This window comes from Ranitomeya imitator, chromosome 4, assembly GCF_032444005.1.
Source record: "Ranitomeya imitator isolate aRanImi1 chromosome 4, aRanImi1.pri, whole genome shotgun sequence".
NCBI lineage: Eukaryota > Metazoa > Chordata > Amphibia > Anura > Dendrobatidae > Ranitomeya > Ranitomeya imitator.
This window is the reverse complement of record NC_091285.1, coordinates 661,662,310-661,950,667: the sequence shown is the minus strand read 5'-3', so window position 1 is coordinate 661,950,667 and position 288,358 is coordinate 661,662,310. Positions and strand designations below refer to the sequence as shown.

The following is a 288,358-nucleotide window of genomic DNA, read 5'->3' as shown; positions in this document are numbered from 1 at the left end:
ATTACTCCATAATCCCCTATATCTCCTCCTATACTCCATATATCCCCCTATAACTCCCCAATACTCCAATATCCACCTATATCTCCCCTATTACTCCATATATCCTCCTCCTAAACTCCATAACTCCTCCTATATCTCACTTACCCATATATCCTCCTATATCTCCCCCTATTACTCCATATATCCACCTATATCTCCCCTATACTCCATATATCCTCAACACCCTATACTCATCCACCTATATCTCCCCCTATTACTCATATATCCACCTATCTCCAATACTCCATAACCTCCTATATCTCCCCCTATTACTCCATATATCCTCCCTATATCTCCTCCTATTACTCCATATATCCTCCCTATATCTCCTCCTATTACTCCATATATCCTCCTATATCTCCTCCTATTACCCATATATCCCCCTATATCTCCCCCTATTACTCCATATATCCTCCTATATCTCCTCCTATTACTCCATATATCCTCCTATATCCCTCCTATTACTCCAATATCTCCTATATCTCCCCCTATTACTCCATATATCCTCCTATATCTCCTCCTATTACTCCATATATCCTCCTATATCTCCCCTATTACTCCATATATCCTCCTATATCTCCCCTATTACTCCATATATCCCTCTATATCTCCTCCTATTACTCCATATATCCCTCCTATTACTCCATATATCCTCCTATATCTCCTCCTATTACTCCATATATCCTCCTATATCTCCCCCTATTACTCCATATATCCCCCTATATCTCCTCCTATTGCTCCATATATCCTCCTATATCTCCTCCTATTGCTCCATACATCCTCCCTATATCTCCTCCTATACTCCATATATCCTCCTATATCTCCACCAATACTCCATATATCCCCCTATACTCAAAACCCCCTATACTCCACCTATAACACCATATCCTCCTATACTCCCCCTATACTCCTCCCCTATATCACCACCATACACCAAAACCTCCTATACTCCTCCTATTACTCCATATATCCACCCTATACTCACCTATACACCATATATCCCCCTAAATCTCCCCTATTACTCCATATATCCACCCTATATCTCCTCCTATTACTCCATATATCCCCCTATATCTCCACCTATTACACCATATATCCCCATAACTCCCCTATACACCCAAATAACCCCCTAACTCCTCCTATACTCCATAAACCTCCAAAACACCTCCAAAACACACCCCAAACTCCCCCACACACACACAAACCCAAACCACCAACATAACCTCCTATATCTCCACCTATTACTCCATATATCCCCAATATCTCCCCTATTACTCCATATATCCTCCTATATCAACTCCTAACACCTCCATAACACCCCATATACTCCATACCCCTATACTCACAATACTCCAATATCCTCCAAACCCTCAATACTCCATATATCCTCCCTATATCTCCTCCTATACTCCATATACCTCCATATCTACTCCCACCCATATCTCCCCCTAATACTCCCCAATAATCCATACCTCCTATACCTCCAATACTCTCATATATCACCTCCTATTACTCAATACCTCCATATCTCCTCCTATTACTCCATATCTCCTCCTATTACTCCATATATCCTCCTATATCTCCTCCTATTACTCATAATCCTCCTATATCTCCTCCTATTACTCCATATCCTCCTATATCTCCTCCTATTACTCCATATATCCTCCTATATCTCCTCCTATTACTCCATATATCCCCCTATATCTCCTCCTATTACTCCATATATCCCTCCTATATCTCCTATTACTCCATATATCCTCCTATATACTCCTCCTATACTCCATACCCCTATATCTCCTCCTATTACTCCATATATCCTCCTATATCTCCTCCTATTACTCCATATATCCCCCTATATCTCCTCCTATTACTCCATATATCCTCCTATATCTCCTCCTATTGCTCCATACATCCTCCCTATATCTCCTCCTATTACTCCATATATCCTCCTATATCTCCTCCTATTACTCCATAATACCCCCCAATAACTCCAACACTAATACACCCATATAATCACCCACCTAAAACTCCAAATACCTCCTATATCCTCCTAATACCCTCCAATAACTCACACCTCCATAATCCACCTATATCACCTCCCAATACCCCCCTAAACCCCCTAATACACCAAATAACCACCCTAAATCTCCTCCTAATAACTCCATAAATCCACCTATATCCATAACTCCACTAACTCCTATACTCCATATATCCTCCTATAATCCTCCTAATACTCCATATACCTCCAATATCTCTCCTATTACTCCATATATCCACCTATATCTCCACCTAATACTCCATATATCCCCCTAATACTCCTCCTATACACCATATAACCTCCTATACTCCTATACTCCATATACTCCCTATATCTCCTCCTATTACTCCATATATCCTCCCTATATCTCCCCTATTACTCCATATATCCTCCCTATATCTCCTATTACTCCATATATCCTCCTATATCTCCTATTACTCCATATATCCTCCCTATATCTCCCCCTATTACTCCATATATCCCCCTATATCTCCTATATACTCATAATCCTCCCTATATCTCCCCTATATCTCCATATATCCCCCTATATCTCCTCCTATTACTCCATATATCCTCCCTATATCTCCCCCTATTACTCCATATATCCCCCTATATCTCCTATTACTCCATATATCCTCCCTATATCTCCCCCTATTACTCCATATATCCCCCTATATCTCCTCCTATTACTCCATATATCCTCCCTATATCTCCTCCTATTACTCCATATATCCCCCTATATCTCCTCCTATTACTCCATATATCCTCCCTATATCTCCTCCTATTACTCCATATATCCCCCTATATCTCCTATTACTCCATATATCCTCCCTATATCTCCCCCTATTTCTCCATATATCCCCCTATATCTCCTCCTATTACTCCATATATCCTCCCTATATCTCCCCCTATTACTCCATATATCCTCCCTATATCTCCTCCTATTACTCCATATATCCTCCCTATTACTCCATATATCCTCCTATATCTCCTCCTATTACTCCATATATCCTCCTATATCTCCTCCTATTACTCCATATATCCCCCTATATCTCCTCATATTACTCCATATATCCTCCTTATATCTCCTCCTATTACTCCATATATCCTCCCTATATCTCCTCCTATTACTCCATATATCCTCCCTATATCTCCTCCTATTATTCCATATATCCTCCTATATCTCCTCCTATTACTCCATATATCCCCCTATATCTCCTCCTATTACTCCATATATCCCCCTATATCTCCTCCTATTACTCCATATATCCCCCTATATCTCCTCCTATTACTCCATATATCCTCCTATATCTCCTCCTATTACTCCATATATCCTCCCTATATCTCCTCCTATTACTCCATATATCCCCCTATATCTCCTCCTATTACTCCATATATCCTCCTATATCTCCTCCTATTACTCCATATATCCTCCTATATCTCCTCCTATTACTCCATATATCCTCCTATATCTCCTCCTATTACTCCATATATCCCCTATATCTCCTCCTATTACTCCATATATCCTCCTATATCTCCTCCTATTACTCCATATATCCTCCCTGTATCTCCCCCTATTACCCCATATATCCTCCTATATCTCCTCCTATTACTCCATATATCCTCCTATATCTCCTCCTATTACTCCATATATCCTCCTATATCTCCCCCTATTACTCCGTATATCCTCCCTATATCTCCCCCTATTACTCCATATATCGCCGCTATATGTCCCCTTATTACTCCATATCCACTGCCTATAACCCAGTCCCGAGTTGTCTCTTCAGAGTTCCTTATCACCTGTTGATATTTTCCTTCTTTGTCATCTTTCATCTTTTCCTTGTTTTCTCTACACTTAGACTTCTCACATCAGTTTGGTCACTTGTGCTTCAAACCTAGGCCCCTATACATACTGGAGAAATGTCAGCCATACCTACTGATTTTAGGTGAAGATGGATTGTACATGTTGAATTTCAACTCTGCCCCTTTCATACCTAGGGAAGATAGGCTGATGTCAGGGTTATCGGGCAACAGCCTCTTCCCATTGAGAACAGTTGTCGATGAAGCGAATGTTTGGAGGCTATTGTGGATGTCTGGGAACCTGCACAACTATCTTCATTTGACCAAGGTTCCTATTGTTATTTTTGACACCATTATTCAAGTCCTTACTTATTCCTCACTTTACAACACTTAACTTCTTCAGGGCAACCTTTTCTGCATCTTCGACCCTTGTTCTTCCAGCTATGGCCTTGAAAAATGAAATAAAGTGCTGCCTTATGGTGATCACTCATGACCCACATGTCCCTACTATCCTTAATGGTTTGTCCTATAGTAGTTCTGATGTCTCCATCATTAGCCGTTGATGTCCATAATTGTGGGTTCACCCACCCAATATCTACTCTCGATGAGGTCAATGAAGTCTTCGAAGGATATGTTTCCCAAGTTGGTTGTCTTCATCTTCAGGGTCCTGCAATATATGTGCAGAGATAACATGAAAAAAGGGAACTTGAGGGTATGACTCATGGTGACTGGTTATTATACTCGAAAATCATGTACTATTTCCTCAGTCTTCTCTCATAATATGACAAATAATGCACAAAAAGTTATGATATATAGGTCCTTCGCCCTATAGGTCTCATCCACTGTGAAAGATAAAGTAGAGACAAAAATCAGTCTACAGAGTCGTCATCTGTCAATCTCACACTATAGTTGTCCAGGGTTGTGGACCCATTCAACTGTTATCTGTAGGTCTTATACAATAGATGTCCAGAGTTTTGGGCCTGTTGGTAAATGTCATCTGTATGTCTGTAGGTCTCGCACTATAGATGTCCAGAGTTGTGAGTTGAGGACCCATATGGTCCAACATCTGAAGGTCTCACACTATAGATGTCCAGAGTTGTGAGTTGAGGGCCCATATGGTCTAACATATGTAGGTCTCACACTATAGATATCCAGAGTTGTGAGTTGAGGGCCCATACGGTCCAACATTTGAAGGTCTTACTCTATAGATGTCCAGAGTTGGGGGCCCATACAGTCCAACATCTGAAGGTCTCACACTGTATATGTCCAGAGTTGTGAGTTGGTGGCCCATACGGTTCAACTTCTTTAAGTCTCACACTATGGATGTACGGAGTTGTAAGTTGAAGGCCCATATGGTCCAATATCTGTAGGTCTCACACTATAGATGTACGGAGTTGTAAATTGAGGGCCCATACGGTCCAACATCTGTAGGTCTCACACTATAGATGTCCAGAGTTGTGAGTTGAGGGCCCATACGGTCCTACATGTGTAATAAATATAAGCAATGCATAATAAATAGGTCTCACACTATAGATGTCCAGAGTTGTGGGCTCTTACGATCCATCATCTGTAGGTGTCATATTATAGATGTCCAGAATTGTGGGCTTGTACTGGCATGTCATCTGTGCGTCTGTAGGTCTCACACTATACATGTCCAGAATTGTGGGTTGTGGGTCCATGCAGGCTGTCATCTGTAGATCTCTCAATACAGATGTGCAGATTTGTGAGTAGTGGGCTAATATGGCCCACCATCTGTAGGTATTACACAATAATGTTCAGAGTTGTGGGCCTGAAGGGGCATGTTATCTGTATATCTGTAGGTCTCACACTACAAATGTCCAGAATTGGAGGTTGTAGGCCCATAGGGCCTGTCATCTGTTGGTCTCACATTATAGATGTCCAGTGTTTAGGTTGTAAGCCCTTACAGTCCGTTATCTGTAGGTCTCACGCAGTCTCACACTATAGATGTCCTTTGTTGTGGGCCCATAGGATCAGATCAACTATATGTCACGCTATAGATGTCCAGATTTGTGGGTTGGGAGCACATACAGGGTGTCATCTGTAGGTCTCACGCAGTCTCACACTGTAGATGTCCTATGTTGTGGGCCCGTATGGGCATGTCATCTATATGTCTGAAGGTCTCACACTATATATGTCCAGATTTGTGGGTTATTGGCCTATACAGGCTGTCATCTGTAGTTCTCACAGCCTTGAACCTAAAGGTCTCTGTGCTACTATGATATCTAGGGGGTATATAGAATTCGCTCTGTTATTTACCAACATTGGGATCTATAGATCACTTTCCATGATGTACATAACGTAAAGGAACATCTGGGAATATATTACGATATGTCGCATTCCCAAATGCTTCTCCACCCATATCTGTTACACCGTAGTCTATGTTTCTTTGCAATGCAAGGGCTCGATGCCCATATGGTCCTGGCTTCCGTGCCCGTATGTCGGTGATGTATTGATAAAGCATAGTCATCCCCTTCTCGAAAACCACAGATAAGGCGACATTAGGGCTAGGCGTTCCTCAATGCTACTCCCACCCTTCCAGATTGTTTGTTCGTTGGTCTGCTGGTTACGAGTGCAGTAGTGTCAGGATATGGGTTAGCACCTCTGCATGGCACAGTATGTACATCGATGATGTCATTCTTTTTACAGGAGCCTCGGGTCGGCGAGATTGTGCTGCAACATAGTGGACACAGCGGGTATAGTGCCACTTCGGCTGTAGTAGGAGCAAAGTCATCAGTGGATTGTTGATCAATACATGGGGTCAACTAACCCAAACATGATGTTCTTCTCAGCTATTCTTACCAACCCCCAGCAATAAGTTCGGCCACGCAAGAGAAGCGAATAAGTCACTGACTCACAGTTGCTTATTTCCCCATGAACAAAAGGATCGGAAGTTGAAATTTACAGATGTCTCATCCTTCGTTCTCAACGTTATTAGCCTTAAAGGGGTATTCCGTTCTCCGATCATCGCACAATACGATAGCGGTGGGTGTTAGATTGCTCCCGCGGTACCGCACGGGCTGCTGTTCCTGACCCTGACTACCTTTACTTATAATCGCTAACTCTCTTGGAGAGATACTTGTTAAAAGCGGGGGGTCTCCTGAGTGCCAAACATGGTCACATCTCCCCGTTCCTGCACATCGGGGAGCCGCCATAGATATCCCACCATCATGGCGTCATGATGTCACAACGTTGTCTCAGGTGGCATCCTGGAGTGAAGAAGAGGCCAGGAATGAGGCCAGGCTAGATTCTGCACGACTGGTCAGGGGTCTGTAGCTAGAGAACGTTTTCGAGGAAGGGAACTGACGTTTCGGCTACGGGAAGTGGAACTGACGCTTTGCTGTGAAGGTGGGAATCGACCCTCTACACGAGGTTTTGGATCAGTTCCCATGAGAGTCAGGAGACTACAGAAGAGCCCCGGTTTTCCATCGATGCTCGCCTACTTAGCCCCATACAGTCAGACTACACATTGTTCATTTGTAGTCTGTTACTATAGAAACAAATCGTTGTGTATAGGACCTGGAGAGAAAAAAAAAGTAATTTTTAAACCATACCAATTGTTTATTTGCTTCTTTTTGCATAACATTAAAACCTTATCTGGTTGTGAAGGTGTATGAAGCCTTTAATACTCAAAAAGGGTTTACAGAGGATTGGAAAAACATGTTTTCCTCTAGAAACAGCGCCTCCCCTGTTTAGAGGTTTTGTCCAGTATTACAACAAAGTTAAACTTTATACTTTTTACTTTTGCTCGTCCCAAGTGTCGCCCAAACATTGGTCTTTATGATTTATGTAGAGCTTAGAAGGAGAAAACAGCGGGTGGGACAATTTTCCTGTTTCCTTTCAGGAGAAATCTAAACCTTACGAGGACGGCAAAGACTGATCTCGTTCATTCTGTAGGAAACAGATGTCAGCAGATTAAGTTCTAGAATGAAAAAAAAAAAAACATTTCCTGTCTGAGCGGAATCTTGTGTCGTCTGAGACAGTTTTATATCACCTACCTGCCCACATATCTAAACTGCCAGAGACGTCAACTCCTGGGCCCTAATGCAAAATCTGTATCACATACTGTATATATTTTAATTTTTAATTTTTTTGCGGTTTTTAATTTTTTTTAAACACCAGTGCATTAAATGGCAAAGCTGACCTTGTACCCCTCTGGCCTTAGGGCCAGGGCATCTCCATCCACTGATAATGGAACTAACGGGAAACACTGACGATGCCCTGCCTCATCAATGACCCGACCATGGGACCTCCCACCGGTCTGAATTTCAGGCAAGGTCTGGTGTCTAGAAAAATATATGGGCGTCCAGATACAAGTAAGTGGGGTTCTCTGATTGAACCCTGCCAAATTGATGACCATGCCTTGGAGGGTCGGACCCCCAGAGGGCCTGAAAGGGTCTGCTGGCGCTGATGTCCGAAACCACAGGCGGGGTCAGCAGGCCAACATCTGTAGGTCTCACACTATTGATGTCTAGAATTGTGGGTTGTGGGCCCATATGGTCCATCATCTAAGTAAGTCTCACACTGTAGTTGTCCACAGTTGTAGGTTGTGGGCTCGTATGGGCCATCATCTGTAGGTTTCACACTTTAGTTGTCCAGAATTGCGGATTGTGGGACAGCACGGTCCATCATCTGTAGGTCTCACACTATAGATGTCCAGAATTGTGGGTTGTGGGACAGCATGGTCTATCATCTATAGGTCTCATACTGTAGTTGTCCAGAGTTGTACTTTGTGGGCCCATATGGTCCATCATCTGTAGGTCTCACACTCTAGTTGTCCAGAGTTGTTGGTTGTGGGCCCGTATGGTCCGTCATCTGTAGGTCTCAAACTCTAGTTGTCCAGAATTGTGGATTGTGGGACAGCACGGTCCATCATCTGTAGGTCTCACACTATAGATGTCCAGAATTGTGGGTTGTGGGTCAGCATGGTCCATCATCTGTAGGTCTCATACTGTAGTTGTCCAGAGTTGTACGTTGTGGGCCCATATGGTCCGTCATCTGTAGGTCTCACACTCTAGTTGTCCAGAGTTGTTGGTTGTGGCCCCGTATGGTCCGTCATCTGTAGGTCTCAAACTCTAGTTGTCCAGAATTGTGGATTGTGGGACAGCACGGTCCATCATCTGTAGGTCTCACACCATAGATGTCCAGAATTGTGGGTCAGCATGGTCCATCATCTGTAGGTCTCATACTGTAGTTGTCCAGAGTTGTACGTTGTGGGCCCATATGGTCCGTCATCTGTAGGTCTCACACTCTAGTTGTCCAGAGTTGTTGGTTGTGGGCCCGTATGGTCCATCATCTGTAGGTCTCACACTCTAGTTGTCCAGAATTGTGGATTGTGGGACAGCACGGTCCATCATCTGTAGGTCTCACACTATAGATGTCCAGAATTGTGGGTTGTGGGACAGCATCGTCCATCATCTGTAGGTCTCATACTGTAGTTGTCCAGAGTTGTAGGTTGTGGGCCCGTACGGTCCATCATCTGTAGGTTTCACACTGTAGTTGTCCAGAGTTGTACGTTGTGGGCCCGTATGGTCCATCATCTGTAGGTCTCAGACTGTAATTTTCCAGTGTGGGCCCGTACGGTCCATCATCTGTATGTCTCACACTCTAGTTGTCAAGAGTTGTTGGTTGTGGGCCCATATGGTTCGTCATCTGTAGGTCTCACACTGTAGTTTTCCAGTGTTGTAGGGTGTGGGCCTGTACGGTCCGTCATCTGTAGGTCTCACACTCTAGTTGTCCAGAGTTGTAGGTTGTGGGCCCATACGGTCTGTCATCTGTAGGTCTCACACTGTAGTTGTCCAGTGTTGTAGGTTGTGGGCCCGTATGGTCCGTCATCTGTAGGTCTCACACTCTAGTTGTCCAGAGTTGTTGGTTGTGGGCCCGTATGGTCCATCATCTGTATGTCTCACACTCTAGTTGTCAAGAGTTGTTGGTTGTGGGCCCATATGGTTCGTCATCTGTAGGTCTCACACTGTAGTTTTCCAGTGTTGTAGGGTGTGGGCCTGTACGGTCCGTCATCTGTAGGTCTCACACTCTAGTTGTCCAGAGTTGTAGGTTGTGGGCCCATACGGTCTGTCATCTGTAGGTCTCACACTGTAGTTGTCCAGTGTTGTAGGTTGTGGGCCCGTATGGTCCGTCATCTGTAGGTCTCACACTCTAAATGTCTATAATTATGGGCCCATACTGGCATATCATCTGTATGTCTTTAAGTCTCACACTATAGATGTCCAGAACTGTGGGTTGTGGGCAGGGCCGTATTTAGAGTTTCTGCTGCCTTAGGCACTTTTAGTGCTGCTTCCCCCATTGGTGAGTATGACACTATCAGCAGTGACTTTGGCAAAAATCGCTGATGTGAAAGTAGCCTTTTGCAGCAGATCGGGCAGTTTTTCTGCATCTGCTGCGTAACGGATGGCTTGGTTCACACTGCGTTAGTGTGAACCGTTTAACGGACTACGTTACACCACGGCATAACGCGGTGTAACGTAGTCCGTTAACACCGCCATTACTTTCAATGGCGGACGCATTGCTAGCGCACACCCACAATGGGCATGCGCTAGCTATGTGCCGTCATTGAGTGACGGACCCGAGACGCGGGCTGCAGCGTTTCCGGGTCCGTCACTGCTAGCGCAGATGGAGCTAGCAGGTGCTTCATCTGCGCTAGCGCTGTGCAAACGTCGGCACTTGCGCTAGTGCAGTCCGTTTAACGGATGTGTTGAACGGACTGCACAACGCAAGTGTGAACTTAGCCTTACGGCAACACTGCATTCAGCCTCATTCAATCCCTATGGGATTTGTGGACATTTGCGGCACTTGTTGTGATCCGGCAAATGCGGTACTATACCTCCCAACTTGTGAAGAGAAAGAGGGACAAAGTTTGCGCCGTGGCAAATTTTAGGCTACGCCTCTGACCACAGCCATTTTACAACTAGTCACACCCATATCCACGCCCCAACCACACCCATTTAGCATTGCTTATCACACTGTTTCATAGACAATAATTATAAGCAAAAAACATATGGCCACACAGTGCTCCATACTGTATAATGGCCCCACATGATGCTCAACACTTTATAATGGCCACACATGATGCTCAACACTTTATAATGGCCACACATGATGTTCCATACTGTATAATGGCCCCACATGATGCTCAATACTGTATAATGGCCACACAGTGCTCCATACTGTATAATGACCACACATAATGGTCAATACTGTATAATGGCCACACATGATGCTCCATACTGTATAATGCCTCCCCCTCCCATCTTGTATGCATGGCTCATCTCCCCCCCTCCCATCTTGTATGCATGGCTCATCTCCCCCCTCCCATCCTGTATGCATGGCTCATCCCCCCTTCCCTGTATGCATGGCTCATCTCCCCCTTCCCTGTATACATGGCTCATCTCCCCCTTCCCTGTATGCATGGCTTATCTCCGCCCTCCCATCCTGTATGCATGGCTCATCTCCCCCCCCCTCCCATCCTGTATGCATGGCTCATCTCCCCTCTCCCTGTATGCATGGCTCATCCCCCTCCCTGCATGCATGGCTCATCTCCCCCCCCCTTTCCTGTATGCATGGCTCATCTTCCCCCCCCTCCTGTATGCATGGCTCATCTTCCCCCCGTCCCATCCTGTATGCATGGCTCATCTCCCCCCCTCCTGTATGCTTGGCTCATCTTTCCCCCCGTCCCCTCCTGTATGCATGGCTCATCTTTCCCCCCCCCGTCCCATCCTGTATGCGTGGCTCATCAGCTCGCCGCTCCCATCTTGCATGGCTCGGCTCCCCGTCCTCCTTCATCCTTCCTCCCGTCCTCCTTGGCTGTGATACTCACCTTTCCCACACCGCGCCGAGCATCCCTCCATCTATGTCCCGGCGCAGCACCTTCTTCCTGCTTGAGCGGTCACGTGGTACCGCTCATTAAGGTCATGAATATGCGTCCATATTCATCACCTTAATGAGCGGTACCACGTGACCGCTCACACAGGACGAGCTGCCGGCACTGAGACCAGGCAGCGCTGGAGTAGGGCGAGTATGACGTCTTCAAGGAGGCAGGCGGCCGGGACGGGAGCGGGCGGTCGGGAGGTGACCCCGGACTGTAATTTATAAAAAAAAAAATACAGAAAAAAAACTTGCTCAGGTGCCGCCGCCGCCCACCCCTCCCCGCATCGTCCCACCCTAGGTACGTGCTCTCAAGTGCCTAATGGCAAATACGGCCCTGGATGTCAGTTCCATAGGCTTTGATATACCGTACTTTACAAAAGACATCTTTTCCGGCAGGTTCCATTCAGGCCTATGTGTCGCTATGGTAACAAATAAACAGTGTGTATTCTGATCCCACTGTCATTTTCTCTCTCAACCAACCTCGACTTCTTATATAATTTGAATTGGTTAACAAGTAGTAGGGTTCAGACAGGAGTATGACTGCAGGATCAGACTACGCAGTGTTTTTGTAGTCTGTTACCATGGAGACACATGGTTCTAGAATGGAACTCATCTCTCTATAGAACCCCATTCGTTCTATAATTTAGTGGTGGTCTTAGATGATAGAACCAGTGTTCCCCAACTCTGGTCCTCGAGCCACCAACAGGTCATGTTTTCAGTATTTCCTTAGTATTGCACAGGTGATAATTGCATCACCTGCACAGGCAATAATTCCATCACCTATGAAATACTAAGGAAATCCTGAAAACATGACCTGTTGGTGGCTCTTGAGGACCAGAGTTGGGGAACACTGTGATAGACCATCATCTCCTCATATGTATCTGCCATATATCTGGCTATCATTCTCACTGGACGTCTGCGTCCTTCTTTGCCATAGGCTCCATAATACTATTTAAAGGGGTGTTACACTTAAAGGGATTGCAATGCTTCAAATGGGAGGAACCTGGTCGAAAGAGTTCAGTTTTCCTGCAGCGCCTCCATAGGGAAAATGAAGTATTGCATGGTGCCATGAGAACAACAGGCAGGAAAATGCTGGGTCCTCCAGAGGCTCCTCGCTGGCTGCAGTAGATTGTGAGCCCTCGCGTCCTTGCTTTTTATTGTGTATAACCCTTTTTCACATGTAAAGCGCCATGGAATAAATGATGCTATAATAATAAATAATAATAATGATTAGTGACTCCAGCTGAACCACATAGTGTGTTGGAGTCTGTGGTAATCTGAAATCCACATCCTGTAATATCAGGAGGGCCAGGCTCCCCCCACCATGCTTTATACTACAGCTCTGCTTGTTCAGGCTAGGTCAGCCCCCCCAATTGAAAAGCGGCCGTATAGAACATGCAGTGGGCAATATTCTTTATACGTGACACATACATACAGATATAGCTAGTCATGGTGGAATAAGACAGAGCCTGGGGGTGAGGAAATGTGACGATATGACGGGAGGGGGATGGGTGTGGGTGAAAATAAAGGCAGGGTGGGGCCACGGAGTAATTATATATATATATATATATATATATATATATATATATATATATATATTATAGTATTACCTCCATTTACTGTATTGTGCTGCCTTTTCTACATTCTACTGTGTAATACTCTCTGCTGAGCTGTGTATCTAAGCCAGTTATGTGTGATACTGCCTGCTGAGCTGTGTATCTAAGCCAGTTATGTGTGATACTGCCTGCTGAGCTGTGTATCTAAGCCAGTTACGTGTGATACTGCCTGCTGAGCTGTGTATCTAAGCCTGTTGTGTGATACTGCCTGCTGACATGTGTATCTAAGCCTGTTATGTGTGATACTCTCTGCTGAGCTGTGTATCTATGCCTTTCCTGTGTTAGGCCATGTTCACACAGTGCGTTTTTTACTGCGGAACAGCCGCGATTTTCCCGCTGCGGCTCCGCACCTGTTTTCCATGCAGGGTACAGTACACTGTACCCTATGGAAAACAGGAACCACTGTGCACATGATGCAGGAATCGGGAAAAAAAGCCGCGCTGAATAGCCGCGGTAAAAAAGAAGTACCATGTCACTTCTTTTTGTGGAACTGCAGCTGTTCTGCACCCATAGACCTCCATTGTGAGGTCAAACCCGCAGTAAAACCCGCAGATGAAAAATATATCTTCGGGTTTTACTGCGGTTTGTGGTGCAGAACCGCTGCAGTGTGGCTGCCCCCCGTGCTCCAATCCCACCCCCCCATGCTCCGATGCCACCCCCCCGTGCTCCGACGCCCCCCCCCGTGCCCTCATCTCCCCCCCTTATACTTACCCGGCCTCCCGGTGTCCGTCCGGCCGTCTTCTCCCTGGGCGCCGCCATCTTGCAAAATGGCGGGCGCATGCGCAGTGCGCCCGCCGAATCTGCCGGCCGGCAGATTCGTTCCAAAGTACATTTTGATCCCTGAGATATAACCTCTCAGTGATCAAAATAAAAAAAAATAGTAAATGACACCCTCCCCCTTTGTCACCCCCATAGGTAGGGACAATAAAAAAATGAAGAATTTTTTTTTTCCCCCACTAAGGTTAGAATAGGGTTAGGGGTAGGGTTAGGGGTAGGGTTAGGGTATTTTCAGCCATTTTAACCCTAAAAAACTTCCTAGAAAACACAGACTCTGCATAGAAAACTGCATCAAAAAACGCATCAAAAAACGCATCAAAAAAGCACCAAAAAAAGGACCTGCGTTTTCTGCAAAGAGCTGCGGTTTCAGTCCTGAAAAAAAAAGGAGGGAAATCAGGAACGTGTGAACATACCCTTACTGTTTTCTGTGTATCCTGTTTGCTGAGCTGTGTATCTAAGCCTGTTATGTGTGATACTCCCTGCTGAGCTGTGTATCTATGCCTTTCCTGTGTTACTGTTTTCTGTGTATCCTGTTTTCTGAGCTGTGTATCTAAGCCAGTTATGTGTGATACTGCCTGCTGAGCTGTGTATCTAAGCCAGTTATGTGTGATGTAATCTGCTTCAGCCTGATTTCAGACGTCGCTATATCTCACTTTTCTGACTGCTGCAGGGTGCTGCCGCGGGGTCTCCGGGCCCCAAATCTACAGATATGGCACTCGACCTGCGGCCAGTACTCAGAAAGTGATACACGGGTGTCTGAATTTGGCCTTAACTAATGTATCCAAGCCTTTCCGTGTGATACAGTCACTGCTGTGTATCTAACTCTCTTACATTTATTTCTGACTCCAGGACAATTGTATCTAAGCATTTCTTGTGTGACATGTCTGCCTGTCCAATGTATTCATGTGTGATACAGTCTGCTGAGCACCTGTATCCAAGCTTTCATGATACTGTCTATGGCGCGCCCGTACCTAAGCTTTTCATGGGTGATTCTGTCTGTTGAGCTGCTGTATTTAAGCATGTCATCTGTGGTACTGTTTGCTTTGATGCAATATCTAATGTGTGATACAGTCTGCTGAGCAGTGTATCTAAGCCCATATATTGTGTAGTACTGTCTGCTGAGCAGTGTATCTAAGCCCATATAATGTGTGGTTCCATCTGCTGAGCAGTGTATCTAAGCCCATATGTGTGATAACGTCTGCTGAGCAGTGTATCTAACCCTATCATGTGTGGTACAGTCTGCTGAGAAGTGTATCTAAGCCCATATATTGTGTGGTTACATCTGCTGAGCAGTGTATCTAAGCCTATATAATGTTTGGTACAGTCTGCTGAGCAGTGTATCTAAGCCTATCATGTGTGGCACAGTCTGCTGATCCGCTGTATCTAAGCCTATCATGTGTGGTACAGTCTGCTGATCAGCTGTGTCTGATCCGCCCATGTCCACAGTGTAGATGGTGGTCTCCCCTCACTGTCACTGTCCACAGTGTAGATGGCGGTCTCCCCTCACCGTCACTGCCCCATGTCCACAGTGTAGATGGCGGTCTCCCCTCACTGTCACTGTCCACAGTGTAGATGGCGGTCTCCCCTCACTGCCCCATGTCCACAGTGTAGATGGTGGTCTCCCCTCACTGCCCCATGTCCACAGTGTAGATGGTGGTCTCCCCTCACTGTCACTGCCCCATGTCCACAGTGTAGATGGCGGTCTCCCCTCACCGTCACTGCCCCATGTCCACAGTGTAGATGGTGGTCTCCCCTCACTGTCCCATGTCCACAGTGTAGATGGCGGTCTCCCCTCACTGTCACTGCCCCATGTCCACAGTGTAGATGGTGGTCTCCCCTCACTGTCACTGCCCCATGGCCACAGTGTAGATGGTGGTCTCCCCTCACTGCCCCATGTCCACAGTGTAGATGGCGGTCTCCCCTCACTGTCACTGTCCAGTGTAGATGGCGGTCTCCCCTCACTGTCACTGTCCCATGGCCACAGTGTAGATGGTGGTCTCCCCTCACTGCCCCATGTCCACAGTGTAGATGGCGGTCTCCCCTCACCGTCACTGCCCCATGTCCACAGTGTAGATGGCGGTCTCCCCTCACTGTCACTGTCCCATGGCCACAGTGTAGATGGCGGTCTCCCCTCACTGTCACTGTCCCATGTCCACAGTGTAGATGGTGGTCTCCCCTCACTGTCACTGCCCCATGTCCACAGTGTAGATGGTGGTCTCCCCTCACTGTCACTGTCCCATGTCCACAGTGTAGATGGTGGTCTCCCCTCACTGCCCCATGTCCACAGTGTAGATGGCGGTCTCCCCTCACCGTCACTGCCCCATGTCCACAGTGTAGTTGGCGGTCTCCCCTCACTGTCCCATGTCCACAGTGTAGATGGCGGTCTCCCCTCACTGTCACTGTCCCATGTCCACAGTGTAGATGGTGGTCTCCCCTCACTGTCACTGTCCCATGTCCACAGTGTAGATGGCGGTCTCCCCTCACTGTCACTGTCCCATGGCCACAGTGTAGATGGCGGTCTCCCCTCACTGTCCCATGTCCACAGTGTAGATGGTGGTCTCCCCTCACCGTCACTGCCCCATGTCCACAGTGTAGATGGCGGTCTCCCCTCACTGTCACTGTCCCATGTCCACAGTGTAGATGGCGGTCTCCCCTCACTGTCACTGTCCCATGGCCACAGTGTAGATGGCGGTCTTCCCTCACCGTCACTGCCCCATGTCCACAGTGTAGATGGCGGTCTCCCCTCACTGCCCCATGCCCACAGTGTAGATGGTGGTCTCCCCTCACTGCCTCTTGTCCACAGTGTAGATGGCGGTCTCCCCTCACTGCCCCATGTCCACAGTGTAGATGGCGGTCTCCCCTCACAGTCACTGCCCCATGTCCACAGTGTAGATGGCGGTCTCCCCTCACTGTCACTGCCCCATGTCCACAGTGTAGATGGCGGTCTCCCCTCACTGTCACTGCCCCATGTCCACAGTGTAGATGGTGGTCTCCCCTCACTGCCCCATGTCCACAGTGTAGATGGCGGTCTCCCCTCACTGTCACTGTCCCATGTCCACAGTGTAGATGGCGGTCTCCCCTCACCGTCACTGCCCCATGTCCACAGTGTAGATGGCGGTCTCCCCTCACTGTCACTGTCCCATGTCCACAGTGTAGATGGCGGTCTCCCCTCATTGCCCCATGTCCACAGTGTAGATGGCGGTCTCCCCTCACTGCCCCATGTCCACAGTGTAGATGGCGGTCTCCCCTCACTGTCACTGTCCCATGTCCACAGTGTAGATGGCGGTCTCCCCTCACCGTCACTGCCCCATGTCCACAGTGTAGATGGCGGTCTCCCCTCACTGTCACTGTCCCATGTCCACAGTGTAGATGGCGGTCTCCCCTCATTGCCCCATGTCCACAGTGTAGATGGCGGTCTCCCCTCACTGTCCCATGTCCACAGTGTAGATGGTGGTCTCCCCTCACTGTCACTGTCCCATGGCCACAGTGTAGATGGCGGTCTCCCCTCACCGTCACTGCCCCATGTCCACAGTGTAGATGGCGGTCTCCCCTCACAGTCACTGCCCCATGTCCACAGTGTAGATGGCGGTCTCCCCTCACTGTCACTGCCCCATGTCCACAGTGTAGATGGCGGTCTCCCCTCATTGCCCCATGTCCACAGTGTAGATGGCGGTCTCCCCTCACCGTCACTGCCCCATGTCCAGTGTAGATGGTGGTCTCCCCTCACTGTTCCATGGCCACAGTGTAGATGGCGGTCTCCCCTCACTGTCACTGTCCCATGTCCACAGTGTAGATGGCGGTTTCCCCTCACTGCCCCATGTCCACAGTGTAGATGGCGGTCTCCCCTCACCGTCACTGCCCCATGTCCACAGTGTAGATGGCGGTCTCCCCTCACTGTCACTGTCCCATGTCCACAGTGTAGATGGCGGTTTCCCCTCACTGCCCCATGTCCACAGTGTAGATGGCGGTCTCCCCTCACTGTCACTGTCCCATGTCCACAGTGTAGATGGCGGTTTCCCCTCACTGCCCCATGTCCACAGTGTAGATGGCGGTCTCTCCTCACTGCCCCATGTCCACAGTGTAGATGGTGGTCTCCCCTCACTGCCCCATGTCCACAGTGTAGATGGCGGTCTCCCCTCACAGTCACTGCCCCATGTCCACAGTGTAGATGGCGGTCTCCCCTCACTGTCCCATGTCCACAGTGTAGATGGTGGTCTCCCCTCACTGTCACTGCCTCATGTCCACAGTGTAGATGGCGGTCTCCCCTCACTGCCTCATGTCCACAGTGTAGATGGCGGTCTCTCCTCACTGCCCCATGTCCACAGTGTAGATGGTGGTCTCCCCTCACTGTCACTGCCTCATGTCCACAGTGTAGATGGCGGTCTCCCCTCACTGCCTCATGTCCACAGTGTAGATGGTGGTCTCCCCTCACTGTCCCATGTCCAGTGTAGATGGCGGTCTCCCCTCACTGCCTCATGTCCACAGTGTAGATGGTGGTCTCCCCTCACTGCCCCATGTCCACAGTGTAGATGGTGGTCTCCCCTCACTGCCCCATGCCCACAGTGTAGATGGTGGTCTCCCCTCACAGTCACTGCCCCATGCCCACAGTGTAGATGGCGGTCTCCCCTCACAGTCACTGTCCCATGTCCAGTGTAGATGGCGGTCTCCCCTCACTGCCCCATGTCCACAGTGTAGATGGTGGTCTCCCCTCACTGCCCCATGTCCACAGTGTAGATGGTGGTCTCCCCTCACTGCCCCATGTCCACAGTGTAGATGGCGGTCTCCCCTCACTGTCACTGCCCCATGTCCAGTGTAGATGGTGGTCTCCCCTCACTGTTCCATGGCCACAGTGTAGATGGCGGTCTCCCCTCACTGCCCCATGTCCACAGTGTAGATGGCGGTCTCTCCTCACTGCCCCATGCCCACAGTGTAGATGGCGGTCTCCCCTCACAGTCACTGCCCCATGTCCACAGTGTAGATGGCGGTCTCCCCTCACTGTCACTGTCCCATGTCCACAATGTAGATGGCGGTCTCCCCTCATTGCCCCATGTCCACAGTGTAGATGGCGGTCTCCCCTCACTGTCCCATGTCCACAGTGTAGATGGTGGTCTCCCCTCACTGTCACTGCCTCATGTCCACAGTGTAGATGGCGGTCTCCCCTCACTGCCTCATGTCCACAGTGTAGATGGCGGTCTCCCCTCACTGCCTCATGTCCACAGTGTAGATGGTGGTCTCCCCTCACTGCCCCATGCCCACAGTGTAGATGGTGGTCTCCCCTCACTGTCACTGCCCCATGCCCACAGTGTAGATGGCGGTCTCCCCTCACAGTCACTGTCCCATGTCCAGTGTAGATGGTGGTCTCCCCTCACTGCCCCATGTCCACAGTGTAGATGGTGGTCTTCCCTCACTGCCCCATGTCCACAGTGTAGATGGTGGTCTCCCCTCACTGCCCCATGTCCACAGTGTAGATGGTGGTCTCCCCTCACTGCCTCATGTCCACAGTGTAGATGGCGGTCTCCCCTCACTGCCCCATGTCCACAGTGTAGATGGCGGTCTCCCCTCACTGCCCCATGTCCACAGTGTAGATGGCGGTCTCCCCTCACTGCCCCATGTCCACAGTGTAGATGGTGGTCTCCCCTCACTGCCCCATGTCCACAGTGTAGATGGTGGTCTCCCCTCACTGCCCCATGTCCACAGTGTAGATGGTGGTCTCCCCTCACTGCCCCATGTCCACAGTGTAGATGGTGGTCTCCCCTCACTGCCTCATGTCCACAGTGTAGATGGTGGTCTCCCCTCACTGCCCCATGTCCACAGTGTAGATGGTGGTCTCCCCTCACTGCCCCATGTCCACAGTGTAGATGGTGGTCTCCCCTCACTGCCCCATGTCCACAGTGTAGATGGTGGTCTCCCCTCACTGCCCCATGTCCACAGTGTAGATGGTGGTCTCCCCTCACTGCCCCATGTCCACAGTGTAGATTGTGGTCTCCCCTCACTGCCCCATGTCCACAGTGTAGATGGCGGTCTCCCCTCACAGTCACTGCCCCATGTCCACAGTGTAGATGGTGGTCTCCCCTCACTGTCACTGCCCCATGTCCACAGTGTAGATGGCGGTCTCCCCTCATTGCCCCATGTCCACAGTGTAGATGGCGGTCTCCCCTCACTGCCCCATGTCCACAGTGTAGATGGCGGTCTCCCCTCCCTGCCCCATGTCCACAGTGTAGATGGCGGTCTCCCCTCACTGTCACTGCCTCATGTCCACAGTGTAGATGGCGGTCTCCCCTCACTGTCACTGCCTCATGTCCACAGTGTAGATGGCGGTCTCCCCTCATTGCCCCATGTCCACAGTGTAGATGGTGGTCTCTCCTCACTGCCCCATGCCCACAGTGTAGATGGCGGTCTCCCCTCACAGTCACTGCCCCATGTCCACAGTGTAGATGGCGGTCTCCCCTCACTGTCCCATGTCCACAGTGTAGATGGTGGTCTCCCCTCACTGTCACTGCCTCATGTCCACAGTGTAGATGGTGGTCTCCCCTCACTGCCCCATGTCCACAGTGTAGATGGCGGTCTCCCCTCACTGTCACTGTCCCATGTCCACAATGTAGATGGCGGTCTCCCCTCATTGCCCCATGTCCACAGTGTAGATGGCGGTCTCCCCTCACAGTCACTGTCCCATGTCCACAGTGTAGATGGTGGTCTCCCCTCACTGTCTCATGTCCACAGTGTAGATGGCGGTCTCCCCTCACTGCCTCATGTCCACAGTGTAGATGGCGGTCTCCCCTCACTGCCTCATGTCCACAGTGTAGATGGTGGTCTCCCCTCACTGCCCCATGCCCACAGTGTAGATGGTGGTCTCCCCTCACTGTCACTGCCCCATGCCCACAGTGTAGATGGCGGTCTCCCCTCACAGTCACTGTCCCATGTCCAGTGTAGATGGTGGTCTCCCCTCACTGTCCCATGTCCAGTGTAGATGGCGGTCTCCCCTCACTGCCCCATGTCCACAGTGTAGATGGTGGTCTCCCCTCACTGCCCCATGTCCACAGTGTAGATGGTGGTCTCCCCTCACTGCCCCATGTCCACAGTGTAGATGGTGGTCTCCCCTCACTGCCCCATGTCCACAGTGTAGATGGCGGTCTCCCCTCACTGCCCCATGTCCACAGTGTAGATGGCGGTCTCCCCTCACTGCCCCATGTCCACAGTGTAGATGGTGGTCTCCCCTCACTGCCCCATGTCCACAGTGTAGATGGTGGTCTCCCCTCACTGTCCCATGTCCACAGTGTAGATGGTGGTCTCCCCTCACTGCCCCATGTCCACAGTGTAGATGGCGGTCTCCCCTCACTGCCTCATGTCCACAGTGTAGATGGCGGTCTCCCCTCACTGCCCCATGTCCACAGTGTAGATGGCGGTCTCCCCTCACTGCCCCATGTCCACAGTGTAGATGGCGGTCTCCCCTCACTGCCCCATGTCCACAGTGTAGATGGTGGTCTCCCCTCACTGCCCCATGTCCACAGTGTAGATGGTGGTCTCCCCTCACTGCCCCATGTCCACAGTGTAGATGGTGGTCTCCCCTCACTGCCCCATGTCCACAGTGTAGATGGTGGTCTCCCCTCACTGCCTCATGTCCACAGTGTAGATGGTGGTCTCCCCTCACTGCCCCATGTCCACAGTGTAGATGGTGGTCTCCCCTCACTGCCCCATGTCCACAGTGTAGATGGTGGTCTCCCCTCACTGCCCCATGTCCACAGTGTAGATGGTGGTCTCCCCTCACTGCCCCATGTCCACAGTGTAGATGGCGGTCTCCCCTCACAGTCACTGCCCCATGTCCACAGTGTAGATGGTGGTCTCCCCTCACTGTCACTGCCCCATGTCCACAGTGTAGATGGCGGTCTCCCCTCATTGCCCCATGTCCACAGTGTAGATGGCGGTCTCCCCTCACTGCCCCATGTCCACAGTGTAGATGGCGGTCTCCCCTCCCTGCCCCATGTCCACAGTGTAGATGGCGGTCTCCCCTCACTGTCACTGCCTCATGTCCACAGTGTAGATGGCGGTCTCCCCTCATTGCCCCATGTCCACATTGTAGATGGTGGTCTCTCCTCACTGCCCCATGCCCACAGTGTAGATGGCGGTCTCCCCTCACAGTCACTGCCCCATGTCCACAGTGTAGATGGCGGTCTCCCCTCACTGTCCCATGTCCACAGTGTAGATGGTGGTCTCCCCTCACTGTCACTGCCTCATGTCCACAGTGTAGATGGTGGTCTCCCCTCACTGCCCCATGTCCACAGTGTAGATGGCGGTCTCCCCTCACCGTCACTGTCCCATGTCCAGTGTAGATGGCGGTCTCTCCTCACTGCCCCATGTCCACAGTGTAGATGGTGGTCTCCCCTCACTGCCTCATGTCCACAGTGTAGATGGCGGTCTCCCCTCACTGCCTCATGTCCACAGTGTAGATGGCGGTCTCCCCTCACTGCCTCATGTCCACAGTGTAGATGGCGGTCTCCCCTCACTGCCCCATGTCCACAGTGTAGATGGTGGTCTCCCCTCACTGCCCCATGTCCACAGTGTAGATGGTGGTCTCCCCTCACTGCCCCATGTCCACAGTGTAGATGGTGGTCTCCCCTCACTGCCCCATGTCCACAGTGTAGATGGTGGTCTCCCCTCACTGCCCCATGTCCAGTGTAGATGGTGGTCTCCCCTCACTGCCCCATGTCCACAGTGTAGATGGTGGTCTCCCCTCACTGCCCCATGTCCACAGTGTAGATGGTGGTCTCCCCTCACTGCCCCATGTCCACAGTGTAGATGGTGGTCTCCCCTCACTGCCCCATGTCCACAGTGTAGATGGTGGTCTCCCCTCACTGCCCCATGTCCAGTGTAGATGGTGGTCTCCCCTCACTGCCCCATGTCCACAGTGTAGATGGTGGTCTCCCCTCACTGCCCCATGTCCAGTGTAGATGGTGGTCTCCCCTCACTGCCCCATGTCCACAGTGTAGATGGTGGTCTCCCCTCACTGCCCCATGTCCACAGTGTAGATGGTGGTCTCCCCTCACTGCCCCATGTCCACAGTGTAGATGGTGGTCTCCCCTCACTGCCCCATGTCCAGTGTAGATGGTGGTCTCCCCTCACTGCCCCATGTCCACAGTGTAGATGGTGGTCTCCCCTCACTGCCCCATGTCCACAGTGTAGATGGTGGTCTCCCCTCACTGCCCCATGTCCACAGTGTAGATGGTGGTCTCCCCTCACTGCCCCATGTCCACAGTGTAGATGGTGGTCTCCCCTCACTGCCCCATGTCCAGTGTAGATGGTGGTCTCCCCTCACTGCCCCATGTCCACAGTGTAGATGGTGGTCTCCCCTCACTGCCCCATGTCCAGTGTAGATGGTGGTCTCCCCTCACTGCCCCATGTCCACAGTGTAGATGGTGGTCTCCCCTCACTGCCCCATGTCCAGTGTAGATGGTGGTCTCCCCTCACTGCCCCATGTCCACAGTGTAGATGGTGGTCTCCCCTCACTGCCCCATGTCCACAGTGTAGATGGCGGTCTCCCCTCACTGCCCCATGTCCACAGTGTAGATGGCGGTCTCCCCTCACCGTCACTGCCCCATGTCCACAGTGTAGATGGTGGTCTCCCCTCACTGTCCCATGTCCACAGTGTAGATGGCGGTCTCCCCTCACTGTCACTGCCCCATGTCCACAGTGTAGATGGTGGTCTCCCCTCACTGTCACTGCCCCATGGCCACAGTGTAGATGGTGGTCTCCCCTCACTGCCCCATGTCCACAGTGTAGATGGCGGTCTCCCCTCACTGTCACTGTCCAGTGTAGATGGCGGTCTCCCCTCACTGTCACTGTCCCATGGCCACAGTGTAGATGGTGGTCTCCCCTCACTGCCCCATGTCCACAGTGTAGATGGCGGTCTCCCCTCACCGTCACTGCCCCATGTCCACAGTGTAGATGGCGGTCTCCCCTCACTGTCACTGTCCCATGGCCACAGTGTAGATGGCGGTCTCCCCTCACTGTCACTGTCCCATGTCCACAGTGTAGATGGTGGTCTCCCCTCACTGTCACTGCCCCATGTCCACAGTGTAGATGGTGGTCTCCCCTCACTGTCACTGTCCCATGTCCACAGTGTAGATGGTGGTCTCCCCTCACTGCCCCATGTCCACAGTGTAGATGGCGGTCTCCCCTCACCGTCACTGCCCCATGTCCACAGTGTAGTTGGCGGTCTCCCCTCACTGTCCCATGTCCACAGTGTAGATGGCGGTCTCCCCTCACTGTCACTGTCCCATGTCCACAGTGTAGATGGTGGTCTCCCCTCACTGTCACTGTCCCATGTCCACAGTGTAGATGGCGGTCTCCCCTCACTGTCACTGTCCCATGGCCACAGTGTAGATGGCGGTCTCCCCTCACTGTCCCATGTCCACAGTGTAGATGGTGGTCTCCCCTCACCGTCACTGCCCCATGTCCACAGTGTAGATGGCGGTCTCCCCTCACTGTCACTGTCCCATGTCCACAGTGTAGATGGCGGTCTCCCCTCACTGTCACTGTCCCATGGCCACAGTGTAGATGGCGGTCTTCCCTCACCGTCACTGCCCCATGTCCACAGTGTAGATGGCGGTCTCCCCTCACTGCCCCATGCCCACAGTGTAGATGGTGGTCTCCCCTCACTGCCTCTTGTCCACAGTGTAGATGGCGGTCTCCCCTCACTGCCCCATGTCCACAGTGTAGATGGCGGTCTCCCCTCACAGTCACTGCCCCATGTCCACAGTGTAGATGGCGGTCTCCCCTCACTGTCACTGCCCCATGTCCACAGTGTAGATGGCGGTCTCCCCTCACTGTCACTGCCCCATGTCCACAGTGTAGATGGTGGTCTCCCCTCACTGCCCCATGTCCACAGTGTAGATGGCGGTCTCCCCTCACTGTCACTGTCCCATGTCCACAGTGTAGATGGCGGTCTCCCCTCACCGTCACTGCCCCATGTCCACAGTGTAGATGGCGGTCTCCCCTCACTGTCACTGTCCCATGTCCACAGTGTAGATGGCGGTCTCCCCTCATTGCCCCATGTCCACAGTGTAGATGGCGGTCTCCCCTCACTGCCCCATGTCCACAGTGTAGATGGCGGTCTCCCCTCACTGTCACTGTCCCATGTCCACAGTGTAGATGGCGGTCTCCCCTCACCGTCACTGCCCCATGTCCACAGTGTAGATGGCGGTCTCCCCTCACTGTCACTGTCCCATGTCCACAGTGTAGATGGCGGTCTCCCCTCATTGCCCCATGTCCACAGTGTAGATGGCGGTCTCCCCTCACTGTCCCATGTCCACAGTGTAGATGGTGGTCTCCCCTCACTGTCACTGTCCCATGGCCACAGTGTAGATGGCGGTCTCCCCTCACCGTCACTGCCCCATGTCCACAGTGTAGATGGCGGTCTCCCCTCACAGTCACTGCCCCATGTCCACAGTGTAGATGGCGGTCTCCCCTCACTGTCACTGCCCCATGTCCACAGTGTAGATGGCGGTCTCCCCTCATTGCCCCATGTCCACAGTGTAGATGGCGGTCTCCCCTCACCGTCACTGCCCCATGTCCAGTGTAGATGGTGGTCTCCCCTCACTGTTCCATGGCCACAGTGTAGATGGCGGTCTCCCCTCACTGTCACTGTCCCATGTCCACAGTGTAGATGGCGGTTTCCCCTCACTGCCCCATGTCCACAGTGTAGATGGCGGTCTCCCCTCACCGTCACTGCCCCATGTCCACAGTGTAGATGGCGGTCTCCCCTCACTGTCACTGTCCCATGTCCACAGTGTAGATGGCGGTTTCCCCTCACTGCCCCATGTCCACAGTGTAGATGGCGGTCTCCCCTCACTGTCACTGTCCCATGTCCACAGTGTAGATGGCGGTTTCCCCTCACTGCCCCATGTCCACAGTGTAGATGGCGGTCTCTCCTCACTGCCCCATGTCCACAGTGTAGATGGTGGTCTCCCCTCACTGCCCCATGTCCACAGTGTAGATGGCGGTCTCCCCTCACAGTCACTGCCCCATGTCCACAGTGTAGATGGCGGTCTCCCCTCACTGTCCCATGTCCACAGTGTAGATGGTGGTCTCCCCTCACTGTCACTGCCTCATGTCCACAGTGTAGATGGCGGTCTCCCCTCACTGCCTCATGTCCACAGTGTAGATGGCGGTCTCTCCTCACTGCCCCATGTCCACAGTGTAGATGGTGGTCTCCCCTCACTGTCACTGCCTCATGTCCACAGTGTAGATGGCGGTCTCCCCTCACTGCCTCATGTCCACAGTGTAGATGGTGGTCTCCCCTCACTGTCCCATGTCCAGTGTAGATGGCGGTCTCCCCTCACTGCCTCATGTCCACAGTGTAGATGGTGGTCTCCCCTCACTGCCCCATGTCCACAGTGTAGATGGTGGTCTCCCCTCACTGCCCCATGCCCACAGTGTAGATGGTGGTCTCCCCTCACAGTCACTGCCCCATGCCCACAGTGTAGATGGCGGTCTCCCCTCACAGTCACTGTCCCATGTCCAGTGTAGATGGCGGTCTCCCCTCACTGCCCCATGTCCACAGTGTAGATGGTGGTCTCCCCTCACTGCCCCATGTCCACAGTGTAGATGGTGGTCTCCCCTCACTGCCCCATGTCCACAGTGTAGATGGCGGTCTCCCCTCACTGTCACTGCCCCATGTCCAGTGTAGATGGTGGTCTCCCCTCACTGTTCCATGGCCACAGTGTAGATGGCGGTCTCCCCTCACTGCCCCATGTCCACAGTGTAGATGGCGGTCTCTCCTCACTGCCCCATGCCCACAGTGTAGATGGCGGTCTCCCCTCACAGTCACTGCCCCATGTCCACAGTGTAGATGGCGGTCTCCCCTCACTGTCACTGTCCCATGTCCACAATGTAGATGGCGGTCTCCCCTCATTGCCCCATGTCCACAGTGTAGATGGCGGTCTCCCCTCACTGTCCCATGTCCACAGTGTAGATGGTGGTCTCCCCTCACTGTCACTGCCTCATGTCCACAGTGTAGATGGCGGTCTCCCCTCACTGCCTCATGTCCACAGTGTAGATGGCGGTCTCCCCTCACTGCCTCATGTCCACAGTGTAGATGGTGGTCTCCCCTCACTGCCCCATGCCCACAGTGTAGATGGTGGTCTCCCCTCACTGTCACTGCCCCATGCCCACAGTGTAGATGGCGGTCTCCCCTCACAGTCACTGTCCCATGTCCAGTGTAGATGGTGGTCTCCCCTCACTGCCCCATGTCCACAGTGTAGATGGTGGTCTTCCCTCACTGCCCCATGTCCACAGTGTAGATGGTGGTCTCCCCTCACTGCCCCATGTCCACAGTGTAGATGGTGGTCTCCCCTCACTGCCTCATGTCCACAGTGTAGATGGCGGTCTCCCCTCACTGCCCCATGTCCACAGTGTAGATGGCGGTCTCCCCTCACTGCCCCATGTCCACAGTGTAGATGGCGGTCTCCCCTCACTGCCCCATGTCCACAGTGTAGATGGTGGTCTCCCCTCACTGCCCCATGTCCACAGTGTAGATGGTGGTCTCCCCTCACTGCCCCATGTCCACAGTGTAGATGGTGGTCTCCCCTCACTGCCCCATGTCCACAGTGTAGATGGTGGTCTCCCCTCACTGCCTCATGTCCACAGTGTAGATGGTGGTCTCCCCTCACTGCCCCATGTCCACAGTGTAGATGGTGGTCTCCCCTCACTGCCCCATGTCCACAGTGTAGATGGTGGTCTCCCCTCACTGCCCCATGTCCACAGTGTAGATGGTGGTCTCCCCTCACTGCCCCATGTCCACAGTGTAGATGGTGGTCTCCCCTCACTGCCCCATGTCCACAGTGTAGATTGTGGTCTCCCCTCACTGCCCCATGTCCACAGTGTAGATGGCGGTCTCCCCTCACAGTCACTGCCCCATGTCCACAGTGTAGATGGTGGTCTCCCCTCACTGTCACTGCCCCATGTCCACAGTGTAGATGGCGGTCTCCCCTCATTGCCCCATGTCCACAGTGTAGATGGCGGTCTCCCCTCACTGCCCCATGTCCACAGTGTAGATGGCGGTCTCCCCTCCCTGCCCCATGTCCACAGTGTAGATGGCGGTCTCCCCTCACTGTCACTGCCTCATGTCCACAGTGTAGATGGCGGTCTCCCCTCACTGTCACTGCCTCATGTCCACAGTGTAGATGGCGGTCTCCCCTCATTGCCCCATGTCCACAGTGTAGATGGTGGTCTCTCCTCACTGCCCCATGCCCACAGTGTAGATGGCGGTCTCCCCTCACAGTCACTGCCCCATGTCCACAGTGTAGATGGCGGTCTCCCCTCACTGTCCCATGTCCACAGTGTAGATGGTGGTCTCCCCTCACTGTCACTGCCTCATGTCCACAGTGTAGATGGTGGTCTCCCCTCACTGCCCCATGTCCACAGTGTAGATGGCGGTCTCCCCTCACTGTCACTGTCCCATGTCCACAATGTAGATGGCGGTCTCCCCTCATTGCCCCATGTCCACAGTGTAGATGGCGGTCTCCCCTCACAGTCACTGTCCCATGTCCACAGTGTAGATGGTGGTCTCCCCTCACTGTCTCATGTCCACAGTGTAGATGGCGGTCTCCCCTCACTGCCTCATGTCCACAGTGTAGATGGCGGTCTCCCCTCACTGCCTCATGTCCACAGTGTAGATGGTGGTCTCCCCTCACTGCCCCATGCCCACAGTGTAGATGGTGGTCTCCCCTCACTGTCACTGCCCCATGCCCACAGTGTAGATGGCGGTCTCCCCTCACAGTCACTGTCCCATGTCCAGTGTAGATGGTGGTCTCCCCTCACTGTCCCATGTCCAGTGTAGATGGCGGTCTCCCCTCACTGCCCCATGTCCACAGTGTAGATGGTGGTCTCCCCTCACTGCCCCATGTCCACAGTGTAGATGGTGGTCTCCCCTCACTGCCCCATGTCCACAGTGTAGATGGTGGTCTCCCCTCACTGCCCCATGTCCACAGTGTAGATGGCGGTCTCCCCTCACTGCCCCATGTCCACAGTGTAGATGGCGGTCTCCCCTCACTGCCCCATGTCCACAGTGTAGATGGTGGTCTCCCCTCACTGCCCCATGTCCACAGTGTAGATGGTGGTCTCCCCTCACTGTCCCATGTCCACAGTGTAGATGGTGGTCTCCCCTCACTGCCCCATGTCCACAGTGTAGATGGCGGTCTCCCCTCACTGCCTCATGTCCACAGTGTAGATGGCGGTCTCCCCTCACTGCCCCATGTCCACAGTGTAGATGGCGGTCTCCCCTCACTGCCCCATGTCCACAGTGTAGATGGCGGTCTCCCCTCACTGCCCCATGTCCACAGTGTAGATGGTGGTCTCCCCTCACTGCCCCATGTCCACAGTGTAGATGGTGGTCTCCCCTCACTGCCCCATGTCCACAGTGTAGATGGTGGTCTCCCCTCACTGCCCCATGTCCACAGTGTAGATGGTGGTCTCCCCTCACTGCCTCATGTCCACAGTGTAGATGGTGGTCTCCCCTCACTGCCCCATGTCCACAGTGTAGATGGTGGTCTCCCCTCACTGCCCCATGTCCACAGTGTAGATGGTGGTCTCCCCTCACTGCCCCATGTCCACAGTGTAGATGGTGGTCTCCCCTCACTGCCCCATGTCCACAGTGTAGATGGCGGTCTCCCCTCACAGTCACTGCCCCATGTCCACAGTGTAGATGGTGGTCTCCCCTCACTGTCACTGCCCCATGTCCACAGTGTAGATGGCGGTCTCCCCTCATTGCCCCATGTCCACAGTGTAGATGGCGGTCTCCCCTCACTGCCCCATGTCCACAGTGTAGATGGCGGTCTCCCCTCCCTGCCCCATGTCCACAGTGTAGATGGCGGTCTCCCCTCACTGTCACTGCCTCATGTCCACAGTGTAGATGGCGGTCTCCCCTCATTGCCCCATGTCCACATTGTAGATGGTGGTCTCTCCTCACTGCCCCATGCCCACAGTGTAGATGGCGGTCTCCCCTCACAGTCACTGCCCCATGTCCACAGTGTAGATGGCGGTCTCCCCTCACTGTCCCATGTCCACAGTGTAGATGGTGGTCTCCCCTCACTGTCACTGCCTCATGTCCACAGTGTAGATGGTGGTCTCCCCTCACTGCCCCATGTCCACAGTGTAGATGGCGGTCTCCCCTCACCGTCACTGTCCCATGTCCAGTGTAGATGGCGGTCTCTCCTCACTGCCCCATGTCCACAGTGTAGATGGTGGTCTCCCCTCACTGCCTCATGTCCACAGTGTAGATGGCGGTCTCCCCTCACTGCCTCATGTCCACAGTGTAGATGGCGGTCTCCCCTCACTGCCTCATGTCCACAGTGTAGATGGCGGTCTCCCCTCACTGCCCCATGTCCACAGTGTAGATGGTGGTCTCCCCTCACTGCCCCATGTCCACAGTGTAGATGGTGGTCTCCCCTCACTGCCCCATGTCCACAGTGTAGATGGTGGTCTCCCCTCACTGCCCCATGTCCACAGTGTAGATGGTGGTCTCCCCTCACTGCCCCATGTCCAGTGTAGATGGTGGTCTCCCCTCACTGCCCCATGTCCACAGTGTAGATGGTGGTCTCCCCTCACTGCCCCATGTCCACAGTGTAGATGGTGGTCTCCCCTCACTGCCCCATGTCCACAGTGTAGATGGTGGTCTCCCCTCACTGCCCCATGTCCACAGTGTAGATGGTGGTCTCCCCTCACTGCCCCATGTCCAGTGTAGATGGTGGTCTCCCCTCACTGCCCCATGTCCACAGTGTAGATGGTGGTCTCCCCTCACTGCCCCATGTCCAGTGTAGATGGTGGTCTCCCCTCACTGCCCCATGTCCACAGTGTAGATGGTGGTCTCCCCTCACTGCCCCATGTCCACAGTGTAGATGGTGGTCTCCCCTCACTGCCCCATGTCCACAGTGTAGATGGTGGTCTCCCCTCACTGCCCCATGTCCAGTGTAGATGGTGGTCTCCCCTCACTGCCCCATGTCCACAGTGTAGATGGTGGTCTCCCCTCACTGCCCCATGTCCACAGTGTAGATGGTGGTCTCCCCTCACTGCCCCATGTCCACAGTGTAGATGGTGGTCTCCCCTCACTGCCCCATGTCCACAGTGTAGATGGTGGTCTCCCCTCACTGCCCCATGTCCAGTGTAGATGGTGGTCTCCCCTCACTGCCCCATGTCCACAGTGTAGATGGTGGTCTCCCCTCACTGCCCCATGTCCAGTGTAGATGGTGGTCTCCCCTCACTGCCCCATGTCCACAGTGTAGATGGTGGTCTCCCCTCACTGCCCCATGTCCAGTGTAGATGGTGGTCTCCCCTCACTGCCCCATGTCCACAGTGTAGATGGTGGTCTCCCCTCACTGCCCCATGTCCACAGTGTAGATGGCGGTCTCCCCTCACTGCCCCATGTCCACAGTGTAGATGGTGGTCTCCCCTCACTGCCCCATGTCCACAGTGTAGATGGTGGTCTCCCCTCACTGCCCCATGTCCACAGTGTAGATGGTGGTCTCCCCTCACTGCCTCATGTCCACAGTGTAGATGGTGGTCTCCCCTCACTGCCCCATGTCCACAGTGTAGATGGTGGTTTTCCCCGCTGTCACTGCCCCCTGACACCACACAGCAGCTGCGCTCCTTATTGTTGCCCCCTCTGTACGACCACCGTGCCTTGGGTCCGGCCCTGCTCTGCCCTCCCCCTCTGCTATGAACCTGACACCAGTTGGACCAGTTTGGAGGAGATTGAGAGGTGTAATTGGGTGACTGGGAGCAGCTGACATGGGTGGGGGAGAAGACAGGCTGAGAAAATAGAGGCAGGCGGGGAGGTGGAGGAGTGGGCACTGGGCAGCAGGCAGGGGTGACACAGGAGGCGCAGCAGCATGGGGGACCAGGAGAACTACTATGGGAAGCATGGTAAGTGATGGCGGCTGTGCTGGTGGGGGGCACAGGAGGGCTGAGGGGGTGGTGGTGGTGATGTGCACACACTGGTGGTGCCTCAATACCAGCACCCTCTCTCCGGGGATGCAGGGTGTGCTTCTGTGTACAGATGTAGCAGAGCTGACTTTATTTGCACAGCTCCTGGATGCAGATTTGCATGGGACTGCCTTATACTTCCTCACCAGATATGGCGGAGCGCAAATATCGCAGCCCCACAAATGTAATTACACCCTGCTACGTCTAGCGGCGAACCGAGCCAGTGGCAGTGTGTGACTAGTGACCCAGCACTGACTAACCTGTCTGCTGTAACTAGTGCAGGGGGAGAGGACCTGTCTGCTGTAACTAGTGCAGGGGGAGAGGACCTGTCTGCTGTAACTAGTGCAGGGGGAGAGGACCTGTCTGCTGTAACTAGTGCAGGGGGAGAGGACCTGTCTGCTGTAACTAGAGCAGGGGGAGAGGACCTGTCTGCTGTAACTAGTGCAGGGGGAGAGGACCTGTCTGCTGTAACTAGTGCAGGGGGAGAGGACCTGTCTGCTGTAACTAGTGCAGGGGGAGAGGACCTGTCTGCTGTAACTGGCGCAGGGGGAGAGGACCTGTCTGCTGTAACTAGGGCAGGGGGAGAGGACCTGTCTGCTGTAACTGGCGCAGGGGGAGAGGACCTGTCTGCTGTAACTAGAGCAGGGGGAGAGGACCTGTCTGCTGTAACTAGAGCAGGGGGAGAGGACCTGTCTGCTGTAACTGGCGCAGGGGGAGAGGACCTGTCTGCTGTAACTAGAGCAGGGGGAGAGGACCTGTCTGCTGTAACTGGCGCAGGGGGAGAGGACCTGTCTGCTGTAACTGGCGCAGGGGGAGAGAACTGCTCCTGTCCCAATCTTTGGGTGATGGATCACCACGAACCCCCACAGCCTAGTGGTCCCGGTCTCTGCCCCCTATGAGGGGATAACCGTCGGCAGGTAGCACCCTGACTGTGGACTGTGATGTTTCGGGCAGGACAAGCTGAGGGCAGCGGCCTGAGTAATGAAAGGAGCTCTTCATCCGTAGTAAATAAGGCTAAACCAACAGCGGCCGTCCGCGGCTTCCCAACATAAACTGTGCAGGAATTCGGTACCGAAAAGGTGACTGAGCGGCTGAGGCCGGGCGAGGAGGGTCCTTATAGGCCACATCCATAGGGGCACTATATGGACCGTATATAATGGTCACTATATGTATAGAGCGTGGGACAGACCTATGTAAACCAAACGGCGCCCCCTAGAGAACATCTCCAGTACATCTCCAGGTGGCGCACAAGAACTCTATTCCTCCACCTCCACGCGGGACCCCCTCCGCTACTAAAGTGGCGTTTTGCCGTAAAGCGTCACCCCAATGGTCTGCTTACAAGGGGCCCTTCCATCACGAAAAAGGAACGTTCTAGTGTGAGTGATGGCAGGAAAACATCACTCACACTAGTCGTGTTTTTACATCCGTACGCTGCAAAAAAAAAGCCACGTGTGAACATACCATAAGGATCTACAATAGGGATCTGGAAAATTGAGGCATTTATAGTTCAACCTTAGTGACTAAAAGACTTTGGCCTCACAACTGTGACTCCCAAACTTTTGGGAAACTACAACTCTCAACATGTAGTCTCTCAACAGCTGTAGCACCTCAGGTTGAAGATGTAAGGTAGAAGACCGTTTTAATTTAATTTTTTTTTTTAACTTAATCTGATCGCCTCCTACAGTTGCCCCTGCTCCGCTGAATCTGGAACACTTTTTCTTTTTCTTCTGTGCCCCTCCGTTCCAAAGTTATGCCCCTTCAAAAATAATGGTGAAAATCTTCCCTTCAGCCAACTGGGCGTGTACCATATCAATTTTTTGCGCGTTCTCCTCTACTGCTGGCCAATCAAATCACGGCCGCGCCCACAGAGGAGTTCTAGGGTATACGCCCAGTTGGGAGGGAAAAGGGGAAAATCTACACCATCATTACTGGGGGGCATAACTTTGGGACGGAAGGACGCAGAAGAAAAAGAAAAACAGTTCCGGAATCAGTGGAGCAGCGGTAATTGGAAGAAGTACACAGGTTAAATGAAATAATCCAATGAAATGTTCCCTTTAACGGTTTGTCTGATGACCCAGTTATGGCTACTAACAGGTAGATTATCCTTCGCTAATCCACAAACCAGTTCTCCCATAACCCTGAAGTCGGAAGATTATCTTGGCATTATATCTTGTACAAGTCAGGCCATTGCCCTCATAAGAAGATTACTCCTGGCATGGATCTCTGTGCCAATCTCCGGGGACAAAAATACACCTGTAAAAAGGTCCACTTTCTACAGTCCGCCAAAAATAACAGGTTATCTGTGATCCCCCAACAAACAAACAGATCTAATTTGATGTATTCAACCTCCTCACAGTGCCCCTAAAGGTAAAGTGAAGTATTACATGGTCCTAGTCCTCCAAAATAAGAGATATTTGTAGTCGTCTTCTAATCTGAGGATCCTGAAGGGGTGGGGTGGGATTCTCCTGATGGGGGAAACTGGGATTACTAAACCAGACGTCTTTGATGGAACATTTCTGATCCATGCCCTGAAAAAGATGACACGAACACTAATGGAAAACATCACGCTTTGTGTGATAGCAAATACAATATCCCAGCTTGTCTGCTGGCATCTGATGAGAGGGAGGAGGCCGAGACCTCGGAGATTTGCCATTATCAAGTGTTTCCAGATGTTTTATTGGAAAACTCCTGTGCAGGGAATGAAGCCTGAATAATGTACGGCGCCCACGATCAATGCCGGAAAACACAAAGATCGAGTCTGGGCACCTAAATGGTTAGGGATAGTGAGGGCACATAGTGCTCCCCTTCTAGGTAGGCTACAGCTGGAGGATTTGCCGTCAGTAGCTTTACTGCCACATGCTTAAAACTCAATACTTTCCAACCCACCAGGAAGAAAAGGAGACCTCTTGAATTTCGGGAGGAATCGGCAAATCTACCGGGCACCATTGGATCCTCGCAAAGCTTCTTGTTAAGCAGGTTTCAGGAGATGCCCAAGTGCTGGTTGGAAAAAAGAGTAGAATAGGGAAAAAAAAATAATGGTGATACCTTTAGCATGTATCTGTATTTTTCCCCTTTTGAAAGTCCTTCTAAAAAGTTTACAATTGTGGTAAAATTTCATTGTGATGTTTGTTGGAAGGGGTCAAGGTGTTCAGGACTAGAAACATTGTCCACCACGTGCACCAGAGGGCTTGTCTGTCCACCACGTGCACCAGAGGGCTTGTCTGTCCACCACGTGCACCAGAGGGCTTGTCTGTCCACCACGTGCACCAGAGGGCTTGTCTGGCCACCACTTGGACAACCCCTTCTTAAATAAAGCCCAAGAAAAAAAAAAAAACAGAAATGACCCATACACCTTACAGCAAGTAAATCAGTAAATAGTAATCATACATGTAAATAACATGGGGTACTTATCCCACCACGGCAAGGTGTACCCATTGGGATGGTCGTGGCTCCCCTTTCTGAGCTAAGTATCCCACCATGACTTCCCATGGATGGGTATCTCAGTCTGGCCTTGTTCTGCTTTGAGCTTATTCACATTGACGTCGTTTGACAGATGGTAAGGTTTTACTACCAGAGACAGGTTAGGACTGTCCCGATGGGTACACCTTGTCGTGGTGGGATGGCTTTTATGCTTTTTTTTTAATCAAAATAGCGTTAACTAAGTACCCTATGTTATTTACATGTACCACAGTGTGAACATGCTCTTACACTTGCATGTATACCAGATTATAGTCCAACTCCTCCGTTTTTTTGGTTTTGCGGTCAACCCCGTCTTAAATGTCTTTGTCAAGTAAGAAAAGCTTATACTCTCTCCTTACTTGTAATGTTCTAATGACAACATGAGCCGACCCATTCACATCTTGGTTCAGATGCTTTGATAAAGACAAAAATGTAATACAGGTTGCCTAGCGACTGCTTGTCTGTTGTGAATTCCGCTCTTGGGCTCCCTCCGGTGGTTGTAAGTAGCATTTTTGTGAGTTCTGCTCTTTGGCTCCCTCCTGTGGTTTTTAGTGGTATGGCTGCTTCTTGGATTTAGCTTCAGCAGCTGTTTTCACTGATCGTCTTTCTGGCTCGGCTATATTAGTCTGGCCTTATCCCTCATTCAATGCCAGTTGTCAATTGTTCCTGCCTGGAGTCATTGCTCTTAGGACTTTCCTGACACTCTGACCAGTTCATCAAAGCTAAGTCCTTGCTTGTCCTTTTGCGGTTCTCTTGTTGTGGACTTTGTTGTTCAGCACTTTCTTTGTTTTTGTTCATTTGTCCAGCTTTTCAGTATGGATCTATTCAGCTAAGCTGGAAGCTCTGGGCAGCAGAGTTTGCCCTCCACACCTTTAGTCAGGTGTGGAGATTTTTGCATTTCTCTGCGGTGGACTTTTTCTAGTTTTTTTTTACTGACCGCACAGCGTTCTGTTTTGTACTATTTCTATGTAGCTAGAAGTGGCCTCCTGTGCTAAATCTTGTTTCATACTACGTATGTCATTTCCTTCTCCTCTCACAGTCATTATTTGTGGGGGGGCTAATCTATCCTTTGGGGATTTTCTCTGAGGCAAGATAGTTTTCCTGCTTCTATCTTTAGGGGTAGTTAGCTCTTAGGCTGTGACGGGATGCCTAGGCAGAGTTAGGAGCATTCCACGGCTACTTCTAGTGTTGTGTTGAGCTTAGGGACTGCGGTCAGTATAGTTGCCACCTGCTCAGAGCTAGACGCATGTCGCTCCCTAATCACCAGATCATAACACTTGTCCCAGGTCTGAGTGACTACCATTGCTGTACATGAACCGATTGAACTTCCTGTGACTATCTGTTCTACAGAAGACCCTCAGACTTAATACTTAAAGGACATTTGTGAGTCTACTGGAGATGCCCTAGAAGAATTTGTGGGAACATCCCAGTAAAATCTGAACTGGTGTTTCTGTGAGTCCTGTAGGTAACGCATGTAAGGGTTGGGTGTTCTGAGGCTCTCCGGTCTTCAGAACTGTGACTCAGACTTGAAGAGCGTCAATGAGTCACTTGGAGCTGGTTATATTGGGATTAGGCCTCATTTATCCAGGACCTTGGTAGGAAAGCTCTTGATTTGTGAACAAGGTTATACAGAGTGACCTGAAATAGAAACTGCAACACCATCATGTTAAATGTTTATTTCATAAAATCAATAGTACATGAAATATTATAAAAGGTGCTATCTTATCAGAGAAATTTGCTTCTTTCTCCTCTTGGACTGATTACTCATGCACTGAATACAAATATTACCTGTGAAGATAGACTTACCCATTACTGAGATGCCATATAAGTTGGTGCTTTTAAAATTCTATGGAAGGGGAGGAGTTATAAGCAGACATAGAGGGGGGAAAAGAGGAAGGAGGAGTTATAAGCAGACACAGAGGGGGGAAAAGAGGAGGGAGAGGTAATAAGCATACACAGAGGGGGAAAAGAGGAGGGAGGAGTTATAAGCAGACATAGAGGGGGAAAAGAGGGAGGGGTAATAAGCAGACACTGAGGTGGAAAAGAGGAGGGAGGAGTTATAAGCAGACACAGAGGGGGAAAAGAGGAGGGAGGGGTAATAAGCAGACGCAGAGGGGAAAAAGAGGAGGGAAGAGTTATAAGCAGACGCAGAGGGGGAAAAGAGGAGGGAAGAGTTATAAGCAGACGCAGAGGGGGAAAAGAGGAGGGAGGAGTTATAAGCAGACAGGGGGGAAAAGAGGAGGGAGGAGTTATAAGCAAACGGGGAAAAGAGGAGGGAGGAGCTATAAGCAGACATAGAGGGGGAAAAGAGGAGGGAGGAGTTATAAATAGACATAGAGGGGGGAAAAGAGAGGGAGGAGCTCAGCTCACCTCCTCCTCCTGTACAATGACTGATAACACCTCTATATACAGTAGATAACACAGGATCCACCATTCACAATAGCTGATCACAGCTCACCTCCTCCTGTACAATGACTGATAACACCTCTATATACAGTAGATAACACAGGATCCACCATTCACAATAGGTGATGTCACAGCTCACCTCCTCCTGTACAATGACTGATAACACCTCTATATACAGTAGATAACACAGGATCCACCATTCACAATAGGTGATGTCACAGCTCACCTCCAATATAATGACCTCTGCACAGGACACGGAGCATGCCCACAACACTTTCCCATAGAAGCCAATGAACATGTCGAGTCTACAGATTTCTATTGTCCATGTGGCTACTATAATGCCATTTTCTGAATGCTTTTACCATTTTAGACAAGATGGCCGCGCCCAAATACAATGATCAAAAGTACAGGTGATTTGTTTACAAAGGACATGGCGACCCCCCCCCCCCCCCCCCGACTCATCTACTATATAATTGTCTAATGGTCACTTCCAACTGTCTATCTGTCACGGAAATCCTAAGTCGCTGATTGGTCGTGGCCGTTTTGCCGCGACCAATCAGCGACGGGCACAGTCCGGCGGCAAAATGGCCGCTCCCTACTCCCCTCCACTCAGCGCTCACACAGGGTTAATGGCAGCGTTAACGGACCGCGTTATGCCACGGTGTAACGCACTCCATTAACGCTGCTATTAACCCTGTGTGACCAACTTTTTTACTATTGATGCTGCCTATGCAGCATCAATAGTAAAAAGATCTAATGTTAAAAATGATTATAATTAAAAAACAAACAAACATTATATACTCACCCTCTGTCAGACCCCCGCCTCCAGCCCAGGCCTTTCCCGCTCCGGTGACTGGTCCATGCATTGCGGTCTCGTGAGACCGCTACGTAATCATCTCGCGAGACCGCAATGCACTCTTAGGACCGGAGCGTCACGAGGAGCATTGGTAAACGCCTCGGCTGGATCCGGGGGGGCCAATGGAGGGTGAGTATATAACTATTTTTTTTATTTTAATTCTTTTTTTTTTTTTGTTAACAGGGATCTGGTGCCCACATTACTATATACTAAGTGGGCTGTGTTATATACTGCGTGGGCTGTGTTATATACTATATCTCTGTGCTATATACTATGTGGGCTGTGCTATATACTACGTGGCTGTGGTATATATTACGTGGCTGGGCAATATACTACATCGCTGTGCTCTATACTACTTGGCCTGTGTTATACTGTATACTGCATGGGCAGTGCTATATACTACGTGGCTGTGCTATATACTACGTGTCTGTGCTACAGTCATGGCCAAAAGTATTAACACCCCTGCAATTCTGTCAGATAACTGTTTCTTCCTGAAAATGATTGCAATCACACATTATTTTGTATTATTATCTTCATTTAATTTGTCTTAAATGAAAAAAACACAAAAATAATTGTCCTAAAGCCAGATTGGATATAATTCCACACCAAATATAAAAAAGGGGTGGACAAAAGTATTGGCACTGTTCGAAAAAACATGTGATGCTTCTCTAATTTGTGTAATTAACAGCACTTGTAACTTACCTGTGGCACCTAACAGGTGTTGGCAATAACTAAATCACACTTGCAGCCAGTTGACATGGATTAAAGTTGACTCAACCTCTGTCCTGTGTCCTTGTGTGTACCACATTGAGCATGGAGAAAAGAAAGAAGACCAAAGAACTGTCTGAGGACTTGAGAAACCAAATTGTGAGGAAGCACGAGCAATCTCAAGGCTACAAGTCCATTTCCAAAGACCTGAATGTTCCTGTGTCTACCGTGCGCAGTGTCATCAAGAAGTGTAAAGCCCATGGCACTGTGGCTAACCTCCCTAGATGTGGACGGAAAAGAAAAATTGACAAGAGATTTCAACGCAAGATTGTGCGGATGTTGGATAAAGAGCCTCGACTAACATCCAAACAAGTTCAAGCTGCCCTGCAGTCCGAGGGTACAACAGTGTCAACCCGTACTATCCGTCGGCATCTGAATGAAAAGGGACTGTATGGTAGGAGACCCAGGAAGATCCACTTCTTACACCGAGACATAAAAAAGCCAGGCTGGAGTTTGCCAAAACTTACCTGAAAAAGCCTAAAACGTTTTGGAATAATATTCTGTGGTCAGATGAGACAAAAGTAGAGCTTTTTGGGCAAAGGCATCAACATAGAGTTTACAGGAGATAAAAAGAGGCATTCAAAGAAAAGAACACGGTCCCTACAGTCAAACATGGCGGAGGTTCCCTGATGTTTTGGGGTTGCTTTGCTGCCTCTGGCACTGGACTGCTTGACCGTGTGCATGGCATTATGAAGTCTGAAGACTACCAACAAATTTTGCAGCATAATGTAGGGCCCAGTGTGAGAAAGCTGGGGCTCCCTCAGAGGTCATGGGTCTTCCAGCAGGACAATGACCCAAAACACACTTCAAAAAGCACTAGAAAATGGTTTGAGAGAAAGCACTGGAGACTTCTAAGGTGGCCAGCAATGAGTCCAGACCTGAATCCCATAGAACACCTGTGGAGAGATCTAAAAACGGCAGTTTGGAGAAGGCAGCCTTCAAATATCAGGGACCTGGAGCAGTTTGCCAAAGAACAATGGTCTAAAATTCCAGCAGAGCATTGTAAGAAACTCATTGATGGTTACCGGAAGCGGTTGGTCGCAGTTATTTTGGCTAAAGGTTGTGCAACCAAGTATTAGGCTGAGGGTGCCAATACCTTTGTCTGGCCCATTTCTGGAGTTTTGTGTGAAATGATCAATGTTTTGCTTTTTGCTTCATTCTCTTTTTGTGTTTTTTCATTTAAGACAAATTAAATGAAGATAATAATACCAAATAATTTGTGTTTGCAATCATTTTCAGGAAGAAAATGAGTATTATCTGACAGAATTGCAGGGGTGTCAATACTTTTGGCCATGACTGTATATAGTACGTGTCTGGGCTATATACTACGTGTGGCTGGGCTATATACTACGTGTGGCTGGGCTATATACTACGTGTGGCTGGGCTATATACTACGTGTGGCTGGGCTATATACTACGTGTGGCTGGGCTATATACTACGTGTGGCTGGGCTATATACTACGTGTGGCTGGGCTATATACTACGTGTGGCTGCGCTATATACTACGTGTGGCTGCGCTATATACTACGTGTGGCTGCGCTATATACTACGTGTGGCTGCGCTATATACTACGTGTGGCTGCGCTATAAGCTACTTGGCTGTGGTATATTTCTCTGCTGTATCTGTGCATCATGAATCGTTGTATGTGTTAAAGATGGGGGCCCACTGAGACTCTTTCGCCCGGGGCCCTCAAAAACCTGGAGCCGGCCCTGGCTTCACTGATTGGTCACGCCTGGCCGCAAACAATCAGTGACAGTCGCAGTCCGCCCGCGAATTGGCGTGGAATTTGAACCACGCTTCGCTAACTGGTCGCGGCCGGCCGAATCCTGTGTATAAATTGCATTCTGAAAACTTCATAAATAAACTACATACATACTGTAGAATACCCGATGCGTTAGAATCGGGCCACCATCTAGTAGCAGTCATAGTTACCCATAGCGACCAATGACTCCACTGCTTTAATTTCTGAAACTGTTGTGGTAAAATGAAAGCTGCGCTCTGATTGGTTCTTGTTTCAGTCATGGCGTCCTGTGAATCCCTCTGTCTGGATCTTGGCTTTCGGCCGGGCCCAGAGCCGGCGTCTTCTATAATGACTGTCGCTAAATAACTTTCATTGTTCTGAGACATTCCCTATAGCCACATGAAATAGCGCAGTCTCTGAGGCGTCTAAAATCCCAAATTCCTGACGGGTTTGATGTGGGGGGGGGGGGGGGGCGCTTTTATATTCTATATGGCTTAAAGCCTTAAAGGGGTTATCCATCTTCACATTACATGCTAAGCTGTATGGGCGCCATATTGGCATCACCTCTCCGATCCCAACGTGGGAGACATTGCATGATCCCTTTAAGGGATCAGTCACTTCTCTCGACCACCTCCTCTTACACATGCGCACTCGCCCCAGTTCCTTGTGCTGTCATCAGACCAATCCTCCAATCCTTGGATTGGACATGTTGAAGTCCAATCTGCCCGATCCTTAATTTCTCCAATGGAGGTGAACACCCGCTACACATTATACGACCTGATCGGCCGCGTTTGCACTAATGAATTTTCTTATCCGCTACAAAAAAGTGATGATTTATTGCTCAGACAAGGCCATGGATCAATACGGGTCCCACTTAAAGGGACACCTTAAAGGGGTTATTCCCATTCTAATAAATGGATATCGCCGGATAGTGCTTGCAAGTACAAGTCATTTTGCAATTTACTGTTAAATAAATTTTTCAGCCGTTGTTGAGATATTGGCATTTTTTCTTTTTATCGCTCGTTGCCTTAGAAACCTGCCACCGCTGCGAGACAGCAGGCCATGCGCAGCGCTTACAGCCTATTTCATGTTGAGCTTGTATCTTCTGCCTTGAAGCTGACCAGGAGCCACCTAATCCCAGCCAGCTTCAGCCCGCTGCTTATAAAACTAGATAACAGCGGTGGTCGGTCTCCAAGGCAACGAGCTTTAAGGAACAGAAAAGTGTTAATATCTCAAGAACGGCTGCAAATATTAATATGCCGTAAATTGCAAAAGTGTTTGTTTTTACAAGGGCTATCCGACAATATGCATCTATGACAACGGGAAGAGCCCTTTAAATATAAGGGCTGCAAGTGTAAACTGGAGCGGAGTCGCCACGTTTCCTTGTGTGCGGTTGGTAAATGTTTGTTTTCTCAGCCGGTTTGTTCTTTTCCTACAGAAAATCTTGTGTGGATTCTGCTCAATAATCAATAAGAGCATTGGGTGTTTTTAGGTTTATTTTTTTTATAGTTATGAGTCTCGATAGACTGAGATAAGCAGCACAAAAAGATATTTTTGCCGCTGATCTCCTTTTGTAGAAATGACCCTGCCCATTTGGCTAAGTTGGGTGTGAATGCTTATGTGATAATGGGTGTATGGGCAAAACTCATTTCTTACCCAACCGTCCTGTAGGCTGACGGCCATCTCTGCGTCTGTCTGATTATTATTGGATTCACTACGAGGTGAAAACTAGTAAAACTACTCGGCCCCTCTTTCCTCAGATTCCTGTGGGCATTGTCGTCTCTCCTTTTATGATGCACAGAACAGACGAAACTGAGAGAAGCAACTATTCATGTCAGGGGCAGATCGAATCTCTTACTGCAGGGGCCACAAAGTCCCACTGCCACGTAGGAGGGAGAGTATTCTATATATCGTCTAAGATAGGGGAGGGCCCTGTTACCGATTTTGTATTTGGATAGTAATATATAACTACTATAATACTGCTCCTATGTACAAGAATATAACTACTATAATACTGCTCCTATGTACAAGAATATAACTACTATAATACTGCCCCTATGTACAAGAATATAACTACTATAATACTGCTCCTATGTACAAGAATATAACTACTATAATACTGCCCCCTATGTACAAGAATATAACTACTATAATACTGCTCCTATGTACAAGAATATAACTACTATAATACTGCCCCTATGTACAAGAATATAACTTCTATAATACTGCCCTATGTACAAGAATATAACTACTATAATACTGCTCATATGTACAAGAATATAACTACTATAATACTGCTCCTATGTACAAGAATATAACTACTATAATACTGCCCCTATGTACAAGAATATAACTTCTATAATACTGCCCTATGTACAAGAATATAACTACTATAATACTGCTCCTATGTACAAGAATATAACTACTATAATACTGCTCATATGTACAAGAATATAACTACTATAATACTGCTCCTATGTACAAGAATATAACTACTATAATACTGCCCCTATGTACAAGAATATAACTACTATAATACTGCCCCCTATGTACAAGAATATAACTACTATAATACTGCCCCCTATGTACAAGAATATAACTACTATAATACTGCTCCTATGTACAAGAATATAACTACTATAATACTGCTCCTATGTACAAGAATATAACTACTATAATACTGCCCCCTATGTACAAGAATATAACTACTATAATACTGCTCATATGTACAAGAATATAACTACTATAATACTGCTCCTATGTACAAGAATATAACTACTATAATACTGCCCCTATGTACAAGAATATAACTACTATAATACTGCTCATATGTACAAGAATATAACTACTATAATACTGCCCCCTATGTACAAGAATATAACTACTATAATACTGCTCATATGTACAAGAATATAACTACTATAATACTGCTCCTATGTACAAGAATATAACTACTATAATACTGCCCCCTATGTACAAGAATATAACTACTATAATACTGCCCCCTATGTACAAGAATATAACTACTATAATACTGCTCATATGTACAAGAATATAACTACTATAATACTGCCCCCTATGTACAAGAATATAACTACTATAATACTGCTCATATGTACAAGAATATAACTACTATAATACTGCCCCCTATGTACAAGAATATAACTACTATAATACTGCTCATATGTACAAGAATATAACTACTATAATACTGCCCCCTATGTACAAGAATATAACTACTATAATACTGCTCATATGTACAAGAATATAACTACTATAATACTGCCCCCTATGTACAAGAATATAACTACTATAATACTGCCCCCTATGTACAAGAATATAACTACTATAATACTGCTCATATGTACAAGAATATAACTACTATAATACTGCTCCTATGTACAAGAATATAACTACTATAATACTGCCCCCTATGTACAAGAATATAACTACTATAATACTGCCCCCTATGTACAAGAATATAACTACTATAATACTGCTCCTATGTACAAGAATATAACTACTATAATACTGCCCCCTATGTACAAGAATATAACTACTATAATACTGCTCATATGTACAAGAATATAACTACTATAATACTGCCCCCTATGTACAAGAATATAACTACTATAATACTGCTCATATGTACAAGAATATAACTACTATAATACTGCTCCTATGTACAAGAATATAACTACTATAATACTGCCCCCTATGTACAAGAATATAACTACTATAATACTGCCCCCTATGTACAAGAATATAACTACTATAATACTGCTCATATGTACAAGAATATAACTACTATAATACTGCTCCTATGTACAAGAATATAACTACTATAATACTGCCCCTATGTACAAGAATATAACTACTATAATACTGCCCCCTATGTACAAGAATATAACTACTATAATACTGCCCCCTATGTACAAGAATATAACTACTATAATACTGCTCCTATGTACAAGAATATAACTACTATAATACTGCTCCTATGTACAAGAATATAACTACTATAATACTGCCCCCTATGTACAAGAATATAACTACTATAATACTGCCCTTATGTACAATAATATAACTACTATAATACTGCCCCTATGTACAAGAATATAACTACTATAATACTGCCCCTATGTACAGGAATATAACTCCTATAATACTGCTCCTATGTACAAGAATATAACTACTATAATACTGCTCCTATGTACAAGAATATAACTACTATAATACTGCCCCTATGTACAGGAATATAACTCCTATAATACTGCTCCTCTGTATTAGAATATATCTTGTGAACGTCCCTGGTCAGGGTTGTATACTCTGGGTGTTCCCACAGCAATGTGTTGCGGTATTTTTGGGCTGGCTCGGGCCCCCAGCATTACGGTGTTCTTCGGCGCTCTATGATTATAGTCTTGTACCGACCATAGTGACAATAGTAGAACAAGATTATAGCGTTGTCTTGTACACGGACGGCTTTATATATAGATACATGGGCTGATGGGAAAAATGTTAAAAATGCACCATGAAAAGTAAAACCGTGAAAAACAACATGGTATTGACAAGAAACAATGCTGCTCCATTCTGCGCATTTCTCACGCCTTTTTAATGCATTTTAGTCTTCGCGCCGTCCAGCTGGGGAGGGGGCTCCGTCCTCACACGTCGCTATATATCGGTAATATGTAATTTCTGGCTGCTCCTGATCGTCCCCCTCTGCGTCAAACATTTAGCCAAAATTAGAGAGTAGAGCGCAAAGACGAATTCTTGGCCTGGAATTTGCAGAGGGACGGGCGGAAAATGTGTTCTCTTGGCAAACAAGACTTTTAATACTGTAAATTTAAAGGGCCATACGCCCCAAAATGGAAATGTATAAATGCTGTCACCCATCTTTCCCATACTCCTGAATGGTATTTGTTTGATCTATGTAATTCTGTGGTGCAGATTCTAGGCACCAGGGGGGCGCACTTTTTTTTCCTGTGCTTTTGTTAAAAAAAAGTTTTTATTTTATTTTTAGGAGAACCAAGGAAATATGATCCGAGCTTCAAAGGTCCGATACACAACAGGTAACTTAATAATACAGATTGTATGGTCGGTGCACGAGTTCTTAAGTTTGCCTTTAATTAGGACTCGCTAAACGCTCTTCTGCCCAGGGAGAGTCTGGTCCAGCTGGGCTGGAGGATGGAGCTGCTCTACAGTAATAACTACTGACCTCCACCCATATTGCTGCCATAGATCACTGGGGATCCTGATATTGCCCATTGCATTGGTCACTGCCCTGGACCACCAGAGACCCTAACTTTACCCCATTCACTGCCCTAGACCACCAGCGATTTTGGTTTTAACCTCGTTCTCTGCTCTGGACCTCCTGATATTTACTCTATTCTCTGCCCTAGACCACCAGGGATCCTAAAATGAAAATGCTTTGCTGCCCTGGACCACCAGTGATCCTGCATTTACCCCTTCTCATTACCCTTGACCACCAGGGAAACTGGCATGTACCCATTTTCCTATGCTAGACCACCAGAGATCATGGCATTTACCCCTTCTCCCTACCCTAGACCACCAAGGATCCTGGCATTTACCCCATCTCCCTACCCTTGACCACCAGGGAAACTGGCATTTACCCCATCTTCCTATGCTAGACCACCAGAGATCATGGCATTTACCTCTTCTCCCTACCCTAGACCACCAAGGATCCTGGCATTTACCCCTTCTCCCTACCCTAGACCAGAGGTCCCCAACTCCAGTCCTCAAGGCCCACCAACAGGTCATGTTTTCAGGATTTCCTTTGCATTGCACAGGTGATGCAATTATTACCTGGGCAAGACTAAGGAAATCCTGAAAACATGACCTGTTGGTGGGCCTTGAGGACTGGAGTTGGGGACCCCTGCCCTAGACCACCAGGGAACCTGGCATTTACCCCTTCTTCCTATGCTAGACCACCAGAGATCATGGCATTTACCCCTTCTCCCTACCCTTGACCACCAGGGATTCCTGCATTTACCCCTTCTCACTACCCGAGACCACCAGGGATCCTGGCATTTACCCTTCTTACTACCCTAGACCAGGGGTCCCCAACTCCAGTCCTCAAGGCCCACCAACATGTCATGTTTTCAGGATTTCCTTAGTCTTGCCCAGGTAATAATTGCATCACCTGTGCAATGCAAAGGAAATCCTGAAAACATGACCTGTTGGTGTGCCTTGAGGACTGGAGTTGGGGACCCCTGCCCTAGACCACCAGGGATCCTGGAAGACCCTTCAATGTCTTGGCCACCTGAGATCTTAAGATTAAAACTGCTGTTTACTGACTACAAAGGCTTCTAGATGATGATGACGACGTTGATCATCCATCATCATCTCCTTCCAGACTAACACGGAGAAAATAATCCATATTGAGTTTCCTACAGCGGCCGCCCATTTCTGCGGCTGGCCCACAAGTGCCTTAAGTGCCTCATAAATCTGATGCTTTCCTAGGAAGCCTTGTTTGTTGTTTGTTTCCTTCCATCGTCCCCTCCTCCATCATTACAGTATTACACTCCGTGTATGCCGCCAGATTCTAGCTCTACCGGGCTAGCACAGGCCAGGCGTGGAGTGTGATGGGCCAGGCGTGGAGTGTGATGGGCCAGGCGTGGAGTGTGATGGGCCAGGCGTGGAGTGTGATGGGCCAGGCGTGGAGTGTGATGGGCCAGGCGTGGAGTGTGATGGGCCAGGCGTGGAGTGTGATGGGCCAGGCGTGGAGTGTGATGGGCCAGGCGTGGAGTGTGATGGGCCAGGCGTGGAGTGTGATGGGCCAGGCGTGGAGTGTGATGGGCCAGGCGTGGAGTGTGATGGGCCAGGCGTGGAGTGTGATGGGCCAGGCGTGGAGTGTGATGGGCCAGGCGTGGAGTGTGATGGGCCAGGCGTGGAGTGTGATGGGCCAGGCGTGGAGTGTGATGGGCCAGGCGTGGAGTGTGATGTGCCAGGCGTGGAGTGTGATGGGCCAGGCGTGGAGTGTGATGAGCCAGGCGTGGCTCGTGAGTGGATATCTCTGATAACGGGGTGACTCATGGCCTCCTGTCATATAGAAATGTGATCTGCCTCGTATCGTCTTCCACGCCGCGCACACATGAAATATAGGAATCTTCTCTATTCACATCCAAAGCACCTGGTGAAATTCAGCAGCCGTCTGTATACAGGAGAGCAGTGCATTCTGGGAGCGCAGATGCTTTTGCTTTGACTGTGAATAGAGACTTATAAAAAAATCTGGGCAATCTGATGGGACTGTACAGTTAATGTGGGAGGTGCGGGGCGATGTCGGGGTGTCCCTCTGTGCGGTATATTCTGTACATCGGTGTGGTTACTTCATCTATAACCCTTCTCTGTGTGTTGCAGAGGCTGTACGGACATCCTGTGCTGTATACTCATCGTACTCGCCATTATTGCGTATGTGGCGGTGGGGATTGTCGGTGAGTATCCGCACACGTTCAGGCTTGTGATGAAAAAATTCTGCAACTCTTTCTAATAAAAGATTGGCTCTGATTCACAATGGTCGGCGTTGTTCACGTGCTGGAGTCGCCTACGCCTCTTCCAGAATCGGGAGCGTCGCACTAGTGGTAGTCAGAATGTAGTGAGGTAACAGCGGGGTCATTGCAGAATGTAGTGAGGTGACGGCGGGGTTATTGCAGAATGTAGTGAGGTGACAGCGGGGTTATTGCAGAATGTAGTGAGGTGACGGTGGGGTTATTGCAGGATGTAGTGAGGTGACAGCGGGGTTATTGCAGAATGTAGTGAGGTGACAGCGGGGTTATTGCAGGATGCAGTGAGGTGACGACGGGGTTATTGCAGGATGTAGTGAGGTGACGGTGGGGTTATTGCAGGATGTAGTGAGGTGACGGCGGGGTTATTGCAGGATGTAGTGAGGTGACGGTGGGGTTATTGCAGAATGCAGTGAGGTGACGGCGGGGTTATTGCAGGATGTAGTGAGGTGACGGTGGGGTTATTGCAGAATGCAGTGAGGTGACGGTGGGGTTATTGCAGGATGTAGTGAGGTGACGGCGGGGTTATTGCAGGATGCAGTGAGGTGACGGCGGGGTTATTGTAGGATGTAGTGAGGTGACGACGGGGTTATTGCATGATGTAGTGAGGTGACGGCGGGGTTATTGCAGGATGCAGTGAGGTGACGACGGGGTTATTGTAGGATGTAGTGAGGTGACGACGGGGTTATTGTAGGATGTAGTGAGGTGACGACGGGGTTATTGCAGGATGTAGTGAGGTGACGACGGGGTTATTGCAGAATGCAGTGAGGTGACGGTGGGGTTATTGCAGGATGTAGTGAGGTGACGGCGGGGTTATTGCATGATGTAGTGAGGTGACGGCGGGGTTATTGCTGGATGTAGTGAGGTGACGACGGGGTTATTGCAGGATGTAGTGAGGTGACGGCGGGGTTATTGCTGGATGTAGTGAGGTGATGACGGGGTTATTGCAGGATGTAGTGAGGTGACGGCGGGGTTATTGCAGGATGCAGTGAGGTGACGACGGGGTTATTGTAGGATGTAGTGAGGTGACGACGGGGTTATTGCAGGATGTAGTGAGGTGACGGCGGGGTTATTGCAGGATGTAGTGAGGTGACGGTGGGGTTATTGCAGGATGTAGTGAGGTGACGGCGGGGTTATTGCTGGATGTAGTGAGGTGATGACGGGGTTATTGCAGGATGTAGTGAGGTGACGGCGAGGTTATTGCAGGATGTAGTGAGGTGACGGTGGGGTTATTGCAGGATGTAGTGAGGTGACGGTGGGGTTATTGCAGGATGTAGTGAGGTGACGGTGGGGTTATTGCAGGATGTAGTGAGGTGACGGCGGGGTTATTGCAGGATGTAGTGAGGTGACGGTGGGGTTATTGCAGGATGTAGTGAGGTGACGGTGGGGTTATTGCAGGATGTAGTGAGGTGACGGCGGGGTTATTGCAGGATGTAGTGAGGTGACGGCGGGGTTATTGCAGAATGCAGTGAGGTGACGGTGGGGTTATTGCAGGATGTAGTGAGGTGACGGCGGGGTTATTGCAGGATGTAGTGAGGTGACGGTGGGGTTATTGCAGGATGTAGTGAGGTGACGGTGGGGTTATTGCAGGATGTAGTGAGGTGTCGGCGGGGTTATTGCAGGATGTAGTGAGGTGACGGTGGGGTTATTGCAGGATGTAGTGAGGTGACGGTGGGGTTATTGCAGGATGTAGTGAGGTGACGGCGGGGTTATTGCAGGATGTAGTGAGGTGACGGCGGGGTTATTGCAGGATGTAGTGAGGTGACGGCGGGGTAATTGCAGGATGTAGTGAGGTGACGGCGGGGTTATTGCATGATGTAGTGAGGTGACGGTGGGGTTATTGCAGGATGTAGTGAGGTGACGGTGGGGTTATTGCAGGATGTAGTGAGGTGACGACGGGGTTATTGCTGGATGTAGTGAGGTGACGGCGGGGTAATTGCAGGATGTAGTGAGGTGACGGCGGGGTTATTGCATGATGTAGTGAGGTGACGGTGGGGTTATTGCAGGATGTAGTGAGGTGACGGCGGGGTTATTGCAGGATGTAGTGAGGTGACGGCGGGGTTATTGCATGATGTAGTGAGGTGACGGCGGGGTTATTGCAGGATGTAGTGAGGTGACTGTGGGGTTATTGCAGGATGTAGTGAGGTGACGGCGGGGTTATTGCATGATGTAGTGAGGTGACGGTGGGGTTATTGCAGGATGTAGTGAGGTGACGACGGGGTTATTGCATGATGTAGTGAGGTGACGGCGGGGTTATTGCAGGATGTAGTGAGGTGACGGCGGGGTTATTGCATGATGTAGTGAGGTGACGGCGGGGTTATTGCAGGATGTAGTGAGGTGACTGTGGGGTTATTGCAGGATGTAGTGAGGTGACGACGGGGTTATTGCATGATGTAGTGAGGTGACGGTGGGGTTATTGCAGGATGTAGTGAGGTGACGACGGGGTTATTGCATGATGTAGTGAGGTGACGACGGGGTTATTGCAGGATGTAGTGAGGTGACGGCGGGGTTATTGCAGGATGTAGTGAGGTGACGACGGGGTTATTGCATGATGTAGTGAGGTGACGGCGGGGTTATTGCAGGATGTAGTGAGGTGACGGCGGGGTTATTGCATGATGTAGTGAGGTGACTGTGGGGTTATTGCAGGATGTAGTGAGGTGACGACGGGGTTATTGCATGATGTAGTGAGGTGACGGCGGGGTTATTGCAGGATGTAGTGAGGTGACGGCGGGGTTATTGCAGGATGTAGTGAGGTGACGGCGGGGTTATTGCATGATGTAGTGAGGTGACGGTGGGGTTATTGCAGGATGTAGTGAGGTGACGACGGGGTTATTGCAGAATGCAGTGAGGTGACATCTGGGCTAGAAATTTAGGACAGGAGAGACATTTTATGGCTGTCGGGTCACCATAAAGGGACGGTAACGGTGACCGGAGAGATTCTCATCTTACCGCTGGGTGTAAACAGTGATTTATAGAAAGTCGGGATCTGGACCAAGAAAAAACAGCGAAATGTTCCCAGCTCCGGCCGATACGTCGGGCATCGGGGCCACAGTGTGGTGTCCTGTGTAATGTTTGATTGTCACTTCCGCAGCCTGGACTTATGGAGATCCACGAAAAGTCATCTACCCAACAGACAGCAAGGGCCAGTTCTGCGGACAAGCCGGGACCCCCAACGAGTAAGAGCTGCCGAGATCTTATACTGACTTCTCCTTTCTATAGTCTCATAAGATAATGTCCAGATGACACTTTAGAGGGGCCTGGACTGTACTTCCTCCCTCCCCGCCACGTCTCCCCCTTTTGATAACAGTTGGGTGGGGGGAAATTGCCAGGAAACTAGACCTGGCCTTTTTTTGAGGGACAACCCCTTTAATACTTGTCGATGACCACAGCTTCAAAGCTCCGAATCCCCTGGATAGCTGGAGACTGTCATGAAAATAATTGTAGCTACCTGCTTTGACCACTAGGAGCAGCAGCCATGGGTTTAACATTGAGTTCAATGGGAGCTATACAAATCCTTGTCAGAGCTCCCCTACTGGGGACTGCAGGAAGCCAAATGTTATAACTTAAAGGGGAAGTCCAGGACTGAGTTCCATGCATCAGATGAGTGAAGATCGGACTCTTGGCTTCCCCTTTATCAGTATCTCAAGTGTCCGTTTATTGTCTTCTCAGGAAGAAGCCGTACTTATTTTACTTCAATATCATGAAATGCGCCAGCCCCCTCGTCCTACTGGAATTCCAGTGTCCAACTACCCAGGTGAGTGAATCGTCAGGGTGCTGCCCTCCGTTCTGGAGGCCATGTCCCCTCTTCTCACAGGGCTTCATGTAGAATTGTGTAATCTGAGTGGGCGCGCCTAATTGGTCAAGCACAAACATCACACCAATCAGCTACTTCTCCTCTTTTTTACTGTTTCATTGAAACCCTGCAGCTGCATCTCCCTCCTCTCCCCTTCTCTTTTTTTTTTAACTAGCTAGATTTTTTGGGGTGGATTTGGGAGTTTTCTGAACCTTCAGGGATGCTGTAAGATTCTTGGTGCACTTTAATGTAATGCCGGATTAAAGGGATATTACTGGAAATAGTGATATATAGATAATTCTGCTCGGTCGGGGTCAGCGATATATATCGTTAAGCTCTTTGCCCCATTTGGCCCCTTCGCGGCCCCAGTTCCACCCTAGTTGGCAGCTCTGCACCCACCTGTGTGAGGACGAGGTGACGCCTCGGTGTTAATGGTCTCTGTTCTCTGACAGATCTGTGTGGAGAAATGTCCGGACAGATTCCTCACGTATCTCGGCGTGACCACGGCCCAGGAGAACTTTGACTACTACAAGCAGTTCTGCAGAGACGGCTTCAACAACTTCACCAAGGTAACTTGTGGTGTAGCTGGGAGCGTGGACCCCAGAAATCACACTGGACGCCCTATCACCCATTATGGTGCTGAGCTTTACCATCATAGACAGAAGGGTCTGGTGCTAGTGTGCCCCTACTCCACCCTTCTGTGACACCGTCACATTAGAGGGGGATTCCTACTCCTAATTCTCACCAATGGTCTCAGGAAAGCGGCCATGTTTTAGAATCCTGTACAACCCCTTTAAGGACCATGAGTACTGATTGTTACTGGTACGTGGTTTACTGTAGGAGATTACATAAGATGGCTGCTGTCGCAAAATATGTATAGTTATATATGTGTGACTAGCAGTAATTTTAACATCTGTCCTGAGGCTGCAGGGGTCACAGCATATGTTATCCTGAGAAAGCAGTCTACTGTCTCCAATCTCGCCAGAGGGCCTTGCTAAGAACCAGAAAGGGGAAACATTTCACACCTTCGGCTCTTTTGAAGAGAGATGTCAATTACAGCCTGACACTATCTGTGAGAAACTTACACAGAGAATTTCAGAGGAAATAATATATTCATTGGGGGAGTGGCCATGGTCCAATCAGAGACGAGCAATTATAATAACAACCTGAGAGTGCACATTAGAAAATCGCTCAGTGACGTATCCTGCACCGTCCGTCATTGGCTATAATGGAAGCCTATGGATCCGTCACTGTGTGTCAAAAGCAGAAATCCAGCGACGGGTTCCGTCTTTTGAAACTGAGCATGCGCGGAAGAATTTACAGTCAGGAAATGCCTATGCAGCATCATTAGTAAAAAGATATAATGTAAAAAATAATAAAATAAAAAATCTTGATATTCTCACCTTCCAGCGTCCCCCGCAGCCTTCCCGATGCTCGCGATGCTGCCGACAGCTCCCGTTCCCAGTAATGCCTTACTGGGAACGGGAGCATCGCGAGGAGCGGGAAGACTGCAAGGGACGCTGGAAGGTGAGAATATCAAGATTTTTTTATTTTTAACATTCTATCAATAGTAAAAAGTTGGTCACACTAGTCAAACACTATGTTTGACAAGTGTGACCAACCTGTCAATCAGTTTTCCAAGCGATGCTACAGATCGCTTGGAAAACGCTACGGATCCGTCAAAAGAAACGGATCCAGTGCATCCGTTTTTTTACAAACTGCACAGGATCCGTCTTTTCAACATTTTGATGGATTGTGACTGATTGTAAAAAAAAAATGGAAGTGCGAAAGAGGCCTAACCCTTGCAGGCCAACCCCAAGTCGTGTGCTGATAAGTGGGTACGTGACAGCGGCAGTGAGTGATGTGCCGGAATTTATAGGGTGGAGGAAGAGGTTGCCACATCTCACTAATGCCCGCTCTGTTTTATGTCCTAGAGCCCAGGGGAAGTTTTCCGAGATCGAGACTGTCCGGCTATGATCACACCAAGCAAACCATGTGCGTAGTGGGAGGGTCAGCCTCCACGTCACATAGCTCCATCCTCATAACTGGGGTGGGAGGGACATACTCCACGTCACATAGCTCCTCCTTCATGACTGATGGGAGGGACAGACATCGTGTCACATAGCTCCTCCTTCATGACTGGTGGGAGGGACATGCTCCACGTCACATAGCTCCATCCTCATAACTGTGGTGGAAGGGACATACTCCATGTCACATAGCTCCTCCATGACTGGTGGGAGGGGTAGACTCCATGTCACATAGTTCCTCTTTCATGACTGTGGTGGGAGGGACATGCTCCATGTCACATAGCTCCTCCTTCACGACTGATGGGAGGGACAATCGTGTCACATAGCTCCTCCTTCATGACTGGTGGGAGGGGCAGACTGTCACATAGCTACTCCTTCATGACTGTGGTGGGAGGGACATACTGTCACATAGCTCCTCCTTCATGACTGATGGGAGGGGCAGACATCGTGTCACATAGCTCCTCCTTCATGACTGGTGGGAGGGACATACTCCATGTCACATAGCTCCTCCTTCATGACTGTGGTGGGAGGGGCAGACTGTCACATAGCTCCTCCTTCACGACTGATGGGAGGGACAATCGTGTCACATAGCTCCTCCTTCATGACTGGTGGGAGGGGCAGACTGTCACATAGCTCCTCCTTCATGACTGATGGGAGGGGCAGACTGTGTCACATAGCTCCTCCTTCATGACTGATGGGAGGGGCAGACTGTGTCACATAGCTCCTCCTTCATGACTGATGGGAGGGGCAGACTCCATGTCACAGCTCCTCCTTCATGACTGATGGGAGGGGCAGACTCCATGTCACAGCTCCTCCTTCATGACTGTGGTGGGAGGGACATACTCCACGTCACATAGCTCCTCCTTCATGACTGGTGGGAGGGGCAGACTCCATGTCACATAGCTCCTCCTTCATGACTGGTGGGAGGGGCAGACTGTCACATAGCTACTCCTTCATGACTGTGGTGGGAGGGGCAGACTGTGTCACATAGTTCCTCTTTCATGACTGTGGTGGGAGGGACATGCTCCATGTCACATAGCTCCTCCTTCATGACTGGTGGGAGGGGCAGACTGTCACATAGCTTTTCCTTCATGACTGTGGTGGGAGGAGCAGACTGTCACATAGCTCCTCCTTCATGACTGGTGGGAGGGGCAGACTGTGTCACATAGCTCCTCCTTCATGACTGATGGGAGGGGCAGACTCCATGTCACAGCTCCTCCTTCATGACTGGTGGGAGGGGCAGACTCCATGTCACAGCTCCTCCTTCATGACTGGTGGGAGGGACATACTCTGTCACATAGCTCCTCCTTCATGACTGGTGGGAGGGGCAGACTCCATGTCACATAGCTCCTCCATGACTGGTGGGAGGGGCAGACTCCGTGTCACACAGCTCCTCCTTCATGACTGGTGGGAGGGGCAGACTCCGTGTCACATAGCTCCTCCTTCATGACTGTGGTGGGAGGGGCAGACATCCTGTCACATAGCTCCTCCTTCATGACTGTGGTGAGAGGGGCAGACTCCACGTCACATAGCTCCTCCTTCATGACTGTAGTGGGAGGGGCAGACATCGTGTCACATAGCTCCTCCTCCATGACTGGTGAGAGGGGCAGACTCCGTGTCAAATAGCTCCTCCCTGCTGTATTAGAAGGGGCAGACATCTCCTTTCACCATTTTTGTGATTGTTCAGTTACCAGAAGATGCTTCCCGGCTATTAACATAAAGAAAGGGGTGGTGATGGTCGGAAACTCAACGACGTTCGATGATGGAAGAGACGACAGAAAACGCAATGTGACGGACCTGATGGAAGGCGCGAAGTGAGTCCTGATGGTGAGGCCCGTACCCGGCACATCGGTGTTTTGTACTGAGCGTTAACCATCGTATTCCTCCACAGGAAAGCCAACGTGGTGCTGGAGGCGCGGCAGGTGGCCATGAAGATCTTCGAGGACTACACTGTGTCCTGGTACTGGATAATCCTGTAAGTCCCTGCAGTGCCTTCTCGCTGGCGGCTCCTTGTCCTGAATCTAATCCCTGCCCATCATTCACAGCGGCCTGGTCATCGCCATGCTCATCAGCTTGATCTTCGTCGTCTTGCTGAGGTTTCTGGCCGGGATTATGGTCTGGGTGATGATTGTGTTGGTGATCGCGGTGATGGGATATGGTGAGTAACGGCCACGTCTGGTGGTTTCCTGCACCCATCTTGGTTCCCACCTTTACTTCTTCTACCACCCGCAGGAATCTTCCACTGTTACATGGAGTATGCCGGACTAAAGGGAACGGCGGGCTCGGACATCAAGTTGACGGACATTGGATTTCAGAGCGATTTACGGATTTATCTACACCTGCGGCAGACGTGGCTGGCCTTCAGTAAGTCCTAAAATGTATGGGGTGGGTATCGGCACCGTAGAGGTAGAGTAGGACTACAACTGACTGGTTACATGCACCTGGGACTGCCGCTGGGTGACTGGTATGGACTTCAGGGCAAATTTACTTAAAGGGGTTGTCCACCTCTCGAGACAAACTCTTTCTTCCTTACGTAAATTCATGTTTTTGGGGCTAAAAATCATTTTTGCAATTGGGTTTCATTAAACGTTTTTCACCATTTCGCTCTTTATAGGATCTTTTTGTTTCTTTGCACTGTTGACTTTTTTTATGTGGTTGTTGGCTCTAAATCGGCAGAGGAGAGCTACAGAAGGCAAGCGGAGCACATTTTTTTTTTTTTATGAAAACCAATTGTAAAAAAGATTTTTAGCCAAAAATAAGTGCAGTTACGTAAAAAAAAAAAATTGGCTCCAAACCCCCTTCAAGTCTGGTGTTACACCAATTATATGCTGCCATTTCTGCCAGATTGTGGCGTTGTGTCTTATCTACTCCGTCTTGTGTCTGCAGTGATCATTCTGTGCATTATGGAAGTCATCATCATCCTGCTACTGATATTCCTCCGGAAAAGGATCATGATTGCCATTGCTCTCATCAAGGAATCCAGCAGGTGAGGAGCAGATTGCTGGGTGGTCTACGGTCATATCCAGAAGTGTTAGGTACGATGGGGGGTCGTTGTCTGTAGGCTGAAGGGCCATATACTACAAATGGTCATAAACTATTCCCCATAATGCTCGAGTAATAATGTCCAACACTATATCATGGCTCCCCACACCTATGTACTGATCCTGACTTACATCCTGTATTATACCCCAGAGCTGCACTCACTATTCTGCTGGTGCAGTCACTGTGTACATACATTACATTACTGATCCTGAGTTACATCCTGTATTATACCCCAGAGCTGCACTCACTATTCTGCTGGTGCAGTCACTGTGTACATACATTATATTACTGATCCTGAGTTACATCCTGTATTATACCCCAGAGCTGCACTCACTATTCTGCTGGTGCAGTCACTGTGTACATACATTACATTACTGATCCTGAGTTACATCCTGTATTATACCCCAGAGCTGCACTCACTATTCTGCTGGTGCAGTCACTGTGTACATACATTACATTACTGATCCTGAGTTACCTCCTGTATTATACTCCAGAGCTGCACTCACTATTCTGCTGGTGCAGTCACTGTGTACATACATTACATTACTGATCCTGAGTTACATCCTGTATTATACTCCAGAGCTGCACTCACTATTCTGCTGGTGCAGTCACTGTGTACATACATTACATTACTGATCCTGAGTTACATCCTGTATTATACTCCAGAGCTGCACTCACTATTCTGCTGGTGCAGTCACTGTGTACATACATTACATTACTGATCCTGTACTGATCCTGAGTTACATCCTGTATTATACTCCAGAGCTGCACTCACTATTCTGCTGGTGCAGTCACTGTGTACATACATTACATTACTGATCCTGACTTACATCCTGTATTATACCCCAGAGCTGCACTCACTATTCTGCTGGTGCAGTCACTGTGTACATACATTACATTACTGATCCTGAGTTACATCCTGTATTATACCCCAGAGCTGCACTCACTATTCTGCTGGTGCAGTCACTGTGTACATACATTATATTACTGATCCTGAGTTACATCCTGTATTATACCCCAGAGCTGCACTCACTATTCTGCTGGTGCAGTCACTGTGTACATACATTACATTACTGATCCTGAGTTACATCCTGTATTATACCCCAGAGCTGCACTCACTATTCTGCTGGTGCAGTCACTGTGTACATACAGTACATTACTGATCCTGAGTTACATCCTGTATTATACCCCAGAGCTGCACTCACTATTCTGCTGGTGCAGTCACTGTGTACATACATTACATTACTGATCCTGAGTTACATCCTGTATTATACCCCAGAGCTGCACTCACTATTCTGCTGGTGCAGTCACTGTGTACATACATTACTGATCCTGAGTTACATCCTGTATTATACTCCAGAGCTGCACTCACTATTCTGCTGGTGCAGTCACTGTGTACATACATTACATTACTGATCCTGTACTGATCCTGAGTTACATCCTGTATTATACTCCAGAGCTGCACTCACTATTCTGCTGGTGCAGTCACTGTGTACATACATTACATTACTGATCCCGAGTTACATCCTGTATTATACTCCAGAGCTGCACTCACTATTCTGCTGGTGCAGTCACTGTGTACATACATTACATTACTGATCCTGAGTTACCTCCTGTATTATACTCCAGAGCTGCACTCACTATTCTGCTGGTGCAGTCACTGTGTACATACATTACATTACTGATCCTGAGTTACATCCTGTATTATACCTCAGAGCTGCACTCACTATTCTGCTGGTGCAGTCACTGTGTACATACATTACATTACTGATCCTGAGTTACATCCTGTATTATACTCCAGAGCTGCACTCACTATTCTGCTGGTGCAGTCACTGTGTACATACATTACATTACTGATCCTGAGTTACCTCCTGTATTATACTCCAGAGCTGCACTCACTATTCTGCTGGTGCAGTCACTGTGTACATACATTACATTACTGATCCTGAGTTACATCCTGTATTATACCCCAGAGCTGCACTCACTATTCTGCTGGTGCAGTCACTGTGTACATACATTACATTACTGATCCTGAGTTACATCCTGTATTATACTCCAGAGCTGCACTCACTATTCTGCTGGTGCAGTCACTGTGTACATACATTACATTACTGATCCTGTACTGATCCTGAGTTACATCCTGTATTATACTCCAGAGCTGCACTCACTATTCTGCTGGTGCAGTCACTGTGTACATACATTACATTACTGATCCCGAGTTACATCCTGTATTATACTCCAGAGCTGCACTCACTATTCTGCTGGTGCAGTCACTGTGTACATACATTACATTACTGATCCTGAGTTACCTCCTGTATTATACTCCAGAGCTGCACTCACTATTCTGCTGGTGCAGTCACTGTGGACATACATTACATTACTGATCCCGAGTTACATCCTGTATTATATCCCAGAGCTGCACTCACTATTCTGCTGGTGCAGTCACTGTGTACATACATTACATTACTGATCCTGAGTTACATCCTGTATTATACCCCAGAGCGGCACTCACTATTCTGCTGGTGCAGTCAGTGTGTACATACATTACATTACTGATCCCGAGTTACATCCTGTATTATACCCCAGAGCTGCACTCACTATTCTGCTGGTGCAGTCACTGTGTACATACATTACATTACTGATCCTGAGTTACCTCCTGTATTATACTCCAGAGCTGCACTCACTATTCTGCTGGTGCAGTCACTGTGTACATACATTACATTACTGATCCCGAGTTACATCCTGTATTATACCCCAGAGCTGCACTCACTATTCTGCTGGTGCAGTCACTGTGGACATACATTACATTACTGATCCTGTGCTCCAGAGCTGCACTCACAATTCTTTTGGTTGCTCTTTGGATTGGTTAATAAATGTATCAGACTTGCCCTGAATAGTTTTGCTGAGCCTGGATAATGTAGGGTCAGACATGCTATTACTGTAGACTGCTTTACCTTGAACAAGCAGGGAAAACTGGGAGATTTCAGCTCTAAAGCCTGCAGAATTGCTGATAAACTATTTGTGGATTTACGTGGGACTGCAGGTAAATTCTCATCACTGTGCAGTCAGATGCTTGACCTTCTGAGCTCTGCCACATCTGTACTGTATGGAGAGACATTGTGGATTGTCTTTGTTTCCGCAGGGCGGTGGGACATGTCATGTGCTCCCTGGTGTTCCCCCTCTTCACCTTCTTCCTGGTGTGCCTGTGTATTGCGTATTGGGCCATCACCGCAGTGTATCCTTCATATTCTCCTTCCACCATTAGGATTGTTCTTGTCCCCCATGCTTTATACTGCAGCTCTGCTTGTTCACAATTCCTAGCACCAGCCCACCAGGACCTCTCTGCACATGGAGAGTAGATGATTGGCACCTTGGTATAGACCGGTAGGATTTGTCCTTGACCCGACCACACAGATTCCTGTCCACCTCCAATGAGGCCATCTATAAGGTGTTCAACGAGACGCAGTGCGACTACGCCGGCAAATCCTGTAACCCCGAGGTACGTTGTTCTTCCGCCCTGTAACCCCTTCCTGATGCTGATCGTTTTTGTTGTTTTTGCCTTTTCTTCCAGGAGCTATAACTTTTTATTTTCCCATTGACATTGTAATTTTGAATAACTCCATTAATTTCCAGGTATAGTAAAATAATAAAATAGTAAAACTTTTTTTTTTTTTCACTTCATTTCTCTTAATATAATTTACCCAATTAATTAATTAAATGTTTTTTAACCCCTTCCCAACATGTGACATATAAGTACTACTCTGCGGGAACTGAGTTCCCACAAACCGCAGTACTAGTACGGGCACCTCGGCGACCACGTACGGGTGTCAGCTGTATGTGACAGCTGACACCCCGCAGCAATGCCCACGATCGGCGCTAGCGCCGATCGTGGGCATTTAACCTCTCTGATGCCGCTGTCAGTAGCGACAGCGACAGAGGGGCATCGCACAGGGACGGGGGCTCCCTGCGCTCTCCCACCGGGACAACGCGATGCGATCGCGGTGTTCTGGAAGGAGTCCCCGGATCCAAAATGGCCGCGGGACTCCTTCCGAGGTCCTTCGCTGAGGTGGTTTGCCTGCGCCTGCTGAGAACAGGCGCCGGAAAGCCTCCTGCACTGCCTGTCAGATCGCTGATCTGACACAGTGCTATGCAAAGTGTCAGCGATCTGATGAAATATAGTGATGTCCCACCCTGGGATAATGTTATAAAGTAAAAAAAATAAATAAATAAAATGTATAAAAAAAAAAAATCCCCAAATAAAGAAAAAAAAATAAATATTTTCCAATAAAATCCATTTATGTAAATTTAAAAAAAAAACAATAAAAGTACACATATTTGGTATCGCTGCGTCCGTAACGATCCGACCTATAAAACTGTCCCACTAGTTAACCCCTTCAGTGAACACTGCAAAAAATAAAAAACGAGGCAAAAAACAACGCTTTATCATACTGCCGAACAAAAAGTGCAATAAAATGTGATCAAAAAGACAGATATAAATAACCATGGTACCGCTGAAAACGTCATCTTCGTCCTGCAAAAAAAAAAGCCACCATACAGCATCATCAGCGAAAAAATAAAAAAGTTATAGCTCTCAGAATAAAGCGATGCAAAAACAATTATTTTTTATATAAAAACTTTTTATTGTGTAAAAGCGCCAAAACATAAAAAAATGATATAAATGAGGTGTCGCTGTAATCGTACGGACCCGAAGAATAAAACTGCTTTATCCACTTTACCAAACGCGGAACGGTATAAACGCCTCCCCCAAAAGAAGTTCATGAATAGCTGGTTTTTGGTCATTCTGCCTCACAAAAATCAGAATAAAAAGCGATCAAAAAATGTCACATGCCCGAAAATGTTACCAATAATAACCTCAACTCGTCCCGCAAAAAACAAGACCTCACATGACTCTGTGGACCAAAATATGGATAAATTATAGCTCTCAAAATGTGGTAACGCAAAAAATATTTTTTGCAATAAAATGCGTCTTTCAGTGTGACGGCTGCCAATCCTAAAAATCCACCAAAAAAAACGCTATAAAAGTAAATCAAACCCCCTTCATCACCCCCTTAGTTAGGGAAAAATAATAAAATTTAAAAAAATGTATTTATTTCCATTTTCCCATTAGGGTTGTGGTTTGGATTACATTTAGAGTTGGGATTAGGGTTGGGATTAGGGTTAGGGATGTGTTTGGATTAGGGTTTCAGTTATAATTGGAGGATTTCTACTGTTTGCGTACATCAGGGGCTCTCCAAACGCAATGTGACGCCTGCAGACCAATCCATCTAAGTCTGCATTCCAAATGGCGCTCCTTCCCTTCCGAGCTCTGCCATGCGCCCACACGGTGGTTCCCCCACATATGGGGTATCAGCGTACTCAGGACAAATTGGACAACAACTTTTGGGGTCCAATTTGTCCTGTTACCCTTGGGAAAATGAAAAATTGCGGGCTAAAATATCATTTTTGTGAAAAAAATATGCTTATTTTTTTTTACGGCTCTACATTATAAACTTCTGTGAAGCACTTGGGGGTTCAAAGTGCTCACCACACATGTAGATAAGTTCCTTAGGGGGTCTACTTTCCAATATGGTGTCACTTGTGGGGGGTTTCAATGTTTAGGCACATCAGGGGCTCTCCAAATGCGACATGGGTTCCAATCTCAATTCCTGCCAATTTTGCATTGAAAAAGTAAAACGGTGCTCCTTCTCTTCCAAGCTCTGCGGTGCGCCCAAACAGTGGTTTACCTGCACATATGGGGTATCGGGGTACTCAGAACAAATGGCACAACAACTTTTGGGGTCCAGTTTCTCCTGTTACCCTTGGTAAAAGAAAACAAATTGGATCTGAAGTAAAAATTTTGTGAAAAAAAGTTAAATGTTCAATTTTTTTTAAACATTCCAAAAATTCCTGTGAAGCACCTGAAGGGTTAATAAACTTTTTGAATGTGGTTTTGAGCACCTTGAGGGGTGCAGTTTTTAGAATGGTGTCACTTTTGAGCATTTTCTGTCATATAGACCCCTCAAAGTGACTTCAAGTGTGAGGTGGTCCCTAAAAAAATGGCTTTGCAAATTTTGTTGTAAAAATGAGAAATCGCTGGTCAACTTTTAACCCTTATAACTTCCTAGCAAAAAAAAATGTTTCCAAAATTGTGCTGATGTAAAGCAGACATGTGGGTAGTGTTATTGTTTAACGTGGTATATCTCGATTTTTCCAAAGCGTTTGATACCGTGCCGCACAAGAGGTTGGTACACAAAATGAGAATGCTTGGTCTGGGGGAAAATGTGTGTAAATGGGTTAGTAACTGGCTTAGTGATAGAAAGCAGAGGGTGGTTATAAATGGTATAGTCTCTAACTGGGTCGCTGTGACCAGTGGGGTACCGCAGGGGTCGGTATTGGGACCTGTTCTCTTCAACATATTCATTAATGATCTGGTAGAAGGTTTACACAGTAAAATATCGATATTTGCAGATGATACAAAACTATGTAAAGCAGTTAATACAAGAGAAGATAGTATTCTGCTACAGATGGATCTGGATAAGTTGGAAACTTGGGCTGAAAGGTGGCAGATGAGGTTTAACAATGATAAATGTAAGGTTATACACATGGGAAGAGGGAATCAATATCACCATTACACACTGAACGGGAAACCACTGGGTAAATCTGACAGGGAGAAGGACTTGGGGATCCTAGTTAATGATAAACTTACCTGGAGCAGCCAGTGCCAGGCAGCAGCTGCCAAGGCAAACAGGATCATGGGGTGCATTAAAAGAGGTCTGGATACACATGATGAGAGCATTATACTGCCTCTGTACAAATCCCTAGTTAGACCGCACATGGAGTACTGTGTCCAGTTTTGGGCACCGGTGCTCAGGAAGGATATAATGGAACTAGAGAGAGTACAAAGGAGGGCAACAAAATTAATAAAGGGGATGGGAGAACTACAATACCCAGATAGATTAGCGAAATTAGGATTATTTAGTCTAGAAAAAAGACGACTGAGGGGCGATCTAATAACCATGTATAAGTATATAAGGGGACAATACAAATATCTCGCTGAGGATCTGTTTATACCAAGGAAGGTGACGGGCACAAGGGGGCATTCTTTGCGTCTGGAGGAGAGAAGGTTTTTCCACCAACATAGAAGAGGATTCTTTACTGTTAGGGCAGTGAGAATCTGGAATTGCTTGCCTGAGGAGGTGGTGATGGCGAACTCAGTCAAGGGGTTCAAGAGAGGCCTGGATGTCTTCCTGGAGCAGAACAATATTGTATCATACAATTATTAGGTTCTGTAGAAGGACGTAGATCTGGGTATTTATTATGATGGAATATAGGCTGAACTGGATGGACAAATGTCTTTTTTCGGCCTTACTAACTATGTTACTATGTTACTATGTTACTATTTTGTATGATATGACTCTCTAATTTAAAGGCACAAAAACTAAAAGTTTAAAAATTGCTAAATTTTCAAAATTTTGGCCAAATTTCCATTTTTTCCCACAAATAAATGCAAGTCAAATCGAAGAAATTTTACCACTTTCATAAAGTACAATATGTCACGAGAAAACAGTCTCAGAATCACCAGGATCCGATGAAGCGTTTCAGAGATATGACCTCATAAAGTGAGTGGTCAGAATTGAAAAAAATGGCGTGGTCAGGAAGTTGAAAACAGGTTTCGGGTTCAAGGGGTAATAGAACTTCTTTTGGCTTTTGTGTTTTTGTTTTTCTTTTCCTTTGCTACATTTTGTCTGTTCACCCAGAAATAATCCTTGATCACACTATGCATTCTCCAGCTAGTACACCGGTTGTTCACCCAGAAGTGATCCTAGATCGCATAGAGCATTCTCCAGCTAGTACAGAGTCTGTTCATCCAGAAGTGATCCTAGATCGCTTTGAGCATTTTCCAGCGAATACACATGCTGTTCACCCAGACTGATACTAGATCGCACAGAGCATTCTCCAGCTAGTACACAGGCTGAGCCCACAGAAGTGATCCTAGATGGCACTGAGCATTTTCCAGCTAGTACACAGGTTGCTCACCCAGACTGATCCTAGATCGCACAGAGCATTCTCCAGCTAGTACACCGCTTGTTCTCCCAGAAGTGATCCTAGATGGCACTGAGCATTTTCCAGCTAGTACACAGACTGAACCGCCAGAAGTGATCCTAGATCGCACAGAACATTCTCCAGCTAGTACACAGACTGAACCCTCAGAAGTTATCCTAGATCGCACTGAGCATTCTCCAGCTAGTACACAGGCTGAGCCTCCAGAAGTGATCCTAGATCGCACTGAGCATTCTCCAGCTAGTACACAGACTGAACCCCCAGAAGTGATCCTAGATCGCACTGAGCATTCTCCAGCTAGTACAGCGGTTATTCACCCAGAAGTTATCCTAGATCGCACTGAGCATTCTCCAGCTAGTACACAGGCTGAGCCTCCAGAAGTGATCCTAGATCGCACTGAGCATTCTCCAGCTAGTACACAGGCTGAGCCTCCAGAAGTGATCCTAGATCGCACTGAGCATTCTCCAGCTAGTACACAGGCTGAGCCTCCAGAAGTGATCCTAGATTGCACTGAGCATTCTCCAGCTAGTACACAGGCTGAGCCCACAGAAGTGATCCTAGATCGCACTGGGCATTCTCCAGCTAGTACACAGGCTGAGCCCACAGAAGTGATCCTAGATCGCACAGAGCATTCTCCAGCTAGTACACAGGCTGAGCCTCCAGAAGTGATCCTAGATCGCACTGAGCATTCTCCAGCTAGTACACAGGCTGAGCCTCCAGAAGTGATCCTAGATTGCACTGAGCATTCTCCAGCTAGTACACAGGCTGAGCCCACAGAAGTGATCCTAGATCGCACTGAGCATTCTCCAGCTAGTACACAGGCTGAGCCTCCAGAAGTGATCCTAGATTGCTTTGGCATTTTCCAGCTAGTACAGCGGTTATTCACCCAGAAGTGATCCTAGATCGCACAGAGCATTCTCCAGCTAGTACACAGGCTGAGCCCACAGAAGTGATCCTAGATCGCACTGAGCATTCTCCAGCTAGTACACAGGCTGAGCCTCCAGAAGTGATCCTAGATTGCACTGAGCATTCTCCAGCTAGTACACAGGCTGCGCCCACAGAAGTGATCCTAGATCGCACTGAGCATTCTCCAGCTAGTACACAGGCTGAGCCTCCAGAAGTGATCCTAGATTGCACTGAGCATTCTCCAGCTAGTACACAGGCTGAGCCCACAGAAGTGATCCTAGATCGCACTGAGCATTCTCCAGCTAGTACACAGACTGAACCCCCAGAAGTGATCCTAGATCGCACTGAGCATTCTCCAGCTAGTACACAGGCTGAGCCTCCAGAAGTGATCCTAGATCGCACTGAGCATTCTCCAGCTAGTACACAGGCTGAGCCTCCAGAAGTGATCCTAGATCGCACTGAGCATTCTCCAGCTAGTACACAGGCTGAGCCCACAGAAGTGATCCTAGATCGCACTGAGCATTCTCCAGCTAGTACACAGGCTGAGCCTCCAGAAGTGATCCTAGATCGCACTGAGCATTCTCCAGCTAGTACACAGACTGAACCCCCAGAAGTGATCCTAGATCGCACAGAGCATTCTCCAGCTAGTACACAGACTGAACCCTCAGAAGTTATCCTAGATCGCACTGAGCATTCTCCAGCTAGTACACAGGCTGAGCCCACAGAAGTGATCCTAGATCGCACTGAGCATTCTCCAGCTAGTACACAGGCTGAGCCCACAGAAGTGATCCTAGATCGCACTGAGCATTCTCCAGCTAGTACACAGACTGAACCCTCAGAAGTTATCCTAGATCGCACTGAGCATTCTCCAGCTAGTACACAGACTGAACCCTCAGAAGTGATCCTAGATCGCACTGAGCATTCTCCAGCTAGTACACAGACTGAACCCTCAGAAGTGATCCTAGATCGCACTGAGCATTCTCCAGCTAGTACACAGGCTGAGCCCACAGAAGTGATCCTAGATCGCACTGAGCATTCTCCAGCTAGTACACAGACTGAACCCCCAGAAGTGATCCTAGATCGCACAGAACATTCTCCAGCTAGTACACAGACTGAACCCTCAGAAGTGATCCTAGATCGCACAGAGCATTCTCCAGCTAGTACACAGACTGAACCCTCAGAAGTTATCCTAGATCGCACTGAGCATTCTCCAGCTAGTACACAGGCTGAGCCCACAGAAGTGATCCTAGATCGCACAGAGCATTCTCCAGCTAGTACACAGGCTGAGCCCACAGAAGTGATCCTAGATCGCACTGAGCATTCTCCAGCTAGTACACAGGCTGAGCCTCCAGAAGTGATCCTAGATTGCTTTGGCATTTTCCAGCTAGTACAGCGGTTATTCACCCAGAAGTGATCCTAGATCGCACAGAGCATTCTCCAGCTAGTACACAGGCTGAGCCCACAGAAGTGATCCTAGATCGCACTGAGCATTCTCCAGCTAGTACACAGACTGAACCCCCAGAAGTGATCCTAGATCGCACTGAGCATTCTCCAGCTAGTACACAGACTGAACCCCCAGAAGTGATCCTAGATCGCACTGAGCATTCTCCAGCTAGTACACAGGCTGAGCCTCCAGAAGTGATCCTAGATCGCACTGAGCATTCTCCAGCTAGTACACAGGCTGAGCCTCCAGAAGTGATCCTAGATCGCACTGAGCATTCTCCAGCTAGTACACAGACTGAACCCCCAGAAGTGATCCTAGATCGCACTGAGCATTCTCCAGCTAGTACACAGACTGAACCCCCAGAAGTGATCCTAGATCGCACTGAGCATTCTCCAGCTAGTACACAGGCTGAGCCTCCAGAAGTGATCCTAGATCGCACTGAGCATTCTCCAGCTAGTACACAGGCTGAGCCTCCAGAAGTGATCCTAGATCGCACTGAGCATTCTCCAGCTAGTACACAGGTTGTTCTCCCAGAAGTGATCCTAGATCGCACTGAGCATTCTCCAGCTAGTACACAGGCTGAGCCTCCAGAAGTGATCCTAGATCGCACTGAGCATTCTCCAGCTAGTACACAGGCTGAGCCTCCAGAAGTGATCCTAGATCGCACTGAGCATTCTCCAGCTAGTACACAGGCTGAGCCTCCAGAAGTGATCCTAGATCGCACTGAGCATTCTCCAGCTAGTACACAGGTTGTTCTCCCAGAAGTGATCCTAGATCGCACTGAGCATTCTCCAGCTAGTACACAGGTTGTTCTCCCAGAAGTGATCCTAGATCGCACTGAGCATTCTCCAGCTAGTACACAGGCTGAGCCTCCAGAAGTGATCCTAGATCGCACTGAGCATTCTCCAGCTAGTACACAGGCTGAGCCTCCAGAAGTGATCCTAGATCGCACTGAGCATTCTCCAGCTAGTACACAGACTGAACCCCCAGAAGTGATCCTAGATCGCACAGAGCATTCTCCAGCTAGTACACAGGTTGTGCAGCCAGACGCATCCTAGATCGCTTTGGCATTCTCCAGCTAGTACAGCGGTTATTCACCCAGACGTTATCCTAGATCGCACTGAGCATTCTCCAGCTAGTACACAGGTTGCTCACCCAGAAATGATCCTTACTGGCTGCCTCCAAAATGATTTGTCATTTCTTTTTCAGACTTTTAATACCACCAACATTTCCCGCATTTGCCCGGATGCCACTTGCCAGTTCGCTTTCTATGGCGGAGAGACTTACTACCACAAGTACCTGATCGTCTTCCAGATCTATAATGCCTTCATGTTCCTCTGGCTGGCAAACTTCGTCATTGCTCTGGGTCAGGTGACTCTGGCCGGGGCATTTGCCTCTTATTACTGGGCCTTTAAGAAACCAGATGACATGCCCGCTTTCCCCATTTTCTCCTCCTTGGGCCGGGCTCTCAGGTAAGCAAATGGTATCTATTGGTACCAAACATTGGCTGGCTAACTGATAGTCTCCAATCTGTGGCTCCCAATCAGTTGCCCAAGCGCCACACCCAGGATGCCGCCATAGGCACATGCTGCTGGGAGTGATAGTGCCTCTCTTCACCAATGCCCCCTTACTGCTCCTTTCAGATACCACACGGGTTCCCTGGCCTTCGGGTCTCTTATCCTTGCGATTGTGCAGCTGATCAGGATCCTGTTGGAATATCTGGATCACAAACTGAAAGGTGAGTTACTGAGTTGGACTTTTTCTATATACTTGAGCCACTAGGTGGCGCCAACAAGCCACAGTCAGGAAGTTGCTGTTGATTGATCTGTTTTTTTTTTTTTCTTCTTTATTTATTCAATTTTGCAAGGTTTTATATGGTGCCCATGAATTGAATGGGCCACCTGAAAGACATATCTCATCCATGCATATAGTCCTGGCAGATGCTGCTTGCTGACTGTTTCCACCTCCTTAAACAGTTTTTTGCTGCAACTCCACAAACTCAACACTGCAAAAAAAGTCACATTTCTGGCCAAAGTATCCAACTTTTTTTTTTTTTTTTCCCCTTTGGTCAGGAGCGGATAACAAGTGTGCCCGTTTCCTCCTTTGCTGCCTCAAGTGCTGCTTCTGGTGCCTTGAAAAATTCATCAAGTTCCTCAATCGAAATGCCTACATCATGGTGAGAAAAGAGCGGAGATGATGCACTACTCCCATCATCCCAACTCCCTGTTAGGCGGAGTAGTCTAACATCTGTGCAGAACAGAAGAGCAGATGTGTAAGAACGCGACTCCTCGCTGCCGGTTATGTCCCAATCTAGTGCCCCCTGGTGTTCAACCTCTGGTACTACACTGTATGGATTTTAACACCATGGGGGATGATTAGATTTGATTACTTTAGGGCAGTAGTGTTCCGCTGTTGCAAAACTACAACCCCCAGCATGTTCAATCCAAACAATCCTCTCTTCCGACAGATCGCCATCTACGGCACCAACTTCTGCACGTCGGCTCGGAACGCCTTCTTCCTGCTCATGAGAAACATAGTCCGGTGAGTGACATTCCTATTAATGGCACAGCGGTCATTTATATACCGTGTCTATCGGGCTATAAGAAGCACATAGGTTTTAGAGGAGCGAAAAAAATTAAGCAAAAAATGTGGTCGTGATGCACCGTTATTGGGGGGGGGGAGGGAAGGGGATCTTCCGCTCACACCTTTATAGGAGTAATGTGCTCCAATTCTGTGCTAATATCCCTCATCCTGGTATACATAGTAGCCCCCATCCTGGTATACATGGCCCCTTCATCCACCATCCTCATCCTGGTATGCATGGCCACCATCACACTGCACACATAAAAACATAAACCATTCTACTTACCTTCCCTGTGCTCCCTCGCAGCATGCTGTTCTGACTCCAGCAGTTGATTTAAATTTGTAAGCAGTGACAAACATGCGTGGCAGTGACATTATTTGCTGCTTACATGCTGAGGTCCGCTCCCAGAATACTCACTGCTCCCCATGCTGGGCCTTTAGGAGTGGAGAGCAGTGAATATTCATCCTCTGTAATAGCGGGCACACGTGATTGCCCACCCGCTGCAGGAAGCTGGCCGCTGTGGCTAACACTGTGCCCACTGTTAAAGAATATTTAATATTCACTGCTCCCCACGCCCATAGTCCCTCCTACCTCTCAATGCATAGAGTTGGGTGGGATTATGGGTGTGGGGGGCAGTGAATATTCATTTTCTTTAACAGCTGTCTGAGTGTTAGCTGCAACCGCAAGCTCCTGCCTCCTGTGACCCGTTTGTCTGCCTCTCCATCCACAGCAAGTACATCCAGACCATAAGACTCACCTTCCATTTTCCTACAAAATCCCCCCCATCAGTCTTACACACCTGACCACTTTTCCTTTCCTGCTTGGTAGCTTCTGATATCTGCCTTAGCAATACTGCCCCCTGGTGGCTTAGCAGTGTAACTCCCCTCCTGCTCTTTTCACCCTGCAGTGTTGCCGTCCTTGATAAAGTCACCGACTTCCTGCTGTTCCTTGGAAAATTACTGGTGGTGGGCTGTGTGGGTGAGTATACTAATAAAGCGAGAGGTAGATTGCAAGTGACCTCACCACTGGGGGGCGCTGAAGCAAGAAATTACGCTGGATCATTCCATCCTTGAGGGGACGGCCATACGGTGGGCCTGTGTACCCCTTTAGCCAAGGTGCCCGCTATGGTCCCTGACTGTAAAATGAAGACGTTTGTCATACTGGATTTGTATTCTCCTCGAGCTGCGTTCACAATTCTGCAGGCTTCAGAGCTGAACTCCCACAGGGTTCCCAGCATGTTTTGGTGTCTTGAATTTGAAGTAATCTGATGTAAAGGAAATGAATTCATTGGAATTACAGGTCACCTTTATCAGGCTCGGTAATGGTTTTCTATATCAACCGGTAGAATTGTGATTACAGCTCTGAGGTATAATACATTCTTAACTCACAATTTTCTCGAAACTGACACACATCCCATTGCTGCTGCAAAAGAGGATTATTCTGACCAAATCCAGTGTTCTTGTAAATTACAATGTAATTTGTATTATTTTGCAGGAATCCTGGCTTTCTTCTTTTTTACTCGTCGCATCCAAGTTATACAGGACACGGCCCCCACTCTGAATTACTACTGGGTACCGATTCTGGTGAGTGACCCCCAAACCAGAGCGAGACCCCTAACATGAGCATCTGATATGTCCCCTAGTGGTGGCTGCACAAAGTCAGGCTTACATGTATGCCCATGCAGGGGATTCGGAGCTGTGTATCAGGAAAAACGGCTCATTTTGGTACTTGTAGTTCCACACCACCTGGAGACCTCCCCTCCAATGTATCGTATGTCTACCGGCCCCAAGTGATTTGTCTTTCTCTCCGCAGACGGTGGTGATCGGCTCCTACCTCATTGCCCATGGCTTCTTCAGCGTGTACGGGATGTGTGTGGACACCCTGTTCCTGTGTTTCTGTAAGTATCGCGGCTTGGATACACACCTAAGAGCTCGCACTCTTCTGTCTCTGCCGGTCTATGGGTGTCCCCATCAGGAGAGTCCCCCGTCTGTACTCGGGGCCGCTGGTGTGTACAGAGACTGACCGCCTGGAGAGATGTGTCCTGTCTTACCAGGACAGGCCGTCTATTACCAGCACTGACAGCTCGCTTCTGTGCAGCCGTCACACTGACACCAGGGCCCTGATTATAGGTGGGGGGCTGTCCATGGAAGCCTGCACCCCTCTCATGATACAAGGATCTGTCCTATACTAATCTGGGTTTCTCTTTTTTCCATTTTTCTCCTTCTATCTAATCCTTCAAACTGCCTCCATTCCTCCTCCCTGCACTGCTTGTCTCTGTAAATAATTATTGTACCCCCCTCTGCTTCACGCCCTTCTCTTTCCATCTCATGCCTCCTCTTGCCGTCCCGCGCCTCCCTTCTTCTCTGCCTTCTCTTTTTGACTCGTGCCTCCCATTTTCTCTGCCTCCTGTATCCTCCTCGCGCCTCTCTTCTGCCCCGTTTCCGCCTCGCGCCTCTCTTCTGCCTCCTGTTTCCGCCTTGTACCTCTCTTCTGTCTCCTCTTTTTGCCTCGTGCCTCTTCTGCCTCCTGTTTCCGCCTTGTGCCTCTCTTCTGCCTCCTGTTTCCTCCTTGCGCCTTTCTTCTGCTTCCTGTGTCCTCCTCCTCGCGCCTCTTCTGCCTCCTGTTTCCGCCTCGTGCCTCTCTTCTGCCTCCTGTTTCCGCCTCACTTCCTCCTGTTTCCGCCTCGCGCCTCTCTTCTGCCTCCTGTTTCCGCCTCACGCCTCACTTCCTCCTGTTTCCGCCTTGTGCCTCTCTTCTGCCTCCTGATTCCGCCTCGCGCCTCTCTTCTGCCTCCTGATTCCGCCTCGTGCCTCTCTTCTGCCTCCTGTTTCCGCCTTGTGCCTCTCTTCTGCCTCCTGATTCCGCCTCGCGCCTCTCTTCTGCCTCCTGATTCCGCCTCGTGCCTCTCTTCTGCCTCCTGTTTCTGCCTCGCGCCTCTCTTCTGCCTCCTGTTTCCGCCTTGTGCCTCTCTTCTGCCTCCTGTTTTCTCCTCGCGCCTCTCTTCTGCCTCCTGTTTCCACCTCACGCCTCTCTTCCTCCTGATTCCACCTCGCACCTCTCTTCTGCCTTCTGATTCCGCCTCGTGCCTCTCTTCTGCGTCCTGTTTCCGCCTTGCGCCTCTCTTCTGCCTCCTGTTTCCGCCTTGCGCCTCTCTTCTGCCTCCTGATTCCGCCTTGCGCCTTTCTTCTGCCTCCTGATTCCGCCTCGCGCTTCTCTTCTGCCTCCTGATTCCGCCTCACGCCTCTCTTCCTCCTGATTCCGCCTTGCTTCTGCCTCCTGATTCCGCCTCGTGCCTCTCTTCTGCCTCCTGTTTCTGCCTCGCGCCTCTCTTCTGCCTCCTGTTTCCGCCTCACGCCTCTCTTCCTCCTGATTCCGCCTCGCGCCTCTCTTCTGCCTCCTGATTCCGCCTCGTGCCTCTCTTCTGCCTCCTGATTCCGCCTCGTGCCTCTCTTCTGCCTCATGTTTCCGCCTCGCGCCTCCCTTTTCTGCCTCCTCGCACCTCCCTTCTGTCTTCTATCTATCTTGCTGCCGGGGCTGACGCTTTACAAGGTGAAGATCTGGAGAGGAATGATGGCTCCTTGGAGCGGCCATATTACATGTCTCCGGAACTCAGCCAGATCTTGCTGAAAAAAGATGCAGAGCTCCTAAAATCCAGCGAGAGCCAAAGCTGAGTGTGCGGGCGGTGCCGCGGTCCATCTCCTCTCCGCTGACACCACTAACCCTCCTCCTCCTTCTGTACCTCATGCCTGGGACAGACCAGGGCACCGGGCAGTGTCAGACGGGCCGTAGCTTTAATGGAGCTGGTGCGGAGGCCGGGACAGCCTCTAAGGGTTAATCTTTACCTTTGTGTGTGCGCAAAATACAACATGTATGTAACTTGCCAACACCCAGTGCCTTGTTACCCGCTGCATGACCCGCGCTCATGTCCGACATGTGCCGCCATCTTCACGTCTCCATTCCCTCCTGCACAGTGGAAGATCTGGAAAGGAACGACGGCTCCTCGGAGAGACCCTATTACATGTCGACCAACCTGCAGAAACTGCTGAACAAAAAGAACAAAGATGAGGGCGAGAAGTGACCATTGTGATGTCACCGCTGCATACAGTGTCCTCACGGGCCGGACACGTGCGCCATATCCACTCCCAGTATAGAATGTACATAATGTCACAAATCAACTGCTCCTGGCAAATTTACTGTAAATCTCTACTGTCATTTTAGGTCAACACTCTGCCGCCTGTCCTCCTCGCTGATACACAGCTCCAAATCTCCTGCAGAGACATGGAATTAATGGCAAAATTCCTACAGCCACCACTAGAGGGAGCACACTGCCTTTACTTTCCTCAGTTTGTCGTAAGCTCCTCTGCTCCCTCTAGTGGTGACTGCAGGTAAATCTTTATATCGCCATTTTTTTTTTTTTTTTTTCTTTATCTAGGCAGCAGATTTGGAGCTTTGTAGCAGGAAAACTCCCCTCCCTATAAGGATTTGCTCAGTGCAGACTAATTGTGAAATATATATTTTATAAGACGGGGAAAGGTTAAAGTTTTTGCTTTTCTCTGCACGACCTCAAATCCCTCGCATAGATATAAAACTATTTACCTTTGGCCACCACTAGAGGGAGCTCACTCTGCGTCCAGTAAACTCGTCTGCTCCCTCTAGTGGTGGCTGCAGGTAATTAATGTTATCATAAATTTTATACCTAGTGCAGGATTAATGGTAACATTCTGAAAAACTTCTAAAGCCACCACTAGAGTGAGCTCACTGCATTTACTTTTCTCTGTCTGCAGTCAACCTCTAGTGGGTGGGTAAATTTATTTTATCACTAATTTTATGTCTAGTGTGGAGATTTGGAGCCGTGTATCAAGAAAACTGAACTTTAACCTTCCGCCTATAAGATAAATTCCGTTCAAACTAATTGTCTAATTTATATTTTATAATGCAGCGGGGAAAAGTTCTGCTTTTCTTATTCACAACTCCAAATCTCTGGTCTAGATATAAAACTATTTACCTGCAGCCACCACTAGAGGGAGCTCACTGCATTTGCGCCTCTGCTCCCTCTAGTGGTGCCTGCAGGTAAATAATATAGTATTATAGCTAGACCAATTTACCTGCAGCCACCACTAGAGGGAGCTCACTGCATTTACGCCTCTGCTCCCTCTAGTGGTGGCTGCAGGTAAATAATATAGCATTATAGCTAGACCAATTTACCTGCAGCCACCACTAGAGGGAGCTCACTTCATTTACTCCTCTGCTCCCTCTAGTGGTGGCTGCAGGTAAATAATTTTTTAGCTAGACTAATTTACCTGCAGCCACCACTAGAGGGAGCTCACTGCATTTACTCCTCTGCTCCCTCTAGTGGTGCCTGCAGGTAAAAATAGCATTATAGCTAGACCAATTTACCTGCAGCCACCACTAGAGGGAGCTCACTGCATTTACTCCTCTGCAGTAAACTCCTCTGCTCCCTCTAGTGGTGGCTGCTGATAAAATAGATTTCTATCTTTAACTGTGTCCATGCAGATTTGGTGCAGTGTATCATAAAAATTAAGCCTCGACCCCCTCCCCCCTCTTTTAAGGATATACCAAGAATTTAATCTGCACTGAAGTATGGATTGGTTTAGATCGGTGATCTCTTCTGGTAGAGCTGGGTTAGAGCGTCGCCCCAGCTTTCCTAGATTCCTGCATGTGACTGACCTTTGATGCCATATTCAGGAGTCTAGGAAAGCTGGATGAAGTGCTGTAATAACCATATTGGTTGTCAAACAGGTTTCCCAGAAGCAGATCCTTTATATTATGGGAGGCGCAGCGCCACCTAAAGGCAGAGTTCTCCGTTACACTACTTTGCCCATCAGCCTTGTGGCCACAACTTGGCGCCCAGTCACCATGTTTCTACCTACTGTTAACTGGACTGTCAGTTGTGTTTTTTTTTTTATAGTTTTTATATATATATTCGCATGGAGAGTGTTTTACGTCTTTGTACATACATAATCATGTCCACCATGTTTACTGAGATACCAAGTGTCGTTGCTCCCTGCCGTTTGTATAAACTTGCGCCTTAAAAGCGTGTTCAGAAATGAACTCCGCAGATCGGTAATAAAGGTTTTGTATAGATCGTCGTCTCCTCGGGTCTTTTATTTCCTAGCCAGGGTGAGACTATGACCTCCGCTGTGCCATTATAACCAGCGGGAAGGGTCACATGATACCCCTCAAAATAGGGGTGTACTTATCATCTAGATTTAACAAAAAACAAAAAAACATTTAATTGGATTTTTCTCACATGAGTGAAGTGGCCGTTTGATGACTGCTGAATCCTGACAGTGAGGATATTACACGCTGTTAGGATTGGGCATGTCCGGCCTCGCTCAATTCATATTCATTGATCTAGGGTCATGCCTGTCATGTAAATCACATACTTGCGGGTTTCCTGAGTCACCGCCGGCACCAGAGAATCCTGACGGCGTGCAGTGACCGCTGTGAAAACAGCAGGCACATAAAGTAACAGAACACTTTGATCACGAACTTAGACAACCCCTTTAATGGTTTTAAAATAAAAACATACAAACCTTTAACTTGTCAGACGCCACAACAATTAACATAGGAATGTATCGCGTAATCCTACACGTTATGGATTGTTACATGTGTACAGATCAGAAAAAATAATAGCACAAGAATAAATCACCAGAACCACCAGCAGTACAGAAACGCAGAATCACAACCCTCATCGATACAGAAATGAATCGCCAGAACCACCAGCAGTACAGAAACGCAGAATCACAACCCTCATCGATACAGAAATAAATCGCCAGAACCACCAGCAGTACAGAAACGTAGAATCACAACCCTCATCAATATAGAAATTAATCACCAGAAGTACAGAAGGATCAAAAAACCCCCTTCTTTACATGAATACATCACCAGCACCACTATTGGTACATGAATTCAGCACCAGAACCACCATCATTCCAGAAATACATCATCAGAAACACCATTATTCATTGAATAAATACATCACCTGAACCATGATCAGTACATGAATACATCACCAAAACCATGGTACATTAATTGTAATGTCATGTCAGAGCCATATGCATTTGTGTCGCATGAACCTATAACTCCCAATATGTCTTTTTAATGGTAAGGAGATGCTGGGAGTTATCAGTCATCATCATACTGCGGACCATATAGGAACCACACTACTAATGAAAATTGGTATCACAATCAAACATTTACACCTAAGCACCTTTTATAAATGATGTTGTCTCTGATTGGAATCTTTCCTTCTTTTCTCCATCTTGTCCATACGCCATGACGACTTTTCACATCGACAGCTTGTGTCAGCAGACCTCCATCTTCTCTGGTCTTCTGCAGCACATCCCCATATGATGCCCTTAAAAATAGTAGCATGATTATAATACTCCAGAATAAAAATATCTGCCCTACGCTGAGCCCCTGAATAAATAGTTGCCTCTTGCAGTGTTTCCTGCACAAAATATGACTCCTGCACTGTCCCTATTATGGTACATGCCCCTCCGCACAGCCCTCGCCTTTCCATGCTGGACCCCTTCTTCACACTGTGTCCCCCCCCATAGGGCCTAGTCTGCATACTGTGCCCCCTCATCACATTCTCGTCATACTGTCCCCCCATGCTGCCCCCTCACTATACTGCTTACTCCACCCTCGCTACCCAATCTCTATTCTGTACTCTTTCACTCCCCCATACTGTCTCATACCATTGCTCTCAATAGTTCTACACATTTCCTCCCTCATAGTCTCCTCACATAATTACCAATTCTGTGTCTATTGTGTATCCCCATACTGTATTTGCACCCATTACCCCCTTATACTGTTTCCTCATACACTTACTCCCCATACTGTTTCCTTCCAATAACCCCCTCGCTCCTCATACTCTACTCACATTTCTCCCCCACTCCTCAGTGTCCGCACCCATCCCTACTCATATTGTTTCCTCATACATACTCCCCGCACCCCATACTGTCTGCACCCATCCCACCCCCTCAATCCCCATGTTGTGTCCGCTCCCATCCTTCCTCACTCCCCATACTTTATCCAAATTCATAAATCTTTGCTCCTCACACTGTGTCTGCGCCAATTTCCCCCTTCTCCTTTACTCCCAATATGGTGTCTGCATCCATTCCCCCTCCATCGGTCCTATTACGGTGTCTGCACCCATTTCCCCTTGCTCGCCATACTGTCTGCATCCTTCTCCCCGCTCCCCATACTTTGTCCTCAAATCCCTCCCCTCCCTATTGCAATAATTCTTTGGTGTCTTCAGTTCCACTACAGCACAGGCAAGTGATTGTCAGCAGCGTGAGTAGCTAATCTGATCCCGCTGCCGACCTCTCCCTGACCCGGAAGTGTCAGAGCTTCAATTTTTACTCGCATCTGAAAGACGTGAGTACAATTGATTGCTCAGAGCCGGCTTAGAGAACATCCGACTCACACTTGTCCCGACCCCATATGTGCCCCTAGTTTTCCTTTTTCTTCTGCGTCCATAGTTATGCCTCCTGGAAATAATGGTTCAATAGCTCCCTTCAACTAACAGGACATGCACCACAGGACTCCTTGGGGGCGTGTTTTCTTCTACTCTGGCCAATCAAAACAGGGCAACGCCCGTAGAGAACTTCTGTAGTACATGCCCAGCTGGTTGGAGGGAACAACCTGCATCTTTATTTCTGAGGGTTGGAACGGAGGGGCCCGGAAGAAAACTAAAAACTGTTCCGGAATCAGTGGAGCAGCGGGAATTGGATGAAGGATTCAGTTTAAATACAAAGGAAATCCAGTGAGAGGTCCCCTTTAAAACACCAGAGGCCCCTCGGAGGTTTCGCTGTGACTGTGGTGGGCCAGTCTGACCTGAGGACCCTTTCCTGTCACCTCCAGTAGAGGGCGCAGTCTGGACTTGTTTCCCGGCCCCATCCATAAATGGGGGATTTATCAGGTGTCGTTCACATTAGATATTTGGTGGTTGACAATTTTTCATTCCCCTGCTGCCAATTTGCCCTCCCGCCCCCAATTGTCCCAACTTGTGGTGGATTTCTACCAACTGCGATGACAAGGAACTTCACACTGCACATTGTCCACAGTTGGTTTATATTCAGTTTTGGGGGGTTTTTTTTTTTGCAAAAACTAAGACATTTTTATAAGTCACAGTTGAAAAACCAGAAAAGTCAGCCCCTGTGCCTCCACCCTGCGACTACTCCTCTAATTTAAAGGGACCGCACCCCTCCTGCTCGTGCCTGCGGCAGGTAACAGAGGGCAGGGGGAGGCTCCTTTAAGAAGTCCACACCTGGCTCGTACCTGAGCTGGTGACGTCACACAGGTGCAGACAGGAAGAGGAAGGTGGCCGCCATTGAGGAGCTGACACAGTGGCAGCGGCTTCCGACCAGCTCTGTCCCCTTTCCGCACATTACACCCGGGTGTCGCCATGTCCGCCTCCGCCGTCTTCGTCCTGGACCTGAAGGGAAAGGTAAGTGCCCCGGGCTTCTACTCTTCCTGCAGAGCCGGCGGCCGGACTACATTTCCCATGATGCTCTCCAGCCGGACTACTGGGTGGGAACGCTGGGAGATGTAGTTCACTAGCTGCTAACTCGGTGAATGTGCAGGAAACCTCCGGTATCGTGGTACAGACGCGTAATGTGCACTGGGCTGTAACAAGCCGCACTCAGGGGAACCTCCAGGGTGTTCGTTTCCTCCCTCACTACATAGGCTTGTGTTTGGCATGCTGACACCTGTAGTTCTCCAGCTCAAACTTACTCTTCGTCTAGTGACATCACTTTTAACCCCTTGCTGCCGGAGTCAGTTCCTGTTTTTGCACTTTTCTTCATAATTTTTTCTTTTTTTTTTTTTTTTTCTTTTTGTGAGGGGAGAGGAGCTGTAGTCTTGAATGACACCATTTATTTTACTGTATAATATACTGAAAAAATGGATAAAATGTGAGTGGCAAAAAAAAACAAAAAATGGCGTGTGCACTAAAATTACGTGTCGTAATAACACCACCGTAATCATCACCTGTACAATGTGGCGTCATGATCGCGCCGTGTAACCAGCTCCAGGGTCCATTAGGTTCCCATGGCAGCGGCACGCAGAATAATAATAATAATAATAATAATAAATTACCAAGCAGCGGCCAATGTCCCCTCCAACTGTGTCTATAATATACACTGTATATAATTGTACTCTTATTATACAAAATATATATGATTTTACTACTGTGTGTAATAATCTGATGTTTGTATGTGTATATACACTATTATTGTATATGCTTTCACACACTAACAAAATATAGTTTTATAAAAAAAAAATTAAATTTTTTTTTCTATTTAAAATATTTTATTAGTGCGTACAAATTATTTAAAAAACGTTTACACATTAATACAAATGTATAATTTATAATAAAAATACATTTTATAAAATTACTGTGAAAAAAAAAATATATATATATAATTTTTTTTTTTTTTTCATTTTATTAAGGTGTAAAAAAAAAAGTGTTACACACAATAAAAACATAGTTTCACACTATTTATTTATTTATTTATATTGGCCCTTTACAGTTCCATTAGTTCATCATAATGCAAATTTCACCTGCTTTGAAGGTGTAATTGGGCCCCCTATACTTCTTGGGGGGCCCCCCCGTGTGTCTGCAGAGATTACACCAATGATATGTCTGCCCCTAGCATTACACACAGTAATATAAGAGAAAAATATATATCATTTATAAAATACATTCTAGCTTGGTGGAAAAAAAAAAATATTACACACACATTTGTGTGTGTGTGTGTAATAATCTTTTTTTTTTTTTATAATGAAAGTATGTTTTATCAATTATATCATCTTATTAGTGTGATATAATCATTGTAAAAAAAAATATATATATATATATTATATACCGTGTGTGTGTGTGTATGTATATATATATATATATATATATATATATATATATATATATATATATATATATATATATATATATATATATATATATATATATATTATTTTTTTTTTTTTTTTTTTTTATTATTATTTTTTTTACAATGATATATATCACACTAATAAAATTATATAATGTATGGGATGTTCTCTTTATGACACCCTTGGGTGACATCTCCCTGCGATCACTTGATATTCCCTAATATTTCAGTGTATAACACTCCCGGTCTCCTATGTGGCGCCCCCTCCAGACCAGAGTGTAAGTATGTGAACCCCTCCCTCGCCGTGTAACCGTGTATACGTTCCTCTCTTTGTGCAGCCCCTCATCTGCCGGAATTATAAGGGGGACATTAACATGATGGAGATCGATCACTTTATGCCGCTGGTCGTCCAGAGGGAAGAAGAAGGGAACCTGACGCCGCTCCTCGTTCACGGGAAGGTCCACTTCTTGTGGATCAAACACAGCAACCTCTACCGTATCCTCCATGTGTGACGTGTGGCTACGTGATCTCTTTCCCCGTAGATGTCATTGCACAGTGCAGCCTTTTACGGTTACGGCGTGCTGGGAGTTATAGTTTTCCAACTGCTGGAGGGTTATGGATTAGAAACCATTCTACGACTGGGAGATTTTGTGGGACCTGCCCAGTGAGGGGGGGGGGGGGGAAGGTGTAACGTACCATAATACCAGTTTTTAAATAGCTGTGGGGTAAAATTACCTAGAGTTGTCTGTTACTTAAAGGGGAGTTCTATCTAAAATCTTCTTTCCTAGGGAAATCCGTCAGCAGCACCAAAGTGATTTTAGGGCTCTACAAAATGCCACGGTCCACTCTTTTCTGGATCTTGGGGTTCAAAACGGTTGAATTACACAAAAGGTATTTCTGAATTAAAAAAAAAAAAGGTTTAAAGTGGAATACTCCGGTAATTGAGGAGGTTTGGGGTATGAAATAAATGTTTAATTTAATTTCACCTGGTAATGGGTCCTCCTTAAAGGGGTTTTCTCTGGCGAGGCGGCAGAATGGTTATTGTAGGCTTTCCTGGAGAGATGAGTTTTCAGGTTCCGTCTGAAGGATCCGAGGGTGGTGGATAGTCGGACGTGTTGAGGCGTGGAATTGCAGAGGATGGGGGATATTCGGGAGAAGTCTTGGAGGCGGTTGTAGCCGTGTTTTTCTAACCTTTCTACAATTTTATACCTACAGATGATAGATTTGTTGTCCTTAACCCTCTGCCTTCAGTGGTCGCCTTAACCAATAAGAATGCCAACGCTGCTCTGGTCTACTCCTTCCTGTACAAAGTAGTGGAGGTAACTGATCGTGTATCACCATCGGAAAGGGATGAGGACAGAATAAGAGGTTTACACCAGGAGGTCACATCTTGAAAACTACAACTCCTAGCACACTCTTAAAGCTGCCAGACCACCTGCGTCCGTCCAGGCATTCTGGGAGTTGTAGTTCCACAACAGCTATTGCATTATACCATGGGCACCAACCATGCGGGATGCTCCCAGCGCAGAGCTGGGTAGAGGTCGATCGTCTTGTACATGTCTGGCGTTTTCTTCCCGTAGGTTTTTACGGAATACTTCAAGGAGTTGGAAGAAGAGAGCATCCGAGACAACTTTGTCATAGTCTATGAGCTGCTGGATGAGGTGATGGATTTTGGGTTCCCTCAGACAACAGAAAGCAAAATCCTGCAAGAGTAAGTGAGCTCCGATCCCAGTAACTAACGTAGTCTTCCACTCCGTACGGAATGGCGAAACACAACCTTCTTCAGGTGTTTGGGCCGTGACCATATATTACCTACTTTATAATAGAACATCACTGGTCCATTTACAGGTCCTTCTCAAAAAATTAGCATATAGTGTTAAATTTCATTATTTACAATAATGTAATGATTACATTTAAACTTTCATATATTATAGATTCATTATCCACCAACTGAAATTTGTCAGGTCTTTTATTGTTTGAATACTGATGATTTTGGCATACAACTCCTGATAACCCAAAAAACCTGTCTCAATAAATTAGCATATCAAGAAAAGGTTCTCTAAACGACCTATTACCCTAATCTTCTGAATCAACTAATTAACTCTAAACACATGCAAAAGATACCTGAGGCTTTTATAAACTCCCTGCCTGGTTCATTACTCAAAACCCCCATCATGGGTAAGACTAGCGACCTGACAGATGTCAAGAAGGCCATCATTGACACCCTCAAGCAAGAGGGTAAGACCCAGAAAGAAATTTCTCAACAAATAGGCTGTTCCCAGAGTGCTGTATCAAGGCACCTCAATGGTAAGTCTGTTGGAAGGAAACAATGTGGCAGAAAACGCTGTACAACGAGAAGAGGAGACCGGACCCTGAGGAAGATTGTGGAGAAGGACCGATTCCAGACCTTGGGGAACCTGAGGAAGCAGTGGACTGAGTCTGGTGTGGAAACATCCAGAGCCACCGTGCACAGGCGTGTGCAGGAAATGGGCTACAGGTGCCGCATTCCCCAGGTAAAGCCACTTTTGAACCATAAACAGCGGCAGAGGCGCCTGACCTGGGCTACAGAGAAGAAGCACTGGACTGTTGCTAAGTGGTCCCAAGTACTTTTTTCTGATGAAAGCAAATTTTGCATGTCATTCGGAAATCAAGGTGCCAGAGTCTGGAGGAAGACTGGGGAGAAGGAAATGCCAAAATGCCTGAAGTCCAGTGTCAAGTACCCACAGTCAGTGATGGTGTGGGGTGCCATGTCAGCTGCTGGTGTTGGTCCACTGTGTTTCATCAAGGGCAGGGTCAATGCAGCTAGCTATCAGGAGATTTTGGAGCACTTCATGCTTCCATCGGCTGAAATGCTTTATGGAGATGAAGATTTCATTTTTCAGCACGACCTGGCACCTGCTCACAGTGCCAAAACCACTGGTAAATGGTTTACTGACCATGGTATTACTGTGCTCAATTGGCCTGCCAACTCTCCTGACCTGAACCCCATAGAGAATCTGTGGGATATTGTGAAGAGAAAGTTGAGAGACGCAAGACCCAACACTCTGGATGAGCTTAAGGCCGCTATTGAAGCATCCTGGGCCTCCATAACATCTCAGCAGTGTCACAGGCTGATTGCCTCCATGCCACGCCGCATTGAAGCAGTCATTTCTGCCAAAGGATTCCCGACCAAGTATTGAGTGCATAACTGAACATTATTATTTGATGGTTTTTTTGTTTGTTATTAAAAAACACTTTTATTTGATTGGATGGGTGAAATATGCTAATTTATTGAGACAGGTTTTTTGGGTTATCAGGAGTTGTATGCCAAAATCATCAGTATTAAAACAATAAAAGACCTGACAAATTTCAGTTGGTGGATAATGAATCTATAATATATGAAAGTTTAATTGTAATCATTACATTATGGTAAATAATGAAATTTAACACTATATGCTAATTTTTTGAGAAGGACCTGTATATGGTACATTACATGGCCAAAAGTATCTGTTCCTCCCCTATTAATGTGTTTCAGCATCGCTTATTCTACCCTGGGGATAAAATCAAGCACACAGCCATGTCCTCTCCATAGTCAAATACTGGGAGTTTAGTGACGGTGAGGTGGCTGAATTGAGTTCAGAGCTCTTTCAGAAGTGACATCGTCACAAAAAACTGTCCACCTCAAGTTTTAAGGCATGGGTTTCGATGGACAAGCATCTGCAGGCAGCCTTCAATCATTAGAGGGCGTCAGGGCTGGAGGGTTAGCCTCGGGCGTGCGTCGGGGCCGGAGGGCTTGCCTGGGGCATGCGTCGGGGCTGGAGAGTTTGGAGTGTGTCTGTCATTTTATATGACTGACACTTTCAGTTTGTGATAATATTTGGGGAAGACCTTGTATGATTGCACACATCAATGTCCATAAAGACATGGGGTGATGAGTTTGGGATGGGAAAAACTAGTCTGAACAGTTCCCTTACCACAATCCCCATCTAATACCAACCCCCAGCCTCAGGGTCTGACCTCAAAAATTATTTTTAGGGTCATTGGTCACAAATTCCTACAGACACCTCCAAAATCTTATAGAAAGTCTTCTGAGGAGAGCGGAGAATGTCTAACTGCACATTAACAGGTGTTCCCAATGAGGTCATGTGGGCATGATGGCTATGTAGTGTGAAAAAAGGAGACACTACTTTTGGCCATGTGCGTGAAAGTAGCGGAAGGTGAGGTTCATTGTGTCAAGGGCCCGGGGCAACAAACATTATTACAGAAAGGACCCCAGGACACAGGATATTATTACAGAAAGGGGCCCGGGACAACGTACATTTTTACAGAAAGGGGCCCGGGACAATGTACATTACATGGAGGGTGAATATGTAAGTCTTTTATAATATCTAAAACACTACAAGGGCCCATCCATCTGACCAACATGCAGGTGGGGACCCAGGTTCAAATTTTGTACCTGGGCCCATTGGACTCTTGTTACACCATTGTATATAGGTGAGGCATATCGCTAGCGGACCGTTAGGAGAGCGCCCCCTATGGAAGAGCAGTATTTGGCTTTTTGAAGCCCTATAGCTCATCATGATGCACAATTCGCCTGCTTTAGAGATGGAAATTGGCCTCCTAATCTCACCTCCTTGGGCCTCTGTCCAGGTTGCACCAATGATATGTTCGCCCCCGAGGCATAGACATAGGGTCATCACAAGGTTGTCTTCTTGTCCATCCCTCATTTTTATTTCTTCTGGTCTAGATACATAACACAACAAGGAAACAAACTAGAAACTGCCAAGTCTCGAGTCCCCACCACTGTGACCAATGCAGTATCCTGGAGATCTGAGGGACTAAAGTACAAGAAGAACGAGGTCTTCATAGATGTGATCGAGTCTGTGAACTTGCTGGTGAGTTTTTGTTTTGTTTCCAGACCTCATCTTAGGGGGGAACCTGACGAAATGAGAAAAAACACATACGGTTGTATTTCAGGTGAACAGTAATGGCAGCGTTCTACTAAGCGAGATCGTGGGAAGTGTGAAACTCAAAGTCTTCCTCTCCGGGATGCCAGAGCTGAGGCTCGGATTGAATGACAGAGTCCTCTTCGAGCTTACCGGACGTGAGTACCCGTCTAGGGGCGTAATGAACAGTTTCTGGGACCTTTTCTTTTTTATGTTTGTATTTTGGCCTAACAATTATTTTTGATATCTGGTTTCATATAGAAAAATTGCACTGTTTGGTTTCTACAGGCTCTTTGTTTCCCGGCTGGCTGCAGAATAAGTTAACTGAGGATCCATCAGTGAGCTTATTCTGACAGTGAGTTTATAACTTTTATTATCTGTCCTTCGCTGAACTTGCATGTGGATTTATGACCACAGAAAACCTAGATTGAGCCAAACTTTGATGTGGTCATAAATCTGCTAAGAAGAGGTGGGGGAAGCCTCAAACTACCTGTTAACTTAGAATCCATCAGTGAGTTCATTTTAACTCCTTTTACAGGCAGCTATAAATAAATAATAATCTTTATTTTTATATAGCGCTAACATATTCCGCAGCGCTTTACAGTTTTGCACACATTATCATCGCTGTCCCCGATGGGGCTCACAATCTAAATTCCCTATCAGTATGTCTTTGGAATGTGGGAGGAAACCGGAGAACCCGGAGGAAACCCACGCAAACACGGGGAGAACATACAAATTCTTTGCCGATGTTGTCCTTGGTGGGATTTGAACCCAGGGCTGCAGTGCTAACCACTGAGCTAACGTGCTGCAACACGGAGGGGAAAAACAAGGAAAATGGGGCAAAATTGTTAATGTCTTGTTAATCGGAGGTAAATCTTAATGCAGCTGTCATATTTAGATTAAGCCATGCTTGATGCCTAGGTAATAAGAATAAAACCGTGGAGCTTGAAGATGTGAAATTCCACCAGTGCGTCCGTCTTTCCCGTTTCGAGAATGATCGCACCATCTCATTTATCCCTCCGGATGGTGATTTTGAGCTGATGTCTTACCGTCTGAATACACAGGTACCTGGGCACTTTTTTTTTTTTTTCTTCCCCCAAAAGCTGGCCATGCACATCAGATAGTTATCTCTCCTGACCTGTATCCCCAAACACATGCACTTTCGTCTGGGCAGGTGTCTTGTAGGTTACCATATGATGTCCAGTCAGACATTTATACGTTTATACCCTGCAGGTCAAACCTTTGATTTGGATTGAGTCCGTCATAGAGAAGTTCAGTCACAGTCGACTGGAAATCATGGTGAAGGTAAAGCTGATGAAACTTAGGACCACAGTCAGGGAGGAGGAGCTATGTGACATGGAGTATGACAGTCAGGGAGGAGGAGCTATGTGACATGGAGTATGACAGTCATGGAGGAGGAGCTATGTGACATGGAGTATGACAGTCATGGAGGAGGAGCTATGTGACATGGAGTATGACAGTCAGGGAGGAGGAGCTACGTGACATGGAGTATGACAGGGAGGAGGAGCTATGTGACATGGAGCATGACAGGGAGGAGGAGCTACGTGACATGGAGCATGACAGTCAGGGAGGAGGAGCTATGTGACATGGAGCATGACAGTCAGGGAGGAGGAGCTATGTGACATGGAGTATGACAGGGAGGAGGAGCTACGTGACATGGAGCATGACAGTCAGGGAGGAGGAGCTACGTGACATGGAGCATGACAGTCAGGGAGGAGGAGCTATGTGACATGGAACATGACAGTCAGGGAGGAGGAGCTACGTGACATGGAGCATGACAGTCAGGGAGGAGGAGCTACGTGACATGGAGCATGACAGTCAGGGAGGAGGAGCTATGTGACATGGAGCATGACAGTCAGGGAGGAGGAGCTATGTGACATGGAGCATGACAGTCAGGGAGGAGGAGCTATGTGACATGGAGTATGACAGGGAGGAGGAGCTACGTGACATGGAGCATGACAGTCAGGGAGGAGGAGCTATGTGACATGGAGCATGACAGTCGGGGGAGGAGCTATGTGACATGTCATGTGATAACCTTGCGGTTCTTCCTGTCTCTATTTCTGGGATGGCATGTAGAATTGTTGTTTCTCTTCTGTCAGGCAAAGGGTCAGTTTAAGAAACAGTCAGTGGCGAACAACGTGGAGATTTCCGTTCCTGTTCCAAGTGATGCGGATTCTCCGAAATTCAAGACCAGTGTGGGGAGTGCGAAATATGTTCCCGAGAAAAATGTGGTTGTGTGGACGATCAAGTCGTTTCCGGTGAGCGAGACAAAGAAAAGTGACTCATTCTTGTCTGATGTGCCGGCTGGTTTATATCTGTGGGATCCTAAAGGGTGAAGTCTCCACTGTCCATGTCTCTTCTTCTCACCCCTGGTGCACCTTTATCAAAAGTCCAGCATTATAGTAGTAGATGTCATATATATGTGCTGGGGCCCCCGGGCCCACTTTTTGTTGGTCCATCACAATTAAGTCTAATATCTTGTCATTATTCGGCAGGGTGGGAAGGAGTATTTGATGAGGGCACACTTCGGGCTACCTAGTGTGGAGACAGAAGAGTTAGAAGGAAAGCCCCCAATCGGCGTCAAGTTTGAAATTCCTTATTTCACAGTATCTGGAATCCAGGTAGGTGGCGTCTGACAACTTAGTGAAAAAACGGAGAGGACAAGTGTTAAAGGGAAGGTGCCATCAAAAAAATTTTTTTTTCAGAAATTGTAAAAATGTAAAGAATTAATGATTACATTTTCTTAAAAAATATTATCATTTGTTTATAATTTAGTAAAATATGAAAAATAATTTGAAAAGTTTTGGAATTTCCACTTTTCAACACTAGGGGGAGCAGCTGCTGAAATTTCAGAAAAACCTAGTGTACAACTAACTCACATTACTGCACTGCAGTAATTATGGGCGGAGTCTGCTGACGTGTGTGATGTCTCCTCTCCTCCCCTTATGGGTGTTTGCTAAGGGATTAGAGAGGATGATATTCAGGAACCCAGTGAGCAGCCATTTTGTTGGTGACTGCAGAGTATGGCTGCCGTCACACTATCAGTTTTTGGTCAGTATTTTACCTCAGTATTTGTAAGCCAAAACCAGGAGTGGAACAATTAGAGGAAAAGTATAATAGAAACATAAGCACCACTTCTGCATTTATCACCCACTCCTGGTTTTGGCTACAAATACTGAGGTAAAATACTGACCAAATAATAATAGTGTGAAGGCAGCCTTATACTGACAAGTAGACAGTCACCGAGGATGGCAGGCACCAAGGATTCTGGGAGATATGTGGTGGAGGGAGCAGGGTGACAGCAGCACAGAGTATTTCAGGAGAGCAGTGTGCTGGTCTATAGGGGCCACCTGTTCGGTATGCGGAGCAGCCAGGGATTGTACATAGGGCGCTGTCTTTTACACACATGGATGGACCATCTGCTCCACAGAAATCCAGGAAACATTTCTGCGGATTGATGGCCTGGTCTGATCCAGACTTTGCATGCAGACCCCATTCCCCTCCTCAGATCCTGTCTTCCCCATCCTGTCCTGGCAATGTGTGAAAGCGAGGCGACAGGCGCAGTCCGGGATGACGCTGGGAAGGAAATGTAGCCATATAGTAACGATAAAAATGAGACCCCTCTCTTCAGCTGCCTCACCAGCCCTGACTGCACCTAACTGGAGGTCATGCTGCCCCCTCTATTACCCCAGACCCGCGTGCAGGTGCTCAGCCAGAACCACCATAGAATGGGTCCGCTTTCTGAAGATAATACTGCCATAGTGTTCTCACATAATACCGCCATATAGATCACACACAATACTATCAAATAGATCACACAATACTGTCATACAGTTCTCACATAATACCACCATATAGATCACACATAATACCGCCAGTGTTCTCACATACCGCCATATAGATCACACATAATACCGCCAGTGTTCTCACATACCACCATATAGATCACACATAATACCGCCAGTGTTCTCACATACCGCCATATAGATCACACATAATACCGCCAGTGTTCTCACATAATACCGCCATATAGATCACACATAATACCGCCAGTGTTCTCACATACCACCATATAGATCACACATAATACCGCCAGTGTTCTCATATACCGCCATATAGATCACACATAATACCGCCAGTGTTCTCACATACCACCATATAGATCACACATAATACCGCCAGTGTTCTCACATACCACCATATGCTTCTCACATAATACCGCCATATAGATCACCCATAATGCCGCCACATAGATCTCACATGTATTGTAAATAAAGACTCGGCCAGAATAAAGTCCTTTATTAATCTTTTTTATACCATACCGAACGCATAATCCTCGACTCCCTCATCTCCCACAACAAAAATAATAAACCACAATGGGGAAAGACACGCAGGGGGGAGAGGAGTGCATAGGAGAGGATTAGATACTGACTGCTGAGCCGTGTATCTAATCCTGTCCTGTGTGATACTGTGCTGCGCCGTGTATCTAATCCTATCTTGTGTGATACTGTACACAGGACAGGATTAGCTACACAAGACTAGATTAGCTACACAGGACAGAGGCAGCAGTGGTAGATGGTATATAGAGGCAGGCAGCAGTGGTAGATGGTATATAGAGGCAGGCAGCAGTGGTAGATGGTATATAGAGGCAGGCAGCAGTGGTAGGTGGTATATAGAGGCAGGCAGCAGTCGTAGATGGTATATAGAGGCAGGCAGCAGTGGTAAGTGGTATATAGGGGCAGGTAGCAGTGGTATATAGTGGCTGATAGCAGTGGTATATAGGGGCTAGTAGCAGTGGTATATAGGGGCTGGTAGCAGTGGTATATAGGGGCTGGTAGCAGTGGTATATAGGGGCTGGTAGCAGTGGTATATAGGGGCTGGTAGCAGTGGTATATAGGGGCTGGTAGCAGTGGTATATAGGGGCTGGTAGCAGTGGTACATAGGGGCTAGTAGCAGTGGTATATAGTGGCTGGTAGCAGTGGTATATAGGGGCTAGTAGCAGTGGTATATAGGGGCAGGTAGCAGTGGTATATAAGGGCTGGTAGCAGTGGTATATAGGGGCTAGTCGCAGTGGTATATAGGGGCTGGTAGCAGTGGTATATAGGAGCAGGTAGCAGTGGTATATAAGGGCTGGTAGCAGTGGTATATAGGGACCGGTAGCAGTGGTAGATGCATAAAAAAATAAAACCTCTGTACTTACCTTCAGTCCTCTTCCAGGAAGTGCTGAGTCATGTTCAGGGCAGAGCAGTGTGACGATCTCCCTGCTCTGCTCTGAACAGGTCGGCAGTGAGCAGAGATTGCAGCCTGTACTGTAAAACTAAGTACAGGCTGCAATCACAGCTCCTGGCTGCAGATACTCACCCCGGACCTCGCTCCCAGCAGCAGCTTCTCCCTGGCAGCTCCTGCTATGATCGCACACACTGAGCTGTGTGTGCGATGATAGAGGAAAAAAACAAAATGGCCGCGATCTCCTCTCACAGCTGTGACGTCGGAGCCCGACTGTTGGCTCCTATGCCCATGGCTGCCGTAAGTGAGGTGTGCAAGTGTCGTGCCCAGACACTTACACCCACACTAATGAAAATGGCGGCCTCCAGTGGCAAAAGTAAAAATGAATAAATAAAAAAGTATTAAAGTACTACATTTACTTTTGTATTAAAAATAATTGATTATATAATCAATAATTATTAATACAAAAACTAAAATCACGGCACCCTCCCTTTAACCCCTTTACCCCCAAGGGTGGTTTGCACGTTAATGACCAGGCCAATTTTTACAATTCTGACCACTGTCCCTTTATGAGGTTATAACTCCGAAACGCTTCAACGGATCCTGGTGATTCTGACATTGTTTTCTCGTGACATATTGTACTTCATGATAGTGGTAAAATTTCTTTGATAGTACCTGCGTTTATTTGTGAAAAAAACGGAAATTTGGCGAAAATTTTGAAAATTTCGCAATTTTCAAACTTTGAATTTTTATGCAATTAAATCACAGAGATATGTCACACAAAATACTTAATAAGTAACATTTCCCACATGTCTCCTTTACATCAGCATAATTTTGGAACCAATTTTTTTTTTGTTAGGGAGTTATAAGGGTTAAAAGTTGACCAGCAATTTCTCATTTTTACAACACCATTTTTTTTTAGGGACCACGTCTCATTTGAAGTCATTTTGAGGGGTCTATATGATAGAAAATGCCCAAGTGTGACACCATTCTAAAAACTGCACCCCTCAAGGTGCTCAAAACCACATTCAAGAAGTTTATTAACCCTTCAGGTGTTTAATAGGAATTTTTGGAATGTTTAAATAAAAATGAACATTTAACTTTTTTACACAAAAAATTTACTTCAGCTCCAATTTGTTTTATTTTACCAAGGGTAACAGGAGAAATTGGACCCAAAAAGTTGTTGTCCAATTTGTCCTGAGTACGCTGATACCCCATATGTGGCAGTAAACCACTGTTTGGGCGCATGGGAGAGCTCGGAAGGGAAGGAGCGCAGTTTGACTTTTCAATGCAAAATTGACAGAAATTGAGATGGGACGCCATGTTGCGTTTGGAGAGCCACTGATGTGCCTAAACATTGAAACCCCCCACAAGTGACACCATTTTGGAAAGTAGACCCCCTAAGGAACTTATCTAGAGGTGTGGTGAGCACTTTGACCCACCAAGTGCTTCACAGAAGTTTATAATGCAGAACCGTAAAAATAAAAAATCATATTTTTTCACAAAAATTATATTTTTGCCCCCAATTTTTTATTTTTCCAAGGGTAAGAGAAGAAATTGGACCTCAAAAGTTGTTGTCCAATTTGTCCCGAGTACGCTGATACCCCATATGTGGCAGTAAACCACTGTTTGGGCGCATGGGAGAGCTCGGAAGGGAAGGAGCGCCGTTTGACTTTTCAATGCAAAATTGACAGGAATTGAGATGGGACGCCATGTTGCGTTTGGAGAGCCACTGATGTGCCTAAACATTGAAACCCCCCACAAGTGACACCATTTTGGAAAGTAGACCCCCTAAGGAACTTATCTGGATGTGTGGTGAGCACTTTGACCCACCAAGGGCTTCACAGAAGTTTATAATGCAGAGCCATAAAAATAAAACACAATTTTTTTTTCCCACAAAAATTATTTTTTAGCCCCCAGTTTTGTATTTTCCCTAGGGTAACAGGAGAAATTGGACCCCAAAAGTTGTTGTCCAATTTGTCCTGAGTACGCTGATACCCCATATGTGGGGGGGAACCACCGTTTGGGCGCATGGGAGGGTTCGGAAGGGAAGGAGCGCCATTTGGAATGCAGACTTAGATGGAATGGGCTGCAGGCGTCACATTGCGTTTGCAGAGCCCCTAATGTACCTAAACAGTAGAAACCCCCCACAAGTGACACCATTTTGGAAAGTAGACCCCCTAAGGAACTCATCTTGATGTGTTGTGAGAGCTTTGAACCCCCAAGTATTTCACTACAGTTTATAACGCAGAGCCATGCAAATAAAAAATATTTTTTTTTCCACAAAAATTATATTTTAGCCCCCAGTTTTGTATTTTTCCAAGGTTAGCAGGAGAAATTGGACCCTAAATGTTGTTGTCCAATTTGTCCTGAGTACGCTGATACCCGATATGTGGGGGGGAACCACCGTTTGGGCGCATAGGAGGGCTCGGAAGGGAAGGAGCATCATTTGGAATGCAGACTTAGATGGATTGGTCTGCAGGCGTCACATTGCGTTTGCAGAGCCCCTAATGTACCTAAACAGTAGAAACCCCCCACAAGTGACCCCATATTGGAAACTAGACCCCTCAATGAACTTATCTAGATGTGTTGTGAGAACTTTGAACCCCCAAGTGTTTCACTACAGTTTATAACGCAGAGCCGTGAAAATAAAAAATCTTTTTGTTTTCCCACAAAAATTATTTTTTAGCCCCCAGTTTTGTATTTTCCCAAGGGTAACAGGAGAAATTGGTCCACAAAAGTTGTTGTCCAATTTGTCCTGAGTACGCTGATACCCCATATGTTGGGGTAAACCCCTGTTTGGGCACACAGGAGAGCTCGGAAGGGAAGGAGCACTGTTTTACTTTTTCAACGCAGAATTGGCTGGAATTGAGATCGGACGCCATGTCGTGTTTGGAGAGCCCCTGATGTGCCGAAACAGTGGAAACCCCCCCAATTATAACTGAAACCCTAATCTAAACACACCCCTAACCCTAATTCCAACGGTAACCCTAACCACACCTCTAACCCTGACACACCCCTAACCCTAATCCCAACCCTATTCCCAACTGTAAATGTAATCTAAACCCTAACCCTAACTTTAGCCCCAACCCTAACTGTAGCCCCAACCCTAACCCTAGCCCTAACCCTAGCCCTAACCCTAGCCCTAACCCTAGCCCTAACCCTAGCCCTAACCCTAGCCCTAATGGGAAAATGGAAATAAATAAATTTTTTTTTATTTTTCCCTAACTAAGGGGGTGATGAAGGGGGGTTTGATTTACTTTTATAGCGAGTTTTTTAGCGGATTTTTATGATTGGCAGCCGTCACACACTGAAAGACCCTTTTTATTGCAAAAAATATTTTTTGCAATACCACATTTTGAGAGCTATAATTTTTCCATATTTTGGTCCACAGAGTCATGTGAGGTCTTGTTTTTTGCGGGACGAGTTGACGTTTTTATTGAAAACATTTTTGGGCACGTGACATTTTTTTATCGCTTTTTATTCCGATTTTTGTGAGGAAGAATGACCAAAAGCCAGCTATTCATGAATTTCTATTGGGGCGGGGGGCGTTTATACCGTTCCGCGTTTGGTAAAATTGATAAATCAGTTTTATTCTTCGGGTCAGTACGATTACAGCGATACCTCATTTATATCATTTTTTTATGGTTTGGTGCTTTTATACGATAAAAACTATTTTACAGAAAAAATAATTATTTTTGCATCGCTTTATTCTCAGGACTATAACTTTTTTATTTTTTTGCTGATGATGCTGTATGGCGGCTCTTTTTTTGCGGGACAATATGACGCTTTCAGCGGTACCATGGTTATTTATATCTGTCCTTTTGATCGCGTGTTATTCCACTTTTTGTTCGGCGGTATGATAATAAAGCGTTGTTTTTTGCCTCGTTTTTTTTTTTTTTTCTTACGGTGTTTACTGAAGGGGTTAACTAGTGGGACAGTTTTATAGGTCGGGTCGTTACGGACGCGGCGATACTAAATATGTGTACTTTTATTGTTTTTTTTTTTTTATTTAGATGAAGAAATGTATTTATGGGAATAATATTTTTTTTTTTTTTTCATTATTTTGGAATATTTTTTTTTATTTTTTTTACACATTTGGAATTTTTTTTTTTTACTTTTTTACTTTGTCCCAGAGGGGGACATCACAGATCAGTGATCTGACAGTTTGCACAGCACTCTGTCAGATCACTGATCTGACATGCAGCGCTGCAGCCTTCACAGTGCCTGCTCTAAGCAGGCTCTGTGAGCCACCTCCCTCCCTGCAGGACCCGGATCCGCGGCCATCTTGGATCCGGGGCTCGAGCAGGGAGGGAGGTGAGGAGACCCTCGCAGCAACGCGATCACATCGCGTTGCTGCGGGGGGCTCAGGGAAGCCCGCAGGGAGCCCCCTCCCTGCGCGGTGCTTCCCTGCATCGCCGGCACATCGCGATCATCTTTGATCGCGGTGTGCCAGGGGTTAATGTGCCGGGGGCGGTCCGTGACCGCTCCTGGCACATAGTGCCGGATGTCAGCTGCGATAAGCAGCTGACACCCGGCCGCGATCGGCCGCGCTCCCCCCGTGAGCGCGGCCGATCGGCTATGACGTACTATCCCGTCCAGGGTCAGATAAGCCCAGGGCACCTCGACGGGATAGTACGTCTAAGGTCACAGAGGGGTTAAGGGATGGGACACGGATCAGATCATGAGAAGGCTGACACCGTCGCATCAGTCCTGACCACCAAGGATGTAATGCAGTCCACTGAGCTGTCAGGGCTGTCAGTGCGGGTAGATTAGAGGAGCGGGCCAAGGGTCCAGGTGGACTAGTGTTAAGTCCTGCAGAGGACATGTGACTGGGGCCCACCGTGTGGGTGCATGTCCTGCTTTAATTATGTGGTAAAGTGAACTTTTTGGACCACTGTTTATTCCTGTGAGCCAGTCCAACTAGGGATAAGCCATCCACATTCATTGGCGTTGTGGAAAGTTGCCTATTATGTGTGTCGTTATGATTTTATTTATACTTCTCCTTTTTTAGGTTCGTTACATGAAAATTATTGAAAAAAGTGGATACCAAGCGCTTCCATGGGTCAGATATATAACCCAAAGCGGAGGTATGTGAATGTCTGTCGGCCTCTATCTCCTTCCATCTCGTCTGTCGGCCTCTAGCTTCTCCCCTCTCGTCTGTGTCAGCCTCTATCTCCTCCCCTCTCGTCTGTCGGCCTCTAGCTTCTCCCCTCTCGTCTGTGTCGGCCTCTAGCTTCTCCCCTCTCGTCTGTGTCGGCCTTTAGCTTCTCCCCTCTCGTCTGTGTCGGCCTCTAGCTTCTCCCCTCTCGTCTGTGTCGGCCTCTAGTTTCTCCCCTCTCGTCTGTGTCGGCCTCTAGCTTCTCCCCTCTCGTCTGTGTCGGCCTCTAGCTTCTCCCCTCTCGTCTGTGTCGGCCTCTAGCTTCTCCCCCCTCGTTTGTGTCAGCCTCTAGCTTCTCCCCTCTCGTCTGTGTCGGCCTCTAGCTTCTCCCCGCTCGTCTGTGTCGGCCTCTAGCTTCTCCCCGCTCATCTGTGTCGGCCTCTAGCTCCTCCCCGCTCGTCTGTGTCGGCCTCTAGCTCCTCCCCGCTCGTCTGTGTCGGCCTCTAGCTTCTCCCCGCTCGTCTGTGTCGGCCTCTAGCTCCTCCCCGCTCGTCTGTGTCGGCCTCTAGCTCCTCCCTCAATAGAACTTTACAGGCACCAACTGTCATCTATTAACCTGTTAAATGCTGTCATAGACAGCACATGTCCCAAGGGGCGCTCTATTCTTGTCACAGGAGCGCTGATGAGCGTTTAGATCACATGGTGGTGATGGCTTGCCATGATGGCTGGGGGTCTGCTGAAGACCCCCTTGCTTGTCATAACTATACTCCTGGGAACGCCACCTTCTGGCTGGCATCCGTAGGAGACCATGATTTGCGCTATACACCGCAGTACTGTGGTTTTTGTTGTATATAGTACAAGCAATCCGTTGATCGCAGGTTCATGAACAAATACAGTGAAAAGTAGGAAAAAGTATTTAAAACAAATATATAAAAATTTGAATTGTTTCCCAATTTATAATAAAGATTATCGCTGCGTCCATAAAAGTCCGGTCACTCAAAATCTAAATGTAATTAAACCAGGTTGGTAAATGCTGTAAAGTTTTTTCAGTTTCTACTTTCCAGTACATTACATGGTAATATGAATAGTGTCATGCAAAAGTACGACTTGTCCTGCAAAAAAACAAAAACAAAACTCATAAGGCTACATGGCTGGAAGTATAGAAAAAAAAAAAAAAAAAAAAAAAATATATATATATATATATATATATATATATATATATATATATATATATTTTATAATTTATATTCTTGGAAGAAAACTAAACTGCCCAGTCCTTAAGGGGTTAAATACTTGTGCATATATACTGAAAATATGGATATGATCCTTCTTCTGCGGCAGGCACATAATGTCCCCTAGGGCAGTGCTTCTGAAACTGCGAGGCACCCCCTTATTTTTTACAAGGTAATTTCTTAATTTAAAATAAGCCCCAGAAGGAGTATGGTAAGTTATTAAAATAAAGTAAATTGAGTAAAAATTATTTTAATTTCGAGTCAATTTTTTTTTTTTACCATCGCTATCTGGATGATCAGGCCCTAGTAGAAAAAACATTGGGAAGCCCTCAGAGGTGTGGTCTAAAGATGAGGTTAAGCCCGCCCCCGCTGATCCATAACAGCACAGTTTAGACTACCCCATCTTGTTGAGCAAAAGTGGAATGGAGAACCACTCTAGGACCGAAGTTCCCAATTTAGTGGACCGGAGTGCCCTTGTATAAGACGGGCGGTCACTCAGGTCTTGGTCACAGCTTTTGCCTGTTATTCCAAGATCAAGGGCCAAGGTGTCCCCTCAGAGCAAGAAAAAAAAAAAGGCATGAGGTGAAGCTTGCTCTAAAGAGGTGACAATGCCTCCCCAAAGAGAGAATCAGCCCAAAAAGGGATGTACGGTAATTGAATTTAGATATCCGTCTACAGTTGAGCACAACTTGCCCAGAACTGACAAGGCTGAAAGTATTTGACCCCCGAGGGGGATGCCAACAGGGCCGGCTCCAGGTTTTCGAGGGCCCCGGGCGAAAGAGTCTCAGTGGGCCCCCCCCTTTAACACATACCCCGATTTATGTTGCACAGATACGGCAGAGAAATGTATAGTACAATGCCAGATTTTACTTCTTACATGAGTGACAGCTATTGTAAATTCTGCAGTGTATATATACAGGACAGGAGGCGTGGTACTGTGCAGTGTATATATACAGGAGGAAAGGTGCTGTGCAGTGTATATATACAGGAGGAAAGGTGCTGTGCAGTGTACATATACAGGAGGAAAGGTGCTGTGCAGTGTACATATACAGGAGGAAAGGTGCTGTGCAGTGTATATATACAGGGGGAGAGGTGCTGTGGAGTGTATATATACAGGAAAGGTGCTGTGCAGTGTCGTGAGCAGGGCGTTGTTGTATCAGAAAATCTTTTCTGCTTTGAGTTTTTCTATGAAACAAAGACTTTTCTACATAAACAACGTTGTTTGGTTTTGCGGCCCCAACAGATCTGTGCTACAAAGTAACAGGCTGCTCGGGCATTAATGAGGGACCTGATGCTGAATCCTTTCCACAAACCCTAATGACCCAATTAGTGCCCCATCATTAGAAGCTCATTAAACGCCTCCCTGTCCAGAGCAGTCATGTACAGTATGGGGGAATCCTGCAGCCCACCCTCTGACTGCTCCATACCATACACTGCCCTCTGTCGCGCTCACTATTATCCTGTGCATTTCTCTGTCATCGTTACCCCATGTTACACTTGTCACCCCCCACTACAGAGTAGCAGGGCAGCCAATGTCACAGGTCACCCCCTCCCGGACCCTAATGGCAGCAGGAAATGTCTGCTCCTCTATTTTGTTGGAACCTGATTTAATCAAGGAATAATGTGGATTTGTTGCCGGTGGCTGCAGGGGATGGGTTAAGTGATGCCATGTCCTTGGTGGGAGCAGTGGCAGCTGCTGGGACCTGGACAGAGACAACCAATGTTGCTGTGACTGCACAGTGTGACCTGGAGGAGGGAAGCTGAGACTCTGGAGCAGAAATCACCCACATGCCAGCACTGGGCAGAGTCCCTCCAGTCACCAGCCTGGGGCCACGGGGCCCCAACGTACAGCCCACAGCTCAGATTTATCCATGGCAGCAGCTCCCCTTCCTCCTGGCATCTGGTTAACCCCATTTATGCGGGTCGGATTGTTATCTTTAAGGTTCAGCAACAACCTTCATACAGATGGGAAGGGGTTAAGCTTCTTCCTACCCCACTGGTGCAGGTTTGGTGCAGCATGCATGTATTCTGGGAGAGCTGGGTGGCTGCAGGTTGCAGGCTGCACCCCACCAGCTGCTCCTCCAGACATCACCCACATGTTTAGGCAGCGGAGACAGACAGCAGCAGACTGAGCCATAAGACCAACTGCAATCACTGCTGGATACCTTTGCACTCACTCAGGCACTGGTAGGAGCTCCTCCGGAATCTGCCTGATAAGTTCAGCTCAGCCCTGCAGCCAGCCAGGGGCGGAGAGCAGAGCAGAGAATGTGCTCTCTCCGCCCACAATGTCACACTGGCTGCCTTCTCTTAACCCCTATGTGTGCCTGCCTGGCTGCACTGACTGAGTGAGAAGATGCTTGTGTCAGAGCTGGCACATAGGGGTTAAGAGAACGCAGCCAGCAGTGACTTTGTGGGCGGAGAGAGCATGTTCTCCTGCTCTGCTCTCTCAGCTGTATCTATGACAGCATGAGTGGGCCCCCCTCTCTCCCCAGGGCCCCGGCATTTGCCCAGGTGCGCCGGGTGCTGACGCTGGCCCTGGATGCCAACATCCAGTTGTCGGTTTATTCCTCCATTTTTCAGACAGAATAACAGAAGAACAAGACAACAGTTCTAGGAAACTATGTTCTGCTTAAATCATGAGGAATTAATACATTCTGGAAAACTGACAAACCTTTATTAAAACCCTGCTGTTGTCTTCGGTCAAAAACGACCGACCTTGAACTTCAATTTTCTTTACAATATTCAAGATGTGGCTCTGAATCCCGTGGCCGACCGACCCATCCTCATTTAAGTCAACCAACCACAAGTTTCAGAACCGCATCTTGAACACTCCAAAAAAATACCAACGTTCAAAATAGGTCTCCCCAGACCGAAGACAACAGCAGGGTTAGAGGGAATTGTCCAAAACCAGGAAACGGCGCCACCTTTTGGGCCATCTGGTGTTACAGCTAAGCTCCATTTGCAATTTTTTTCTTTTTTCTTTTGTAGATTACCAGCTCCGCACAAACTGATCGTGACCAAGAATCTCTCCTTAGGCGTGTGTGAGGTGCTCCTGTCTACGGCCTGTATTACACTTCTCATATGAAGAGAAGGGGAAAAAAAAAACCTTTTGTAGTCTTTATAGTATGAAAATCAAGCATCGGAAAAAAAAAATAAGATTGTGGCAAGGACTGTTGTGATCTGGAGGCAATAGCTTGTATCCCGAGAAGGGTCCTCAGATCAGAGTATCTCTGGTCGTAATGGGGGCAAACCTGTACCTGCTGAGGACACTAATGACTGGACCATAAGATGTACGGTGCCACCTTCAGGTCTTGTATTGACACAGAGGTGTGTGAACTTAAAAAAAAAAATCCAAAGTTTCTATTCGTATGTTAAATTTTTGTTTTAAGTTAAAAAAAAATTGCTCTGTTTAAAGATAATTCTTAAAATAATTATATAATTTTATTTAGATTTGGGTAAATGATGGGGGAAAGACGTTGAATCTGCAGTTTGGGATCTTTAGGAAGGGGATGTGTGAGCTTAAAGGTCGTCCTAATATGAAAAATCCTCTGTCTGGTCGTATCGGAGCGCTCGGTATATGAGAATGTTGGGATCCGCCGACGGCAATTACATGGAATTTAGCAATTAAAAGTGAATTGAATTTAACACTTTCCTTGATGGGATTCCCTACTTTAGTGTTTGGACAACCTCCTCCTCCTCCAAAAGAAATCTTTGTAAATAGTCATAAGTTTTATCTGTTTCACGTTGATAATTTCCTACATTTACTATATTCCTTCTCTGTAAAAAAAAAATAAACGCTGTCTCTCAGTAAACTGTATCCAGGGTGCTTATTAATTTGTAGCTTTCCAGTTGCTTACCTTATAAAGTGAAAAATTCATCAGCCCTGTGAGGCAGAAGTGTAGCTTCAAGTTTTTCTTAAAAAATGCAGTACCGCTTCTGACCACTGAAATGACTTACATTTTCCATAGACTCCAATGAAATGGCGCCTCCAGTTCCAAACTGACTATATTGATATACCGTAATTGTTCTTTTAGGCATTTGAAAACTTTTAATAATCCTTGGCGTGGGTGTGTTTGGGAGTATGGCCAATTCTAGAAGGATAATTAACAGTGACGCCTGTGAAGTAAGGAGGAGTTTCTTTCTTTTTCAACAGTCAGCAAAGTCTAATAACAGCCAGCTGCTGCTTAGAAATGTAACATAGTAACATAGTTAGTAAGGCCGAAAAAAGACATTTGTCCGTCTAGTTCAGCCTATATTCCATCATAATAAATCCCCAGATCTACGTCCTTCTACAGAACCTAATTGTATGATACAATATTGTTCTGCTCCAGGAAGACATCCAGGCCTCTCTTGAACCCCTCGACTGAGTTCGCCATCACCACCTCCTCAGGCAAGCAATTCCAGATTCTCACTGCCCTAACAGTAAAGAATCCTCTTCTATGTTGGTGGAAAAACCTTCTCTCCTCCAGACACAAAGAATGCCCCCTTGTGCCCGTCACCTTCCTTGGTATAAACAGATCCTCAGCGAGATATTTGTATTGTCCCCTTATATACAGTGGGGCAAAAAAGTATTTAGTCAGTCAGCAATAGTGCAAGTTCCACCACTTAAAAAGATGAGAGGTGTCTGTAATTTACATCATAAGTAGACCTCAACTATGGGAGACAAACCGAGAATAAAAAATCCAGAAAATCACATTGTCTGTTTTTTTATCATTTTATTTGCATATTATGGTGGAAAATAAGTATTTGGTCAGAAACAAACAATCAAGATTTCTGGCTCTCACAGACCTGTAACTTCTTCTTTAAGAGTCTCCTCTTTCCTCCACTCATTACCTGTAGTAATGGCACCTGTTTAAACTTGTTATCAATATATAAAGACAGCTGTGCACACCCTCAAACAGTCTGACTCCAAACTCCACTATGGTGAAGACCAAAGAGCTGTGAAAGGACACCAGAAACAAAATTGTAGCCCTGCACCAGGCTGGGAAGACTGAATCTGCAATAGCCAACCAGCTTGGAGTGAAGAAATCAACAGTGGGAGCAATAATTAGAAAATGGAAGACATACAAGACCACTGATAATCTCCCTCGATCTGGGGCTCCACGCAAAATCCCACCCCGTGGGGTCAGAATGATCACAAGAACGGTGAGCAAAAATCCCAAAACCACGCGGGGGGACCTAGTGAATGAACTGCAGAGAGCTGGGACCAATGTAACAAGGCCTACCATAAGTAACACACTACGCCACCATGGACTCAGATCCTGCAGTGCCAGACGTGTCCCACTGCTTAAGCCAGTACATGTCCGGGCATGTCTGAAGTTTGCTAGAGAGCATTTGGATGATCCAGAGGAGTTTTGGGAGAATGTCCTATGGTCTGATGAAGCCAAACTGGAACTGTTTGGTAGAAACACAACTTGTCGTATTTGGAGGAAAAAGAATACTGAGTTGCATCCATCAAACACCATACCTACTGTAAAGCATGGTGGTGGAAACATCATGCTTTGGGGCTGTTTCTCTGCAAAGGGGCCAGGACGACTGATCCGGGTACATGAAAGAATGAATGGGGCCATGTATCGTGAGATTTTGAGTGCAAACCTCCTTCCATCAGCAAGGGCATTGAAGATGAAACGTGGCTGGGTCTTTCAACATGACAATGATCCAAAGCACACCGCCAGGGCAACGAAGCAGTGGCTTCGTAAGAAGCATTTCAAGGTCCTGGAGTGGCCTAGCCAGTCTCCAGATCTCAACCCTATAGAAAACCTTTGGAGGGAGTTGAAAGTCCGTGTTGCCAAGCGAAAAGCCCAAAACATCACTGCTCTAGAGGAGATCTGCATGGAGGAATGGGCCAACATACCAACAACAGTGTGTGGCAACCTTGTGAAGACTTACAGAAAACGTTTGACCTCTGTCATTGCCAACAAAGGATATATTACAAAGTATTGAGATTAAATTTTGTTTCTGACCAAATACTTATTTTCCACCATAATATGCAAATAAAATGTTAAAAAAACAGACAATGTGATTTTCTGGATTTTTTATTCTCAGTTTGTCTCCTATAGTTGAGGTCTACCTATGATGTAAATTACAGACGCCTCTCATCTTTTTAAGTGGTGGAGCTTGCACTATTGCTGACTGACTAAATACTTTTTTGCCCCACTGTACTTATACATGGTTATTAGATCGCCCCTCAGTCGTCTTTTTTCTAGACTAAATAATCCTAATTTCGCTAATCTCTGTGTATTGTAGTTCTCCCATCCCCTTTATTAATTTTGTTGCCCTCCTTTGTACTCTCTCTAGTTCCATTATATCCTTCCTGAGCACCGGTGCCCAAAACTGGACACAGTACTCCATGTGCGGTCTAACTAGGGATTTGTACAGAGGCAGTATAATGCTCTCATCATGTGTATCCAGACCTCTTTTAATGCACCCCATGATCCTGTTTGCCTTGGCAGCTGCTGCCTGGCACTGGCTGCTCCAGGTAAGTTTATCATTAACTAGGATCCCCAAGTCCTTCTCCCTGTCAGATTTACCCAGTGGTTTCCCATTCAGTGTGTAATGGTGATATTGATTCCTTCTTCCCATTTGTATAACCTTACATTTATTATTGTTTATTATTGTTAAACCTCATATGCCACCCGCTCCCAAAACTTTGGAGCCCACCAGCCACTAGGCTTGACTAAATAAGCCCATTTGGAGCCAGTTGGTGTGTAATGACTCTTCTATGAGCCATGATGGCGCCCAATTCTGTGTTCAATGGTGACACATAGGCCCCTAAAACAGTGGTCAGAGACAATGTTTCCATCACTGATCGTTTCTTGGGAACTTTCCCCCAGTCAGTGGTGAATAGGATACAAGTCAAAGATTGGTTTTCAGACGTTTCGTGGTCACATCTCAGAATGTAGGTACAAGCCTTGCTGGTTACACGTCATCATGGAGGCACCAAGCTTGGTGGTTGTAGTATGGGTTTCGAATGGAAAAAGCAGTATCCGTGGAGTTGGAGTTCATTGTGGTAGAGTTGGTGCCATGGAAATTGAGGAGTCGGAGGTTTGGCTTACCGACTCCACAGCCCTGCTGACCAGTTCTGCCCCCTACAGGCGATGATCGCGGCACGGCTTGTGCAGTCTCACTGATGCAAACCAAAACTTGTTTCGAAAGTTTGCTCTCTGAACCAGTTGTTTTTTTTTCTCCCTTAAAGTCCTTTTCTTTTGCCTTGTATTTGTTGATGGGTTTTAGGCACCAAATTCTTCAAATATTCAAGCATGATTCATATAGTTTGCACGAAATCAAAGTTCCTCTTTTTATTTTATTTTTTTGCCTTTGACTACTTTTTAGAGCAAAAAAAAAATAATCAAATGTTCTGCTAAACAACTGTAGCAACATTTGTTTAAAAAAAAAAAAATCCGTCTGATCATATACCGTAATGATTCTGGAGAACATTTCTGCAAAAAAAAAATATATATATCTTTTTAATTCACAATAAATTGGCTGGGAAAAAAAAAGTTTAAAAGAAGAAAAAGTGCAAAAGAAAAATAAGATTTATTATTATTTATTATTTTTTATTGATGTACATGAAAAACAAAAAAAGGCGCAAGTGCAATAATCAATCGGGTCATCTCTTTTCTTGCGCTCTCTGGGCTACGGAAAGTTCAGCCTTTGGGCCACATTTCACTCCTAGGTCATTTCAGAGCTGGTCACTGCCGACATTCCCAGCAGCCGTCCAGTAAATCTCTGCACAGGGGGGTCCGAGCAGACAGTTTGGTGCAGTGGCTTGAGGACCTCCACCCCAGGGACTCTTTAGTTCAGAGCGCTCCAGTAAGCTGTTGCCCACCAGTAAACATCAGAGTCATCTGTAACCAATTTTTTTTCCCCAGACATGCAGTCACTCTTCAACGTGCCTTGGGTGGCCCAAATATAGCCATGGAAGGGCAAGAACCTGTGCTCACCATCTGGTGGTCCATCCAACAAGCTGCACCGAAACTCGATGACCTGAGACCTCATCCAAGACTGCACACAATACAGGTCCTTCTCAAAAAATTAGCATATAGTGTTAAATTTCATTATTTACCATAATGTAATGATTACAATTAAACTTTCATATATTATAGATTCATTATCCACCAACTGAAATTTGTCAGGTCTTTTATTGTTTTAATACTGATGATTTTGGCATACAACTCCTGATAACCCAAAAAACCTGTCTCAATAAATTAGCATATTTCACCCATCCAATCAAATAAAAGTGTTTTTTAATAACAAACAAAAAAACCATCAAATAATAATGTTCAGTTATGCACTCAATACTTGGTCGGGAATCCTTTGGCAGAAATGACTGCTTCAATGCGGCGTGGCATGGAGGCAATCAGCCTGTGACACTGCTGAGATGTTATGGAGGCCCAGGATGCTTCAATAGCGGCCTTAAGCTCATCCAGAGTGTTGGGTCTTGCGTCTCTCAACTTTCTCTTCACAATATCCCACAGATTCTCTATGGGGTTCAGGTCAGGAGAGTTGGCAGGCCAATTGAGCACAGTAATACCATGGTCAGTAAACCATTTACCAGTGGTTTTGGCACTGTGAGCAGGTGCCAGGTCGTGCTGAAAAATGAAATCTTCATCTCCATAAAGCATTTCAGCCGATGGAAGCATGAAGTGCTCCAAAATCTCCTGATAGCTAGCTGCATTGACCCTGCCCTTGATGAAACACAGTGGACCAACACCAGCAGCTGACATGGCACCCCACACCATCACTGACTGTGGGTACTTGACACTGGACTTCAGGCATTTTGGCATTTCCTTCTCCCCAGTCTTCCTCCAGACTCTGGCACCTTGATTTCCGAATGACATGCAAAATTTGCTTTCATCAGAAAAAAGTACTTGGGACCACTTAGCAACAGTCCAGTGCTGCTTCTCTGTAGCCCAGGTCAGGCGCCTCTGCCGCTGTTTATTGTTCAAAAGTGGCTTTACCTGGGGAATGCGGCACCTGTAGCCCATTTCCTGCACACGCCTGTGCACGGTGGCTCTGGATGTTTCCACACCAGACTCAGTCCACTGCTTCCTCAGGTTCCCCAAGGTCTGGAATCGGTCCTTCTCCACAATCTTCCTCAGGGTCCGGTCTCCTCTTCTCGTTGTACAGCGTTTTCTGCCACATTGTTTCCTTCCAACAGACTTACCATTGAGGTGCCTTGATACAGCACTCTGGGAACAGCCTATTTGTTGAGAAATTTCTTTCTGGGTCTTACCCTCTTGCTTGAGGGTGTCAATGATGGCCTTCTTGACATCTGTCAGGTCGCTAGTCTTACCCATGATGGGGGTTTTGAGTAATGAACCAGGCAGGGAGTTTATAAAAGCCTCAGGTATCTTTTGCATGTGTTTAGAGTTAATTAGTTGATTCAGAAGATTAGGGTAATAGGTCGTTTAGAGAACCTTTTCTTGATATGCTAATTTATTGAGACAGGTTTTTTGGGTTATCAGGAGTTGTATGCCAAAATCATCAGTATTAAAACAATAAAAGACCTGACAAATTTCAGTTGGTGGATAATGAATCTATAATATATGAAAGTTTAATTGTCATCATTACATTATGGTAAATAATGAAATTTAACACTATATGCTAATTTTTTGAGAAGGACCTGTATGGCGTACTGTCACATTTCACGGTTGTTTGTCCCTCTACAATGGTATCCGGGCTGCAGTTAGACAATTTACTCAAGATGCTTAAACATGACACCCATATTATCAAAAAAAGGGGGCAAATGCCCCTAGTGACCGGATCAGTGAAGACACCATGTCGTATTAAGGGTAGGTTTCCCGTCAGTGGTGGTGATGCCCCCTCAGGACTCCCTTTGACATACGTCCCATCTTCTCTCAGAGGACCACCCATAGTGAAGACTTTTTAGGCTTCACTGTACAAAGTGACCCTCATCTTCCAGTCTGCACTGAGAACACTCCTGCCTCTAACTATTTAGAGGCCCTGGTTGCTCTTGATGACTGCATCTAAACGGTTCAATAGCCAGGATTGAAGCAGGTTGTCAGCAGGCCCATACCCAGAGCATAAGTGTAGGATTCGGACCTGTACGTTTATTTACGAAGCAGAAAGGTGTTGCCTAGGAGTAGAAACACATGGCAGTCTTCTTGGAGAAACAGCACCACCACACCTGACTATGGTTAGTGGTATTTACTAGTATAGCTAGTGGTTGTTACTGGTATTGCAGCTCCATTGAAGTGAATGGAGATAAGTTGCAATACCAGACACAACCTGGGGTGGCGCTGTTTTGGGAGGAGCGGTCATGATTTGGATATAAGCTACAGGGACAACTCATCCATTAAAACTTTGTCGGCTTTGGGGGTCCAAATTGGTTCCCATACCCCAAGGCTGTCATGTGACCACTCACTCAGCCGATGGCCATATTGTGTACAAAAAAAAAAAAAATCTAACAAAAGTTTAGATACCGACGATGGTGGCCATTGACTCCCACCCGCAGGGAGCTGATGGGCTGGCACAGTACCTGGGGGGCTACTGAATGCCCCAAAGTCTAGTACTTTTACTATCTGCCGTAGATGCCACGAAAGATAGCAAGATTTAAAAAAAAATTATAAAACGTTAATAAAAATTGAATCAACCCCAATAGAAAAAAAAAAAAATTAAAATATAAAAATTAAATATTTGGTATAAATTCCAGTCTATGTAAATCTAAGATCAACACATAAAATAAATTCTTAAAATAATTAAAGATGTCCAGAATGGTCAGTTTCCATTCCCAGCACCCAAAAAAAACAAAAGAAAATCTTCTGTGTCCCAAAACCGTAGCAATAAAGACTACAGGTCTCCACACAGATAACGAAGCCTCATGTCGCGGGGAAAAAATTACAAAAATTGTGGATGGTAAAAAAACAAAAAAAAAAAAAAAAAAAAAATCAGAAAATTTTTTTTTTAAACTGAAATAATAAATTATCAGTGCTTGTTGTCGCCTGGAGACGCAGAGCGCCTGGTTATTTTTACCATACAATGTCAGAATTGCATTTTTTTTTTTCACTATTTAGATTTTTATGTTTTTTTTTCTGTACATTATGTGGTAAAATGAATGCGGCTAAATTAAAGGAAAAAAAAACCTGGAGAGCGGCCATTGCCCTCCCGGGCTCGTCATCACCACAGGAGCTGAGGCTTTGAATGCAAACCCCGGCAGCCGAGGTTACGGGGAGGTGAGCCCGCGCCCTGACACCGACCTGACCCTTTACCTCAGCACTAGCGCAAAACCCGCCCTCACCGCGTTTAAAAAGCAGCACAAGCCCCGCCCACGTGAAGCTAAATCCTCTGATAGGCGCCTCGCTGACCAATGATGTCCTCTGCCGCAGTCCTTCCCTAGGTTACTTCATAGCGACAGCGAGCCTTCTCTTCTCACCTCTCCTCATTGGTGCAGTGTGCGGGTGATGGGCGTGGCTAGGGGGGGGTGAAGGCCCGGGCAGACCCCGCCTCCCTGCCCCACCCACTGACTTGCGGATACACAGTTGCAATATTTAAAAAAAACACTCGTACCACGTGGGCGGTGACGTCAGAGAGACACAGAACGACACAGACCGGCGGCTGAGCGCTCGGCTGCCGCTGCGTCCGTTGGTCGCCTCCGCTCTGAGGGCTTCACTTAGGTGGTCCAGGCGGGAACGCAGACTGTGAGAAGAGGTGAGGAGGCAGCTGCGGCTGTTGTGTGTGCGGGGAGGCTGGGGGTTGTTACCTGTCACTGCACAGACTATTACTACACCTATGGGGAGGGTCATGTGCGGACAGGGTGTGTTACTATGGTGACGTCACCGGCAGCTGAGGAAAACAACAGCCGCCGTCCGGTGTACACAGCTCTCCTGCGGACTTCTGTGTCTCCATGGTTACCGCCTGTGCTGGGCTCAGCTCCTGCTCATATTATCTAGGGCCCTGCAGTCTGTCACTGGTCCCAGTCCGGGGGGCTGCGACACTGCTGCCACTAGTGCTCTGTACAGGGATTTCCTATAGGGCTACACCGTATAATACCGCCACATAGTGCCGGATACCTGCACCGTACAGCAGCGCCACAGAGTGTGAGCACAACGGGGCCGTGCAGGGGTCATAGTGGTGACAGGTAGTGCCCGTATATAATAGTGCCACGTATGGAAACACGTACAGCGCCATAGAGTGTACAATGGGGCCATACTGGGGTCATAGTGGTGACACGTAGCTCCCGTATATAATAGTGCCCCGTATGGAAACACGTACAGCGCCACAGTGTACAATGGGGTCATAGTGGTGACACGTAGTGCCCGTATATAATAGTGCCCCGTATGGAAACACGTACAGCGCCATAGTGTACAATGGGGCCGAGCAGGGGTCATAGTGGTGACAGGTAGCGCCCGTATATAATAGTGCCCCGTATAGAAACTCGTACAGCGCCATAGTGTACAACGGGGCCGAGCAGGGGTCATAGTGGTGACACGTAGCGCCCGTATATAATAGTGCCCCGTATAGAAACTCGTACAGCGCCATAGTGTACAATGGGGCCATACAGGGGTCATAGTGGTGACACGTAGCGCCCGTATATAATAGTGCCCCGTATGGAAACACGTACAGCGCCATAGAGTGCACAACGGGGCCGAGCAGGGGTCATAGTGGTGACAGGTAGCGCCCGTATATAATAGTGCCCCGTATGGAAACGCGTACAGCGCCATAGTGTACAACGGGGCCGAGCAGGGGTCATAGTGGTGACACGTAGTGTCCGTATATAATAGTGCCCCGTATGGAAACACGTACAGCGCCATAGAGTGTACAATGGGGTCATAGTGGTGACAGGTAGTGCCCGTATATAATAGTGCCGCGTATGGAAACACGTACAGCGCCATAGTGTACAACGGGGCCGAGCAGGGGTCATAGTGGTGACACGTAGCGCCCGTATATAATAGTGCCCCGTATAGAAACTCGTACAGCGCCATAGTGTACAATGGGGCCATACAGGGGTCATAGTGGTGACACGTAGCGCCCGTATATAATAGTGCCCCGTATGGAAACACGTACAGCGCCATAGTGTACAACGGGGCCGAGCAGGGGTCATAGTGGTGACAGGTAGTGTCCGTATATAATAGTGCCCCGTATGGAAACACGTACAGCGCCATAGAGTGTACAATGGGGCCATACAGGGGTCATAGTGGTGACACGTAGCGCCCGTATATAATAGTGCCCCGTATGGAAACACGTACAGCACCACAGAGTGTACAATGGGGCCATACAGGGGTCATAGTGGTGACACGTAGTGTCCGTATATAATAGTGCCCCGTATGGAAACACGTACAGCGCCATAGAGTGTACAATGGGGCCGTGCAGGGGTCATAGTGGTGACACGTAGTGTCCGTATATAATAGTGCCCCGTATGGAAACACGTACAGCGCCATAGAGTGTACAATGGGGCCGTGCAGGGGTCATAGTGGTGACACGTAGTGTCCGTATATAATAGTGCCCCGTATGGAAACACGTACAGCACCACAGAGTGTACAATGGGGCCATACAGGGGTCATAGTGGTGACACGTAGTGTCCGTATATAATAGTGCCACGTATGGAAACACGTACAGCGCCATAGAGTGTACAATGGGGCCATACTGGGGTCATAGTGGTGACACGTAGCTCCCGTATATAATAGTGCCCCGTATGGAAACACGTACAGCGCCATAGAGTGTACAATGGGGTCATAGTGGTGACACGTAGTGCCCGTATATAATAGTGCCCCGTATGGAAACACGTACAGCGCCATAGTGTACAATGGGGCCGAGCAGGGGTCATAGTGGTGACAGGTAGTGCCCGTATATAATAGTGCCACGTATGGAAACACGTACAGCGCCATAGTGTACAACGGGGCCGAGCAGGGGTCATAGTGGTGACACGTAGCGCCCGTATATAATAGTGCCCCGTATAGAAACTCGTACAGCGCCATAGTGTACAATGGGGCCATACAGGGGTCATAGTGATGACACGTAGTGTCCGTATATAACAGTGCCCCGTATGGAAACCCGTACAGCGCCATAGAGTGTACAATGGGGTCATAGTGGTGACACGTAGTGCCCGTATATAATAGTGCCCCGTATGGAAACACGTACAGCGCCATAGTGTACAATGGGGCCGAGCAGGGGTCATAGTGGTGACAGGTAGTGCCCGTATATAATAGTGCCACGTATGGAAACACGTACAGCGCCATAGTGTACAACGGGGCCGAGCAGGGGTCATAGTGGTGACACGTAGCGCCCGTATATAATAGTGCCCCGTATAGAAACTCGTACAGCGCCATAGTGTACAATGGGGCCATACAGGGGTCATAGTGGTGACACGTAGCGCCCGTATATAATAGTGCCCCGTATGGAAACACGTACAGCGCCATAGAGTGCACAACGGGGCCGAGCAGGGGTCATAGTGGTGACAGGTAGCGCCCGTATATAATAGTGCCCCGTATGGAAACGCGTACAGCGCCATAGTGTACAACGGGGCCGAGCAGGGGTCATAGTGGTGACACGTAGTGTCCGTATATAATAGTGCCCCGTATGGAAACACGTACAGCGCCATAGAGTGTACAATGGGGTCATAGTGGTGACAGGTAGTGCCCGTATATAATAGTGCCGCGTATGGAAACACGTACAGCGCCATAGTGTACAACGGGGCCGAGCAGGGGTCATAGTGGTGACACGTAGCGCCCGTATATAATAGTGCCCCGTATAGAAACTCGTACAGCGCCATAGTGTACAATGGGGCCATACAGGGGTCATAGTGGTGACACGTAGCGCCCGTATATAATAGTGCCCCGTATGGAAACACGTACAGCGCCATAGTGTACAACGGGGCCGAGCAGGGGTCATAGTGGTGACAGGTAGTGTCCGTATATAATAGTGCCCCGTATGGAAACACGTACAGCGCCATAGAGTGTACAATGGGGCCATACAGGGGTCATAGTGGTGACACGTAGCGCCCGTATATAATAGTGCCCCGTATGGAAACACGTACAGCACCACAGAGTGTACAATGGGGCCATACAGGGGTCATAGTGGTGACACGTAGTGTCCGTATATAATAGTGCCCCGTATGGAAACACGTACAGCGCCATAGAGTGTACAATGGGGCCGTGCAGGGGTCATAGTGGTGACACGTAGTGTCCGTATATAATAGTGCCCCGTATGGAAACACGTACAGCGCCATAGAGTGTACAATGGGGCCGTGCAGGGGTCATAGTGGTGACACGTAGTGTCCGTATATAATAGTGCCCCGTATGGAAACACGTACAGCACCACAGAGTGTACAATGGGGCCATACAGGGGTCATAGTGGTGACACGTAGTGTCCGTATATAACAGTGTCCCGTATGGAAACACGTACAGCGCCATAGAGTGTACAATGGGGCCATACAGGGGTCATAGTGGTGACACGTAGTGCCCGTATATAATAGTGGCCCGTATGGAAACACGTACAGCGCCATAGAGTGTACAATGGGGCCATACAGGGGTCATAGTGGTGACACGTAGTGCCCGTATATAATAGTGCCCCGTATGGAAACACGTACAGCACCACAGAGTGTACAATGGGGCCATACAGGGGTCATAGTGGTGACACGTAGCGCCCGTATATAATAGTGCCCCGTATGGAAACACGTACAGCGCCATAGAGTGTACAATGGGGCCGTGCAGGGGTCATAGTGGTGACACGTAGCGCCCGTATATAATAGTGCCCCGTATGGAAACACGTACAGCGCCATAGAGTGTACAATGGGGCCATACAGGGGTCATAGTGGTGACACGTAGTGTCCGTATATAATAGTGCCTCGTATGGAAACACGTACAGCGCCATAGAGTGTACAATGGGGCCATACAGGGGTCATAGTGGTGACACGTAGTGTCCGTATATAATAGTGCCCCGTATGGAAACTCGTACAGCGCCATAGTGTACAATGGGGCCATACAGGGGTCATAGTGGTGACACGTAGCGCCCGTATATAATAGTGCCGCGTATGGAAACTCGTACAGCGCCATAGAGTGTACAATGGGGCCATACAGGGGTCATAGTGGTGACACGTAGTGTCCGTATATAATAGTGCCCCGTATGGAAACACGTACAGCGCCATAGAGTGTACAATGGGGCCGAGCAGGGGTCATAGTGGTGACACGTAGCACCCGTATATAATAGTGCCGCGTATGGAAACTCGTACAGCGCCATAGAGTGCACAACGGGGCCGTGCAGGGGTCATAGTGGTGACACGTAGCGCCCGTATATAATAGTGCCGCGTATGGAAACTCATACAGCGCCACAGTGTACAACGGGGCCGTGCAGGGGTCATAGTGGTGACACGTAGTGCCCGTATATAATAGTGCCGCGTATGGAAACACGTACAGCACCACAGTGTACAATGGGGCCATACTGGGGTCATAGTGGTGACACATAGTGCCGCGTATGGAAACTCGTACAGCGCCATAGAGTGTACAATGGGGCCGTGCAGGGGTCATAGTGGTGATATGTAGCGCCCGTATATAATAGTGCTGCGTATGGAAACACGTACAGCGCCATAGAGTGTACAATGGGGCCATACTGGGGTCATAGTGGTGACAGGTAGCGCCCGTATATAATAGTTCCCCGTATGGAAACTCCTACAGCGCCACAGTGTACAACGGGGCCGAGCAGGGGTCATAGTGGTGACAGGTAGTGCCCGTATATAATGGTGCCCCGTATGGAAACTCGTACAGCGCCACAGAGTGTACAATGGGGCCGTGCAGGGGTCATAGTGGTGACACGTAGCGCCCGTATATAATAGTGCCCCGTATGGAAACACGTACAGCGCCATAGAGTGTACAATGGGGCCATACAGGGGTCATAGTGGTGACACGTAGTGTCCGTATATAATAGTGCCTCGTATGGAAACACGTACAGCGCCATAGAGTGTACAATGGGGCCATACAGGGGTCATAGTGGTGACACGTAGTGTCCGTATATAATAGTGCCCCGTATGGAAACTCGTACAGCGCCATAGTGTACAATGGGGCCGTGCAGGGGTCATAGTGGTGACACGTAGCGCCCGTATATAATAGTGCCGCGTATGGAAACTCGTACAGCGCCATAGAGTGTACAATGGGGCCATACAGGGGTCATAGTGGTGACACGTAGTGTCCGTATATAATAGTGCCCCGTATGGAAACACGTACAGCGCCATAGAGTGTACAATGGGGCCGAGCAGGGGTCATAGTGGTGACACGTAGCACCCGTATATAATAGTGCCGCGTATGGAAACTCGTACAGCGCCATAGAGTGCACAACGGGGCCGTGCAGGGGTCATAGTGGTGACACGTAGCGCCCGTATATAATAGTGCCGCGTATGGAAACTCATACAGCGCCACAGTGTACAACGGGGCCGTGCAGGGGTCATAGTGGTGACACGTAGTGCCCGTATATAATAGTGCCGCGTATGGAAACACGTACAGCACCACAGTGTACAATGGGGCCATACTGGGGTCATAGTGGTGACACATAGTGCCGCGTATGGAAACTCGTACAGCGCCATAGAGTGTACAATGGGGCCGTGCAGGGGTCATAGTGGTGATATGTAGCGCCCGTATATAATAGTGCTGCGTATGGAAACACGTACAGCGCCATAGAGTGTACAATGGGGCCATACTGGGGTCATAGTGGTGACAGGTAGCGCCCGTATATAATAGTGCCCCGTATGGAAACTCCTACAGCGCCACAGTGTACAACGGGGCCGAGCAGGGGTCATAGTGGTGACAGGTAGTGCCCGTATATAATGGTGCCCCGTATGGAAACTCGTACAGCGCCACAGAGTGTACAATGGGGCCGTGCAGGGGTCATAGTGGTGACACGTAGCGCCCGTATATAATAGTGCCCCGTATGGAAACACGTACAGCGCCACAGAGTGTACAATGGGGCCGTGCAGGGGTCATAGTGACACCATAGTGTCACCATAGTGACATGGTGACATGTAGCGCCCGTATATAATAGTGCCCCGTATGGAAACACGTACAGCGCCACAGAGTCTTCACAGCGATGCCAGTTATTACCCATATAATATGTGGGCACCAAACAGCGCTATTAGGCGGTCCGTGCATGGCTAGGCGGTCAGCGCGCGGGGCTGTGAGACGGTGTGTGTGTGTGAGCGCTGCAACGTGGTGTGCTCTGCATTGTGGTATTTTGTGCTCTATGATGCTCTGTGCTGTGTTGACCTGCGCTGTAATGATTGGCGCAGTGCTGTAGTGATTGGCGCAGTGCTGTAGTGATTGGCGTAGCGCTGTAGTGATTGGCGCAGCGCTGTGATGATTGGCGCAGCGCTGTGATGATTGGCGCAGCCCTGTGATGATTGGCGCAGCCCTGTGATGATTGGCGCAGCGCTGTGATGATTGGCGCAGCGCTGTGATGATTGGCGCAGCGCTGTGATGTGATCTGCACGACCAGGCGGAATAGACCTGTGTGACAGTTGGGAGAACACGCGGCCCCCACATCAGACCTGCTCAAAATTATCCCATAGAGAATAGTTTGTGGCCCCCGGGGGCCGATGTCTGTGCAGCTCTTGGTCTATAGAACTTGCTTATTAGAAGGAGGTTCTGCAGCAGCAGAGTATACATGGCGTGTGCGCTCAGTGCTGTACAGGAATGGCAGCTGCCCCCACACATGATCCGCGCTCCAGGACAGCTGTGCGCCCTTCTGCCTACATGACAGCTGCTCCTCGCACAGACCCCCGGTGCAGCCGCTCCCGACACTGCTGGGAATAGTGTCCATGTAGAAGCCATTGAACACATCAGGTTCATCATCAGAGCCCCCATAACCAGCGCAGCAGCGTGTGTATGGGGCGGCTGCAGTAATCTGGGTGCCCCCCAGCAGTGGTGCGGATCTGTAGCATTATCGGTGCTGACCTTCCTCCTCCTCTCCTCACAGATCTCCCCCATCCTCACCCCTGATGTTGGTGCACGAGACCAGCGCCGGAGACCTCCTGACACGAGCCGCAGCTCAGGGGGACCTGGAAGAGGTGAAGAGGCTGCTCTACCAGGAGCGGATCCATCCGGACTGCCTGAACCGCTTTGGAAAGACCGCCCTGCAGGTGTGTACCCGTCACATCGCGCCCTCGCCTGATCTATGGCTGCAGTCATATCCTGGGGCTCAGCAGCCGGATTATCCAGAAGCCTCCTGAGCGCTGCTAGCCGCAGCCACTAGAGGGCGCTAGTGGGTGAAGTACTGATACTGCTGCCATTGACTTGTATAGGAGCTGTATATGCTGTGCCCCTCCCCCGCTCACAGTGGCAGCGATTTTGCTCTTATGACCCCTCTCCCTTTGTCTGTCCAGGTGATGATGTTCGGCAGCACCCCGGTGGCATCCGAGCTTCTGAAGCAAGGCGCCTGCCCGAATACCCAGGACTCGTACGGCATCTCCCCGGCTCACGATGCCGCCCGGACCGGCTTCCTGGACACCCTGCAGGTCTTGGTTCAATACGGCGCCGACGTCAACACTCCCGACGCCTCGGGCTCTCTCCCGGTCCACCTGGCCCTCCGAGAGGGCCACCTCCCCGTCATCGCCTACCTCGCCTCACGCTCCAACTTAGAGCACCGGGACCGTCAGGGCAGAACCGCCCTGCAGCTGGCGTCCGCGCTGGATCCCAACCTGGCGGCCATATTAGAATTACACAGGTAGAAGCGGCCACGGGTGGGTATGAGACGAAGAGCGGAGATGCCCCCTGCACGATGCCCACCAGCCGCTGGGTCGCACACTAAACAAACGAGGTGCCACATATCCCCCGCCATCAGACATGGCGGCTGACGTCAGGCGCGTCCTATGTCCGTATACAAACTACTTATTGGAGCTCCTGCGCCCAAATACGGGTGGGGGTGCGGTACGGGGGGCTTTTCCCTACATTGTGTATATACTATGTGCATGCATGGCCGGTTATGTGCAGTTTGTTTTATTTTAATACTCAGGTGATTTAATTTTTTATTATTATTTTATTTTTTTATATTTTGTCTAATTTTTTTTTTAGTTTAATTTATGTTTTACATTTTTTTTTTTATGTTACGTTTCCCTATGCAAAAGCATTAATTAAAGGTACAGTACCACTAGACTTCCCCCTAAACCCCGTGCACAGGTTGTATCAGCAGTTCTGTACCCTAAGACCACCAGATAATCGCCACTTTGTAGCGGCACGGTCACCAGATTAGAATTTGAGGTAGGCGGATTCGAACAGAAGGAATTTTTATATTTTTTTCTAATCCTCCTACTACATGCCATTCAGAGATTTAATGCTGCTCCCTATGAATGACTAAGGGTCGGGCGCCGGCGTAGGAGAGCACCGCGCAGGAATTCGGGACAGCCATGTACCCATCCGGCTTAACCCCTCGTGTTCCCCGGGCGCGGCGCAACAACTCATCCTATTATCATCCCCGTCCACAATTTTACTGTAAAAACTCAACTGCATGATCATCTTAAAGGGCCACAACACCCATTAAAGACCCAAAAGGAAGTGATTTTTCCACGTGGAAATGTCAGAAAAAATTCTGTGCAAAATGGCTATCATTAATTCGATTTACATGCTCATTAAATAAATATTTTTTTTTATGTAAATGAGCAAAACATTTTACTTGTAAAATTTTATATATATATATATATATATATATATATATATATATATATATATATCATTTTTTTTTTTTTTTTTTTTCTGCTTATTGTAATATATTCGAGCAAACGTTGGGGGTACACGGTGCAATATTCTTAATTTTTGTTAATCTTTTTCTGTGCAGTACTAAACTAAGGATTGTCGGTCTGTGGTATAATTTGCTACCAGGTATGCATCTGTTTTTTTTTTTGTTGTTTTTTTAATTTATTGACCATATTTCCGTGGCTTTTATATATATATATATATATATATATATATATATATATATATATATATATATATATATATATATATATATATTTGGGTTCTGACTGTAGAAAACAAAAAATACAGTCAAAAACAAAAAAAAAAAAAAATATATATATATATATATATATATATAATTTTTTTGTTTTTTATTTTTTGTTTTTGACTGTATTTTTTGTTTTCTACAGTCAGAACCCAAATATATATATATATATATATATATATATATATATATATATATATATATATATATATATATATATATATATATTTTTTTAAGTTTGTGTCCAGTCTGTACACATTATAAAACTGTATTTAATGGCTTTTTTAAAATATTAATTTAAGAAATGAAATGAATTTTTTCGCCCTTAATCTGTAGCATTGAATGAAATATGAATTTCTGTATTTATTAACCCGTGAAGGACTTTTTGTATGATTTTATGTTTTTAACTATTAAATTAATATTTGTGGACTTGAAGGTCTTTTTATTTTATTTTCTGCTTTTTTTATTTTGAAATCTTTGTTACATTTGGATGGTTTTTAGCTCCGGTTCTCGTTTTCGGCATCGCTTGCTGTTTTGAGGTCTGAATACAATAAATATAAAATGGGAAATACTTATGTGCTTGCCTGAGGAGTCTCATTTTTTCGGTGGCGGGGGGCGAGTGTCTGATCTGATGGGGATGCAGTAGTAGTGATGTCATGTCCTGCAGGTTGTGATTGGTCCACAGGAGATGACCTCATGGAAGAAGGTGTGAGAAGACTGACACCGGGAGGAGTTTGTGGCTGATCTGCAATACCAGACATTGCCTGTTGGCCAAGGTGGAGCTATTACTGGAAGATGTCACTTGTGGTCAATCCTTTGAGTTCAATTCATCAACAGCAGAAATCTCTCCCATCCTAAATGATTTATTACAGTGTATTGGTGCAGTGCTGGAAGCTTACGGAAGATTTCTCCAGTCACCTTCCACGACAGTCACTTCGGAGGTTGTCTTCCCCACCCTAATAGGGGACAGGAACACAGAAGTTAAACACCCCTCCCCTTCCTGCAACGACCAGTGTTTTCCTGTCCCCTATGGGGCATGAAGAGGATCTCTGATGGTGATGCCGTGGCCGGCGATCAGATCACTCCACATTACCTTTGAAGCTGGGCAGCTGAGGTCGAGGGCTTCGATCTCTCCTCCTCCCGTGGCTGCTCCCGTCTCCTCGCTTTGTGGGACTCGGGACCCTCCCGCCTCTCCTGCGCTCCCTCCGGGGGTAAAGAGGGGCGGTGATGTGTGTGCCGGGGGCCTCCTGCAGCTCCCCGGTTTCCTCCCCCGTTGCTGCCGTCCCGGGGACCGCGCGTTGGCGTTGACCACGCTTTCACTTCTGGGTCATCTGTGCATTCCACGCTGTGGTTCGCGTCACTTCCGGTCCTCTCTCTATGCGTTCTCTCCCAGGACTGGCAGCAACACAAGGGGCGTTCCAAAGCGGTTCCCCCCCCATCCCATTGGGCCAGGATTGGTGGAGAGGAGGAGCACAGATGACGCTGGATCCTCAAACCTTTAAAGATCCGAGTGGGGAGTCACCAGGTAAGACATCCTGTCTGACACTGACTGTGGACAGACGGACATGGACGGTGACGAGCCCCCTTTCTCTGCTTATGCTGACCCCCCCCCTCCTACTGTAAGTAGCAAGTGTTGGCCCTGGCTATCCAGCTACAGGGAGAAAAGGTCTGACCCAAAGCGGACAAGCCACAAGTGTAAAGTTTGTGCTGCTAGGCTCCCCTCTAGATGTGGGAAAAAGCTCTGCCAGTCCTGTACAGATGAGGTCTTACGCTCTGAGCAGCCCTCCCTCCTGGATAGCATCAGATCCCTCATTAAACAAGAGGTCCAGACCTCCATGGCTACTCTCTCCCAGATCCCGATTCCCCAACCACCTCCTGAAAAGGGCTTCGGTAGCATCTGACTCGGATTCGGGCGAGATTCAATCTTCGGGCTCGGAGGACGTTTGGGAGAATGAGGGTTCCACTTCCACCCCTAAATCAGAGAACAAAAAATACTATTTTAGTTCCGAAGATATGGGTGAGCTGATCAGTATAGTGAGAGGCACCATGGGGGTGGAGGAGGAGGAAGTTAAACTCACGGTACAGTACGAAATGTTCGGGGGTCTGAAGCCCAGAGATTAAAAGGGTTTTCCTGTACACAAGAATGTGGGGTGGAAAGAGATGATTTGCATAGCTCCGCCTACTGCAAAGGATTCTGGGTAAACCTGCTATTCTTTGTATTATGCTGCTTGCAAGTACTTTCCGTTTCAGGAAAGCATCCACTATGTATTTCCTTTAAGTAGAGGGCTTTTCGGTCTCTTTCGTCCCGCTACATTTAGCCCAACTTGGGTCTCTCCCTAAGGTGGCTAGCATGTGTGTACAGAATCTTATTCTACATGAATGGGTCCTCCCTGAAAAAGGGCTCAGAACTGAAAAAACATTTCCCCTTGGACGGGGATAACTCCTTATGGGAGACCCCAAAAGTAGACACCTCCACAAATTTACTGAAAACCAACATCAACTCCACATGCGTGGCCAGATCTGAGTTTATCTGGTTACACAAACTTGAGGATCATCTCACACAGGGCACCTCAAGAGAGGAGATCTTAGACTCCCTACCCCTACTACAGAAAGCAGCGGGGTTCCTAGCCGGCGCCTCTGCTGAGTCTGTCCGAGTAGCTGCAAAAGCCGCCGTCCTGTCCAACTCATCCAGGAGAGCACTCTGACTAAAATCTTGGGGGGCGACTTTGTTTCCAAGTCATAGTAACATAGTAACATAGTTAGTAAGGCCGAAAAAAGACATTTGTCCATCCAGTTCAGCCTATATTCCATCATAATAAATCCCCAGATCTACGTCCTTCTACAGAACCTAATTGTATGATACAATATTGTTCTGCTCCAGGAAGACATCCAGGCCTCTCTTGAACCCCTCGACTGAGTTCGCCATCACCACCTCCTCAGGCAAGCAATTCCAGATTCTCACTGCCCTAACAGTAAAGAATCCTCTTCTATGTTGGTGGAAAAACCTTCTCTCCTCCAGACGCAAAGAATGCCCCCTTGTGCCCGTCACCTTCCTTGGTATAAACAGATCCTCAGCGAGATATTTGTATTGTCCCCTTATATACTTATACATGGTTATTAGATCGCCCCTCAGTCGTCTTTTTTCTAGACTAAATAATCCTAATTTCGCTAATTTATCTGGGTATTGTAGTTCTCCCATCCCCTTTATTAATTTTAAAATTGTGCGGCATCCCGCTCCAGGGCCACCATGTGTTCGGACCTGTCCTAGATGATATCCTGGACAAGGCTTAGGACAAAAAAAAAATCTGTCCCCGAACATAAAAATCCTAAGAGACGTTTTTTTTTGTCTTCCCCCCCCCCCCCATATGACCAACCCTTGCAGAACTATAGGCAAAACCGGGAGATGGAACTATCCCAAAGGAGGCGAGGGCAGGAACATCCTTGTCCTTCAACCACAGCAGACCCCAGACAAGCAATGACGGGTCGGTCGGGGGTCGACTCTCGTTCTTCCTCACCCAGTTGCAGTCCATCTCCACAAATCAGTGGTTCCTCCGTACCATACAAGAGTGACTAAAGATAGAGTTCGATAGCCCTCCCCCGCAGTGCTTAAGAGTGACCTTCCTACAAACCCCACATCTCTAAGACTCCTTATTAAAGGACCTACAAAATCTGCTCCAGTGAAAAGTGATCTCATGGGTGCCAAGACAGGAAGAAGGACGTGGCCATTATTCGCGTCTCTTCCTGGTAACAAAACCATCGGGGAAGAACAGGATCATCATAAACCTGAAGCCATTAAAGGAATCATTCTGGTACAGGGGATTCAAAATGGAAACAATCAAATCAGTAATCCCGCTCATCGGTCAGAATTGGGTAATGGCAACAGTGGATCTGAGAGATGCATATTACCATGTGCCAATCCACCCAGAGCACAGGAAATTCCTCAGATTCGCAGTCTCTCAGGGACAGTGAGTCAAGCATTTCCAATTCAACATTCTACCCTTCGTCATCTCATCGGCACCGCAAGTTTTTACCAAAAATATGGCAGAAGCCATGATTTTCATCCGTCGCCAGGGGATATGCATTATCACATATCTGGACGATTTTCTCATCACTGCACCATCTACCCCCCGTCTAAAGATGGACGTACCAAAGACCCTGGAGATATTAAGATCCCTGGGCTGGATCCCAAACCTAGAGAAGTCAGAGATCCACCCCTCCACAAGGAGAAAATTTCTGGGGGTTCTTCTGGATTCAAAGGAAAGGACATCCTTTCTACCCAAGGATCGTCAGATCGACCTTGTTTGCAGAATGACAGGGATCCGGGGGCACCAAACCTCAGAGAATCAATGTCTGTTCTAGGATCTCTGACCACATATATCCAAGCGGTTTCCTGGGCTCAGCCTCATACACGAATCCTGCAGACCCACGTGCTTCTACATTCCAGGAGACATCAGATTCCATTAACCCAAAGGATTTCCTTTCCCGGCCACGTAAAATCGGCCCTGAAGTGGTGGTTAAACTACCAAAACCTTCAGAAGGGGGTAAGCTGGGATCAGCTTCCCCTGAAAACACTCTGCTCAGATGCCAGCCAACGAGGTTGGGGTGCAGTGGTAGAGGGATTCTACATCCAGGGATGATGGCCATCAAGCATCAGCACCAGTTCCTCAAGCCTGAGAGAACTAAAGGCTGTAGAAGAGGCCCTAAAAGCGTCATTATCGCTGATCCAAAATCACCATGTCCGTGCCTACTCGGACAACATGACCACAGAGGCCTACCTCCGGCACCAGGGAGGCACGAAGTACGCCGGTCTAAAGGTAATAGCAGCCAGGATTTTTTTCCTGGGCCGAGAAAAACCTACTATCAATCATAGCGGTGCATCTGAGAGGGTCAGACAATACCTAGGCAGACTTCCTCAGCCGAAAAGACATACATCCAGGGGAGTGGTGTCTGGACCAAGCAGTTTTCTTGTCCCTAACCTCAAGATGGGGAACTCCAGAAGTGGACCTATTTGCCAACAGACAAAATGCGAAAGCGGAGACATTCTTCTCACACTACCACACGGACGGGGTGCAGGGAATAGATGCGTTCGCACAACTGTGGAATTGCAACTTCGCATATGCCTTTCCACCCATACCCATGCTGGCAAAGACGTTACAAAAAATCCAGACAGACCGAGTCCCCAGAATCCTAATCGCCCCTCTGTGGCCTAGGAGGAGCTGGTACAGTGCCCTACTGGACATGGCTCAAGAAGGCCCCTGGCTTCTACCTCGAAAAGTCAACCTCCTTCACCAAGGTTCCTACTACACCCGGACCTACACAAACTGAACCTGGCAGCATGGTTACTGAGGCCGAAATTCTGAGAGCCAAAGGTCTCTCGGATGAGGTAATCCAAACCCTCCAGAGAAGCAGAAAGTCGATAACCAATGCCATTTATGCCAAGGTTTGATAAAGGTTTTCGTCATGGTGCTCCCCAAAAAACTCTGATCCATTCCATCCCAATATAGCACAGGTCTTAGACTTTTTACAAAAAGGTCTAGAAATGGGCCTTACTCCTAGCACACTAAAAGTGCACAGTATCAGCCCTAAGCACCTTTTTTGATTTTGACTTGGCCAGCCACCGCTGGATCAAACGCGTTATGGTGTCGGCAGCCAGGATTTGCCCTAAACTCCGTAGTCAGGTGCCTCCTTGGCATCTCAATATCGTGCTTAACAGCCTAGCCACCGGGGATCCATTCGAGCCTTTAGAATCCATGACCATAACAAACTTAACCCTTAAAACTGTCTTCTTAGTCGCAATCACTACTGCTAGACGTATAGAATTGCAGGCCCTGTCGATACAGGAACCTTATCGAACACTCACTGTATTATCCTGAGATTAGATCACTCTTTCCTACCTAAAGTGGTCTCAAACTTCCATACGGATCAGGATATTGTGCTGCCCTCATTCTGCCCAAATCCTTCCAGCCCTAATAAAGAGACCTTCCATACCCTCGATGTTCGCAGGCTGGTCCTATTTTACCTGCAACAGACTGAACCCTGGCGAATTTACCAGAATCTATTCATCCAGTTCTCAGGATGGAATAAAGGCAAGAAGGCGGCAAAGAACACAATCGCGGATCAGACAGTCTATTTGCCTGGCCTACTCATCTCAGAAGCTGGATCCACCTGCTTCATTGAAGGCACACTCTACCCGTGCGATGGCAACATCATGGGCAGAGAGGGGGAATGCTTCATCAGAGCCGATATGCAGAGCCGCCACCCGGTCGTCTATCCACACATTCACCACACATTACAGGCTAAATTTCAATAGGGATTTAACATTGGGCAGACGTGTTCTGCAGGCCGTGATCCCTCCCTAGAGAAATTAGCTGTTGGTACTACTCCGAAGTGGCTGTCGTGGAAAGTGACTAGAGAAAATAGAATTAGTCTTACCGGTAATTCGGTTTCTAGGAACCTTCCACGACGGCACTAATTTCCCTCCCTATCTGATGTTCGTATTGGATGATTCCTGCACTTTTGTGGTAACTATATATGCTAGTGTGTCCAGAAAAAAACACTGGTGGTTGCAGGAAGGGGAGGGGTATTTAACCTCTTTGTGTTGCTGCCCCCTATTAGGGCGGGGAAGACAACCTCCGAAGTGGCTGTCGTGGAAGGTTCCTAGAAACCAAATTACCGGTAAGACTAATTCTATTTTTCTTAAGATTCAAGTTCACACTTCCAACATGGTGTCTGTTTATATCCCCTCTGCACCTTCCAACTTAAAAAAAAAAATCTATATATAAAAGCAGGACATGTACAGAATGTTTTATTTTGCCTCTTCATGTTCACACACAGTGTGGTGCCCCCTTTTTCATGGTCCTCACACTATTAGGAGCAAAAGATGGGTCCCACGCACAGAATGTTGCCCCCACACAGAGTATGATGCCCCTCAGTGCTCCCCCCACATGCAGAGTTTGTTGCCCCTACACACAGTGTGATGCCCCCTCTGTGCTACACACACACACTGCTCCCCACACACAATATTATTTACCCCACACAGTATGATGCCCCTCAGTGCTCTCCCTACACACAGTATGATGCCCCCTCTGTGCTACACACACACTAATGCTCCCCACACACATTATTTACCCCATGCAGTATGATGCCTCTCAGTGCTCTCCCCACACACAGTATGATGCCCGTCCATGCTCCCCACACACAATATTATTTACCCCACACAGTATGATGCCCCTCAGTACTCTCCCCATGCACAGTATGATGCCCCCTCTGTGCTACACACACTGCTCCCTACACACAATATTATTTACCCCACATAGTATGATGCCCCTTGGTGCTCTCCCCACACACAGTATGATGCCCCCTCTGTGCTACACACACTAATGCTCCCCACACACAATATTTACCCCACACAGTATGATGCCCCTCAGTGCTCTCCCCATACACAGTATGATGTCCCCTCTGTGCTGCACACACACTCTAATGCTCCGCACACACACTCTAATGCTCCCCACACACAATATTACTTACCCCACACAGTATGATGCCCCTCAGTGTTCTCCCCACACTTAGTATGATGCCCCCTCTGTGCTATACACACTCTAATGCTCCCCACACACAATATTAATTACCCCACACAGTATGATGCCCCTCAGTGCTCTCCCCACACACACCGTATGATGCCCCCTCTGTGCTACACACACACTAATGCTCCCCACACACAATATTATTTACCCCACACAGTATGATGCCCCTCAGTGCTCTCCCCACACACAGTGTGATGCCCCCTCTGTGCTACACACACACACACACTAATGCTCCCCACACACAATATTATTTACCCCACACCGTATGATGCCCCTCAGTGCTCTCCCCACACGCAATACGATGCCCCTTCTGTGCTACACACACACTAATGCTCTGCACACACAATATTATTTACCCCACACAGCATGATGCCCCTCAGTGCTCTCCACACACACACACAGTATGATGCCCTTCCATGCTCCCAACACAGTATGATGCCCCTCAGTGCTCTTCCCACACACAGTATGATGCCCCCTCGGTGCTACACACACTAATGCTCCCCACACACAATATTATTTACCCCACACAGTATGATGCCCCTCAGTGCTGTCCCCACACACAGTATGATGCCCCTTCTGTGCTACACACACACTAATGCTCCCCACACACAATATTATTTACCCCACACAGTATGATGCCCCTCAGTGCTCTCCCCACACACAGTATGATGCCCTTCCATGCTCCCAACACACAGTATGATGCCCCTACACACAGTATGATGCCCCTCAGTGCTCTTCGCACACAGTATGATGCCCCCTCTGTGCTACACACACTAATGCTCCACACACACAATATTTACCCCACACAGTATGATGCCCCTCAGTGCTCTCCCCACACACAGTATGATGTCCCCTATGTGTTACACACACACACTAATGCTCCCCACACACAATATTATTTACCTCACACAGCATGATGCCCCTCAGTGCTCTCCCCACACACAGTATGATGCACTTCCATGCTCCCAACACACAGTATGATGCCCCTCAGTGCTCTTCCCACACACAGTATGATGCCCCCTCTGTGCTACACACACACACTAATGCTCCCCACACACAATATTATTTACCCCACAGAGTATGATGCCCCTCAGTGCTCTCTCCACACACAGTATGATGCCCCATCTGTGCTACACACACTAATGCTCCCCACACACAATATTATTTACCCCACAGAGTATGATGCCCCTCAGTGCTCTCCCCACACACCGTATGATGCTCTTCCATGCTCCCAAGACACAGTATGATGCCCCTCAGTGCTCTCCCCACACACAGTATGATGCCCCCTCTGCTACACATACTAGTGCTCCCCACACACAATATTATTTACCCCACACAGTATGATGCCCCTCAGTGCTCTCCCTCCCCTCTGTGCTACACACACACTAATGCTCCCCACACACAATATTATTTACTCCACACAGTATGATGCCCCTCAGTGATCTCCCCAAGTACCGGAGTGTCACTCTGGATCTAAGACAGACACCACGCTGACTTATAATATTGGGGTCCGCCACAGGGTCTTAACAGCTTACACTGGATATAATTGTAGCAAACTCTCAGCTGAGAGACGTATTCGCTCTGGACATAAAACAAGAAAGTTTCGATTCGCTGGTAGAAGGCCTGAAAATTCCAATGCTCCTCTGTCTGATTCCCCCATGATAATCCAGTAATCTCCTTTTTCTGGGGTTTTTAGGATTATCCTGATAAGTTATGCATGCAGCGACTATAGGGCCGCGTGTGGGGCAGCGCAGCCGGGACTGGGCATCATTACATTAATAAGAAGCTGTCATACTAAAGCCCTGCCCTTAGAAGAATTCACCTAAATTATGGGTTCATTTTTTTTTTTCTTAACCCCTTAGTGTACAAGTACAGCAGGACGGCCGGAACACTATATGAAGGGGGCTCGGGCAGTGGGAATGCTACTATTGTATGTGGTCATAATGGGGCAGAATAGACTATGGGGTCACAATGGGGGACTTCAACACCTCGCCCAATATAGTATATTGTTATATAGGCTCACAATGGAGGACTTTATACTATATGGGGGGCTTTATTACACTATAGGATCACAATGGGGGACATTATACTATATGGGGGGGCTTTATTAGACTTGGGTCACAATGGGGGCATTATTGAATGAGCTTACAGTGGGGGACATTATGCTATATGGGGGGCTTTATTAGACTATGAGGTCACAATGGGGGACATTATACTATATGTGGGGCTTTATTAGACTATGCGGTCACAATGGGAGGACATTATACTATATGGGGGCTTTATTACACTATAGGATCACAATGGGGTACATTATAATATATGGGGGCTTTTGTTAGCCTATGGAGTCACAATGGGGGAAATTATACTATATGGGGGCTTTATTAGACTGGGGTCACAATGGGGGCATCATTGTATGAGCTCACAGTGGGGGACATTGTTATATGGGGGGCTTTATTATACTATGGGGTCACAATGGGGGGACATTATACTATATGGGGTCTTTATTTGACTATGGGGTTACAATGGGGGAAATTATACTATATGTGGGGTTTTATTAGACTATGGGTACACAATGGGAGGACATACTATATGGAGGCTTTATTACACTATAGGATCACAATGGGGGACATTATACTATATGGGGGCTTTATTATCCTATGGGGTCACAATGGGGGACATTATACTATATGGGGGCTTTATTACACTGTAGGATCAAAATGGGGGACATTATACTATATGGGGGCTTCATTAGACTATGGGGTCACAATGGGGGGGACATTATACTATATAGGGGCTTTATTACACTGTACGATCACAATGGGGGACATTATACTATATGGGGGCTTTATTATACTGTAGGATCACAAGGGGGGGCATTATACTATATGGGGGCTTTGTTAGCCTATGGGGTCACAATGGGGGGACATTATACTATATGGGGGCTTTATTATCCTATGGGGTCACAATGGGGGGACATTATACTATATGGGGGCTTTATTATACTATAGGATCACAATGGTGGACATTATACTATATGGGGGCTTTATTAGACTATGGGGTCACAATTGGGGGACATTATACTATATGAGGACTTTTAGACTATGCCGTTACAATGGGAGGCATTATTGTTGTATGGACTCACAATAAACATTATACTATATGGGGGCTTTATTACACTATGGTGTCACAATGGGGGGCATTATTGTTGTATGGGATCACAATAGGGGACGTTAAAAGTAACAGGGCATAAAAGGGGAAATGCTATTACTATATATTGGCAGCATGGGTGTTTACTACTACTGGGGGGGGGAGATTATGTCCGTATTTTGGGGAAATTTGGAGGAATTTTTGTATTAGGGTATGTTCACACGTTCCTGATTTCCATCCTTTTTTTTTCAGGGCTGTTTTTTAAAAAACTGCAGCTCTTGGCAGAAAACGCAGGTCCTTTTTTTGGTCCTTTTTTTGTCCTTTTTTGATGCGTTTTTTTATGCGTTTTTTGATCCTTTTTTTGATCCTTTTTTTTATGCAGTTTTCTATGCAGAGTCTGTGTGTTTTCTAGGAAGGTTTTTAGGGTTAAAATGGCTGAAAATACCCTAACCCTAACCCTACCCCTAACCCTATTCTAACCTTAGTGGAAAAAAAAAAAATTCTTAATTTTTTTTTATTGTCCCTACCTATGGGGGTGACAAAGGGGGGGGGGGGTGTCATTTACTATTTTTTTTTATTTTGATCACTGAGATAGATTATATCTCAGTGATCAAAATGCACTTTGGAACGAATCTGCCGGCCGGCAGATTTGGCGGGCGCACTGCGCATGCGCCCGCCATTTTGCAAGATGGCGGCGCCCAGGGAGAAGACGGCCGGACGGACACCGGGACGCCGGGTAAGTATAAGGGGGGGAGATTAGGGCACCGGGGGGGGGGGCATCGGAGCACTGGGGGGGGCATCGGAGCACGGGGGGGCGGGATTGGAGCACGGGGGGGCGGGATCGGAGCACGGGGGGGCAGCCACACTCCGCCCACGCACTTCCGCCCGCTTCCCCGCACTTCCTGCTGCAGCGGTTCTGCACCACAAACCGCAGTAAAACCCGCAGATATTTTTTTCATCTGCGGGTTTTACTGCGGGTTTGACCTCACAATGGAGGTCAATGGGTGCAGAACCGCTGCGGCTCCGAAAAAAGAAGTGACATGGTACTTCTTTTTTTCCCGCAGCTATTCAGCGCGGCTTTTTTTTTTGATTTTCCACATTGTGGGCACAGCAGTTCCTGTTTTCCATAGGGTACAATGTAATGTACCCTGCATGGAAAACAGCTGCGGACCCGCAGCGGGAAAATCGCGGCAATTCGCATTAAAAAAAGGATCGTGTGAACATGGCCTTAAAGCCCAAGACTGAAACAAAATGGGCGTAAACCCTGCTGCAAGTAAATGAGGCAAAGCAATAGTGAATATAACACTGGGTACTTCGTAAACACCGTTTTTGATTAAAAAAAGAAAGCATGAAAGCCATCCCACCAGCGTCAAGGTGTACCCAAGTTCGGGATAGTCCTAACCTCTAATATTAAAACCTTACCCTGCGTCATAGTGGACTTTACATGTAAAAAGCTCCTCACTCGCTGTGTCTCTATGTTCGGGACCCATAAAGAATATTGAGGCGTTTGACATTATGTGCTGTAGATGATGATGTAATTTTACGTTGAGGAGCATTTTTCTGAAATTGTTCCACATTTTTTAGAAGCAGTTGACAGATCGGTGACCTCTGACCATCTTTGCTCCTGAGAGACTCTGCCTCTCTAACATGCTCTTTATACATAGTTAAAAATTGACCCTGCAGCCGTTTTTCTTTAGCTACTTCCTTTTCCTGACTTTACTTGTGATTTGTCTGCGATTTACTTGATTTTTTTCCCCATTGTGCAGCTGAAGCCAAACCCTGACTACTATTATGGTGGATTCATGGGAGAAGCAGGTGAGAAATCCTCACCACAGAGCAGGGACATACTCCACTTAAAGCTGCAGTACCGACCTCCAACTAATAACAGGAAAAATTAACAGCAACAGCGTTCTGGCCCTTTAAAATAACGCCCCGCCCTCCACGGACATGATTGGCTGGTACAACTTGGAACGCAAAGAGCCAAATCTTGGATTTGCTATCCTCTCCGATGAAACGCATGACGTAACGAGTGGGCGTGTCCTGTAAAGTAACGTGGTTCCTGTGGTCGCGGAGAGCAGCATGGCCGAACTGAAGATCAACCGCAAGTTCGCCGAGCGCTATGACCGCTACCGGGAGAAGGAGGAGCTGCAGCGGCGTAAGTGTGCGCGCCCCGGGGGCCGTGTTATAGGCCTTACCGGAAATGGCTTTCCTGTGCCTAAAGAGCAACACTACAGACCCCCCCCCCCGGCGTGGAAGAGGCGGAACTACAACTCCCTGCGTGGAATAGAGGGGCTGGGACTTGTAGTTCTCACTTTCCAGTATAAAATACCATATATCGCTCAGAGATGTGCTGTGACTTGTAGTTCACCGCGGTATGAGAGTCTCACCAGCCTGTGCCAGTCACAGGTTAACTGACCAATGAGTGATAGCTACAAGTACCCCCAGGGTGCAGAAAGGGGGCCCCTCATCGCTACAGGGCACAAGCCTCTGGTGCTCCCCCTAAACAGCAGCGTGCATTGGTCCTAGGTGCCCCCTACACAGCAGCGTGCCTCGGTCCCAGGTCCCCCCTACACAGCAGCGTGCCTCGGTCCCAGGTCCCCCCTACACAGCAGCGTTCATCGGTCCCAGGTGCCCCCCCTACACAGCAGCGTTCATCGGTCCTAGGTGCCCCCCCTACACAGCAGCGTGCCTCGGTCCCAGGTCCCCCCTACACAGCAGCGTGCCTCGGTCCCAGGTCCCCCCTACACAGCAGCGTTCATCGGTCCCAGGTGCCCCCCCTACACAGCAGCGTTCATCGGTCCTAGGTCCCCCCCTACACAGCAGCGTGCCTCGGTCCCAGGTCCCCCCTACACAGCAGCGTTCATCGGTCCTAGGTGCCCCCCCTACACAGCAGCGTGCATTGGTCCTAGGTGCCCCCCCTACACAGCAGCGTGCCTCGGTCCTAGGTGCCCCCCCTACACAGCAGCGTGCCTCGGTCCCAGGTCCCCCCTACACAGCAGCGTGCCTCGGTCCCAGGTCCCCCCTACACAGCAGCGTTCATCGGTCCCAGGTGCCCCCCCTACACAGCAGCGTTCATCGGTCCTAGGTGCCCCCCCTACACAGCAGCGTGCCTCGGTCCCAGGTCCCCCCTACACAGCAGCGTGCCTCGGTCCCAGGTCCCCCCTACACAGCAGCGTTCATCGGTCCCAGGTGCCCCCCCTACACAGCAGCGTTCATCGGTCCTAGGTCCCCCCCTACACAGCAGCGTGCCTCGGTCCCAGGTCCCCCCTACACAGCAGCGTTCATCGGTCCTAGGTGCCCCCCCTACACAGCAGCGTGCATTGGTCCTAGGTGCCCCCCCTACACAGCAGCGTGCCTCGGTCCTAGGTGCCCCCCCTACACAGCAGCGTGCCTCGGTCCCAGGTCCCCCCTACACAGCAGCGTGCCTCGGTCCCAGGTCCCCCCTACACAGCAGCGTTCATCGGTCCTAGGTCCCCCCCTACACAGCAGCGTTCATCGGTCCTAGGTGCCCCCCCTACACAGCAGCGTGCCTCGGTCCCAGGTCCCCCCTACACAGCAGCGTGCATCGGTCCTAGGTGCCCCCCCTACACAGCAGCGTGCCTCGGTCCCAGGTCCCCCCTACACAGCAGCGTTCATCGGTCCTAGGTCCCCCCCTACACAGCAGCGTTCATCGGTCCCAGGTGCCCCCCCCCCTACACAGCAGCGTGCATCGGTCCCAGGTGCCCCCCCCTACACAGCAGCGTGCATCGGTCCTAGGTGGCCCCCCTACACAGCAGCGTGCCTCGGTCCCAGGTCCCCCCTACACAGCAGCGTGCATCGGTCCCAGGTGCCCCCCCCCCCTACACAGCAGCGTGCATCGGTCCTAGGTCCCCCCCTACACAGCAGCGTGCATCGGTCCCAGGTGCCCCCCCCCTACACAGCAGCGTGCATCGGTCCTAGGTGCCCCCCCCCCTACACAGCAGCGTGCATCGGTCCCAGGTGCCCCCCCCCCCTACACAGCAGCGTGCATCGGTCCCAGGTGCCCCCCCCTACACAGCAGCGTGCATCGGTCCTAGGTGCCCCCCCTACACAGCAGCGTGCATCGGTCCTAGGTGCCCCCCCCCCTACACAGCAGCGTGCATCGGTCCTAGGTGCCCCCCCCCCTACACAGCAGCGTGCCTCGGTCCCAGGTCCCCCCTACACAGCAGCGTGCATCGGTCCTAGGTCCCCCCCCTACACAGCAGCGTGCATCGGTCCCAGGTGCCCCCCCCCCTACACAGCAGCGTGCATCGGTCCTAGGTGCCCCCCCCCTACACAGCAGCGTGCATCGGTCCCAGGTGCCCCCCCCCTACACAGCAGCGTGCATCGGTCCCAGGTGCCCCCCCCCCCTACACAGCAGCGTGCATCGGTCCTAGGTGCCCCCCCCCCTACACAGCAGCGTGCATCGGTCCCAGGTGCCCCCCCCTACACAGCAGCGTGCATCGGTCCTAGGTGCCCCCCCTACACAGCAGCGTGCATCGGTCCTAGGTGCCCCCCCCTACACAGCAGCGTGCATCGGTCCCAGGTGCCCCCTACACAGCAGCGTGCATTGGTCCTAGGTGCCCCCCCTACACAGCAGCGTGCATCGGTCCTAGGCCCCCCCTACACAGCAGCGTGCCTCGGTCCCAGGTGCCCCCTACACAGCAGTGTGCCTCGGTCCCAGGTGCCCCCTACACAGCAGCGTGCCTCGGTCCCAGGTGCCCCCCTACACAGCAGCGTGCATCGGTCCTAGGTGCCCCCCCTACACAGCAGCGTGCATCGGTCCAAGGTCCCCCCTACACAGCAGCGTGCCTCGGTCCTAGGCCCCCCCTACACAGCAGCGTGCCTCGGTCCTAGGTGCCCCCTACACAGCAGCGTGCCTCGGTCCTAGGTGCCCCCCCTACACAGCAGCGTACATCGGTCCTAGGTGCCCCCCTACACAGCAGCGTACATCGGTCCCAGGTCCCCCCTACACAGCAGCGTGCCTCGATCCTAGGTGCCCCCTACACAGCAGCGTGCATCGGTCCTAGGTGCCCCCCCTACACAGCAGCGTGCCTCGGTCCCAGGTGCCCCCCTACACAGCAGCGTGCATTGGTCCTAGGTACCCCCCCTACACAGCAGCGTGCATTGGTCCTAGGTGCCCCCCCTACACAGCAGCGTGCATTGGTCCTAGGTGCCCCCCTACACAGCAGCGTGCATTGGTCCTAGGTGCCCCCCCTACACAGCAGCGTGCCTCGGTCCTAGGTGTCCCCCTACACCGCAGCGTGCATCGGTCCTAGGCCCCCCTACACAGCAGCGTGCCTCGGTCCCAGGTGCCCCCTACACAGCAGCGTGCCTCGGTCCCAGGTGCCCCCTACACAGCAGCGTGCCTCGGTCCCAGGTGCCCCCTACACAGCAGCGTGCCTCGGTCCCAGGTGCCCCCCCATATAGCAGCGTGCATCGGTCCTAGGTGCCCCCTACACAGCAGCGTGCCTCGGTCCTAGGTGCCCCCCCCTACACAGCAGCGTACATCGGTCCTAGGTGCCCCCTACACCGCAGCGTGCCTCGGTCCTAGGTGCCCCCTACACAGCAGCGTGCATCGGTCCCAGGTCCACCCTACACAGCAGCGTGCATCGGTCCCAGGTGCCCCCTACACAGCAGCGTGCCTCGGTCCCAGGTGCCCCCCTACACAGCAGCGTGCATCGGTCCCAGGTGCCCCCCCTACACAGCAGCGTGCATCGGTCCCAGGTGCCCCCTACACAGCAGCGTGCATCGGTCCCAGGTGCCCCCCCCTACACAGCAGCGTGCATTGGTCCCAGGTGCCCCCCTACACAGCAGCGTGCATCAGTCCCAGGTGCCCCCCTACACAGCAGCGTGCATCGGTCCTAGGTGCCCTCCCTACACAGCAGCGTGCATCGGTCCCAGGTGCCCCCTACACGGCAGCGTACATTGGTCCTATGTGCCCCCTACACAGCAGCGTACATTGGTCCCAGGTGCCCCCCCTACACAGCAGTGTGCATCGGTCCCAGGTGCCCCCTACACAGCAGCGTGCATCGGTCCCAGGTGCCCCCTACACAGCAGCGTGCATCGGTCCAAGGTCCCCCCCCTACACAGCAGCGTGCATCGGTCCCAGGTGCCCCCCTACACAGCAGCGTGCATCGGTCCCAGGTCCCCCCTACACAGCAGCGTGCATCGGTCCCAGGTCCCCCCTACACAGCAGCGTGCCTCGGTCCAAGGTCCCCCCCTACACAGCAGCGTGCATCGGTCCAAGGTCCCCCCCTACACAGCAGCGTGCATCGGTCCCAGGTGCCCCCCCTACACAGCAGCGTGCATCGGTCCCAGGTGCCCCCCCCTACACAGCAGCGTGCATCGGTCCCAGGTGCCCCCCCTACACAGCAGCGTGCATCGGTCCCAGGTGCCCCCCCTACACAGCAGCGTGCATCGGTCCCAGGTGCCCCCCCTACACAGCAGCGTGCATCGGTCCCAGGTGCCCCCTACACAGCAGCGTGCATCGGTCCCAGGTGCCCCCTACACAGCAGCGTGCATCGGTCCCAGGTGCCCCCTACACAGCAGCGTGCATCGGTTCCAAGTCCCCCTACACAGCAGCGTACATTGGTCCCAGGTGCCCCCCCCACACAGCAGCGTACATTGGTCCCAGGTGCCCCCTACACAGCAGCGTGCATTGGTCCTAGGTGCCCCCCTACACAGCAGCGTACATTGGTCCCAGGTGCCCCCCTACACAGCAGCGTGCATCGGTCCCAGGTGCCCCCTACACAGCAGCGTGCATCGGTCCCAGGTGCCCCCCCTACACAGCAGCGTGCATCGGTCCCAGGTGCCCCCCCTACACAGCAGCGTGCATCGGTCCCAGGTGCCCCCTACACAGCAGCGTGCATCGGTCCCAGGTGCCCCCCCTACACAGCAGCGTGCATCGGTCCCTGGTGCCCCCCCTACACAGCAGCGTGCATCGGTCCCAGGTGCCCCCCCTACACAGCAGCGTACATTGGTCCCAGGTGCCCCCCTACACAGCAGCGTGCATCGGTCCCAGGTGCCCCCTACACAGCAGCGTGCATCGGTCCCAGGTGCCCCCCTACACAGCAGCGTGCATCGGTCCCAGGTGCCCCCCCTACACAGCAGCGTGCATCGGTCCCAGGTGCCCCCCCTACACAGCAGCGTGCATTGGTCCCAGGTGCCCCCCCCCCTACACAGCAGCGTGCATTGGTCCCAGGTGCCCCCTACACAGCAGAGTGCATTGGTCCCAGGTGCCCCCCTACACAGCAGCGTGCCTTGGTCCCAGGTGCCCCCTACACAGCAGAGTGCATCGGTCCCAGGTGCCCCCTACACAGCAGAGTGCATCGGTCCCAGGTGCCCCCTACACAGCAGAGTGCATCGGTCCCAGGTGCCCCCCTACACAGCAGCGTGCATTGGTCCTAGGTGCCCCCCTACACAGCAGCGTGCATTGGTCCCAGGTGCCCCCCCCCCTACACAGCAGCGTGCATTGGTCCCAGGTGCCCCCCCTACACAGCAGCGTGCATTGGTCCCAGGTGCCCCCCCTACACAGCAGAGTGCATTGGTCCCAGGTGCCCCCTACACAGCAGCGTGCATTGGTCCCAGGTGCCCCCCTACACAGCAGCGTGCCTTGGTCCCAGGTGCCCCCCCACACAGCAGCGTGCATCGGTCCCAGGTGCCCCCTACACAGCAGCGTGCATCGGTCCCAGGTGCCCCCCTACAACACTGCCCACTGGTCTCAGCCCCCCACCCAGTGGCGTAAGGTGAAGCCTGTAGGCCCCAATGTAAGATCTCCAGCTATCGGGGGTCTTTAATGGTAATGGTCTATTTCTCTCGTGCAGTGAAGGACCGATACGGGGACAGACAAGCAGACGGCAGCGGGTCCTCGAGCTCCGGGTCGGACAGTGAGGATGACCTGGTGGGTTCTGCCCCCGATGTGGTGGTGATGGGGCAGGTGTTATGTAGTCATATAAAATCCAGCTTATTTATTACAAGTTGTTTTTTTTACTCGTTTTTGATTGGAGACCATCAGTAAGCAGGATAGCTGCTGATGACTGATCTGTTGATTATTATTAGATCCATCAATGGCCACATGCTGATGGTTTCCTCTCTTAATATGGTAACTGTTGGGTTAATTTGCTCCAGCTTTTTTTTGGGATCCTTATATTTTATGTGATCACTAATGGGCTCAGGCTTCATCAATAAATAGACCCCCAAACTGCTAGTCAGGGGTCAGTAGAGACAAACCCCGCCTCCGTGACTCCTAGACACTTCCTGCAGTGTAGACGTCGGGGCTGGACGAGACGAGGGCCCTTATGGCTGACCTGGTGAGTAATGCTGCCCCCACTAAGGGTCTAACAGTAGGGGGTCCTCAGGCTGCTCCCCCCACATGTTGGGACCCCCCATAGACATTCATGATGTCGGCGAGCAGCTTCTGGGCTCCCGTGGATCTGGTATTTCACCAGCCTTAGAGATCGTTCCCCGGGATCAGCGGCATCACAGTGATGCTCCTCTCCAGCTGTGCTCCGCTCACACTCCCCGACGCACGGCCTCGTGTTATCTGTGGGAGACGGTGATGTGTCCTCTCCTCCGTCCTGCAGGCGATCGACCCCCAACTGGACAAAGACTTTTATCGCACCCTGTCCCTCCTCAAAAAGAAAGATCCCATCATCTACAAGGAGGACGCGACCTTCTACACAGACGCCGGTAAGAGCACAGGCCCGAGTGCTGAGAGATGGCTGTAAGAAATGTATGTACACGGGGAGCGCAGCTCTGGAGTATAATGCAGGAAGTAACTCAGGATCAGTAATGTATGCACACAGCGACTGCACCAGCAGAATAGTGAGTGCAGCTCTGGGGTATAATACAGGATGTAACTCAGGATCAGTAATGTAATGTATGTACACAGCGACTGCACCAGCAGAATAGTGAGTGCAGCTCTGGGGTATAATACAGGATGTAACTCAGGATCAGTAATGTAATGTATGTACACAGTGACTGCACCAGCAGAATAGTGAGTGCAGCTCTGGGGTATAATACAGGAAGTAACTCAGGATCAGTAATGTAATGTATGTGCACAGTGACTGCACCAGCAGAATAGTGAGTGCAGCTCTGGGGTATAATACAGGATGTAACTCAGGATCAGTAGAATAGTGAGTGCAGCTCTGGGGTATAATACAGGAAGTAACTCAGGATCAGTAATGTAATGTATGTACACAGTGACTGCACCAGCAGAATAGTGAGTGCAGCTCTGGAGTATAATACAGGATGTAACTCAGGATCAGTAATGTATGTACACAGTGACTGCACCAGCAGAATAGTGAGTGCAGCTCTGGAGTATAATACAGGATGTAACTCAGGATCAGTAATGTAATGTATGTACACAGTGACTGCACCAGCAGAATAGGGAGTGCAGCTCTGGGGTATAATACAGGATGTAACTCAGGATCAGTAATGTAATGTATGTACACAGTGACTGCACCAGCAGAATAGTGAGTGCAGCTCTGGGGTATAATACAGGATGTAACTCAGGATCAGTAATGTATGTACACAGTGACTGCACCAGCAGAATAGTGAGTGCAGCTCTGGGATATAATACAGGATGTAACTCAGGATCAGTAATGTAATGTATGTACACAGTGACTGCACCAGCAGAATAGTGAGTGCAGCTCTGGGATATAATACAGGATGTAACTCAGGATCAGTAATGTAATGTATGTACACAGTGACTGCACCAGCAGAATAGTGAGTGCAGCTCTGGGGTATAATACAGGATGTAACTCAGGATCAGTAATGTAATGTATGTACACAGTGACTGCACCAGCAGAATAGGGAGTGCAGCTCTGGGGTATAATACAGGATGTAACTCAGGATCAGTAATGTATGTACACAGTGACTGCACCAGCAGAATAGTGAGTGCAGCTCTGGGGTATAATACAGGATGTAACTCAGGATCAGTAATGTATGTACACAGTGACTGCACCAGCAGAATAGTGAGTGCAGCTCTGGGGTATAATACAGGATGTAACTCAGGATCAGTAATATAATGTATGTACACAGTGACTGCACCAGCAGAATAGTGAGTGCAGCTCTGGGGTATAATACAGGATGTAACTCAGGATCAGTAATGTAATGTATGTACACAGTGACTGCACCAGCAGAATAGTGAGTGCAGCTCTGGGGTATAATACAGGATGTAACTCAGGATCAGTAATGTAATGTATGTACACAGTGACTGCACCAGCAGAATAGGGAGTGCAGCTCTGGGGTATAATACAGGATGTAACTCAGGATCAGTAATGTATGTACACAGTGACTGCACCAGCAGAATAGTGAGTGCAGCTCTGGGGTATAATACAGGATGTAACTCAGGATCAGTAATGTATGTACACAGTGACTGCACCAGCAGAATAGTGAGTGCAGCTCTGGGGTATAATACAGGATGTAACTCAGGATCAGTAATATAATGTATGTACACAGTGACTGCACCAGCAGAATAGTGAGTGCAGCTCTGGGGTATAATACAGGATGTAACTCAGGATCAGTAATATAATGTATGTACACAGTGACTGCACCAGCAGAATAGTGAGTGCAGCTCTGGGGTATAATACAGGTTGTCCTGTACATGTTGGTCTTTTCTTGCCCTTATATTTCCCATCTGTGATCTGTGGATGATTTTTGGTGTTTCAGATCCTTCTGCCCATAACCAGAGTAAAACGTCCAAGGAGAAGCCCATGTACCTGAAGGACTATGAAAGAAAAGTCATCCTGGAGAAGGAGGGGTGAGGAGGTCTCACGTGCTCGTCCTCCTGACACTGTTGGAGGCTTCTTGTGGTTACTCGTCGTCTTTTCTTGCAGTAAATACGAGGATGATGAAAGCTCAGGAGAAGACGACACGTTCATGCAGGATCAGGTAACGTTGTGCCTGACGTCGCCATAGGCGTCCCTCTACTGGAGGCCTCAGGTATTGGGCAGATGTGCAGGGTGCCCGCTCTCCTGGGCGCAGGTGCCTCATTCTTCTGGGTTCACTCACTGGAATGATCGTAGAAAATTAGAACATGCATAAGATGGCGCCACCCCTGTCCACAGGTTGTGCCTGGTAGAGCAGCACAGCCACACTCACCGCAGCCTGAGGGTACGTGGTGATGCTCTTTGGAGGAAACCAGATCTGTTCTCTAATTCTGGAAATCCCATAAACAATAAATGAAAGAACATTTTCATCTATTTTGGATCTGATCATATTTTCTGCTTTTTAGAGAGCGCGATCCCCAACATACATGGAGGAACAGAGACAGATCCGAGAGAGGTGAGCGGTCGTAATACAGAAGGGAGGAGCTGTGAGATATGGGGTCTGCTCCTCCCATCTCAGGGTGACAAGAGGGAGGAACTGTGTGACATGGAGCCTGCCCCTCCCACTACAGGGTGACAGGAGAGAGAAGCTGAGTCACATGGAGTCTGCTCCTCCCACCACAGGGTGACAGGAGGGAGGAGCTAGGTGACATTGAGTTTGCTCCTCCCACCACAGGGTGACAGGAGGAGCTATGTGACATTGAGTCTGCTCCTTCCGTTACAGGGTTTCAGGAGGGAGGAGCTAGGTGACATTGAGTTTGCTCCTCCCACCACACGGTGACAGGAGGGAGGAGCTAGGTGACATTGAGTTTGCTCCTCCCACCACAGGGTGACAGGAGGGAGGAGCTAGGTGACATTGAGTTTGCTCCTCCCACCACAGGGTGACAGGAGGAGCTATGTGACATTGAGTCTGCTCCTTCCGTTACAGGGTTTCAGGAGGAGCTGAGTGACATGGAGTCTGCTCCTCCCACCACAGGGTGTCAGGAAGGAGGAGCTAGGTGACATAGTTTGCTCCTCCCACCACATTCTTAACTGTCTCTTTCTGACTCTCCAGCTTCCGCCAGTTTGTTGAGGACAGTGACAATGATGAAGAGGATGAGGCTGCAGCAACTTTGCTAACAAAACGCTCCAAAACCAAGAAAGAACAGGTGAGTGTGATGTGTGGCGCGCGTCGGTGCTGTGTGCTGCGCCATGTTCCTCTGTAGGGTTTCCCTTGTGGACATCGGCAATCTCTGCTCAGGCTGCAGGAAGAAACAGGACGTTTCATTACTAGAACTCGTTTCATTGCAGTTCTCCTTTTGTCCACTAGAGGGCAGTAGAATTATCTTTCTATGGATGTGGATGTAGCTTTCTCCTACCTGTGGCTCAGACGATGCCTAAGGCATTCTGGGCATTGTAGTTCTGCAGTATTTTTAGTGCCCCAGGTTAGAAGCTACCATAGACTGAGGTGTTTTTTTTTTTACGTAACATTTTTCATGATCGTCTTGCAGGAGCAGGAGGATGAAGAATACATCGCTTGGCTCAGAGGACAAAAAGATATTGAAAACTTAGATGATGTGAAGGAAATGGTGAGTGATTAATGTACCTGGGCCGCACGTAAAACCACGTGGTTAGTGTGACTTAGTATTACTTGAGTTATATCCCTGTAGGCTCTACAGATCATTTCATATCGTGTTACTCCATAGCCACAGATTGAGGTGTAAGGCCCTGGAGGGGCGTCAGGCTGCGCTCTGTACAGCTGCCCGCGTGCCACATGCATGGCGCAAGCTCCGGTCTACTGCGCTGCGGCTAGAGGTGGAGATAGTGGCCATATTTCATCCACCGAAAACAGCATCCTGAAGAAGATTTAGTGACCACCAAGGAATACGTGGGGCCAGAAAGGTTGTCAGTTGTCACCTGGTACATAAATTGTATGATTTCACAGATTCTGTCTGATCCATATTTAATCAGAAACCTACAAGAATAACCAGAGACCTCACCCCATACATCATGACCATTGAAATTCGCTTTCCAAATTAGTTTTGCCTTTAAGCTATTGCTATCTGTTATCAGCCATTTGAGGACCTGTTAGAAGTTTAATAGCGGCCTATTTAATTTTATTTTATTCCCATTGCTCTCTTGTGTATTCACATTTTTTGTTTTTCAAGATCTGCCATACGGTTCCAGAGATATGAGCCTTTTTATCTAGTGTTTGTTTCACAGGATCCTCTGGGGCGGGTCTTTAGACTATTTTGCATAATTACTTTGTAGGCCACACCCCTGCAGTAAAGTGTATTAAAAGTACAACTAAATTAAAAGGATCATATCTCTGGAACCGTACGGTGGATTTTGAAAAAACAAAAACCGGGAAACTCAGGAGAGCGGCGGTAACAAAATAAGAGCAAAATGTGGCCACTTATGACCTTCAGATATAACACTTGAAACATGACTATATAGTTGTGCTAGGAAATTTTCTCCTATGAGCAATGCTGATGCGCTTGGCCATATGTGGAGAGAGCTGGCACATGTGGCCATCCCGCTGGTTGGACCCCTGCTGTAAAGATAGATCAGGGGACCCACATACTGGAGATAAATGTATATCAGACATATCCTATGGATGTGGTATAAATATCTCTTCTGAGACAACTCCGGCAAGTAACGACTCCTCTCAGAGCTATGATATTGGCCATGACTTTTTATGATTTAGGTTGGTAGCCATATTACCCATGATACAGTGTGCAGGGAGATGGGGGGCGAAGGAGGACGAGACACTGATCCGTCTATTATTTATTTTTTTTTTTTTATAGGATCATCTAAAGGAATATTGGAGTAATCCTACTCTGGATGAAGGGGAGAAATTCCTGAGAGATTATATTCTGAACAAGGAGTATAAGGACGAAGAGTCTGAGAAGGAGGAAGACGACGACGATGATGAGGAATGGTGAGATGTGTTATACGGAAATAGAGAAAAAGTTTGAGGCTTGGAAAATGACGACGCAAAACTTAGATATTTTTGTAACCATATATATAGCTGTGTATGTATGGATGCTTACATCCATCCATACATGCACATAAACACATATACACACATTATATATATATATATATATATATATATATATATATATATATATATATATATATATATACACAGTGGGGCAAAAAAGTATTTAGTCAGTCAGCAATAGTGCAAGTTCCACCACTTAAAAAGATGAGAGGCGTCTGTAATTTACATCATAGGTACACCTCAACTATGGGAGACAAACTGAGAAAAAAAAATCCAGAAAATCACATTGTCTGTTTTTTTAGCATTTTATTTGCATATTATGGTGGAAAATAAGTATTTGGTCAGAAACAAAATTTCATCTCAATACTTTGTAATATATCCTTTGTTGGCAATGACAGAGGTCAAACGTTTTCTGTAAGTCTTCACAAGGTTGCCACACACTGTTGTTGGTATGTTGGCCCATTCCTCCATGCAGATCTCCTCTAGAGCAGTGATGTTTTTGGCTTTTCGCTTGGCAACACGGACTTTCAACTCCCTCCAAAGGTTTTCTATAGGGTTGAGATCTGGAGACTGGCTAGGCCACTCCAGGACCTTGAAATGCTTCTTACGAAGCCACTCCTTCGTTGCCCTGGCGGTGTGCTTTGGATCATTGTCATGTTGAAAGACCCAGCCACGTTTCATCTTCAATGCCCTTGCTGATGGAAGGAGGTTTGCACTCAAAATCTCACGGTACATGGCCCCATTCATTCTTTCATGTACCCGGATCAGTCGTTCTGGCCCCTTTGCAGAGAAACAGCCCCAAAGCATGATGTTTCCACCACCATGCTTTACAGTAGGTATGGTGTTTGATGGATGCAACTCAGTATTCTTTTTCCTCCAAACACGACAAGTTGTGTTTCTACCAAACAGTTCCAGTTTGGTTTCATCAGACCATAGGACATTCTCCCAAAACTCCTCTGGATCATCCAAATGCTCTCTAGCAAACTTCAGACGGGCCCGGACATGTACTGGCTTAAGCAGTGGGACACGTCTGGCACTGCAGGATCTGAGTCCATGGTGGCGTAGTGTGTTACTTATGGTAGGCCTTGTTACATTGGTCCCAGCTCTCTGCAGTTCATTCACTAGGTCCCCCCGCGTGGTTCTGGGATTTTTGCTCACCGTTCTTGTGATCATTCTGACCCCACGGGGTGGGATTTTGCCTGGAACCCCAGATCGAGGGAGATTATCAGTGGTCTTGTATGTCTTCCATTTTCTAATTATTGCTCCCACTGTTGATTTCTTCACTCCAAGCTGGTTGGCTATTGCAGATTCAGTCTTCCCAGCCTGGTGCAGGGCTACAATTTTGTTTCTGGTGTCCTTTGACAGCTCTTTGGTCTTCACCATAGTGGAGTTTGGAGTCAGACTGTTTGAGGGTGTGCACAGGTGTCTTTTTATACTGATAACAAGTTTAAACAGGTGCCATTACTACAGGTAATGAGTGGAGGAAAGAGGAGACTCTTAAAGAAGAAGTTACAGGTCTGTGAGAGCCAGAAATCTTGATTGTTTGTTTCTGACCAAATACTTATTTCCCACCATAATATGCAAATAAAATGTTAAAAAAACAGACAATGTGATTTTATGGATTTTTTTTTCTCAGTTTGTCTCCCATAGTTGAGGTCTACCTATGATGTAAATTACAGACGACTCTCATCTTTTTAAGTGGTGGAACTTGCACTATTGCTGACTGACTAAATACTTTTTTGCCCCACTGTATAATGTATACACACACACACACACACACACCACCAGCAATCTGGTGTGATGGAGGACACGCCTCATTATTATTTTTATTATTAAAGTTCAGGTGTCTATAGGGAAATAATAAGTGGTGATTGTGCCCCCATCTCTCCCTGCAGCCCCCCAGCTTTGGAGGAGGAGTTGCACATCTCGGACTCTGAGGACGAGGGTGAACTTTTCCTAAAGAAACAAGAAGATTTTGAGAGAAAATACAACTTTAGATTTGAGGAACCCGATTCTGATTTGGTAAGTTATTGGTGAGCGTTCAGGGATGGGATTGTGGGATCCGTTTATCCTCCGCATGGAGAGAGATCCAGGATAGGGAGATGGTGATGTCACTGATAGGAAATCAGGAACAGGAAAGTGGTGATCACGTTACAGTCATTGTCTGATCTATATTCCTGTATGGCCGACCGAGTTATGTATTGTGTGTTCAGATTAAGACTTTCCCCAGAACTATCGCACAATCAGTAAGAAGAAAAGATGATCGGAGGAAGAGGAAACGGGAAGAGATAAAAGAGAGAAAGAAGAAGGTGAGCAGCTTATGTACAAGAATATAACTACTATAATACTGCTCCTATGTACAAGAATATAACTACTATAATACTGCTCCTATGTACAAGAATATAACTACTATAATACTGCTCCTATGTACAAGAATATAACTACTATAATACTGCTCCTATGTACAAGAATATAACTACTATAATACTGTCCCCTATGTACAAGAATATAACTACTATAATACTGCCCCCTATGTACAAGAATATAACTACTATAATACTGCTCCTATGTACAAGAATATAACTACTATAATGCTGCCTCCTATGTACAAGAATATAACTACTATAATACTGCTCCTATGTACAAGAATATAACTACTATAATACTGCTCCTATGTACAAGAATATAACTACTATAATACTGCTCCTATGTACAAGAATATAACTACAATAATACTGCTCCCTATGTACAAGAATATAACTACTATAATACTGCCCCTATATACAAGAATATAACTACTATAATACTGCCCCTATGTACAAGAATATAACTACTATAATACTGCTCCTATGTACAAGAATATATCTACTATAATACTGCTCCTATGTACAAGAATATAACTACTATAATACTGCTCCTATGTACAAGAATATAACTACTATAATAATGCCCCTATGTACAAGAATATAACTACTATAATACTGCTCCTATGTACAAGAATATAACTACTATAATACTGCTCCTATGTACAAGAATATAACTCCTATAATACTGCCCCTATGTACAAGAATATAACTACTATAATACTGCCCCTATGTACAAGAATATAACTACTATAATACTGACCCTATGTACAAGAATATAACTACTATAATACTGCTCCTATGTACAAGAATATAACTACTATAATACTGCTCCTATGTACAAGAATATAACTACTATAATACTGCCCCTATGTACAAGAATATAACTACTATAATACTGCTCCTATGTACAAGAATATAACTACTATAATACTGCCCCCTATGTACAAGAATATAACTACTATAATACTGCCCCTATGTACAAGAATATAACTACTATAATACTGCTCCTATGTACAAGAATATAACTACTATAATACTGCCCCCTATGTACAAGAATATAACTACTATAATACTGCCCCTATGTACAAGAATATAACTACTATAATACTGCTCCTATGTACAAGAATATAACTACTATAATACTGCCCCTATGTACAAGAATATAACTACTATAATACTGCTCCTATGTACAAGAATATAACTACTATAATACTGCCCCTATGTACAAGAATATAACTACTATATTACTGCTCCTATGTACAAGAATATAACTACTATAATACTGCCCCTATGTACAAGAATATAACTACTATAATACTGCCCCTATGTACAAGAATATAACTACTATAATACTGCTCCTATGTACAAGAATATATCTACTATAATACTGCTCCTATGTACAAGAATATAACTACTATAATACTGCTCCTATGTACAAGAATATAACTACTATAATACTGCTCCTATGTACAAGAATATAACTACTATAATACTGCTCCTATGTACAAGAATATAACTACTATAATACTGCTCCTATGTACAAGAATATAACTACTATAATACTGCTCCTATGTACAAGAATATATCTACTATAATACTGCTCCTATGTACAAGAATATAACTACTATAATACTGCTCCTATGTACAAGAATATATCTACTATAATACTGCCCCTATGTACAAGAATATAACTACTATAATACTGCCCCTATGTACAAGAATATAACTACTATAATACTGCTCCTATGTACAAGAATATAACTACTATAATACTGCTCCTATGTACAAGAATATAACTACTATAATACTGCTCCTATGTACAAGAATATAACTACTATAATACTGCTCCTATGTACAAGAATATAACTACTATATTACTGCTCCTATGTACAAGAATATAACTACTATAATACTGCCCCTATGTACAAGAATATAACTACTATAATACTGCCCCTATGTACAATAATATAACTACTATAATACTGCCCCTATGTACAAGAATATAACTACTATAATACTGCTCCTATGTACAAGAATATAACTACTATAATACTGCCCCTATGTACAAGAATATAACTACTATATTACTGCTCCTATGTACAAGAATATAACTACTATATTACTGCTCCTATGTACAAGAATATAACTACTATAATACTGCCCCTATGTACAAGAATATAACTACTATAATACTGCCCCTATGTACAAGAATATAACTACTATAATACTGCCCCTATGTACAAGAATATAACTACTATAATACTGCTCCTATGTACAAGAATATAACTACTATAATACTGCCCCTATGTACAAGAATATAACTACTATAATACTGCTCCTATGTACAAGAATATAACTACTATAATACTGCCCCTATGTACAAGAATATAACTACTATATTACTGCTCCTATGTACAAGAATATAACTACTATAATACTGCCCCTATGTACAAGAATATAACTACTATAATACTGCCCCTATGTACAATAATATAACTACTATAATACTGCCCCCTATGTACAAGAATATAACTACTATAATACTGCCCCTATGTACAAGAATATAACTACTATAATACTGCTCCTATGTACAAGAATATAACTACTATAATACTGCCCCTATGTACAAGAATATAACTACTATAATACTGCTCCTATGTACAAGAATATAACTACTACCGTGTTTCCCCGAAAGTAAGACCCTGTCTTACATTAATTTTAACCCAAAAAGTCCCACCCTGTCTTACTTTCGGGGGAGGTCTTACATTAGCCGAAAAAAAAAATGACAATTTCTTTTTAACCAATAAATTAACATTTATTAACATACCATACCATAACAGTGCCGTATCCCACTGCACACAGCCCCATACCCCATAACAGTGCCGTATCCCACTGCACACAGCCCCATACCCCATAACAGTGCCGTATCCCACTGCACACAGCCCCATACCCTATACAGTACATGTTTCCCTACTTGGTTTTTAAATGCTGGACGTTTTCCTCTGCGGTGCGGCTGTGGGTGCGGAAGGCCTGTGCTGCAGGGAACGCTGTGCCAATCAGCAGGGAAACAGCGGTGACGTGGGGCTGGGGCGGCCAATTACAGCCCGAGCTGCTGGGCCAATCAGCACTCGAGCTGATTGGCCAATCAGCGCTCGAGCCGGGGGCCGGCGGTGACGTGGGGAGCAGGGGCGGCCAATGAGCTGTTGAGCTGGGCGGATTGCGGGGTTAACACGGCGAGTTAACCCCATGAGCGCTGGACCCGCCCAGCTGCACCTGAGGACACCTCTGGAGCCTGGGGACCCGATGGGGGACAGCGGCGGCCCAAAGGTAAGGGCCTTACATTTCACAGCGGCCCCCCCAACCCTGCCTTACATTCGGGGGAGGCCTTACATTGGAGGACCCCCCCGAAACCCCCACCCTGTCTTACTTTCGGGGGGGTCCTACTTTCAGGGAAACACGGTATAATACTGCTGCTATGTACAAGAATATAACTACTATAATACTGCTCCTATGTACAAGAATATAACTACTATAATACTGCTCCTATGTACAAGAATATAACTACTATAATACTGCTCCTATGTACAAGAATATAACTACTATAATACTGCCCCTATGTACAAGAATATAACTACTATAATACTGCTCCTATGTACAAGAATATAACTACTATAATACTGCTCCTTATGTACAAGAATATAACTACTATAATACTACCCCCTATGTACAAGAATATAACTACTATAATACTGCCCCTATGTACAAGAATATAACTACTATAATACTGCTCCTATGTACAAGAATATAACTACTATAATACTGCTCCTATGTACAAGAATATAACTACTATAATACTGCCCACTATGTACAAGAATATAACTACTATAATACTGCCCCTATGTACAAGAATATAACTACTATAATACTGCTCCTATGTACAAGAATATAACTACTATAATACTGCTCCTATGTACAAGAATATAACTACTATAATACTGCCCACTATGTACAAGAATATAACTACTATAATACTGCCCCTATGTACAAGAATATAACTACTATAATACTGCCCCTATGTACAAGAATATAACTACTATAATACTGCTCCTATGTACAAGAATATAACTACTATAATACTGCTCCTATGTACAAGAATATAACTACTATAATACTGCCCACTATGTCCAAGAATATAACTACTATAATACTGCCCCTATGTACAAGAATATAACTACTATAATACTGCTCCTATGTACAAGAATATAACTACTATAATACTGCTCCTTATGTACAAGAATATAACTACTATAATACTGCCCCTATGTACAAGAATATAACTACTATAATACTACCCCCTATGTACAAGAATATAACTACTATAATACTGCCCCTATGTACAAGAATATAACTACTATAATACTGCTCCTATGTACAAGAATATAACTACTATAATACTGCTCCTATGTACAAGAATATAACTACTATAATACTGCTCCTATGTACAAGAATATAACTATTATAATACTGCCCCCTATGTACAAGAATATAACTACTATAATACTGCTCCTATGTACAAGAATATAACTACTATAATACTGCCCCTATGTACAAGAATATAACTACTATAATACTGCCCCTATGTACAAGAATATAACTACTATAATACTGCCCCTATGTACAAGAATATAACTACTATAATACTGCCCCTATGTACAAGAATATAACTACTATAATACTGCCCCTATGTACAAGAATATAACTACTATAATACTGCCCCTATGTACAAGAATATAACTACTATAATACTGCTCCTATGTACAAGAATATAACTACTATAATACTGCTCCTATGTACAAGAATATAACTACTATAATACTGCTCCTATGTACAAGAATATAACTACTATAATACTGCTCCTATGTACAAGAATATAACTACTATAATACTGCTCCTATGTACAAGAATATAACTACTATAATACTGCTCCTATGTACAAGAATATAACTACTATAATACTGCTCCTATGTACAAGAATATAACTACTATAATACTGCTCCTATGTACAAGAATATAACTACTATAATATTTCCCCCTATGTACAAGAATATAACTACTATAATACTGCCCCTATGTACAAGAATATAACTACTATAATACTGCCCCTATGTACAAGAATATAACTACTATAATACTGCCCCTATGTACAAGAATATCTACTATATAATTGTCTAAGGGTCACTTCCGTCTGTCTGTCCTTCTGTCACGGTTATTCGTTCACTGATTGGTCTCGGCAGCTGCCTGTCATGGCAGCCGCGACCAATCAGCGACCGGCACAGTCCGATTAGTCCCTCCCCTGCACTCACTGCCCGGCGCCCGCTCTGTAATCCCCTCCACTCACCACTCACACAGGGTTAATGGCAGCGGTAACTGCCCGCGGTGTAACGCACTCCGTTACCGCTGCTATTAACCCTGTGTCCCCAACTATTAACTATTGATGCTGCCTATGCAGCATCAATAGTAAAAATGTCATGTTAAAAATAATAAAAAACAAAAAACCTGCTATACTCACCATCCGCCGCCTTTTCCGCTCCTCGCCACGCTCCCGGGACCGCTCCATTGCAAGCGCCAGCTTCCGCTCCCAGGGCTGGTGTGCGACAAGGACCTGCCGTGACGTCACGGTCATGTGACCGCAACGTCATCACAGGTCCTGCTCACACCAGCCCTGGGACCGGAAGCTGCCACTTGCAATGGAGCGATCCCAGGAGCGTGGCGAGGAGCGGAAAAGGCGGCGGATGGTGAGTATAGCAGGACTTCAACGGGCCTTTGGAAGGTGAGTATATGTTTTTGTTTTTTTTTTAAGTCTCTATACTACGTGGCTCTGTGCTGGGCAATATACTACGTGGCTGGGCAATATACTACGTGGCTGGGCAATATACTACGTGGGTGGGCAATATACTACGTGGGTGGGCAATATACTACGTTACTGGGCAATATACTACGTGGACATGCATATTCTAGAATACCCGATGCGTTAGAATCGGGCCACCATCTAGTAACTACTATAATACTGCTCCTATGTACAGGAATATAACTACTATAATACTGCCCCTATGTACAGGAATATAACTACTATAATACTGCCCCTATGTACAAGAATATAACTACTATAATACTGCTCCCTATGTAGAAGAATATAACTACTATAATACTGCCCCCTATGTGCAAGAATATAACTGCTATAATATTGCTCCTATGTAGAAGAATATAACTACTATAATACTGCTCCTATGTACAAGAATATAACTGCTATAATACTGCTCCTATGTAGAAGAATATAACTACTATAATACTGCTCCTATGTACAAGAATATAACTACTATAATACTGCTCCTATGTACAAGAATATATCTACTATAATACTGCCCCCTATGTACGAGAATATAACTACTATAATACTGCCCCCTATGTACAGGAATATAACTACTATAATACTGCTCCTATGTACAAGAATATAACTACTATAATACTGCCCCTATGTACAGGAATATAACTACTATAATACTGCCCCTATGTACAGGAATATAACTACTATAATACTGCCCCTATGTACAAGAATATAACTACTATAATACTGCTCCTATGTACAAGAATATAACTATTGTAATACTGCCTCTATGTACAAGAATATAACTACTATAATACTGCTCCTATGTACAAGAATATAACTACTATAATACTGCCTCTATGTACAAGAATATAACTACTATAATACTACCCCTATGTACAGGAATATAACTACTATAATACTGCCCCTATGTACAAGAATATAACTACTATAATACTGCCTCTATGTACAAGAATATAACTACTATAATACTACCCCTATGTACAAGAATATAACTACTATAATACTGCTCCTATGTACAAGAATATAACTACTATAATACTGCCCCTATGTACAAGAATATAACTACTATAATACTGCTCCTATGTACAAGAATATAACTAGTATAATACTGCTCCTATGTACAAGAATATAACTACTATAATACTGCCCCTACATACAAGAATATAACTACTATAATACTGCCCCCTATGTACAAGAATATAACTAGTATAATACTGCTCCTATGTACAAGAATATAACTAGTATAATACTGCCCCCTATGTACAAGAATATAACTACTATAATATTGTCTTCTTGAATTGGAATATAATTCATCTAATTTATAGGAAGATAAATGTGGAATGTTCTTCTATAGTTCTATGATGATATGTTGTAATTTCAGGAAAAAGAGAAAATACAAGAAGAGCTGAAGCAGCTGAAAAATTTGAAGCGTAAAGAATTACAGGGGAAGCTGCAGAAGTTGCGCGACTTGTCTGGGGATCAGCATTTCGGAGTGACTGAGGAGGATTTGATGGATGACTTTGACCCAGCAAAGCATGATGAGATTATGCAGGTATGTTCTGTACGGACATCAGTCAGTCGTCAAACCAAATCTATGTGTGCTACCTACCTGCTTAGATACTCAGTGGACAGGCTGGGGGTTGGTGTTGGATCTAAGGCTCCTCTTGGCACAGCTGCTGTCGACTGATCTTTGAGCACTTCTTCTTGGCAGAAATGTTTTGGCGATGATTACTATGGCGTAGAGGAATCTCAGAAACCGCAGTTTGAGGATGAAGATGAACTGGAAGGTGAATATTTTCTACTAAAGATCTCTGATCTGAACATTTTAAGTAGTATATTTAGTTGCTTAAGGGATTTATTACACTGCAATATTCTAGCGATCCTGAGTTACAGCCTGTATTATACTCCTGAGCTGCACTCACTATTCTGCTGGTGCAGTCACTGTGTACATACATTACTGATCCTGAGTTACCTCCTGTATTATACTCCAGAGCTGCACTCACTATTCTGCTGCTGCAGTAACTGTGTACATACATCACATTACTGATCCTGAGTTACATCCTATATTATACTCCAGAGCTGCACTCACTATTCTGCTGGTGCAGTCACTGTGTACATACATTACTGATCCTGAGTTACATCCTGTATTATACTCCAGAGCTGCACTCACTATTCTGCTGGTGCAGTCACTGTGTACATACATTACATTACTGATCCTGAGTTACATCCTGTATTATATCCCAGAGCTGCACTCACTATTCTGCTGGTGCAGTCACTGTGTACATACATTACATTACTGATCCTGAGTTACATCCTGTATTATATCCCAGAGCTGCACTCACTATTCTGCTGGTGCAGTCACTGTGTACATACATTACATTACTGATCCTGAGTTACATCCTGTATTATATCCCAGAGCTGCACTCACTATTCTGCTGGTGCAGTCACTGTGTACATACATTACATTACTGATCCTGAGTTACATCCTGTATTATACCCCAGAGCTGCACTCACTATTCTGCTGCTGCAGTCACTCTGTACATACATTACTGATCCTGAGTTACCTCCTGTATTATACCCCAGAGCTGCACTCACTATGTGGCTGATGCAGTCACGGTGTACATGTCTTACCAAGATTTGAGGTTCTGTATGCCCGTTGACCTCCATCTTCTCTCCCCCACAGAGGACTGGAATTGGGATAAGTGGACCGGAGCAGAAGAACAAGAGGCTGATGACAATATTGAGGACATCTCTGCACCTCATTGTGATGACCCAGACTTTGTGGTAAAACCTCTATTACCATCCTATTGGGCTGATGTGGTGGATTCTGGAAAATCCCACATGGTCTCTGCCATCAAGGTCTCACTCCAGATCTCTGCTTTCAGATGGATGCAGAATACGACCCTCAGGCCGCTCCTGGCCCGTCTCGTAAAGAAAGGAAAAAGATGAGACTTGAGCAGGAGAAGAATGTAAAGAAGAGGAAGAAGTCAAAGTTTGCAGAAGCTGTGAGCAGACAGAAGCCGCTCTTCAACCCAGGTGGGTGCTAAAGTCCATGTGCAGTGTTTTGTTCTCTGTTATCAGCTGGGGGTCAGTCTGACCAGCATTTAACACGCGCTCATTGGCGTGCCCATGACATGATCGTGGGGCGCTATGTGTTGCCATGATGGCCAGGGATCTGCTGAAGACCTCCTTGTCAGGACGGTTCTCCTGATAAAGCAATTGCAATTTTTGGTAAAGTTTTTCCACAAATGTATTCCAATCTTTTATTAATTTCTAAGTACATACAATTCATTTTTTTTTTTTTTGGGAGGCGGGGAGGGGTGTATTTTGTAACATTTTAGTGTACCACTTTTTACTCTAAAAAGTCGCAAATAAAAAAAAAAAAAAGAGGGATTTTTGGTACTCACCGTAAAATCTTTCTTGGAGCCTTCATTGGGGGACACAGGTAACCATGGGTGTATGCTGCTGTCGCTAGGAGGCTGACACTATGCAAAAAAAGGAAAATAGCTCCTCCTCTGCAGTATACACCGACCGACAGGCAGGAAGTACCTCAGTTAGTGTTAAAGCAGTAGGAGCAGCAACCAAAACTCAACATATGTACCAATCCAACAACGGAGGCACATAGACCAAATAATGGTACAACATATGTACCAATCCAACATGAAGAAACATAGATCAAATAATGATACAAAATACCAAATAATGGTACCACATATGTGCCAATGCAACAACGAAAGCACATTAATGGTACAAACAGTTAGGGAGGGTGCTGTGTCCCCCAATGAAGGCTCCAAGAAAGAGATTTTACAGTGAGTACCAAAAATCCCTCTTTTTTATCGCTTCATTGGGGGACACAGGTAACCATGGGACGTCCCAAAGCAGTCCCTAGGGTGGGACACAGGAAGATTCAAGGAATAAATGGGCTCAGGTCGGTCGGTGCAAAACCGCCACCTGCAGCACCTTCCTTCCCAGGCCTGCATCAGACGAGGCATGGTATGAACCCTGTAAAGACTAACAAAAGAGGGCAAATATGACCAGGTTGCGGCCTTACCGTCTGGAAAGCCAAATCCTGGTGACAAGCAGCCTAGGAGGCCCGTACCGCAGGGCGGAGTGAGCCTTCAGCCCCAGAGGAGCCTGCACCGTCGGAAGAGGCTGTTTGTCCTGGAAGCGGACTGCCTCACGGCAATAGAGAAACTAGAAGCTAGGAGCCCTTTACGGCAACCTTCAGAGATGATGAGCAGGGAATCAGATTGACGAAAGGGAGCAGTCCTTGAAAGGTAGACTCGGAGAGCTGTGATGGAATCCAGCTTGTAGAGGGACTTCTCCAGGGGATGGACCGGAGAGACACAGAAGGAAGGACAATGACTTTGTTAATGAGAAAGGAAAAGACCACCTCTGGAAGAATGGAAGGGCCAGGCCCGAGAACCACCTTGTCCTGATATAGGATCAGGAGTGGGGAACGGCAGGACAATGCCGCTAACTTGGAAACTCTCCTGATGGACATAATTGAACAAAGAGAAATGTCATGTGTTGAATGGGCTAAAACAGGGGCGCGCTGCGGCGCGCCTAAGACCAGATTAAAATCCCATGGATTTATCGGAGGACAATAAGGAGGAGCCAGGTGGGCGACTCCTTGAAGAAAACCAAGAATGAAAGGAAAACTGACATAGGGACCAGACCCTTGTCCATACTCCACCAAAAGAAGGCCTTTCAGTATTTGTAGTAGATACGCAAGGATGCTGGTTTCCCGGTCCCAATCATGGTCTGAATGACCAGCCGGGGAAAAACCAGCCTCCCCCAGGACTATGGCCTCAATGGCCATGCTGTTAAAGACAGAGACTATGAACTCTGGTGGAAGAGGGAACCTTGAGAGAGAGGATCTGGACGGCCTGGAAGCTTCCAAGGGGCATCTATGAACATATTCACCGGGCCTTTCTTGGCCAATCCGAAGATAACAGGAATAAAGGGATCCCTTCTTCCTTTATCCTTTTCACCACTCTCGGGCCAAGGGGAGAGACGGTAAAAGAGAGCAGATGGAATTGTGACCACGATATTACTAGAGCATAGCAACAGGTGGCTAGCAGGTCCCGGGATCTGGCTACAAACCAAGGAACCTTGTGGTTTATCCAAGACGCCACGAGGACAATGTCCGGAGAGCCCCATTTCAGCATATATGGATGAAGACAGAGGGGCTGAGCCATTGGCTGCCCGAAGCGAGACCCAGATGGCTCAGAAAATCGATTGCCCGGCTTCCTACCCTCGGAATGTGCATGGCTGATATGGCGGAAACATTACACTCTGCCTCTCGCAGAATCCTAGTTAACTCTGACTTCACTTGTTTGATGCGAGTACCGCCTTAACGGTTTATGTAAACCTCGGCTGTGGCATTGTCTCTTGGGCGTTCCAGTGGCTCTGCGCTGAGACGAAGAAAAAACGACTCCGCAAAAGATGAGACTGGCATTGTTGGTGAAAACCTGCCACTAGAGAGGAAAGAGGAACTTCCTTTATAGAACTGATGTCGTCACCAGATGAAACACTGCCTCACTCTGAGAGGAAGAAGCACAGGATTGTCCGTGGAGACGACCAGAGAGCCCGCTGAAGGGGGCGGGCATGGAACTGGGCAAAAGGAACGGTTTCCGAGGCAACAATCCATTTCCCCTAGAACTCCTATGCAGGACCATAGGAGAAGAGAAGCTGATCGCTTTAGGAGTACAGAAACCCTTGGCAGAGGGATGAAAAACCTTCTCCTTTGGAAGGAAGAGACAGGCTTGGGTCATGTCGAACCCATACCTAGAAACACCAAGTACTGAGCAAAGGTGAGGGAGGACTTTTCTCTGTTTATAATCTAGCTGAGATGGACCTGGATATGTAGAGTAAACTGAAGACTCTGGTTGTAGTCTCAGCGGGACGGCTCATTGATCAGAAGATCGTTTAAGTAGGGAAATAAGAAAAATCCCTTGGATAGAAGAATGACCCTGACCGCTGCCATGACGTAAATAGTCTGGGAGCAGAGGCTAGGATGAAGGGGAGGGCCGTGAACTCATAAGGACCCTCCTGGATCGCACATCATAGGAGCCTCTGAAGCTAAACACAAACAAGAATGTGAGGAAAATTCTCCCGAGTCCATGAAAGTGATTACCGAACTTAGTTACATCATCCTGAAAAGACAGGACCGAACGTGACCGGTAAACCGCTCGAGGACTAAAAACGGAGGAGCGTTCCGCCTTTCTTCGTGACTAAGAAAGAATAGAATAGAACCCCGAGAACAGTATGTTCCTGGGGACGGGTACGATCACTTCTGTGAATGGCCGGTAAAGACTACCAGAAGAACTGCTGGGGCCTGTGACGTATGTCTTGACGGGCGAAAAAACAAAAGGAAACTGCTTTCTGGGGGAGGAGAACGGTCGATATTGTAGCCGGAAGTCGCTATCTCTCTCAAGGTTGAAGCAACCTTTTCCTAGTAAAAGGACATTAGGTTTGGACCGGAAAAGCGAGGTGTTTTTCCCCGCCAGTGGCATCCGAAACTATTGATCCAGCTTGGATCCAAAAGATCTAGATACTTGGAAGGCAAAACCAGTGAGGCCAGAGAATGCGACGTATGGAAATGATGATGCCGATAGTCGTGCCGGAACAACCAGCCGCATCAAAAGGGGAGCGGACACCAGATATTTGCTGGCATGGGCAATCTGATCAGCCAGATCTGGCCTCCCATCCGGAGGAGCGGCCGCTAGAATACCTTGACAAAGTATTCTTGCCCCGACAGACATGGAGTTTGACACCCAGGTGTAGGCAAATGTGGGACAGAGAGAGAGAGAGGGGCGCCAGCTGTCTCCAAGGCTGACTTAACCAAGGATTCAATCTGTCTATGTGTAGAATCCTTAAGGGATGCACTGATCAGTAGAGACAAGGCTGTCTAGGAAGACAGGCGAGAAGCAGGCGGATCCACCTTAGGGATTCTGCCCCTTTATCAAGAAGGCCTGGTCTAAAGGGGTAGAGGATGTGTAGCTTCCTCCTACCTGGGAGGCACTTTTCAGAGTGTTCCCAGTGTTTAGACATAGTCATGACAAGTTCCCTGATCAGGGAAAATTCCGCGAAAAACATATTTACCCATTTGAAAGTAACGGAGTGCTCGTGAGCAGGAGCCTCATCCTCTCATAGGTTCAGAAATTTGGTTATTGAGCATATCTTGCATCTTTCAGGTCTGGTCCGTATCGGACTCAGACTGGGAATCCATATCCGACCCAAAAACCGCCTCCGTGGAGGGGCATGGGATGAGGAATGCATCCAGGATAAAGTAGAGGGACCAGCTGGTTCTTTGCTTTGTATGCGATCTGTCCTTGTGAAGGTCGCGGTCAGGGGCATGCGAATCACCGTGAGAGGTGTTCGGAGCACTGGTGGCAGAAGACAAACGTGAAGGACGCTCCAGGACCTGGACCAGGGATTGTGAGAGTTTGGCCAGATCTGAGAACGACTGTGACCTGGCAACAGCCCACTCCAGAAGGAGGGGAGTGCTCTCATGCCAGGTGTTAGAGGGTTTATCTGAATACCACTGCTCTTGTACGGATGGCACAAGCATCGCGGATTATAGGGAGAGGAATAGGCCTCCCTGAGATTGGGCATAAGTAATAGGCTAGGGCTATAGCAGGGAGAGCTAAGCCCTTATTAAGAGAGAAAATAACCAGTCTGAGCTGGTCCTACCTGATAAGAGACGGCTGTCAATGTTCAGGCTGCAGTGTCCCCAGAACCAGTAGGTTAATGACGGACGCCCTATGTGCCCTTCGGAAGGCAATAGTGGCTGCACGATTCTTCATACGGTTTCGAATCTTCACCCAACCTGAGATACACTATGTCCCCCCCTGTGGGGGGGGGGCGTGTATTGGGAGAGAGGGATAGAGAAAAAACACTCTCTCATTAGGCCAGGAGACGGGGCCTCAGCGTACGGCGTGCCCTAATGAGCAGAAAGTCCCGTAACAGGGTGTGGCTAAGCGGAAGGCGACCGCGGCTACACAGAGTCCGGGGAAAAGGCCCCGACACCGGGGGCTAAATTAACGGCTACATATAATTATGCGAAGCCTCCACACCGACAATGACAAGACCGGAAATTGGCATTAAAGAAGGTCCTAGTCCGGTATGAAAATTGGCCACGTCTGACAGCGTCAGGAAGTGGGGGCCCCAAAGTTGGGGACTAAAATAGCAAAGTACATGGAATTATGTGCAGTCTCGGCACTCGCAGTGGCAGGGCCGGTAAACGAAGGTCCTAGTCTGCGTCTGGCGAGAGTAGGGGCCCTTCCATTGACTGTGCCGCCAGAGGAGTGCAGCGGGTAGGGGGGAGGAGGCCCCTTGATAGGGAGAAAGGCGCGCGATAAATATGCGCGTTAATGTGGAGGGCGTTAACGAAGCGCACTAGCCGAGGAAAAGATGGCCGTTGTTGTTCAGTGACGTTATGTTCGGTGCAGCGTTCCACGGGTAAACGGTGAGGCAGGCGGGTAGCTGCCAGGGACAGAGAAAAGGACATACCTGTAAAAGGTGAGTCCAGAATCCCTCTTCACCGACGAGGATCACATCAGGAGCCCTCAGGAAGGGTGAGGGTTACTGGAAACCGGGATCCTCCTTCCTGCACTGTCTCCGGACGGTGCAGAAGACTGCATCAACTCCTTACAAGGGGGAGGCCACCGCTGGTGACCACAGTCTTCCTCTCAGCCCTCTCCGAGGAGAGGGGTGAGGAGGGAAATGGCAAGGACTGGCCACCGGAATCAGCCCTGGAGCACCCGTGAAGGTGACAGGGGATAAAGTCCTGGCAGCGGGCCTGAGAGTTGCGATGTGGGTAACACCACACTGCTCGCTCAGCCGCCTAATATGGGAAGGCAGAGTGAGAAATTACACCCTGCTTCCCTGAAACTGTATCTGAAAGACAAAGGGAAATTGTTAATAAAACACAACAATACCTGTAAGGAAAAAAGGATTAGCTGCGGATCTGGGAACAGATCCAGGTCTGCCTCCTACAGACACTAAAGGTACCTTCACACTGAACAATTTAGCAACGATATCGCTAGCGATCCGTGACGTTGCAGCGTCCTGGCTAGCGATATCGTTGTGTTTGACACGCAGCAGCGATCTGGATCCTGCTGTGACATCATTGGTCGGAGCAGAAAGGCCAGAACTTTATTTCGTCGCTGGATCTCCCGCAGACATCGCTGAATCGGCGTGTGTGACGCCGATTCAGCGATGTCTTCACTGGTAACCAGGGTAAACATCGGTTTACTAAGCACAGGGCTGCGCCTAGTAACCCGATGTTTACCCTGGTTACCAGTGTAAATGTAAAAAAAACAAACACTACATACTTACATTCCGGTGTCTGTCCCCCGGCGCTGTGCTTTCCTGCACTGGCTGTGAGCGCCGGCCAGCCGTAAAGCACAGCGGTGACGTCACCGCTCTGCTTTACGGCCAGCCGGCGCTCACAGTCAGTGCAGGAAGCAGAGCGCCGGGGGACAGACACCGGAATGTAAGTATGTAGTGTTTGTTTTTTTTACATTTACACTGGTAACCAGGGTAAACATCTGGTTACTAAGCGCAGCCCTGCGCTTAGTAACCCGATGTTTACCCTGGTTACCCGGGGATTTTGCATAGTTGGTCGCTGGAGAGCGGTCTGTGTGACAGCTCTCCAGCGACTCTGCAGCGATCGGCATCGTTGTCTAGATCGCTGCAGCGTCGCTAAATGTGACGGTACCTTAAGCACAAACTGAGGTACTTCCTGCCTGTCGGTGGTTGTATACTGCTGAGGAGGAGCCATTTTCCTTTTTTTGCATAGTGTCAGCCTCCTAGCTACAGCAGCATACACCCATGGTTACCTGTGTCCCCCAATGAAGCGATAAATAGCTATTTCTTGCAAAAAAACATTAATCCAACCTCACTAACCTGTTTTTTTTTTTTAATTTTTTGCTCCCCTTCTTCGCAGAGCCATAACTTTATTTTTCTGTCAATATAGCCATGTGAGGGCTTGTTTTTTTACGGGACAATTCTTACTTTTGAACGACACCATTGATTTTATCATATAATATACTGGAAAACTAGAAAAAAAATCCAAGTGCTGTGAAATTGCAAAAAAAAGCCACTATGATTCTCCAGGTCATTACGAGATCACAGATATCAAACTTGTATAGGTTCTTTTTTTTTTTTTTTTTTTTTAAGTGGTGAAAAAAAATCCAACAAAAAAAGGCACCATTTTTCAGTTATTGGTTCCAACCACGGCTGTTAGCTGCACAAGACGTGTGCAGGGAAAGATGTGGGCTCAGCACCGAAGCCTAGATCAAAGTGGGAGGGACATGACCTATGACATACCTGTAAGTTGTGAAGGGGTTAATAAATACCATAGGACAAGAAAAAAAAATAATTTGGTGACTTTGGTTCATACTCTATCAGACCCTGCTGGTCTCCTCTTCTAGAGGCGACCGTCAGATGCTGCCGACAATGGTTGGCTGCAGTGGTCACATTTTGTACGAAGCAGAAGAGAGATTGGAGGCAGATTCTTTTAGTTTGGCTGCAGCGGTCACATTCCGTCTAATCAGTGGCCACTTATTGGCATATGTTCCCTACCAAGACACTGGTGGGAGACCTCAAGGTGGACCCCCATTAGACTGGCTCTGTGCGGACTTACTCCCATTTTTGTGTATCCTGCACAGATGATAAAAGCTTCCAGCAGTACGTGGAGGAGTATTACAAGTTAGATTACGAGGATATAGTGGACGATCTTCCGTGCAGATTCAAGTACCGGCAGGTGGTGGCCTGTGACTTTGGACTCACGACGGAGGAGGTGATGCCACTTGGGGGGTAGAGGTCCCTGTTCCCCTCAGGGATAAGAGGCCCCGGTTCCCCTCGGGGGGGTTGAGGTCCCGGTTCCCCTCGGGGAGTAGAGGTCCCGTCTCCTCTCGGGGGTAGAGGCCCCGGTTCCCCTCGGGAAGGGGGGGGGCGGGGGTAGAGGTCCCATTTCCTCTCGGGGGTTAGAGGTCCCGGTTCCTCTCGGGGGAGGGAGGGGTAGAGGTCCCAGTTCCCCTCGGGGGTTAGAGGCCCCGGTTCCCCTCGGGGGTAGAGGTCCCTGTTCCTCTCTACATACATGTGTAACGGCCCCTGACATAAGTTTCTTCTTGCAGATTTTGGGAGCAGATGACAGCGATTTGAACAGATGGTGTTCCCTAAGGAAAACCTGCATGTACCGGTGAGTCCAGGACAAGAGGACACAAGTCCGGCCTCTGGGGAACATTTGCTGTAAATGTCCATAGGACAGGAACGTTACTTTGGGATAGTTTTTCCCACAAAACTATAAACTGTAAACGTTTTTCCACTTCTCCTACCACCCCTTGCTTGCTGTTGGTGTATTGAAATGTTTCAATGATTGGAACCCCGTATCAATTGTAGGTCCCAATACTAGTCAGATGACTTGACCAGATAAATGGACAGTAGACTACCGTATTTTTCGGACTAAAAGACGCACTTTTTCCCCCCCAAAAAAGGGGGGAAAATGGGAGGTGCGTCTAATAGTCGCAATGCAGGCTTACCTAGGTGGCAGAGGTGCGGTTGCGGGGGTGTGGCGGCAGAGGAGGCGCAGTAAGCGGGGTCCCTTTCCCTGGTATGGTGATGCAGCAGGCCCGGTATGCAGCAGAGCCGGGTGAATCCTCTTGTTATCGGTGGTGGCGGCCATTTTCCGGAGGCCGCGCGTGCGCAGATGGAGCGCTCTGCTTCCCGGGGCTTCAGGAAAATGGCCGCCGCGATCTCCATCTGCGCACGCGCGGCCTCCCGCGGCCATTTTCCTGAAGCCCCGGGAGCAGAGCGCTTCATCTGCACACGCGCGGCCTCAGGAAGATGGCCGCGCCCACCGATAACAAGAGGATTCACCCGGCTCTGCTGCATACCGGGCCTGCTGCATCACCATACCGGGGAAAGGGACCCCGCTTCCTGCGCCTCCTCTGCTGCCACACCCCCGCCACCGCACCTCTGCCACCGGACCTCTGCCACCTAGGTAAGCCTGCATGGTACGCCAGGGACCCCTCTCACGGCATACCTCTCACTGCACCTCCTGATCCCAGCACCTCCTGATCCCAGCACCTCCTGATCCCAGCACCTTCTCATCCCAGCACCTCCTGATCCCAGCACCTCCTGATCCCAGCACCTCCTGATCCCAGCACCTCCTGATCCCAGCACCTCCTGATCCCAGCACCTCCTGATCCCAGCACCTTCTCATCCCAGCACCTTCTCATCCCAGCACCTCCTCATCCCAGCATCACCCCACCTTGCCTCCTGTGACCCTGCTCTGCCACCGCCATAAGATACTGTAAATTCGGACAATAAGACGGACCCCCATGTTATAACAAATCTTTTTTTCTGCAATTTTCACCCCAAATTTGGGGTGCGTCTTATGGTCCGGTGCGTCTTATAGTCCGAAAAATACGGTAATTATTTTCTGAGGTGGCCGATGTCACATCTTGGTAAAGAAATGAAATCTGTCTTCCAGATCTGACAAGGAGGATATTTCCGATCAAAGTATCTACGGGCTCAAGGGGCAGAACGCCTGGAAGAAGCAGCAGATCCTAAAGTCTCTGTCGCACAGGTGAGCTCATCGTATTCTTGCTAACCAGTCCCTTCTCATTTACTGTGCCCAGAACCTCGGCTTAAAGGGGTTCTCCACTTTAGACAGTCCGTAATTGTTAGAAGGGTCCTACTGACAATGAGCCAACCACTGTGTGACCTATAGGGATCAAATGTGCCCAGGATGTAACCGCACCTATCCAGGGGGAAGTGTATGAGCTGATCCGGACCCACACAAGGCAGGTGCCGGCTGAGCTGCACAGCCAGCATCTGCCTCCACCACCAGCTACTCTGCTGCCGCGTCTATTCTGAAGTCACTTGCCCCCTTTAAACGCAATACCTGGGTGCCGATGGGTCATTATGGCAGCCGGGGGGCCTGATGGACATCGTTGTTTGTCCTAAATACTCCACGATCGCAATATATAGAACAAGCCAGAAAACTGACTAAAATGGACGAAAAAAAAAAAAAGTTTAAAGTTATTAAACACCCTTCCATATTGCAGCGTCTAATAGTCCAAGCTATCAAAATATATAAAATTAATTTGTACGGTTAAGAACAAAATCCTGGCAAAGTTGAGTATTTTCATTCATTGCATGAATGTGAAAATGTAGAAAGAAAACTAAAGCTCATCACACAAAACTGCTCCAGTTACAGAAAAAAAATAAATACATTTACAGGAGAGAACATGGGGACCAAATTATAATTTTTCTTTTTAATTTTTAAACCCCTGAGATATTAAAATAAATGATATAGTTTTGGTATCGCCGTAACTGTACCGACCCCTGGAAAAATCACTTTTACATGTAAAAATAAAGCCCCCAAAAAGTTGAAGAAAGATGAAATTTTTTTTCCTCACATTTTTCAGTACATTACACGGTAAAACAAATGTCATTCAAAACTACAACTCTTCCTGCAAAATAACATCAACCGGCATAAAGCTGTATGAACTGGGAGAATAGAATAGCTATCGGAGGAAACAAATGGGCAAAAATGAAAATTGACTGTCATTAGAGGCTAAATTTTTTTCCCCTACACTGCCCCCACAGGAGAAACTAAGAATTACAGTGTGTAATCAAATCAATGTCTGTGTGGCACAAGATGGGTGATTGGGTGCGAGAGGCGCTCTTTGTAACTGCTTTCCGTTCCGGTTCAAGAAATGAGAATTTGGAATATTGGACCTCTCCATATTTAAAGGGAATCTGTCAGTAGGAATAACCCTCCTAAGGCATCCATATGGGCATGTAGGTCCATAAGAAGCTGAATAAAATGATACCTTGATATGTGATCCAATATCTTATTCCAAAGAAATCAATGTTTTTCTTAATATGTAAATGAGCTGTTAAGACCTATGGGCGGGGCATTTTAATAATTGGAAATATATTTAATATCACAATATGAATTAAGAAAAAAATAATAATCTTGCAATTCGCACTGGGTCTTTTTTAGACTCTTACTGTTTCAGGAAATAACACGTGTACATTAGTCACAATGGCTAAAGTACACGTGTTATTTCCTGAAACAGGATGTTGAGTCTATTAAAAAAAAAAAAAAGGTACTTTTCTATTGAGGCATCTAATGAGCGTGTGAAGAGAGAATGAGGAGGTGAACTGTGACATCTCCTATTGTGAGTGGTGGTTCCTGTGTTACCTGTTCTTGTAATCCTGCCTCTGCTGATTAGAAAAACTGCTGTAAACTCTTTGAAAGGGCAAAACAGAGTCTAAATAAGGCCTTGTGGCCAGAGTAAAAATTGCAAGATTTTTTTAACATATGAAATACATTTTCCCCCCAAAATTTTAAATATTACATATAACACAAAAAATAATTTAAACCAAAGGTAGTTTTATGGTGTCCCTTTTAACTGGACAATCCCTTTTAATATCCTCCTCTTCTCCACAGTAATGATGATGATTCCGAATCTCCAACCACCTCTAAATCTAAAGTGGGAAAGAAACGACGAGACAGATTAAAGACTCAAGCTGAGGAAAATAGCCAGGACCCGGAGTCCACGGCTGTGTTGTCACCAACGGCGGAAACTGGTCCTCACAATATTCACCCACCACCTAAGGAGGCGGCAACCAACGAGGAGAAACTAGCAGCCGACACTCCACAGTCAGAGAAGGGCAAGGAGAAACTAGCAGCCGACACTCCACAGTCAGAGAAGGGCAAGGAGAAACTAGCAGCCAACACTCCACAGTCAGAGAAGGGTAAGAACAAGGTGACTCTGCCCAAACAGAGGAGGGACTCTTCAGTGATCTCCACGACCGCAAAGTCCGGTGCAAGTGGCTCAGCCAAGAGGAAGAAGCAGAAAAGGAAGGGTGGCTGTCTGCTGAGCAATAGGCTGCGGCTGGGAGGGCGAGAGTTCAGCGGGCAGCGGCTGCTGGCGTACGGCCTCAACCCCAAGAAGCTGAAGTACAAACAGCTGGACCTGGAAAGGAGGAAACAGAAGAAGAAGCAGCAGCAGAAGAAGAGTGGAAAGCCGGAGTAACAGCACGTCCTACAGACCACAAAAGGGACTTTATTAATAAAAAAAAAAAGACTTTATTCCCGCGATAATAAAGCGATTTCCACAATATACAGACTTTATATTCCAGTTTGAGGCCTCGTCTCCAGAGCTTCCTTCAGTTTAGGGCATTTATGGAGTAAGATCGCCCGCTGCTCCCTCCCAGACCAGTCTACGGCATCTGTGTGCTCGGATTATTCCTGTTCTTCTGTTGTGCCTCCTGGCAATGTATGACTCTACCCCCCATCAATAGGGGATGATTTTACACGCCGACACTGACCGATCAGTTTTGGGAAGAACCCTATTTATAAGACCTGGTTTTCAATTTGGCTGTACGTTTCGAGGAGGAATAACAAAGTGTAGGAGAAGAGGCAGGCCCTATGTAGGGTGGTCTATAAATGCCCTAGGGGACCCTCAGAAATAAAGGTACATAACAACGGAGTTACAAGTACAGTGCATTCATTACTGTGAACCATCCAGGGTCGATCAGTACCACGAGCAGCAGGACCCCCCATGTGTGATGCCCCTGTCACGGTGTGGGGGGCGGCTGATCCCTGCAGATACCCCTGGTGGTCTGTGGCCTGTATATGGAGTGCAGGTTGCCACAAACCAGTCCACATCCAGCAGATCTATCAGGCAAATTGCCTGTAATAAAGTTCCCCAAGTTTAAGAAGGACCCCGTCCCTGCCGCCCCCTAGACTAAACTCCCCTAGAGGGCCTGGCTAGCCCCATGGGGTCCCCCTTTTACATTGGGGGGATTGACTAGCTGCCTCTTCACAGTGACCTATTCTCTATAACTGGCCAGTTCATGGGGGTGAGCTTAAAAAACCCCCAAAAGTTTAAAACTTCGAATATGGCGGCACAAATGCTGCTACCCCCCAAAACGAGAGCTATGCCCTGATTCCTAGCTGCTTCCACGTCTGAGCTGACCCTTCTTAGCGGAGGGTCCGAGGTTAGATCCCCCCGCTAGTGTATGTATAAAGCTTATTAAAGGAGGAGGGTGTGGGAGGTGAGAGAATCCATTAATTTGCAGAAACAGCGCCACTCTTGTGCAGGAGGCAGGGTGGGGGGTATTGCAGTTTAGCAGTATTACCACCCATGGTCATGAGTGGAATTCCGCAGCCCTGTGTGTGTTCAGTTCTCCATGGTCACAGGTCTCGGCCGACCTGACAGTGATTCACTACATAACGACAAGTGTAAAAAGATCAGTAACAGTAATGTTCAGAGAAATGGGGTCCGTCCTGGCGTAAAGTGTGGCCCCCCCGTACAGCAGGTCCCCGTGTTATAGGAACTCAAACTCATCTGAGCTGGGTCTCTTCGGCATCGTCCCCCTGCTCCGATGAGCCAGGGGGTAAGAGGAGCGCGGCAGCACCTCCGGCACGTGGAATTCCTGAGCGTGACCCTCTGCGATGCTGAATACGGGGTACTTCTCCTCTGCGGACGGCGAGCTTAACACCTAGAGGGGAGAAGGAAAAGTGAGGAGCCCCCAAAATAATGTCTCCCTAAAGTGCAGGGAATAAATGAAACCGCTGCTGACGACCCCTGTGGGATGGCGAATGGTAGCCCTGGCACTCGGCTTTCCAAAACTGCCAATAAAACAATGGCGGACTGCTGCAGCACATCAATGCCAGGCAGGCGCCATAAAGCCGGGTCAGCCCAGCAGCTCAATATATATTGTTAGGGTATGTTCACACGTTCAGGATTTCCATCCTTTTTTTTTCAGGACAGTTTTTTTTAAAAAACTGCAGCTCTTGGCAGAAAACGCAGGTCCTTTTTTTGTCCTTTTTTGATGCGTTTTTGATGCGTTTTTTGATGCGTTTTTTTATCCTTTTTTTACTGTGTGTTTCCTAGGAAGCTTTTTAGGGCTAAAATGGCTGAAAATACCCTAACCCTACCCCTACCCCTACCCCTAACCCTAACCCTATTCTAACCTTAGTGAAAAAAAAAAAAAAAAAATTCTTAATTTTTTTTATTGTCCCTACCAATGGGGGTGACAAAGTGGGGGGGGTGTCATTTACTATTTTTTTATTTTGATCACTGAGATAGGTTATATCTCAGTGATCAAAATGCACTTTGGAGCGAATCTGCCGGCCGGCAGATTCGGCGGGCGCACTGCGCATGCGCCCGCCATTTTGCAAGATGGCGGCGCCCAGGGAGAAGACGGCCGGACGGACACCGGGACGCCGGGTAAGTATAAGGGGGGGAGATTAGGGCATGGGGGGGGGGCATCGGAGCACTGGGGGTGGGGCATCGGAGCACGGGGGGGGGGGGGCATCGGAGCACGGGGGGGCGGGATCGGAGCACGGGGGGGCAGCCACACTCCGCCCACGCACTTCCGCCCGCTCCCCCGCACTTCCTGCTGCAGCGGTTCTGCACATCAAATCGCAGTAAAACCCGCAGATATATTTTTGATCTGCGGGTTTTACTGCGATTTTGACCTCACAATGGAGGTCTATGGGTGCAGAACCGCTGCGGTTCAGGAAGAAGAATTGACATGCTCCTTTTTTCCGGGAGCTATTCAGCGCGGCTTTTTTTTTTACAATTTCCGGACCATGTGCACAGTGTGTCCTGTTTTCCATAGGGTACAGTGTACTGTACCCTGCATGGAAAACAGCTGCGGAACCGCAGCGGCAAAACCGCCGCGGTTCCGCGGTAAAAAACGCACTGTGTGAACATGGCCTAAATCCAATCCGGTACCTTAGTCACATGGTCACAGAGGGCTCCAAACTCCGCTCGATTTCTGGCGTAAAACGCGATGGTGCAGCTGGGATCCATCTTCACGATAGACATCTTGCGAGGAGAATTGCAGTGAAAAGTCTGGTAACAAAAAGTGATTTTACTGTAAGTCCACCTCTACCATTTACATAGAGACGTGATGTACATAAGACATTGTATATTATCTTCTCATTTTACTCAAGAGCTGAACTCAGTTTTGCTATTGGAGCCATTCAACAAGCTTGCGAGATGCAACTAAATATTGAGCTCATGTAAAGCATCAGATAACAGGCCTGTTATCAAATGGACTTCAGCAGGTTTATGAATACAGCTCTGGAGTATAAGCCAGGATCACCAATGTATGTACACAGTGACTGCACCAGCAGAATAGTGAGTGCAGCTCTGGGGTATAATACAGGATGTAACTCAGGATCAGTAATGTATGTACACAGTGACTGCACCAGCAGAATAGTGAGTGCAGCTCTGGGGTATAATACAGGATGTAACTCAGGATCAGTAATGTAATGTAATGTAATGTATGTACACAGTGACTGCACCAGCAGAATAGTGAGTGCAGCTCTGGAGTATAATACAGGATGTAACTCAGGATCAGTAATGTATGTACACACTGACTGCACCAGCAGAATAGTGAGTACAGCTCTGGGGTATAATACAGGATGTAACTCAGGATCAGTAATGTAATGTATGTACACAGTGACTGCACCAGCAGAATAGTGAGTGCAGCTCTGGGGTATAATACAGGATGTGACTCAGGAACAGTAATGTAATGTATGTACACAGTGACTGCACCAGCAGAATAGTGAGTGCAGCTCTGGGGTATAATACAGGATGTAACTCAGGATCAGTAATGTAATGTATGTACACAGTGACTGCACCAGCAGAATAGTGAGTGCAGCTCTGGGGTATAATACAGGATGTAACTCAGGATCAGTAATGTATGTACACAGTGACTGCACCAGCAGAATAGTGAGTGCAGCTCTGGGGTATAATACAGGATGTAACTCAGGATCAGTAATGTAATGTATGTACACAGTGACTGCACCAGCAGAATAGTGAGTGCAGCTCTGGAGTATAATACAGGATGTAACTCAGGATCAGTAATGTAATGTATGTACACAGTGACTGCACCAGCAGAATAGTGAGTGCAGCTCTGGGGTATAATACAGGATGTAACTCAGGATCAGTAATGTATGTACACAGTGACTGCACCAGCAGAATAGTGAGTGCAGCTCTGGGGTATAATACAGGATGTAACTCAGGATCAGTAATGTAATGTAATGTATGTACACAGTGACTGCACCAGCAGAATAGTGAGTGCAGCTCTGGAGTATAATACAGGATGTAACTCAGGATCAGTAATGTATGTACACACTGACTGCACCAGCAGAATAGTGAGTGCAGCTCTGGAGTATAATACAGGATGTAACTCAGGATCAGTAATGTAATGTATGTACACAGTGACTGCACCAGCAGAATAGTGAGTACAGCTCTGGGGTATAATACAGGATGTAACTCAGGATCAGTAATGTAATGTATGTACACAGTGACTGCACCAGCAGAATAGTGAGTGCAGCTCTGGGGTATAATACAGGATGTAACTCAGGATCAGTAATGTAATGTAATGTATGTACACAGTGACTGCACCAGCAGAATAGTGAGTGCAGCTCTGGAGTATAATACAGGATGTAACTCAGGATCAGTAATGTATGTACACACTGACTGCACCAGCAGAATAGTGAGTACAGCTCTGGGGTATAATACAGGATGTAACTCAGGATCAGTAATGTAATGTATGTACACAGTGACTGCACCAGCAGAATAGTGAGTGCAGCTCTGGGGTATAATACAGGATGTAACTCAGGATCAGTAGTGTTGATGTACTAGTGTATGTAGGACATTGCTGAATACACTTCTTGCGTTCGGCAGACATCTCCATACTCACGTCTAGTGGGAAGTCGGCCTTGCTGGTGTCTACATGCGCCTGGCAGTAATGTGGATCCAGGTATAACAGATGATTATCTGAGAAAACAAATCTGTTACATTCTGCACAGGAATACGTACAGACGCCCGCACAATAGAACGTACATTGTGACCAGTTTTCCCTCCTCAGTGGGAGACCGTGACTTCTGATGTGCGGGGACAGCAAGGGTCACAGGAGTTGGATCCTAATTTATCTTTATTTTTTTTTTTTATATAAAAGGGAATACCCCTTTAAACTGCATATCAAACAGATCTCTAAAAGCTATCCACAGGACAGGTAATCAATATCAGATCAGTGGGGTGCAGCACCTGGGACCCCCACTATCACCTGGCTGCAAATACAGAGACGGCTGTAAGTAATCCGCTTTGTACCCCACCTAGTGGCTGTTCTCAGGTACTGCAGCTCCGCTCCTATTCACTGATGAGAGGACCGGATGACCTGCTGGTTATGGGGCAGAATTACTGACCTTGGTAACCAATGAAATACAGCGAATGTTTAGGTTTTCCTCCTATGATGCCCACACACGCTGGCATCTGCAGGAACTCCTGAAAATAAAGAGCAGACCATTAGGACGATGATTACTGACAGTCCAACCTATGATCACTGCTCCTTATCTCACGATGCACTGGATTGAAATATTATATGCTCCAGAGCTGCATTCAGAAATCTGCCAGCGCAACTAAGCACGTTCCCCATGGATGATAACACGGAGTGAGGGTGCGGGCAGGGAGGCACTCTGCGTCTTACCTTAATGCACTGCTTATACACCGGGTTGAAGCTCTCTCCGCCAAGACGTACGGGGATGAGGATGATGACCGCTCTTCCTGTGTTGCTCACATCTGTCACCGGACCATCTGTACCCAGCAGCTGCTCCACGTCTGCCCTGTACACTGAGGGAATACAAAGGGTTTATGATGGCGCCGGTCGCACTGCTCAGTCCCATCACTCATGGCCCCTCGTACCTGTACAGTCCTGAGACACGTACACCGACAGCTCAGGCACTTGAGGAGACGTCTCCAGAGCTTTCCTGAGGACACAAATCAGTGGTTGTATTCTGCCCAGCAAGGGAAGGTCCAGAATATAACGCCAGCGTGGGACGTCAACCCGGGACCCCCAAATATAGTCAAAATAAAAGTGACGGGACAATCGCCAACATAAGGTTCACAACAAAACCTGTGCAGAGGGGTCACACGCTGTTACTACTTGGACAGTTGGGGAAGTAGGTTGCCCGCCGTGACTACTGGGACAGTTGGGGGAAGGGTCGACAGCCATGACTACTGGGACAGTTGGGGGAAGGGTCGACAGCCATGACTACTGGGACAGTTGGGGAAGGGTCCTACGTTGTGACTACTGGAACAGTTGGGGAGGTTAGTTGCCCACCGTGACTACTGGGACAGTTGGGGAAGGGTCGCCCGCTGTGACCACTGGGACAGTTGGGGAGGTTAGTCGCCCACCGTGACTACTGGAACAGTTGGGGAGGTTAATCGCCCACAGTGACTACTGGGACAGTTGGGGAAGGGTCACCCGCTGTGACTACTGGAACAATTGGGGAGGTTAGTCTCCCACCGTTACTACTGGGACTGTTGGGGAAGTAGTCGTCCGCCGTGACTAATGGAACAGTTGGGGAAGGGTCGCTCGCCGTGACTACTGGGACAGTTGGGGGAAGTAGTTGCCCGCTGTGACTACTGGGACAGTTGGGAGAAGTAGTTGCCCGCCGTGACTACTGGGACAGTTGGGAGAAGTAGTTGCCCGCTGTGACTACTGGGACAGTTGGGAGAAGTAGTTGCCCGCCGTGACTACTGGGACAGTTGGGGGGAGGGTCCCCTGCTGTGACTACTGGGACAGGGTCGGAAGGATCGTCTGCTGTGACTACTAGGACAGTTGGAGGAAGGGTCCCCTGCTGTATTTATTTTGTTATCTGAAAGCCCATGTACATGCTGTGACTTCTCAAATCCTCCAGAGGGGTACTCTGGAGTGACTGCTGGGAAAGTGGGGTTGGATATCCAGCCATCGTGGACTCCTGCTGGGGAGGTCTGCTTTGACTACTGGGAAACTTGTGGAAAGCTGGTATCCTGCGGAGACTTAGGCTATATTCACACTTTAAGACACAAAAGAGAATGGTAAAACCAAAAACACTCAGTTTGAAAAAATGTTTGCAGTAATCCGCAAGTGCTAGTAAAAGATGTAAATAACAGGGTATTTGGTTGATACGTTTTTTGCAAAAAATGTATACTAAGCTGCTCTACCAATCTTCACGGTATACCCTTATCAGAGCAGTCCTAACTAATGTATGCAATCCCTATCTGATGTATTTAAAAACCTGATCATCTGTATATTACCTGTGTGAACAGGGTTCAGAGAGGAAAAATCCATGTGTGCATACAGGGCAGAACAGCTTTTGTGCAGATAGCCCAAGAGGAGTGGTGGAACTCCCCAGTCTTGTAGACACAAGAGAACAATTATGGAAACAGGAACACATGGGCTACTTGCACAGTGAACAAGTCTGTAAGAACATGTTCACACACCACCAAGAAACCTTGTATATCAACCAAATACCCTGTTATTTACATCTTTTACTAGCACTTGCGGATTACTGCAACATTTTTTCAAACTGAGTGTTTTTGGTTTTACCATTCTCTTTTGTGTCTTCAGGTTTCTTGGTGGTGTGTGAACATGATCATACAGACTTGTTCACTGTGCAAGTAGCCCATGTGTTCCTATATTCACACTTTGCGGATTTTGCTGCGGATCCGCAGCGGATTTGACCGCTGCGGATCTGCAGCAGTTTCCCATGAGTTAACAGTACAATGTAAACCTATGGGAAACAAAAAACGCAGTGCACATGCTGCGGAAAAAACCGCGCGGAAACGCTGCGGATTACATTCCGCAGCATGTCACTTCTTTTCTGCGGATTTTCACCTGCTCCAATAGAAAACTGCAGATGAAAATCCGCAGAAGAAACCGCAGTAAAAACCGCGATAAATCCGCAGTGAAAACCGCGACGGGTTTTCACTACGGATTTTGGAATTCTGCTGCGGAAAAATCCGCAGTGGAATCTGCAAAGTGTGAACATAGCCTTAAAGGGAATCTATCACCCCAGAAATCGTATCTAAGCTAAGCCCACCGGCATCAGGGGCTTATCTACAGCATTCTGGAATGGGGAAGCTGGGGGGGGGGGTCGCATGCTGTGACTTTTTTTTTTTTAACTGAAGGCTAAAGTACCGGTATGTGCCGTGACTACTAGGAAGCTTGCCACAATTGACGGAGGAGCGATATTTTGCTATGAGGGTGTCTTGCGCAAACTACTGGGTAATTGGAGAGAAGTGGCCTAGTGCTGCAACAGGGGACAAAAACTGAAATTGTGTATAAAAACAAATTTCTTACCTCACGATGTGAGCCACGATACTGGGGCCGTACCAGTCTCCTGCTTTTTTCCCGAGGCTTCCACCTAATTTCACCATGTGATGGAGACCAAAAGGAGCATCCGGGCAGTCAGACAGCCACCGCAGGATGTCTCTGTGGATATGCTCCTGGTGAGGGTTTTGTACATGAGGTTTGGAGGGACAGGAGGTCGAGCGACAGTAAAGATGACTAGAAGGAGAAACCGGTGAAGATATAGAAGAGAAAGAAGGAAGGGAGTGCGGAGAAGAAGAACGAAGGGGCTCCATCTCAACGAAAAGTGTGTTCAGTGCTTCTGGCCAGGACCAATCTGAACAGAAGAGAGAATTTCATCAGTACAGAACATATCCGAGCTTTATTATATTCTTGGCTGGCAGTATTATAACGGTTATATTCTTGTACATAGGGGGTAGTATTATAGTAGTTATATTCTTGTACATAGGGGCAGTATTATAGTAGTTATATTCTTGTACATAGGGGCAGTATTATAGTAGTTATATTCTTGTACATAGGAGCAGTATTATAGTAGTTATATTCTTGTACATAGGAGCAGTATTATAGTAGTTATATTCTTGTACATAGGAGCAGTATTATAGTAGTTATATTCTTGTACATAGGAGCAGTATTATAGTAGTTATATTCTTGTACATAGGGGCAGTATTATAGTAGTTATATTCTTGTACATAGGGGGCAGTATTATAGTAGTTATATTCTTGTACATAGGGGCAGTATTATAGTAGTTATATTCTTGTACATAGGAGCAGTATTATAGTAGTTATATTCTTGTACATAGGGGCAGTATTATAGTAGTTATATTCTTGTACATAGGGGCAGTATTATAGTAGTTATATTCTTGTACATAGGAGCAGTATTATAGTAGTTAAATTCTTGTACATGGGGCAGTATTATAGTAGTTATATTCTTGTATATAGGGGCAGTATTATAACGGTTATATTCTTGTACATAGGAGCAGTATTATAGTAGTTATATTCTTGTACATAGGGGCAGTATTATAGTAGTTATATTCTTGTGCATAGGAGCAGTATTATAGTAGTTATATTCTTGTGCATAGGGGCAGTATTATAGTAGTTATTTTCTTGTGCATAGGGGCAGTATTATAGTAGTTATATTCTTGTGCATAGGGGCAGTATTATAGTAGTTATATTCTTGTACATAGGGGCAGTATTATAGTAGTTATATTCTTGTACATAGGGGCAGTATTATAGTAGTTATATTCTTGTACATAGGAGCAGTATTATAGTAGTTATATTCTTGTACATAGGGGCGGTATTATAATTATATTCTTGTACATAGGAGCAGTATTATAGTAGTTAGATTCTTGTACATAGGGGCAGTATTATAGTAGTTTTAGTTTTGCACATAGGGGGCAGTATTAAATTATCTATTACACACACAATTGTACAGCACTACCACAGCAAACATAACTTTGTCATTCTCCAACACTTTGTAGACAAAACTATCAAAAAGCCGATGCCTTGTGACGGCCCGTTTAGCCCCCTTGGTGTTTTGGTGGTGGTCTTGCAGTAAACGTCATGTGTGCAGTTCTGGACTGGACATATACGTCGGTGCCACAATATGGAGAGGAGGTGATGCTGACCCCTGCTGAGGAGATGCATGAGAAGAGCCTGTGCCAGCATCATCTGCGCGCTCCGGATCATGCAGCCCCATCCGCAGTCTGTCGTCAGCTGCGTCCCCTCCAGGGCAGGGAAATCCCGCCTGTAAGTCAGCCAAACCCTGGAGACGAAATCCCGCTGGAATTGTTCAATGTCGTCTGTGAGCAGAAGAGAAAGTAACCGTGAATAATAAATCGTTTCAGCAAGTCCCCAGCAGCCATCAATGCCCCCCGTGATCACTGACTGCCACTATCTAAAAGCTGCTGGGAGATGAGCAAATCAGCAGACCACCGAGTATAAACCCACCTAAGTACCCTGGACCACCAGGGAAAAAAAAAATTACCTCCCGCTGCCCTCAGCGCTATGAACCGCGACTATAACCGCTCAAATCCCACCTGTGTAACTGACAGCCGGCGGCTCTAAGGGGAAATAAAGTCTATTTCCAGGTGTCGTGAGATCCCTACAGCGGACACGAGTACACATAGGAGCATTTACAGGTACAAGGATAACCCCCAGCATCCAGTGAACTACTCCAAGGAGGCTAGATCAGCAAACAGAAAGTCATCTTCTTGTTACTCCTCTTCACACGCATGATTATTAGCGGAGATGCTCGGCCTGTGGCGGTAACTATTTGTAGCAGAGTCTTTACTTATTTTACAGCTGATATTTTATTTACTACTTGTCTATGGTTTAATTGGACAGTTAAAGGGAATGTGTCAACGGAAAAATATCATATATACTCGTGTATAAGCCGAGTTTTTCAGCACTTTTTCGTGTGCTGAAAATGCCCCGTTCGGCTTATACACGAGTCATTGTCCCAGAAAATGGCGGGGGAGCGGCGGGTCACAGGACGCAGGAGCCAGCGGCTAAAGAGAAATGAATATTCACCACACCGGCAATGAATATTAATTTCTCTTATAGTGCGCACAGTTACAGCCGCCGGCTCATTAAGGTAATGAATATTCACCTCTCTCCACTCCCACAGGCGTGGAGAGAGGTGAATATTAATTTCCTTAATGAGCGGGGACACGTGATCGCTGGGCAGATGCTGCTGGCACAGGAACAAGATGCTGCGAGGGCTTGCAGGGAAGGTAAGTAGGATGGTTTTTTTTATGCTTTTCTTATGGGGCAATACATACAAGGATAAGGGATAAGGAGCCATGCATACAAGGACGGGGATAAGGAGCCATGCAGACAAGGACGGGGATAAGGTGCCATGCAGACAAGGACGGGAATAAGGAGCCATGCAGACAAGGACGGGGATAAGGAGCCATGCATACAAGGACGGGGATAAGGAGCCATGCAGACAAGGACGGGGATAAGGAGCCATGCAGACAAGGACGGGGATAAGGAGCCATGCATACAAGGACGGGGATAAGGAGCCATGCAGACAAGGACGGGGATAAGGAGCCATGCAGACAAGGACGGGGATAAGGTGCCATGCATACAAGGACGGGGATAAGGAGCCATGCAGACAAGGATGGGGATAAGGAGCCATGCATACAAGGACGGGGATAAGGAGCCATGCAGACAAGGACGGGGATAAGGAGTCATGCATACAAGGACGGGGATAAGGAGCCATGCAGACAAGGATGGGGATAAGGAGCCATGCATACAAGGACGGGGATAAGGAGCCATGCATACAAGGATGGGGATAAGGAGTCATGCATACAAGGACGGGGATAAGGAGCCATGCAGACAAGGACGGGGATAAGGAGCCATGCAGACAAGGATGGGGATAAGGAGCCATGCATACAAGGATGGGGATAAGGAGCCATGCAGACAAGGACGGGGATAAGGAGCCATGCAGACAAGGACGGGGATAAGGAGCCATGCAGACAAGGATGGGGGATGAGGGGACAATGCATACCCGGCTTATACTCGAGTCAATATGTTTTCCCAGGTTTTCGTGGCAAAATTAGGTGCCTCGGCTTATACTCGGGTCAGCTTATATACGAGTATATACAATACCTATTGTATGAAGGGAACCTGATAAGTCAGATAAGGCTATAAACCTACAGTTATAGGGCTAATCTGTAACATTATGGAGCTGCCCCGTTGCAATACTGAAAGTGCGGCACCTGGAAAATAGACTGCATTTATGCCAGCATTCAGTCATACAGGCGGATATGTTTGTCCATCCACTAGCTGTGTAGCAGAAAATGTCAACTGTATTTATGACCTAAATATTTACTCCCTCTTAAACCCTAGACCACCAGGGATTAAAATATTAATCTCTGACTGCTACATATCCTGTTATCCACCATTCACTGAGCACAAGAGAATAAAATATTTCCTCTTTTCTATCCTAGACCAAAACAAATTACCTTCTTCAACCCCCTAGACCACCAGGGATTGAAATATCAACCAGTCTTTAAACCTAGACACGAGATATTTAATTGCACTTGAACTCTAGCTCACCAGAAATCCAAATATTAACTTCGATTCTGCTCTAGCCCACCAGGAAATTAAAGATGAATTTTCCAACCTGGTCATTAACCCCCTATTGTACTCTACACCACCAGGGATAATACGACTACAAAAGAAGGTCTAATGTGGCTCCTATGTGATATGTCCCGATAGTAGGTGAAGGGAAGGCTACGTCCCGATAATATGGGAGGGGAGGCTACAGGCCGATAATAGGGGAGGGGAGGCTACGTCCCGATAATAGGGGAAGGGAGGCTACAGCCCGATAATAGGGGAGGGGAGGCTACAGCCCGATAATAGGGGAGGGGAGGCTACGTCCCGATAATAGGGGAAGGGAGGATACAGCCCGATAATAGGGGAGGGGAGGCTACAGCCCGATAATAGGGGAGGGGAGGATACAGCCCGATAATAGGGGAGGGGAGGCTACAGCCCGATAATAGGGGAGGGGAGGCTACAGCCCGATAATAGAGGAGGGGAGGCTACAGCCCGATAATAGGGGAAGGGAGGATACAGCCCGATAATAGGGGAGGGGAGGCTACAGCCCGATAATAGGGGAGGGGAGGCTACAGCCCGATAATAGGGGAGGGGAGGCTACGTCCCGATAATAGGGGAAGGGAGGATACAGCCCGATAATAGGGGAGGGGAGGGGAGGCTACAGGCCGATAATAGGGGAGGGGAGGCTACGTCCCGATAATAGGGGAAGGGAGGCTACAGCCCGATAATAGGGGAAGGGAGGCTACAGCCCGATAATATGGGAGGGGAGGCTACAGGCCGATAATAGAGGAGGGGAGGCTACAGCCCGATAATAGAGGAGGGGAGGCTACAGCCCGATAATAGAGGAGGGGAGGCTACAGCCCGATAATAGGGGAGGGGAGGCTACAGCCCGATAATATGGGAGGGGAGGCTACAGGCCGATAATAGGGGAGGGGAGGCTACGTCCCGATAATAGGGGAGGGGAGGCTACGTCCCGATAATAGGGGAAGGGAGGATACAGCCCGATAATAGGGGAGGGGAGGCTACAGCCCGATAATAGGGGAGGGGAGGCTACAGCCCGATAATATGGGAGGGGAGGCTACAGGCCGATAATAGGGGAGGGGAGGCTACGTCCCGATAATAGGGGAGGGGAGGCTACAGCCCGATAATAGGGGAGGGGAGGCTACAGCCCGATAATAGGGGAAGGGAGGATACAGGCCGATAATAGGGGAAGGGAGGATACAGGCCGATAATAGGGGAGGGAAGGCTACAGGCCGATAATAGGGGAGGGGAGGCTACAGGCCGATAATAGGGGAGGGAAGGCTACAGCCCGATAATAGGGGAGGGGAGGCTACAGGCCGATAATAGGGGAGGGGAGGCTACAGCCCGATAATAGGGGATGGAAGGCTACAGGCCGATAATAGGGGAGGGGAGGCTACAGCCCGATAATAGGGGAGGGAAGGCTACAGCCCGATAATAGGGGAGGGGAGGCTACAGCCCGATAATAGGGGAGGGGAGGCTACAGCCCGATAATAGGGGAGGGAAGGCTACAGCCCGATAATTGGGGAGGGAAGGCTACAGCCCGATAATAGGGGAGGGGAGGCTACAGCCCGATAATAGGGGAGGGGAGGCTACAGCCCGATAATAGGGGAGGGGAGGCTACAGCCCGATAATAGGGGAGGGGAGGCTACAGCCCGATAATAGGGGAGGGGAGGCTACAGCCCGATAATAGGGGAGGGGAGGCTACAGCCCGATAATAGGGGAAGGGAGGATACAGCCCGATAATAGGGGAGGGAAGGCTACAGCCCGATAATAGGGGAGGGGAGGCTACAGCCCTATAATAGGGGAGGCTACAGCCCAATAATAGGGGAGGGGAGGCTACAGCCCGATAATAGGGGAGGGGAGGCTACGTCTCGATAATAGGGGAGGGGAGGCTACAGCCCGATAATAGGGGAGGGGAGGCTACAGCCCGATAATAGGGGAGGGGAGGCTACAGCCCGATAATAGGGGAAGGGAGGATACAGCCCGATAATAGGGGAGGGAAGGCTACAGCCCGATAATAGGGGAGGGGAGGCTACAGCCCTATAATAGGGGAGGCTACAGCCCAATAATAGGGGAGGGGAGGCTACAGCCCGATAATAGGGGAGGGGAGGCTACGTCTCGATAATAGGGGAGGGGAGGCTACAGCCCGATAATAGGGGAGGGGAGGCTACAGCCCGATAATAGGGGAGGGGAGGCTACAGCCCGATAATAGGGGAGGGGAGGCTACAGCCCGATAATAGGGGAGGGGAGGCTACAGCCCGATAATAGGGGAGGGGAGGCTACAGCCCGATAATAGGGGAGGGGAGGCTATGTCTCGATAATAGGGGAGGGGAGGCTACAGCCCGATAATAGGGGAGGGGAGGCTACGTCTCGATAATAGGGGAGGGGAGGCTACTTTGCTCTCACCTTCATAGCCAAAGTAGTAGTGTTTGCTCAGCAAAATTAAGGGTGTCGAGCGACTGAACTGAGTCTTCATCTTCACTGTCCATCCTGCAATACAAAATCACAGGATGTCATTATATCAGTTCTGGGAAAGCTGGGTGACAACCAATGTGGTCGCCCTCATTGCTCTGCAGTGACAGCACTGGGAAAGCTGGGTGCTTGCCTGTAGCAGCTGCTCTAACGCTGGCACCAGACACAGTGGTGGCGCCTCTCGCCAGATCTTACCGTACTTCACACTGTTCCACGCGGTCTGTAGTTTGCTCTTTATTTTATCCACCTCATCCGTCGCCCGGTCTCGTCCTGCTCCTTGGTACCCCATCTGAGGAGGATCATGGCGGCCACTCAGGTTCCTGCGTCGTCGGCCCTCCGGGCTGCCGTACTGAGTGGCCGCTGGCGACACGGAATTCATTTATCCTGTCTGGAGGGGAAGAGCATGACCGGAGCCACTCTGGGGAGAGAAGGGCCGAGTATCATCATCATATCACTGTGGGATGGCCGGGGATGTGACCATTACTACATGGTGTAACTGTAATTCACAAAAAATGCCCCAGAATCAATATATCCCTACACTTGGGAGATAAAGACCACCAATAAATACATATAAATCACATCTTTGGAGATTAGAATAAAGGTAATCCCAAACAAGGTGGTACTTTTGTAATAAAATAGATTTTATTTGTAACAATTAAAATTTCTCATAACAAAAAGGTGCTCGAACCAAAAAAGAGGGACATAACAGCCATAGAGAGAAATCCACTATATTGCTAAAGCACAACCAAATAAAGTGACTTTCCATGTGCCCTATATACGTTACCAGGCTAAGATGTTACTGAGGGGAACAAAAGGTGGATTGCCTAATGCTAATATCCATCATAGAAGTGGCACAACAATGCCTAGTTTCTAACACCCTGTGGTGCGAATCTCCCCCCACTACTAATGCCAAGCCACTAATGAAGGTAATTATGATAATTACAAGTATTACCTATGGTGCGCTGTGTGGAGTCTCCTCGGCGTCCCTCTGCCTCGACGCGCGTTTCGCCTGATGCTTCTTCGGGAGGCGCACCATAGGTAATACTTGTAATTATCATAATTACCTTCATTAGTGGCTTGGCATTAGTAGTGGGGGGAGATTCGCACCACAGGGTGTTAGAAACTAGGCATTGTTGTGCCACTTCTATGATGGATATTAGCATTAGGCAATCCACCTTTTGTTCCCCTCAGTAACATCTTAGCCTGGTAACGTATATAGGGCACATGGAAAGTCACTTTATTTGGTTGTGCTTTAGCAATATAGTGGATGTCTCTCTATGGCTGTTATGTCCCTCTTTTTTGGTTCGAGCACCTTTTTGTTATGAGAAATTTTAATTGTTACAAATAAAATCTATTTTATTACAAAAGTACCACCTTGTTTGGGATTACCTTTATTCTAATCTCCAAAGATGTGATTTATATGGTGTAACTGTGTATCACTGTGGGGGGCGACTGCGTGTGGCGGGGGCTCAGGAGCTGTGTTCTCTGCACACGCGGTAGATGGTGGCTCTATTACATAGCTGGGTCTTAGCTGAGCTCTGAAAGCTGCTGTTAACCATGGAAATGCCACTGTCAATCTGTGATGGCGGTCTTTAAATTGCATGACTGCTGGTGGTCACACACAGTGGCTGCCATCGGCCCGCCCGTGCCACCGATGTGGCTGAGGGCCTCCTTCATTGTCTGAGCTCCACAGGAGACCAACAGTTTCAAGGTACATGGAGGAAGGGTAAGTGATCAGTCAACTGCAGAGTTGAGTCCCTAAAAGGTCTAAAAAAAAATAAAGTAAAAAAAATAAATCTATAATATAACGCTGGGAGCGTCACTCTGTCCAAAGCCTTTATAGACTGCGCAGGCGCAAGCGCCGGCACAGTCTGGCCCCCACAGAGTGACGCTCCCAGGAGATCGCGGTATGCGTAAGCACTGAACGCATACCCCGATCTCCACCGGAGAGTCAGGGACCGCCAGGAGGGGAAGTATATTCACCTGTCCCCCGTTCCAGCGCTGCGTGCGGCTCCGTCTCCCGGCTCCTCTGCTGTGACAGTTCAGAGGGCGCGATGACGCGCTTAATGAGCGCCGGCGCCGCCCTCTGACTTACCAGTCACAGGCAGAGGAGCCGGAGTGTGTCTTCAAGAAAATGGCGCCGGAAAGCGCGGACTGCGTAGGCGCCGATTCCTGCTGCCGGAATCGGCGCCTGCGCAGTCTGCGCTTTCCGGCGCCATTTTCTTGAAGACACACCTGCAGTGGAGCCGGAGTGTGTCTTCAAGAAAATGGCGCCGGAAAGCACGGACTGCGCAGGCGCCGATTCCAGCAGCAGGAGGACGAAGAAAATGGGCGGAAAGGAATGGCGTAAGTAACAAATTGCTGTGGCATGAAGCTGTGGCACTTCATGCCACAGCAATTTGTTATTTACGCCACCTGATTCCTTTCCGCCGCCATTTTCTTGGTCCTGCTGCCGGAATCGGCGCTTGCGCAGTCCGCGCTTTCCGGCGCCATTTTCTTGAAGACACACTGCCGGCGCCATCTTCTTGAAGACACACTGCAGCTGAGTGTGTGTGTGTGTGTGTGTGTGTGTGTGTGTGTGTGTGTGTGTGTGTGTGTGTGTGTGTGTGTGTGTGTGTGTGTGTGTGTGTGTGTGTGTGTGTGTGTCCGGGATTGGCATCTGCACCGTCGCAGCTACATCCACAAAATTTTGCACAGTCACACGTCTGGACCCCGAGAGCGTCATAGGCTATGTTGTGAGGCGAAATTTTAACCCCGCGCTTTTGAATTCACCAATTGTGAATACCTGTGAGGAGATGACACACAGGTATATACTATATACAGGAGGAGAATACACACAGGTATATACTATATACAGGAGGAGATGACATACAGGTATATACTATATACAGGAGGAGAATACACACAGGTATATACTATATACAGGGGAGATGACACACAGGTATATACTATATACAGGAGGAGAATACACACAGGTATATACTATATACAGGAGGAGATGACACACAGGTATATACTATATACAGGAGGAGATGACACAGGTATATACTATATACAGGAGGAGATGACACACAGGTATATACTATATACAGGAGCAGATGACACGGGTATATACTATATACAGGAGGAGATGACACAGGTATATACTATATACAGGAGGAGATGACATACAGGTATATACTATATACAGGAGGAGATGACATACAGGTATATACTATATACAGGAGGAGATGACATACAGGTATATACTATATATAGGAGGAGATGACATACAGGTATATACTATATACAGGAGGAGATGACACACAGGTATATACTATATACAGGAGGAGATGACACACAGGTATATACTATATACAGGAGATGACATACAGGTGTATACTATATATAAGGGAGATGACAAACATGTATATACTGAGGTGAAAATGAGAGGTGTGAGGTGAAAATGAAAAGGTGTGAGTGCAAAATGAGAGGAGTGAGGGAAAATAGTGTAGTGATCGGAAAATGACAGATGTGAGGTTGAAATGACAAGTGTTAGGCGGGAATGAGAGGAGTGAGGGAGAAAATGAGAGGTGTGAGGGGGAAAATGAGAGGTGTGAGGGGGAAAATGAGAGGCGTGATGGGAAAATAAGAGAAGTGAGGTGCTATAACTAACCACAGATATTTACTATGCCCAGGCAACGCCGGGCTCTTCAGCTAGTATATATATATATATATATATATATATATATATATATATATATATATACACACACACACACACAGGTAAAGTAAGAAATGTTGCCTAGGAGACCGACCACTGCTGCTGTGTAAGTTGTAAGCACGGCGCTGAAGCTGACCACGATTAGGAGGTGACCATGCTCCAGAGATTTTATTTCGCAGCAGCACTTACTAGCTTGACAGAAAAGCACTGCAAGCACCGTCCGTGTTACGCTGCCTAGCAGAGGTGGTCGGTCTCCATAGCAACGAGCTGTAAACAGAAGAAAATAATTAATATCTCCAGAACGGCTGCAAATTTTTAATAAGCAGAAAACTGCAGAGTAACTTGTATTTCCAAGCTCTGATGATATTCATTAACCCTTTAAAAAACATGCACATGCATCACCCGCCCCAGACACAAACAGAAGGCGTCGCCGAGACACCAGCGATCTGTTCCTTCATTAATAGACCCCCATAACTGCCCGGTGTCATATCGCGGACCCTCCTCACACAGAATGACTCCAGCGACTCTCATCATCCCCCCAAACCTGAAGCACGGGCGATGGGCCTACAAGGTGATTGAACACTGGACAACCCCTTTAAAGATTGCACCATGGTAGCAGAGTGACAGATGACTCAATGAAAGGCAAGCTCCTGGATAAACAGATAGGAGAAAAATCACCAGAAAACCAGCCTGGTATGTGCAGCCGCCTCCTCCCCCCCTGCGGAGAATGGACCAGTCCATCCTAGTGAGAAGCACCCAGAGTCACGTGACCAGGGAGCCCAGACAGTCCACCTTACCTCATCTCTCTCCCAGAGGAAGCCCCACCGGAAACCACCCGCCCATGTCAGCCGGTATCACTTCCGCCCCGCCATCCGAGCCTGACTGGCACTGTACACACCCTGGCCGACACTTCCGGGTTTGCTGCAATTCAGAGACAGTACGTCACTACGTCATACGGAAGCCATATTTCTTTTTTTTTTTTTGACGATTAACTTTATTAACAAAGCACACACAGCAACGTTTTTGTAAAGCCGCCGACAAACTTTTTTTTTCTATATGAAGTAGCTTTATTGACACGACAAAAAAAGCAGGCGCTTTGGAACTAATAGAAAAGGAAATCTCCCGTCATGCATTTCCTCATTTGCATACGACCAGTGTGCGTCATCAGAGCGAGGTTGTCACTGCGATTGGTTGGTGAGGCGACAGGAAGGGGAGGAGATAAACGAGTATTAGCATATTAGCAGTTTCCCATAATCCTGTCTGCTTCAGATTCGTGCGGCGGGGAAGCGGCTCTCCATGAGCTGCAGGAGATGTGCTCGGAGTGGGGCGGCAGCTCCTCAGGGCTGGGGGTTAGCTTTGCGCAGTGGCAGTATCATAGCCAATGAGGTTTATCCGAGGCGTGATTATTGCTAGTTGAAAACTTTTCCCAATACCCCGCCATGGTGACTTGAAATATAGTCAGCATGGCAATTTTTGACAGTCTCCCAGGAGACTGAATAGATGGTGAAAAACAGAATTTGGTGTTGAATTAGTTAACAATCTATAGTCTCCGTGTTTGGACTCTCATGAGTCTACCTATGCGCCATGTTTGTACTCCTGAAACTGCATCCCATAATGCTCTGCGGTTGATAGGTTATTATGACTATGCTTTTGTATGGTCGCCATGTTTGTACTCGTATGTCTACCTATACGCCCTGTTTGTACTCCTGAAACCACATCCCATAATGCTTTACGGCAGGTGGGTTATGTCTATGTACTTGTATGGTCGCCATGTTTGTACTCGCATGAGTAGTTCTAAAGGCCATGTTAGTACTCCTCCAGTGTATCCCACAATGCTCTGCGGCTGATCCACGTGGTATGATTCTGTATGGTCGCCATGTTTGTCCTCCTCTAGTGTATCCCACAATGCTCTGCGGCTGATCCACGTGGTATGATTCTGTATGGTCGCCATGTTTGTCCTCCTCTAATGTATCCCACAATGCTCTGCGGCTGATCCCTTTCTTCTTTTCTGGCCTTTTTCCTGTGATCCTGGGTGGTCGCCATATTTCTTCTGCATTGAATCCCGGCCGCCGGCTGTAATTATCACCGCACATAGGGAACAGTTGGAGAGATTGCGCAGATCGCACTTCTGCCACCAATTTTCAGGACTCCACTACACCGCCTGCAATCAGGACAATGAAACAATGAGGCTAAGTTCACACTAGGCGTTTTTTTTTTTCCCAACGTTTTTTTTTTTTTTCTGAAGCAAAACCTGATCTCTTGGCCGGAACGAAGCCGTAAAAAAAACCAAGCATGCTTTTATTTGTGGCATTTTTGTTGCAGTTTGGGCATCTTTGTCTCTCGTCCATGCTCGATAAAGTTTAGTGTTGGAAAAAATAAAGTCTTATTCCAGAGAATCAGGATTTGGTGTAAAAGACGACAAACGCTGACAGAAGTGACACAAGCTCTATGTCCAAAAAACACGCAAAACATAAAATACTGATGACTAGAAAACCCAATGTGTGCAGGAGATTGGCTTTGCTGGTGCTGTAAAACACAGTTGAAAATTTGCATTAAAAAACGCAGCAAAAACGCCCAGTGTGAACTTGGCCTTAAATATTCAAATTACACAATTTTCTGACGAGTGACAGACGAGGCTGAGGCTGCTTCCACTACTAGGCCGGTTATTGGGGAACTCACAGTGAGAGTATGGTTTATACACCTCCAATTCCGAGGCAGGGAATATATATATATATATCTACCCCCAATAGTCACTGGCGGCTCCATAATATCAAAATGGAACCACTAGCTGCCACCACTAATCATTTATACAGGCTGAGCGAACACCTGTTACCTGTATCATTGTATGGCGGTATTCAGTCACTATTCGGTGTTATTGTGTGGTCATGGTATGGCGGTATTCAGTCATTGAATGCTGTATGGAGGTATTGAGTCAGTATTTGTCTTTCTGAGGCTCTGTGCACACGCGGCAGTTTCCCATGAGTTTATAGTACAATGTAAACCTATGGGAAACCGAAAACGCTGTGCCCATGCTGCGGAAAAAAACGTGCGGAAACGCAGCGGTTTACATTCCGCAATTCCGCAGCGGTTTTACACCTGCTCCATAATAGAAAACCGCAGTGGAATCTGCACAAAAACTGCAGTAAATCTGCGATAAATCCACAGGAACAACGCAGTGTTTTTGCCCTGCGGATTTATTAAATCCACTGTGGAAAGATCCGCAGAGGACCGTTCTACGTGTGCACATGGCCTTAGTATTCAGTCACTATTTGGTGTTATTATATGGTCACGGCATGACAGTAACGCTTCTCAGCTGCTCTTGCGCCACCAGCAGGACGTCCCTGGTAATGCAGTCCTCTAATACATAAGTGCAGGTTCCCACAGTCTGTATAGTAGGAGGTGGTGACACTGTTACCAGGAAGAGCAGTCAGATGGGGGAGACCCTCTCCCCTCCCCCAGCCTGGGGGGCTTTTAGTAACATAGTAACATAGTTAATAAGGCCGAAAAAAGACATTTGTCCATCCAGTTCAGCCTATATTCCATCATAATAAATCCCCAGATCTACGTCCTTCTACAGAACCTAATAATTGTATGATACAATATTGTTCTGCTCCAGGAAGACATCCAGGCCTCTCTTGAACCCCTTGACTGAGTTCGCCATCACCACCTCACCACCTTTTTTTTCTTCCCTTACAGACTTATGGGGGAGGGGTGTATTAGCATATTCACTCCCACAATCCTTTGCTTCCACACCCCCCCATGACGTCGTTGTCTCTCCACAATGTAGACAGAGCCCCAGATCCGGAGGCCGCAGCTCCTCATAGACGGTCTCCAGCTTTGCGCAGTGGCAATATCATAGCCCATGAGGTTTATCCGAGGCGTGATTATTGCTAGTTGAAAACTTTTCCCAATACCCCGCCATGACGGCTTGAAATACAGTCAGCATGGCAATTTTTGACAGTCTCCCAGGAGACTGAATAGGTGGTGAAAGACAGAATTAAGTGTTGTGGTGATGAACTAGTTAATTATCTGTAATCTCCATGTTTGTACTCTCATGAGTCTTCCTGTAATTCATGTTTGTGTTCCTGAAACCGCATCTCCTAATACTCCGCATCTCCTAATACTCTGCAGCTGATGGTCTTGAATGTGTTTTTCTATGGTCGCCATGTTTGTACTCGCATGAGTCTCTCGGCTGATCCCTTTCTTCTTTTCTGGCCTTTTTCCTGTGATCCTGGGTGGTCGCCATATTTGTTCTGCATTGAATCCCGGCCGCCGGCTGTAATTATCACCGCACATAGGGAACAGTTGGAGAGATCGCGCAGATCGCACTTCTGCCACCAATTTTCAGGACTCAACTACACCGCCTGCAATCAGGACAATTAAACAATGAGGCTAAGTTCACACTAGGCGTTTTTTTTTCCCCAACTTATTTTTTTTTTATTTCTAAAGCAAAACCTGATCTCTTGGCCGGAACGAAGCTGTAGGAAAAAAACAAGCATGCTTTTGTTTGTGGCATTTTTGCTGCAGTTTGGGCATCTTTGTCTCTCGTCCATGCTCGATAAAGTTTAGTGTTGGAAAAAATAAAGTCCTATTCCAGAGAATCAGGATTTAGTGTAAAAGACGACAAACGCTGACAGAAGTGACACAAGCTCTATGTCCAAAAAACACGCAAAACATAAAATACTGATGACTAGAAAACCCAATGTGTGCAGGAGATTGGCTTTGCTGGTGCTGTAAAACACAGTTGAAAATTTGCATTAAAAAACGCAGCAAAAACGCCCAGTGTGAACTTGGCCTTAAATATTCAAATTACACAATTTTCTGACGAGTGACAGACGAGGCTGAGGCTGCTTCCACTACTAGGCCGGTTATTGGGGAACTCACAGTGAGACTATGGTTTATACACCTCCGATTCCGAGGCAGGGAATATATATATATATATATATATATATATATATATATATATATACACCAAAACTTCCATATTAAATAATCTTAAATGGAAACATGAAGAGATCCCACAAATGATGCAAATAAAATACAACTTTTATTAAGCCACATTAAAAACAATATTAAAAAAGCAAAAACACCATATAGTGGAAACCGAACAGGAAAAACCGGTGAAAAGATATGAACCGGTATTATAAGCTAGCAGCAATCATATCTCATGACATAAACTCTGGCACAGACTATCTATAGTATTCCAACATGAATGAAATGCCAGGATTTCAATCAATACCGCCCATGTCCTAATACATAACAAAGTATCAATACAAATTTACTCAGCCATGAAGGGGGTAGCAAGGAAAATTCCTAAGCCTAATGTGTGCGCACAAAGCTACACTCTAGATATAGTAAAGTCATGTAAGCCAGCCTAACAATTAGAAGTAAGTAGTGCTTACCGCATCTCATCTATACACCCGTTCGGCGTCCACTCACCCCGACGTACGTTTCGCCACCTGCTTCTTCCGGGGGCGTGTCAGGGTGAGCGGTAGCCGGGCTTAAATGTAATGCTCCACCAATCGGGAGATACTAGGCGGGTAGAGTCCAGCGCAGCCGTAGTGCGCGCATTGCGCCTATGCCCGCCCCCTCTAATGGACACTTCCTTGGCAACGCTCAATGGCACGCAAGCACAAAGCCTGCGTGTCAAAAGAAGAACGCCCAGCGAAGATCCGGGAGGTCTGGGAACAAGCGCATGCGCAAAGGCTCGCTGACAGCACTTACTAAGTCTATATCACATACGGAGGATAGAAGAATGCCTGGACAGACACAAGTAAAATGCTTATTCTAAAAAATACACCCAGTGAAGAAAAAGAAGAAAAAGGCCTAATGATATAAGGGAGTGCACGTGATGTTTATTGAAATAAATATAAAGTGTCCATAATAAATGCGAATATCGCATAAAAGTGAATGACCACATAAACATATATATCTATATATATGTCAGCGAGCCTTTGCGCATGCGCTTGTTCCCAGACTTCCCGGATCTTCGCTGGGCGTTCTTCTTTTGACACGCAGGCTTTGTGCTTGCGTGCCATTGAGCGTTGCCAGGGAAGTGTCCATTAGAGGGGGCGGGCATAGGCGCAATGCGCGCACTACGGCTGCGCTGGACTCTGCCCGCCTAGTATCTCCCGATTGGTGGAGCATTACATTTAAGCCCGGCTACCGCTCACCCTGACACGCCCCCGGAAGAAGCAGGTGGCGAAACGTACGTCGGGGTGAGTGGACGCCGAACGGGTGTATAGATGAGATGCGGTAAGCACTACTTCTAATTGTTAGGCTGGCTTACATGACTTTACTATATCTAGAGTGTCGCTTTGTCGGCACACATTAGGCTTAGGAATTTTCCTTGCTACCCCCTTCATGGCTGAGTAAATTTGTATTGATACTTTGTTATGTATTAGGACATGGGCGGTATTGATTGAAATCCTGGCATTTCATTCATGTTGGAATACTATAGATAGTCTGTGCCAGAGTTTATGTCATGAGATATGATTGCTGCTAGCTTATAATACCGGTTCATATCTTTTCACCGGTTTTTCCTGTTCGGTTTCCACTATACGGTGTTTTTGCTTTTTTAATATTGTTTTTAATGTGGCTTAATAAAAGTTGTATTTTATTTGCATCATTTGTGGGATCTCTTCATGTTTCCATTTAAGATTATTTAATATGGAAGTTTTGGTGTATATTATGATTGGAAGTGCCCTTGTTTCTATATGGGACGTCTTTTTGATGTAGTTCATATATATATATATATATATATATATACCCCCAATAGTCACTGGCGGCTCCACAATAACAAATATGGAACCACTAGTGTTAGGGCTAGCGGAACGCACCAAATAATATGATAGATTAAGGTGCGTTCGCAGCCCGGCGATGTAGGATGGGAGCGCTAGCGAAATGTGACTTTATGGAGTTAAAGGCCTTGGAGACCTCCTCAGACCACAATTTGGGATTTGCCCCCTTCTTGGTGAGGGCAACCAAGGGAGCTACCAAAGTTGAGAAGTGCGGAATGAACTGGCGATAATTAATGAACCCCATAAAGCGCTGCACCGCTTTAAGAGAATGGGGTTCCTGCCAGTCCATCACAGCCTGTAGTTTGGCAGGATCCATAGCCAAACCCTGGGCAGAGATGATGTAGCCTAGGAAAGGTAGGGACTCCTGCTCAAACATACACTTCTCCAACTTGGCATAGAGGGAGTTTGCCCGTAGGAGGTCGAAGACTTTGCAAACATCTCTCCGGTGGGAGTCAATATCTGGAGAGTAGATGAGAATATCATCCAGATAGACTACGACCGAGGTGGAAAGCATATCCCAGAAGATGTCGTTGACAAAGTCTTGGAAAACGGCTGGGGCATTACAGAGCCCGAAGGGCATCACCAGATACTCATAGTGCCCATCCCTGGTGTTAAAAGCCGTCTTCCATTCGTCCCCCTCACGGATGCGAATCAGGTTGTAAGCACCCCGCAGATCTAATTTAGTAAATACCCTTGCTCCCCGAAGCCTATCGAAGAGCTCAGATATCAAGGGCAAAGGATACTTGTTCTTAACGGTGATGGCTTTAAGACCCCTGTAGTCTATGCATGGACGCAATTCCCCATTCTTCTTCTGTACGAAGAAGAACCCTGCCCCAGCAGGTGACACTGACTTCCTAATGAATCCTCTTGCCAGATTTTCCTGGATGTACTGTGACATTGCCTCCGTGTCCGGGAGAGATAACGGATAGACTGGACCCCGGGGAGGCTCAGCACCAGGCAAGAGATCGATAGGACAGTCATAGGGGCGATGGGGCGGAAGGGTCTCCGCCGCCTTTTTGGAGAACACGTCTGCATAAGACCAATACTGCTTGGGGAGAGAGGAAAGATCTGCGGGTACCTCTGTAGTAGCAACCTGAACGCACTCTCGGTGACACCTGTTCCCACAAGATTCACCCCATCCCAGAATTCTGCCCGAGGACCACTCGATATGAGGAGAGTGGTACCGCAGCCAAGGTATTCCCAACAGGACCTCGTCAATTCCCTCAAGAATGACGAGCAGAGATATAATCTCCTGATGGGATGGCGACATGGACAGAGTAAAAAGGGATGGTCTGGTGAGTTATCTGTGAGGGCAGAGTCGACCCATTCACCACTCGTACCGTTACTGGTTGAGCTAGCATAACCAGGGGTATTACGTGAAGTTGGGCGAAGGCAGAAGACATAAAATTGCCCTCCGCCCCAGAATCCACGCAGAGCTCTACCGAGTGTGAGGATGAGCCTATAGTAATTGTCCCCTTAAAGGACAATTTGGAGGCAAACGTCGCCGTGTCTAGTGTACCTCCACCTACTACCACTAGACGCTGATGTTTCCTCGACCGCTGGGGACATCTGGTGGCTAGATGTCCTGACTGCTGGCAAACATGGCAGACCTTGAGTGCTTGAGCGGTTTGGGACTTAGATCCCGCTCGTGACACTTCCAAGGCCTCATGTGACTCAGGAACCAGGACCGGAGATTCCAGAGGTTTGGCGAAGGTAGGAGCCAGCCGAAACCTCTGCCTACACTGGGCTCGCTCTAACCTCCGCTCGTTAAAACGGAGGTCAATTCGAGTGGAGACAGTTATTAACTCCTCCAGTGTGGCAGGAACCTCCCTAGTGGCCAGAGCGTCCTTCATGTGATCAGCCAGCCCCTTCCAAAATATGGGGATAAGGGCTTTATCCGACCACTCCAGATCAGAAGCTAAAGTGCGGAAGTGGACGGCAAAATGGCTGACCAAGGACTCACCCTGAGTTAATGCCAGCAGTTGGAGCGCAGTATCATGGGTGACTTGAGGTCCTAAAAAGAGCTGTTTCAGAGTGCTCAGAAACAGCGGAGCACTCTGCACCACACGATCACCACGCTCCCACAGCGGCGTAGCCCATTCCAACACCCTGTCCGACAACAGAGACACAATAAACCCCACCTTAGCCCGCTCTGTGGGAAAACGTGCAGCCAGGAGCTTGAGTTGAATAGAGCACTGACTCACGAATCCCCTACAAGATTTGCTATCACCAGAAAATTTTTCTGACAGCGGGAGGCGAGATAATGTCGGAACAGGGGTGGCAATGGACAGGGTTGCTGCAGCCACGCTAGCAGCCTGTACAGCAACTGCGGTAACATCCACAGCTGAGGTTGCGCTCTCAAGAGCCGCCAACCTACCCTCCAGCTGCTGGATATACCGCAAGCATTGCTGTTTGTCCGTCATTACTAGCCAGACCCTGGCGCTAGTGTAATGTTAGGGCTAGCGGAACACACCAAATAATATGATAGATAAAGGTGCGTTCGCAGCCCGGGGTCCACCGTGCAGAGATAGAACCTGCTGCCAAGTAATGACGGACTATATGGCTGTGGAAGCGAACCCTGCTAAGCCACAGGACCACAATACCGCACTAAGGAGTGCAAGCAAGGAGTCAGCGAACTCAGTCCCAAGACTCAGGGTAGAAGTCCGTTCTGACTACTTGCGCACAACACCGCAACTGGGTGTAATAACAAATAGTAAGATAGCACCGAAGTATGAACTGTGCCGTGCTGGCAGACACCACCAGACACCCGGACATGGGTAGCTAGCACACTACTGGCGCCGCACTGGCGGACACAGCAATGGACGCTGTTTTGTGTGTAAGACGTAGTGAGGTTAGTCGGGCGCTAGATAGCAGCCATACACCTTACGCGAACAGTCATACAATAGGGTAGGGGTATCCAAGGACGACTTGCACTCACAACAAACACACGTATGCAATTGTACACTAGCGCATGGCCATGCGGTCATGCGCAGCTTATATAGCTGCAGCACGTTCAGGACCTTCCAATATAGGACCAATGGGAAACGCTGCAGCATCTGAGCATGTGACCCTCGATCTCCAATGGGAGATCTCACCCTGGGCATGCTCAGAAGGGAAAAAGCAGGACTTAGACCCAAAAGCGTCTGCTCGCCGCTGCCCAGCACTGGCTTCAATGGCAGAAGCAGGCAAAGCAGCAGTAATCCTATGCACAGAGTCAGACTGAGCAAGATGCTGGGAACGACGTCTCCGCTGAGCAGACTCCACCGCGGCTGGAGAAGCATGGGAGACCGCAGCAGAGATGGTTCGAGATTCCCCCTGTGCAGAGGTGGGAACTTGACACCTAACAACTAGCTGCCACCGCTAATCATTTATACAGGCTGAGTGAACACCTGTTACCTGTAGCATATGGCTTCAGGGTGCGGTTTACAGAGCAAAAGGAACAGTTATTACATTTTATATATTTATTCCAGAAACACAGGCAATGTTTATAAATATATACAAAATGGGAACTAAACAATACGTTATATACAATTACATAAAATAAAAGTTATGATTAAACAAAAGTACTAAACCTGTGCCACAGAAATGACTCAGAGCTTAGCGGAAGAAGGTGCCCCTTAGGCCTCTTTCACACTTCCGTCTTTTTCCTCTCGTCGAAATCCGTCGAGTTTTGAAAAAACAGGATCCAGCAAATTTTTCTGATGGATCCTGTTTTTTCCCATAGACTTGTGTTAGCGATGGATTGTAGCTGATGGCCTCACGTTCCATCCGTCGTGCGCTGGATCCGTCGGAAAATTGCTGTCCGTCGGGCGGAGACAACGCACAGAGGAACGTTTTTTCTGCACGTCGGAAAACCGCTCAGCGACGGATCCTGCGCTGTCTGTCGTTGGCTACAATGGAAGCCTATGGGCGCAGGATCCATCACTGACTGTGAAAAGCAGGAATCCAGCGACGGGTGCCATCTTTTCAAACAGAGCATGGGAGGAAGAATTTCCCGTCAGGCAACTTCTCTCTCACTCTCTCTCTTTTTACTATTGATGCTGCATAGGCAGCGTCAATAGTAACAAGATATAATGTTAAAAATAATTTTAAAAATTGCAATATTCTTACCTTCCGGCATCCCGCGCAGCGTTACTGATGCTCGCGATGATCCCGGCAGCTGGCGTTCCCAGTAATGCATTGCAAAATGACCCGATGACGTCGCCGTCTCGTCGTGGTCATTGCACGCAATGCATCCATGGGAACGACAGCTGCCGGGATCATCGGTAACGCTGCGCTGGACGCCGGAAGGTAAGAATATTGCGATTTTTTATTTATTTTATTATTTTTAATCCTGGGTTGTGTTGTGTATGCATTTTCGCAGCAGAAAACCACAGCGAAGACGCATACACAACAGGTGCACATATCCTCAACTGTTGCATCAGAAAAACGGGCCCAGTGCACCCGTTTTTGACAATCTGCACAGGATCCGTCATTTCAACATTTTGACGGATCCTGTGCAGATTGTAAAAACGGAAGTGTGAAAGAAGCCTAACTGCAGGAGAAAGTCATTGTGTCTGTGTGTCATTGTATGGCGGTATTCAGTCACTATTTGCTGTTATTATATGGCCATAGTCTGGCTGCTTTCAGTCACTATTCGGTGTTATTGTGGTCATGGTATGGCGGTATTCAGTCATTGAATGCTGTATGGAGGTATTGAGTCAATATTTGTCTTTCTGAGGCTCTGTGCACACGCAGCAGTTTCCCATCAGTTTATAGTACAATGTAAACCTATGGGAAACCGAAAACGCTGTGCCCATGCTGCAAAAAAAAACGTGCGGAAACGCAGCGGTTTACATTCCGCAATTCCGCAGCGGTTTTACACCTGCTCCATAATAGAAAACCGCAGTGGAATCTGCACAAAAACTGCAGTAAATCTGCGATAAATCCACAGGAAAAACGCAGTGTTTTTGCCCTGCGGATTTATCAAATCCCAGTGGACCGTTCTACCTGTGCACATGGCCTTGGTATTCAGTCACTATTTGGTGTTATTATATGGCCCGGCATGACAGTAACGCTTCTCAGCTGCTCTTGCGCCACCGGCAGGACGTCCCTGGTAATGCAGTCCTCTAATACATAAGTGCAGGTTCCCACAGTCTGTATAGTAGGAGGTGGTGATACTGTTACCAGGAAGGAAGAGCAGTCAGATGGAGGAGACCCTCTCCCCTCCCCCAGCCTGGGGGGCTTTTTGTTTCTTCCCTACAGACTTATGGGGGAGGGGTGTATTAGCATATCCACTCCCAGAATCCTTTGCTTCCACAACCCCCCATGACGTCGTTGTCTCTCCACAATGTAGACAGAGCCCCAGATCCGGAGGCCGCAGCTCCTCATAGACGGTCTCCAGCTTTGCGCAGTGGCAGTATCATAGCCCATGAGGTTTATCCGAGGCGTGATTATTGCTAGTTGAAAACTTTTCCCAATACCCCGCTATGATGGCTTGAAATATAGTCAGCATGGCAATTTTTGACAGTCTCCCAGGAGACTGAATAGGTGGTGAAAGACAGAATTAAGTGTTGTGGTGATGAACTAGTTAATCTGAAATCTCCATGTTTGTACTCTCATGAGTCTTCCTGTAATTAATGTTTGTGTTCCTGAAACCGCATCTCCTAATACTCTGCGGCTGATGGGTCTTGAATATGTTTTTGTATGATTCTGTATGGTCGCCATGTTTGTCCTCCTCTAGTGTATCCCACAATGCTCTGCGGCTCTTCCCTTTGTCTTTTCTGACCTTTTTCCTATGATTCTGAGTGGTCGCCATTAGGGTTGAGCGAAATGGATCGTTCATTTTCAAGAGTCGCCGACTTTTGGCAAAGTCGGATTTCATGAAACCCGACCCGGTCTGCCATGCGGTACGCGACTTTCGCGCCAAAGTTGCGTGTCGTATGACGCGCTTGGCGCCATTTTTTCAGCCAATGAAGGAGCGTGGGCAGAGTGATGACATAGGTCTTAGGGGCGTGGACGCCTATCGCCATCTTGTCGATTGTGCGCTGTAGCGATTTGCAGTGTGTAACACCAGCTTTTCTGTTCAGGGACGGAGGGAGAGAAAGAGAGAGAGAGAGAGAGAAGAGAAAAAAAAAAAAGAATAAAAAAAAAAAAATTCCCATTGACTTTGCATTGGGTTTCGTGTTTCGGTCGATCCCCGACTTTTCGCCATAATCGGCCGATTTCACTCAACTCGACTTTTGAGATAGTCGGGTTTCGCGAAACCCGACTCGACCCTAAAAAAGTAAAAGTCGCTCAACCCTAGTCGCCATATTTGTTCTGCATTGAATCCCGGCCACCGGCTGTAATTATCACCGCACATAGGGAACAGTTGGAGAGATCGCGCAGATCGCACCTCAGCCACCAATTTTCAGGAGGACTCCACTACACCGCCTGCAATCAGGACAATTAAACAATGAGGCTAAGTTCACACTAGGTGGGTTTTTTTTCAACACTTTTTTTTTTTAAATTCCTAAAGCAGAACCTGATCTCTTGGCCGGAACGAAGCTGTAAAAAAACCAAGCATGCTTTTGTTTGTGACATTTTTGTCTCTTGTCCATGCTCGATAAAGTTTAGTGTTGGAAAAAATAAAGTCCTATTCTAGAGAATCAGGATTTGGTGCGAAATAACGCAGCAAAAGATGACAAACGCTGACAGAAGTGACACAAGCTCCATGTTCAAAAAACACGCAAAACACAAAATACTGATGACAAGGAAACCCAATGTGTGTGCAGGAGATTGGCTTTGCTGGTGCTATAAAACACAGTTGAAAACTTGCATTAAAAAAAACGCAGCCAAAACGCCCAGTGTGAACTTGGCCTTAAATATGCAAATTACACAATTGTCTGACGAGTGACAGATGAGGCTGCTTCCACTACTAGGCCGGTTATTGGGGAACTCGCAGTGAGAGTATAGTTTATACACCTCCGATTCTGAGGCATGGAATATATATCTACCCCCAATACTCACTGGCAGCTCCATAATAACAAATATGGAACCACTAGCTGCCACCACTAATCGTTTATACAGGCTGAGTGAACACCTGTTACCTGTAGCATATGGCTTCAGGGTGCGGTTTACAGAGCAAAAGGAACAGTTATTACATTTTATATATTTACTCCAGAAAAATAGGCAGTGTTTATAAATATATACAAAATGGGAACTAAACAATACGGTATATACAATTACATAAAATAAAAGTTATGATTAAACAAAAGTACTAAACCTGTGTCACAGAAATGAATCAGAGCTTAGCGGAAGAAGGTGCTCCTTAGGCCTCTTTCACACTTCCGTCTTTTTCCTCCTGTCCAAATCCATCGAGTTTTGAAAAAACAGGATCCAGCAAATTTTTCTGCTGGATTCTGTTTTTTCCCATAGACTTGTATTAGCAATAGATTGTGACTGATGGCCTCACGTTTCATCCGTCGTGCGCTGCATCCGTCGGAAAATTGCTGTCCGTTGGGCGGAGATAACGCACAGAGGAACGTTTTTTCTGCACGACGGAAAATCGCTCAGCGACGGATCCTGCGCTGTCTGTCGTTGGCTACAAAGGAAGCCTATGGGGGCAGGATCCGTCACTGACGGGGAAAAGCAGGAATCCAGCGACGGGTGCCGTCTTTTCAAACAGAGCATGGGAGGAAGAATTTCCCATCAGGCAACTTCTCTCTTTCTCTCTCTCTTTTTCCTATTGTTGCTGCATAGGCAGCATCAATAGTAGCAAGATGTAATGTTAAAAATAATAAAAAAAAAAAAAAATCGCAATATTCTTACCTTCCGGCATCCAGCGCAGCGTTACCGATGCTCCCGGCAGCTGGCGTTCCCAGTAATGCATTGCGAAATGATCCGATGACGCCGCGGTCTCGTCGAGGTCATTGCATGCAATGCATCTATGGGAACGCCAGCTGCCGGGAGCATCGGTAACGCTGCGCTGGACGCCGGAAGGTAAGAATTTTGCGATTTTTTCTTTATTTTATTATTTTTAAACCTGGGTTGTGCTGCGAAGACGCATACACAACAGGTGCACATAGCCTCGACGGATCCATCAGAAAAACCGGCCCAGTGCACCCGTTTTTGACAATCTGCACAGGATCCGTCATTTCAACATTTTGACAGATCCTGTGCAGATTGTAAAAACGGAAGTGTGAAAGAAGCCGGAAAAGTGCAGGAGAAAGTCATTGTGTCTGTGTGTCATTGTATGGCGGTATTCAGACACTATTTGCTGTTATTATATGGTCATAGTCTGGCTGTTTTCAGTCACTGTTCGGTGTTATTGTGTGGTCACGGTATGGCGGTATTCAGTCATTGAATGCTGTATGGAGGTATTGAGTCAATATTTGTCTTTCTGAGGCTCTGTGCACACGCGGCAGTTTCCCATCAGTTTACAGTACAATGTAAACTTATGGGAAACCGAAAACGCTGTGCCCATGCTGCGGAAAAAAACACGCGGAAACGCAGCGGTTTACATTCCGCAATTCCGCAGCTGTTTTACACCTGCTCCATAATAGAAAACCGCAGTGGAATCCGCACAAAAAACGCTGTAAATCCGCAGTGGACAATTCTACATGTGCACAGGGCCTTAGTATTCAGTCACTATTTGGTGTTATTATATGGCCCAGCATGACAGTAACGCTTCTCATCTGCTCTTGCGCCACCGGCAGGACGTCCCTGGTAATGCAGTCCTCTAATACATAAGTGCAGGTTCCCACAGTCTGTATAGTAGGAGGTGGTGACACTCTGTTACCAGGAAGGAAGAGCAGTCAGATGGGGGAGACCCTCTCCCCTCCCCCAGCCTGGGGGGCTTCTTTTTTCTTCCCTTACAGACTTATGGGGGAGGGGTGTATTAGCATATCCACTCCCAGAATCCTTTGCTTCCACACACCCCCATGACGTCGTTGTCTCTCCACAATGTAGACAGAGCCCCAGATCCGGAGGCCGCAGCTCCTCATAGACGATCTCCAGCTTTGCGCAGTGGCAGTATCATAACCCATGAGGTTTATCCGAGGCGTGATTATTGCTAGTTGAAAACTTTTCCCAATACCCCGCCATGATGGCTTGAAATATAGTCAGCATGGCAATTTTTGACAGTCTCCCAGGAGACTGAATAGGTGGTGAAAGACAGAATAGTGTTGTGGTGTACAAATAGTTAATTATCTGTAATCTCCATGTTTGTACTCTCATGAGTCTTCCTGTAATTCATGTTTCCTCTGCCACCAATTTTCAGGACTCAACTACACCGCCTGCAATCAGGACAATTAAACAATGAGGCTAAGTTCACACTAGGCGTTTTTTTTTCCCAACTTATTTTTTTTTTTATTTCTAAAGCAAAACCTGATCTCTTGGCCGGAACGAAGCTGTAGGAAAAAAACAAACATGCTTTTGTTTGTGGCATTTTTGTCTCTCGTCCATGCTCGATAAAGTTTAGTGTTGGAAAAAATAAAGTCTTATTCCAGAGAATCAGGATTTGGTGTAAAAGACGACAAACGCTGACAGAAGTGACACAAGCTCTATGTCCAAAAAACACGCAAAACATATAATACTGATGACAAGACCCATTCACCACTCGTACCGTTACTGGTTGAGCTAGCATAACCAGGGGTATTACGTGACGTTGGGCGAAGGCAGAAGACATAAAATTGCCCTCCGCCCCAGAATCCACGCAGAGCTCCACCGAGTGGGAGGATGAGCCTATAGTAATTGTCCCCTTAAAGGACAATTTGGAGGCAAACGTCGCCGTGTCTAGTGTACCTCCACCTACTACCACTAGACGCTGACGTTTCCTCGACCGCTGGGGACATCTGGTGGCTAGATGTCCTGACTGCTGGCAAACATGGCAGACCTTGAGTGCTTGAGCGGTTTGGGACTTAGATCCCGCTCGTGACACTTCCAAGGCCTCATGTGACTCAGGAACCAGGACCGGAGATTCCAGAGGTTTGGCGAAGGTAGGAGCCAGCCGAAACCTCTGCCTACACTGGGCTCGCTCTAACCTCCGCTCGTTAAAACGGAGGTCAATTCGAGTAGAGACAGTTATTAACTCCTCCAGTGTGGCAGGAACCTCCCTAGTGGCCAGAGCGTCCTTCATGTGATCAGCCAGCCCCTTCCAAAATATGGGGATAAGGGCTTTATCCGACCACTCCAGATCAGAAGCTAAAGTGCGGAAGTGGACGGCAAAATGGCTGACCAAGGACTCACCCTGAGTTAATGCCAGCAGTTGGAGCGCAGTATCATGGGTGACTTGAGGTCCTAAAAAGACCTGTTTCAGAGTGCTCAGAAACAACGGAGCACTCTGCACCACATGATCGCCTCGCTCCCACAGCAGTGTAGCCCATTCCAACGCCCTGTCCGACAACAGAGACACAATAAATCCCACCTTAGCCCGCTCTGTGGGGAAAACGTGCAGCCAGGAGCTTGAGTTGAATAGAGCACTGACTCACGAATCCCCTACAAGATTTGCTATCACCAGAAAATTTTTCTGGCAGCGGGAGGCGAGATAATGTCGGAACAGGGGTGGCAGTGGACAAGGTTGCTGCAGCCACGCTAGCAGCCTGTACAGCAACTGCGGTAACATCCACAGCTGAGGTTGAGCTCTCGAAAGCCGCCAACCTACCCTCCAGCTGCTGGATATACCGCAAGGATTGCTGTATGTCCGTCATTACTAGCCAGACCCTGGCGCTAGTGTAATGTTAGGGCTAGCGGAACACACCAAATAATATGATAGATAAAGGTGCGTTCGCAGCCCGGGGTCCACCGTGCAGAGATGGAACCTGCTGCCAAGTAATGACGGACTATATGGCTGTGGAAGCGAACCCTGCTAAGCCACAGGACCACAATACCGCACTAAGGAGTGCAAGCAAGGAGTCAGCGAACTCAGTCCCAAGACTCAGGGTAGAAGTCCGTTCTGACTACTTGCGCACAACACCGCAACTGGGTGTAATAACAAATAGTAAGATAGCACCGAAGTGCGAACTGTGCCGTGCTGGCAGACACCACCAGACACCCGGACGTGTGTAGCTAGCACACTACTGGCGCCGCACTGGCGGACACAGCAATGGACGCTGTTTTGTGTGTAAGACGTAGTGAGGTTAGTCGGGCGCTAGATAGCAGCCATACACCTTACGCGAACAGTCATACAATAGGGTAGGGGTATCCAAGGACGACTTACACTCACAACAAACACACGTATGCAATTGTACACTAACGCATGGCCATGCGGTCATGCGCAGCTTATATAACTGCAGCACGTTCAGGACCTTCCAATATAGGACCAATGGGAACCGCTGCAGCATCTGAGCATGTGACCCTCGATCTCCAATGGGAGATCTCACCCTGGGCATGCTCAGAAGGGAAAAAGCAGGACTTAGACCCAAAAGCGTCTGCTCGCCGCTGCCCAGCACTGGCTTCAATGGCAGAAGCAGGCAAAGCAGCAGTAATCCTATGCACAGAGTCAGACTGAGCAAGATGCTGGGAACGACGTCTCCGCTGAGCAGACTCCACCGCGGCTGGAGAAGCATGGGAGACCGCAGCAGAGATGGTTCGAGATTCCCCCTGTGCAGAGGTGGGAACTTGACACCTAACAACTAGCTGCCACCGCTAATCATTTATACAGGCTGAGTGAACACCTGTTACCTGTAGCATATGGCTTCAGAGTGCGGTTTACAGAGCAAAAGGAACAGTTATTACATTTTATATATTTATTCCAGAAACACAGGCAATGTTTATAAATATATACAAAATGGGAACTAAACAATACGTTATATACAATTACATAAAATAAAAGTTATGATTAAACAAAAGTACTAAACCTGTGTCACAGAAATGAATCAGAGCTTAGCGGAAGAAGGTGCCCCTTAGGCCGGCTTCACACTCAGCGTATGAAAATACGGTCCGTATATTACAGCCGTAATACGCTGAAATGTCCCGAAAATAGTGGTCCGTAGCTCCTCCGTAGGCAGGGTGTGTCAGCGTTTTTTGCGCATGGCATCCTCCGTATGTAATCCGTATGGCATCCGTACTGCGTGGTTTTCTCGCAGGCTTGCAAAACCAACATACCGCTATAGAAATGATCCATGTGTCCCAAAAAGAAAAATATATATATATATATATATATATATATATATATATATGTCAGTAGACACATATATGTATATATATTACTATTTTTTCCAGCGCTATACAGCTTGAAAGCCGGTAATTCAATTACCGGCTTTTTCTTTCTCCTTCCTAAAACCCGACATGATTTGAGACATGGTTTACATACAGTAAACCATGTCTTCTCTCCATTTTTTTTGCCTGGGAGCTTTCTAGGTAAGTTCCCACGATCTATGAAACCTATGAAAGCTTACCTATGAAAGCTCCCTGGCTTTCTAGGTAATTTCCCACGATCTATGAACAGCCAGCAGAGGGCGCCTCACCGCAAATGAAGCTAAATATAGATCATTGATCTATTTTTAGCCTCATTCCCTGGGGTTTTGCAGCGAGGAGCAGCCTGCATTAGCACAGCTCCTTGCTGCAAAATGTTTTAACCCCTTCAGAAGGATTTACATCGTTGGACGTTACAGATCTGCGGAGGGTAAGTATATTGTTGGTTTATTATGTTTTTTCTTTCACAGAACGAGGGTCTTCAGTGACTGGATTGGGCGTACAATAAAATACTCCAACAACCATTGTTTTTATTTCATTAAAATAATTTTAAATAATGTGTTTGTGTTTTATTTAACCCTTTACTACAATTGGATTAATAATGGATACGTGTCATAATTGACGCCACTCCATTATTAATTAGGCTTAATGTCACCTTACAATAGCAAGGTGGCATTAACCCTTCATTACCCCATATCCCACCGCTACACGGAATGGGAAGAGAGTGGCCAAGTGCCAGAATAGGCGCATCTTCCAGATGTGCCTTTTCTGGGGTGGCTGGGGGCAGATATTTTTAGCCAGGGGGGGTCAATAACCGTGGACCCTCTCCAGGCTATTAATATCTGCCCTCAGTCACTGGCTTTACTACTCTGGCGGAGAAAATTGCGCGGGAGCCCACGCCAATTTTTTCCGCCATTTAACCCTTTATTTTAAGAGCTAGAACGGCCAAATTTTGCAGATACACACTACTGACATTAGTAGTGTGGAATCTGCAAAAAAAAATGGAGAGAAGACATGGTTTACTGTATGTAACATGTCTCATATCATGTCGGGTTTTAGGAAGGAGAAGGAAAAAGCCGGTAATTGAATTACCGGCTTTCAAGCTGTATAGCGCTGGAATAAATATTAATATATATAGATATATGTGTCTACTGACATATATATATATATATATATACCTATTCTATGTGTACACATTTATTCTACCTATTGGACTGGAAGCTGTCAGTGTGATTTTACTGTACACCGCACTGAATTGCCGGCTTTTCTCTCTAACACCGCTGCGTATTTCTCGCAAGTCACACTGCTTGTCCGTGTGTAATCCGTATTTTTCACGCTTCCATAGACTTTCATTGGCGTATTTCTTGCGCAGTACGGTGACAAACGCAGCATGCTGCGATTTTGTACGGCCGTAGAAAGCCGTATAATACTGATCAGTAAAATACGGCAGATAGGAGCAGAGGCATAGAGAATAATTGTGCCGTATTTTTTGCGAGTTTTATGGACGTAGTTTCTGTGCGCTTACGTCCGTAAAACTCGCAAGTGTGAAGCCGGCCTTAGGCCTCTTTCACACTTCCGTCTTTTTCCTCTCGTCGAAATCCGTCGAGTTTTGAAAAAACAGGATCCAGCAAATTTTTCTGATGGATCCTGTTTTTTGCCATAACTTGTATTAGCGATGGAGTGTGACTGATGGCCACACGTTTCATCCGTCGTGCGCTGGATCCGTTGGAAAATTGCTGTCCGTCGGGTGGAGACAACGCACAGAGGAACGTTTTTTCTGCACGTCGAAAAGTTGCTCAGCGGATCCTGCGCTGTATGTTGTTGGCTACAATAGAAGCCTATGTGCGCAGGATCCGTCGCTGACTGTGAAAAGCAGGAATCCAGCGACGGGTGCCGTCTTTTCAAACAGAGCATGTGAGGAAGAATTTCCCGTCAGGCAACTTCTCTCTCTCGCTCTCTCTCTCTCTTTTTACTATTGATGCTGCATAGGCAGCGTCAATAGTAACAAGATGTAATATTAAAAATAATAAAAAAATTTTTAAAAAAATCGCAATATTCTTACCTTCCGGCGTCCAGCGCAGCGTTACCAATTCTCACGATGATCCCGGCAGCTGGCGCTCCCAGTAATGCATTGCGAAATGACCCGATGACGCCGCGGTCTCGTCGAGGTCATTGCACGCAATGCATCCATGGGAACGCCAGCTGCCGGGAGCATCGGTAACGCTGCGTGGGACGCCGGAAGGTAAGAATATTGCGATTTTTTATTTTTTTATTATTTTTAAACCTGGGTTGTGTTGTATATGCATTTTCGCAGCAGAAAACTGCTCCGAAGACGCATACACAACAGGTGCACATAGCCTCGACTAGTCCGTCAGAAAAACGGGCCCAGTGCACCCGTTTTTGACAATCTGCACAGGATCCGTCATTTCAACATTTTGACGGATCCTGTGCAGATTGTAAAAACGGAAGTGTGAAAGAAGCCTAACTGCAGGAGAAAGTCATTGTGTCTGTGTGTCATTGTATGGCGGTATTCAGTCACTATTTGCTGTTATTATACGGTCATGGTCTGGCTGTTTTCAGTCACTATTCGGTGTTATTGTGTGGTCACGGTATGGCGGTATTCAGTCATTGAATGCTGTATGGAGGTATTGAGTCAATATTTGTCTTTTTGAGGCTCTGTGCACACGCAGCAGTTTCCCATGAGTTTACAGTACAATGTAAACCTATAGGAAACCGAATACGCTGTGCCCATGCTGCGGAAAAAAACGGCGGAAACGCAGCAATTTACATTCCACAGCATGTCAATTCTTCCTGCGGAATCCGCAGCGGTTTTACACCTGCTCCATAATAGAAAACCGCAGTGGAATCTGCACAAAAACTGCTGTAAATCCACTGGAAAAAATGCAGTGTTTTTGGCCTGTGGATTTATCAAATCCACTGCGGAGAAATCCGCAGTGGACCATTCTACGTCTGCACATGGCCTTAGTAGTCAGTCACTATTTAGTGTTATTGTATGGTCCCGGCATGACAGTAATGCTTCTCAGCTGATCTTACGCCACCGGCAGGATGTCCCTGGTATTGCAGTCCTCTAATACATAAGTGCAGGCCCGGACTTAGGGGTGGGCCCAAGGGGCCCGGGCTCTGGGCCACCCACCAAGAGGGGGCCTCCCACCAATATAGGGATAAATATCTCAAAACATGTAAAATACATGTCTCTTTGCTGTGAACGGTTTCTAATGATAAGGAACATTTAACAAAAGAGAAACTATTGAAAGTGTAGGGACCTGGCTACGGTCCTACATCTCAGTGACTGGCGCAGAGCGGCAGAGTCATGGCACCTGACCTGCGTCAGTATCCACTCACCTGGCTAGTCTACCCAGCCTTCCTTAGTACCCTCCCTGTACCTAATGCTTAGCTTATGGCATGCGGCAGCCTTCTCCGATCCCAACAAGCTTCTAGGCGCTACCTATTCAGCTATATGATCGCTCCCTCAGATTAGATCAGATGAGAGTTTGTTCAGCTACCTACAAGGAAGGAGCCGAAGGCACGATGTCGGCGCGAGAAGAGGATTCTCCACCGCGAAGCGCGGCAGGACTTCACTCTGGATCTTCAGTCACTGAAGATCCGGAAATGAAGTGGTTCAGTCTTCACAGTGTCACGGTGGGTGAGTATGATCTCTGTCTGTGTGTGTGTCTGTCTGTCTGTCTGTCTATCTTTCTTGCAGCTCCTGTCCTACACAGTACCATACTGTATATACAGGTCCACACTATATCCTGCATTACAGTGTGTCTGTGTATACTGTATGTATATAGTGTGGACCTGTTTACAGTATAGTGCTGTGTATATGCAGCGCCCCAGAGACCTGGTCGTTGCAGTATGGCACTCTGCCACTAAGGGGAGTGATGGTACGTCTGATGGCACTGAAGGAATTCTCCTGACCAGGTATCACCAGCACACATTACACTTCACACTCCGGCCACTAGGGGGAGAAAAAGGCTTTATTTATTGGGCCACTCCTCACACTGGTAAAACTAGGGGCTGGGGAGGAAGTTAGTCAGAAGCTGACTGGGTTGGAACCAGGCAACATCCCGTGGCAGGGGGTGTTGCAGGGAGAAGATTCAGGTGCCTGTCAGGCGTGGGAACCTGGCAGGTGCCTAGCGAACAGAACAGAACGTAATGGAACCGCGCCTGCACACCTTGCGGCGGTATCCAGGAGAGAGACATGAAGGGAAGAATATTGTGGAACAGTGTAAACGAGATCAGCACAAAGGAGAGCCAGTAAGAGTCGTGCCGAGAGACAGAGGCAACATCTTACTGAGGCGTGTAGCCGGTGGCCGATCACCGTAGGAGTAACTGACTTCAAATTCCGCTGGACAGTTAATCATAGGTTGGCTGTCTACCTACTACACCTACGAAGACATAGGGGGCAACATTGGGAGAGGGGCATCTCTAGGGTCCCGGAAGAGCTCCGAGCCTTCCCGTCAAACGGGTGGCGTCCTAGCCATAACATATCTGGGGGACGAGAAACTAGTAACATCTGGAACCAAAGAACGAGAGAGAGAAAGAAGGGGGGCTGTAATGGGCGCAGCTGGATGAAAGCCCCCATATGACTGCGTTGCCAAGAAGGGAGTTTTAGAGTTTTGAATAAAAAAAGGGATCTTATAGGTGATTGGTGGAAATTTTTGAATAAGGGGTGGACCTAGTGGGGAAAGGAGGCAGGGGCTGGAGAAGTGCGGGAAGGATCACTTGTGAGGTGAATCATCAGGAGAGAAGAAGTGTGCAGCTACTCACCATGGCCTCCATAGACAGCCTCGTGGAGCAGCTGCGCAGGGAATCCAGGTCCAGGAGCGATGGATGGCTGGAAGAGCAGCTCACCAGGCTGCTGGGCGACTGCGGGAGCCGTGGCAGCAGGACCAGGAGAACCCGGCCCCCAGAAAGATTGTCCCCCGACATGTCACCGCGCGGCAGGCGCAGGCCGCGGAGCCCCTCCGGGGACCCTGCGGGGGCTGCGGGACGCGGCGCGACCATCCTGCCCGTCCCCCCCTCCGGCAGGAATCCACCCGGCGGCTCTGCCGGCGCGAGGCGGCGACGTGGAGCGGCGACCAGCCAGGCACGGCCCGATGCCAGGGCCGCAGCGGAAGCCAGGGCCGCAACGGAAGTGCGGCCTAGTCCGGGAGCGAGCGGCGGTGCGGCGCCCTCTAGCGGTGCCAGAAGCAGCCGGAGCACAGCGCGGGCAGCGGCGGCAGAGTCAGGAGGAGAAGGGAGCACAGCGACGTCAGCGGTGAGGGCCGCACAGGTAGTGCGGCCTAGTCCGGGATCGAGGGGAAGTGCGGCGCCCCCCAGCGGCGCCAGGAACAGCAGACTTACAGCACAGTCAGCGGTGGCGACAACAGGAGGAGCCAGGAGTCCAGCGACGGCAGCAGTGAGGGGGAGCTATGGAGCAGCGGTGACAGCGGCGGGCTCACCTCCCCTAGGTGGGCCTGGCAGCGGCACGAGACGACAGAGTAGGGCGACGGGCAGGCTGGCATCGGTGGTTCAGCTGGGCCCGGGACGCGTTGGTCGTGGGGCAGGTGCCGGTCGGGCAAGTAGGCCAGGAGGCCGAGGTGGATTGCAAACAGCCGTCAGGTCAAGATCCGCCAGGAGGTCCAGCGACAGGAGTGTATCGCCAGTCTCGGTCCCCCCTGGTGACGTGGAGGCCAGGGGCGCGGGCCTGGGGCAATTCAGCGGCAGCGACGACCCCGGATCTGAGAGCGAACATCCAGAAGATGGCGAACAGCGGGATTCCGGAGACACGGCTGGTGGGGACACAGCACCTGCGCAGCCTCGTGAGTACATGTCTATTCCTATTTCGGTGCCGGGTACGGTGGGGTTAGTGGAGGGGGTAGGGGACGCTGGTTCTGGGCTTCCTGGCGTTAGAGAGCTTTTGGCAGGTATGTCGCATATTTTGAGGCGATTGGACGCGGGGCCAGCAAGTAATATGGGAGGGTCACCTGCTGGGGCTTGGTTGGTGGATCCTGTTAGTACAGCCGGGGGAGGGGGCTCCGGTGAATTAGTGAGGTCTGGGGCGGCCGCGTCGGCCCAGGCAGCTGGGGTGTCAGTGTCGGTTCAAACGGAGACGGGTAAGAAGGATGAGATAAAGTTGGATGATCGGGCAAAAGGGGAGGTCTTTGTGTGCTTTGAGGGTCCCCTCGGTGCCCATTTAAAGAAGGAGGTGAAGGAGAAGATCTGGAAGGATGAATTTGTTGAGATTTTCTCCCTCCTCCCTTTGGAAAAATTTAATCTGGACAAAGGGAAAAAAGATGATAGCAAAAAGGAAGAGGAGGAAAAAAGGCGTTGGCGCCTGATTCCGCAAACGTTTGTTAATTGGCAACAGGCTTTTGCTATCTTGGCCAGTGTGATAGGAGAAAAATTCCCGGAAAATTGCTCGGGTCTTTTCTGTTACTTTGATTCTATTGGTGAGGCACATCGTACGTATGGGGGCCAGGCTTGGCAGCGTTACGATGAACAATTCAGGCAGCGGAAGGCGGTTAGGCCTGAGATAAAATGGGAGCATAAGGACATTGGATTGTGGCTGAAGGTGATGGCCCCTGTGAGGTACGGGCAGTCCTTTCAAGGGGGCGCGGGGAGTAGTAGTCAGCAATCAGGACAAGGGGGAGGAGGAGGACAGGGGTATCAAGGGGCGAAGGAAAAAACGGGAACGTGCTGGCAGTTCAATGACGGCCAGTGCAAGTATGGCAATACCTGCAGGTTTAAGCACGTGTGTTCCCATTGTAGCGGAGCTTCACACGGGGCTTCAAAATGTTTCAGAAAAGCAAGGGGCAAGCCAGCAGGGGGTAGCGGTCATGGGGGTGACGCCGGTGAGGCTTCAAAAGATGGCCCCTTATCTAAGTAGATATCCGGACCGGTTGAAGGCGGTGGTGATTAGGGACGGTTTTGCTGAAGGTTTTAGGATTCCTCACCCGAATCATACGGTCCCCTTTTCTACAAAAAATCTGAGGTCAGCAAGTTTACATGCGGATGTTGTTTCGAGTAAGTTAGCAAAAGAGGTGGAGTTAGGAAGAATGGCGGGCCCGTTTAGTTCGCTGCCTATGGAAGGGGTGATCGTTTCTCCATTGGGGGTGGTGCCCAAGAAGGAGCCAAATAAGTTTCGTTTAATCCAGCACCTATCGTACCCAAAAGGTTGTTCTGTTAACGATGGCATTGCGGAGGAATTATGCTCGGTTGTATACACGTCGTTCGATGCGGCAGTGCAATGGGTTCGTATGTACGGAGCGGGGGCCTTGATGGCGAAGACAGACATCGAGTCTGCCTTTCGGCTTCTGCCGGTACATCCGGAGAGCATTCCGTTACTAGGTTGTTTTTGGAATGGAGAATTTTATTTAGACAGGTGTTTGCCGATGGGCTGTTCCATTTCTTGCTCGTTGTTTGAAACTTTCAGTACTTTTTTGGAATGGGTTGTTAGAGACGTTTCTGATGTTGCTTCGGTCATTCATTATTTGGATGACTTCATGTTTGTGGGCCCCCCGGACTCTGCGGTTTGCGGTAATTTATTGGCCACCATGGAATGGGTGTCCGGGCATTTCGGGGTCCCTTTGGCGCAGGAGAAAACAGAGGGTCCCTGTACGGTCTTAAGTTTTCTCGGGATTCTTATCGATTCTAGAAAGATGGAATGCAGGTTGCCCGACGACAAATTGTTGTTGCTGAAGCAGGAGGTGTCCAGAATCGGAAAATTGAGGAAAGTGACGTTGAAGGAGTTACAGTCGTTGCTAGGGCGCTTAAATTTTGCGTGCCGGATCATGCCTATGGGCCGGATTTTTTGCCGAAGGTTGTCCAGAGCTACGGCGGGAGTCCGTGCAGCTCATCATTTCATACGTTTGAGCCGGGAGCACAAGGACGATCTGTTGGTTTGGCAGCGTTTCTTGGAAAATTATAATGGCAGATCATTGATTCAGCAGGAGGATTTGAACGCCTTTGATTGTGAAATTTATACGGACGCAGCAGGGGGAGCCGGTTATGGCGCCTACTGTGCAGGCAAATGGAGTGTCGGAGTGTGGCCGGAAGAATGGCGGCAAAACGGGCTAACCAAAAATTTGGCATTGTTGGAGTTGTTCCCAATTGTAGTGGCAGCGTTTATTTGGGGCGAGAATTTTAAGGATCGTCGGGTACGATTCCATTGTGATAACTTGAGTGTCGTGTCAGTTATCAACAGTTTATCTTCCTCTTCTCCCCCCGTGATTAGGTTGGTTAGGGAATTGGTGTTGAGGTGTTTGGAATTGAATTCGTGGATTTCGGCGGTGCATGTACCAGGTGTCCAAAACAATATAGCTGATGCTTTATCTCGTTTTCAGTGGGACCGATTCCGGGAACTGGCGCCAGATTCGGAACCTACAGGAGCGGGATGTCCTTCGCATCTGTGGCAGATTGTTGCGGAAGGGGAGGTCGCTTGATACAGGCCTCACTGTCGAGCAGGACATGGTCGGATTATGCAGCGGCGTGGGAGATGTGGGAAGGTTGGTTGGTCCAATGCGGCCCAGTGGAATCCGACGGCGATAAGATTATGGCTCTGCTGGCTTTGATGGGTAAGGCGGCCGAATGGGGATGGTCCGTTTCGAGGTTAAACAAAGTTGTTGCGGGTCTGGCCTTTGGTTTTCGGTTGCAAGGTTCAGCTGATCTGACAAAAGATTTTTTGATAAGGCAGGCTTTGAAGGGTTTTCGGAAGGGCAATGTGTCTTTTGATAAGCGTAGGCCGATTTCTTTTGGTATGCTGGAACGGCTTGGGGAGGCTTTGGGCGGTATTTGTAGTTCGCAGTTTGAGGTTGTATTGTTTAGGTTAGCCTTCTCTTTAGCGTTCTTTGGCGCTTTGCGCCTGGGGGAGCTGGTGTCCCCAAATAAAAATAAGGTGGGTGGTCTGTTAGCGGAAGATGTTGACTTTTGGGCAGGAGGTATTGTATTTTGGATCAGGCGTTCTAAGACTGATCAGCTTGGTAGGGGTAGGCGAGTGGTGCTGGGGAGAGTTGACGGTAGCGGGATGTGCCCGCAGCACTGTTTGGAATCTTATTGGCGTCTGTCGGCACTGAGGGCAGGCCCTTTGTTACGACATCAGAACGGGGAATTTTTGTCGCGCTACCAATTTACGGCGCTGTTGAAGAGGGGTTTGGGATCGTTGGGTGTTGACCCGAAGAATTTCGGGTCGCATTCATTTCGAATTGGTGCTGCGTCCGAGGCGGATGGTCTGGGCCTAGGCGTTGATGTTATCAAAAGAATAGGCAGATGGAGTTCGGATCGATATCTGTCTTATATTAGGAATTAGGTCTGTGGGGGAGAGAGCCTTGTTATGGTGTTAATCATTGTTGTGTTTTTTCAGGTCGAACCTCCCTCCTGGCATGGATTATCGGACATTCATTTGTTCATTGGGGTGCGCTTCGTGCGGATGTCAGGCGAAATGGTAGGCAATTAGGCTTTGTAAGGGATTCGGTGGTTATTAGATGGTTGGGATTCCGGGGTATGTTATGGCGGAGTTTGTTGCCGGCAGTTGCCAACGCCGTTAGATTGGATCGACCCCCGGACATTTTGGTGGTTCACCTTGGAGGAAATGATTTGGGAGTTAGGCCAGTGAGGGAGTTGATCAGAGACATTCGTTTTGATTTTTTACGGTTGTGGGTATCTTTCCCGGGTGTTGTGACGGTGTGGTCGGACATTGTACCAAGGCGGAAGTGGCGTGATGTACGGTCCCATAGAGGGATCAATAGAGCCCGGGTGAAGCTGAATAGGGCGGTGGCAGGATTTGTGTCTCGGAACGGGGGTATTGCCGTTAGACATTTGGAGCTGGAGGATGGGATTGGCAATTATTGGAGGGATGATGGAGTGCATCTTAATGATGTTGGTATGGATTTATGGGCACTCGGGCTACAGGAAGGAGTCGAGAGAGCTTTGGTGGCGGTGGGGCACTCACGAGCCTGAGGTGGTCAGGGCTGTTCGTGTGTGGCGGGGGGTGGGGTTCTTGGAGGTGGTGATGACGTTTTTACGGGGTTGATCTGGCTTTTGTTTACGGGCTCTGGACGGGGAATTTACCTCGGGAGCTTTGGGGTTTTGGTTTGCCCGAAATGGGTTACATGGTGCCCTTGAGCTGGTGGTCACGGCTGAGGGTAAAGAAGTGTTTGGTTTTAAAGTTGGTGGTGGCTTTATGCCTATTTTTGAGCCAGATTTCTTACCCCCAAGAACCCTCCCCTCCAGGTTTTTACATATGGTATATATGTTGTTATTTATGTTATTGTTTGTTTAATAAAATGGCCGCTGTGGCCAAAATTATCCAAAGAAATTTACGTGTTGGTGTTTAATTTAAATTTACAGGAGAAGGGGAGAATGGCCCCCTGGGGATGGGGTGGGGGTCAGGAAGATTGAGTACGGGAAAGACCCTGTTTTGGCGATACGCGGTCAAGAAGGGGGGCTGTAATGGGCGCAGCTGGATGAAAGCCCCCACATGACTGCGTTGCCAAGAAGGGAGTTTTAGAGTTTTGAATAAAAAAAGGGATCTTATAGGTGATTGGTGGAAATTTTTGAATAAGGGGTGGACCTAGTGGGGAAAGGAGGCAGGGGCTGGAGAAGTGCGGGAAGGATCACTTGTGAGGTGAATCATCAGGAGAGAAGCCCACCCTCCCTCCCTTTATTGTGGATTAGTTTAAGTGAACAGTTTGATGGAGGGGTAGCCGGGGAGTTGGGTTTTTTCTCATCTCGGTTTTTTAATCAGTTATTGCCAGAGGGGAGTTTTCGTTATCATTGTCACAGTGGCAGTTTTGGCGGGGGGTGGGGTTCTTGGAGGTGGTGATGACGTTTTTACGGGGTTGATCTGGCTTTTGTTTACGGGCTCTGGACGGGGAATTTACCTCGGGAGCTTTGGGGTTTTGGTTTGCCCGAAATGGGTTACATGGTGCCCTTGAGCTGGTGGTCACGGCTGAGGGTAAAGAAGTGTTTGGTTTTAAAGTTGGTGGTGGCTTTATGCCTATTTTTGAGCCAGATTTCTTACCCCCAAGAACCCTCCCCTCCAGGTTTTTACATATGGTATATATGTTGTTATTTATGTTATTGTTTGTTTAATAAAATGGCCGCTGTGGCCAAAATTATCCAAAGAAATTTACGTGTTGGTGTTTAATTTAAATTTACAGGAGAAGGGGAGAATGGCCCCCTGGGGATGGGGTGGGGGTCAGGAAGATTGAGTACGGGAAAGACCCTGTTTTGGCGATACGCGGTCAAGAAAGCTGTAGAGAACGATCGAACGAGAACAGCAGTTGTGAGGACTATTCCGAATGCTCAGCAGGGTAGGACTACAACACACAGGCGCTAGTGGTAGGCAACGATTTCCATCTGCGAGGGAAACTCTGGATGTGCCCATCGGACCGGCCGGTCTCTGATAGCCCGGTTGAACGTGCTCTGGATTGAGGATCTTGAAGCCTTCAGTAAAGAGGTAAAGAGACTGCAACCTTGTGTCCTCGTTATTGCCTGCACCTCACACCATCACCATCCACCTTACTGGGAAGCCCTGGGGATATACTTCACCTGTGGGAAGGTATACCATCCAGCTGCCATTCCATCACCCCAGCGGACCCCACAGCAGCGGCGGTCATCCTGACCGAACACCACAGGTGGCGTCACGAACCTCTGACAGACTGTACTACCACCTTTATTGGACGCCCCTTAGCAGGGTCACGACCGGGTCCAGCCACCGTGACAACCCCAGAACCGAGAAGAAGGACCAGTACCGAGTGACCTGTGGCCCTGTGTCTGGGGGAGATTCATATACACTTTATACAGCCCCTCAGCCTCTATTCTATATACAGCCAGCACCGCAACAGCCTCTAATATATACAGCCCGGCAGCAGCCCCTCATATATATACAGCCCAACAGCAGCTTCTAATATATACAGCCCAGCAGCAGCCCCTCATATATATATACAGCTCAGAAGAAGCCCCTCATATATATACAGCCCAGCAGAAGCCTCTCATACATATACAGCCCAGCACAGCAACAGCCTCTGATATATACAGGTAAACTGCCTCTGATATATATAGTCCGGCAGCAGCCCCTCATATATATATATATATATATATATACCGTATATACTCGAGTATAAGCCGAGATTTTCAGCCCAAATTTTTGGGCTGAAAGTGCCCCCCTCGGCTTATACTCGAGTCACGGTAGCGGTGGGGTCGGCAGGTGAGGGGCTGAGGGCGCTGGGGTATACTTACCTAGTCCCAGCGATCCTCGCGCTGTCCCTGCCGTCCCACGGGCTTCGGCGCTGCAGTTTCTTCCTCTCTTCAGCGGTCACGTGGGACCGCTCATTACAGAAATGAATAAGCGGCTCCACCTCCCATAGGGGCGGAGCCGCTTATTCATTTCTCTAATCAGCGGTGCCGGTGACCGCTGATAGAGAAAGAAGCTGCGGCACCGAAGACAGGAGGGGACAGCGCGAGGATCGCCAGGACTAGGTGAGTATAGCATATTCACCTGTCCACGTTCCAGCCGCCGGGCGCCGATCCATCTTCCCGGCCGGCGCCTCCATCTTCCCGGCGTCTCTGCTCTCTGACTGTTCAGGCAGAGGGCGCGATGACGCATATAGTGTGCGCGGCGCCCTCTGCCTGATCAGTCAGAGCAGAGACGCCGGGAAGATGGAGGCGCCGGAACGAGACGCTGGGAGCTGCAATCAAGGGAGGTGAGTATGTGTTTTTTTTTCTTTATTGCGGCAGCGGCGGCACAAATTTATGTGGAGCATCTATGGGGCACAGTGAACGGTGCAGAGCACCGTATATGGCACAGCACAGCTATGGGGCACAGTGAACGGTGCAGAGCACCGTATATGGCACAGCACAGCTATGGGGCACAGTGAACGGTGCAGAGCACCGTATATGGCACAGCACAGCTATGGGGCACAGTGAACGGTGCAGAGCACCGTATATGGCACAGCACAGCTATGGGGCACAGTGAACGGTGCAGAGCACCGTATATGGCACAGCACAGCTATGGGGCACAGTGAACGGTGCAGAGCACCGTATATGGCACAGCACAGCTATGGGGCACAGTGAACGGTGCAGAGCACCGTATATGGCACAGCACAGCTATGTATGGGGCACAGTGAACGGTGCAGAGCACCGTATATGGCACAGCACAGCTATGGGGCACAGTGAACGGTGCAGAGCACCGTATATGGCACAGCACAGCTATGGGGCACAGTGAACGGTGCAGAGCACCGTATATGGCACAGCACAGCTATGTATGGGGCACAGTGAACGGTGCAGAGCACCGTATATGGCACAGCACAGCTATGGGGCACAGTGAACGGTGCAGAGCACCGTATATGGCACAGCTAGGGGGCACAATGAACGGTGCAGAGCACTATATGGTTCACACCTATGGGGAAATATGAACGGTGCAGAGCACTATATGGCACAGCTATGGGGAAATAATGATCTATTTTTATTTTTGAAATTCACCGGTAAATGCTGCATTTCCACCCTAGGCTTATACTCGAGTCAATAAGTTTTCCCAGTTTTTTGTGGCAAAATTAGGGGGGTCGGCTTATACTCGGGTCGGCTTATACTCGAGTATATACGGTATATATATATATATATATATACAGCCCGGCAGAAACTCCTCATATATATATATATATATATACAGCCCAGCAGAAGCCCCTCATATATATATACAGCTCAGTAGAAGTCCTTCATATATATAGCCCAGCAGAACCCCTCATATATATACAGCCCAGCACAAGCCTCTCATACATATACAGCCCAGCAGAAGCCTCTCATGCGTATACAGCCCAGCAGAAGCCCCTCATATATATACAGCTCATCAGAAGCCTCTCATACATATGCAGCCCAGAAGCCTCTCATACATATACAGCCCAGCAGAAGCCTCTCACATATAGAGCCCAGCATCAGTCTTTGATATAGACAGCCCAAATTTCTACAATACACATACATACATATGTACATATTTTAATCTTTAACGCCCTTTCGGGACTTCAAGGGTTGACAAGGTCAGATATACTGCGTGAATTGGACTTTAGTGACATCATTAGTGACTTTGCACAAAAATGGATAGAGAGAACCACTCCAAAAGAGAGCACACCGCTATATAATTATATATAAAGAGGCAAAACTTTTATTGATACAAAAATATAAAAACACTTAAAAAATACATGTATACAACAACATCCCCAGTGCTACTGCCAAAATAAAAAGGTCATGATATATATAGTACAGATACAAAGATAATATGCATAGTCATAATGAAAAAACGACCTAAAATATAGAAAATACCATAAACACACACCCCGGAAAGGTATAGAACTGATGGGCAATAACCACCGATAAAACCAACCATGAAGCAACACTCCCTAAGGCAAATATACCAGAAATACCTGTATGCAGATGCAAGATTACACTGTCAGTGGTCACAAGACAGCAGCATAGAGGACAGCAAAGAGAGGTAAGTATTGCACCAGAGGCCACAAGGCACAAGAAACAGGAAGTTCTGGATGAAAAGCTGTGCTAAAATCCACGACCACAGCCTCGAGTGACTTTGCAGCACGAAAATCAAGGAAAGTGCCCGGATTGTAAAAAATGAATGATTTTACTGGAATTACTCTGCGCAAATGATTTTTGTAAATAAACTTGCGTTCGTTTCATTTTTTGCTTTTGCATTACATATTGCAGCACCTTGAAAAATGGGCCTCCCTCCAAAATGGGCCCCGGGCCACCCACCTCTTAAATCCGGCCCCGCATAAGTGCAGGTTCCGACACTGTGTTACCAGGAAGGAAGAGCAGTCAGATGGGGGAAACCCTCTCCCCTCCCCCAGCCTGGGGTCTTTTTTTTCCTTCCCTTACTTATGGTGGAGGGGTGTATTAGCATATCCACTCCCAGAATCCTTTGCTTCCACACCCCCCCATGACGTCGTTGTCTCTCCACAATGTAGACAGAGCCCCAGATCCGGAGGCCGCAGCTCCTCATAGATGATCTCCAGCTTTGCGCAGTGGCAGTATCATAGCCCATGAGGTTTATCCGAGGCGTGATTATTGCTAGTTGAAAACTTTTCCCAATACCCCGCCATGATGACTTGAAATATAGTCAGCATGGCAATTTTTGACAGTCTCCCAGGAGACTGAATAGGTGGTGAAAATAGAAGAAAAAGTATGAATCCTGGTTATTGGGAATATTTATATGTAGGTGTATTGGAGCTGTATGTTATGGGTGAGAACTATATGTAACATTTTACTTCCTGAAGGTCAAAAGAAAACACAAAGAAATGTGGAGGATTAATATTGAGTGAGATGCTTCCCTGGAGATTACTCCATATAGTCATGTTATAGTATTTTTGTTATTATGTAGTCATTGTATGGCATTACTATATTTTCATGGTGCACAAAAACTATGTGGCGTTATTATAGGTTCATAGTGTTAGGGCTCATCAGCATTATTTTGCTTTTCCATGGTGGTATTCTTCTGTGTAGTGTAATTCCCACTAGGTACTAGAAATAACGTTTATGAAAACATGCTCTTATGTATTTTTAAATCTTTTTTTCTAATAAAATTGTGGTATTTTATGGCTTAGTACTTCTTTGTTCTATTATTTGATGGTAATTAGAAGGATGGAATAAGGTGCGTTCGCAGCCCGGGGTCCACCGTGCATAGATGGAACCTGCTGCTGAGTAATGGCGGACTATATGGTGGTATAATGAGGATACACATATGGGTTAGCTTCACCCGGTATGAAGCAAGCGTCACAGGGCCGTGGTACCGCCCAGAGAGCGCAAGCAAAGAGTCACAGAACTCTGTCCCAAGACTCAGGGAAAGAGGACCTCTTGCGCTCGAGATCGCTACTGGGGTGTCAGAGATTAATAGAACTAATAATTTTCTGTGCAAGTGTGCATGCAGTGCAGCTCTGGTGGATGCCACTTACCACCCGGACTTGGGCCAGGAAAGCGCTCTATTAGCGCCGCACTGGCGGTCACTGAAATCAGACGCTGTATCGTGTGCTAGCTGTGCGGGATAGTACTGTCAGGCGCTAGGTAGCATCCAACAATCGCAAACAGTCAACAACACTAGGGATGGGAATGATTCAGAGCTTTCATCCATCGAGAGAGGCACAGGCACAGGCACAGGCACAGGCACAGGCACAGGCACAGGCACAGGCACAGGCACAGGCACAGGCACAGGCACAGGCACAGGCACAGGCACAGGCACAGGCACAGGCACAGGCACAGGCACAGGCACAGGCACAGGCACAGGCACAGGCACAGGCACAGGGCCGTACGGCCATGCAAACCTTTTATAGCGGAAGCTCTCCACGACCTTCCTAGTGGTCCAATAGGAGCTGCTATGGGACCTGAGCATGTGACCCCCGACCTCCAATAAGAGGTCGTCCCTTGGACATGCTCAGAAGAAGAAAAACAGGAGTTAGTCCCAGGGACGCCAGCTCGCCGCTGATCAGTACTGGTTACAATAGCTGAGCCTGGAAGGACAGCAGTAACCAGCTGCACAGTATCAGCTTTAACCAGACGCTGGGACCGACGTCTCTGCTGAGCAGATTCCACTGCAGCTGGAGGAGAATGGGAGACCGCAGCGGAGATGGTCCGAGATTCCCACTGTGCAGTGTCGGGAACTCAACACGTAACACATAGTATGCTGGAATTCAGGCAGTGCTTGGTGTTACTATGTTTTCATGGTTTGGCAGTATTTAGATATTATATGTTCATGGTACGGTGGTATTTAATCACTAGTTTTATTTAATTTCATTATAATTCCCTGATATACCGTAATATTTCCTTATCCACCAATTAATTAAAAGACCCTTATGACATCCGCCACCACCCCCAATTCATCATAAGCCCCTGATAACAGCCTCCCTGAACCCCAAGTCACTACAAGTCCCTGTATCGTGTTCTCCTCTATCCCTACTTCACAACATGTCCTTGGTAACGCTCTCCCCCATCCCCAATTCATTATGAGTCCCTGTTAGTATCTTCCCCCACCATTGAATTTATTTTAAGTCCCATATGGCGCCCTCCACCGCCCCCAACTCATAATAAGTCCCTTATATCATCCTTCCCCACCCACCGGCTTATTATAAGTCCCTGTATAGCGTCCACCCAAATCCCCAAGTCATTATAAGTCCCTGATGGCGTCATAATCCCAAGTGAAACATTACCTCTTATCGGATGATCGCTGCATTGCTGGACACGTTTGTAATATATAAGTGCAGGTTCCCTTCCAGAAGGTATAGCGGGGAGCGGTGATAGTCTGTAACCAGAAAGGAAGAGCAGTCAGATGGCGGATAAAGTCATTGTGTCTGTGTGTCATTGTATGGCGGTATTCAGTCACTATTTGGTGTTATTATATGGCCCGGCATGACAGTAACGCTTCTCAGCTGCTCTTGCGCCACCAGCAGGACGTCCCTGGTAATGCAGTCCTCTAATACATAAGTACAGGTTCCCACAGTCTGTATAGTAGGAGGTGGTGATACTTACCAGGAAGGAAGAGCAGTCAGATGGGGGAGACCCTCTCCCCTCCCCCAGCCTGGGGGCTTTTCTTTCCTTACCGACTTATGGGGGAGGGATGTATTAGCATATCCACTCCCAGAATCCTTTGCTTTCACACACCCCCCATGACGTCATTGTCTCTCCACAATGTAGATAGAGCCCCAGATCCGGAGGCCGCAGCTCCTCATAGACGATCTCCAGCTTTGCGCAGTGGCAGTATCATAGCCCATGAGGTATAACCGAGGCGTGATTATTGCTAGTTGAAAACTTTTCCCAATACCCCGCCATGATGACTTGAAATATAGTCAGCATGGCAATTTTTGACAGTCTCCCAGGAGACTGAATAGATGGTAAAAATAGAAGAAAAAGTATGAATCCTGGTTATTGGGAATATTTATATGTAGGTGTATTGGAGCTGTATGTTATGGGTGAGAACTATATGTAACATTTTACTTCCTGAAGGTCAAAAGAAAACACAAAGAAATGTGGAGGATTAATATTGAGTGAGCTGCTTCCCTGGAGATTACTCCATATAGTCATATTATACTATTTTTAATATTATGTAGTCACTGTTTGACATTACTATATTTTTAAGATTTCATGGTGCACAAAAACTATTTGGCGTTATTTTATGTTCATAGTGTTAGGGCTCATCAGCATTATTTTGCTTTTCCATGGTGGTATTCTTCTGTGTAGTGTAATTCCCACTAGGTACTAGAAATCCCGTTTATGAAAATATGCTCTTATGTATTTTTAAATCTTTTTTTCTAATAAAATTGTGGTATTTTATGGCTTAGTACTTCTTTGTTCTATTATTTGATGGTAATTAGAAGGATGGAATAAGGTGCGTTCGCAGCCCGGGGTCCACCGTGCATAGATGGAACCTGCTGCTGAGTAATGGCGGACTATATGGCGGTATAATGTGGATTCACACACGGGTTAGCTTCACCCGGTATTATGGAAGCGAACCCTGTTGCATCACAGGGCCACGGTACCGCACAAAGAGCGCAAGCAAAGAGTCACAGATCTCTGTCCCAAGACTCAGGGAAAGAGATCCTCTAGATCTCTTGCGCTCGACATCACTACTGGGGTGTCAGAGATTAATAGAACTAATAATTTTCTGCACAAGAGTGCGTGCAGTGCCGCTCTGGTGGACGCCACTTACCACCCGGACTTGGGCCAGGAAAGCGCATGGTGCCACACTGGTGGTCACTGCAATCAGACGCTGTATCATGTGCTAGCTGTGCAGGATAGCACTGTCAGGCGCTAGGTAGCTTCCACCCTTCGCGAACAGTCAACAACACTAGGGATGGGAGTGAATCGGAGCTTTCATCCATGGAGAGAGACACGACCATGCAAACCTTTTATAGCGGAAGCTCTCCAGGACCTTCCTAGTGGTCTAATAGGAGCTGCTACGGGACCTGAGCATGTGACCCCCGACCTCCAATGAGAGGTCGTCCCTTGGGCATGCTCAGAAGAAGAAAAGCAGGAGTTAGTCCCAGGGGCGCCAGCTCGCCGCTGATCAGTACTGGTTACAATAGTTGAGCCTGGAAGGACAGCAGTAACCAGCTGCACAGTATCAGCTTTAACCAGACGCTGGGACCGACGTCTCTGCTGAGCAGTCTCCACTGCGGCTGGAGGAGAATGGGAAATCGCAGCGGAGATGGTCCGAGATTCCCACTATGCAGTGTCAGGAACTCAACACCTAACACATAATATGCTGGAATTCAGTCAGTGCCTAGTGTTACTATGTTTTCATGGTTTGGCGGTATTTAGATATTATATGTTCATGGTACGGTGGTATTTAATCACTAGTTTTATTTATTTTCATTATAAGTCCCTGATATACCGCAATACTTCATCATCCACCAATTAATTAAAAGTCCCTTATGACATCCGCCACCACCCCCAATTCATCATAAGCCCCTGATAACAGCCTCCCTGAACCCCAAGTCACTACAGGTCCCTGTATCGTGTTCTCCTCTATCCCTACTTCACAACATGTCCTTGGTAACGCTCTCCCCACCCCCAATTCATTATGAGTCCCTGTTAGTATCTTCCCCCACCATTGAATTTATTTTAAGTCCCATATGGCGCCCTCCACAGCCCCCAACTCATAATAAGTCCCTTATATCATCCTTCCCCACCCACCAGTTTATTATAAGTCCCTGTACGGCGTCCACCCAAATCCCCAAGTCATTATAAGTCCCTGATGGCGTCATAATCCCAAGTGAAACATTACCTCTTATCGGATGATCGCTGCATTGCTGGACACGTTTGTAATATATAAGTGCAGGTTCCCTTCCAGAAGGTATAGCGGGGAGCGGTGATAGTCTGTAACCAGAAAGGAAGAGCAGTCAGATGGCGGATAAAGTCATTGTGTCTGTGTGTCATTGTATGGCGGTATTCAGTCACTATTTGGTGTTATTATATGGCCCGGCATGACAGTAATGCTTCTCAGCTGCTCTTGCGCCACCAGCAGGACATCCCTGGTAATGCAGTCCTCTAATACATAAGTGCAGGTTCCCACAGTCTGTATAGTAGGAGGTGGTGACACTCTGTTACCAGGAAGGAAGAGCAGTCAGATGGGGGAGACCCTCTCCCCTCCCCCAGCCTGGGGTCTTTTCTTTCCTTACCGACTTATGGGGGAGGGGTGTATTAGCATATCCACTCCCAGAATCCTTTTCTTCCACACCCCCCATGACGTCATTGTCTCTCCACAATGTAGATAGAGCCCCAGATCCGGAGGCCGCAGCTCCTCATAGATGGTCTCCAGCTTTGCGCAGTGGCAGTATCATAGCCCATGAGGTATAACCGAGGCGTGATTATTGCTAGTTGAAAACTTTTCCCAATACCCCGCCATGATGGCTTGTAATATAGTCAGCATGGCAATTTTTGACAGTCTCCCAGGAGACTGAATAGATGGTAAAAATAGAAGAAAAAGTATGAATCCTGGTTATTGGGAATATTTATATGTAGGTGTATTGGAGCTGTATGTTATGGGTGAGAACTATATGTAACATTTTACTTCCTGAAGGTCAAAAGAAAACACAAAGAAATGTGGAGGATTAATATTGAGTGAGCTGCTTTCCTGGAGATTACTCCATATAGTCATATTATACTATTTTTAATATTATGTAGTCACTGTTTGACATTACTATATTTTCAAGATTTCATGGTGCACAAAAACTATTTGGCGTTATTATAGGTTCATAGTGTTAGGGCTCATCAGCATTATTTTGCTTTTCCATGGTGGTATTCTTCTGTGTAGTGTAATTCCCACTAGGTACTAGAAATCCCGTTTATGAAAAAATGCTCTTATGTATTTTTAAATCTTTTTTTCTAATAAAATTGTGGTATTTTATGGCTTAGTACTTCTTTGTTCTATTATTTGATGGTAATTATAAGGATGGAATAAGGTGCGTTCGCAGCCCGGGGTCCACCGTGCATAGATGGAACCTGCTGCTGAGTAATGGCGGACTATATGGCGGTATAATGTGGATTCACACACGGGTTAGCTTCACCCGGTATTATGGAAGCGAACCCTGTTGCATCACAGGGCCGCAGTACGGCACAAAGAGCGCAAGCAAAGAGTCACAGATCTCTGTCCCAAGACTCAGGGAAAGAGATCCTCTAGATCTCTTGCGCTCGACATCGCTACTGGGGTGTCAGAAAATAATAGAACTAATAATTTTCTGCACAAGAGTGCGTGTAGTGCCGCTCTGGTGGACGCCACTTACCACCCGGACTTGGGCCAGGAAAGCGCATGGTGCCACACTGGTGGTCACTGCAATCAGACGATGTATCGTGTGCTAGCTGTGCAGGATAGCACTGTCAGGCGCTAGGTAGCTTCCACCATTCGCGAACAGTCAACAACACTAGGGATGGGAGTGAATCGGAGCTTTCATCCATGGAGAGAGACACGACCATGCAAACCTTTTATAGCGGAAGCTCTCCAGGACCTCCCTAGTGGTCTAATAGGAGCTGCTACGGGACCTGAGCATGTGACCCCCGACCTCCAATGAGAGGTCGTCCCTTGGGCATGCTCAGAAGAAGAAAAGCAGGAGTTAGTCCCAGGGGCGCCAGCTCGCCGCTGATCAGTACTGGTTACAATAGTTGAGCCTGGAAGGACAGCAGTAACCAGCTGCACAGTATCAGCTTTAACCAGACGCTGGGACCGACGTCTCTGCTGAGCAGTCTCCACTGCGGCTGGAGGAGAATGGGAAATCGCAGCGGAGATGGTCCGAGATTCCCACTATGCAGTGTCAGGAACTCAACACCTAACACATAATATGCTGGAATTCAGTCAGTGCCTAGTGTTACTATGTTTTCATGGTTTGGCGGTATTTAGATATTATATGTTCATGGTACGGTGGTATTTAATCACTAGTTTTATTTATTTTCATTATAAGTCCCTGATATACCGCAATACTTCATCATCCACCAATTAATTAAAAGTCCCTTATGACATCCGCCACCACCCCCAATTCATCATAAGCCCCTGATAACAGCCTCCCTGAACCCCAAGTCACTACAGGTCCCTGTATCGTGTTCTCCTCTATCCCTACTTCACAACATGTCCTTGGTAACGCTCTCCCCACCCCCAATTCATTATGAGTCCCTGTTAGTATCTTCCCCCACCATTGAATTTATTTTAAGTCCCATATGGCGCCCTCCACCGCCCCCAACTCATAATAAGTCCCTTATATCATCCTTCCCCACCCACCGGTTTATTATAAGTCCCTGTATGGCGTCCACCCAAATCCCCAAGTCATTATAAGTCCCTGATGGCGTCATAATCCCAAGTGAAACATTACCTCTTATCGGATGATCGCTGCATTGCTGGACACGTTTGTAATATATAAGTGCAGGTTCCCTTCCAGAAGGTATAGCGGGGAGCGGTGATAGTCTGTAACCAGAAAGGAAGAGCAGTCAGATGGCGGATAAAGTCATTGTGTCTGTGTGTCATTGTATGGCGGTATTCAGTCACTATTTGGTGTTATTATATGGCCACGGCATGACAGTAACGCTTCTCAGCTGCTCTTGCACCACCGGCAGGACGTCCCTGGTAATGCAGTCCTCTAATACATAAGTGCAGGTTCCCACAGTCTGTATAGTAGGAGGTGGTGACACTCTGTTACCAGGAAGAGCAGTCAGATGGGGGAGACCCTCTCCCCTCCCCCAGCCTGGGGTCTTTTCTTTCCTTACCGACTTATGGGGGAGGGGTGTATTAGCATATCCACTCCCAGAATCCTTTTCTTCCACACCCCCCATGACGTCATTGTCTCTCCACAATGTAGATAGAGCCCCAGATCCGGAGGCCGCAGCTCCTCATAGAAGGTCTCCAGCTTTGCGCAGTGGCAGTATCATAGCCCATGAGGTTTATCCGAGGTGTGATTATTGCTAGTTGAAAACTTTTCCCAATACCCCGCCATGATGGCTTGTAATATAGTCAGCATGGCAATTTTTGACAGTCTCCCAGGAGACTGAATAGATGGTAAAAATAGAAGAAAAAGTATGAATCCTGGTTATTGGGAATATTTATATGTAGGTGTATTGGAGCTGTATGTTATGGGTGAGAACTATATGTAACATTTTACTTCCTGAAGGTCAAAAGAAAACACAAAGAAATGTGGAGGATTAATATTGAGTGAGCTGCTTCCCTGGAGATTACTCCATATAGTCATATTATACTATTTTTAATATTATGTAGTCACTGTTTGACATTACTATATTTTCAAGATTTCATGGTGCACAAAAACTATGGGCGTTATTTTATGTTCATAGTGTTAGGGCTCATCAGCATTATTTTGCTTTTCCATGGTGGTATTCTTCTGTGTAGTGTAATTCCCACTAGGTACTAGAAATCCCGTTTATGAAAAAATGCTCTTATGTATTTTTAAATCTTTTTTTCTAATAAAATTGTGGTATTTTATGGCTTAGTACTTCTTTGTTCTATTATTTGATGGTAATTATAAGGATGGAATAAGGTGCGTTCGCAGCCCGGGGTCCACCGTGCATAGATGGAACCTGCTGCTGAGTAATGGCGGACTATATGGCGGTATAATGTGGATTCACACACGGGTTAGCTTCACCCGGTATTAAGGAAGCGAACCCTGTTGCATCACAGGGCCGCAGTACGGCACAAAGAGCGCAAGCAAAGAGTCACAGATCTCTGTCCCAAGACTCAGGGAAAGAGATCCTCTAGATCTCTTGCGCTCGACATCGCTACTGGGGTGTCAGAGATTAATAGAACTAATAATTTTCTGCACAAGAGTGCGTGTAGTGCCGCTCTGGTGGACGCCACTTACCACCCGGACTTGGGCCAGGAAAGCGCATGGTGCCACACTGGTGGTCACTGCAATCAGACGATGTATCGTGTGCTAGCTGTGCAGGATAGCACTGTCAGGCGCTAGGTAGCTTCCACCATTCGCGAACAGTCAACAACACTAGGGATGGGAGTGAATCGGAGCTTTCATCCATGGAGAGAGACACGACCATGCAAACCTTTTATAGCGGAAGCTCTCCAGGACCTTCCTAGTGGTCTAATAGGAGCTGCTACGGGACCTGAGCATGTGACCCCCGACCTCCAATGAGAGGTCGTCCCTTGGGCATGCTCAGAAGAAGAAAAGCAGGAGTTAGTCCCAGGGGCGCCAGCTCACCGCTGATCAGTACTGGTTACAATAGTTGAGCCTGGAAGGACAGCAGTAACCAGCTGCACAGTATCAGCTTTAACCAGACGCTGGGACCGACGTCTCTGCTGAGCAGTCTCCACTGCGGCTGGAGGAGAATGGGAAATCGCAGCGGAGATGGTCCGAGATTCCCACTATGCAGTGTCAGGAACTCAACACCTAACACATAATATGCTGGAATTCAGTCAGTGCCTAGTGTTACTATGTTTTCATGGTTTGGCGGTATTTAGATATTATATGTTCATGGTACGGTGGTATTTAATCACTAGTTTTATTTATTTTCATTATAAGTCCCTGATATACCGCAATACTTCATCATCCACCAATTAATTAAAAGTCCCTTATGACATCCGCCACCACCCCCAATTCATCATAAGCCCCTGATAACAGCCTCCCTGAACCCCAAGTCACTACAGGTCCCTGTATCGTGTTCTCCTCTATCCCTACTTCACAACATGTCCTTGGTAACGCTCTCCCCACCCCCAATTCATTATGAGTCCCTGTTAGTATCTTCCCCCACCATTGAATTTATTTTAAGTCCCATATGGCGCCCTCCACCGCCCCCAACTCATAATAAGTCCCTTATATCATCCTTCCCCACCCACCGGTTTATTATAAGTCCCTGTATGGCGTCCACCCAAATCCCCAAGTCATTATAAGTCCCTGATGGCGTCATAATCCCAACTGAAACATTATCTCTTATCGGATGATCGCTGCATTGCTGGACACGTTTGTAATATATAAGTGAAGGTTCCCTTCCAGAAGGTATAGCGGGGAGCGGTGATAGTCTGTAACCAGAAAGGAAGAGCAGTCAGATGGCGGATAAAGTCATTGTGTCTGTGTGTCATTGTATGGCGGTATTCAGTCACTATTTGGTGTTATTATATGGCCCGGCATGACAGTAATGCTTCTCAGCTGCTCTTGCGCCACCAGCAGGACGTCCCTGGTAATGCAGTCCTCTAATACATAAGTACAGGTTCCCACAGTCTGTATAGTAGGAGGTGGTGACACTCTGTTACCAGGAAGGAAGAGCAGTCAGATGGGGGAGACCCTCTCCCCTCCCCCAGCCTGGGGGCTTTTCTTTCCTTACCGACTTATGGGGGAGGGATGTATTAGCATATCCACTCCCAGAATCCTTTGCTTTCACACACCCCCCATGACGTCATTGTCTCTCCACAATGTAGATAGAGCCCCAGATCCGGAGGCCGCAGCTCCTCATAGACGATCTCCAGCTTTGCGCAGTGGCAGTATCATAGCCCATGAGGTTTATCTGAGGCGTGATTATTGCTAGTTGAAAACTTTTCCCAATACCCCGCCATGATGACTTGAAATATAGTCAGCATGGCAATTTTTGACAGTCTCCCAGGAGACTGAATAGATGGTAAAAATAGAAGAAAAAGTATGAATCCTGGTTATTGGGAATATTTATATGTAGGTGTATTGGAGCTGTATGTTATGGGTGAGAACTATATGTAACATTTTACTTCCTGAAGGTCAAAAGAAAACACAAAGAAATGTGGAGGATTAATATTGAGTGAGCTGCTTCCCTGGAGATTACTCCATATAGTCATATTATACTATTTTTAATATTATGTAGTCACTGTTTGACATTACTATATTTTCAAGATTTCATGGTGCATAAAAACTATTTGGCGTTATTATAGGTTCATAGTGTTAGGGCTCATCAGCATTATTTTGCTTTTCCATGGTGGTATTCTTCTGTGTAGTGTAATTCCCACTAGGTACTAGAAATCCCGTTTATGAAAACATGCTCTTATGTATTTTTAAATCTTTTTTTCTAATAAAATTGTGGTATTTTATGGCTTAGTACTTCTTTGTTCTATTATTTGATGGTAATTAGAAGGATGGAATAAGGTGCGTTCGCAGCCCGGGGTCCACCGTGCATAGATGGAACCTGCTGCTGAGTAATGGCGTACTATATGGCGGTATAATGTGGATTCACACACGGGTTAGCTTCACCCGGTATTATGGAAGCGAACCCTGTTGCATCACAGGGCCACGGTACCGCACAAAGAGCGCAAGCAAAGAGTCACAGATCTCTGTCCCAAGACTCAGGGAAAGATCCTCTAGATCTCTTGCGCTCGACATCACTACTGGGGTGTCAGAGATTAATAGAACTAATAATTTTCTGCACAAGAGTGCGTGCAGTGCCGCTCTGGTGGACGCCACTTACCACCCGGACTTGGGCCAGGAAAGCGCATGGTGCCACACTGGTGGTCACTGCAATCAGACGCTGTATCATGTGCTAGCTGTGCAGGATAGCACTGTCAGGCGCTAGGTAGCTTCCACCCTTCGCGAACAGTCAACAACACTAGGGATGGGAGTGAATCGGAGCTTTCATCCATGGAGAGAGACACGACCATGCAAACCTTTTATAGCGGAAGCTCTCCAGGACCTTCCTAGTGGTCTAATAGGAGCTGCTACGGGACCTGAGCATGTGACCCCCGACCTCCAATGAGAGGTCGTCCCTTGGGCATGCTCAGAAGAAGAAAAGCAGGAGTTAGTCCCAGGGGCGCCAGCTCGCCGCTGATCAGTACTGGTTACAATAGTTGAGCCTGGAAGGACAGCAGTAACCAGCTGCACAGTATCAGCTTTAACCAGACGCTGGGACCGACGTCTCTGCTGAGCAGTCTCCACTGCGGCTGGAGGAGAATGGGAAATCGCAGCGGAGATGGTCCGAGATTCCCACTATGCAGTGTCAGGAACTCAACACCTAACACATAATATGCTGGAATTCAGTCAGTGCCTAGTGTTACTATGTTTTCATGGTTTGGCGGTATTTAGATATTATATGTTCATGGTACGGTGGTATTTAATCACTAGTTTTATTTATTTTCATTATAAGTCCCTGATATACCGCAATACTTCATCATCCACCAATTAATTAAAAGTCCCTTATGACATCCGCCACCACCCCCAATTCATCATAAGCCCCTGATAACAGCCTCCCTGAACCCCAAGTCACTACAGGTCCCTGTATCGTGTTCTCCTCTATCCCTACTTCACAACATGTCCTTGGTAACGCTCTCCCCACCCCCAATTCATTATGAGTCCCTGTTAGTATCTTCCCCCACCATTGAATTTATTTTAAGTCCCATATGGCGCCCTCCACAGCCCCCAACTCATAATAAGTCCCTTATATCATCCTTCCCCACCCACCAGTTTATTATAAGTCCCTGTACGGCGTCCACCCAAATCCCCAAGTCATTATAAGTCCCTGATGGCGTCATAATCCCAAGTGAAACATTACCTCTTATCGGATGATCGCTGCATTGCTGGACACGTTTGTAATATATAAGTGCAGGTTCCCTTCCAGAAGGTATAGCGGGGAGCGGTGATAGTCTGTAACCAGAAAGGAAGAGCAGTCAGATGGCGGATAAAGTCATTGTGTCTGTGTGTCATTGTATGGCGGTATTCAGTCACTATTTGGTGTTATTATATGGCCCGGCATGACAGTAATGCTTCTCAGCTGCTCTTGTGCCACCGGCAGGACGTCCCTGGTAATGCAGTCCTCTAATACATAAGTGCAGGTTCCCACAGTCTGTATAGTAGGAGGTGGTGACACTCTGTTACCAGGAAGGAAGAGCAGTCAGATGGGGGAGACCCTCTCCCCTCCCCCAGCCTGGGGTCTTTTCTTTCCTTACCGACTTATGGGGGAGGGGTGTATTAGCATATCCACTCCCAGAATCCTTTTCTTCCACACCCCCCATGACGTCATTGTCTCTCCACAATGTAGATAGAGCCCCAGATCCGGAGGCCGCAGCTCCTCATAGAAGGTCTCCAGCTTTGCGCAGTGGCAGTATCATAGCCCATGAGGTTTATCCGAGGCGTGATTATTGCTAGTTGAAAACTTTTCCCAATACCCCGCCATGATGGCTTGTAATATAGTCAGCATGGCAATTTTTGACAGTCTCCCAGGAGACTGAATAGGTGGTGAAAATAGAATAAGTATGAATCCTGGTTATTGGGAATATTTATATGTAGGTGTATTGGAGCTGTATGTTATGGGTGAGAACTATATGTAACATTTTACTTCCTGAAGGTCAAAAGAAAACACAAAGAAATGTGGAGGATTAATATTGAGTGAGCTGCTTCCCTGGAGATTACTCCATAATAGTCATATTATACTATTTTTAATATTATGTAGTCACTGTTTGACATTACTATATTTTCAAGATTTCATGGTGCACAAAAACTATGGGCGTTATTTTATGTTCATAGTGTTAGGGCTCATCAGCATTATTTTGCTTTTCCATGGTGGTATTCTTCTGTGTAGTGTAATTCCCACTAGGTACTAGAAATCCCGTTTATGAAAAAATGCTCTTATGTATTTTTAAATCTTTTTTTCTAATAAAATTGTGGTATTTTATGGCTTAGTACTTCTTTGTTCTATTATTTGATGGTAATTATAAGGATGGAATAAGGTGCGTTCGCAGCCCGGGGTCCACCGTGCATAGATGGAACCTGCTGCTGAGTAATGGCGGACTATATGGCGGTATAATGTGGATTCACACACGGGTTAGCTTCACCCGGTATTAAGGAAGCGAACCCTGTTGCATCACAGGGCCGCAGTACGGCACAAAGAGCGCAAGCAAAGAGTCACAGATCTCTGTCCCAAGACTCAGGGAAAGAGATCCTCTAGATCTCTTGCGCTCGACATCGCTACTGGGGTGTCAGAGATTAATAGAACTAATAATTTTCTGCACAAGAGTGCGTGTAGTGCCGCTCTGGTGGACGCCACTTACCACCCGGACTTGGGCCAGGAAAGCGCATGGTGCCACACTGGTGGTCACTGCAATCAGATGATGTATCGTGTGCTAGCTGTGCAGGATAGCACTGTCAGGCGCTAGGTAGCTTCCACCATTCGCGAACAGTCAACAACACTAGGGATGGGAGTGAATCGGAGCTTTCATCCATGGAGAGAGACACGACCATGCAAACCTTTTATAGCGGAAGCTCTCCAGGACCTCCCTAGTGGTCTAATAGGAGCTGCTACGGGACCTGAGCATGTGACCCCCGACCTCCAATGAGAGGTCGTCCCTTGGGCATGCTCAGAAGAAGAAAAGCAGGAGTTAGTCCCAGGGGCGCCAGCTCGCCGCTGATCAGTACTGGTTACAATAGTTGAGCCTGGAAGGACAGCAGTAACCAGCTGCACAGTATCAGCTTTAACCAGACGCTGGGACCGACGTCTCTGCTGAGCAGTCTCCACTGCGGCTGGAGGAGAATGGGAAATCGCAGCGGAGATGGTCCGAGATTCCCACTATGCAGTGTCAGGAACTCAACACCTAACACATAATATGCTGGAATTCAGTCAGTGCCTAGTGTTACTATGTTTTCATGGTTTGGCGGTATTTAGATATTATATGTTCATGGTACGGTGGTATTTAATCACTAGTTTTATTTATTTTCATTATAAGTCCCTGATATACCGCAATACTTCATCATCCACCAATTAATTAAAAGTCCCTTATGACATCCGCCACCACCCCCAATTCATCATAAGCCCCTGATAACAGCCTCCCTGAACCCCAAGTCACTACAGGTCCCTGTATCGTGTTCTCCTCTATCCCTACTTCACAACATGTCCTTGGTAACGCTCTCCCCACCCCCAATTCATTATGAGTCCCTGTTAGTATCTTCCCCCACCATTGAATTTATTTTAAGTCCCATATGGCGCCCTCCACCGCCCCCAACTCATAATAAGTCCCTTATATCATCCTTCCCCACCCACCGGTTTATTATAAGTCCCTGTATGGCGTCCACCCAAATCCCCAAGTCATTATAAGTCCCTGATGGCGTCATAATCCCAACTGAAACATTACCTCTTATCGGATGATCGCTGCATTGCTGGACACGTTTGTAATATATAAGTGAAGGTTCCCTTCCAGAAGGTATAGCGGGGAGCGGTGATAGTCTGTAACCAGAAAGGAAGAGCAGTCAGATGGCGGATAAAGTCATTGTGTCTGTGTGTCATTGTATGGCGGTATTCAGTCACTATTTGGTGTTATTATATGGCCCGGCATGACAGTAACGCTTCTCAGCTGCTCTTGCGCCACCGGCAGGACGTCCCTGGTAATGCAGTCCTCTAATACATAAGTGCAGGTTCCCACAGTCTGTATAGTAGGAGGTGGTGACACTCTGTTACCAGGAAGGAAGAGCAGTCAGATGGGGGAGACCCTCTCCTCTCCCCCAGCCTGGGGTCTTTTCTTTCCTTACCGACTTATGGGGGAGGGGTGTATTAGCATATCCACTCCCAGAATCCTTTTCTTCCACACCCCCCATGACGTCATTGTCTCTCCACAATGTAGATAGAGCCCCAGATCCGGAGGCCGCAGCTCCTCATAGACGATCTCCAGCTTTGCGCAGTGGCAGTATCATAGCCCATGAGGTATAACCGAGGCGTGATTATTGCTAGTTGAAAACTTTTCCCAATACCCCGCCATGATGACTTGAAATATAGTCAGCATGGCAATTTTTGACAGTCTCCCAGGAGACTGAATAGATGGTAAAAATAGAAGAAAAAGTATGAATCCTGGTTATTGGGAATATTTATATGTAGGTGTATTGGAGCTGTATGTTATGGGTGAGAACTATATGTAACATTTTACTTCCTGAAGGTCAAAAGAAAACACAAAGAAATGTGGAGGATTAATATTGAGTGAGCTGCTTCCCTGGAGATTACTCCATAATAGTCATATTATACTATTTTTAATATTATGTAGTCACTGTTTGACATTACTATATTTTCAAGATTTCATGGTGCATAAAAACTATTTGGCGTTATTATAGGTTCATAGTGTTAGGGCTCATCAGCATTATTTTGCTTTTCCATGGTGGTATTCTTCTGTGTAGTGTAATTCCCACTAGGTACTAGAAATCCGTTTATGAAAAAATGCTCTTATGTATTTTTAAATCTTTTTTTCTAATAAAATTGTGGTATTTTATGACTTAGTACTTCTTTGTTCTATTATTTGATGGTAATTAGAAGGATGGAATAAGGTGCGTTCGCAACCCGGGGTCCACCGTGCATAGATGGAACCTGCTGCTGAGTAATGGCGGACTATATGGCGGTATAATGTGGATTCACACACGGGTTAGCTTCACCCGGTATTAAGGAAGCGAACCCTGTTGCATCACAGGGCCGCAGTACGGCACAAAGAGCGCAAGCAAAGAGTCACAGATCTCTGTCCCAAGACTCAGGGAAAGAGATCCTCTAGATCTCTTGCGCTCGACATTGCTACTGGGGTGTCAGAGATTAATAGAACTAATAATTTTCTGCACAAGAGTGCGTGTAGTGCCGCTCTGGTGGACGCCACTTACCACCCGGACTTGGGCCAGGAAAGCGCATGGTGCCACACTGGTGGTCACTGCAATCAGATGATGTATCGTGTGCTAGCTGTGCAAGATAGCACTGTCAGGCGCTAGGTAGCTTCCACCATTCGCGAACAGTCAACAACACTAGGGATGGGAGTGAATCGGAGCTTTCATCCATGGAGAGAGACACGACCTATCAAACCTTTTATAGCGGAAGCTCTCCAGGACCTTCCTAGTGGTCTAATAGGAGCTGCTACGGGACCTGAGCATGTGACCCCCGACCTCCAATGAGAGGTCGTCCCTTGGGCATGCTCAGAAGAAGAAAAGCAGGAGTTAGTCCCAGGGGCGCCAGTTCGCCGCTGATCAGTACTGGTTACAATAGTTGAGCCTGGAAGGACAGCAGTAACCAGCTGCACAGTATCAGCTTTAACCAGACGCTGGGACCGACGTCTCTGCTGAGCAGTCTCCACTGCGGCTGGAGGAGAATGGGAAATCGCAGCGGAGATGGTCCGAGATTCCCCCTGTGCAGTGTCGGGAACTCAACGCCTAACACATAGTATGCTGGAATTCAGTCAGTGCCTAGTGTTACTATGTTTTCATGGTTTGGCGGTATTTAGATATTATATGTTCATGGTACGGTGGTATTTAATCACTAGTTTTATTTATTTTCATTATAAGTCCCTGATATACCGCAATACTTCATCATCCACCAATTAATTAAAAGTCCCTTATGACATCCGCCACCACCCCCAATTCATCATAAGTCTCTGATAACAGCCTCCCTGAACCCCAAGTCACTACAAGTCCCTGTATCGTGTTCTCCTCTATCCCTACTTCACAACATGTCCTTGGTAACGCTCTCCCCCACCCCCAATTCATTATGAGTCCCTGTTAGTATCTTCCCCCACCATTGAATTTATTTTAAGTCCCATATGGCGCCCTCCACAGCCCCCAACTCATAATAAGTCCCTTATATCATCCTTCCCCACCCACCAGTTTATTATAAGTCCCTGTACGGCGTCCACCCAAATCCCCAAGTCATTATATGTCCCTGATGGCGTCATAATCCCAACTGAAACATTACCTCTTATCGGATGATCGCTGCATTGCTGGACACGTTTGTAATATATAAGTGCAGGTTCCCTTCCAGAAGGTATAGCGGGGAGCGGTGATAGTCTGTAACCAGAAAGGAAGAGCAGTCAGATGGCGGATAAAGTCATTGTGTCTGTGTGTCATTGTATGGCGGTATTCAGTCACTATTTGGTGTTATTATATGGTCACGGCATGACAGTAACGCTTCTCAGCTGCTCTTGCGCCACCGGCAGGACGTCCCTGGTAATGCAGTCCTCTAATACATAAGTGCAGGTTCCCACAGTCTGTATAGTAGGAGGTGGTGACACTCTGTTACCAGGAAGGAAGAGCAGTCAGATGAGGGAGACCCGCTCCCCTCCCCCAGCCTGGGGTCTTTTCTTTCCTTACCGACTTATGGGGGAGGGGGTGTATTAGCATATCCACTCCCAGAATCCTTTGCTTCCACAACCTTCCCAATGATGTCGTTGTCTCTCCACAATGTAGACAGAGCCCCAGATCCGGAGGCCGCAGCTCCTCATAGAGGGTCTCCAGCTTTGCGCAGTGGCAGTATCATAGCCCATGAGGTTTATCCGAGGCGTGATTATTGCTAGTTGAAAACTTTTCCCAATACCCCGCCATGATGGCTTGTAATATAGTCAGCATGGCAATTTTTGACAGTCTCCCAGGAGACTGAATAGGTGGTGAAAGTAGATCTAAACCGTCTGTGTGCTACTGAATATTAGTTTTCTCAGATTCTCTAGAAATAAGAATCTTTTTGGTTTGTTTCTGTACTGAGGAGATTTTGTTCTCTGCAGGAAGAGTTGTTCCTTTTCTGTGACGCCGATTATTTTACTGCATTGTGAACTAAGAAATTCTCAGTTTCGGGTAAATATTCTGCTCCTGAAATTGTTCTCTGGGTTTTGTGCTCTCGGCCTTTAGGTTCCGTTAATAACATAATATCTTTGCTCTGTTCCTCCGTGCAGTAATGGTGAGATCGCACTCATAAAGGGGTTTTCCTACTTACATAAAGCTTGTTTCAGTCGCCATATTCTGAGCTACAACTATTTTCTATTTTTCAGGAGATGTGCGAGGACTGTGTGCGTCTATATTCCTGTGCATTTATTATGTCTCCCCCCCCTTTCTCCTTTCCCCATTTAGGTAAAAAATCCTAAATAAAAACTAGTTTAACAAAGAAGGCCCCCGCTGTGCGCCCAAGGACGCTGCTGAACTGTGCGGTTTTGGTCCTTTTTTTTTCTCTGTTCTTTTCTATGTGGAGCCTAAAACATTGCATGTAAAAACCGCAGAGACTTTTTTAAATGCAGAATCAAAGTTTTTCTGTTCTATAAAAAAAAAAACACATGAAAACGCGACTTCACATCTGCAACAAAAACGAATCAAATAAGGGGGATAAGATTGTTATTGTGGAGTTTGGTGCGGATCCTACAGAAAACACAGGATTTCTGCAACGTGTGAACACGGCCGTACAGACACAGAAAAGACAGATGTCATAGAAGGAGGCTACATAAAGATGAGAAAGTTCTGCGGCTCCGACTGTGAATGAAGGAACAAAAAATAATCACAGGTCCCAACTAGAGACGAGCAGGACCCAGAGATGATGCCGCTCCAGCTCTGGGGGATCAAAATGACCCTCAGGGTCAGTCGTAGGGTCACCTCAGTAGTTACAATGTGGAGTCTTAGGTCACTTAGAGAGGGAACATAACCTCTGTGACTGACCCCGGCAGGTGCAATGTGGCGCTCATCCTGTTGGCTTCAGTGAGCATGAATGTAATATAATGTCTTCATATACGGAGTCAGTGGAAGCTCCCGACATACTTCCCAGGTACAAGAAGTCATGTATCTATACAGGAGAAGGTGTCTGACATAGGGTATACGTGAGTTCCGTGACCTGGAAAAATTACCCCAATCCCCTTAAACAGACCTCTTAACAATCTAAAGAATAAACTTCTAACGTACTCAAAACAGCAGACGGAGACATATGTTGGATTTAATTGGCCACAGCAGCCATTTTATTAAATAAAAGATAACAGAACTTTTATGACAACCCAGAATAGGAGGGGCGGTCCTCGAAGCCCCAAAGTTATAAAAAACTCAGTATCCCAAAAACTCCACAATGTTCAGCCCAGGATGAGTCTTACCCCCAGCCGTAAAGCACCAGCTCAGGGATAGATAACAACCAATCCTGGTCCACCGAACCCACCCCCATGCCAGGGGTCCATAAATCCACCTCACGCGGAATAACCGTACCGCGCCTTGTTAAATTCTCTCATGGGGTGTCCAGGACCTCTCAAGATCCCCACCCCATTGAACCACGATTTACCATTTCCACCGACTTCGAGGACCTCCACCCCCGCCACGAACACGAATGGCCTGACACCTTAGCCATTCATGTCCCTCCACACCTTCAAGCTTAATTCAATGCCACTACGGATAGCCAAACACCACATATCATTTCCCACCGCGTTCAGGTGCACGCCATCAGCTCTCCAGTAAGCTCCTTGACCCGATTCCAAGTCCACATGTCTCACGGCCAACGCGCCATTCCTCACCATAAACCGAGATATGGCCCTGTTTATTTTAATCCGGGCCCTGTTCACCCCCTCGTGTGATCTAGCACCTCTCCATCTTTTACGGGGAATGATGTCAGACCACACCAACAACACTTTTGGAAACATGACCCAGAACCTCAGGATATCGAATTTAATATCCTTAATCAGCTCCCTACAAGACCGTTTAGCCAAATCATTCCCCCCTAAATGTATCACCACGATCTCTGGCACTCTATCCAGTCTAACAAAACGATGAAATTCAGGTAACCATTCCTTCCACACCATCCCCCTTTTACCGATCCATCGTAAAGTCACTGTCTCTCGAGAAAGACCCAACTGACGACCGTCCGGACGAACCGCAGCACGCAACGCAGCCCATACAACATACGAATGCCCCATGATCCAGACGAGCATCGGATCAGGCCCTGCAACACAGAAAGAAAGGCAACAAACAATTAACTTAACACAGCTTCTAACTCACAATAGGTTTGGGCGAACATACGACTGGAATCTTGAAGATTCCCACCTCCCAATTCTCCGAACCACATCCTCACCAAGGCCCCACCTAGCGGCCTCAGTCGCTGCCCCGATCCTGAAGGAGTGACCACTATATTGTGTTGCAGGTAAGCCCGCTGCCGCCAAACATTTCCTAAAAACAGAAATAAACTGAAAACGGGACAAGAAAGACCCATTTTTGTGCACCAGGAATGGCTCGTCTAACACCCCGCCCTTTGCCATGTACTTCTTCACGGATGCCACCGGGCACACCGGGGATCCTTCAACATTGAACAACACCACTTTGCACCCTTTCCCATACACGTCCGTTTTTGAAGCCTTAATAAACACTACCACCTTATTCCCTTCGACATCCACGTTTTCTCTTAACAAAATACCTTTTTTACTAACGGACGGGCTAACCAACTCACCTAACCGAAATGCCCCAAAGAAGGCCAAAGAAAAGGCTGCACGGAACAGAACCACTTCCCATTCGGAAAAACACACCTCTTGCAACTTCCGCTCAATGGCTGAGAGCACCTCATAAGATACGGGTCGGCGACCGTCCGAAGCCTTCCAGCCTTTCTTCCAACCCCGAACAACTTGCCGAACCAAGAAGGATTTCGTTATATCCTTATCCCCCCTCCATTTAAGGTTGAAGGCTAGCCCCGCCAGAAACTTATTCAAACGTGTCACAGACCAACCTGCCTCCCAATGATGACCTAAGAACAACAACAAACCATACTCCTCCTCCATATCCTGGTCCATACTTGACATCCAGGATTCCCACAAGCTCCAAGCCTGATTATAATGAGACCAAGATGAATCCGCGAGCGATTTGGTAAATAACTCTGTTACGGCCCTCGCGGCAGGTTCCACAACTCCACTGGACAATCCCGGCCCGCGCTCTCCACCTGTGGTGCCAAATCCCGGAAAAGCTGCCACTGAAATTGAGAAAGAGCAACAACTATTGGATCAGGCGCTGACAAGCTAACTTCAGATACAATCCATAAGTTAAACTTAAAACCCAGGAAAACCAAGTGCTGCAAGACCTTCACTACTGCAGGCGTAGCCGCTGACAACGAGTTTACCGCCGTCACCGTTCCAACATGCTCACAATGAAAAGAAATCTTCAAATTCCTCAATTTGTCACCCCACAGGGCCAACGCAACTACCCTGGGGAACAAATGCAACAGTAGCGGTTGTTTGTTAACCCCTCCTCCTTCCATTCTTCTGGCCAAGCCGCTGCTGACCAGCTACCATGAAAGAAAAGACCAAAGCCACTCATTTCAACGACATGCATCAAAATGCCCAAGGAGGTAGCATCTGCCACCGGCTGAATCCACAGAGATCTGCCATTGTACTCGTCAAGAAAATCCGCCCACATCTTCAAATCGTCCCGAAACTCTTTCTTTATACTGATGAAATGCAAAGGGGACTTTACCCCTACTGTTGCCAAGGATAGGCGGCGGCAGAACGCTCGACCCATCGGCATGATCCTACATGCAAAGTTCAATTTCCCTAACAACGATTGCAAACTGCGCAAATTTATCTTCTTCAAACCAATCGTATTAACCACATCTTGGCGCAACGCGGTAACCTTGTCTGCAGGTAGCCTACATTCCATTGCTACCGTGTCGATTTCAATGCCTAGGAAGCTCAACACTGTCACCGGACCAACTGTTTTATCCTCCGCCAAAGGCACCCCGAAGTTTTTTGTCACACTCTCCATTGTATGCAACAAAATCGAACAATCTGCTGATTCCGCTGGCCCTATAAACAGAAAGTCATCCAGATAGTGCGAACATGAGCGTATCCCAGACACATCTTTCACCACCCATTCTAGGAACGTGCTGAAGGCCTCAAAGTAAGCACATGAAATCGAGCAACCCATGGGAAGACAACGATCAACAAAGAAGCCGCCATCCCAAAAACAACCCAATAAATGCAAACTGTCGGGATGAACTGGCAACAAACGAAAGGCCGCTTCGATGTCGGTTTTCGCCAACTTAGCCCCCTTTCCACATGCTCGAACCCACTCCATCGCTGAATTGAATGATAAGTACGACACCGAACTCAACTCGGGATCAATACCATCATTAACCGAAGATCCCTTCGGAAACGACAGGTGATGGATTAACCTAAATTTATTAGGTTCTTTCTTAGGGACCACGCTAAGAGGTGACACCCTCAGATTTGCAATCGGAGGGGCGACAAACGGGCATGCCATTCTTCCCAGAGCAACTTCCTTATTCAACTTCTCCGACACGACCTCCGGGAATTGTAACGCCGATTTCAAATTTTTTCTTTTTAAACTAACATCCTGCTCAACATAAGGGATTTTGAAACCCTCCTTAAAACCGTCACGCAATAAAACTGCAGCTGACCTATCAGGGTATCTACTTAGAAAGGCCTCCATCACGACCCACTGCACCGGAGTCACCCCTTTTGTCAGCTGAATCTCCGACTTTTTGCCTGTTACCCCTGAAACATTTTGAAGCGCTATGCACCCCCCCGCAGGTTGAACACTCGTGCCTATATTTACACTTGCTCCCGAATCTGCATACGCCATCATTGAAGGCGAAACACAGTCCCTTCTGCAAAGCCGCCGAGTGTCCTGACTGCCCTGAACTCCCGGCGCCCCCGTGAAAAGGCTGGCTGGTCTGACCTAAACGGGACGGGACCATAACTCTCATCCACAACGCTATGTCTTTGTGATCCCACCTGATACTTGGCCTAAAAGCCTTACGCTGACGAAACTGCTCGTCATAACGTAACCAACCCTGTCCCCCATAGGTCCTGTAAGCCTCCCCTATGGCATCTAAGTAACAAAATAATGCCGAGCAATTTTCCGGGGCCTTCTCCCCGATTACGCTAGCCATAATAGCGAAAGCTTGCAGCCAATTTGAAAATGATCTGGGAATCAGCCTATATCTCCGTTTCTCCTCATCTTCTTTTTTAGAGTCCTCCCTTCTAGGTCTATTCAAATTAAATCTCTCAAGGGGTAAAAGAGAAAATATTTCTATGTACTCCCCTTTCCAGATTTTTTCCCTAACCTCCTGTTTTAAATGTGCCCCTAACGGGCCCTCGAAGCAGACATAGACCTCCCCCCTAGCCGCAACGTCTAGTTGCGGTACATCCTCCTTTTCCTTATCCTGCAAAGCTCCCTCACCTGGTGCATCAATTCCTGACCCAGGCCCTGGTGCTGTTCCGTCCTTCTCCCTTGATGAGCTCCCCGTGTCTGAGGCAGGACCCGCACTGCTGGATGTACCCGTAACTTCAGACAACTGTCTAGACCCCTCAAACGACCCCGTATTTCCCAACCAAGCAGCTGACGGCAAAGACCCCCTGCTAAGACCGGACCCCCACAAGCCCGCTAGCTCCCCTAAACCTCTAAGGATTAAACCCATACCCCCGCTAGCAACTCCCGAAGTAATGTCACTATTCCTAGCTTCAGGGGAAACTATGCCTGGCAAATTAAAGATAGGGAAAATGTTCTCACCTAGCTGCCTGGGTGCTGTGAGCCCAGCAGCCGAAGATCCAGCTCCCAGCCGAAGGTGTCCTGCATCCCGACCGGCTTGATCCGCGATGTTGCCCGCCGAACTCCTGGCGGCCGTATCCGTGTCCTGGCGACTCGGTGATGCCGTTGACTGCCCTGGTGCTGCGGAAAGGGAAAAGGCCGAGCCAGCATCCTGCCGCCCGATGGAAGATGTGCGGCTCCTTGCCACGGATACGTCCCCGGCACTGCGTACCGAAGCGACGGAATGTCGCCTGCCGGAATCCGGAAAATTTCCGCCACCACCAGCAGAGGACGCAGATCCAGGAAAGTTCCGGCCATCACCAGCAGAGGACGCAGATCCAGGAAAATCCCGGCCATCACCAGCAGAGGGCGCAGCTGCAGGAAAATCCCGGCCAACACCAGCAGAGGGCGCTGAAGCTGTAATATCCAGGCCACCACCAGCAGAGGGCACAGAACTTGCAATATCCAGGCCACCACCAGCAGAGGGCGCTGCTGCGTTGAAGACTCCAGAGCTGTGCGCTGCAGAAGGCCGCACGCTGATGCCAGGGCCAGCCGACTGCCGCCCGCATAATCCTCGGCGCTGAGGGGCCACCGCACCTGACCCCCATCTCCTCGGCTGTCGCTGCCTCCCACGCTGAGCGGCGCCAGCGGGCATGCTGGCGGCCGCCGTACCGGCTCCTGCTCCTGCCGCCCCACGTCGCCTGGACACTGAAGGAGGGGAGGAAGGATCCGCCCCCCGTTGTAGGCCCCGCCGCACTGGAGGATTCCTCCCGGCGCCACGCTGTGAGGTGGAGGGAACAGCGCTGCTTTCCGCTGGGTCCGCAGAGGGGCTCCTATTTCGGCGCCGGGCCCTGGGGATGATGTCCGGGCTTAGGCGCGCCGGAGGCCTAGTCCTCCGCGGCCGGCGCCCGTCCTGCGGTGCCTGCGATGGTGCTCCCGTTGTCCCCCGAGAAGGCTGTTAACGGATGCATTCAGCCAATCTGTCCCCTGGGAGCTGGCTGCCGTCCGGAGACGCTGGAGGATCGCTTCAACGTCCATTCTGGTAAGTGTGACAGAGATTCCTCACTTGTCACGCAGGCACCTAAAATGGATGCCTGCGTGAGGAGTGTGCCCCTTTTTATGTGCCCCCTCCCCGCAGTCCCCTAGTTCCACCCCTTATTTTCAAAAAATGCCCCTAAAGCCACCCCTCGAGTTCCCAGTTAACCCCTTACAACCGTATCCCTTCTAACTGCTCCAGCTCCCCAGGTCCCACGTAACCCCGTCATGGCGGCCTCCCTTTACGTGCCGTGGGCCCCCAGTACGGCCTTTCTGGATGGTTGCTGGTTCCTGACTGAAATCTCACCGCCCCTCAGTGTGACACAGAGCCCGGATAGCTCAGTCAGTAGCATCAGACTTTTAATCTGAGGGTCCAGGGTTAAAGTCCCTGTTCGGGCGGAAGAGGAAAACAATAAACTCTATAAAGGATGTAAGAAAACTACAGAAGGATAAATTATGGCTTTTCACAAAAATATCACGGTTACTGTAATTTCTTTGATTTCAGTTACTTTTGGCCAGATTTGGGAGTGGTCATGTTCTCTTTTGCTGTTTTCTTGGCACCAACAACAAGCGATCACTGGTAATGTCATGTACTAGTACATAAGTGAGGGCTTGTCATATATTCCAAGTAGTGGGAACTTGTGGACAGTGTGTATAGAAGGCAGTATATGGCGGTATTCAGTCACTATATGCTGTTATTACGTGGTCATAATATGGAAGTAAATTACCGAAAGAGAGAAAAGGATCATATACAGTAATGATGTCACATAAAACACAATCTTTGTTGAATGCTTGATTGGCATACAATCATAAAATCTTATATATATATATATATATATATATATATATATATTAGCTATTGAACCCGTTCCACGCCCGGGTGGCGAGCATTTATATTGGTATATGGTCTCCATCCTGTTATGTGCTGCTCCATCCTGCGTCCCCATCCTGTCATGTGCTGCTCCATCCTGCATCCCCATTCTGTCATGTGCTGCTCCATCCTGCGCCCCCATTCTGTCATGTGCTGCTCCATCCTGCATCCCCATCCTGTCATGTGCTGCTCCCATCCTGCGCCCCCGTTCTGTCATGTGCTGCTCCCATCCTGCGCCCCCGTTCTGTCATGTGCTGCTCCCATCCTGCGCCTCCATTCTGTCATTTGCTGCTCCCATCCTGTCATGTGCTGCTCCCATCCTGCGCCCCCGTTCTGTCATGTGCTGCTCCCATCCTGCTCCCCTGTTCTGTCATGTGCTGCTCCCATCCTGCGCCCGTTCTGTCATGTGCTGCTGCCATCCTGCGCCCGTTCTGTCATGTGCTGCTGCCATTCTGCGCCCGTTCTGTCATGTGCTGCTCCCATCCTGCGCCTCCATTCTGTCATTTGCTGCTCCCATCCTGTCATGTGCTGCACCCATCCTGCGCCGCCGTTCTGTCATGTGCTGCTCCCATCTTGCGCCCCCGTTCCGTAATGTGCTGCTCCCATCCTGCGCCCCCGTTCTGTCATGTGCTGCTGCCATCCTGCGCCCGTTCTGTCATGTGCTGCTCCCATCTTGCGCCCCCGTTCTGTAATGTGCTGCTCCCATCTTGCGCCCCCGTTCTGTAATGTGCTGCTGCCATCCTGCGCCCGTTCTGTCATGTGCTGCTCCCATCCTGCGCCCGTTCTGTCATGTGCTGCTGCCATCCTGCGCCCATTCTGTCATGTGCTGCTGCCATCCTGCGCCCGTTCTGTCATGTGCTGCTCCAATCCTGCGTCCCCATCCTGTTATGTGCTGCTCCCATCCTGCGCCCCTGTTCTGTCATGTGCTGCTCCCATCCTGCGCCCCTGTTCTGTCATGTGTTGCTCCCATCCTGCTCCCCTGTTCTGTCATGTGCTGCTGCCATCCTGCGCCCGTTCTGTCATGTGCTGCTCCCATCCTGCCCCCGTTCTGTTATGTGCTGCTGCCATCCTGCGCCCGCTGTCATGTGCTGCTCCCATCCTGTGCCCCCGTTCTGTCATGAGCTGCTCCCATCCTGCGCCCCCATTCTGTCATGTGCTGCTGCCATCCTGCGCCCGTTCTGTCATGTGCTGCTCCCATCCTGCGCCCGTTCTGTCATGTACTGCTGCCATCCTGCGCCCGTTCTGTCATGTGCTGCTGCCATCCTGCGCCCGTTCTGTCATGTGCTGCTCCCATCCTGCTCCCCTGTTCTGTCATGTGCTGCTGCCATCCTGCTCCCCTGTTCTGTCATGTGCTGCTCCCATCCTGCGCCCGTTCTGTCATGTGCTGCTCCCATCCTGCGCCCGTTCTGTCATGTGCTGCTGCCATTCTGCGCCCGTTCTGTCATGTGCTGCTGCCATCCTGCGCCCGTTCTGTCATGTGCTGCTGCCATCCTGCACCCGTTCTGTCATGTGCTGCTGCCATCCTGCGCCTGTTCTGTCATGTACTGCTGCCATCCTGCGCCCGTTCTGTCATGTGCTGCTGCCATCCTGCCCCCGTTCTGTCATGTGCTGCTCCCATCCTGCGCCACCATTGTATTATATGCCCCCCATAAGACGCTCCAGTGTGTATGCCCCCGTATGCTGCTGCCATATAAAAAAAAAAATATACCATACTCACCTATCGTCCGGCTCCACTGCAGGTGTGTCTTCAAGAAAATGGCGCCGGAAAGCGCGGACTGCGCAGGCGCCAATTCCGGCAGCAGGAATCGGCGCCTGCGCAGTCCGCGCTTTCCGGCGCCATTTTCTTGAAGACACCTGCAGTGGAGCCGGAGTGTGTCTTCAATAAAATGGCGCCGGAAAGCGTGGACTGCGCAGGCGCCGATTCCGGCAGCAGGAATCGGCGCCTGCGCAGTCCGCGCTTTCCGGCGCCATTTTCTTGAAGACACACTCCGGCTCCTCTGCCTGTGACTGGTAAGTCAGAGGGTGGCGCCGGCACGCATTAAGGCTACGTTCAGACTAGCGTTGTGCTACTGTGCGTCGGGTTAGCTTCGGGCGACGCACAACCCCCATGGGTTAACATGGGGGACGCATGCGTTTTTGTTTGTTGCGTTTTGCGACGCATGCGTCTTTTTTGCCGCAAGTGTCGGACCAAGAAAACGCAACAAGTTGCATTTTTCTTGCGTCCGATTTTCGGCAAAAAACGACGCACGCGTCGCAAAACGCAGCGTTTTTGCGTGCGTTTTGCCGCGTTTTTGCATGCGTCGTGCGTTGCGTCGCCGACGCAGCGGCGCACAATGCTAGTCTGAACGTAGCCTAAGCGCGTCATCGCGCCCTCTGAACTGTCACAGCAGAGGAGCCGGGAGACGGAGCCGCACGCAGCGCTGGAACGGGGAAAGGTGAATATGCTTACCCTCCTGGCGGTCCCTGAGTCTCCGGTGGAGATCGCGGTATGCGTTCAGTGCTTACGCATACCGCGATCTCCTGGGAGCGTCACTCTGTGGGGGCCAGACTGCGCCGGCGCTTGCGCCCGCGCAGTCTATAAAGGCTTCGGACAGAGTGACGCTCCCAGCGTTATATTATATATATATATATATATATATATATTATACACCAAGCAGGTAGAAAACATCTATTTATAAAGAGTCCCTTATATTGTCCTCCCCCAGATGCCAACTTATTATCAGACTCTAAAGGTACCTTCACACATTACGATATTGTTAACGATATCGTTGCTTTTTGTGACGTAGCAACGATATCGTTAATAAAATCGTTATGTGTGACAGCGACCAATGATCAGGCCCCTGCTGTGCCATCGTTGGTCGCTGAACAAAGTCCAGAACTTTATTTCGTCGCTGGATCTCCCGTGGACATCGCTGGATCGGCGTGTGTGACACCGATCCAGCGATGTCTTCACTGGTAACCAGGGTAAACATCGGGTAACTAAGCGCAGGGCCGCGCTTAGTAACCCGATGTTTACCCTGGTTACCATCCTAAAAGTAAAAAAAACAAACAGTACATACTTACCTAACGCTGTCTGTCCTCCAGCGCTGTGCTCTGCACTCCTCCTGCACTGGCTGTGAGCGTCGGTCAGCCGGAAAGCAGAGCGTTGACGTCACCGCTCTGCTTTCCGGCCGCTGTGCTCACACAGACAGTACAGGAGGAGTGCAGAGAAGCAGAGCGCCGGGGACAGACAGCGTTAGGTAAGTATGTACTGTTTGTTTTTTTTACTTTTAGGATGGTAACCAGGGTAAACATCGGGTTACTAAGCGCGGCCCTGCGCTTAGTAACCCGATGTTTACCCTGGTTACCGGCATCGTTGGTCGCTGGAGAGCTGTCTGTGTGACAGCTCTCCAGCGACCAAACAGCGATCCGGATCGTTGTCGGTATCGCTGCAGCGTCGCTTAATGTGAAGGGGCCTTAATGGTTTCTTCCACAACCTCACTTAATCATAATTTCCTGATAACATCATTACCTACACCAAATTCATTATCAGTCCCTGTATAGCATCATCTCCCACCCCCAATACATTATAAGTCCCTGTATAGCATCCTCCCCCACCCCAATACATTATAAGTCCCTGTATAGCATCCTCCCCCACCCCCAATTCATTATAAGTCCCTGTATAGCATCCTCCCCCACCCCAATACATTATAAGTCCCTGTATAGCATCCTCCACCACCCCAATTCATTATCAGTCCCTGTATAGCATCATCTCCCACCCCCAATACATTATAAGTCCCTGTATAGCATCCTCCCCCACCCCAATACATTATAAGTCCCTGTATAGCATCCTCCCCCACCCCCAATTCATTATAAGTCCCTGTTTAGCATCCTCCCCCACCCCAATACATTATAAGTCCCTGTATAGCATCCTCCACCACCCCAATTCATTATCAGTCCCTGTATAGCATCATCTCCCACCCACAATTCATTATAAGTCCCTGTATAGCATCCTCCCCCACCCCCAAATCATTATAAGTCCCTGTATAGCATCCTCCCCCACCCCCAATTCATTATAAGTCCCTGTATAGCATCCTCCCCCACCCCCAATACATTATAAGTCCCTGTATAGCATCCTCCCCCACCCCCAATACATTATTAGTCCCTGTATAGCATCCTCCACCACCCCAATTCATTATCAGTCCCTGTATAGCATCCTCCCCCACCCCAATACATTATAAGTCCCTGTATAGCATCCTCCCCCACCCCCAATACATTATAAGTCCCTGTATAGCATCCTCCCCCGCCCCCAATACATTATAAGTCCCTGTATAGCATCCTCCACCACCCCAATTCATTATCAGTCCCTGTATAGCATCATCTCCCACCCCCAATTCATTATAAGTCCCTGTATAGCATCCTCCCCCACCCCCAATTCAATTATCAGTCCCTGTATAGCATCCTCCCCCATCCCTAAATCATTATAAGTCCCTGTATAGCATCCTCCCCCACCCCAATACATTATAAGTCCCTGTATAGCATCCTCCCCCACCCCCAATACATTATAAGTTCCTGTATAGCATCCTCCACCACCCCAATTCATTATCAGTCCCTGTATAGCATCCTCCCCCACCCCCAATACATTATAAGTCCCTGTATAGCATCCTCCCCCACCCCCAATTCATTATAAGTCCCTGTATAGCACCCTCCCCACCCCAATTCATTATAAGTCCCTGTATTGCATCCTCCCCCACCCCCAGTACATTATCAGTCCCTGTATAGCATCCTCCCCCACCCCCAATTCATTATCAGTCCCTGTATAGCATCCTCCACCTCCCCAATTCATTATAAGTCCCTGTATAGCATCCTCCCCTACCCCCAATTAATTATAAGTCCCTGTATAGCATCCTCCCCCACCCCCAATTCATTATCAATCCCTGTATAGCATCCTCCCCCGCCCCCAATTCATTATAAGTCCCTGTATAGCATCCTCCCCCACCCCCAATTCATTATCAGTCCCTGTATAGCATCCTCCCCCACCCCCAATTCATTATAAGTCCTTGTATAGCATCCTCCCCCACCCCCCAATTCATTATAAGTCCCTGCATAGCATCCTCCACATCCCCAATTCATTATCAGTCCCTGTATAGCATCCTCCCCCACCCCCAATTCATTATCAGTCCCTGTATAGCATCCTCCCCAACCCCCAATTCATTATCAGTCCCTGTATAGCATCCTCCCCACCCCCAATTCATTATCAGTCCCTGTATAGCATCCTCCCCCACCCCCAATTCATTATAAGTCCCTGTATAGCATCCTCCCCCACCCCCCAATTCATTATAAGTTCCTGTATAGCATCCTCCCCCACCCCCAATTCATTATCATCCCCTGTATAGCACCCTCCCCACCCCCAATTCATTATCAGTCCCTGTATAGCATCCTCCCCCACCCCCAATTCATTATCAGTCCCTGTATAGCATCCTCCACCTCCCCAATTCATTATAAGTCCCTGTATAGCATCTTCCCCCACCCCCAATTCATTATAAGTCCCTGTATAGCATCCTCCCCCACCCCCAATTCATTATAAGTCCCTGTATAGCATCCTCCCCCACCCCCAATTCATTATAAGTCCCTGTATAGCATCCTCCCCCACCCCCAATTCATTATCAGTCCCTGTATAGCATCCTCCCCCGCCCCCAATTCATTATAAGTCCCTGTATAGCATCCTCCCCCACCCCCAATTCATTATCAGTCCCTGTATAGCATCCTCCCCCACCCCCAATTCATTATAAGTCCTTGTATAGCATCCTCCCCCACCCCCCAATTCATTATAAGTCCCTGCATAGCATCCTCCACATCCCCAATTCATTATCAGTCCCTGTATAGCATCCTCCCCCACCCCCAATTCATTATCAGTCCCTGTATAGCATCCTCCCCAACCCCCAATTCATTATCAGTCCCTGTATAGCATCCTCCCCACCCCCAATTCATTATCAGTCCCTGTATAGCATCCTCCCCCACCCCCAATTCATTATAAGTCCCTGTATAACATCCTCCCCCACCCCCCAATTCATTATAAGTTCCTGTATAGCATCCTCCCCCACCCCCAATTCATTATCATCCCCTGTATAGCACCCTCCCCACCCCCAATTCATTATCAGTCCCTGTATAGCATCCTCCCCCACCCCCAATTCATTATCAGTCCCTGTATAGCATCCTCCACCTCCCCAATTCATTATAAGTCCCTGTATAGCATCTTCCCCCACCCCCAATTCATTATAAGTCCCTGTATAGCATCCTCCCCCACCCCCAATTCATTATAAGTCCCTGTATAGCATCCTCCCCCACCCCCAATTCATTATCAGTCCCTGTATAGCATCCTCCCCCACCCCCAATTCATTATCAGTCCCTGTATAGCATCCTCCCCCACCCCCAATTCATTATAAGTCCCTGTATAGCATCCTCCCCCACCCCCAATTCATTATCAGTCCCTGTATAGCATCCTCCCCCACCCCCAATTCATTATAAGTCCCTGTATAGCATCCTCCCCCACCCCCAATTCATTATAAGTCCCTGTATAGCATCCTCCCCCACCCCCAATTCATTATCAGTCCCTGTATAGCATCCTCCCCCACCCCAAATTCATTATAAGTTCCTGTATAGCATCCTCCACCTCCCCAATTCATTATAAGTCCCTGTATAGCATCCTCCCCCACCCCCAATTCATTATCAGTCCCTGTATAGCATCCTCCACCTCCCCAATTAATTATCAGTCCCTGTATAGCATCCTCCCCCACCCCCAATTCATTATCAGTCCCTGTATAGCATCCTCCCCCACCCCCAATTCATTATAAGTCCCTGTATAGCATCCTCCCCCACCCCAATTCATTATCAGTCCCTGTATAGCATCCTCCCCCACCCCCAATTCATTATCAGTCCCTGTATAGCATCCTCCCCCACCCCAATTCATTATCAGTCCCTGTATAGCATCCTCCCCCACCCCCAATTCATTATCAGTCCCTGTATAGCACCCTCTCCACCCCCAATTCATTATCAGTCCCTGTATAGCATCCTCCCCCACCCCAATTCATTATCAGTCCCTGTATAGCATCCTCCCCCACCCCCAATTCATTATAAGTCCCTGTATAGCATCCTCCCCCACCCCCCAATTCATTATAAGTTCCTGTATAGCATCCTCCCCCACCCCCAATTCATTATCAGTCCCTGTATAGCACCCTCCCCACCCCCAATTCATTATCAGTCCCTGTATAGCATCCTCCCCCACCCCAATTCATTATCAGTCCCTGTATAGCATCCTCCCCAACCCCCCAATTCATTATAAGTTCCTGTATAGCATCCTCCCCCACCCCCAATTCATTATCAGTCCCTGTATAGCACCCTCCCCACCCCCAATTCATTATCAGTCCCTGTATAGCATCCTCCCCCACCCCCAATTCATTATCAGTCCCTGTATAGCATCCTCCCCCACCCCCAATTCATTATCAGTCCCTGTATAGCATCCTCCCCCACCCCCAATTCATTATCAGTCCCTGTATAGCATCCTCCCCCACCCCCAATTCATTATCAGTCCCTGTATAGCATCCTCCACCTCCCCAATTCATTATAAGTCCCTGTATAGCATCCTCCCCCACCCCCAATTAATTATCAGTCCCTGTATAGCATCCTCCACCTCCCCAATTCATTATCAGTCCCTGTATAGCATCCTCCCCCACCCCCAATTCATTATCAGTCCCTGTATAGCATCCTCCCCCACCCCCCAATTCATTATAAGTTCCTGTATAGCATCCTCCCCCACCCCCAATTCATTATCAGTCCCTGTATAGCACCCTCTCCACCCCCAATTCATTATCAGTCCCTGTATAGCATCCTCCCCCACCCCAATTCATTATCAGTCCCTGTATAGCATCCTCCCCCACCCCCAATTCATTATAAGTCCCTGTATAGCATCCTCCCCCACCCCCCAATTCATTATAAGTTCCTGTATAGCATCCTCCCCCACCCCCAATTCATTATCAGTCCCTGTATAGCACCCTCCCCACCCCCAATTCATTATCAGTCCCTGTATAGCATCCTCCCCCACCCCAATTCATTATCAGTCCCTGTATAGCATCCTCCCCCACCCCCCAATTCATTATAAGTTCCTGTATAGCATCCTCCCCCACCCCCAATTCATTATCAGTCCCTGTATAGCACCCTCCCCACCCCCAATTCATTATCAGTCCCTGTATAGCATCCTCCCCCACCCCCAATTCATTATCAGTCCCTGCATAGCATCCTCCCCCACCCCCAATTCATTATCAGTCCCTGCATAGCATCCTCCCCACCCCCAATTCATTATCAGTCCCTGTATAGCACCCTCCCCACCCCCAATTCATTATCAGTCCCTGAATAGCATCCTCCCCCACCCCCAATTCATTATCAGTCCCTGTATAGCATCCTCCCCCACCCCCAATTCATTATCAGTCCCTGTATAGCATCCTCCCCCACCCCCAATTCATTATCAGTCCCTGTATAGCATCCTCCCCCACCCCCAATTCATTATCAGTCCCTGTATAGCACCCTCCCCCACCCCCAATACATTATAAGTTCCTGTATAGCATCCTCCACCACCCCAATTCATTATCAGTCCCTGAATAGCATCCTCCCCCACCCCCAATTCATTATCAGTCCCTGTATAGCATCCTCCCCCACCCCCAATTCATTATCAGTCCCTGTATAGCATCCTCCCCCACCCCCAATTCATTATCAGTCCCTGTATAGCATCCTCCCCCACCCCCAATTCATTATCAGTCCCTGTATAGCATCCTCCCCCACCCCCAATACATTATAAGTTCCTGTATAGCATCCTCCACCACCCCAATTCATTATCAGTCCCTGTATAGCATCCTCCCCCACCCCCAATACATTATAAGTCCCTGTATAGCATCCTCCCCCACCCCCAATTCATTATAAGTCCCTGTATAGCACCCTCCCCACCCCAATTCATTATAAGTCCCTGTATTGCATCCTCCCCCACCCCCAGTACATTATCAGTCCCTGTATAGCATCCTCCCCCACCCCCAATTCATTATCAGTCCCTGTATAGCATCCTCCACCTCCCCAATTCATTATAAGTCCCTGTATAGCATCCTCCCCACCCCCAATTAATTATAAGTCCCTGTATAGCATCCTCCCCCACCCCCAATTCATTATCAGTCCCTGTATAGCATCCTCCCCCACCCCCAATTCATTATAAGTCCCTGTATAGCATCCTCCCCCACCCCCAATTCATTATCAGTCCCTGTATAGCATCCTCCCCTACCCCCAATTAATTATAAGTCCCTGTATAGCATCCTCCCCCACCCCAATACATTATAAGTCCCTGTATAGCATCCTCCCCCACCCCCAATTCATTATCAGTCCCTGTATAGCATCCTCCCCTACCCCCAATTAATTATAAGTCCCTGTATAGCATCCTCCCCCACCCCCAATTCATTATCAGTCCCTGTATAGCATCCTCCCCTACCCCCAATTCATTATCAGTCCCTGTATAGCATCCTCCCCCACCCCCAATTCATTATCAGTCCCTGTATAGCATCCTCCCCCACCCCCAATTCATTATCAGTCCCTGTATAGCATCCTCCCCCGCCCCCATTTCATTATAAGTCCCTGTATAGCATCCTCCCCCACCCCCAATTCATTATCAGTCCCTGTATAGCATCCTCCCCCACCCCCAATTCATTATAAGTCCTTGTATAGCATCCTCCCCCACCCCCCAATTCATTATAAGTCCCTGCATAGCATCCTCCACATCCCCAATTCATTATCAGTCCCTGTATAGCATCCTCCCCCACCCCCAATTCATTATCAGTCCCTGTATAGCATCCTCCCCAACCCCCAATTCATTATCAGTCCCTGTATAGCATCCTCCCCACCCCCAATTCATTATCAGTCCCTGTATAGCATCCTCCCCCACCCCCAATTCATTATAAGTCCCTGTATAGCATCCTCCCCCACCCCCCAATTCATTATAAGTTCCTGTATAGCATCCTCCCCCACCCCCAATTCATTATCATCCCCTGTATAGCACCCTCCCCACCCCCAATTCATTATCAGTCCCTGTATAGCATCCTCCCCCACCCCCAATTCATTATCAGTCCCTGTATAGCATCCTCCACCTCCCCAATTCATTATAAGTCCCTGTATAGCATCTTCCCCCACCCCCAATTCATTATAAGTCCCTGTATAGCATCCTCCCCCACCCCCAATTCATTATAAGTCCCTGTATAGCATCCTCCCCCGCCCCCAATTCATTATAAGTCCCTGTATAGCATCCTCCCCCACCCCCAATTCATTATCAGTCCCTGTATAGCATCCTCCCCCACCCCCAATTCATTATCAGTCCCTGTATAGCATCCTCCCCCACCCCCAATTCATTATAAGTCCCTGTATAGCATCCTCCCCCACCCCCAATTCATTATCAGTCCCTGTATAGCATCCTCCCCCACCCCCAATTCATTATAAGTCCCTGTATAGCATCCTCCCCCACCCCCAATTCATTATAAGTCCCTGTATAGCATCCTCCCCCACCCCCAATTCATTATCAGTCCCTGTATAGCATCCTCCCCCACCCCCAATTCATTATAAGTTCCTGTATAGCATCCTCCACCTCCCCAATTCATTATCAGTCCCTGTATAGCATCCTCCCCCACCCCCAATTCATTATAAGTCCCTGTATAGCATCCTCCCCCACCCCCAATTCATTATAAGTCCCTGTATAGCATCCTTCCTCACCCCCAATTCATTATCAGTCCCTGTATAGCATCCTCCCCCACCCCCAATTCATTATAAGTCCCTGTATAGCATCCTCCCCCACCCCCAATTCATTATCAGTCCCTGTATAGCATCCTCCACCTCCCCAATTCATTATAAGTCCCTGTATAGCATCCTCCCCCACCCCCAATTCATTATCAGTCCCTGTATAGCATCCTCCCCCACCCCCAATTCATTATCAGTCCCTGTATAGCATCCTCCCCCACCCCCAATTCATTATAAGTCCCTGTATAGCATCCTCCCCCACCCCAATTCATTATCAGTCCCTGTATAGCATCCTCCCCCACCCCCAATTCATTATCAGTCCCTGTATAGCATCCTCCCCCACCCCAATTCATTATCAGTCCCTGTATAGCATCCTCCCCCACCCCCAATTCATTATCAGTCCCTGTATAGCACCCTCTCCACCCCCAATTCATTATCAGTCCCTGTATAGCATCCTCCCCCACCCCAATTCATTATCAGTCCCTGTATAGCATCCTCCCCCACCCCCAATTCATTATAAGTCCCTGTATAGCATCCTCCCCCACCCCCCAATTCATTATAAGTTCCTGTATAGCATCCTCCCCCACCCCCAATTCATTATCAGTCCCTGTATAGCACCCTCCCCACCCCCAATTCATTATCAGTCCCTGTATAGCATCCTCCCCCACCCCAATTCATTATCAGTCCCTGTATAGCATCCTCCCCCACCCCCCAATTCATTATAAGTTCCTGTATAGCATCCTCCCCCACCCCCAATTCATTATCAGTCCCTGTATAGCACCCTCCCCACCCCCAATTCATTATCAGTCCCTGTATAGCATCCTCCCCCACCCCCAATTCATTATCAGTCCCTGTATAGCATCCTCCCCCACCCCCAATTCATTATCAGTCCATGTATAGCATCCTCCCCCACCCCCAATTCATTATCAGTCCCTGTATAGCATCCTCCCCCACCCCCAATTCATTATCAGTCCCTGTATAGCATCCTCCACCTCCCCAATTCATTATAAGTCCCTGTCTAGCATCCTCCCCCACCCCCAATTAATTATCAGTCCCTGTATAGCATCCTCCACCTCCCCAATTCATTATCAGTCCCTGTATAGCATCCTCCCCCACCCCCAATTCATTATCAGTCCCTGTATAGCATCCTCCCCCACCCCCCAATTCATTATAAGTTCCTGTATAGCATCCTCCCCCACCCCCAATTCATTATCAGTCCCTGTATAGCACCCTCTCCACCCCCAATTCATTATCAGTCCCTGTATAGCATCCTCCCCCACCCCAATTCATTATCAGTCCCTGTATAGCATCCTCCCCCACCCCCAATTCATTATAAGTCCCTGTATAGCATCCTCCCCCACCCCCCAATTCATTATAAGTTCCTGTATAGCATCCTCCCCCACCCCCAATTCATTATCAGTCCCTGTATAGCACCCTCCCCACCCCCAATTCATTATCAGTCCCTGTATAGCATCCTCCCCCACCCCAATTCATTATCAGTCCCTGTATAGCATCCTCCCCCACCCCCCAATTCATTATAAGTTCCTGTATAGCATCCTCCCCCACCCCCAATTCATTATCAGTCCCTGTATAGCACCCTCCCCACCCCCAATTCATTATCAGTCCCTGTATAGCATCCTCCCCCACCCCCAATTCATTATCAGTCCCTGCATAGCATCCTCCCCCACCCCCAATTCATTATCAGTCCCTGCATAGCATCCTCCCCACCCCCAATTCATTATCAGTCCCTGTATAGCACCCTCCCCACCCCCAATTCATTATCAGTCCCTGAATAGCATCCTCCCCCACCCCCAATTCATTATCAGTCCCTGTATAGCATCCTCCCCCACCCCCAATTCATTATCAGTCCCTGTATAGCATCCTCCCCCACCCCCAATTCATTATCAGTCCCTGTATAGCATCCTCCCCCACCCCCAATTCATTATCAGTCCCTGTATAGCACCCTCCCCCACCCCCAATTCATTATAAGTCCCTGTATAGCATCCTCCCCCACTCCCAATTCATTATAAGTCCCTGTATAGCACCCTCCCCACCCCCAATTCATTATCAGTCCCTGCATAGCACCCTCCCCACCCCCAATTAATTATCAGTCCCTGTATAGCATCCTCCCCCACCTCCAATTCATTATAAGTCCCTGTATAGCATCCTCCCCCACCCCCAATTCATTATCAGTCCCTGTATAGCATCCTCCCCCACCCCCAATTCATTATCAGTCCCTGTATAGCACCCTCCCCCACCCCTAATTCATTATCAGTCCCTGTATAGCACCCTCCCCACCCCCAATTAATTATCAGTCCCTGTATAGCATCCTCCCCCACCCCCAATTCATTATCAGTCCCTGTATAGCATCCTCCCCCACCCCCAATTCATTATCAGTCCTTGTATAGCATCCTCCCCCACCCCCAATTCATTATCAGTCCTTGTATAGCATCCTCCCCCACCCCCAATTCATTATCAGTCCCTGTATAGCATCCTCCCCCACCCCCAATTCATTATCAGTCCCTGTATAGCATCCTCCCCCACCCCCAATTCATTATCAGTCCCTGTATAGCATCCTCCCCCACCCCCAATTTATTATAAGTCCCTGTATAGCATCCTCCCCCACCCCAATTCATTATCAGTCCCTGTATAGCATCCTCCCCCACCCCTAATTCATTATCAGTCCCTGTATAGCATCCTCCCCCACCCCCAATTCATTATCAGTCCCTGTATAGCATCCTCCCCCACCCCCAATTCATTATCAGTCCCTGTATAGCATCCTCCCCCACCCCCAATTCATTATCAGTCCCTGTATAGCATCCTCCCCCACCCCCAATTCATTATAAGTCCCTGTATAGCATCCTCCCCCACCCCCCAATTCATTATAAGTTCCTGTATAGCATCCTCCCCCACCCCCAATTCATTATCAGTCCCTGTATAGCACCCTCCCCACCCCCAATTCATTATCAGTCCCTGTATAGCATCCTCCCCCACCCCAATTCATTATCAGTCCCTGTATAGCATCCTCCCCCACCCCCCAATTCATTATAAGTTCCTGTATAGCATCCTCCCCCACCCCCAATTCATTATCAGTCCCTGTATAGCACCCTCCCCACCCCCAATTCATTATCAGTCCCTATATAGCATCCTCCCCCACCCCCAATTCATTATCAGTCCCTGTATAGCATCCTCCCCCACCCCCAATTCATTATCAGTCCCTGCATAGCATCCTCCCCCACCCCCAATTCATTATCAGTCCCTGTATAGCACCCTCCCCACCCCCAATTCATTATCAGTCCCTGAATAGCATCCTCCCCCACCCCCAATTCATTATCAGTCCCTGTATAGCATCCTCCCCCACCCCCAATTCATTATCAGTCCCTGTATAGCATCCTCCCCCACCCCCAATTCATTATCAGTCCCTGTATAGCATCCTCCCCCACCCCCAATTCATTATCAGTCCCTGTATAGCACCCTCCCCCACCCCCAATTCATTATAAGTCCCTGTATAGCATCCTCCCCCACTCCCAATTCATTATAAGTCCCTGTATAGCACCCTCCCCACCCCCAATTCATTATCAGTCCCTGCATAGCACCCTCCCCACCCCCAATTAATTATCAGTCCCTGTATAGCATCCTCCCCCACCCCCAATTCATTATAAGTCCCTGTATAGCATCCTCCCCCACCCCCAATTCATTATCAGTCCCTGTATAGCATCCTCCCCCACCCCCAATTCATTATCAGTCCCTGTATAGCACCCTCCCCCACCCCCAATTCATTATCAGTCCCTGTATAGCACCCTCCCCACCCCCAATTAATTATCAGTCCCTGTATAGCATCCTCCCCCACCCCCAATTCATTCAGTCCCTGTATAGCTCCCTCCCCCACCCCCAATTAATTATCAGTCCCTGTATAGCACCCTCCCCACCCCCAATTAATTATCAGTCCCTGTATAGCATCCTCCCCCACCCCCAATTCATTATCAGTCCCTGTATAGCATCCTCCCCCACCCCCAATTCATTATCAGTCCTTGTATAGCATCCTCCCCCACCCCCAATTCATTATCAGTCCTTGTATAGCATCCTCCCCCACCCCCAATTCATTATCAGTCCCTGTATAGCATCCTCCCCCACCCCCAATTCATTATAAGTCCCTGTATAGCATCCTCCCCCACCCCCAATTCATTATCAGTCCCTGTATAGCATCCTCCCCCACCCCCAATTCATTATAAGTCCCTGTATAGCATCCTCCCCCACCCCCAATTCATTATCAGTCCCTGCATAGCACCCTCCCCACCCCCAATTAATTATCAGTCCCTGTATAGCATCCTCCCCCACCCCCAATTCATTATAAGTCCCTGTATAGCATCCTCCCCCACCCCCAATTCATTATCAGTCCCTGTATAGCATCCTCCCCCACCCCAATTCATTATCAGTCCCTGTATAGCATCCTCCCCCACCCCTAATTCATTATCAGTCCCTGTATAGCATCCTCCCCCACCCCCAATTCATTATCAGTCCCTGTATAGCATCCTCCCCCACCCCCAATTCATTATCAGTCCCTGTATAGCATCCTCCCCCACCCCCAATTCATTATCAGTCCCTGTATAGCATCCTCCCCCACCCCCAATTCATTATCAGTCCCTGTATAGCACCCTCCCCACCCCCAATTCATTATCAGTCCCTGTATAGCACCCTCCCCACCCCCAATTCATTATCAGTCCCTGTATAGCATCCTCCCCCACCCCCAATTCATTATCAGTCCCTGTATAGCATCCTCTACCTCCCCAATTCATTATCAGTCCCTGTATAGCATCCTCCCCCACCCCAATTCATTATCAGTCCCTGTATAGCATCCTCCCCCACCCCCAATTCATTATCAGTCCCTGTATAGCATCCTCCCCCACCCCCAATTCATTATCAGTCCCTGTATAGCATCCTCCACCTCCCCAATTCATTATCAGTCCCTGTATAGCATCCTCCCCCACCCCCAATTCATTATCAGTCCCTGTATAGCACCCTCCCCACCCCCAATTCATTATCAGTCCCTGTATAGCACCCTCCCCACCCCCAATTCATTATCAGTCCCTGTATAGCATCCTCCCCCACCCCCAATTCATTATCAGTCCCTGTATAGCATCCTCCCCCACCCCCAATTCATTATCAGTCCCTGTATAGCATCCTCCCCCACCCCCAATTCATTATCAGTCCCTGTATAGCATCCTCCCCCACCCCCAATTCATTATCAGTCCCTGTATAGCATCCTCCCCCACCCCCAATTCATTATCAGTCCCTGTATAGCATCCTCCCCCACCCCCAATTCATTATCAGTCCCTGGATAGCATCCTCCCCCACCCCCAATTCATTATCAGTCCCTGTATAGCATCCTCCCCCACCCCCAATTCATTATCAGTCCCTGTATAGCATCCTCCCCCACCCACAATTCATTATCAGTCCCTGTATAGCACCCTCCCCCACCCCCAATTCATTATCAGTCCCTGTATAGCACCCTCCCCACCCCCAATTAATTATCAGTCCCTGTATAGCATCCTCCCCCACCCCCAATTCATTATAAGTCCCTGTATAGCATCCTCCCCCACCCCCAATTCATTATCTGTCCCTGTATAGCATCCTCCCCCACCCCCAATTCATTATCAGTCCCTGTATAGCACCCTCCCCCACCCCCAATTCATTATCTGTCCCTGTATAGCATCCTCCCCCACCCCCAATTCATTATCAGTCCCTGTATAGCAACCTCCCCCACCCCCAATTCATTATCAGTCCCTGTATAGCACCCTCCCCACCCCCAATCAATTATCAGTCCCTGTATAGCATCCTCCCCCACCCCCAATTCATTATCAGTCCCTGTATAGCACCCTCTCCCACCCCCAATTCATTATCAGTCCCTGTATAGCACCCTCCCCACCCCCAATTAATTATCAGTCCCTGTATAGCATCCTCCCCCACCCCCAATTCATTATCTGTCCCTGTATAGCATCCTCCCCCACCCCCAATTCATTATCAGTCCTTGTATAGCATCCTCCCCCACCCCCAATTCATTATCAGTCCTTGTATAGCATCCTCCCCCACCTCCAATTCATTATCAGTCCCTGTATAGGATCCTCCCCCACCCCCAATTCATTATCAGTCCTTGTATAGCATCCTCGCCCACCCCCAATTCATTATCAGTCCCTGTATAGCATCCTCCCCCACCCCCAATTCATTATCAGTCCCTGTATAGCATCCTCCCCCACCCCCAATTCATTATAAGTCCCTGTATAGCATCCTCCCCCACCCCCAATTCATTATCAGTCCCTGTATAGCATCCTCCCCCACCCCCAATTCATTATAAGTCCCTGTATAGCATCCTCCCCCACCCCAATTCATTATCAGTCCCTGTATAGCATCCTCCCCCACCCCTAATTCATTATCAGTCCCTGTATAGCATCCTCCCCCACCCCCAATTCATTATCAGTCCCTGTATAGCATCCTCCCCCACCCCCAATTCATTATCAGTCCCTGTATAGCATCCTCCCCCGCCCCCAATTCATTATAAGTTCCTGTATAGCATCCTCCCCCGCCCCCAATTCATTATCAGTCCCTGTATAGCATCCTCCACCTCCCCAATTCATTATAAGTCCCTGTATAGCATCCTCCCCCACCCCCAATTCATTATCAGTCCCTGTATAGCATCCTCCCCCACCCCCAATTCATTATCAGTCCCTGTATAGCATCCTCCACCTCCCCAATTCATTATCAGTCCCTGTATAGCATCCTCCCCCACCCCCAATTCATTATCAGTCCCTGTATAGCATCCTCCCCCACCCCCAATTCATTATCAGTCCCTGTATAGCATCCTCCCCCACCCCCAATTCATTATAAGTCCCTGTATAGCATCCTCCCCCACCCCCAATTCATTATCAGTCCCTGTATAGCATCCTCCCCCACCCCCAATTCATTATCAGTCCCTGTATAGCATCCTCCCCCACCCCCAATTCATTATCAGTCCCTGTATAGCATCCTCCACCTCCCCAATTCATTATCAGTCCCTGTATAGCATCCTCCCCCACCCCCAATTCATTATAAGTCCCTGTATAGCATCCTCCCCCACCCCAATTCATTATCAGTCCCTGTATAGCATCCTCCCCCACCCCCAATTCATTATAAGTCCCTGTATAGCATCCTCCCCCACCCCCAATTCATTATCAGTCCCTGTATAGCATCCTCCCCCACCCCCAATTCATTATCAGTCCCTGTATAGCATCCTCCCCCACCCCCAATTCATTATCAGTCCCTGTATAGCACCCTCCCCCACCCCCAATTCATTATAAGTCCCTGTATAGCATCCTCCCCCACCCCCAATTCATTATCAGTCCCTGTATAGCACCCTCCCCCACCCCCAATTCATTATCAGTCCCTATATAGCATCCTCCCCCACCCCCAATTCATTATCAGTCCCTGTATAGCACCCTCCCCCACCCCCAATTCATTATAAGTCCCTGTATAGCATCCTCCCCCACCCCCAATTCATTATCAGTCCCTGTATAGCACCCTCCCCCACCCCCAATTCATTATAAGTCCCTGTATAGCATCCTCCCCCACCCCCAATTCATTATCAGTCCCTGTATAGCACCCTCCCCCACCCCCAATTCATTATCAGTCCCTGTATAGCATCCTCCCCACCCCCAATTCATTATCAGTCCCTGTATTGCATCCTCCCCCACCCCCAATTCATTATCAGTCCCTGTATAGCATCCTCCCCCACCCCCAATTCATTATCAGTTCCTGTATAGCACCCTCCCCCACCCCCAATTCATTATAAGTCCCTGTATAGCATCCTCCCCCACCCCCCAATTCATTATAAGTCCCTGTATAGCATCCTCCCCCACCCCCAATTCATTATCAGTCCCTGTATAGCATCCTCCCCCACCCCCAATTCATTATCAGTCCCTGTATAGCACCCTCCCCCACCCCCAATTCATTATAAGTCCCTGTATAGCATCCTCCCCCACCCCCAATTCATTATCAGTCCCTGTATAGCACCCTCCCCCACCCCCAATTCATTATAAGTCCCTGTATAGCATCCTCCCCCACCCCCCAATTCATTATAAGTCCCTGTATAGCATCCTCCCCCACCCCCAATTCATTATCAGTCCCTGTATAGCACCCTCCCCCACCCCCAATTCATTATCTGTCCCTGTATAGCATCCTCCCCCACCCCCAATTCATTATCAGTCCCTGTATAGCACCCTCCCCCACCCCCAATTCATTATCAGTCCCTGTATAGCATCCTCCCCACCCCCAATTCATTATCAGTCCCTGTATTGCATCCTCCCCCACCCCCAATTCATTATCAGTCCCTGTATAGCATCCTCCCCCACCCCCAATTCATTATCAGTTCCTGTATAGCACCCTCCCCCACCCCCAATTCATTATAAGTCCCTGTATAGCATCCTCCCCCACCCCCCAATTCATTATAAGTCCCTGTATAGCATCCTCCCCCACCCCCAATTCATTATCAGTCCCTGTATAGCATCCTCCCCCGCCCCCAATTCATTATAAGTTCCTGTATAGCATCCTCCCCCACCCCCAATTCATTATCAGTCCCTGTATAGCATCCTCCCCCACCCCCAATTCATTATAAGTCCCTGTATAGCATCCTCCCCCACCCCCCAATTCATTATAAGTCCCTGTATAGCATCCTCCCCCACCCCCAATTCATTATCAGTCCCTGTATAGCATCCTCCCCCACCCCCAATTCATTATAAGTCCCTGTATAGCATCCTCCCCCACCCCAATTCATTATCAGTTCCTGTATAGCATCCTCCCCCACCCCTAATTCATTATCAGTCCCTGTATAGCATCCTCCCCCACCCCCAATTCATTATCAGTCCCTGTATAGCATCCTCCCCCACCCCTAATTCATTATCAGTCCCTGTATAGCATCCTCCCCCACCCCCAATTCATTATCAGTCCCTGTATAGCATCCTCCCCCACCCCCAATTCATTATCAGTCCCTGTATAGCATCCTCCCCCACCCCCAATTCATTATCAGTCCCTGTATAGCATCCTCCCCCACCCCCAATTCATTATCAGTCCCTGTATAGCACCCTCCCCCACCCCCAATTCATTATAAGTCCCTGTATAGCATCCTCCCCCACCCCCAATTCATTATCAGTCCCTGTATAGCACCCTCCCCCACCCCCAATTCATTATCAGTCCCTATATAGCATCCTCCCCCACCCCCAATTCATTATCAGTCCCTGTATAGCACCCTCCCCCACCCCCAATTCATTATAAGTCCCTGTATAGCATCCTCCCCCACCCCCAATTCATTATCAGTCCCTGTATAGCACCCTCCCCCACCCCCAATTCATTATAAGTCCCTGTATAGCATCCTCCCCCACCCCCAATTCATTATCAGTCCCTGTATAGCACCCTCCCCCACCCCCAATTCATTATCAGTCCCTGTATAGCATCCTCCCCACCCCCAATTCATTATCAGTCCCTGTATTGCATCCTCCCCCACCCCCAATTCATTATCAGTCCCTGTATAGCATCCTCCCCCACCCCCAATTCATTATCAGTTCCTGTATAGCACCCTCCCCCACCCCCAATTCATTATAAGTCCCTGTATAGCATCCTCCCCCACCCCCCAATTCATTATAAGTCCCTGTATAGCATCCTCCCCCACCCCCAATTCATTATCAGTCCCTGTATAGCATCCTCCCCCGCCCCCAATTCATTATAAGTTCCTGTATAGCATCCTCCCCCACCCCCAATTCATTATCAGTCCCTGTATAGCATCCTCCCCCACCCCCAATTCATTATAAGTCCCTGTATAGCATCCTCCCCCACCCCCCAATTCATTATAAGTCCCTGTATAGCATCCTCCCCCACCCCCCAATTCATTATCAGTCCCTGTATAGCATCCTCCCCCACCCCCAATTCATTATAAGTCCCTGTATAGCATCCTCCCCCACCCCCAATTCATTATCAGTCCCTGTATAGCATCCTCCACCTCCCTAATTCATTATCAGTCCCTGTATAGCATCCTCCCCCACCCCCAATTCATTATCAGTCCCTGTATAGCACCCTCCCCACCCCCAATTCATTATCAGTCCCTGTATAGCACCCTCCCCACCCCCAATTCATTATCAGTCCCTGTATAGCATCCTCCCCCACCCCCAATTCATTATCAGTCCCTGTATAGCATCCTCTACCTCCCCAATTCATTATCAGTCCCTGTATAGCACCCTCCCCACCCCCAATTCATTATCAGTCCCTGTATAGCACCCTCCCCACCCCCAATTCATTATCAGTCCCTGTATAGCATCCTCCCCACCCCCAATTCATTATCAGTCCCTGTATAGCACCCTCCCCCACCCCCCAATTCATTATAAGTCCCTGTATAGCATCCTCCCCCACCCCCAATTCATTATCAGTCCCTGTATAGCATCCTCCCCCACCCCCAATTCATTATCAGTCCCTGTATAGCATCCTCCCCCACCCCCAATTCATTATAAGTCCCCGTATAGCATCCTCCCCACCCCCAATTCATTATCAGTCCCTGTATAGCATCTTCCCCCCCCCCAATTCATTATCAGTCCCTGTATAGCATCCTCCCCCCCCCCAATTCATTATAAGTCCCTGTATAGCACCCTCCCCCACCCCCAATTCATTATCAGTCCATGTATAGCACCCTCCCCCACCCCCAATTCATTATAAGTCCCTGTATAGCATCCTCCCCCACCCCCAATTCATTATCAGTCCCTGTATAGCACCCTCCCCCACCCCCAATTCATTATCAGTCCCTGTATAGCATCCTCCCCACCCCCAATTCATTATCAGTCCCTGTATTGCATCCTCCCCCACCCCCAATTCATTATAAGTCCCTGTATAGCATCCTCCCCCACCCCCCAATTCATTATAAGTCCCTGTATAGCATCCTCCCCCACCCCCCAATTCATTATCAGTCCCTGTATAGCATCCTCCCCCACCCCCAATTCATTATAAGTCCCTGTATAGCATCCTCCCCCACCCCCAATTCATTATCAGTCCCTGTATAGCATCCTCCACCTCCCTAATTCATTATCAGTCCCTGTATAGCATCCTCCCCCACCCCCAATTCATTATCAGTCCCTGTATAGCACCCTCCCCACCCCCAATTCATTATCAGTCCCTGTATAGCACCCTCCCCACCCCCAATTCATTATCAGTCCCTGTATAGCATCCTCCCCCACCCCCAATTCATTATCAGTCCCTGTATAGCATCCTCTACCTCCCCAATTCATTATCAGTCCCTGTATAGCACCCTCCCCACCCCCAATTCATTATCAGTCCCTGTATAGCACCCTCCCCACCCCTAATTCATTATCAGTCCCTGTATAGCATCCTCCCCACCCCCAATTCATTATCAGTCCCTGTATAGCACCCTCCCCCACCCCCCAATTCATTATAAGTCCCTGTATAGCATCCTCCCCCACCCCCAATTCATTATCAGTCCCTGTATAGCATCCTCCCCCACCCCCAATTCATTATCAGTCCCTGTATAGCATCCTCCCCCACCCCCAATTCATTATAAGTCCCCGTATAGCATCCTCCCCACCCCCAATTCATTATCAGTCCCTGTATAGCATCCTCCCCCACCCCCAATTCATTATCAGTCCCTGTATAGCATCCTCCACCTCCCCAATTCATTATCAGTCCCTGTATAGCATCCTCCCCCACCCCCAATTCATTATCAGTCCCTGTATAGCATTCTCCCCCACCCCCAATTCATTATAAGTCCCTGTATAGCATCCTCCCCCACCCCCAATTCATTATCAGTCCCTGTATAGCATCCTCCCCCACCCCCAATTCATTATCAGTCCCTGTATAGCATCCTCCCCCACTCCCAATTCATTATCAGTCCCTGTATAGCATCCTCCACCTCCCCAATTCATTATCAGTCCCTGTATAGCATCCTCCCCCACCCCCAATTCATTATAAGTCCCTGTATAGCATCCTCCCCCACCCCCAATTCATTATCAGTCCCTGTATAGCATCCTCCCCCACCCCCAATTCATTATCAGTCCCTGTATAGCATCCTCCCCCACCCCCAATTCATTATAAGTCCCTGTATAGCATCCTCCCCCACCCCAATTCATTATCAGTCCCTGTATAGCATCCTCCCCCACCCCCAATTCATTATCAGTCCCTGTATAGCATCCTCCCCCACCCCCAATTCATTATCAGTCCCTGTATAGCATCCTCCCCCACCCCCAATTCATTATCAGTCCCTGTATAGCACCCTCCCCCACCCCCAATTCATTATAAGTCCCTGTATAGCATCCTCCCCCACCCCCAATTCATTATCAGTCCCTGTATAGCACCCTCCCCCACCCCCAATTCATTATCAGTCCCTGTATAGCATCCTCCCCCACCCCCAATTCATTATCAGTCCCTGTATAGCACCCTCCCCCACCCCCAATTCATTATAAGTCCCTGTATAGCATCCTCCCCCACCCCCAATTCATTATCAGTCCCTGTATAGCACCCTCCCCCACCCCCAATTCATTATAAGTCCCTGTATAGCATCCTCCCCCACCCCCAATTCATTATCAGTCCCTGTATAGCACCCTCCCCCACCCCCAATTCATTATCAGTCCCTGTATAGCATCCTCCCCACCCCCAATTCATTATCAGTCCCTGTATTGCATCCTCCCCCACCCCCAATTCATTATCAGTCCCTGTATAGCATCCTCCCCCACCCCCAATTCATTATCAGTTCCTGTATAGCACCCTCCCCCACCCCCAATTCATTATAAGTCCCTGTATAGCATCCTCCCCCACCCCCCAATTCATTATAAGTCCCTGTATAGCATCCTCCCCCACCCCCAATTCATTATCAGTCCCTGTATAGCATCCTCCCCCGCCCCCAATTCATTATAAGTTCCTGTATAGCATCCTCCCCCACCCCCAATTCATTATCAGTCCCTGTATAGCATCCTCCCCCACCCCCAATTCATTATAAGTCCCTGTATAGCATCCTCCCCCACCCCCCAATTCATTATAAGTCCCTGTATAGCATCCTCCCCCACCCCCCAATTCATTATCAGTCCCTGTATAGCATCCTCCCCCACCCCCAATTCATTATAAGTCCCTGTATAGCATCCTTCCCCACCCCCCAATTCATTATAAGTCCCTGTATAGCATCCTCCCCCTCCCTCCAATTCATTATCAGTCCCTGTATAGCATCCTCCCCCACCCCCAATTCATTATAAGTCCCTGTATAGCATCCTCCCCCACCCCCCAATTCATTATAAGTCCCTGTATAGCATCCTCCCCCACCCCCCAATTCATTATAAGTCCCTGTATAGCATCCTCCCCCACCCCCAATTCATTATCAGTCCCTGTATAGCATCCTCCACCTCCCCAATTCATTATCAGTCCCTGTATAGCATCCTCCCCCACCCCCAATTCATTATCAGTCCCTGTATAGCACCCTCCCCACCCCCAATTCATTATCAGTCCCTGTATAGCACCCTCCCCACCCCCAATTCATTATCAGTCCCTGTATAGCATCCTCCCCACCCCCAATTCATTATCAGTCCCTGTATAGCACCCTCCCCCACCCCCCAATTCATTATAAGTCCCTGTATAGCATCCTCCCCCACCCCCAATTCATTATCAGTCCCTGTATAGCATCCTCCCCCACCCCCAATTCATTATCAGTCCCTGTATAGCATCCTCCCCCACCCCCAATTCATTATAAGTCCCCGTATAGCATCCTCCCCACCCCCAATTCATTATCAGTCCCTGTATAGCATCCTCCCCCCCCCAATTCATTATCAGTCCCTGTATAGCATCCTCCCCCCCCCAATTCATTATAAGTCCCTGTATAGCATCCTCCCCCACCCCCAATTCATTATAAGTCCCTGTATAGCATCCTCCCCCACCCCAATTCATTATAAGTCCCTGTATAGCATCCTCCCCCACCCCCAATTCATTATAAGTCCCTGTATAGCACCCTCCCCCACCCCCAATTCATTATAAGTCCCTGTATAGCATCCTCCCCCACCCCCAATTCATTATAAGTCCCTGTATAGCACCCTCCCCCACCCCCAATTCATTATAAGTCCCTGTATAGCATCCTCCCCCACCCCCAATTCATTATAAGTCCCTGTATAGCACCCTCCCCCACCCCCAATTCATTATAAGTCCCTGTATAGCATCCTCCCCCACCCCCAATTCATTATAAGTCCCTGTATAGCATCCTCCCCCACCCCCAATTCATTATCAGTCCCTGTATAGCACCCTCCCCCACCCCCAATTCATTATCAGTCCCTGTATAGCATCCTCCCCACCCCCAATTCATTATCAGTCCCTGTATTGCATCCTCCCCCACCCCCAATTCATTATCAGTCCCTGTATAGCATCCTCCCCCACCCCCAATTCATTATCAGTTCCTGTATAGCACCCTCCCCCACCCCCAATTCATTATAAGTCCCTGTATAGCATCCTCCCCCACCCCCCAATTCATTATAAGTCCCTGTATAGCATCCTCCCCCACCCCCAATTCATTATCAGTCCCTGTATAGCATCCTCCCCCGCCCCCAATTCATTATAAGTTCCTGTATAGCATCCTCCCCCACCCCCAATTCATTATCAGTCCCTGTATAGCATCGTCCCCCACCCCCAATTCATTATAAGTCCCTGTATAGCATCCTCCCCCACCCCCCAATTCATTAACAGTCCCTGTATAGCATACTCCCCCACCCCCAATTCATTATCAGTCCCTGTATAGCATCCTCCCCCACCCCCAATTCATGATAAGTCCCCGTATAGCATCCTCCCCACCCCCAATTCATTAACAGTCCCTGTATAGCATCCTCCCCCCCCCCCCCCCCCCAATTCATTATCAGTCCCTGTATAGCATGCTCTCCGCAATTCAGTTTTTACCTCCGGGACTTAGAAACCAAAGGACGTTACATATAGTGGTGAGCAGTGATAGTCTATAACCAGAAAGGAAGAGCAGTCAGATGGCAGATAACTGCAGGAGAAAGTCATTGTGTCAGTGACCACATATAGAGACCGCGGATAGCTCAGTGGCCAGCGTCAGGTTTCTAATCTCAGGGTCCGGGGTTCAAGTCCCTGTTTGGGTGGAAGACTTTAATAAAGAAGAAAACAAGATGATAAGAGAAATCGGAAAATATCATGGCTGCCAACATTTCCGCTAGCTTTGGGTGGTGTGTTTTTCCCCCAGGTAATGTCATGTTCCAATTCCAAGGGCAATAAATGGCGGTATTTAGTGTTATTATGTGGTGATGGTATGGATTTATTATTTTTACTAATTATATTGCACAAGTAAAATCCACAGCACTTTACAGACATCATCATTACGGTCCCCACTGAGGCTCACAACCTAAATAATGGCGGCATTCAGTCTCTATTTATTATATGGTCACGGAATGACAGTAATGCTTCTCATCTGCTCTACCGCCACCGTCAGGACGTCACTGGTAATGCAGTCACCAGTAAGTGCTGGTTCCCACAGTCTGTATAGTAGGAGGTGGTGACACTCTGTTACCAGGAAGGAAGAGCAGTCAGATAGGGGAGACCCTCTCCCCTCCCCCAGCCTGGGGGGCTTTTTTTTCTTCAATTACAGCCAGTGAGGGGTGTATTAGCATATCCACTCCCAGAATCCTTTGCTTCCACACCCCCCATGACGTCGTTGTCTCTCCACAATGTAGATAGAGCCCCAGATCCGGAGGCCGCAGCTCCTCATAGACGGTCTCCAGCTTTGCGCAGTGGCAGTATCATAGCCCATGAGGTTTATCCGAGGCGTGATTATTGCTAGTTGAAAACTTTTCCCAATACCCCGCCATGATGACTTGAAACACAGTCAGCATGGCAATTTTTGACAGTCTCCCAGGAGACTGAATAGGTGGTGAAAATAGATGTAAGCTGTTGGAGTTAGATGTTAGTTTTCTCAGATTTGCTAGAAGTAATAATCTTTTTTGTGCTGTTTCTGTACTGAGGAGACCTTGTTCTCTGCAGGAAGAGTAGTTGCTTTTCTCCAACGCTGAATATTTTACCACATTGTGAACTAAGAAATTTTCAGTTTCGGATAAATTTTCTGTTTTGGTTGCAAATTGTCTGTTCAGAGAGGTAGAGAACCAGAACTCTAGTGCCACCTATTGGAAGTAGCAATCCTAACAGTCAATGTCGACCCTTTAACGAGCCTTGTCACATGACTTAGGATAAAAGCCAAACCAGAATCTCAGTTTGCAGACATGGTGTTTCGGGATACTGCCCCTCATCAGTGCAAAGTGTGAGGTCTGATTTGACAAGGCCCGTTAAGGCTATGTGCACATGTTGTGGATTTTGCTGCGGATCCGCAGCAGTTTTCCCTGAGTTTACAGTACCATGTAAACCTATGGAAAACAAAATCCGCAGTGGACATGCTGCGGAAAAAAAACACGCGGAAACGTATCGTTGTTTATTCCGCAGCATGTCAATTGTTTGTGCGAATTTCGCAGCGTTTTACACCTGCTCCATAGTAGGAATCCGCAGGTGTTAAACCCGCAGATGGAACCGCACAAAAAAAACGCAAAAAAAAAAAATCATGGTAAATCTGCAGTGCGGTTTACCTGCGGAATTACCAAAATGAATCCAGAAAAATCCGCAGAGTAATCCGCCACGAGTGCACATAGCCTAAAAGGTCGACATTGACTGTTAGGATTTCTGCTTCCAAAAGGTGGCGCCAGAGTTCTAGTCCTCTTCCTCTCAGAAGAGACAATTTGCATATTTCCCAGAGGAGCATTGCGGCTTTAAGTCTCTTCATCTCGGCATGCTTAACATGTCTCTCTCTGCAAGGAGAAACCATACTTCTTGGATTCTGAGTCTTGAATGAAAATTCTGCTCCTGACAATGTTCTTTGGGTTTTATGTTCTCGGCATTTTAGCTTCCGGTAATAACATAATATCTTTGCTCTGTTCCTCCGTGCGGTGATGGTGATACCACATTTATACAGGGTTTGCTTCAGTCGCCATATTCTGAGGCAGAACTATTTTTTTATTTTTTGGTTGATGGAGATGTTCGAGGACTTGTGTTTTCAGGGTGAGATGCAGCCTTTATTAGTCCCATTTTGGGGTTGCAGTGGTTACATTGTAAAAGGGTTAAACAAAGCTGTCTGCATGCCTGTTTATGAGACCATTGTTGCATTAATGAGGACTAAATATTATGCATTTTCTTTATGTTGCTGCCATGTTGGCGTTCCATTATGTTGATCGGTTTGCACTTATAATACTTATGTTATGTGTATAGAACGAGCGGAAGTGACGGGGAACTGTGAGGGCTGGCGCTCGCCATGTGGAGAAACCCGAGCGGAAGTGACGGGGAACTGTGAGGGCTGGCGCTTGCCATGTGGAGAAAGCCGAGGGGAAGTGACGGGGAACTGTGAGGGCTGGCGCTCGCCATGTGGAGAAACCCGAGCGGAAGTGACGGGGAACTGTGAGGGCTGACACTCGCCATGTGGAGAAAGCCGAGGGGAAGTGACGGGGAACTGTGAGGGCTGGCACTCGCCATGTGGAGAAACCCGAGCGGAAGTGACGGGGAACTGTGAGGGCTGGCACTCGCCATGTGGAGAAACCCAAGCGGAAGTGACGGGGAACTGTGAGGGCTGGCACTCGCCATGTGGAGAAAGCCGAGGGGAAGTGACGGGGAACTGTGAGGGCTGGTGCTCGCCATGTGGAGAAACCCGAGCGGAAGTGATGGGGAACTGTGAGGGCTGGCGCTCGCCATGTGGAGAAACCTGAGCGGAAGTGACGGGGAACTGTGAGGGCTGGCGCTCGCCATGTGGAGAAACCCGAGCGGAAGTGATGGGGAACTGTGAGGGCTGGCGCTCGCCATGTGGAGAAACCCGAGCGGAAGTAACGTGGAACTGTGAGGGCTGGCGCTCGCCTTGTGGAGAAACCCGAGCGGAAGTGACGAGGAATTGTGAGGGCTGGCGCTCGCCATGTGGAGAAACCCGAGCGGAAGTAACGTGGAACTGTGAGGGCTGGCGCTCGCCTTGTGGAGAAACCCGAGTGGAAGTGACGGGGAACTGTGAGGGCTGGCGCTCGCCATGTGGAGAAACCCAAGCGGAAGTGATGGGGAACTGTGAGGGCTGGAGAAACCTATGATTCCCGCCCCTCAGGGTCAGTCGTAGGGTCACATCAGTAGTTACAATGTGGAGTCTTAGGTCACTTACAGAGGGAAGATAACCTCTGTAACTGACCCCGGCAGGTGCAATGTGGCGCTCATCCTGTTGGCTTCAGTGAGCATGAATGTAATATGTCTTCATATACGGAGTCAGTGGAAGCTCCCATCATACTTCCCAGGTACAAGAAGTCATGTATCTGTACAGGAGAAGGTGTCGGATGGTTGCTGGTTCCAGACTGAAATCTCACTGCCCCCCAGTGTCATACAGATCCCGGATAGCTCAGTCGGTAGCATCAGACTTTTAATATGAGGGTCCAGGGTTCAAGTCCCTGTTCTTGCGCATGTTTTTAATAAAGCGTTTGGTGCGACAGTATTTTTGATAAAAAATATTGAAACGACGGCATGCTATGTATATAATATAGGGACCACCTCCCTAACTTGGCTTGTGGTCCACAGATCTTACTGCTCCCTGTTGTGATACAGAGCCCTGATAGCTCAGTCGGTAGAGCATCAGACTTTTAATCTGAGGGTCCAGGGTTCAAGTCCCTGTTCGGGCGGAAGATCCTTTTTAAAAAATAGTTGAAATGACTGCATGACATATAAGTAATATAATATACAGCATGACAGGCACAATACCATGGGAGGCGGCACAATATGGCGGTGATCACCTCTGAAACCTCACAAAGTCACTTGCACAGTTTATGCGGTCATGGCATGGCGGTATTCAATCAGTTGATAAAACCCTCTTTTTTCTTCCCTTACAGACTTATGGGGGAGGGGTGTATTAGCATATCCACTCCCAGAATCCTTTGCTTCCACGACCCCTCAATGACGTCGTTGTCTCTCCACAATGTAGACAGAGCCCCAGATCCGGAGGCCGCAGCTCCTCATAGACGGTCTCCAGCTTTGCGCAGTGGCAGTATCATAGCCCATGAGGTTTATCCGAGGCGTGATTATTGCTAGTTGAAAACTTTTCCCAATACCCCGCCATGATGGCTTGTAATACAGTCAGCATGGCAATTTTTGACAGTCTCCCAGGAGACTGAATAGGTGGTGAAAATAGATGTAAGCTGTTGGAGTTAGATGTTAGATTTCTCAGATTTGCTAGAAGTAATAATCTTTTTTGTGCTGTTTCTGTACTGAGGAGACCTTGTTCTCTGCAGGAAGAGTAGTTGCTTTTCTCCAACGCTGAATATTTTACCACATTGTGAACTAAGAAATTTTCAGTTTCGGATAAATTTTCTGTTTTGGTTGCAAATTGTCTGTTAATAAAAGAAGAGTATTAATCTTCATTATCTAGAATAATTATATGTATACAGTTGTGTTGGAGCTGTATGTTACATATGTCAGGCTCACAATTATATGTAACTTTTTACTTCCCTAAGGTCAAAAGAAAAAGCAAAGAAGTGTGGAGGATGAATAACAGGATTAATATCTAGTCTAGTCAGCTGCTTCCCTGGAGATCCATAGAGTCAGGTTATGTATTTTTGTGCTATTATATGGACATTATATGGCGGTATTCAGTCAGTGTATGGTGTTATGTGGTGATGGTATGACATTATTAAGTTACTATTTGGTGTTATGTGGTGATGGTATGGCGGTATTCAGTCACTATTTGGTGTTATGTGGTAATGCTATGGCGGTATTCAGTCACTATTTGGTGTTATGTGGTGATGGTATGGCGGTATTCAGTCACTATTTGGTGTTATGTGGTGATGGTATGGCAGTATTCAGTCACTATTTGGTGTTATGTGGTAATGGTATGGCAGTATTCAGTCACTATTTGGTGTTATGTGGTGATGGTATGGCAGTATTCAGTCACTATTTGGTGTTATGTGGTGATGGTATGGCAGTATTCAGTCACTATTTGGTGTTATGTGGTGATGGTATGGCAGTATTCAGTCACTATTTGGTGTTATGTGGTGATGGTATGGCTGTATTCAGTCACTATATTGTGTTATTATGTGGTGATGGTAAGGCAGTATTCTGTCACTATTTGGTGTTATGTGGTAATGGTATGGCTGTATTCAGTCACTATATTGTGTTATTATGTGGTGATGGTAAGGCAGTATTCAGTCACTATTTGGTGTTATATGGTAATGGTATGGCGGTATTCAGTCACTATTTGGTGTCATGTGGTAATGATATGGCGGTATTCAGTCACTATATTGTGTTATGTTGGGATGGGATGGCGGTAATCAGTCACTATTTGGTGTTATGTTGTAATGGTATGGCGGCATTCAGTCACTATTTGGTATTATTATGTGGTGATGGTATGGCAGTATTCAGTTACTATTTGGTGTTAAATGGTAATGGTATGGTAGCATTCAGTCACTATTTGGTGTTATGTGGTAATGGTATGGCGGTATTCAGTCACTATTTGGTGTTATGTGGTAATGGTATGGCGATATTCAGTCACTATTTAGTTTTATGTGGTGATGGTATGGCAGTATTCAGTCACTATTTGGTGTTATGTGGTAATGGTATGGCAGTATTCAGTAACTATTTGGTGTTATGTGGTGATGGTATGGCTGTATTCAGTCACTATATTGTGTTATTATGTGGTGATGGTATGGCAGTATTCAGTCACTATTTGGTGTTATGTGGTAATGGTATGGCAGTATTCAGTCACTATTTGGTGTTATGTGGTGATGGTATGGCAGTATTCAGTCACTATTCGGTGTTATGTGGTAATGGTATGGCAGTATTCAGTCACTATTTGGTGTTATGTGGTAATGGTATGGCGTTATTCAGTCATTATTTGGTGCTATGTGGTAATGGTATGGCAGTATTCAGTAACTATTTGGTGCTATGTGGTAATGGTATGGCAGTATTCAGTGAGTCGCCCCGAGGTCTAGGGGTTACACGGTACCGGGTCTGGTATTTCACAGGGGGATGTCACGGTGGCTGCGACCTGGCCATGGCCCAGGGCGCCCATGTAAAAAGGGAAGGTCTTTAAAGGGATAGAGTTTATGTTCGTGACGCTGTCATGATATGTACTTTTGCTCTGTCCTGTATTTGAATAATATGCCATTTGATGTATGTAACTGTTCTCTGGTTTCTATTAGCTGTAATTTATGTATTTTCTTGTGTGGGAGTTCACCTGTAACAATATGTCTCCTTCCCCCAATACTTGCAGCCCTAAGCTCTAATGTAATTAAGCTTTGTCAACATCACTAGTGGAGGAATAGCCATTCTTCCTCACAGCAGGTGGCTAGTCATATGTACATACTAGATAGCCTAAGCGGAGCCGACAAGTCTAGAATCTTCTGGTGGACCCAACCATTGAATAGAAGGTGTGACCCCTACCACCCTTCATGGGCGGATCCCAGGAGCTCAGACAATCCATTCTTATTTTGAGATCAGATGTGAGTTGATCCTTGAAGTAGATGGAGTGGGGATTCTTAGCTGAGGCAAGACCCCACGCCCATCTGGGACTGCGGAAGCGAACGGGGCGAGACTTGAGCTGAGGACATATCTCGTCGTTCGTGAGATTGTTTTGGGATCCATTGGACTAATTGTGGACTCTGTAGATCTACCTGCATGTGTTGTTCCAGCGTTCTTGATAATAAATCTGTGGAATCATCCCTAGGCCTGTTGTCCCTTCTTGCTCTGCCGTACACCCCGTCACAGACGCCACCTGTGGTATTCTGTCAGGGTGACTGACGCTGCTTTAAGGGGTCCACTGGGGTGATGTTATGGCAGCTAGATGGTATATCTTCCCACAGGTGAAGTATATCCCCAGGGCTCCCGGTGTGTAGATAGTGATATGGTGAGAGGTGCAGAGAAGAACGAGGACACAAGGTTGCAGTCTCTTTACCTTTACTGAAGACTTCAGCATCCACAGTCCAGAGCACCAGATCACAGAAGCAAGCAGAGAAGTCCGGACAGTCCAGAGACAAGCAAGTTCCCCTGGGTAAGTGAGGTGGGAGCCTACCACTCTGTGCTTTCCGTCTCTAAATCCTTTTTGCCACTAAGAGTCTCAACAAGGCCTTTAATCGTTCTGCTGTCCTAGGACAGGTACCTGTATGGCAGGCAGCTTGGGCCGCATGAACTGGGGTCTGTTCTTGGTGACTCCAGGCTCCTAGGTGCTGCTGTGCAAGAGGTAATTATGGGCAAAGTCCTTGTAGAACAATACCCTCTGGTTCTGCTCTGTGTTTTATAATCCACAATAGCATCGGGCTCCCGGTACCTGGATTCTTGCGCTGATACTCTTCAGAGGCCTGCTCGTGGCCTCTTGGAGCTTTCACTTTCATCTGTGCTCCACTCCTGTCTGTCCTCGCACACAGACTTCTACTACCAACTGAGCTCTCTACACCTCCAAACCAAGATCTTTATTTAGGGAAGCTGCTCTAAAACAGGGCTTGGAGCTCCCCCTCCTGGCCTGGAAGTGGAAGGTGTTGTGTGTGTGTAAACCTACCAAAGGAAATCTCACTTGTCTCCAGACATAGCACTATCCTCCCTGTGAGGAAGACAGCACTACTGTGGTGCCCGAACTCCTGGGGTGCAACATTCAGTCACAATTGGTGTTATGTGGTAATGGTATGGCAGTGTTCAGTCCCTATTTGGTGTTATGTGGTGATGGTGTGGCATTATTCAGTCACTATTTGGTGTTATGTGGTAATGGTATGGCAGTATTCAGTCACTATTGGTGTTATGTGGTAATGGTATGGCAGTGTTCAGTCACTATTTGGTGTTATGTGGTGATGGTGTGGCATTATTCAGTCACTATTTGGTGTTATGTGGTAATGGTATGGCAGTATTCAGTCACTATTGGTGTTATGTGGTAATGGTATGGCAGTGTTCAGTCACTATTTGGTGTTATGTGGTGATGGTGTGGCATTATTCAGTCACTATTTGGTGTTATGTGGTAATGGTATAGCGGTATTCAGTCACTATTTGGTGTTATGTGGTGATGGTATGGCAGCATTCAGTCACTATTTGGTGTTATGTGGTAATGGTATGGCAGTATTTAGTCACTATTTGGTGTTATGTGGTAATGGTATGGCAGTATTCAGTCACTATTTGGTGTTATATGGTTAAGGTATGGCCGTATACAGTCATTATATGGTGTTATGTGGTGATGGTATGGCAATATTCAGTCACTATTTGGTGTTATGTGGTAATGGTATGGCAGTATTTAGTCACTATTTGGTGTTATGTGGTGATGGTATGGCTGTATTCAGTCACTATATTGTGTTATTATGTGGTGATGGTATGGCAGTATTCTGTCACTATTTGGTGTTATATGGTAATGGTATGGCAGTATTCAGTCACTATTTGGTGGAATATGGTTATGGTATGGCGGTATACAGTCATTATTTGGTGCTATTTGGTAATAGTATGGCAGTATTCAGTCACTATATTGTGTTATGTTGGGATGGTATGGCAGTATTCAGTCACAATTTGGTGTTATGTGGTAATGGTATGGCGGCATTCAGTCACTATTTGGTGTTTTTATGTGGTAATTGTATGGCGGTGTTCAGTCATTATGTGCTGTTATTATGTGGTGATGGTATGGCAGTATTCTGTCGCTATTTTATGGTATTATGTTTGTGTTGTATGGCGATATTCGGTCAGTTTACAGTGTTATTATGTGGTGATTGTATGGCGGTATTCAGTCACTATTTGGTGTTATTATGTGCTGGTGGTTTGGCGATATCTTATCACATTTGTTGTTATTATATGGTGACGGTTAGGCGGTATTCAGTCACAACTCGATACAGAGCCCGGATAGCTCAGTCGGTAGAGCATTAGACTTTTATCTGAGGGTCCAGGGTTCAAGTCCCTGTTCGGGCGGATGCTTTTAATAAAGCGGAAAACAATAAACGCTATATTTTAAGGATGTGAGAAAACTACTGAGAAACAAATGATGGTGACTATTCAGAAAAATATCTTGGTTACCGTAGTTTCTTTGATTTCAGCTAGTTTATGACAGTATAGAGCCGTGACCATGTTCTGCTCGGTTGCTTTTTTGGCACCAGCAGCAAGTGATCACTGGTAATGTTATGTACCATGGCTATGGTATGATGGTACTCAGTCACTGTTTAGCACTATTACTTGGTTCTGTTATGGTGATATTCAGAAGATGCTTATTTTCATAACTGTAACTCCTGCCTATAAGCCACAAATCAATAGTAGACAGATCGCTAACAACAGCCATGTGATGTTTGGTCTCTGGGTAGTGGTAAAATCCTGATAAAAGATATGGCAGCGATCTCAACCTTTTGCGATCTTCAGGGGTAAAGATATCACATAAGTTGGGAATTTCATAAAATTCTGAACGGCTGAGGGCATCCCACAAGCAGACTCACGTGAGGTCATCACGAGAGTAAAGTGGGTGTAACTTAGTATGGCGGTATTCAGTTACTATTTTGTGTTATTATGTGGTCATGGTATTGTGGTAATCAGTCATTATTTGGTGTTTTTATGTTGGGATGGTGTTCAGTCACTATTTGGTGATTTTATGTGGTAATTGTATGGCGGTGTTCAGTCATTATATGCTGTTATTATGTGGTGATGGTATGGCAGTATTCTGTCGCTATTTTAGGTTATTATGTTTGTGTTGCATGGCGATATTCAGTCAGTTTACAGTGTTATTATGTGGTGATTGTATAGCGGTATTCAGTCACTATTTGGTGTTATTATGTGGTGGTGGTTTGGCGATATTTTATCACATTTGTTGTTAGTATATGGTGACGGTTTGGCGGTATTCAGTCACGACTCGATACAGAGCCCGGATAGCTCAGTCGGTAGAGCATCAGACTTTTAATCTGAGGGTCCAGGGTTCAAGTCCCTGTTCGGGCGGATGCTTTTAATAAAGCGGAAAACAATAAACGCTATAATTTAAGGATGTGAGAAAACTACTGAAAAACAAATGATGGTGACTATTCAGAAAAATATCTTGGTTACCGTAGTTTCTTTGATTTCAGCTAGTTTATGACAGTATAGAGCCGTGACCATGTTCTGCTCGGTTGCTTTTTTGGCACCAGCAGCAAGTGATCACTGGTAATGTTATGTACCATGGCTATGGTATGATGGTACTCAGTCACTGTTTAGCACTATTACTTGGTTCTGTTATGGTGATATTCAGAAGATGCTTATTTTCATAACTGTAACTCCTGCCTATAAGCCACAAATCAATAGTAGACAGATCGCTAACAACAGCCATGTGATGTTTGGTCTCTGGGTAGTGGTAAAATCCTGATAAAAGATATGGCGGCGATCTGAACCTTTTGCGATCTTCAGGGGTAAAGATATCACATAAGTTGGGAATTTCATAAAATTCTGAATGGCTGAGGGCATCCCACAAGCAGACTCACGTGAGGTCATCACGAGAGTAAAGTGGGTGTAACTTAGTATGGCGGTATTCAGTCACTATTTTGTGTTATTATGTGGTCATGGTATTGTGGTAATCAGTCATTATTTGGTGTTTTTATGTTGGGATGGTGTTCAGTCACTATTTGGTGATTTTATGTGGTAATTGTATGGCGGTGTTCAGTCATTATATGCTGTTATTATGTGGTGATGGTATGGCAGTATTCTGTCGCTATTTTAGGTTATTATGTTTGTGTTGCATGGCGATATTCAGTCAGTTTACAGTGTTATTATGTGGTGATTGTATGGCGGTATTCAGTCACTATTTGGTGTTATTATGTGGTGGTGGTTTGGCGATATTTTATCACATTTGTTGTTAGTATATGGTGACGGTTTGGCGGTATTCAGTCACAACTCGATACAGAGCCCGGATAGCTCAGTCGGTAGAGCATCAGACTTTTAATCTGAGGGTCCAGGGTTCAAGTCCCTGTTCGGGCGGATGCTTTTAATAAAGCGGAAAACAATAAACGCTTTAATTTAAGGATGTGAGAAAACTACTGAGAAACAAATGATGGTGACTATTCAGAAAAATATCTTGGTTACCGTAGTTTCTTTGATTTCAGCTAGTTTATGACAGTATAGAGCCGTGACCATGTTCTGCTCGGTTGCTTTTTTGGCACCAGCAGCAAGTGATCACTGGTAATGTTATGTACCATGGCTATGGTATGATGGTACTCAGTCACTGTTTAGCACTATTACTTGGTTCTGTTATGGTGATATTCAGAAGATGCTTATTTTCATAACTGTAACTCCTGCCTATAAGCCACAAATCAATAGTAGACAGATCGCTAACAACAGCCATGTGATGTTTGGTCTCTGGGTAGTGGTAAAATCCTGATAAAAGATATGGCAGCGATCTCAACCTTTTGCGATCTTCAGGGGTAAAGATATCACATAAGTTGGGAATTTCATAAAATTCTGAACGGCTGAGGGCATCCCACAAGCAGACTCACGTGAGGTCATCACGAGAGTAAAGTGGGTGTAACTTAGTATGGCGGTATTCAGCCACTATTTTGTGTTATTATGTGGTAATGGTATTGTGGTAATCAGTCACTATTTGGTGTTTTTATGTGGTAATTGTATGGCGGTGTTCAGTCATTATATGCTGTTATTATGTGGTGATGGTATGGCAGTATTCTGTCGCTATTTTAGGTTATTATGTTTGTGTTGTATGGCGATATTCAGTCAGTTTACAGTGTTATTATGTGGTGATTGTATGGCGGTATTCAGTCACTATTTGGTGTTATTATGTGGTGGTGGTTTGGCGATATTTTATCACATTTGTTGTTAGTATATGGTGACGGTTTGGCGGTATTCAGTCACGACTCGATGCAGAGCCCGGATAGCTCAGTCGGTAGAGCATCAGACTTTTAATCTGAGGGTCCAGGGTTCAAGTCCCTGTTCGGGCGGATGCTTTTAATAAAGCGGAAAACAATAAACGCTATATTTTAAGGATGTGAGAAAACTACTGAAAAACAAATGATGGTGACTATTCAGAAAAATATCTTGGTTACCGTAGTTTCTTTGATTTCAGCTAGTTTATGACAGTATAGAGCCGTGACCATGTTCTGCTCGGTTGCTTTTTTGGCACCAGCAGCAAGTGATCACTGGTAATGTTATGTACCATGGCTATGGTATGATGGTACTCAGTCACTGTTTAGCACTATTACTTGGTTCTGTTATGGTGATATTCAGAAGATGCTTATTTTCATAACTGTAACTCCTGCCTATAAGCCACAAATCAATAGTAGACAGATCGCTAACAACAGCCATGTGATGTTTGGTCTCTGGGTAGTGGTAAAATCCTGATAAAAGATATGGCAGCGATCTCAACCTTTTGCGATCTTCAGGGGTAAAGATATCACATAAGTTGGGAATTTCATAAAATTCTGAACGGCTGAGGGCATCCCACAAGCAGACTCACGTGAGGTCATCACGAGAGTAAAGTGGGTGTAACTTAGTATGGCGGTATTCAGTCACTATTTTGTGTTATTATGTGGTCATGGTATTGTGGTAATCAGTCATTATTTGGTGTTTTTATGTTGGGATGGTGTTCAGTCACTATTTGGTGATTTTATGTGGTAATTGTATGGCGGTGTTCAGTCATTATATGCTGTTATTATGTGGTGATGGAATGGCAGTATTCTGTCGCTATTTTAGGTTATTATGTTTGTGTTGCATGGCGATATTCAGTCAGTTTACAGTGTTATTATGTGGTGATTGTATGGCGGTATTCAGTCACTATTTGTTTTTATTATGTGCTGGTGGTTTGGCGATATTTTATCACAGTTGTTGTTAGTATATGGTGACGGTTTGGCGGTATTCAGTCACGACTCCATACAGAGCCCGGATAGCTCAGTCGGTAGAGCATCAGACTTTTAATCTGAGGGTCCAGGGTTCAAGTCCCTGTTCGGGCGGATGCTTTTAATAAAGCGGAAAACAATAAACGCTATAATTTAAGGATGTGAGAAAACTACTGAAAAACAAATGATGGTGACTGTTCAGAAAAATATCTTGGTTACCGTAGTTTCTTTGATTTCAGCTAGTTTATGACAGTATAGAGCCGTGACCATGTTCTGCTCGGTTCCTTTTTTGGCACCAGCAGCAAGTGATCACTGGTAATGTTATGTACCATGGCTATGGTATGATGGTACTCAGTCACTGTTTAGCACTATTACTTGGTTCTGTTATGGTGATATTCAGAAGATGCTTATTTTCATAACTGTAACTCCTGCCTATAAGCCACAAATCAATAGTAGACAGATCGCTAACAACAGCCATGTGATGTTTGGTCTCTGGGTAGTGGTAAAATCCTGATAAAAGATATGGCAGCGATCTCAACCTTTTGCGATCTTCAGGGGTAAAGATATCACATAAGTTGGGAATTTCATAAAATTCTGAACGGCTGAGGGCATCCCACAAGCAGACTCACGTGAGGTCATCACGAGAGTAAAGTGGGTGTAACTTAGTATGGCGGTATTCAGTCACTATTTTGTGTTATTATGTGGTCATGGTATTGTGGTAATCAGTCATTATTTGGTGTTTTTATGTTGGGATGGTGTTCAGTCACTATTTGGTGATTTTATGTGGTAATTGTATGGCGGTGTTCAGTCATTATATGCTGTTATTATGTGGTGATGGTATGGCAGTATTCTGTCGCTATTTTAGGTTATTATGTTTGTGTTGCATGGCGATATTCAGTCAGTTTACAGTGTTATTATGTGGTGATTGAGGTTTAACAATGATAAATGTAAGGTTATACACATGGGAAGAGGGAATCAATATCACCATTACACACTGAACGGGAAACCACTGGGTAAATCTGACAGGGAGAAGGACTTGGGGATCCTAGTTAATGATAAACTTACCTGGAGCAGCCAGTGCCAGGCAGCAGCTGCCAAGGCAAACAGGATCATGGGGTGCATTAAAAGAGGTCTGGATACACATGATGAGAGCATTATACTGCCTCTGTACAAATCCCTAGTTAGACCGCACATGGAGTACTGTGTCCAGTTTTGGGCACCGGTGCTCAGGAAGGATATAATGGAACTAGAGAGAGTACAAAGGAGGGCAACAAAATTAATAAAGGGGATGGGAGAACTACAATACCCAGATAGATTAGCGAAATTAGGATTATTTAGTCTAGAAAAAAGACGACTGAGGGGCGATCTAATAACCATGTATAAGTATATAAGGGGACAATACAAATATCTCGCTGAGGATCTGTTTATACCAAGGAAGGTGACGGGCACAAGGGGGCATTCTTTGCGTCTGGAGGAGAGAAGGTTTTTCCACCAACATAGAAGAGGATTCTTTACTGTTAGGGCAGTGAGAATCTGGAATTGCTTGCCTGAGGAGGTGGTGATGGCGAACTCAGTCGAGGGGTTCAAGAGAGGCCTGGATGTCTTCCTGGAGCAGAACAATATTGTATCATACAATTATTAGGTTCTGTAGAAGGACGTAGATCTGGGTATTTATTATGATGGAATATAGGCTGAACTGGATGGACAAATGTCTTTTTTCGGCCTTACTAACTATGTTACTATGTTACTATGTTACTATGTATGGCGGTATTCAGTCACTATTTGGTGTTATTATGTGGTGGTGGTTTGGTGATATTTTATCACATTTGTTGTTAGTATATGGTGACGGTTTGGCGGTATTCAGTCACGACTCGACACAGAGCCCGGATAGCTCAGTCGGTAGAGCATCAGACTTTTAATCTGAGGGTCCAGGGTTCAAGTCCCTGTTCGGGCGGATGCTTTTAATAAAGCGGAAAACAATAAACGCTATAATTTAAGGATGTGAGAAAACTACTGAAAAACAAATGATGGTGACTATTCAGAAAAATATCTTGGTTACCGTAGTTTCTTTGATTTCAGCTAGTTTATGACAGTATAGAGCCGTGACCATGTTCTGCTCGGTTGCTTTTTTGGCACCAGCAGCAAGTGATCACTGGTAATGTTATGTACCATGGCTATGGTATGATGGTACTCAGTCACTGTTTAGCACTATTACTTGGTTCTGTTATGGTGATATTCAGAAGATGCTTATTTTCATAACTGTAACTCCTGCCTATAAGCCACAAATCAATAGTAGACAGATCGCTAACAACAGCCATGTGATGTTTGGTCTCTGGGTAGTGGTAAAATCCTGATAAAAGATATGGCAGCGATCTGAACCTTTTGCGATCTTCAGGGGTAAAGATATCACATAAGTTGGGAATTTCATAAAATTCTGAACGGCTGAGGGCATCCCACAAGCAGACTCACGTGAGGTCATCACGAGAGTAAAGTGGGTGTAACTTAGTATGGCGGTATTCAGTCACTATTTTGTGTTATTATGTGGTAATGGTATTGTGGTAATCAGTCATTATTTGGTGTTTTTATGTTGGGATGGTGTTCAGTCACTATTTGGTGATTTTATGTGGTAATTGTATGGCGGTGTTCAGTCATTATATGCTGTTATTATGTGGTGATGGTATGGCAGTATTCTGTCGCTATTTTAGGTTATTATGTTTGTGTTGTATGGCGATATTCAGTCAGTTTACAGTGTTATTATGTGGTGATTGTATGGCGGTATTCAGTCACTATTTGGTGTTATTATGTGGTGGTGGTTTGGCGATATTTTATCACATTTGTTGTTAGTATATGGTGACGGTTTGGCGGTATTCAGTCACGACTCGATGCAGAGCCCGGATAGCTCAGTCGGTAGAGCATCAGACTTTTAATCTGAGGGTCCAGGGTTCAAGTCCCTGTTCGGGCGGATGCTTTTAATAAAGCGGAAAACAATAAACGCTATATTTTAAGGATGTGAGAAAACTACTGAAAAACAAATGATGGTGACTATTCAGAAAAATATCTTGGTTACCGTAGTTTCTTTGATTTCAGCTAGTTTATGACAGTATAGAGCCGTGACCATGTTCTGCTCGGTTGCTTTTTTGGCACCAGCAGCAAGTGATCACTGGTAATGTTATGTACCATGGCTATGGTATGATGGTACTCAGTCACTGTTTAGCACTATTACTTGGTTCTGTTATGGTGATATTCAGAAGATGCTTATTTTCATAACTGTAACTCCTGCCTATAAGCCACAAATCAATAGTAGACAGATCGCTAACAACAGCCATGTGATGTTTGGTCTCTGGGTAGTGGTAAAATCCTGATAAAAGATATGGCAGCGATCTCAACCTTTTGCGATCTTCAGGGGTAAAGATATCACATAAGTTGGGAATTTCATAAAATTCTGAACGGCTGAGGGCATCCCACAAGCAGACTCACGTGAGGTCATCACGAGAGTAAAGTGGGTGTAACTTAGTATGGCGGTATTCAGTCACTATTTTGTGTTATTATGTGGTCATGGTATTGTGGTAATCAGTCATTATTTGGTGTTTTTATGTTGGGATGGTGTTCAGTCACTATTTGGTGATTTTATGTGGTAATTGTATGGCGGTGTTCAGTCATTATATGCTGTTATTATGTGGTGATGGAATGGCAGTATTCTGTCGCTATTTTAGGTTATTATGTTTGTGTTGCATGGCGATATTCAGTCAGTTTACAGTGTTATTATGTGGTGATTGTATGGCGGTATTCAGTCACTATTTGTTTTTATTATGTGCTGGTGGTTTGGCGATATTTTATCACAGTTGTTGTTAGTATATGGTGACGGTTTGGCGGTATTCAGTCACGACTCCATACAGAGCCCGGATAGCTCAGTCGGTAGAGCATCAGACTTTTAATCTGAGGGTCCAGGGTTCAAGTCCCTGTTCGGGCGGATGCTTTTAATAAAGCGGAAAACAATAAACGCTATAATTTAAGGATGTGAGAAAACTACTGAAAAACAAATGATGGTGACTGTTCAGAAAAATATCTTGGTTACCGTAGTTTCTTTGATTTCAGCTAGTTTATGACAGTATAGAGCCGTGACCATGTTCTGCTCGGTTCCTTTTTTGGCACCAGCAGCAAGTGATCACTGGTAATGTTATGTACCATGGCTATGGTATGATGGTACTCAGTCACTGTTTAGCACTATTACTTGGTT

At 47.8% G+C, this 288,358-nt stretch overlaps 5 protein-coding genes and 14 non-coding genes across 22 annotated transcripts in view; 18 read left to right on the top strand and 1 right to left on the bottom strand.

Annotated features, from left to right (window-relative positions):
* Nucleotides 1-76,857, top strand: part of SLC44A2 (solute carrier family 44 member 2 (CTL2 blood group)) — a 1,192,885-nt gene extending 1,116,028 nt beyond the window's left edge. The window contains exons 1-22 of one of the 3 annotated variants that reach the window (XM_069767109.1): nucleotides 31,959-32,085; nucleotides 46,395-46,443; nucleotides 48,752-48,825; nucleotides 51,986-52,070; nucleotides 52,564-52,648; nucleotides 53,140-53,256; nucleotides 54,622-54,682; nucleotides 56,402-56,528; nucleotides 56,606-56,689; nucleotides 56,760-56,872; nucleotides 56,947-57,078; nucleotides 57,601-57,700; nucleotides 60,899-60,991; nucleotides 61,171-61,255; nucleotides 69,377-69,639; nucleotides 69,811-69,905; nucleotides 70,240-70,343; nucleotides 70,635-70,708; nucleotides 71,659-71,729; nucleotides 72,246-72,334; nucleotides 72,564-72,648; nucleotides 74,301-76,857. In XM_069767109.1, the coding sequence (XP_069623210.1) occupies nucleotides 32,052-32,085; nucleotides 46,395-46,443; nucleotides 48,752-48,825; nucleotides 51,986-52,070; nucleotides 52,564-52,648; nucleotides 53,140-53,256; nucleotides 54,622-54,682; nucleotides 56,402-56,528; nucleotides 56,606-56,689; nucleotides 56,760-56,872; nucleotides 56,947-57,078; nucleotides 57,601-57,700; nucleotides 60,899-60,991; nucleotides 61,171-61,255; nucleotides 69,377-69,639; nucleotides 69,811-69,905; nucleotides 70,240-70,343; nucleotides 70,635-70,708; nucleotides 71,659-71,729; nucleotides 72,246-72,334; nucleotides 72,564-72,648; nucleotides 74,301-74,422 (2,142 nt within the window). In that variant the 5' untranslated portion in view covers nucleotides 31,959-32,051 and the 3' untranslated portion in view covers nucleotides 74,423-76,857. Of the gene's footprint in view, nucleotides 1-31,958; nucleotides 32,086-46,394; nucleotides 46,444-48,751; nucleotides 48,826-51,985; nucleotides 52,071-52,563; nucleotides 52,649-53,139; nucleotides 53,257-54,621; nucleotides 54,683-56,401; nucleotides 56,529-56,605; nucleotides 56,690-56,759; nucleotides 56,873-56,946; nucleotides 57,079-57,600; nucleotides 57,701-60,898; nucleotides 60,992-61,170; nucleotides 61,256-69,376; nucleotides 69,640-69,810; nucleotides 69,906-70,239; nucleotides 70,344-70,634; nucleotides 70,709-71,658; nucleotides 71,730-72,245; nucleotides 72,335-72,563; nucleotides 72,649-74,300 lie in introns of those variants that run through there. The other 2 variants (XM_069767110.1, XM_069767108.1) reach the window with 2 other exon arrangements.
* A 3,213-nt stretch (nucleotides 76,858-80,070) lies between these two features.
* AP1M2 (adaptor related protein complex 1 subunit mu 2) lies at nucleotides 80,071-101,987 on the top strand. The gene is made up of 12 exons (XM_069767101.1): nucleotides 80,071-80,229; nucleotides 82,009-82,165; nucleotides 82,922-82,989; nucleotides 83,251-83,381; nucleotides 86,397-86,544; nucleotides 86,627-86,753; nucleotides 87,517-87,659; nucleotides 87,829-87,900; nucleotides 88,716-88,874; nucleotides 89,112-89,237; nucleotides 96,857-96,932; nucleotides 101,164-101,987. Exons 1-12 carry the CDS (start codon nucleotides 80,188-80,190, stop codon nucleotides 101,184-101,186), a joined length of 1,272 nt encoding a protein of 423 aa, XP_069623202.1. The 5' UTR covers nucleotides 80,071-80,187; the 3' UTR covers nucleotides 101,187-101,987.
* Nucleotides 101,988-109,706: 7,719 nt separating this feature from the next.
* On the top strand, nucleotides 109,707-118,833 carry CDKN2D (cyclin dependent kinase inhibitor 2D). The gene is made up of 3 exons (XM_069767100.1): nucleotides 109,707-109,845; nucleotides 117,094-117,256; nucleotides 117,500-118,833. The coding sequence occupies exons 2-3, from the start codon at nucleotides 117,116-117,118 to the stop codon at nucleotides 117,842-117,844; spliced, it is 486 nt and encodes a 161-aa protein (XP_069623201.1). The 5' UTR covers nucleotides 109,707-109,845; nucleotides 117,094-117,115; the 3' UTR covers nucleotides 117,845-118,833.
* Nucleotides 118,834-131,852: 13,019 nt separating this feature from the next.
* KRI1 (KRI1 homolog) lies at nucleotides 131,853-167,452 on the top strand. The gene is made up of 19 exons (XM_069767097.1): nucleotides 131,853-131,997; nucleotides 137,666-137,742; nucleotides 138,425-138,530; nucleotides 140,514-140,604; nucleotides 140,681-140,735; nucleotides 141,079-141,128; nucleotides 141,726-141,819; nucleotides 142,162-142,239; nucleotides 143,458-143,591; nucleotides 145,553-145,679; nucleotides 145,871-145,966; nucleotides 153,313-153,483; nucleotides 153,643-153,718; nucleotides 154,615-154,715; nucleotides 154,817-154,967; nucleotides 162,611-162,741; nucleotides 163,079-163,143; nucleotides 164,437-164,532; nucleotides 166,408-167,452. Exons 1-19 carry the CDS (start codon nucleotides 131,922-131,924, stop codon nucleotides 166,994-166,996), a joined length of 2,364 nt encoding a protein of 787 aa, XP_069623198.1. The 5' UTR covers nucleotides 131,853-131,921; the 3' UTR covers nucleotides 166,997-167,452.
* Nucleotides 167,026-186,308, bottom strand: ATG4D (autophagy related 4D cysteine peptidase). Of its 2 annotated transcripts, XM_069767098.1 has the most exons (11): nucleotides 186,176-186,308; nucleotides 181,871-182,093; nucleotides 181,610-181,693; nucleotides 176,746-176,919; nucleotides 175,113-175,437; nucleotides 172,691-172,755; nucleotides 172,476-172,618; nucleotides 172,195-172,273; nucleotides 171,690-171,766; nucleotides 169,709-169,828; nucleotides 167,026-168,467 (listed from the first exon to the last, which is right to left on the bottom strand). In XM_069767098.1, exons 2-11 carry the CDS (start codon nucleotides 182,052-182,054, stop codon nucleotides 168,294-168,296), a joined length of 1,425 nt encoding a protein of 474 aa, XP_069623199.1. In that variant the 5' UTR covers nucleotides 182,055-182,093; nucleotides 186,176-186,308; the 3' UTR covers nucleotides 167,026-168,293. The 2 variants fall into 2 exon arrangements, with proteins under 2 accessions (XP_069623199.1, XP_069623200.1); XM_069767099.1 differs by lacking the exon at nucleotides 176,746-176,919.
* A 422-nt stretch (nucleotides 186,309-186,730) lies between these two features.
* On the top strand, nucleotides 186,731-186,870 carry LOC138678105 (U4 spliceosomal RNA). The gene has a single exon (XR_011321481.1). It is a non-coding gene; the product is annotated as a U4 spliceosomal RNA (small nuclear RNA).
* A 2,341-nt stretch (nucleotides 186,871-189,211) lies between these two features.
* Nucleotides 189,212-189,351, top strand: LOC138677506 (U4 spliceosomal RNA). Its single transcript, XR_011320913.1, has one exon. It is a non-coding gene; the product is annotated as a U4 spliceosomal RNA (small nuclear RNA).
* An 8,208-nt stretch (nucleotides 189,352-197,559) lies between these two features.
* Nucleotides 197,560-197,699, top strand: LOC138678217 (U4 spliceosomal RNA). Its single transcript, XR_011321588.1, has one exon. It is a non-coding gene; the product is annotated as a U4 spliceosomal RNA (small nuclear RNA).
* Nucleotides 197,700-201,155: 3,456 nt separating this feature from the next.
* LOC138677561 (U4 spliceosomal RNA) lies at nucleotides 201,156-201,295 on the top strand. Its single transcript, XR_011320967.1, has one exon. It is a non-coding gene; the product is annotated as a U4 spliceosomal RNA (small nuclear RNA).
* An 18,060-nt stretch (nucleotides 201,296-219,355) lies between these two features.
* On the top strand, nucleotides 219,356-219,495 carry LOC138678140 (U4 spliceosomal RNA). The gene has a single exon (XR_011321515.1). It is a non-coding gene; the product is annotated as a U4 spliceosomal RNA (small nuclear RNA).
* Nucleotides 219,496-222,071: 2,576 nt separating this feature from the next.
* LOC138678128 (U4 spliceosomal RNA) lies at nucleotides 222,072-222,211 on the top strand. The gene has a single exon (XR_011321504.1). It is a non-coding gene; the product is annotated as a U4 spliceosomal RNA (small nuclear RNA).
* Nucleotides 222,212-224,646: 2,435 nt separating this feature from the next.
* On the top strand, nucleotides 224,647-224,786 carry LOC138678234 (U4 spliceosomal RNA). The gene has a single exon (XR_011321604.1). It is a non-coding gene; the product is annotated as a U4 spliceosomal RNA (small nuclear RNA).
* Nucleotides 224,787-227,218: 2,432 nt separating this feature from the next.
* On the top strand, nucleotides 227,219-227,358 carry LOC138678204 (U4 spliceosomal RNA). The gene has a single exon (XR_011321575.1). It is a non-coding gene; the product is annotated as a U4 spliceosomal RNA (small nuclear RNA).
* A 2,436-nt stretch (nucleotides 227,359-229,794) lies between these two features.
* Nucleotides 229,795-229,934, top strand: LOC138678168 (U4 spliceosomal RNA). The gene has a single exon (XR_011321540.1). It is a non-coding gene; the product is annotated as a U4 spliceosomal RNA (small nuclear RNA).
* A 2,433-nt stretch (nucleotides 229,935-232,367) lies between these two features.
* On the top strand, nucleotides 232,368-232,507 carry LOC138677497 (U4 spliceosomal RNA). Its single transcript, XR_011320904.1, has one exon. It is a non-coding gene; the product is annotated as a U4 spliceosomal RNA (small nuclear RNA).
* Nucleotides 232,508-234,939: 2,432 nt separating this feature from the next.
* On the top strand, nucleotides 234,940-235,079 carry LOC138678117 (U4 spliceosomal RNA). Its single transcript, XR_011321493.1, has one exon. It is a non-coding gene; the product is annotated as a U4 spliceosomal RNA (small nuclear RNA).
* A 2,441-nt stretch (nucleotides 235,080-237,520) lies between these two features.
* LOC138677485 (U4 spliceosomal RNA) lies at nucleotides 237,521-237,660 on the top strand. The gene has a single exon (XR_011320893.1). It is a non-coding gene; the product is annotated as a U4 spliceosomal RNA (small nuclear RNA).
* A 34,375-nt stretch (nucleotides 237,661-272,035) lies between these two features.
* LOC138678211 (U4 spliceosomal RNA) lies at nucleotides 272,036-272,175 on the top strand. The gene has a single exon (XR_011321582.1). It is a non-coding gene; the product is annotated as a U4 spliceosomal RNA (small nuclear RNA).
* A 3,168-nt stretch (nucleotides 272,176-275,343) lies between these two features.
* On the top strand, nucleotides 275,344-275,483 carry LOC138677680 (U4 spliceosomal RNA). Its single transcript, XR_011321080.1, has one exon. It is a non-coding gene; the product is annotated as a U4 spliceosomal RNA (small nuclear RNA).
* Nucleotides 275,484-288,358: the final 12,875 nt, after the last annotated feature.

Coding starts and splice junctions, on each gene's coding strand:
- AP1M2 (XM_069767101.1), top strand. CDS start 80,188: ATGTCCGCCTCCGCCGTCTTCGTCCTGGACCTGAAGGGAAAG. Junction 86,545..86,626: donor TCGAGTCTGTGAACTTGCTG/GTGAGTTTTTGT, acceptor GTTGTATTTCAG/GTGAACAGTAATGGCAGCGT. Junction 96,933..101,163: donor ATATATAACCCAAAGCGGAG/GTATGTGAATGT, acceptor TTTCTTTTGTAG/ATTACCAGCTCCGCACAAAC.
- CDKN2D (XM_069767100.1), top strand. CDS start 117,116: ATGTTGGTGCACGAGACCAGCGCCGGAGACCTCCTGACACGAGCCGCA. Junction 117,257..117,499: donor TTGGAAAGACCGCCCTGCAG/GTGTGTACCCGT, acceptor TTGTCTGTCCAG/GTGATGATGTTCGGCAGCAC.
- KRI1 (XM_069767097.1), top strand. CDS start 131,922: ATGGCCGAACTGAAGATCAACCGCAAGTTCGCCGAGCGCTATGACCGC. Junction 131,998..137,665: donor GAAGGAGGAGCTGCAGCGGC/GTAAGTGTGCGC, acceptor TCTCTCGTGCAG/TGAAGGACCGATACGGGGAC. Junction 141,820..142,161: donor CCAAAACCAAGAAAGAACAG/GTGAGTGTGATG, acceptor ATCGTCTTGCAG/GAGCAGGAGGATGAAGAATA.
- ATG4D (XM_069767098.1), bottom strand. CDS start 182,054: ATGAATTCCGTGTCGCCAGCGGCCACTCAGTACGGCAGCCCGGAGGGC. Junction 181,694..181,870: donor GTGGAACAGTGTGAAGTACG/GTAAGATCTGGC, acceptor TTTGTATTGCAG/GATGGACAGTGAAGATGAAG. Junction 168,468..169,708: donor TCTGTGACCATGTGACTAAG/GTACCGGATTGG, acceptor TCTCCCCTCTAG/GTGTTAAGCTCGCCGTCCGC.